Here is a 288,358-nt window from a genome sequence, read left to right as displayed (position 1 = left end):
AATGTTATATATATATTTTATTTCATGTGCCATACAAAAATGTACCTAATTATTTAAAAAAGTAACTAAATAAAAAAATAAATGCTTACTAATAAAAAACGTCTTGAACTGTGCTACAAAAGAGCTGGCAATGTCGCATTCGGGCAGACTGACACATGAGATTCTCGTCTTGAAAAGGTGAGGTTATTTCAAACGCATTATTTGTTTAATTGACTGTTAGCGCGTGAATTCAATAAGAATTTGGTTAAAATATTGTTTTTTATTTAAATAATATTAATGCCTTAAGCATGTGAAGGTAAATATTAATCCAAAAAAATCAACGTTTAGATTTCACAAACAATGAATCCAAAATATATTTTATTGTTTGTTATTCTCTGGGAATAATTTTCACAAGTTTTATTACATTTTCATTGTATAAATGAGATAAAAAGTGGAGTGGCAGTTTTGTTGCAAAATTCAGTTGCAGAATGGAGTAAAAATAATATACGTGTTGTTTTCGTCTTTTTCACGTTTGAAATAAAAAAACAAAAAAATTAAGATATTGCAAAATTCCATGAGAAATTTCAAGTTTATTCATTAGATAAACAATCCTCCTTGGCTGTATAAACAATGCATGGTATAAAGGGACATACTTGACTTACTTGAAGAGGAAGCTACAAGCCAAAAATGTGTATATTCTTGGTATACTTTATATTGTAGGTAATAGGCATTAAAATCGCTTGACAAACGATTTGGTTTCAACCACAAAACTGTTTTTTATTTATTTTCTAAATAATTTTATAAGAAAGCAAAAAAATAAGTCAAGTGAAACTGTCACAAATAATCTTAGCTATAATACTGTATTTTTAAAAGTTGTTTATTTTAAGCGTTCATACATTTCTATTGAAAAAATATTTTTTTTAGTAGTCTACATTTATATTTTTTATTGAGTAATTTATTTTTTTATTTGTATTCTACTCAAGTGAAACGATTGGAAAACCTTCAATTTATCTAAAGCATAATTTTTTGTATTAATAATGTACACCAATTCGTTATGAAGATTAATCAAAATAGTGATTTGGCATTAAGCTTCACCCTAACCAGTGATTCCGGACATTATTTGGAGTGAAATGTAGAAATTTTGATCTCCGGTGACTTATTAGATGTTTTTTTTAATAAAAAAACAAAGAAAACATGTTGAGTGACCAGTGTCTACATAACAAAGAATTTATTTAAAAGAAACACTAAAAAAGTCACTGGAGACCAAAATTTCATTAGCATTTTTTTTACTCCAAATAATTTCAGGAATCACTGGTTAGGGTAAGTCAAGTACGTCCCTTAACACCCTGTATATCTTTCCATTAACAATTTTATGTTAGTTTCTATTGGTAAGGTTTTTGCATACAATGTAGTTTATCAATTGTATAAAATTTACACCACATTTGTTAGTACCTAAGGCTGTTCATGTGTAAATGTTGTAGGTTCGGCCCTGAGTACTATTATACGAAGATAAAACGTAAACAGGTTTTATATTATAATGTAATATATACACAGGTGTTGCGGGCAATATTAAGTAATTTAGTATTTAATTAGATTCTGGTTATGTGACTAAAAATAACAAGTATAACTAAATACGAAACTAATGACTTCTTTTCCAAAATCATAATCCGTTTATCAGTCATTATTTATTAGATTATAAATAAAACTACGAATAAAAGACACGGAATAAGCAAAAAATTACATCACGAGTTAAACCTGTGACAGACCACCCTATATTCTCGCGGCGTGGGCAGTTTTAGCATATCGCTCGCCATACATTCCCATTGGGATTGTATGGCGAGCGATATGCTGAAATAGGCCAAGCCATGATGCGTATAGCGTAATTTGGCAGACCAATTATGAATTTTCTTGAAAAAATATAAAATTCGAGAGAAAAACTTAATCTCATATCTGAACGCATGCTTATTTTTATAATGATCTTCGTCGAATGTCACACCGGTGCTGCCAAGGTCTGGTAGATACATAGATGTGTGAGGATATTGTGTCAACCTGGACGGATGACGAACCTCGTGACGGCACTGTTGTTGGACGCGGTAGACTCTCGCTGCAGCAGCTGGTCCAGTTTCTTCACCACCTAGGATTCTTCCTTCAGAGTCTCTATCTTCTATCTTCGTCGAACGTCATAGCGGTGCTGCCAACGTCTGGTATCTATGAGAGGATATTGTGCCAGCGCTTTATTAGCAGCAGACACATACCTGGACGGATGACGAACCTCGTGCTGGCACTGTTGGTGGCCTCGGTAGACTCTCTCGCTGCAGCAGCTGGTCCAGTTTCTTCACTACCTACGATTCTTGCTGCAGAGTCTCCATCTTCTATCTTCGTCGAACGTCATAGCGGTGCTGCCAACGTCTGGTATCTATGTGAGGATATTGTGTCAGCGCTTTATTAGCAGCAGACACATACCTGGACGGATGACGAACCTCGTGCTGGCACTGTTGGTGGCCTCGGTAGACTCTCTCGCTGCAGCAGCTGGTCCAGTTTCTTCACCACCTACGATTCTTGCTGCAGAGTCTCCATCTTCTATCTTCGTCGAACGTCATAGCGGTGCTGCCAACGTCTGGTATCTATGTGAGGATATTGTGTCAGCGCTTTATTAGCAGCAGACACATACCTGGACGGATGACGAACCTCGTGCTGGCACTGTTGGTGGCCTCGGTAGACTCTCTCGCTGCAGCAGCTGGTCCAGTTTCTTCACCACCTACAATTCTTGCTGCAGAGTCTCCATCTTCTATCTTCGTCGAACGTCATAGCGGTGCTGCCAACGTCTGGTATCTATGTGAGGATATTGTGTCAGCGCTTTATTAGCAGCAGACACATACCTGGACGGATGACGAACCTCGTGCTGGCACTGTTGGTGGCCTCGGTAGACTCTCTCGCTGCAGCAGCTGGTCCAGTTTCTTCACCACCTACGATTCTTGCTGCAGAGTCTCCATCTTCTATCTTCGTCGAACGTCATAGCGGTGCTGCCAACGTCTGGTATCTATGTGAGGATATTGTGTCAGCGCTTTATTAGCAGCAGACACATACCTGGACGGATGACGAACCTCGTGCTGATACTGTTGGTAGACGCGGTAGACTCTCTCGCTGCAGCAGCTGGTCCAGTTTCTTCACCACCTAGGATTCTTACTGCAGAGTCTCCATCTTCTATCTTCGTGTCACCTGTTCCTGTTCTTAATTTTATTTAACGAATTCACTTTATTTTTTGTAATATTTATATTTTTTGTAATACCTGCATCAATTGCAAAGTTCCCCTGAGGTGTATATATATATATTAGAGTCCTTGCCTGAAATGACTCATAAAACTTTCTAGGCAAATGTTGAAAATGCCATCAGCCATCTGGAATATAGAACAAGTCGTGATGTCGACCCTGGCGGTAGTTGTGACACGAGGTATGGGCTGTCAGTAAAATATTATATATTTCAAACGCTGTTACTGTAAGGGCCCCTTTCCTCCTAGATTGGAGATTTTTGTAGCGCATTTTAGAGAGAAAACCCATGTGATCCGTGAATCGCGTGTGCTCACCGACCATTTTCATATAAAGATACCTTCGAAACTTTTTATGATTTTTTTCTAGCTATCCCATGTATTTTTGCTGACCCACTAGAGTGATTTTTGGTATATTATGCCAGGTGACCGGATAACTCATCACAATGATAATTCATCACATCTTTAAAAAGTTATATAAAGTCATGGAAAGTGATGGAACTAAAACTTTATAAACTGGGTTAAGTAGGTTAGTTTAGGTTCGGTTTATTTTTTTTTCTCGTTTCTAATGATTTTATATCACTTTTTAAAAGTGCGTTGAATTGTCATAGTGTTGATTTATCATGGAACCATATATTTGATACCAGTCAATCGAGTGGATCGTCTAAGCCAGAGGTTCCCAAAGTGGTCTATATAGACCCCCAGGGGTCGATATCGGCTTGCTGGGGGTCTATATCAGCGAAAAAAAATTTGGGGGTCCACGAGATTCAAATGGGGGTACATACGAGCTGACCCCCATTTATCTTAAGTCAACATTTAGGAGTTCCGTAAATGACACAATACACCTAACACAAATAACATAGTTTACGTAATACTAATAGTAGACTGAGAAATTACTTATTTGATATTTTTATATTTCGTAAAGTTGTTTAATGAGATGTATAAATAAAATTATACTTTCCTTTTCTCATCAGTATTTATATATTGAAGCAAAACATTGCACATCGGAAGCCGCAAATTATTCTAGATTCCCAACTTGTTTTTGAAAAACGTCCAGGGTAATAATGACGTTCAACATTTAGATGTACTTCACACAGACTTCAAAACTAAGTTTGAGGACATTTTGAATGTGGAAGTGGAATGTTGAAGAATCGGATATCATATGACAAGAAGAACTGATCGGAATAAGCGCTAACAAAGAACTTAAGGGGCAGTTCTGTAGGGCTAGTTACAGAAAGAAATTCCCGTTGCTTATCCTGCTCCATTTTCATTTGGTATTACACCAAATGAAAATGGAGCAATGGAGAAGGGAATCTTTTTACGAAAAAAATAAATGATCATCAATCCCGGTATACCGGGATCCCGAAATACCGAGATCCCGCAGACATTTTGCGGGACTTTTTTTTTATTTTTTTTTTTATAGTGAATACCTCACAAGAGTCCCAACTGCTCCCGTCTGGAGCCAGTGAGACTATGGCATCCCCAATTGGGGGATGTTGTGAGGCTGAAGGTAAGTGGGGAAGGGAAAGAGGAAGGTGGGGAAGTACCTGGCTATTCAGATCTAGTCACTAAACACGGCTTAAGCCATTTGGAGCAACGTTTCAATTCTGAATGGTGGTCTTACACCAGGGCGATACTGGTAGTATCTTCCACTCTGGAACGTGGCCGCAAATATACCATATATTATTTTTAATTAATTAATTGTGAAATAACACAAATTAATCAAATAAAATTTATTTGCGCACGCCGGGTTCGAACCCGCGACCTTTGGAATGGCAGTCCAATGCGTTACCACTGGACTATGCCGGCCGTCAACGGGACTAATCTCGGTCGAAAATTTTGCGGGATCCCACTGGACTGGCGGGATTACAGAGAAGCGCAGCTCATACATTTAAAAATTCGCCCACAAAGAACGATCTGCTGCAGACTTACATGACAAAAGACATGGGAAAAAATATTGCTTTATTATTGGACTGTAAAACAAGGTGGAAGTGATATCAATTTTGAACAAAGTAAGATTGAGCGTATCGAAAAGTCTGGTTGACTTAGGGCTCGGTGCAAATCTTGACTACTTTTTCACTGAAGAGGAATATGGTGTGCTGAAAGATCTGGAAGGAATATTACAGCCGGTGAAATTAGCAGTCGAAGTTTTATGTAGGCGAGAGTAAAAATTGATTACCGCGGAAAACACTTTAAAATTTGTTATTAGCAAACTGAAAAATATTAATAAACCATTAGCCCAAAAATTTGTTGATTCTTTGAGGAAACGGATTTCAGAGCGGCGAACTAATTGATAGCGGTTTTATTATACTTACATGATCCATATCAAGACAAGTACGAAGAAGACAGAAGTCAATTTATTAATGTTGATGACACATTTAGTCTACCTTCAAAAAGTGTAATACGCAAGGCAATCAAAACTATAGTCGAAAGGCTAGAGTACACGGACACGGGTAACAACGCAGTAGCCACTGCTCCTGCTGACGCTGATGATCCTTACGATGACGATGACGACACTTCTCTCGCTAATCTGGAGACAAACGCAGCAGCAGCAGAAACACCAATGTCACTTCAAGACGAACTCGAACTTACTTTGATTAGTATGAAGAGTTCGAGATCAACAGCCCATCAACAACCTAGATCTGGCAATATGAGCAACCTTGAGGTTTTGATAAAGAAGGAAATGAATTACTTCGAGTCCGGTGGATTAAAAAGCACATGCCTTCAATTCACTTACAATGCGCTTATGACTATTGTGCCAACCAGCGTGGAAGCTGAACGAGCTTTTTCAGCCGCTGGCTACCTTGTGTCCAATATCAGAAGCCGTTTATCAGATGACACAATTAATACTTTAACTTTTTTACGAAGCTATTTCCAAAATAATGTTTAGTTAAACATATGATACTCATTGTACAAGAATATTGTTTATCGTGTGAACGTTATTATTTAAATTTAAGATGCAGTTCAGTTTCAGTTTCAGTGCCGGCAATCCGGGCGTTTATTTTATTTTCATTTGTGTACCTACATAGATTTCTTTTACCCACCTCACTAGACAAATTCTGTTCCGAGGCGGGTATGTTATGTAAATTTATGTCTTATCTTATTCTTTGCCAATTTATGAGTCAAACTTTACCTATGTCTAACTACAGGTATACCTATTAATAAATCATTTAAAATGTCCCACAGAACTTGTTTTATTATAGGTATAAATTTAAAACTCTAAAAACAAGGTTGGTAGATCGAGGTATTAGGTCTTTATTATACTATTGATTAGATATCTAAGTACACTCTGCTGGATCCCGCAAATACCTGGATCCAGCGAGACTAAGATTGTTCAGTCCCGCAAATACCTGGATTGACATTTTCTTGCGGGATTGCATTCCCTACATGGGACGTTAATAGTTTTAGGGTTATTCAATATTCGGCAGGCAGGGGGTCTACGGAAAAAAATATATTTAGCAAGTGGTCTACGGGGCTAAAAAGTTTGGGAACCTCTGGTCTAAACAGCAGAAACATATTCTAGTTTTGATCGTATAATACAGTTGAACATCGATGTCATTGCTTGGGGCTTGGAAATGTGCTTATTGTTATTATCACAATCCAAGAAGTTTGCAACACGATGGTGCCAACTCCACTATATGATGTTTAACCCTGTGATCCCATATAAATTTCACTGAAGACAATGTTTCATCATTCATTTTATAATTGAATTAAATTGGGTTTTTGGAACGTGTTTATGATCCCTACATGAAGATAACATGAGATATAATTCTGTGCGGTCGCGTTGCTTTATCGGGCTTTTAGTTTGAATACATATTTAATATTTCCAGGGTTTAATTGATTCCATAGAAATTTGGCAAATCTCAATGTTGTTGTTCCAAAACGGCGCTATACGGTAATATTATCAGAAATATCGGGAATAAATCGAATTGATATAATTAATGACCATCGAAATGAAAGACACCCCAAAATATATAACAATCAAATTAAAACTAATTACTGGTTACTCCTAGTTTGAACACATCTTTTGGACAGAGAAATATTAAATTCTATACTACGAAATTATACAACGCTTTACCAAATCAAACAAAAAAATAACGGAAGTAAACATACTTAAAACAAAAGTAAAAACATGGCTGAGAGAACAAAGTTATGAGAGAACAGAACAACTGAGAGAACAAACTTACAAACATTATGAAGACGATGTAAAGACAACTTGAAACTAAATAAAAATGTTTAAAAACTTCAAACCGCCTCAGAACAGGCAACCCTTGTGGACTGTGGAAGACGACTGTGAAAAAAATTGAATTTATACTTATATTATTCTTTATACCTACATCATGTAGAAACTTTGCAATTGCAACTAATAAAAGAAAAAAAGACATATATATATATATATATATATATATATATATATATATATATATCATGATTGAGTTTTGGGGTATTATGCCGTGTTGCGCTGTTTCCACCTTTAGCCAACTTTTCGGAGAGCGTTACAAAAGAAAACATCTGAAACGATGACTAAAAGGAGAAAGACGTGCAACACGACATAATACCCCAATAATCAATCACGTTAAAAACTTTTTACCGCGTAAATGTCAAATCTTAAATCAAAAGAAAACAAACTTCTTACAGCTTCTTTTCCTATGAAACTGTTTGAAAATTCTTAATCCTTCTCTTTATCTAATACCTTCAGTACCTGCTTTACTGCAGAAGTAAAATCAGTACCTACCTACTTACTCAACAGCGGACCGCTGTCAGCTTGGATAAAACGGAAACTTTAAGTTTTCACTCTTGGCAACACTAATGGAATTACCGTCGTCGCCGGGAAATGGCGGGAGATCGCGCAAAATGGCCGCTGACTTGACAGTCCGGAAAATAAAGTTAAATGCAAGCCATCGCAGACGGTTTAAATCCGTTTTATTTCAGGGATGCATTAGTAGTTAATGGCAGCGTTGGGGAGAAAGGTGGATAGTAAAAAGGAATGGGTGATTTGATTTCATACACCTTTGACAAAGTTGATGAGTATAAAAATACAATGAGCATCTTGCATCTAGGGAATTATATTTTATAGATAGTCTTTTCTTTTTAAATGTACAGGGTTTTCTAATAAGAGGTGTTATTTAGATATTCAATCGTAAAAAATCAATGGTTTCTTTGCTTGTGTGGGACGTAGCGCCGTCTTGTTGAAAGTAAACGTTGTCCAGATCAATACCATCCAATTCCGGCCATAAAAAATCATTAATCATCTCTCGATAGCGCAATCCATTCACCGTAACTGTTGCTCCAGCCTCATTTTCGAAAAAGTAAAGTCCAATGACTCCGCTGGACCATAAACCGAATCAAACAGTCACACGTTGAGGATAGAGAGGCTTTTCAACAATAACTTTTGGGTTTTCCGAGCCCCAGATGCGACAATTTTGCTTGTTGACGAAGCCACCCAGGTGGAAATGGGCCTCATCACTCAAGATGATTTGCATTTGATTCACTCAAGTGAATTTTAATAATTTCAATGCGTTGTTGAAGCGTGTATCGTTCCATTTTTATTAACCCTAGAAAGATAACCTACGCCTCAGAGGCGCCCGCGAAGGTAAGAAAACGCTGTCTCTTTCTAATGAGCTCGCGCATCTAGCTGTCCTTTTTCATTAGCTCAGTCAGGGGCATTTAACTAAGCTTTGGCCTCGAAACTCATTTGAAACCGCCACACCCACCTCAAAATTCTTATAGAAAACGAATAATATGGCTAAAAGCTCAGATCTCATTGGTGAGAACAGAAGGATTGGTTTGATCTCTCGCTCTCTACCATAATGACTCGTGTAACAGAAAGAGATGACGGAATTTTGCCGTTTGACAGTTTCAAATCATTCAAACAAAATGAGAGTGGTTTATTTATACACGCGGGTTGTCATTTTCTGCCGAAATACTATCATTTCCGTCGAAAATATTGCGTGTTAAAGTTGTTCGTGATAAAAATACAATATAAGCCAGTATAGTGTTAGCGAGTTACAAACATATTATATTCAACCTACCTACGTAAGTTCAAGTTTAAAGTGAATTAACAGTTTTAGGTTATTCGTTCGGTTTTTTGAACAATGCTTCATACTTGACATATGTCTTCCTCCACAACGTATAAATGTTATTTATTATATCGATAAACTTATTCATGTTATTGATTAGTGTTATTCTGTATTATCTTATTGTTTTGGTGAAATTAAAGATTTTTAAACATATGTAACCATGAGTTCATGAGGCTGACAAATGTCGGAATTTTTCGTCGTACTGTCGGACAATCATGTTTTGGAAATTTTCTTCAGTGTTTTTGCAAATTTCTTGTCATTTTGGGTTTCTTCTTCTCAGATTAACAAGTTTCATCTTAAGGAAATGCACTGTAAAAGTTTATTTTCTTAGTCAGATGAACCTTGCCCTTGGAAAACATTTCGACATTTTTCTGCTTCAAGGACATTTTTATTTTTATAATAGTTTTTTTGGGCTAGTGAATGAATAGAGTAGGCTGAGAGCAATTATGTTGTCTATGGTCGCATCTTTTTTTAAATGGCCTTGAGTTTCCTCTACCTTGTCTACTGCTCTGCTCCGCACGGTAGGTACTGCTTGTATATCTGTGGTTAAGTACTGTATAATTCTGTTGGATACAAAAAGCCGGAAGATATCGATCTAGAGAGTGGTATATTTATGAGCTCAGTCGTCGGTGCACAGCGTCGCGGGACGGTCGTTTTTACGCGGTAAGTACCATATTTTTCAAGTTATGACCAGGTAATGCGCTCCAAAGGCGTATGGTTATCTTTTGCGTGACTTTTAGTAAAAGTATAAATTTTTTTATACTTACATTACATGTTTATTATAGGTATTTTATTGTTTGTTTTAGCATGGTTTTTTTAACCTTCATAATGACGAGCCGAAAAATTATATCTGATGATCAAATATTGAGATTTTTAACTGAAGAAGAAGAGAACGAGCATGATGGACATCAGGAGAGTGGCAGTGAAACAGAAGATCATGTGAGTGAAGATGAAATGCAGAGTGACTATGAAGATGAGTTCATCGATGATGAGGTGCCAGAAGAATTGAATGATACACAAAATGAAGACATTATAACTCCACCAGTATCTTCAGAGCCTGGAAGTTTGGAAACATCACGTCATGACCGCCGTATAATTGTTCCTGATCGCCGTGTGCTAAGGGGTAAAAACCAACATTGCTGGTCAACAATAAAAAGACAAAGTCGTGGTAGGATATCTGCCATAAATATAATTCGCACAAACAGAGGTCCAACGCGTATGTGTCGCAATGTGTATGACCCAGTATTATGTTTTACTTTGTTTGTTACCGACGAAATAGTGGGTGAGATCGTCCGTTGGACGAATATTGAGATCTCTGTAAAACGTCGAGAAAACATGACCAAAGCCACTTTCAAAGATACGTCTATGACAGAAGTCCGAGCTTTGTTTGGGATACTGACCTTGAGTGCGGCGATGAAAGACAATCACTTGTCTTCCGATGAGCTGTTCAATAGTAGTTTTTCAGGAACACGTTACGTGGCAGTGATGAGTAGAGATCGTTTCGATTTCTTGATTAGATGTCTGAGATTTGATTACAAATCTATACGGCCCTCCTTACGTCATGAAGATCCACTTGTTCCCATTAGAAAACTGTGGGAATTATTTATAACTCAGTGTAAACTGAATTATACACCGGGTGAGCACGTCACAATTGATGAGCAATTATTGGGGTTTCGAGGACGGTGCCCATTCCGCATGTACATCCCCAATAAACTCAGCAAATACGGGATAAAAATCCCTATGATGTGTGATAGCGGAACAAAGTACATGCTAAATGCAATGCCGTATATTGGAAGAGCCACAAACACTAATGGTTTGCCACAAGGTGAATATTATGTAAAGGAGTTGTCTCGGCCCTTGCATGGCACAAACCGGAATATTACGTGTGACAATTGGTTCACTTCGGTTCCTCTCGCGAAATCCCTTCTTCACGAGCCGTACAAACTAACCCTTGTCAATTTTAACAACATTTAAAACAGTGCGCACGTCAAATAATCGCTCCACAAAAATCGCTCAAATTCATAGTTAAAATCTCACCAAAATCAAACAACCGACGGTTGGTGTTTACCTGTAAAACCAGTGAAGTGATTCATCCAATTTAGTTTAGTCTAAACGGCCTAGTCATTACAATTTTAAGTGATTAAAGTGACAATTTGAAGTGACAGTGACCGGCTTGCAAACTCAATCAAAACCTTTTATTACAACAAATACAAACGGACCTGTGCCCTCACAATTAATATTATAATTATTTATCGATACGTCACAGGCGGTCAGTAGCCTGGTGGTATAAACGTTTCGCCAATACTCTCCGTGGAATACGGGAAGTCAGTTCAAACCCCACAGTTTCCAAAAAAAAAAAAAACTTTGCTGCTTTTTTTTCAACCGCATTTTTTTTTTGTTCTTTTAAATTTAATTTTAATCTGCATTGTAACGTGTGATATTTTTGAAACCCTATTAAAAAAAATAGAGCATCTAATTAAACAATAAACTTATTTTTAAAAATCCACAATGAGCAGCACCAGAGCCAAGACAACCATTCTGGATAGCGAAGATAAAATTATACAGTTCCTAGAAAAAAAAATGGACGTAATGAAAAAAGACATAATGTCTCAAATAGCATATCAAAACATTGAAAACCAAAAAAACATCGATAACTTAAAAAAAGATATGTCGGAAATTATAGAAAAAAAATTCTCTGCTGAATTAAAAGATGTAAAAAACCTCAAGAACCAGCTGTGCGAACTCACCAAGACCATTGACTTTCTTTCACTAAAAATCGATGACTATGAAGTAGAGAGAAATAAACTCCACAAAAAAATTAAGGAAGTGGAAAAAGAAAACAAAAATTTAAAATCTGTTGTAAATCAATCTCTACAAAATTGCCTTGAAACATCGCTCGAAATCAACGGAATCGAAACTAAAAAAGAAGAAAATCCTAAAATACCTATAGAATGCATCTTTAAAAAAATAGGGTGTGAAGATTTACTAAATAATAATTCCATAATAAACATTTACACCAACTCACTAAAGAAATGTATAACAATAAAGATGGCTACAAAAGAATTGAAAGACAGGATCCTTTCCCAAAAAAAGAAAGCGGGATATTTCTCCGCCAAAGATATAAATCACTCCACCTCGATAAACCCTATCTACATAAATGAAAAGCTGACGCCACAAAACAAGCAATTACTCTGGCTAGCGAGAGCAACAAAATCAATGGCATACCAATATGCGTGGACGAAAAACGGGAACGTCCTTCTCCGTAAAAATAAAGATTCACCAATAATATATGTCAAAGATGCGAGCGACATTCCACTCCAGTAACCGTGCCTCACTTCTACAACTTCTTTGGATACCTCCCGGACTCAATAAAAATGGCCTCCTTAGAAGTATATAGCATCCCAGAAAACCATGAATGCGAAAATTATCTAGACCTAAACTCAATCTTCGAACACACATCTTTCAATGTACTAAATATGAACATCAGAAGCAGTGGCGGCCGGTGGTCAAAATATGTAGGGGTTCACCGGATTACAACATTAAGTCATAAAATAAATTCAATAAAGGTACATACCTATTTATAAAGAAGTTCTATTCTCTGTTCATTTTGTTTAGCAAAGACCTCTATTAATGCTTAACACTGATAGTGCGTTCAGTATGTCCTGGCTCAACGTGTTAAAAGATTTTATTCTTTTTAACGTTGAGAAACATCTTTAGCTTTCAACTGAGGTCATTCCAAAGGTCACGAATGGTGCACAAAAGTTTTAGTAATTTCACAGTCTCGGGAAAGTTTTCTAATAAACAAGTACTATAAAAAAGTTGTAAAATTGATAAAGCGCCGTTAGCTTTTGAAAAATCGTCGCGGGCGTAAATTGCACAGAGTTTACCTTTTAGGTACTGAACTTTATTTAGGAAGTCATACGTTTTAAGCGTCACATTGAAATCATGTTCTGGGAAATTTGACCTGTATCGATTTTTATTAAATAGCTCATTATGGTGTTTACCTTAGGCACGGTAGCCTGAATCCAATTGCATTCTGATGTCAACTTTTCCTAAAACCTTTAAGCTCAAAACTTTTTGTAAATGTAAATGATAAGAATTATGTTTTTTGATTTTTTCAGAAAGGTGAGTTACATCAGTAACACCGCTGATTGTCCAAACTGAATCAACATCGTAAATTAAACACGTAAAACAAAATAAACTATTCAATTGATCACATGCACAGAGCTACAAGCTTTGTTATACATTGTTTTGTTAAATGATCGAGTAAACTTCTTCGATCCAGATTTGCACTCTTATTTTATTATCAGTTCAGGTTTTAGGTGGACCGGCATTTTTTATTATCACTTTGTTTTCAAAACTCGACCTATTATTCTTAATGTATTCCATATTCAAACTCATTCTTAATTTATACGTTGAACAAACACAAAAGTAATCATAAATTAGTATAACATGCAATTGATATGCCTTATTAATAATTGATATATGTACAAGATCGATATAACCTGCAATTAAACTTCAAAACTTTCTCAGAGTAAGAAAAGTTTTAAATTCAAGAGACAATGCCTGGCAACGGCGAGTACTGACTGAACTGATAATAAGTAATCTGACCATCACTCATCTCTTAATGACAAGTTTTATCCTGTATGCTTGTATCGAAGAAGCGTTACATTCGCTGAAAAATAGCAGATGGTAAATTGAAACAACGATATCGACAATAATATCAAACATACGCGTTTTAGTTTAACTTTCTACTGAATAAACCGTTCCTTCTGATGTGGTGGTAAAACTCCGAACGCCGTTCTTGATATGGTATTATTTGCAAAGAATAGTATGTAATGGTATGGACCCACGCTTTCGACTGTTCCACAGAATATGCGACAAAGCAGTTAAATTTTGGATCGCAATCGAAAACGAACTGCTACGAACATAGGCACAAGTCAAAGTCGGTCTGCACGTTAAGCGCGCTTAATAAGTAGGTACCTTTTGAATGAGATATTATAACCGAACCGAGTTTCGTATTGTGATTAGCCATGTCGGAAATCTTGTTGGTTGTTCGGCGCTCGGGAGCACATATTAGCTGGCCGCCACTGATCAGAAGTATTAACGGACTTCATTACAAAAAATCTAGACACAAAGAAAAAAGTTGTATCTATTTACTTAGATCTTTGTAAAGCCTTCGACACAATTTCACACGAAAAACTATTCAAAAAGCTAAAAAACATGGGCATTAATGGAATAGAATTCGATCTAATTAAAAGCTTCATGTCTGACAGAACGCAACAAGTAAAAATTGACAGCAAGACAAGTCATCCACTTTTGATCACGTACGGAGTCCCACAAGGGAGTGTACTCGGCCCTTTATTGTTCCTCATCTACATAAACGAACTATGTGACATAGAAATTGAAGGTAAAATCGTGACCTTCGCTGACGACACAGTACTTCTCTGTCAAGCAGCCACATGGAAAGATGTATTTATAATTGCCGAAAAAAGTCTATCAGTTGTCAAAAAATGGCTAAACTTGAATACTCTTACCGTTAATACAATAAAAACAAAATACATCACACATAGTATTACACAAAGAGGTTAACCTCCACCTAACATAGACCTGTTTCTACATGACTGTGAACAAACTTCACCCAATTGCCAGTGCAAGCGTATAGAAAGGGTAAACCAAACAAAATACCTAGGGGTCATTATTGATTCACACTTACGCTGGACTGACCACATAACTTTCATTACTAATAAACTAAAAAGAGTCATGCACCTAATAAAGTCAATCAAAAACATTTTCCCACATTCAATACTTAGATCTATATATTTCGCACTCTGTCAATCGATTGTTACATATGGCATACTGGCTTGGGGAAGCGCTACAAACACTGCAATCGACCCAATACAAAAAATTCAAAAGGCAATAATTAAAATCATCTTACAAGTACCATTCTACACAAATTCAAGCGAAATTTTCAAAACATTAGACGTCATGTCAATAAGACAACTTTATGCCAAATCTGCACTACTAAATTTCCTCCAACAGAAACTACACATTCCAATGCCACCTCAAACAACAATAAAAACAAGGTCGACAACAAACAATACCCTGAACATACCGATAACATACACCACACACGGACAAAGACACTTCCAGTATTACGCTACAAAACTTTTTAATTGTATGCCCACCACTCTGAAACTACTACTAATGGGAAATACATACACAAACATTCACAAAAAACTGATCACAGCCTGGATCAAAAAACAAGATATCCATTTTATACAAAACATTATAACACCAAACCAAACATAATCATTGATGAATGTGTATGTATCTATGTATGCATGTGTTTACTATATGTGTGTATGCATGCATATATATATATATATATATATATATATATATATATATATATATATATATATATATATTTATATATATATATATATATATATATAGGTCCCACAACATTTATTGCGTCCGTGCGTAAATCCGTCTTTGGGCGTCCAGCACTTCTAGTTCTTTTTTTTAGATTGTTTTTGTGAATATTGCACTATGTTTTACTCACGATAATCGCTAATATCATATTTTTTTAATATTCATAATAATGCAGGTTTTGATGTTTATTACACTCTCATACATTTCTAGCGTCACGTACATACTCACGTCCGGGTGTATATTTTTTGTATATTGAAGGTTCCTTTTAATATAGGTTTCACGTCCGTTCACTTTAATTTAATTGTTACGTCTGCCGTATATTGCTGACTATTCTAATAAAGGTTTCACGTCCATACTGAATAATATATTCTTGCGTCCGAGTGTATATTATTTGTTTGTTACATGGCGTTTTGAGGGTCGATTTAATTTTTACGTCTTCCGTATATACGGCCCTTAAGACTCTTGGATTTGTTTTGAGAGTTTCAAAAGGTAAATTTAGGCCGTTGTTATGCCCCTTATATTATTAAACCCCTTAGGATTTCATGACTTATTCTGATATGGGAGATATATTTCACCTTAAAAATAATCAATATAAATATTGTTTATTTTAATTCTTTTATATATCGAGACAAAAAGACATCTATAATTTTTGCAATCTTTTCTTTATTTTGAATATCTACTTATGTGAGACTTCTCATCATTTTTACCAATGTATCTTATTTTATTATACGCTTTTGTTGTAACATTTTTTTTTTTCATTCTATTTTGTTTTCTCTATTGTTTTAATTTTGAAGAATTTATAATAACTGCGATACTCAACTATTAAACTAGAATGTAAACGTCTATTAGGTGTAATAAATAAATTAACAAATAAATAAACAACACAAAATATTTCTTACTTTTCTAGTGAAGTTTTCACGTTCATAGTGAATTAATTAATTAATTACAGCATCTGTGGTTGAGAGATAAGACTCTCGACTCGCAATCCTAAGCCCGTAATCTGACGGTCAAACCCGGCGTGCGCAAATAAATTTTTATTTGTTTGTGTTATTTCACAATTAATACATTAAACAAAATATAAAGTGTGTTTGCAGCACGTTCCAGATTGAAATATACTCTCAGTATCGCCCTGGTGTGTGACCACCATTCCGAATGGAAACGTTATTTCCAAGCTTTTGCCGTGTTTGGTGACCAGATATAAATAGCCAGGTACTTTTCTACATTTGTCTTCCCCATCTTCTTCCCCTCCCCAATACCTTTACCCTAGTACTCAGATTGGGGATGCCACAGTCTCGCTGTTCCAGACGGGAGCGGTTGAGACTCTTGTGCGGTATATAAAAAATATATGTATATATATTTATGTTTTATTTTTTTGACATCCAGAAACACACCAGACCTAACAACAAACTGTCTATTGATAGTGAGAAGTTTTAATGAATATCTTGTTGCACCTTGTACACAAACGTACCTACTGGGCGCAGGCGTGCGACAATTTTTTTACAACGATATCCTTAGTAAAAATGTATCATTTCATAACGCGCCAGTTCGCTCCATTGCAGAGGGCGGTCGGACATTTTTAGGTCGGGATATCAATTTACCGTCCACTGTAAACCATCTTACAAAAATGTCCACCCGCGCAAGGCGCTTTTTAGTTCTGAGTGCTAAGTGGCAACGTTGTAAATGAACTGAATGTTGCCAAATCTGGGGTTTTGCTTCACCAAGGACTCAAACAATACATAAAAATGTACAAATTCGCCAACGGCCATGGGGACGCAATACTATCGACGAAATGCGTGGACGCAGCACGGCCGTCGTTATGTATACAAAATAATATCTACTCGTGATTGGTCACGAGGATACAATACCATCGACGCAGAACTTCTGTCGTTACGTATTCAATATAATAATATCTGTTTTTATATTTAACTTAATTAGTTCAACCTCAAATTGCAATATTTTAATTAATGAGTTAAACTTATTAATACCATTAAGTTCAAAATGAATTTTTTTTTTTTTTTTCTTAACATCTTTAGTGTTACAATATTTACAACATAATATTAAATAATATTTAAATCACTTTTCTGATAAGTAAGATGCTTGTGCTTAGGAGAGGACAACAATATATTTTTACATATTTATATTGCAAATATTATTACAAAAACTATTAATAGCCTTACAAGAAAATACAATAAAAGTAATAAAAACAGGTTAGTTATAAATAATACCAAGGAATGATAAGCAGAAACATAATATGTGGAGTTTATTAAGCAGAATTGATTTGAAAGTACCTACACGGCACATACGCTCATGTAATCTAGTAAAATAAAAATGCTTGGCTTAGAAGAATATGTTCAACATATGTATAATAACATTCTCTCTGATTCTATCTTCGATGTAACCAAAATAAATATAAAAACTATATTAAAAATGTATTAAACGTGTACCAAACTGCATAAAATGTTATTATATTATGTAATGACATATATTATGTAGTATTACGTTATAATAATCTTCTGTTTTAATAATCTCCTGTTATAATAATCTCCAGTTAAAATAATCTCATGTTATAATAATCTCCCTCTTGAATAACGTTATATTTTTTACAAAATGAAACAATACTATGTTTTAAACCACTTTATATTTATTTTATACAATATTTGGGTTCAATCCAAACCGGTCGACGAAATATAAATAAATATAAAGTGGTTTAAAACAAAGTATTTGTTTCATTTTGTATAATGTCAAGCCACTAAGTGTTTGCTTTCTTCGATAAATTTAATATTTTTTAGTTCTTGTAAGTATAGTTTTTAAATTTTTACATACATAATTGAATAGAATATTGCGGAAATCTGCAATTGGTTTCTCAGTTAGGTAAATTACACGTGTATAAATGAACCACATTGTAAACTGTTGATTTCCCTGAAATAAAATAAATAAATAAATAATTTAAAACAATAAGAAAATTTATTAGGTTGTATTAGAGAATTTTAAATTGTTTTTTTTTGTAACTGTCATAATTTTCCTCGGATATATCCAGGAGTAATTTATTGAATAATTTTATACCGTTAAATAAATAATGATGTTTTGCTGTTGTAGTTCGAACTAGTGGTACGGTTAGTCCTCCAATATAAATAATTATTTAGCTTAAAATTAACTATGGAATATTATTTTTATCAAATAAATCTTTATGTAATTGAAGTTCTTAATGTACGAGTATTTTTGTCATAAATTTTTGTGAGAAGGGGAACCGGGAAACCTTGGAAAACATTTATTGTTGGATAGTTATATGGCTTTTTTAAATATGATTTTTATTAATATTTTTTGAATTGTCACAAGTGGACGTAGGTATGATTTATACACACCCCCCCCCCCCGCAAACCACGATTTCATATTGTAGTAGTGTAGAATGTGCAAGTGCAAAATAAATACCTTTAAGTATTTTTAATGATACAGTATTTCTAAGTCTAAAAAACATAAAGATGAGTTTTCTCATTCTGTCTACTGTGGAGTTTATTTGACTTTTCCATTTGATGTTATTATCGATAATTATTACAAGATGTTCACAGCCTAAGCACCCTGATCAAGTTTCTGAAGGAATCGCTTGGATACCTACTGGATTATAAGGGTTTAACGAGCTATGTATTCGATACATGCGATTATATTAATTGGCTAATTATTTAGATTCATTAATTGACAAACAGTTTGCGTTACATATTGGTATTTCGTTAACATTGATATCAGTAAATTTTTCTTTAGCATAGACTACAATTCCACTACTTTTATTTTTGTGATAATTTGTGACATATTGTTTGTAGTTTGGAATACTTGGTATATTTTTATGTATTGCATGCGAGTGTGCCTCGGATAGTATTAAAAAATCTGGTTGTGGACATAATGTTAAATACATAGGTAAACCAGAAGTTCGTCCATGTTTCAAATTATACTCCTTATGTTTAAGTGCAAGATTGTTAGTAGATTTATTATATTGTTCTAGATTTTAGTGCATTCGCTGTATGTTTCACATACGTATTCTTCTATATTTTGATTTTTTGTTGATTTCATTTAAGTTAAAGTTTTCATTGCATTTATGAAGGTGTGATAAAATATATATATTTATAATTCTATGAATGTATTAATAATAATCCTCACAATTTGTGTTACGATATTCTTGCTAGATTTCAATTCATATCTTGAGGTTTTTATTTTATTCTATAAGATTTATTTTATATTCAGATAATATTCGGGAACTTATAAATTGTTTTTTTAATTGACAACAATATTTAATTTAAAATAAAACAATAACTTTGTAAACACCACTTTTATTTTTTATACTTTGTGCCGACCGGGTTTCGCTCCCAAAAAAAAAGCTTTTTCTTTTAAAAAAAACAACAACGGACGCAATACTACCAACGTAATGCGTAAACGCATCACGATCGTCGTTATGCATTAAAAACTACGCAGGATGCTTCTTAGTTCTTAGTGTCAAGCGGCATCGTTGTAAATTAACCCAATGTTGCCAAATCTGATGATTTACTCAACCAAACGCTCAAATAATTTATAAAAATGTACTCGTGAATGGCCATGGGGACGCAGTACTATCGAAGTAATGCGTGGACGCAGCAAAATCGTCGTTATGCATTAAAAACCACGCAAGACGATTCTTAGTTCTGAGTATCAAGCGGCATCGTTGTAAATTAACCAAATGTTGCCAAATCTGATGATTTACTCAACCAAACGCTCAAATAATATTTAACAATGTACTCCAAATGGCCACGAGGACGCAGTACTATCGACGTAATGCGTAGACGCAGCAAGACCGTCGTTATGTATTCATAATAATATTTCAACGTGATCGGCCAGGGGGACGCAATACTATCAAAGTAATGCGTGGATGCAGCATGACCATCGTTGTATATTCAAAATAATATCTACTCGTGATCGTTCACTGGGACGCAATACTATCGACGTGATGCATGGAAGCATCATGATTGTCATTATGAGTTAAAAATAGTATATTCTCATGAGCGGCTACGGGGACGCAGTACTATCGACGTAATGCGTGGACGCAGCACGACCGTCGTTATGTATATAAAATAATATCTACTCGTAATCGGTCTTGAGGACGCAATACTAACGATGTAATGCGTAGACGCAGCATGATCGTCGTTATGTATCGAAAATTATATTACTTCGTGGACGCGGCAAGATCGTAGAAATGAATAAAAACATACACTGCTCGATATATACATCGTGTAGCGAACCTGTCGGCAAAATGTCAAACGTTCAATATTCGTTTCCAGACATTCTGAGACATTTTTTGCTTCCACAAAAATTTTTGCCATACGATTCTACATGGGGTAAGCATCGTTCTGGCCAATTTTGAGGTCAAAACATTGCAGCGTCCGTATATCGGACGCTGTAAGTCGGTGGACGCTGCAATGCTATGGAATTTTTAGGGGTCGGACGCAACAAATGTAGCGGGATATATATATATATATATATATATATATATATATATATATATATTTATATCGGACAACACTTATTGGAACATCTTTGAGTAAACCACCTTTCTTGATCATCCTTTCACATGTGATATATAACGCTGTAAATTACGTGGCAACATGTTTTTTTGTGAAATAAATTTAAAATGTGGTCAGCTATTATATATACAGCTATTTTATGCATATGCTCACAAAATTTTCATCATTAAATCATGAACGCATGTTGATCTTTTTTATGAAAGCACTTACTTGATATGCAATGTTGCCAAATCTTTTGTCCTTCTGTCGAGCTTCTGTTTGGACGGACTTGAACAGATTTATTTGTTGGTTGAATATTCGAAAATACGTAATGCATTGGAACGTTTGGCGCGAATATTTAAAATTGCGGGTTTATTTAAAAGTAAAGTTATACAATCAAAACTTATTTATATTACGTTTACAGTTGAATTAATTATTTTAAAATTAGTTTTGTAGAACAGGCTTTTATAAGATATTCTATCTTTTTAATAGCATTAATTTATTATTTGAAAATGTAGATTGATTTACAATTAAAATACCAAAGTTCAATAATATTAGTATTGTGTTTACAGTATTATTGGAAGTATATTTTATAAAATCTGATTTATTTGAGTTGTTTTCTTTCCTTTTATTATAAAATACCTATTATATGATTTTCAGAAAACGATTTTTGTACACAATATTTGTGCTGGTGTATAATAATAACTATTAATACATATTTTGTATTAATAGTTCTTCATTTTTGTTAATTTTATAACCTTAAATATAAAAGTTACAAATCAATGTACACCATAATATGTATGTATAGTTGTAATGTGTAAACTTTCCTAAATAAAGATATTATTATTATTTTTTAGTGGAATAAATCTTTGATTTTTTTTTTACATTTACTCCACACAAGAGGCCCTGAGGATAATAATTTCCCTCAGGGCCTATGTCATCTTTGAAGATGCTTTGTGGAGGGTCTTTTTGAGGAGAGGAAGGAGTGAACATGTGTCTTGAAGAGACCCATGTCATATGAGGGAGGAAACACAGAGGCCGGAAATTTGATCCAGAGCCGAGCCGTTGAACACCGAAACGAGTCGTAGAAACGACCCGTTCTCATGCGACTAATGTTAACCGTGTACATATGTTGGGCATGCATTTGGCGTGTTTCCCGACTATGCTCCGGTGCTGAAGGGATTAATGATGCTAGTTCCTCGGAGCATCTTCCATAGAAATACCGGTAGAACAAGCATATGCTCTAAAAATTGCAATCCGTTTGTTAAGATGGGAGAATCTATCAAACAGACCGCCCGTTTCTGCACAGAGTCGAGGGTTTTTTCAGGTATTTTCGGGCTTCACACCAGAGGTGGCTGCCAAATCCAACCGTGGGGCGCCCTTGTGATTTGTACAGGGTTAGCAGTTGTGTACTATTCAAGTATTTGCGGGCCCTGTACAGTACGCCCTCATTAACCTCAATTAATTGAAATATTCAGAACTGTTTTATAGTGAATTGTTTTATAGTGAATACCTCACAAGAGTCCCAACTGCTCCCGTCTGGAGCCAGTGAGAATATGGCATCCCCAATTGGGGGATGTTGTGAGGCTGAGGGTAAGTGGGGAAGGGAAAGAGGAAGGTGGGGAAGTACCTGGCTATTCAGATCTAGTCACTAAACACGGCTAAACCCATTTGGAGCAATGTTTCAATTCTGAATGGTGGTCTTACACCAGGGCGATACTGGTAGTATCTTCCACTCTGGAACGTGCCGCAAATATACTATATATTATTTTAATTAATTAATTGTGAAATAACACAAATTAATCAAATAAAATTTATTTGCGCACGCCGGGTTCGAACCCGCGACCTTCGAACTAGTTATGTTACTGAGCCATTTTTTTGTTTGTTTAACAATAGCTCCACACAGGAAGCCCTGAGGAAAATATTTTCCCTCAGGCCTATGTCATCTTTGAAGATGCTGTGTGGAGGGTATTTTAAAGGAAGGGAAGGAGAGGAAGGATAAGGGGTGGGTGGGTGGGGTCTGTGGGTCCAGGAGTGACGGACGTATGAATCCATCCCTCCCACTGCGGTGCAAGACGATGTTCCCAAAGAGTTCTGCCTGAAAGGTTTCCCTCAACCTGTCTCTCCGGCCTTCCACGTAGCTGGAGGACACATCCACCGCCAAGACCCGAGCAAACCTCACCCCATGAACCCGGGCACAGTCACCAAACCACTTGGGGTGACCTATGGCAGAGGTGTAGTTATCCAATAAATGGTTCCCGGGGTGGCAGTACCAAATTGTAAATAGATTAGAAGATACTTTCCTGAATGGTCGCCATTCCCCATGGGGTTACCAGTCACGTCTTCCACTCTGGAATGTACCCGGCAGTAGCTGTAGTATAATCTACCATAGCCACATATTGAACAAGTCTTGTGTTTTAATAAAATTTTGCACAAATTCATTGTTTGGTAAAATAAAAACAAATTTGAAAAAATTCACATTTTAATTTATTTATTTTCAGACATTTTTAAAAACTTTCATTAGGAAATTCAACAGAACTAAAACAAACTTTAAAACTAATTAAGTAATGATTTTTACATAATTGCAGTTTAAAAAATATACAATACGTTATACAAAACTGCCATTATCAGAGTTTAACAAAATATATAATAGCAAAATCGAGAGAAACAAAACATACTTAAAAAATAATGAAGTAATGATTTTTACATAATTTCAGTTTAAAATAATATGGAAAACGTCATACCAAACTGACATTATCAGATATTAACAAAATATATAATAGCAAAATCGATTGAAATAAAACATACTTAAAAAATAATTAATTAATGATTTTTACATAATTTCAGTTTAAAATAATATGGAAAACGTCATACCAAACTGACATTATCAGAGTTTAACAAAATAGAGAAATAAATCACACTTAAAAAAAAAATTGCATTCATTTTCAACTAATTAATTTTCCTTATTTAGTAAAATCCTTATTTAACAACATCCCCATTAAAGAATGCCTTAAAATAATTGAAAATATCCTAGAAAAATCTAATGTCAACCCAATAATAAGAAAAGAGTTATTCCAGCTCATAAAAATTTGCATACAAACAAATTATTTTCTTTTTAATGATACATATTTTGAGCAATTGGACGGACTTCCCATGGGATCCCCTTTAAGCCCACTTCTAGCGGAGATATTTATGGATCATATTGAAAATATTATTCTTAAGTCTCCCTTAGCTAAATATATAATATACTATGTCAGATATGTAGACGATATCTGAATATGTTGGAAAGGCACCAACCGTCAATTAGATATCTTTATTAATTGGACCAACACTGTTAATAATAAAATCTGCTTCACAGTCGAACATGAGATCAAAGCTAAAATATTTTTTTTAGATCTAACAATTGGAAAGAATAATAATAAACATACTTTTGAAATATTTAGAAAACCAACTTTTACAGACACTACAATAAATGCAAATTCAACTCATCCTTCAGAACAGCCAGAAAATGCAAATTCAACTCATCCTTTAGAAACAGAGGTAATTATCTTTAAAATGTACAAAAAGTACGTTACCTGAGAAAAATCCACATAATCGTGTTAGAGTACTAAAATCATCTTCTATATTATTATGCCCAGACAATTCTGAAATTTCAGAATCTCTAAGAAACTCAAATATTTCATGTATTTAAAAATGATAATATTGCAAAAATAGCAATGTCTGACCCATTAATATGTTCATATGGGTCTTTATTATTAAGTAATCACACGGAACACCATTTGAATACACATATAACATCGAAGATGAGGGATTTAGCCAAGGTGTATATAGTTATTAAAGAACAGAAACCTTCAATTTCAACCTTTGATTTAGCGTTTGACCCTGTGCATTTTGATGTTTTTATTAAAGCCGTACAAATAAATAGTGGTTACGATGAAATTACAGGTTCTGTAAAAATTCCTAGCATGTCTCAACGACTTTGTACGGCTATAAAAGATTGTACAAAGTCGTTGAGGTTGAGGCATGCTAGGAATTTTTACAGAACCTGTAATTTCATCGTAACCACTATTTATTTGTACGACTTTAATAAAAACATCAAAATGCACAGGGTCAAACGCTAAATCAAAGGTTGAAATTGAAGGTATGTTCGTTACCAGTTTAGTACAATATGGACATGAGTTTTTACGGTCATGCACTCGTGCTCATTTACTAGTAGAAATAGTGCTTCGAGTTGTAGTCGATGACACTTCGATTGCCTCCTGCTTCTCTAAATGATGTTGCTCATCATCGGCGTTGGAAATTTTCATATCTAAAAAGTAACAATACATTATTTAGCTTTCTTTAAACTTAATTAGTAAAACCTCAAATTATAAGAAAGCAGTCATTGTTGAATGAAACACTAGTATATATTGAATTATTTCGCGGATAAGCGATAAGCCGCCATAGCTCAGTGGTCAGAGCTGTCGACCGGAAATCGAGGGGACACGGGTTCGAGTCCCGTTGGCGTTATGTAAATCTCAATTATTTGTACCTATATTTTGTTAACTCGGATATTTTCTTATATTATTTTGTATAACATATATTTATCATATAAGATATAAGATCTGTATAATTAAAAAAATATATAAATAAATAAAGATGTACATTATTATCTGTAAAAGCCCTATGGGCGTTTAAATAAATAAATAAAGTATCTTTTATCAGGAGATTTTTCAATGTGGATGAGTGTTTCAGGCGAATAATTATTGCTTTTAAAATAATTATAATTAAATTAAATTATTTAATTAAATGAAGACAATATTAGCATCACTCAATCTAAAATCTGAAACAGAAAAGATACGGTCACATCTGGGACTCGCACCGGACCTTCGGCTTTCTGGGCCGCACCTCTGACCATATAATAATCAAATTATATGTTACGTATTGATTGTTTCAAGAGTATTAAACATGTTTTCTGTAGATACCTGATTCTATCGAAGAAGTAACGTTGTTCGGTTTGTATAGTGAATCATCTTCGGACGTCGGCGGACTCCTTTCTAACATTACTTCAGTTTTGGTTTCTAAAATAAAGCATAATATATTATATATTTATTGTTATTAAGTTTAATTTGTAGAACTCCATTTTATTTTTTATTTTTTATATATTCAATAATATTGTTATTGGGTTTATAAAAACAGTTTATTTTTAAACAAGTTCTGCTGTGTAATTATTATTACGCGTGACAGCTGTTTCGCCCTCTGAAGGCATTATCAAACTGTCGAAGGCATTATCAAGCTGATTTTATTATTAACAGTGTTGGTCCAATTAATAAAGATATCTAATTGACGGTTGGTGCCTTTCCAACATATTCAGATATCGTCTACATATCTGACATAGTATATTATATATTTAGCTAAGGGAGACTTAAGAATAATATTTTCAATATGATCCATAAATATCTCCGCTAGAAGTGGGCTTAAAGGGGATCCCATGGGAAGTCCGTCCAATTGCTCAAAATATGTATCATTAAAAAGAAAATAATTTGTTTGTATGCAAATTTTTATGAGCTGGAATAACTCTTTTCTTATTATTGGGTTGACATTAGATTTTTCTAGGATATTTTCAATTATTTTAAGGCATTCTTTAATGGGAATGCTAGGAATTTTTACAGAACCTGTAATTTCATCGTAACCACTATTTATTTGTACGACTTTAATAAAAACATCAAAATGCACAGGGTCAAACGCTAAATCAAAGGTTGAAATTGAAGGTATGTTCGTTACCAGTTTAGTACAATATGGACATGAGTTTTTACGGTCATGCACTCGTGCTCATTTACTAGTAGAAATAGTGCTTCGAGTTGTAGTCGATGACACTTCGATTGCCTCCTGCTTCTCTAAATGATGTTGCTCATCATCGGCGTTGGAAATTTTCATATCTAAAAAGTAACAATACATTATTTAGCTTTCTTTAAACTTAATTAGTAAAACCTCAAATTATAAGAAAGCAGTCATTGTTGAATGAAACACTAGTATATATTGAATTATTTCGCGGATAAGCGATAAGCCGCCATAGCTCAGTGGTCAGAGCTGTCGACCGGAAATCGAGGGGACACGGGTTCGAGTCCCGTTGGCGTTATGTAAATCTCAATTATTTGTACCTATATTTTGTTAACTCGGATATTTTCTTATATTATTTTGTATAACATATATTTATCATATAAGATATAAGATCTGTATAATTAAAAAAATATATAAATAAATAAAGATGTACATTATTATCTGTAAAAGCCCTATGGGCGTTTAAATAAATAAATAAAGTATCTTTTATCAGGAGATTTTTCAATGTGGATGAGTGTTTCAGGCGAATAATTATTGCTTTTAAAATAATTATAATTAAATTAAATTATTTAATTAAATGAAGACAATATTAGCATCACTCAATCTAAAATCTGAAACAGAAAAGATACGGTCACATCTGGGACTCGCACCGGACCTTCGGCTTTCTGGGCCGCACCTCTGACCATATAATAATCAAATTATATGTTACGTATTGATTGTTTCAAGAGTATTAAACATGTTTTCTGTAGATACCTGATTCTATCGAAGAAGTAACGTTGTTCGGTTTGTATAGTGAATCATCTTCGGACGTCGGCGGACTCCTTTCTAACATTACTTCAGTTTTGGTTTCTAAAATAAAGCATAATATATTATATATTTATTGTTATTAAGTTTAATTTGTAGAACTCCATTTTATTTTTTATTTTTTATATATTCAATAATATTGTTATTGGGTTTATAAAAACAGTTTATTTTTAAACAAGTTCTGCTGTGTAATTATTATTACGCGTGACAGCTGTTTCGCCCTCTGAAGGCATTATCAAACTGTCGAAGGCATTATCAAACTGATAATGCCTTCAGAGGGCGAAACAGCTGTCACGCGTAATAATAATTACACAGCAGAACTTGTTTAAAAATAAACTGTTTTTATAAACCCAATAACAATATTATTGAATATATAAAAAATAAAAAATATATTATATATTTATCCAATAATAATATCTCAATGTAGTAAGTAAGTCATGTGCACAAATATGAAACCTAACCTAATATAATAACAAAACAACAGACTAATTAAGCATTTGCAACGGAATATTTAATTAGCAGCATTTCTGATATTACCTATAACAATTTACTATAAGCTAAGGTAGCTCTGTAATATTTCAGATTATTATCAGTGAATATTACCTGAATCTGAGGAAGTTTCATGGTTAATTTCTTCGCCCAGTATGCTCTGCATATTGCTGATGATTAAACTTTGTCCTTTGGAAATTAGCGAAAAGGGTGAAGACGAGATCATGTCGTCAGTACTGTTTATTGATGTACGTAAATCACTGGTTCTTGGAACATCTATAAAATATCAAGAACAAACACATTGAAACATACATATATGTACCTGCAGTTTTCTGTTTTTGCAAATTTTATTTCCACAAAGGAATTTGTTTAATTTGAATATGAACAAATTAATGGGTGATTATCCGACGTGTAAAACTTCGTTTTAACTTAATTATTTTAAGAAACAACTGTTTGAAAACAAAACATGCTTTTAAATGCATATTTTAGTATAGGAATATGGCTTTAGTTTGATTTGACATTTTTACCACAAGTTGTTAGGTTAGCTTTTTTGAATTTTGTTAATACATAATATATATCTATTATTCAAAATAATTTTACTGCTTGGGTTCTCAAAAAAGAAAGAAAAAAATCATGACCTATATAATAAAATACGGTAATTATTCTGTACTCATTTGATAAGCATAGATTAAAATTGTTAATATTATATTTATTATATTAATTCTATATTTTACAATTAAGGTTATTACCTATTTAGAAATATGTAATAGCTTACCGTATTTAAAATCCATTTCGCAAAGCTGAAAGATTTTATTAAATCTCCTTCGTAATAAAGCTAATAAAACGCAAAAACAAATCAACCTGTCAACTGATTCGTGATATACGAACATTGAATAACGGTAATATTTAATATTATCTGTTAGCCAGTTACAAGTCATTAAGTGTTTCAGAAAACTAACCTGAAGCTAGCTTCAAATGGACCAATACAAACAAACCAGCCTTGTGCTAGCAAACAACATCATTCAATAATGGGCTTTAAATAATATAACTTTAGAGGTTAATTTTGCATACAATTCTTGAGCCTTATAGTTCCTTTCGAATATTGTTTAGACCAATACGCAATGTCGTACGATAATAAGCTCTAAATAATATTACTTTAGAGGCTATTTTTGCATACAATTGTTAAAACATTTAATTACTTTAGAAAATTATTTGTACACCTGCGTTTGACACAAATAACGATGGCAACGTCGCTTTTTGAGATCAATGAAGTTAGTTTAACATACGATAGAAATAATTAACAAAGTCAGGTTGAATATCTGAGATAAAATCGCATATAGGAGCATATCTAATGCTCACGAAAATCGCACTTGTCACATCAAATTGAGTTGAAAATGCCACTGATCTCGTCTCGCCGAGACGATTAAAATGGCATTTAAATCTCAATTTGTCGATGATCAAGTAAGTGCTCAATGATCAAGTAAGTCGAAATGATCCAATAGTTCCGGTTATTTGCAGACGCTAAGATGTACAAAGTGCCGTATCATAAACCTATATATATATATATATATATATATATATATGCATGCATATATATATATATATATATATATATATGCATGCATGCATATATATGCATGCATGTATGTTTATATGGGTGTAAATATTTTTTTTTCCTTTTTTCTTTAAATAACAATGTACAATAACCATTTAAAAAAATAATAATTTAAAATCTCAACTTACACTTATATAAGAAAATTTAACCAATACACATAAATACATGTACCATTTAATCAAAACCACGCAAACACCTCAGCACAGGTTCTCCTAGTGAGGTGTTCACGAAACATATAACATTACCCACCACAGTGTCACCTACTCAAACCTACCTCACACCCAGCATAAAACACCAAATTAACAACAGTTCTAAATTTATGTATTATATACAAATGTAAATATTTGGTAGACACTGTAATGTATGTATAGAAATAAATAAATAAATAAATTAGGAAACATTTTGATGAGTTCTGTATCCTTTTAAACTCGTTATCTTTCCAAATTGATTTTATATCTCTTACCGAAACGCAAATGCGCGAATGTATCCCTTTCAGCCTACCAAACTATATTTCTTTTTCAATTCCAGCTAGACACACCTCTCATGATGGCATTACCATATTTTATAATGTACACTCTATATCTAATATTAACATTGTCAGCCCAAATTTCAAATATTCAAATGCTGTCCATGCAACCTTTACCTCTCAAGGAAAAAAGTATTCTATTTTGTCAGCATACCGCTCTCCCTCATTATCCACAAATTTGTTCATACACGAAATTAAAACTTTTATTGACGAACATAGCTCAAATCAATTTGATTTTTCATTTTTAATGGGAGACATTAATATAAATATACAAAACGCAATACTAAATCCATCTGCAAACGAATACTTAAACTTACTGTACACCAAAGGTTACCTATCTTACCTGAACAGTACTACTAGGCCCAATCATCCTAATGATTCATGTCTTGATCACATATTTCTGAAAGCAAAAAAAAAATACCCAAATAGATCTGCTACCTTAAAAATTGACATTACAGACCACTATCCCACCTTCTACGGTCATTGCGATATAAATTCTCCCAGAAACATCGATCCCAATAACCAGCAGGAAATAAAAACAAAAATTAATTACCTATCACTAGACATATCACTAACAACCGAAACATGGGATTCGGTGCTTTCTAATAACGACCCTAATCTGTCTCTAAATAACTTTTATGAAATTATTCAAAACCACATTGAAAAATGTTATGAACAAAGAAAACCACCTAAAAGTAAACATAGACACATAAAACCATGGATCACACGTGGTCTAATAATATCAATACATCATAGAAATAAACTGTTCAAATCTTACAAAACTTACGAAAACCATTGCATAACCAACAATGAAACACAAAATTACAGCAAAAGGAACCATTATATTATATATAGAAATTACCTTAATACTCTTATAAAAAAATGCAAACAACAGTACTATTCTGAACAACTCCAAAAAGCACAAAACGACTCACGAAAAACATGGAACATCATAAATGAGATCTCAAACAGGAAACAAAAGGATCACAAAATTCCCCAAAAAATTGTAACCGAACATAATATAATCTTAGAGAATGCTGAAGATATTGCAAACAATTTCAATCACTTTTTCACAAACATTGCATCTACCCTAATAGACAATAACCCTTCTCTTAGCTTACACTCTCAGAATGTATTCTCAGACTATTTAGAGACTAAAAATTCTACCTCTGAACTATCTGAATTCATGGAAATTACAGAAGTTGAAATCTCAAACCATATTGATAACATAAGCGTTAGGTCTGCAAATGGTCCTGATAACTTAAGTAATGCTACAATTAAATCCATAAAACAACATATAATCAAACCACTACATCATATATTTAACGCATGTATCAGTAAGAGTATTTTCCCGGATTTATTTAAACTTGCGAATATCATTCCAATACACAAATCAGGACCTCGATGTAAAACAGACAACTACAGACCAATCACCTTAACTTCTCAATTGTCCAAGATATTAGAAAAATGTATAAAAAAACGAATCATCGATTTTCTGGAATCTCATGCACTCCTATCAGCTAACCAATATGGCTTTAGAACCAAACTCGGCACTGACGATGCTATATTTAATTTAACCAATAGAATTTATTCTAACCTAGACTCAAATATTAAAACCCTAACGATTTTTTTAGATTTGAAGAAAGCCTTTGACACAGTCAACCATAGTACTCTCTTAAATAAAATATCCAACATTGGAATTAAAAATAAATGTCTCATGCTTTTACAAAATTACATTTCGAATCGACAACAATGTACAAAAATTGGAATGTGTTTGAGCAATTTTGATACAGTAAAACACGGTGTTCCACAAGGGACTGTATTAGGGCCGCTACTCTTTTTAATCTATATAAATGATTTATGTAGCATTGTTATACCTGGTAATATTTTCTCATTTGCTGACGATACTGCAATAACAGTCCAAGGAAATACATGGGAAGACACAACTAATAAGGCTAACAAATGTATTACTATTGTCAAAGAGTGGCTAGATAGAAACCTTTTTACTTTAAATTATGAAAAAACTCTCTGTATTCCTTTCTATAACACACTGAAGTCAGCTCCCAAAACTAATCTTAATTTAAGATTTCATAATGTAAATTGTAACCCTACCGCATGCTCAAACTGTAAAGAGATGAAATCAGGAAAAAATATTAAGTACTTAGGTGTAACCATAGATTCTCAACTAAAATGGACCAGCCATATAGAAAAAAACTGTTAACAAACTGAGATATTTAAATTATATTTTTAAAAGAATGTGTAATATAGTTAATATAAAAACCATAAAATTAGTTTATGATGCACTAGTTCATTCATCTATTTCCTATGGAATAATTGGTTGGGGAGGAAGTTACAATAATCATCTCAAACCATTAGAAATTGCCCAAAAATCAATAATTAAGATTATGTACCAGAAAAGTAAATCTTATCCCTCCAAACAATTGTTTAGTGAAACCGATATTTTGGACCTTAGACAAACCTATAGTTTTCAATGTCTTAAATTTATCTACAAGCACCCAAACAATTTTATTAAAAACTCTAATCGTTCCAGTCGAAGATGTGGCGCCTGTGAGTATGTTGTACCCCACTGTAAAACTAGACAGGCCCAGAGACACATTAGTTTTATTGCTCCAAAAATCTATAATTCAGTATGTTCAACCCTTAAAGAGACCACTCGTCAAAATCTTCATTCATATAAAAAATATATCAAAACTTGGCTCAAAACAGCCAAAATAGATATTTTTTTCTTACAAGTTATTAACAAAGCCATTAATTATACTTACAATTAATTAGCTTTAAGAGAAAAAAATATAAATTTGTGATAATATTTTCCTGTAAACAGAATACGGTTAGTTTTATTGTTTTTTTCTAGAGGTTTTTTTAATTTAAGTTTAATGTTTAAAATAAATAAATAATTTCAGTAAAAAAGTTTTTTATTATTAGTTCATTAACCACACATTAAAATAATTCTGCTAAAGAAATACATTACCTAGGTATTTAATTTAAAAAAATGATAAATATATTATGCGCCTCTGCAGCGTATGGTTATCTTTTATGTACTAAAAAATATGGTTATCTTTCTAGGGTTAATGGCGTAGTTTTTACTTGTCAAATCTTAAAAAATGATAGCTTCAAAAGTAACATCTACCGAAATAGCGGGCAATTCAAAATAACACCTCTTATTGGAAAACCGTGTACATCTAATAAAAAAATAAATGTTACATCTTGTTATTCGTTTTATTTTTTGAAGTTCGAAGAATTGCTGTTAGTATCAGATTACTATACATATATCAATACTCAGTTTCTTTGTTTTTATTTGGTCGCTTAAAATTAGGCGAAAATCGACCACTCTCCCCCTCAAGTTCAAACAACTCGAGGTTCGTTTTGGCGTGAAAGTAGCAAAAAAGTTGCCTTTCATTTGTTTCAGGCTTCAGGCGAAAGTAGACCGAGACGCCTCTCTGCGGGAAAAGAATTCACGTTCAATTTTGCGTGTAAAAACGTGAAATTGGAGTCAGCCTAATTTCGGGTAAGCTCAACCGGATTCGTACGGAAGAAGACGTAGACAAAAATTAGAGGAACTCTTGCGGCAGAAACTGGAAGCGCTCGAGGCGCGCCATAGTGAAGCGCTTCATTGCGCTTTCTCGCCGCCAGGAGGGCCCCGCTCTGGCGACGGCCGTATAATTGTCGGAGCTTCTCGATTGGGAATCGACGTTTTCCTTCCCTTTCGTGGTCAAGACGAAACCACGTGGTACGATTTATTTATAAAATCTACATGGTCATCCTGACGATTGTATTGTAGCGCCCTTCGTGGCAGCAGGACGCGTCCTAACGCTTCCTCCAACCGCTTTGTGTTTTTTTAGTATTTTCAAGGGAAATGAGGCAACATCCCTTTGAAATTATTTTTAAAATCAATCCATCAACATTTGAACTTAAATAAAAATAAACTTAATAATTATTAGAACTTTATAATATGTGATTTGAGTGCAGTGTTTTAAAGTGAATATTCTGAAATTTGCTCAAAAATATCGGACTTTCGAAACGAACGGCGACCGGTAAATACACTCCAGATGTTTTCAAAAAATTCTCGGAAACTGGGCAAGCTTGGACACTGGCAAGTTTTTTACTAAGCCCAGGGCAATTTATTACCCAACCGTCGCTTTTTATTGCGGACAGAATGCACCACTTCAACAATTACCAGGAACAGGATTACATGGAGATAAATGATGGACTTGCCAAACGTCACAGCGGTGCTGCCAGGGTCTCTTATCTATGTGAGGTGTCAGCGCTTTATTAGCAGCAGATACATACCTGGACGCTGTTGTTGGACGCGGTGGACTCTCTTACTGCAGCAGCTGGTCCAGTTCCTTCACCACTTAGGATTCTTGCTGCAGAGTCTCCATCTTCTATCTTCGTAGAACGTCACAGCGGTGCTGTCAAGGTCTGGTATCTGTGAGAGGATAGTGTGTCAGCGCTTTATTAGCAGCAGACACATACCTGGACGGATGACGAACCTCGTGCTGGCACTGTTGGTGGACGCGGTGGACTCTTTCGCTGCAGCAGCTGGACCAGTTTCTTCACCACCTGGGATTCTTGCTGCAGAGTCTCCATCTTCTATCTTCGTGTCACCTGTTCCTTTACTTCATTTTACTTAACTTAACTTCACTCTATTTTTGTAATATTTATATTTTCTGTAATACCTGCATCAACTGTAAAGCGCCCCTGAGGTGATATCTCACAAAAGCGGCGCTATACAAATTATCCAATAATAAATAAATAAATAAATAAATATTGAATTCCGTCGCAAACACGCAGTCTGCAGGTGAAATTATCGAAAAAAATCATCGTCCGAAGGTTTAGGAACGTTTTTCGGCCGTCCTACAGATGGCGCTCGGTTCAAAATGTCTTACAATAAGCGGCTAAAGTTTTGACATTTGCAATTTGAACCGAAAAATGCCAACAGGCGGGCTTTTGGTTAATCAGAGATAATAGCCGATCGTAGACAAGCAGCGAAATGTTGTGAATTCAAAGAAACAATAAAAACTGTGTAGGTACTTACTTGGCAGTATATTTTTAAAAATCGATAGTGCTTTTGAACGAAATAAAATTAAGTTCGGTAAAAATAATTTGACACGGATACCGTCGCCCCGTAGTGAAAAACTACATCGATAGCGTCTCGCAGATTTATTATTTGTACCAGGATCGCAGAAGTTGGATAAGGTTAGCCTGGGACCCATTCATATTTAAAGATTTCATCTCTTTATTTTTTAACGAGTAGGTGCCTAACTGCGTTATGTAAATATTTTTTCGGTAAATTTTTGATAGTAGGTGCAGGTACCTACACATATGGTACCAGGTAGAGGTCCTAGGTAGGCAGGTACTGAGAGCGTGTTTTAGCCCGTTTTCTAGGTTAGGTCCGTTGTATTGTAATAAAAAGTATGGATTTAAAATTAAAAAAAAACGACAAAATCTGTGCAGGTACTTACTTTGGTAGTTTATCTTTTGAAAAATCGATAATGCTTGTGAACGAAATAAAATAAAGTTTGGTAAAAATAATTTTGCACTGGAACCGTCGCCCCGTAGTGAAAAACTACATCATTAGCGTCACGCAAATTTATAAATTGTACCAAGTAGTAGTAGTAGTAGTAGTAGTAGTAGGGTAGTGGTAGTGGTAGTGGTATGGTAGTGGTAGTGGTAGTGGTATGGAAGTTGTAGTGGTATGGTTGTGGTATGGTAGTGGTAATGGTATGGTAGTGGTATGGTAGTGGTAGTGGTAGTAGTATGGTAGTGGTAGTGGTAGTGGTAGTGGTACTGGAAGTGTGAGTGGTAGTGGTAGTGGTAGTGGTAGTGGTAGTGGTACTGGTAGTGGTAGTGGTATTGGTATGGTAGTGGTAGTGGTAGTGGTAGTGGTAGTGGTAGTGGTAGTGGTAGTGGTACTGGTAGTGGGACTAGTTATATTTAAATGGTTTATGAGTTTAATTTACAATATTATACCCTCGTCAATTTGTTAATGTTGAATGTAAAAATATAATGCTTTTAGTTTTTATTTAATTTAAATTCTTTAAACAGTGATTATGATGAATATTGTACATGTATAGTTAAAATAGAAATGTTTTTATTTTTAATTTTTGTGCTATGAAAAATGATTGTTTGTATTTTTTATAAGTTCTACCCGATCCTATAGTGCCAAATTGAATCATTGTTTGGCAGAAGGCAAAATACGTAATTCTAGGTAAATCTTCATTTAACCCTTCAAGCCTATGGCACATTGACCGTTACATTTGTTAAGAGGAAGCTACAAGCCAATAATGTATATATTCTTGGTATACCTTATATTGTAGGTAATAGGCATTAAAATCACTTGACAAACGGAGTCTAGAAACGTTCGATTTCAAACACAAAACTGGTTTTTATTTATTTTGTAAATAATTTTATAAGAAAGCAAAAAAGTTAATCAAGTGAAACTGTAACTTTCTATTGAAAAAAAATTTTTTTAGTAGTTTACATTTATATTTTTTGTTGATTAATTTATTTTTTTATTTGTATTCTACTCAAGCGAAACGATAGTAAAACCTTCAATTTATCTAAAGCATAATTTTTGTTATTAATAATGTACACCAATTCGTCAAGATTAATCAAAATAGTGATTTAGCAATAAGCTTCGACTTGCTGTCAGAATTCGGAGAATTTGTGTGTATGTCTGCTTTTCAATAAAATCCAAATAGATGGAATATTTCTGAATGTATCCGAAAACTAAGTACTGTTTTTAAAAGACGATAAAATTTGCTGTTCAATATTATTATTAGAGATAAACAAAATTGTATAAAAATATTAAAATTTTTGACATCAAACATTAAAAAAAAATTATAACTGGTTTGCGATACGTTTTTTCATCTACACACTGACTTGAATTACTGATAAAAAAACAGATAAATTATAAGACAAATGTACTATAAATATTTTAAAGTATTAACTGTTTTTGAGTTTTTTAATTGTGGGACCATTTATTGTTATTTCGGTTTTGCTTTCTAAAGCTAAACACGAGATAACACTAGCAATAATTATCACGAGCAATGTACAAGCTTTTACCCACGGCTTCGCTCGCGTGGTATTAAGGATAAATTACCCTACACAGAATTATCCCAAGTGAATGAAATGTTTTTCCGGGATGAAAAATATCCTGTATCACTTCCCAGTCCACCAACAATCCATATGCAAAAAATCACGCCCATCGCTTGCTCGTTTGAGACGTGAAAAAGGGAAAACAAACAAACACTCTTTTATATTTATGTAAAATTAAGATGTTCCCGAACGTTCCAGACTATTCCCGAATATTCCACAAGATTCCAGAATGTTTCGGGATGTTCCCGAACGTTTAAGACTATTCCCGAATATTTTATAGTGGTCCGGAATGTTCTGGAATGTTCTGGAATGATGTGGAATGCTCTCGAATACTCTCGAATGTATTGTACTGTTCTAGAAATTACTAGAAGGTAAAAATTACAGCCCTTGTATTTTCAAAAGCACGCCCTTCAGGTAAAAACAGGAACCTTCTTCATGGATGGGGGATAGAGGGCTACCACACCATATACCTCCCTTGATCGTACTGAGTTTTAGCGGCACGCACATTGTACACTTATTTTTATAATATAAATATATTTTATAAAGTATATTTATATACAAAATATACAAAATGCATGAGGTTGCTAGTCGCTAATAGGACAAATATATATATTTATAGATACAATCACATGCATTTTGTATTTCTCGTCCCGTGACCATGTAATCATATTACATCCTATTTTTCCTTTAAATTCCGTCGACATGATGTCATGGGTTATTTTTATGAATAAATATTTGTACAATGTAATGGATAGTTTCCTTAACCGTCGTAATTTGTCGTATTTATAGTTGAATTTTTTCTTTATGAGCAAAGAAATATTATTACTTGTAGAATAATTAATAACGGCAACAGCGAACAGTTTTCCTCAAAGTCGGCGATAACGCCCCCTTGTGGGCGCTGGAGGCTTTGAAATTGGGGGGCGTTAAAGAAATCTAGAGGGGCGATTTAGTGCTGTAGAAACGTTGCGAACTAAAAAGAGAAATCAGCTGCAAGTTAATCAACGCGGCGACTTTCACAACATATTTGTCAGCAAATAGTTGACGCCTTAAATAAAGAGGAGGATCAGAACATTCTACTTGAAGGGAATTGATGGGTGACGATTGCATCGCTCCAGTTATTATTCGCATAGATTTAGATTGAATTTTGTCAAATTTATCAAGTACATTTTTTGAGGCAGTACTAAAAAGTGGGCAGGCATAGTCGAGATGGCTCCGAATAAGTGCGTTGTAAAGCAACTTAATGCAAGTAGGGTGAGCTCCCCACCAAACGCAAGATAATGATCTGATGATTTTTATTTTTTTTTCGCATTTTGTAACTAAATTATTAATATGGGAAGACCATTTAAGTTTCCTATAAAATGTTACTCCCAAAAATTTTACATCAGAAGCGTTGGGGATTGAAGAACTTTTAAATAAAATTTGAACGGGGTTTTTTATTGCGATTTGAGAAGGTGACACACTGAGTCTTTTGGATTGAAAGTTCAAGAGAATTTAACGTGAGCCATGTGCCAAGGGCATTCATGGCTTCATTAAGATATTTGACGGCGAGAGGGATGATAAGAAGAAAGCTATGTCATCTGCGAACTCAATAACTTTTACTTGTGGGGAAATAGTGACATGCATATAGTATGTGTATACATTGTACAGTAAGCGGGACAATACATCGCCTTGTGGTAAACCCTTCAAATAGACCTTCTTTGAGGAGAAATATCTGGTAGCTCAACCTGAAAAAAAAAACTTTTAGGCCTTGGCCTTCCCCCCATGTTTGTCTAGATTAATAATATGTAGATTGGACAAACATGGGCGGAAGGCCATGGCCTAAAAGTTTTTTTTTCAGGATTGGGATGGGAACATTGTCAAAGGCGCCTTCTATATCTATAAAGACGGAAAGATAAACTTCCTGTTTAGAAATGGATAAATTAATATCAGTGCTGATGATGGCAAGGTTATCTTAAGTGGATTTTTTTTCCTAAATTCAAATTGAGTTAGAGAGAGAAGCTGTTGCTGCAGAATTTGGTGATTTGTTTGTTTTTAAAATTGGGATGGTTATTTGAGAACTCCAGTCATCAGGCATTATTCCAGTCTGGAAGATTTTATTTAAGATGCTTAAGAAGTGGTTTAGAACAATATCATTACTATGTTTGATTATGCTGTAAGGTATACCATCTCTGCCTGGAGATGAGTCCTTGACTGTTGATAAACAATTTTTTAGCTCAATTAAGGTGAATGGAGAGTCTTGCCAATGATTAGACATAGAAGTATTATAGATGGGCGTTATTTAATCTAAGTTAGGTACAGAAAGGGGGGCAATTTTGACCAAGAATTTATCTATCCATTTAGAATAAGACGCTCAAGGAGATGTTGAATTGAAGGAGGATCGAAATCTTCGGATCATAGACCAAACTTTCGAAATTGGAGTGTTCGGAGATACTGAACTGCAGAAGTTTTACCACCTGGATTTTTTTTTTACCTCAAAACCCCTTTGGCATTGGATTCAGCGTTTTTGTATATAAGATAGTTCTCCATATTCATTTTGTAACGATAGGAAAGAGATTTAGCTTTCCGAATTCTTACTACTTTGGAACATTCCTTTTCCCACCAGGAAGTTAGGGGGAGTTTATTGAGAGATTTAGTTTTAGGGGGAGGATTTGATTTATTTATTGCAGTTATGAGCATTGATTTGAATTTATTATAATCATCTTTGACAGAAAATAAATCGGTGGCGGGTAAATTTAGTAGGAACTGGTCCACATGAGAGTTAAATTCAGCCCATTTGGTGTGTTTCGTTAATCTTTGTCTAAATATGAGACTTTTCTGATTGAAAAGAAGTTTGATAAGTAATGGTGATCAGGAAATGATCACTGGAGCAAGGGTCGGGGGACACCACCCACGAGGAGAGAGAAGCCAGACTAGTAGAGCATATCGATAGATCCACTGCACTGGGGTTTGTGCTGGGGCGTGAGATCCTAGTAGGAGATCCGTCATTCAAAAGGAAAAGGTTGGATTCATCTAAGAAATCCATCACACCATCTCGAGGAAGCAGAACCCCAGACGGGGGAATGGGCATTAAAATCGCCTAATATAAAGAAAGGTGGGCTTAGTTGACTTACAATTTGCAACCAAATTTGTTTATTGAAGTGGACTGTTGGGACACATCCTTTATTTTAGCTGCAGCCATTTGAAAGTCAGCATTGGGGAGTTCGATATAATTTATTGGGGAAAATGATATGGATTTTTTAATAAAAAGGGCAGCACCGCCGCCCGAACCTTCCGGGCAATCATCGCGGAGACAGGAATATCCTCGCTCATTAAAGTGGTTGGATGGAGTAAACCATGTCTCCGAGATAGCAGCCAAAGAAATAAGATTTGAATTTAATTTAATTTAATGAAATAAAATAAATGTTATTTTTGTATATGATATCTATGCATTTGTTTTAAATTCCCTCGATAGAACAAAAATCGCAAAGTAATCTTCGAAAATTATTAAAAAAAACGTTTTGTTCTGTTATTTAATATGTTATTTGCATGAAAAAATTCAGTCTATTTTTAAATGCAACTAAAGCATTAGTCGTGAGATTTTTGCTCTATTTCAAACGAGTCGTATTTTATCAAATGGTTTTTCTTTTTTCGCGTAATTATTGTAGTTTTTTTTTAATATTATTCTCTAACATTCGTATTTGCATATCTCCCTTTCAAACTATCTTTGAACACTTACTAGGGGTCTTGGTGAATTCGAGCTTGATATTAACAAATTCGTTGAAATGCATCAGATTTATCCGTCGCATTAGATAAGTTTTAAATTCAAAGCCGTCTTTTGATGTTGATAAAAACACTTCTAAATATGATTAAGTATAGTTTTATTTCCTCTCATTGAAACTTTGTTAGATCTCAGAAATAAGATATGGGTCACACCCTATGTATCCTATCCATATAATAATGCATGTTTAAAAATTATATTTGCAATAACAGTTTTCAAGATATGCATCATATGGTTATTTAAAAAGGTAAGATAAAAAATACGAGGGCACTAGATTATTTTTGAAATCTTAATGTCTAGAACAAGCCAGCTTGACAAAATTATTTTACTGTCTTTTATAGCATATTAAATAGTCATTAATAAATATCAAAATTAAGAGGCATATAATCTATTTTTTTAATGACATTATAGCGTCGTTAGTTATGATTTTAAAGTACATTTTTGAGTGCATTTATAATGGAGATTTATTATAACTACGCAATTTTAATTATTTTTTGTTTGTTTAAAATACTGTTAAAAATTTCACTGCTTGCCCATATTCTAGTAAAATATTAGTAATTCAGAATATATCTGAAAACATATTTACGCAAGTTGCCATTGTATTCTCATAACATATTCGTACTTTACGGAGAGTTTTGTAATGAAATTTTTCAATGCGATATATTCATATGTCCGTCACTCCAGGATACATTAACCCCTAGATTTCTACCCAACCCTTATACCTTTCACCTTCCCAGAATCCTCTCCTTCGTTTCCTTAAAAGAGACCCTCCACCCAGCATCAGGCCATGAGAGAAATTATTTACCTCAGGGCCTACTGTGTGGTATTAATGTAAAAAAAAATACTTAAAAAATAAAATTATATGTACAAAACTCGTTTATTAAAAATGGAAATAGTTGTAGCGTGGTTCAGTCGGGTGCAAGTCGCGGTGTATGTACTATACTTAAAGATAGAGTATTCTTTCATTTGAACACAAAATACAGCTGGAATCGACTAGGATAAATATAGTAAATTACTATTGTATTCATATTTTTTTAAATTATCTAGATAATTTTCACATTCTCTTATAAGAATGAATACTTTATTTACTAATTCAATTTTAGTATCAAGATTAACCTTAAATAGTAAGTGTGCTATGACGCTGGAATTACGTCACCGTAATTTGGGACAGAGAAAAGCGTTATCCATTCTCCATTCCAAGAGATTTGTAATTCGAAATCTACCCCAACCAATAAACAAAGTAATTGCCAGATTTCTGCACTTACCAAGTTGGTGATTCTTTAATTTGATGTCCAGCGGAGCACGCACTTGGGAAGAACGTTCGATAAATCACAAGTCACCCTTTTCACATGAACTAATGCACACAATCGGCGAGCATGTGATACGAATAGTAAAATTAAACTGCGGTTGTTCTCTCCGGTCTTGAGTCGATGATGGTTGAATTGTTACTTGCCGTACTTTTTCCTCGGTGCGTGCCTGTTACATCTACAACATCAAGCGCGGAGTTTGAATTCATTCTCTATGGTTGGTGGGAGCAGAAGAAAGCTGATAATGCCAGAAAAATGATAATCGTCATAACGTAACAGTAGGTACATATTCATTGTAATAATATTCATGACATGTGAAATTTCAATAGATAGGTTAAAACAGTTGAACAAAAAACAATAAAACAAAGAATATGGACTATTGTGGGATGATGTTCCATCAAGAATAACAAATAAAATTTAGGTAATAAGTCATGGTAATATGCCATAAAATTGAATTTTGCCCACGGTGAACGTGCATATTATGATACCCGACTGGGTTCATAGCTTCCAACATCATCACTGAACCGAGAATCTATAGAAATTTTATTCATGTCGACTTGAAAGAACAATTAAATTAGCAATGAAATCAATCAACGAGATGACTATTCATTCAAGAAAGAATTTCGATATTTGAAAATGTTTTTTCAATAATTTCACCAGAAATGAGGTTCAATTGATATCATTACGGGCACACCAACACGCACACAATACACTTCTACCAGTTTATCTCTTCAGTTCATGTCATAAACAGTATTAAATTTTATTAAAAAATGCGGCTGTTGTAAAAACCTATTTACGACTTCGGAAAATTCAATTTTAGAAAGATGGCATCCGTCAAATTGTGGCGGAAAATGGGAATATTTTTAGTGTCTACTTTATTAATTTGATCTGACATAGGGGGCGATTCATTCTTCACCACCTCCACCGAGGCCAGGACAGTGAATGAAGTTGGCAGACTCATTTATATATAAGATCAAGACATATGTCTTCTTTGGAGATTCTGTGTGAAGGGTATTTTTGAAGAAAGGAAGGATTGAACAGCTTTCCCACTCTACGTCTATGCTCTAAATATTGCAATCAAGGGAGTCTATCAAAGTAATTTCAGGCCCCATACTAGAGGTGGTGAAATTTAACAGTGGTGCGTACTTTCAATTTGCACAAACTCAATGGTTTTGTATTGTAGACAGATGCACAATTAAAGTCTCTCTCTCTGGTTTCAATCCTGGGATTGGTTTGCAGCAATTTCATCTAATCTTCTCTTCCATTCTTCCCTGTCTTGTGCGGCTCTTTTGACTTCTGCATATGATGAGCAGCGCACGTCCACCAGCAAGTCCTCCAGGTACTCTCGGCGTGGGCGTCCCCTAGAGTTGGTCCCCTCGGTCATACCCTCCATTATGACATGCAAGAGGCCTTCTTGTCGTATAACATGGCCGATCCATCTTGCACGCCTTTCGGACAAGGTCCTGAACAGGTGCCTTCCTCCTTCGATTCTTTGGAGAACCTCCTCATTTGTAATATGGTCTCTCCAGGAAATTCCTAACAGTCTTCTATAGGACCACATCTCAAAAGCCTCTAGTCTCCGTTTATCTCTTTCGGATAGGCACCATGTTTCGCAGCCGTACATCAAGATACTCCATACATAGGTCTTGATGAGGAGTATTAAAGTATTGTAAGGTTAATATATGATGTGGAAGAGCATAATGAAGACGCACGAGTAAGACATGAAGCGATAAAGTGATTCAAATACTTGATTCGGGCCGTGTCCAAGAGTCACAATGAGAGAATGGCTATTTAAATATAAAGTTTAGATTGAATGCTGTTGAAATGAGATCCCTGAGGCGTATGTGTGGTAAAACCATGTATGATCGTGTGAGGAATGTGGATATCCGCAAAGAGTGCAAGGCTGATGTAAGCGTAATGAGTAAGATCAAGAAAGGGACGCTTAGATGGTTTGGGCATGTAGAGCGAATGAGCGAAGAAAGGAGTGTAAGGAGAATATACGATGCAAATGTGAATGGTAGCAGAAGTCGGGGACGCCCGAGGAAGACATGGCACGACCAAGTGAATCAGATACTTGAGTCGGGCCATGTCAAGAGTCAGAACAATAGAAGAGTATGTATGAGACGATGTATGAATGTGAATGAGGCAAGGAGTGTGTGCCAAGACCGAGTTGTTTGGCGGTCCGTCCTCTCTGCCTACCCCTGCGGGGAAACGGCGTGATGGTTAGTTAGTTAGTTAGTTAGTTAGTTAGTTAGTTTGGGGGTTTGGTAAGGAAGATGTAGTTTGTGATGTCACAGCGTTTATTTGAGTCAGTACCGCAGTTGTGAGATGACTCCGGACCGATGACGATGACACCAGGAGTAAGCGGTGATGAAGGTGGTGGAGTGGTCGAGGCAATAAAGTCGGTGGCTAGACACCGCGATGGTGGAGACCGGACTTGTGGATGTGTTCAGCACTAGGGATGACGTTGAGTCTTCCGAGTACTTCAGTGTGAAACAGGGTAGCCGAAGGTATAATTGAACATTCCCGAGGTATGAGTGAACATTCTCGAAGATTCTAGTGGTCGCTACAAAAGTATGGTAGTTTATTCACAGTCCTTCTCACTAGCGATTCCTATTCCGGGGTGGAAATTTCATCTTCATGTTTGTGATCTACCTATCTTCATGTTTCTTAATTTCCATATCTTCATGTTTGTTGAATTCTTCATTGTCATGTTTGTTGATTACTTCATTTTCATGATTGTTAATTTCTAAGTCTTCGTGTTTGTTGATTTCTTCATCTTCATGTTTGTTGATTTACATATCTTCATGATTGTTGAATGCTCCATCTTCATGTTTGTCAATTTTTTCGTCTTCATGTTCGTTGAATTTTTCATCTTAATATTTGTTGATTTCTAAGTCTTCACGTTTGTTGATTTCTTAATCTTCATGTTTGTTGATTTCCATATCTTCATGTTTATTGATTTTTTCGTCGTCATCATCATGTTTGATGATTTCCTCATCTTTATATTTGTTGATTTCCTCATCGTCATGTTTGTCGATTCTACATCTTCATATTAGTTGATTTTTCATCTTTCGTGTTAATTGATATACTCGTACACATTTTCATGTTAGTTGATTTTTAAATCTTCATGTTTGTTGACTTTAAGTTGTGTTGGTCATATTTTTTTTATGATTTCCTCCTATTAACAATTACCAAGCCAAATTTTTAAAAAAATTTTTTCCTCCTTGGTATTTTAAATTTAATTATGAAATATTCGTTAGATTCAGGATTTTCGTGCTTGTAGTTTAGATTTTTTGCTTAGTAACATAAACAAATTTTGCTTTAAATTTGAGTAGAGTATTTAATTGAAAGTTATACATCGTAATACTTTCACAAGATCTTGAATTTCAAGAGAAGGGCCATTAACGGTGACCCAATTAGTAAAAATAACTGTTCCATTCATTGAAAAAGATTGGCTCTTTAAAAAATCTCACTTCATGATTTTACAAAATTTATTTCACCGAAGATTCATGCCTACATTTCAAATTGCTGATTAAATTTCAGAGTCGATATTTGAAATGCTCAAATATGGAACGAATTGAAAATAAGTCTGAGATTTATCTGTGGTAGATTTATTTGATAGAAATGTTTCTCAAATTTCACTACAGATGTTGGACAAATATTTTTTTAGGTTGGATTGTTTGGCAGACATTAAAATGTAACATTGTCGTTAAATACGGCCTATCATTGTCTTTTCGTTTTTTTACATTTGGAAGGTTCCCGTTACAAGGTCCGTTTTAGCTTTTACAAATATTTTTTTACAAAAAAACAAGATTCAGACAATGAAATTTTTGTTGTTTTTTTTAAAAAAAAACTTCCATTAATGTATGTTTTTTTATTTGATTACCGCACAAGAGTTCCACCCGTCTGGAGCCACTGAGACTATGGCGTTCCCAATCGCGGTATGTTGTAAGGTAGTTAGTGGCGAGGGGAAGGAGATTGGAAGAGGAAGTTGGGGAAATATCTGGCTATTCAGATCTCATCACCAAACATGTTTAAAGCCATTGCAAAAACGTAATGAATGGTGGTCTATCTATACATTGTGAAATAAGACAAAATTTCCAAAAAAACTACAATCACTTTATACAAGTCAAAATTTTAACTACTGCTCAACGATTCATTTTTATGTAACGACGGAGAACAAAATAAGTTGTAAATTCTCCGAAATAAAGCAAAGAAAATAAAACTGCGAAATATATTTTCAAAAATAAGCAAAATGTTAAAAGAACTAAATTGGATAACAGTTGAGTAGATGCTGACCTTGAAAGCGATGATAATTGTGTAGAAAATAATAAACAGCCTATTACTAAAATACTTTCCAAACAAAATTATACACAATAAGGACATTCACAGAAGTAACACGTGCAATGAAATCAGGCTAATGTGTTGCCGAAATCTTTAAAGTCTTCACCAATTGATAGACCGGCGAAGTGGTCGCAGGGTCAGTGGTTGAGTGGGCATAGCGCTTGGGTCTCACCCGAGCGTCGCGTGTTCGATTCCTCAGCTGGTTAAGTCCTCCATCACAACACAAGCAACATTTTCGGCTTTCTGTGGTGGTAGTAGGAGATTTTCAAACATTGTTGGGTTATTCGAAAAAAAAAAAAAAAAAAAAAAAAAGGGTCTACGCGCGTGAAGTCAGCGATGGCCAGGAACGATGGCCGGGGCCAGGGCGCTGATGTGATCCCAAGAATTCCATAATTAATTGTAGTCCGTGCAAAGCCGGGTGTAGGTGAGTAGGTCCTGTAGCGGTGTGTGAAGAAAGAGAGGGGCGCGACGCGGGGGAACCGGCGGTCGGTGGTCGGCCGCTTCAGTACGCAGCAAGCAGTAGCAGCGCTCGCCTTGTTGGTCACTCGTAAAACTGCTAATTAATGACTGGCTAAGTGCTTCTCGATGCACCTCATTATATAGCCGCCCCAGTGCATCGAGAAAATTTCAGAACTGTAGGTAGGAACGCCGAACGCTCGCATTGTGTCTAGAGTGTTCTCGCTACAGTGCGTTTTGCATTGGCGAGCGTTCTAGAATATTCTCGTAGCGTCGCTACAGATTCAAGCTGGTTTGTAGGAACCATGTTAATTTAAATAAAATGAAATAATGATGTGTGTAAGTTACAATCAATTAGACCTTTGTAAACTTGGATGTACAAATGGCTAATATAAAATCAATAAATTAATTAAAAAAAACAAGTGAAACCTCAACCACGAAGGCTGTGAACGTGTTTTATCATTTTTTTTTGATCTCAAAATAAGATAAAATTGAAAATACTTGATGCATTACTATTAGACTTCATAACCCCGACACACTTATATCAATCAGTTTATCTACAATATGTAGAATATCTGTGCAACGAAGTTTGTCTTGAACTCCTAAAAATAGTCAAAAATAAATGTCACAATCAAACAGGTAATTTAAAAAAAACCCACCATGCCCTGGCCGCAAACAGATTAGGCTGATTCGGAATGTATCTCAAAAAGGGACGACAAAAGTAATTTAAAAATAAATTGTGGTGCTGAAATGAAAACAGTTTACAATTTTATTCGAGGCCTGGATAGATGAGTATGGATTACCAGGGAATCGGATTAACAGGGATGTCATTACGTAAAACAACTACGGAGCTACAAACAATAAAAATAATAATGGAACAAATTTATTAAGACCCTGCATTTTTAATTTCTACCGAAATATAAAGAGTGAACTTCTGAAACTCCAAAATAAAATAATGATAATAAAACAAAAAGTGAAAATTATTTTTAAGAATTGGATAAAATAATAACCAATAATCATAGTGACAAAACATACGCACAAGCGTGTGGACAGTTTAAACCGTCTCCACCGGCATCAAACCCGGCTATTATAAAAACAGACATCCAAGATAAAATAACTTAAAATATTCAAATATCATAAATTATAAATATAATAAAGTATTAGGTCTATAAAAACTGCTTTAATGTTTACAATCTGCTATATACGAAACCATTTTCAGTAATGGCTTAATTGTATAATGTGGGAAATAAGTTCTTTAGAAAATTATCGTAAAATATTTAAATATTTGCGCAATATAAAATGGAACATACTTTTTGGCGATGTTTTTTTCTTCCATAAATCAAAACAGGCGGCTGTTGGCAAAAATTTGAACCTTCTCGCAATCTACATATGGAGTGTTATTGTAAGCGGCCAAATTCAAAATGTTACACGAAGTGGTGCATTCAATACCCTGACGATTGAACCTCTCTACCCAAGAATTGGAGTCGAAAACTCTACCACCAAACCAAATCCCGATTGGATAAGATCGACATTTAGTAAATTAACAATGGAATTAAAATATATAAGTGATGTCACCGAATTTCAGATAAATGCAAATATGTCGGCGTGTGTGTGCGTGATTATCACCAAAAGTTTATAGAAGGCATTGTCACGGACAACGAGTCTATCTGTCAAGTTTTAGCTTGCTTAGATCTAGGGAAGAGTGTTAATTTACACTTCCAACATTTCTTTACTTATTTTATTGCTCATTTTTTGTGTAGTTTTTGTTTAAGTGCCTTAATGGGCCCTTTACTTAGCCTTTGTTTTATTTTTCATGCGTAGATATTTCCCCTAAAACTGTATGCACTTACAGAATCAAGAAAGACTGGATTTTTGGAAATTTGGAGTAGAATTCTGATTAAATTTGGAGTAGATCGAAAAATTGATCTAGTGAAAGAAGCGAGAAGATTTCTCAAACGTTTTTGATACCTACATTTAATCTGAGTTGAAATACAGTGAAGATTTATGAGTAACGATAAACTTACTCCGTAATACTTAGAATACCTCTCTTAAACTATTAGATAATACATGTGTTGCTTGTTTGATTAATATTGGTATTTAATTACGTAGCTGTAAAGCGGGTGTACACAACCAGCGGTTCACGGAACAATGAAACTATTTGCTCCGTCCAATTTACATTACTTTATTTATTTATTTGTACACAAATGTGCTTTAACATTTTTATTAGTATACACTTGCGCATAGTATTAAATTTGTTAATCAAATACAGTCGAACATGGTTATAACAGTCACGGAAATAGCGAGTTCACGTCTATAACAAACAATTACATAATAATATTTTAGTTCAGGCTTATCTTTTTAGTATAAAACAAAGTGACTCTGGTTTGATTTGAGATTTCCAGTGCCAAAAGTATAATATTGATTTTTTTTGGGGTATTATGCCGTGTTGCGCTACCTTCTTCTTTAGCCAACGTTTCGGACAGCATTGCAGTGTCCATCATCAGAGTAGATGTCAAATGTACGAATGTTGGGGTGGCATAGTTGAATTTTAGATTTTTTGCCAATTAAAATAACATAGATTTTCCATTAAAAGAATTTGGTTGCTTGTGAGAAAGCCGTTAAAAAGGTTGCCCATCACTGTTGTAGACTTAAGTTACATATACTTGGTTTAAGGGATGTAAACCTCGCTGTGGGAGATATTTAAAGTAAGCACAGCTCCCCTGAATATATTATCAAAGCAATAATATATTGTGTGATAAGGATTAGAGCAAGTGAAGCATTCTCAGTGTGGTATTTCTCTAATGGGCGCTGTATAAATTAATAATAAATTATAGTTGTCCCTTTATTGTAACACATCGTTCGCTTTAATTATTTTACAAAGTACACAGAGAAAAGTAACTGATACAAAATATTGATAATTTTACAAAGTACACAGAGAAAAGTAACTGATACAAAATATTGATTATTTTTAAATATCTCTTAATTTTTTTATTATTTATTCATCAATATAAAGTTTTATTACGTACATTTCTCGACATTATTATTTGTAATCCGGTTAAAAACGAATCAATTGATAAGTCTCAATTAACTTTTAGGAAAAAATATTTATTTTATTCATTTTACGACCGTAGGGCTTTTTTTATAGGTACATTAGTGGTAAAATATTTGAATGTTGCATAATTTAGAACAAATAGATGAAATAATAAAAATAAGAGAAAAATAATCTTTATGGTGAGGAAAGGCTATAATTTCTATTGTTTTATATCTTCTTAATATCCTGTATTTATCTATGTAAAAAAATATTTTTTCTAATATTAAATAAAAAAATAAAAATAAAAAAAGATTACAATAAACAAAAAATACATACTTCCATGAAATAAAAATATATACATATATGAAATAAAAATACATACATACATGAAATAAATATATATACATACATGAAATAAAAATACATACTTACATGAAGCAGGTAAGGTGAGCTGTAAAGCAGGTGTACACAAACAGCGGTTCACGGAACAATGAAACTATTTTCTCCGTCCAATTTAAATTACTTTATTTATTTGTACACAAATTTGCTTTAACATTTTTATTAGTATACACTTGCGCATAGTATTAAATACATACATACATGAAATAAAAATACATACATACATGAAATAAAAATACATAGGTAGATAGATGAAATAAAAATACATACATCCATGAAATAAAAATACATACATACATGAAATAAAAATACATACATAGATGAAATAAAAATAAATACATACATGAAATAAAAATACATACATACATGAAATAAAAGTATATACATACATGAAATAAAAATATATACATACATAAAATAAAAACACATACATACATGAAATAAAAAAATATACATACATGAAATAAAAATACATACATACATCAATAAAAATATATACATACATGAAATAAAAATACATTCATACATGAAATGAAAATACATACATACATAACAATGTAGTTGCGCTTCTGCACACTGCGGTGGAATCGAGTATTGTGTGTTGTTGTTCTAGTGGGTATGTTTAAGAGGAAGCTACAAGCCAAAAATGTGTACATTCATAGTATACCTTATATTGTAGGTAAAAGGCATTAAAATCGCTTGACAAATGGAGTCTAGAATCGTTCGATTTCAAGAAAAAAACTGTTTTTTTTAAATTTATTTTGTAAATAATTTTATAAGAAAGCAAAAAAGGTAATCAAATGAAACTGTCACAGACAATCTTAGCTATAATACTGTGTTTTCAAAAGTTGTTTCATTTACGCTTTCATTTATTTCTGTGGAAAAAAATTTTTTTTTAGTAGTTTACCTTTATATTTTTTATTGAGTAATTTATTTATTTATTTGTATTTTATTCAAGCGAAGCGATAGAAAAACTTTCAATTTATCTAAATCATATTTTTTGGTATTCATAATGTACACCAATTCGTTATGAAGATTAATCAGAATAGTGATTTGGCATTAAGCTTCGCCATTTAAAATACCAATGAATTGTCACAATGTCGGAACATAAAAATGAAATAAAATAAAAATCCTAGCATTTTCGCACTTCGTCATTATAAAGGTATTATCAAGTCAAACGCAGGTGCATGAACACATGTTCAGAGAGAGAGAGAGAGAGATTAGATTCTTAATATATGTGCAATACTCATTTTTCTCCGTGTAAAGTAACTAAAATGTTAAAGGAACTAAATTGGTTTCCAGTGAAACAGATACTGACCTTGAGAGCGATGATATTTATACATAAAATAATAAATAACCTATTACCAAAATGCTTTTCAAATAACATTATATACAAAGAGGACATTCACAGACATAACGCAAGAAACTGCAACGATATGAAGCAACCAAAAAAAGGACAAAGTCCATACATAAAATAGTTTACTAAAAAAAAGAAAAGTAATGCAAAATTATAAAATAAAATTAATATAAATTCAAGCTGGAGCCAAAAGAAAATGTAATAATGCATTCATGTAAGTAATCTATATAAATAAAAATGTAATTGTTTCTTTTGTTCAATATCTTAAATCTTAGAAAGTTCTTGTCAATCGATTGGTTTGAACGACATTTTTAAAAAAAGACGTGTATATTGACACTTAACCGAAGCTTAAGGCGATGCAATACGTCGTGTTATATTTTAAATTGAGCCGCTTTCAATAACAACCCTTACGTATATGGCGATAAGGTTTAAATTCCCGCTTAACACCATCCACGTGATTTATGCAAGAAAAAAACATAGCCAAAAAGTGCCTTTTATTTTATTTTGTGGATGTTCAGGCATAAATATTTCATTTTTTTATCGATTATTTTATAAATAATTTAATTTGCCACATTATACAATAAAATCAAAACCGAAAATGGGCTCGGAAGTAGGAGATTATGAAATTTAAAGCAGTTTTCATAGGCCTTTATATTATTTTTTTTCTGGGCTTAAAAAAGACTTATTTAAAAAAAAACTCGATTATTTCAAAGGCCAAGATGTATTCTACTCGCAGTATTTTATTAAAGCATCTTTTTTTTTTTTTTTTATTATTTATTGAGTTAGTTTATACATTTGAATATAAACTAATATAAACAAGATCATATTTCATTTTGTAATTTTACATATTTTTACAATAAATATAACATTTCTTTTTAAATACATTCATTCTTCCTTCATTCTTCAGACTTTCAGGCATTTCATCATACATTTTTAGTCCTTTGTACATTAGGCAGTTCTGTGATTTTGTTTTTTTCATATGTGGCAATCTAATCCTATTTACATTTCTGGTTTCGTAATTATGAACATCTCTATTAAAAACAATTTCATCCTTAAAATATTTTGGCATTTGGTTGTTCATGATTTTATGTACAAAAATTAACACATTAAATAATAGTCTCTTTTTTATAGAAATCCAATTTAGCTGTTCTCTCATTTGATCTATGCTTGCGTATTTTCCTTTTCCTAGTATACATCTCATAGCTCTATTCTGTATAACATCTAGCTTGTTCAAGTTTCCTTCATTGGCCAAATACAACACAGTAGAGCAATAATCTAAATGTGGAGCAACTATAGTTTTATAAATCAGCTCTGTAGTGTTTCCATTTAGTTTATTTCTTAATCTTCTAAGAAAATTGACTTTTTTAGATACCTTTTTTAGCACATATTCAAAATTTGCTGCGAAAGTTAGTTTTGAATCTAGTATCACACCCAGGTACTTAATTTCATTTACTTTTTCAATTTTTTCGCCATTAATTGTCAATTTTAACTCTGTGTTATGTGTTTTGTTGCCTATTTCCATATATTTTGTTTTGTTGACATTCAGTTTTAATTTGTTTAATTTCAGCCATTTCGCTATATTTTGTAGGTCTTCATTTAATTTATTGATTGCATCTATGTATTCTTCACATGAAATATAGATTAATGTATCGTCTGCAAATAATCTAATTTTGCAATGTTTTATGGTTTTAATTATATCATTAATGTAAATAATGAATAGAATTGGACCTAATACCGACCCTTGTGGAACACCGAGGTTGTTTTCTATCGGTTCTGATTCTGAGCTTTCCACTTTTGTTACCTGTTTTCTTTCATGGAGATATTCTTTGAAAAGATTTAGAGCTACTTCAGAAAGACCTATATCTTCTAATTTTTCCAAAAGTTTTTTCCTTTCTATCGTTTCAAATGCTCTTTTAAAATCTAAAAATGTTGCAATGGTGATTTTTTTATTATCTGTTTCTTTCTTCCATGTATTAATCACAATGTTTATTGCAGCTTCACAAGAGTTATTATTACGGAATCCTGATTGTTCGTCACATAATATATGATGTTTTTCCAAATACTCAACGAGTTGTTTCTTTATTACAATTTCTAGTACCTGTTCGTATTTTGGTAACATATTTATAGGTCTAAATTCTTCGCATTTTCTGGTATTAACAACTTTCGGAATCGGGATCACAATAGATGTTTTCCATGTGTTTGGAAATTTTCCACTTCTTAACGATTCATTTATTATGTTCAGTAGATGAGGTCCTATCACTGGCATTGCATCCCTTAAAACTGTAAAGCTTATTCCATCAGGACTCTCTTTTGATTTGGTGCTGTTTAGAATCTGTAAAAGATATGTTTCATCAATCTCTTTAAACACAAGTTTTTCTCAGTTTAGGGGAACATTTCTCACGCGGTTGTCTTCCTTCAGTATTGGTATACTCTGATGTAATTCCGTTATGCTGTTTACAAAATATTTGTTGAAGCAGTTCTGTATGCTACCCTGTATCTGATGTGGAAATTCAATGTCATGTTTCATCCCTTTATCTTCAGTTTGCATTAATCCTTTTATGGTTTTCCACATTTTTTTAGTGTCTCCTTTTTCACAGATAATTTTATTTTTGAAGTAATCGTTCTTACAAACTTTCAGTTGTTTTGAGTATTTATTTCTTGCATTTTTGAATGCTTTCCAGTCTTGTGAGTTTCTTAAGATTTTTGCAATTTTGTACAGTCTATCTCTTTCATATTGTATTGATTGTAGTTCTATGTTATACCATTTATTTGTTCCTCTTATTTTAGTAGTTTGGATTGGTATTAACTGGTCGATTACTTCTTGAAGGTTATTTATTAATGATTTAGCCTTTTCATTAAATTCCATTTGATGAAGTTCATTCATATCACCCAGAAGTTCAATTAACCTTTCACTGTTATATTTTTTATAATTTCTGTATTTTATTACATTGCTGGTTTTCGTATTAGTTCTTTTTGTGTTATCTGTAATGTGGATAAGGTTATGGTCGGTTATTTTTGGCTCATCTAGAACTTTTACATTCAAATCTAATCTGTTGGATATGACAAGGTCAATTAACGTCCTGGATTTATCCGTTATTCGTGTCTCACTTTTAACAAGTTGTTTCATTCCCGATGCTTGGATAATTTTTTTAAGTCTTTTAGTATATGTATCATTCAAATTTTTGAAATTTATATTAAAGTCACCAGTTAGGATATTATCTTCTTCCTCTTCTAGGTTTTGGGTGCACCAGTTCTCTATAAATGATAAAAGTCTTTTGTACTTGCATTTGGAGAATGGTAAATTACTCCGTATACTCCTTTCTTATATCCAGAAGTTATCCTGATCGCTAGTATCCAGCAGTTCTTTTCGTATTTTGTGTTAGAAATAACTTCAAATATTATGTCTTTTTTGATAATTATTATTGCTCCCCCTGTGTGTCTACTGTAGGAATCACAGCGTATTGTTGAATATCCTTGAAAAGTAACTTCGCTGTCTTCAATATCGCATGTTATGTGAGTCTCGCTTAACATTACAAGTGCAGGATCATTTCGTTCAATCAAAATCTGGATTTCTTCATTGTTCGCTATCAGACTCTGAATATTTAAGTATATAATTCCTTGCAGTTGGTTGCTTTTTATAAAAAATTTACCTTTTTCTTCTCCAATTCCAATTTCCTTTTGTATACTGGACATTCGAAGCTCCACGCTGGATGATTTGAGTCCAGGTTTATCTTCAACTTGTTTTTAGTATTAATACAATTATTACACTTTTCTGTTCCTCTAATAGCCTTGCATTCTTCACTTTTATGACCACCTGTACATTTAGGGCATACAAAGGAGTCTTTTTTACATTCGCTCCCTTTATGGTTGAACCCGTAGCATTTATAGCAGCGCTTAATGTCAAATGCATAAAATACTCTGACCCTTTCCCATCCAATATTTATTTTTTGCATTTGCAACATTATTCCATGTGTTTGTGTATCTACTTCCAAATATATTATATATTTTTCTCCTGTTTTTAATTTCTTGTTTTTTATTACAGTTACTTCCATTTTTTGTGGTTCTTCTGGAAACTCGTTCTGAATTTTTATGTTCTGAACGATTTTTTTTCATCCATTTTATGTGTTACTCCAACGACTTTTATTGATGGGAATCTTTTATTTGGGATCTTCGTTGTATATTTTTCACAGAACTTTATTTTTATGTCTTCCTGTAGTTTTTCAATATGCTGACTATTTCTACATGTAACAATTATTTTACCATCCTTTGCATTTTTTATTCCCATCACTCCTGTTTCAATTGGATCAATTTGTTTTTTAATATCCTCTTCGGTTTTCTCCGTGGTCTGCTCTTCTTTCGGAGTGATAATAATTTTTTTCCCCAAATTTTGGTATTGCTTATTGTTACCCGTAATTTCCTTAAGTATTCTATTTTCTCCAGAAATATCGGCCATTTTTGCTGCCATTTCGCTTATTAACCCCAAAATTGTAATTGTTTTCGGGGTTAATTTATTAATTTGTTCTTTGTTTAGTTTTGTCGAAATGTCATTAATGCAATTTTGTAGAATTAGAACTGCATCTGTGGCTTTATCAATAAAACTTTTAGGATCCATCTTGAGTTACTTTATTTATTTCACTATTCACGGCAAAAATCAAGTTTTATGTCCGTTTATCTCAGATCACCTGTCTATTTTAATGTTTTTCTGTGGTTTTCTTCTGTCAAAACTTTTAATGTAAACTTTAAAGATATATTGCACCTTGTTTACTCAAGACAACGAAAAACCAATTATTTGAATACATTCATTTACCACTTCTTTTTAAAACGATATATTGCTTGATTATTTTGAAACACCAATATAGCAACACTTTAACATAATTTAAGGACAACTTTATTGTTATATTCAGAGTTTAATTCCATCTGAAACATTTCTAGGCGACCAAATTTTCAAACCAAAAACACATAATTTTGCATTACTACGTATGGCATCGCCTTAACTGAAATTTGTCTATCGGCCGTCGGAACGCTTCCTATCGTTGACCGTGCTTGCAAAAATCGCTAACTGATCATAAATGACGAATTTAGCCAATATGACAGTGACATAGGGCGATATCATATTGATCGTCCTTTGCTAGACTTTCTGAGCTTTTTTCTTTAGCAAAACATTTTGAGATCGTCTATCCGCTTGTCAATGTTTCCACAGTAGGGAAATTCAGTGCCCGGAAGAGTGGTATTTGTTATATCTCTATTAGTTCATGTCTTTTTTTAGCTACACTACATAATAATATAAACACGATCTAGTATCACCCTGGCGAAGCAACAACCCGCCAATCGCGTAAAGGATCGTGACAGGAATATATTGAATATACCATAAATAAAATATCGCCCCCGGCACTCGAGGCGAGCAATACACCAAATTCCTACCACAACGTAAACTCTACATCTCATGTTTGATTAATAGGGTGGTTCCGAAGTGACTAGATGTCTGAAATATTAAAATAACACTGACATAATCGATACAGGGTGTACATGAAAATGAAAATGCTAATATCACTGAACAGATGATATCTGGATGTTTATTATTAATTGTACGATAAAGACATTAGATATTTAAAGACATTCGTTTAATTTCACGAAAATTATGGAGAAATTGAATATTTTGGGTGTATATCGGATACGCATACAGAAAACTTCTAACGGAGTATCTCTTCTTATATAGATACTGCAATACTTAAACCGTTAACCACAATTATACATGGAAAAAATATATATAGGGTTTTCAAATAAGAGGTGTTATTTTGAATAGCCCGCTATTTCGGTAGATGATACTTTTGAAGCTGTCTAGTAGAAACTATGCCATTAATAAAAATGGAACGATACACGCTTCAACAACGCATTGAAATTATTAAAATTCACTTGAGAGAATCAAATGCAAATCATCTTGAGTGATGAGGCCCATTTCCACCTCGGTGGCTTCGTCAACAAGCAAAATTGTCGCATCCTCGGAAAACCCAAGAGTTATTGTTGAAAAGCCTCTCTATCCTCAACGTGTGACTGTTTGGTGCGGTTTATGGTCCGGCGGAGTCATTGGACCTTACCTTAAAATGAGGCTGGAGCAACAGTTACGATGAATGGATTGCGCTATCGAGAGATAATTAATGATTTTTTATGGCCGGAATTGGATGGTATTGATCTGGACAACGTTTACTTTCAACAAGACGGCGCTACGTGCCACACAAGCAACGAAACCATTGATCTTTTACGATTGAATATCAAAATAACACCTCTTATTGGAAAATCCTGTATATTAGGAATGTACTAAAATTTTATCAGGAAACGTTTTACTGGATTACGCCTAGTTTTGAAAAGATTTTTATTCAAATCCATGATCACTTTTTCCTCTCCTGGAAAAGACTCTCCACACAGCATCCCCAGAGATGACAAAGACCCCAAGGAAAATAATTTCCCTGGGGAAAAGGTCCTTTCCTTTCAGTCACGGTGAAGACTATAATAGATTAGGTTTTGTTTGCACAAAATCATTTTCATGGCCTGTACTATTAGAGTCATTATAACGACTATACTAGATCACGTTTTGTTTGCGTGAAATCATTTACAAAGCCTATACCATTTCCGTCCATAGACTTATTTTATTAACCTCTCGATTGAAATAGAATAGGCTTTTTAAATGATTTTGCACAAAAACAAGTTATCCTATAACAATAGTCGAAATGATTAGGCTTTTTAAATATGCAGCGAAACGAAGAAAACTAATATAAATATTGCAAATTTATTAAGAATTTCTTCAAATTAATGGTAATTCGGTTAAATAAAAATTGCTGGCCTTTAAGAGTAAGCTACAAGCCAAAAATGTGTATATTTTTGGTATACCTTATATAGTAGGTAATAAGCATTAAAATCGCTTGACAAACGGAGTCTAGAAACGTTCGATTTCAAGCAAAAAACTGTTCATTTATTTATTTTGTGAATAATTTTATAATAAAATAAAAAATTTAATCAATTGAAACTGTCACAGATAATCTTAGCTATAATACTGTATTTTAAAAAAAGTTGTTTCCTTTATGCGTTCATAATTTCTATTAAAAAAATATTTTTTTTAGTAGTTTACATTTATGTTTTTTATTGAGTTATTAATTTATTTATTTGTATTTTACTCAAACGAAGCGATTTGAAAACCTTCAATTTATCTAAAGCATATTTTTTGGTATTCATAATGTACACCAATTCGTTATAAAGATTAATCAAAATAGTGATTTGGCATTAAGCTTCGCTTTAACGAATGGATTGGCTTAATAACAAACTTTCAGTTAAACACGAATGTTTTGTCGTGATGTCGGTAGTATTTACTCATATCGTCACTGCCACAGACATAGGAATTAATAGACGAGAAGATAATGGCGAGGGGTAAAATCAACTGTTGAAGAACGAAGGGAGTAAGGCTGACTGTGATTCGTCAATAAATCAATCTGACAGTAAATAGGCATCTCGCATTATAATATCACCATTTAGTTCTTAAAAGTAAAATCTGCTTTTGAATGAATAGACATTTTTACATGGGAGCGCAAATTACTCGCCACGTTATGAACAAATTTGCGAAGTCCAAATTCGGCAAAAAAATCGGCTCTATTTTCCGAGTCGAATATTTCGTTTACGTATTTAGTTAAGACACTTTTATAAATGTTGATAATTTACTTCCCAGCAACCAACCAGCTTTGTGTTTCGCGTCCAGACGTATCTCGATGTGATAGTATATTTTTCTACAACTGATCCATATTATACGATGTGAATATGCTTAAAATAATGCTTATATATGGAATGTAATACGACAATTGGGTTTATTCTCTTTTTCACATCTATTTTTACAAGTTTTCATTGTACAAGTCAACATTTTGCCGTGTTATTTCGTAAAATGAACCGATGATGCCTCGACCATAGTTCGCACAAGAATGATGACGTCACGTTTTCAAATTTCACTTGAGGCCATACGCGAGCCCAGCCGGCTCCAATGGAACCGGTATGGGGAGTGGGGATAATACGCTTTTAATCACTTAGGGCAGGTCTACTAATATTCATATGTCTATGGTCACTGTATATTATTTCTCTTTCCTTTCCTATCCTTACTGTATTAGTAATCGAGCATAATCTATTAGTGGGTAAGTAACCTTCTTGTAATTCTTCCTTGGCTTTATGCTTATGCGTATATCCCTGTCTGTTTTTTTTTTGTTTGTTCTACTTAACCTTCCTTTTTCTTTGTTTGCACTTTTTTGTATGTGACACTTATAATTTTGATATAAAAATACCAATGTAAAATTAAATATATTAATTCCCACCTATGTATTGTAAGTTTCTCCCGTCCTACAATGAGTTTTATAACTCATCGGTATTGATCTGGCAATAAAAAAATAAATATATATACATATATGTTGTAACTGATTAAATAGCTCAATAAATTATTACCTTTGTAACTGGATACCAACGATCTAAGGAACCAGAACAGATATTAAGAGGTATTCGCGGTTTCACCTAAGTCAAATTGAGACGACCTAAGAAAGCAAAGCTTAGTATTTGATACAAATAGATTATGCTGACTGGCTGGATCAAATAGGAAACTACAATACATTAGAAAATTTCATCCCTTGAGTGTAAAGCTCTTCCTTAAATATTTAGCAGGAAATATAAACATCACTAAACATAAACTGCGGTATAAAGTATAAAGCATTAAGAATATATTTTATCCCTACATGCTAATCCTCAAAAAGTTCGAACATATCGATTACGGATAACTTGAAATTATTTCTATGTTTCATACTGACAATTCGTGATGAAATTCCAATATAATAATATATTGAAACAATTTTAAACCTTTTTCCACATTTTAGTGATTTATTTTTGGGGTATTATGCCGTGTTGCGCGACCTCCTTCTTTAGACAACGTTTCGGACGGCCAAGCTTAGTGCTGAATAACTATTTTGATTAATCTTTAAAACGAATTGGTGTACATTATGATTACCAAAAAATATGCTTTAGATAAATTGAAGGTTTTCCTATCGTTTCGCTTGAGTAGAACACAAATAAAATAATAAATTACTCAATAAAAATATAAATGTAAACTACTAAACATTTTTTTTTTCAATAGAAATGTATGAACGCGTAAAGGAAACAACTTTTAAACAATACAGGATTATAGCTAAGATTATCTCTGATAGTTTTACTTGGTTAACTTTTTGCTTTCTTATAAAATTATTTACAAAATAAATAAATACCAGTTTTGTGCTTGAAATTGAACGTTTCTAGACTCCGTTTGTCAAGCGATTTTAATGCCTATTACCTACAGTATAATGTATACCAATAATATTCATATTTTTGGCTTGTAGCTTCCTCTTAAAGTGTCCATCATCAGGGCATCACCATCATTTCCATCATCTGCCATGATGATGGAAACATCAATGCTGTCCGAAACGTTGGCTAAAGAAAGAGGTTGGCAACATGGCATAATACTCCAAAAATAAATCACTGTTTCTCAAATCATATATTTTTTCCACTTATTTTATTTTAATAAAACCATTGTATACCTCCCCTGTCAACCCCCATTTGCCACGCCTTGGTGCATAAAAACCATAGTTTATTGAATGAGCATAAAAGTGAACAATTTTTTTTAAATGTTCCTATACTTTATTCATTTTTAATTTTGTCTGGAAGGCAATTATTTATGTTGTTTCCCTCGTAACCAATGGATTGCTTGTCATAGTGGTGTATGGTGTTTAAATGTATGTTATTGTGTTATTTTGTTACCGTGTAAAGTATGTGTGTACTTGGGGCGTTTTAGTGAGTTCTGTATTTGTATGTATGAGTTTATTATTTATTTTGAATATAAGGTGACATATATGACATTTTTAATGTCAACAATTATGAATATCATATATGTCACCTTATATTCAAAATAAATAATAAACTCATACATACAAATACAGAACTCACTAAAACGTCCCAAGTACGTATTAGTTGTATTAGTTTATAATTTGTATGTATGAGTTTATTATTTGTTTGTATGAGTTTATTATTTATTTTGAATATAAGGTGACATAATATGATATTCATTTTTAATGTCAACAATTATGAATATCATATATGTCACCTTATATTCAAAATAAATAATAAACTCATAAATACAAATACAGAACTCACTAAAACGTCCCAAGTACGTTTTAGTGAGTTCTGTATTTGTATGTATTAGTTTATAATTAGTATGTATGAGTTTATTATTTGTTTGTATGAGTTTATTATTTATTTTGAATATAAGGTGACATATATATGATATTCATTTTTAATGTCAACAATTATGAATATCATATATGTCACCTTATATTCAAAATAAATAATAAAATCATACATACAAATACATAACTCACTCAAACGTCCCAAGTACGTTTTAGTGAGTTCTGTATTTTTATGATGAGAATTTCAATGTTCATTGAAATTAACACTGGTAGTAACGGACATGTTTTCGACTAGAATGGCGAATTTTTAAAGATTTTTGATCCTAGATTACATCTTTATTCCTCAATGAATTTTAGTTAAAATGTTATTTGTTTGTACCTAAGAGATTATCACTACATTGCAAATGTGCATTTTTGACATGAAAAAGTTATTTCTATGACTTTTGTGTTATGTTTATTTTACCTTACTATTTAAAAAATTACCTCCGACATCCAATGTTAATCCAAAAAAACATAGAAAAATTTCTAAAAAACAAAAAAAAATTAAATACCAAAAATTTTCAAATAATTTTCTAAGGTATTATCAAGCATTACATATTTTATATATGTGGAAACAATAACGCGGGTGTGAAAGGGTTAAGTCTTTAACGCACTTTCCGCATCTCCGCTTAATTGCGAACGAAATATTTGCGCACCACCAATACTCATATAAGAATAATAATGTACAAGTCTGAAGATGACTTTAATAAGCAACGATCGAAATAAAAATAAATTTAAAATTGTATCAATATATCATTAACCTGACAATATTTTAATCCAATTCCATCTAGCTAGCAAAGGATAGAATCCGCTTTGACCTGATGCTTTGGAACACTCCTCTACTATGGAAGCAAATGTTATATTTAGCCCTTAAAATACCTTCTCTTTTATTCACTTTATAAAAGCTCATAATAAATATTTTCTATTATTTTTTGCTAACGTAAAAGCCCTATAAATCATTGGGCTATTACGTAACGTTATTAGGGCGTAAATAAATATTGGTGTCTATACACGGTGTTCGGAAACCTGTAGTACAATTGGGAGACTGGGAAATCTACATCACATGGAGAAACCAAAAAAAATGTTTGTTTCGTTTTTTAGCATTTCGTTTTAACATTTTTTTAAACGTTTTTTTGAAGTGAAACTTCTTTACGCGCGTCATGCAATTTCGAGGACCGGAGTAAAACCGACTCATGACCGAAACGAAAATGCGGGTACCCCCACCACCGATTAAAGTTCATTTGATCTAGTCAAAGTTTTGAAGTAACATATAAATGCTTCTTAGCTCATCCCGACAACTGGCGTTGGTGGTGTAATGGTCAGCATAGTTGCCTTCCAAGCAGTTGATCCGAGTTCGATTCTCGGCCATCGCACATTATTTTTTTGTTTTTAACGCCTTTTTCATTCAATATCTTATTTTTTAGTAGGTCAGAACATTTTTTAAAAGAAAATAATATTGCAAAATAATAAAAACACTTATCTCACTGTGATAAAACATTACTCCGCTAGAGCGCGCTTTGCGTTATTGTGTTGGATTAAAATTATTATCTAATCCGTATATTATGATAATTGTATTACATTTATTTAATTAATTTATTTATTTTGATAATATGTAATAATTTACAGAAAAAAAAATTAAAACTATCTCCCTCTGATAAAATATCCGTTCGCTAGAGCGCACTACGCGATCTTGTGTGGGATTCTATTTCTGTACATTGTACATTATTTTTAAAAATATATTATATTTTGGGTGTGATGTAGGTAACATTATAAAACATAACAAGCTCTCATATTTTCAGAACCTACATAATATAATCAATTTATGCGGCTTTGCTTACAGTTGGTGCTCAGCGTGGTTGGCTTTCAATCAGTTAAGCGAGGTTCGATTCTCGGCTGTGGCATTTTTGAAGTGAAACCTTGTTGAGGTGGGGGAGCCGCTCACGAACGTTCTCTCTCTTCTCTTCTTTCCTCTCTCTCAGACACCAGCGAACTGCGCCACGCCAAGCATCAGCTGAAACTAGAAGTTTCACTTCTGTCTTGCGTAGGCTTGACACACCCACTTTTTTTTCCTTTTTTTCGACAATGATGGGTTCATTTTTATGAGCCTTGTCTGTACTTTGATGCATTTTAATAGCCAATAAACAGCTGTTAGTTAATCACCAGTGACTGTTTCGAACTTTGGACCAAGAAGCAGTACAATAAGAGGTGCTATTGCCTACTAATATGTTACATATTATTAATTATATTGCCTGTTACACAAGCGATAATCAGTGCGTTTTACGGGTAGACCGATTTTAATAGTTTCATGTTTGTCGATAGATCGTTGGGAGCATTTGAGGCCAAATCGGACTAATTAGGCAAACAAAAAAAGAAACAATTTTTTTCAATGCTTCGGGCTCGATTTACTTGAAAATGAAAGAACAAAATCAAAATAATTTATACAAACCACAAAATCGACACCAAATGTTATGTAAATTCACTAGTTTTATACCATTAGTTTCCTGACACCATGTATTTATGTATGTATCGTAAACGAAATTGCTGACATTTAAAAGCCATATTTATGGGGATACTAGAAAATATCTAATTCTGTAATATGAAACCACAGTAAATCACTTTTGTTTTCATCGTGTTTCTAATAATACCATGAATTGACTATCCTTGTTATTGCGCTGTATATGCGTACGCACCTAGCTAAATCATGTTTTATTTATATTTTTTTACATATCTCCACTCAGGTCTTGAAGAGACCTATGTTTTAGGCTTCTTATTTTTTTACTATTTTTAAAGTTATTTTTAGGAAATTCTTTAAAGTTGAACATCGCATGAAGAAGAAAGAATTTTCAGTATCAGTATAACTATCATAATACGGGAATGAGCCTAGTATGGTGGATGTAAAAAAAACACAAAAATGATAAAAAGTCGTTCTGAAGTGTTAATCCTGTCCCTTATACCATAAAAATTCATCTGAATTGTTTATCCGGTCCCTTAAATCATCAAACTTCATCTAAAGTGTTTATCCTATTCCTTGTACCATCACACTTCATCTGAAGTATTTATCCTGTCTCTTATACCATCAAAATTCATCTGAAGTGTTTATCTTATTCCTTTTACCATCACACTTCATCTGAAGTGTTTATCCTATCCCTTATACCATCAAACATCATCTGAAGTGTTCATCCTGTCCCTTAAATCATCACACTTCATCTGAAGTGTTTATCATGTCCCTTATACCATCATAATTCATCTGAAGTGTTTATCTTATTCCTTATACCATCAAACATCATCTGAAGTGTTTATCCTATCCCTTATACCATCATAATTTATCTGAAGTGTTTATCTTATTCCTTATACCATCAAACATCATCTGAAGTGTTTATCCTATCCCTTATACCATCATAATTCATCTGAAGTGTTTATCTTATTCCTTATACCATCAAACATCATCTGAAGTGTTCATCCTGTCCCTTAAATCATCACACTTCGTTTGCAGTGTTAAACCTGTCCCTTATACCATCAAACTTCATCTGAAGTATTTTTCCTATTCCTTATACCATCACATTTCATTTGAAGTGTTTATCTTGTCCCTTATACCATCAAACTTCATCTGAAATGTTTATCCTGTCCCTTATACCATCAAACTTTATCTAGAATGTTTATCCTGTTCCTTATACCATCACACTTCATCTGAAATGTTTATCATGTCCCTTATACCATCAAACTTCATCTGAAGTGTTCATCCTGTCCCTTATACCATCACACTTCATCTAAAATGTTTATCCTGTTCCTTATACCATCACACTTCATCTGAAATGTTTATCCTATTCCTTATACCATCAAACTTCTTCTTATCAATGAGATAAGTAGGTAGGTGCGATTACAAGGAAAAAATTGCCGCTTTTAAGTAGATAAAAATGGTAAACGGTTACGCGTGTGCTGTGATTTTCTTTCCCTCAAACGGGAACGTTCTAAATTAAATTAGACTGAGGGAATATACCACGAACACGCGATGAAGATGGGCTTAGAAGCAGGCGTAAAAAATAACGAAGTAAACGTAAGGGGATGTCGGTATTACATTTTCTTTTCTTGTAGGAAGAAAATACCTTTATAACACGTGGAACTTCTGCAGTGGCGGTCTGCGACTTTCAGAGAGCGATAGTGATATCTATAAAAGTTTTTTTTTGTTTTGACTGAGGATTGTACCTTACTTCCCAGGGACTGGAGTCAACCGCGCTAACAACCTCGCCAAATATCGATCGGGTGGGATCAATATTTATTTCGTATTTAACTGCTTTAATATCATCCAATTTCAGAGAAAAAACATGTACGTCGGCGTATGTGTACGTGATTGCCACCAAATTATAGAATGTACTGTCATCGACAACGAGTATATCTGCCAAATTTCGACTTGACTGGGTGTCGGGAAGTGTGTTAAATTCCACGAACCAAGATTTGGATTAATTTATTACCAAAAACAACATGAAATTCTGATGAATTTAAAAAAATATATATATGAATTATTGATTGAAATTTTGAAATATTTCAGTTTTTTTATCACGTTTTTTTTATTGTTTTGTGGAGGGTTTGCCGTTCATTATCCTCAGTTACACCAATAATGTAGCGTTTTTTATTTTTTTTTATATATTCAATAGTATTCTTATTAGATTTACAAAAACTGTAATAATTAAATAATAAATAAATATCAATAATAATTACACAGCAGAACTTGTTTAAAAACAAACTGTTTTTATAAATCTAATAATAATATTATTGAATATATAAAATATAAAAATTAAAATGGAGTTATACAAATAAAACTTGATAACAATAAATGTAGCGTTTTTCAATCTTAGTACTCTAGCTCAACGAAAAATCACGGACCGCCCTTGGAGGTGTGTTTAACAAAGAGGTTACGGTAGGTACTGCTTAGGTGAATTTCAACATACTAGAGTTAGCATATCTCTACCAGGATGTAAAAATAAATCAATACAAAATGAAGCCTTCGCTCTTAAAACGGCCTACGTCCGAATCAGCATATAAAACCGAAACTTACGACGTCCGGTAATCGTAAAAGTGGTCTTTACGACCGGTTTAACGGACTGAGACCTGGCTTGTATAAATAGTATGGAAATCACCGGAATGATGACGTGTCACTCAACTAAGCCTGATTTACTCGATAAAATCATTGAAAAATTAAGGGAGATTCCCGAATTAAACTATAGACAAAAGAAAAGAGAGACTTCGACAAAACCAAAACTAGCCGCATTCATAGGGTTAGGTTTGTATAGGTTTTTTTAAGGTTCGTTGGATCGAGAGAGACTGATTTGGGGAGACTCTTCCACCTCTCCAGTTGGTATTGCACCGCATCGGGAGGAATTCGTAAGTCCTTCACTCCTGGACACAATGTGATCCCTAGATCCCTACCCACCCCTCTTACCTTACACCTTCCCAGAACTTATTTTACTTTCCTTAAAAATTCCCTCCACACAGCATCCCTAAAAGCCATAGGCCCTGACAGAAATTATTTTCCATAGGGCCTCCTGTGTGGGATAAATAACGATGAATTCAAAGCACGAAGTTTGTTTAATTTTTTATTTATTTATTGTCTATCAATATAAAGGTTTTTACTTGTATTTATCGACATCTGTCTCACTAGGGTACACCTGTGTCAAGACAAACGTATACAGATACTTGTAGAATATTTACAAGCATGACTAAATCAAAATCAAAATACAAATTACAAAGTTGTATACATTTTAAATTATGGAGTCAATAGATAGATAATAGAAAGAGTAGGTACAGGTATGACTTCTTCTTCTTCTTCAATGGCGCTACAGCCCATTTCGAGCCTTGGCCTCCTTTAACATGAGCCTCCACCGCCCTCTGTCCTCGGCCGTCGTCTTCCAATCTGCAACATGGAGTAGTCCTCTGGCATCTTTCCTGACATCGTCCTCCCATCTCAGCCTAGGTCTGCCCGCCTTTCGTTTACCTCCCGGGTGTCCTGTTAGAACCAGGTACAGGTATGACAATATTGTAAATATGTATGTAATATAAATGCATTTAATTGGAGGACGTAGTTACAAAGGGGTTTTTATAAAATTATTGATTCTAATATTTTATTTAGTATTTGAGTTGTTATTATTGTTGACGTGTAATTGGGTTTACAGATGTTTACGATAATGGGACGCCCAATACTTGATATCCTTAATAAGTATAATTTAAATTTTAACGGGGTGTAACCCTTTATCCACATATATGTATATGATATGGTTTATCATGCCAATTATTTTTATTTTGTAATTTGTAATGTATTGGTTTGTATACATATTTAGCAAAATAAATAAAACAGTATCAATGAAATATTCATGCTGTAATAATGAAACAAAAGAGACAATTACAATAATACGAGTTCATTATGAAACCACAGACGTATGAGAGGAGAGACTAGAACTGAACAATTTGTTGGTCCCATCGTTCGCTATCAAACCGGCTGAAGTCATGTGTAAAAAAATAATGATAACAAAACTAAGTATTATAATAATATCGACTGTTTACGTTAACCGAGGTAGGCACTATCAGGCTTCAAACAACTTTCAATTATATTATTTTCTTCTTGTAAAATACGTTCATGTTTTCACAAATAAATGTATATTTCAAAACTCAAGAGAAATCTGAGAATTTTTTCACAATCCTAGTAAGAAATATATTTTTGGTTGTTTGTCTATCTGTAATTCTGATTCAATAAACTCTTAAGACGAAGCTACAAGCCAAAATGAGTTTATTCTTGGTATACCTTATATTGTAGGTAATAGCATTAAAATCGCTTGACAAACGGAGTCTAGAAACGTTCGATTGAAAGCACATAACTGATTTTTATTTATTTTGTAAATAATTTTATAATAAAGTAAAAAAGTTAATCAAGTAAAACTGTCACAAATAATCTTAGCTATAATACTGTATTTTTTTAAAGTTGTTTCCTTTACGCATTTCACATTCCTAGTGAAAAAAATTTTTTTTTAGTAGTTTACATTTATATTTTTTATAGACTAATTTATTTAAAACATATTTTTTGGTATTCATAATGTACACTAAATCGTTATATATCGAGACACAAATAGACATCTATAATTTCCGCAATATATATATATATATATATATTTTTTTTTTTTTTTTTTATTTTGTATATCTATTTATGTGAGACTTCTTATCATTTTTACTAATGTATCTTATTTTATTATATGCTTTTGTTGTAACATTTAATATTTTTTCTTTTTTCGTTGTATTATGTTTCCTTTATTGTTTTATTTTGTAAAATTTATAATAACTGTGATACTAAACTATTAAACTTTTTAGTGTGTAAAAGCGTTAGGGCGTGTAATAAGTAAGAAATAAATAAATAAAGATTAATCAAAATAGTGATTTAGCATTAAGCTTCGCCTTAAGTGTCATTTTCACAATTGGCATCAAATATATTTTTACTACATTTCTTTTGAATATATTTCTTTATACTTTATAGTACAGACCTAACTATCTATATAAATAAAAATGTAAATGTTCGTTTATTCAAAATCCTAAATCTCCGAAAGCTCTTCACCAATTCTTTGAAATTTAGACGCAACGTATGTAGATGTCACCTGTAATAGGTAAAAACATGCTTTTTTTAGAAAAACGGCGCCATCTTTTGGAAGTAAATGCAACACGCGTTATTATTTCTCTCTCTGCACAGACAGACATGCGTATTTCAATTGTTTAAATTTCTTAGGCCCAAGAAAAGTCCACGGAAGTGGTGTCAGCTTTCCTAATCCCTTTTCCTAGGTTCCGCAAAGGTCTAATTTTTTTGTTTGAATGGTTCTTTTTTGATCTCGCGAGTGTCTTGAAAATTGTTAAGATTATCTTCCCTATATCATCCGTTCCAATTCTTTTAACAGACAATCACTAAATTGAGTGTGTCGTAGTCCCATTGGGTCGAGGCAGTAATCTTAGGCTAAATCATGTTAAAAATCCTAGTTTCTCCGAAGAAACCAGGATTACTCAAATGAAAACTATCAATTCATATTTTGGTAACATTTTCGTAGTTTTTTTGTAGCCTCTTGTTGCTTAACTCCAATATTAGTTTTCTTTCCTAAATCTTGGCCACAAAGAAAATTTTTGAAACAAGCATAGTTAAAACAACTACAAAAAATAATTTGTTTTATTTAGATACCAACAAAAATTATAAAGGCGATGCACTACGTCGTGTAATATTCTAAATTGAGCCGCTATCAATAACAACCCTTACGTAGATGGCGATAAGGTTTAAATTCCCGCTTAACACCATCCGCCTGTTTTGATTTATGCAAGAAAAACACATGGCCAAAAAGCGCCTTTTATTTTATTTTTTGAATGTTCAGGCATAAATATTAAAAAAATTTTCGATTATTTTATAAATAACTTAATTTGCCACATTATACAATAAAATCATAACCTAAAATGGGTTCGTAAGTAGGAGATTTTGAACTTTAAAGCAGTTTTCATAGGACTTATACATTATTTTTTTCTGGGCTTATAAAAAGACTTATCTAAAAAATACTCGATTATTTCAAAGGCCAAGATGTATTCTACTCGCAGTATTTAATTAAAGTATCTGAAAAATTTCTAGGCGACCAAATTTTCTAACCAAAAAACACATGATTTTGCATTACTACGTATGGCATCGCCTTAACAAAAATTCTCTTCATTTTTCAGGAATATATTTTGTCAAAGCAGTTCATTATAATAATGTCGCAGAACTCAAAAGCGTGGAGAAATTTTACATTATTTAAAAAAAATTCTGAAGCTTTTGAAAGTTTTGTTTTAGCAATGAAAATTTAATTTTTCATAGGCAAAGCAACTTCTAATGTCACATAAAGCATGACATTAAAATTTTAGTTCACTGCTTTTAACGTTACCCGTTTATAAAGTTTACATCACATTTACGCTTTTATAAAAAATCTAATACCCAGAAAAACGGTATTATTATATAATCTCTTTTAGAAATTTCGTCTGCCTGTTTCTGTAACACGCCATCACGCTTGATATTTTTTTATCAAAGATCATCCATTTTTATCAAAGATCATCCATTCATGAATATCTACACTGTGTATGGAAAATTGTAGTATAATCCGGACCATGTATTAATATATAAAATCGTTTAAAAAAAATTAAACATGTCACTCCGTCGAGTAACCACCCCAGACCCTCATCCCGACTCAAACTGTCAAACGCATAACTGATTTTTTTAAATTACGACCCTTAATGCCGTGTACAATATTAATATTAGAGGCTCTGCTGATAACAAGACGCATATATATTTATAAGATATAACAATTACGTTATAACAATGAGCTCTATACTCTGTTTAAGGAGCTAAACGTCACAAAGTTCATAAAACTGGGAAGACTTCGGTGGCTAGGTCATGTGGAGAGAATGACCGAGCATCAAGAACCAAAGTCCCTGCTGAGCTCAAGACCGATAGGGAGAAGGAGCCTGGGAAGGCCAAGGTTAAGATGGAGCGACAACGTCCTCAAAGATTTGTCTGCCTTGGAGCTTCGAAACTGGAGAGAGCTGGCGCGGGACCGAGATGAGTGGAGGAAGACTCTTGAGGAGGCCAAGACCCACCAGGGGTTGTAGAGCCAAAAGTGATTATGATATATTTATATATATATATATCAATAAACGCTGATTATAAATCGTCATTTAATAACAAATAAAATACCATCACACTAAAACACACAGGTTTGGTTAGTAAGACTGAATCTGCTTATTCTGACATCACTGCCAGTCTACGTGAGTAATATATCTATCTACAAGGTCCACACCCACACCACTTCTTTCGTAGTAATACAGGTTTGTAAACACCGGTAAATTAAGATTTTTTGCACTTAGGATCAATACAATAACATTAGTGATGAGATGCTAACATTTTGCCCAGTGTTCTTCAATGTTAAAAGCGGGTAATCTTCAGAATAAAGAAATAAGTGCAGTGATAAAATGTCATAATAATCAGTGTTTTAAAAGAGTATTTGATTAATTATTAGAGATACGGCCATTAAATAGATTCCACTGCGACAATTTGGACAATACTGATGCGGTCCTCACTGGATGAGAGAATCATCAAACCTGGTAAGTCTAAAAATCTTGCGATTAATTTGTGTGTTGGTTGGGGCAGCACAATTTCCAATCTAATCAAAAGTCTTCCTAGAACACAGAGAGAAAGGATATAACGTATTTCTCTGCCCCAATTACGGTGACGCAACCTGCAGCGTCATTGTACAAACATTTTTTTAAATAATAATAATAATAATAAGGTGTTTATTCCGGTATGTGTAATGTTTTGAAACTTCTTGAAAATAAATTTTATTTTATATATATAAATACACATTTTTTTGGTTGTTTAATAATTCTTACATTTTCATTAAAAAAGGGATTAACCACAGACATATGAATATTAATAGACGAGAAATTAAGGACGAGGGGTTAAAACAAGAGTTGCGGGACCCAGGGAGGAAAGCTGACTGTGATTCGTCAATAAATCAATCTGACAGTAAATAGGGATCTCGCATTATAATATCACCATTTAGTTCTTAAAAGTAAAATCTGATTATGAATGAATAGACATTTGTACATGGGAGCGCAAATTACTCGCCACGGTATGAACAAATTTGCGAAGTCCAAATTCGGCAAAAAAATTCGGTTCTATTTTCAGAGTCGAATATTTCGTTTAAGTATTTAGTTAAGACACTTTTATAAATGTTATTAATTTACTTCCCAGCAACCAACCAGCTTTGTGTTTCGCGTCCAGACGTTTCTCGATGTGATAGTATATGTTTCTTCAACTGATCCATATTATACGATGTGAATATGCTAAAAATAAAGTAAAATATTGCTTATATATGGAATGTAATATGACGATTGTGTTTATTCTCTTTTTCACATCTATTTTTACAAGTTTTCATAGCACAAGTCAACATTTTGCCGTGCTATTTCGTAAAATTAACCGATGATGCCTCGACCATAGTTCGCACAAGAATGATGACGTCACGTTTTCTAATTTCACTTGAGGCCATACGCGAGCACAGCCGGCTCCAATGGAACCGGTATGGGGAGTGGGGAATAATACGCTTTTAATCACTTAGGGCAGGTCTACTCATATTCATATGTCTATGGGATTAACATTATTAGAAGTTACCATAAGTAATTATCAACGATTGGGTTAGAAAAAAATTATAAGTTCTAAGCTGTAAATTTATTTAACACTTCCCTGATTGAGAATAACTCATGATTAGTGAGATATATTTCTATAGGCTTTCGACAATAAATTACTAAGGGTGTATCGTACATGTAGAGGGTGCAATTTGAGAAAAAATAATATTGTTAAAAAACATAAGTATTCGTTATAAACGGGGAACAAGAGAATTTGTCAAATATCCCGAGTGGCAAAACTGAATAATTTATTCTCCTCAAGTAAGGGGAAAAAACTTATTTCTTATTCTGTCTAAAAAAGCACCGTAAAGTCGCGGAACCATTATACTACTCCTAATTCCTCAGAGTGACTGTGTTGAGAGATGGAGTTAGTCTAATAATATTCAGTGCAAGCTGTAGAAAGTTTTATAAGTCCTTCAGAGAGGCATTATTCACAGGACTTAACCATAGACAATAAAAACAAATTAAACCATAGACAATTGAGTCATGGCATGGAAGTGTACACGGAGAAAACTTACTCGGAAAAACTATGGCTGATTTATCGAAATCCAGTCAAAATCGTTATTGCAATCCATTTCCTAATAAAATATTAGTCCATTCAGAATATATTGGAATACGTGTTCATGAATCTGTTCTTTTCCTGATAAATATAATGATGAAATGCAAAAAAAATTACATTTTTTATTAACACGTGTTCCGATATCATAACAAATTTTTGTTTTACCGACAGTTTATTAGAAAACCTGTCAATTCATTCGTTGAAGGCCTGCAGTCCCGTTTTTAACAGGAATACGAATAATTTGTCCAGTTTTTTAATAAATTAGCAATATTTTATGTCAGCTAAAATTTATTTTTTCGCCGTGTACTAATATAAAATTTTGCTATTTTTTTAAGAATCTCTTCGAATTAAGCGTACCTAATGCGTTAAAAACGGGATTGCAGCCCTTTAACGAATGAATCGATGGGTGTCCAAATGAACTTTTAGTAAAACACGAATGTCTTATCGCGATGTTTTCCTAAAACCTAATATTTTCGCATTTCGTCATTATATAATAACAAGATAAACGCAGCTGCATGAACACCTGTTCCTATATATTATACTAAAAGTTTATTAGGAAATGGATGCTGTAACCTTTTTATAAGTATTTTAATAAATCAGCAATACTAATTTTTCTCCGTGTGGAGGCATGATTCACAGGACTTAACTATAGATAATTAAAACAGAGGGAGATATGGCATGTAAGTATGACGACTGTCGAATGTAGCTACGCAATGAGAGTTGCGCGTTTGGTGTGTAGGTAGAAATAAAGGCGAGGTGCCGTTGTGCACAGATGTGAATTGAAGCAGTATGGGGGTTGTGCGGTTTCATACTAAAAGGAAGTTTAAAACCCATCTCCGTTATGTCTTTTTATCTATGGCGTACTGTTAAATCATTTCATTTACTAACCACATAGCTCACGACCGCAAGTGGACAACTTCATATTACTTTAGCCTCAATCATAAAGCTAGAATCTTAAAGACGTAAGTGAAGCGGCCGTGCACAAAAATATGCGACTCGCGGCCCTTGTGTATTGGACAGACCTACGGTTGAATTTGCTACATCAATTTTCTAAAACGAAGTGGGAATCTTAAGGCGATGCCATACGTAATGCAAAATCATGTATTTTTGGTTTGAAAATTTGGTCGCCTAGAAATGTTTCAGATGCTTTAATTAAATACTGCGAGTAGAATACATCATTGAAATAATCGAATATTTTTTAGATAAGTCTTTTTACAAGCCCAGAAAAAAATAACGTATCAGGCCTATGAAAACTGCTTTTAAGTTCAAAATCTCATACTTACGAAGCCATTTTCGGTTATGATTTTATTGTATAATGTGGCAAATTAAGTTATTTATAAAATGGTCGAAAAAAAAATTAAATTTTATGCCTGAATATCCATAAAATAAAACAAAGGGCACTTTTTGGCCATGTTTTTTTCTTGCATAAATCAAAACAGGCGGATGGTGTTAAGCGGGAATTTAAAACTTATCGCCATCTACGTAAGGAATGTTATTGATAGCGGCTCAATTTAAAATATTACATGACGTACTGCATCGCCTTAACGACATAATTGATGAAGTTGTGTAAAAAAAAAAGATATTCGGCGCGAGGTCCGGCGTAACGGACGAATTTACAGTCGACTTTGCCCCGGCAAGCTTAGAAAATCGATCTTTCCGTGGGGTTTATTTTAATTATTTCTTATGAAAGTATTGCTAAAATCTCACATAATTCTAAAGGGATCCCTCTGGATGTTACTAATTCGTGGTCTAGAAAAAATAAATGTGGTGGTTACCTCTAATTTTATAGTTCAAAAACGTTTTACATAATTTTCAATCCGTTTTACTTAAAATAATGTCCTGTTTTTATTAATCTTAAATATAAATAACTTACATCCGTAGGGATCCCTTTAAAAATATTTCAGAGTTTAGTAATACGTTCATTAGAAATAATTGAAATGTGAGCGTCGAGCAAATCCTCATTATTAGAATCTTATAATGCTACAAAACTGCCGCTGTAAATTGGCAAAAGTCATAAATATAATAAAAACAACATCAGAATGTGAATTTTGCAAATCCCGAGACATTTTGCTTATGTTGGAAGAGCAGTGTTTTTGGCATTTTCAAGAAAACAAAAAAAGGTTGGTATCCTTACAAAACATCGTAATTTAAAACAAAAACTTTTTATCGTGAAAATAATAACTGAGAGCAATTTTTTGATTACGCTAATGAAGTACTTGTTACTCTAAACAAACAAGTCTGGTATTGGTAAAAGAAAGGCTAAGACACATAGACATTAAAATTAATAGACTTGCCCGAACATGAAATTTGGGTATCATATCGATGAGCTGGAGGCAAACCACGTGACCATATTTTTGCCGCCAAGACTGTTCCAGAATGCTTTGAATAAACTATGACAACACTGATCAAACATTTAAATAACCAAACCATGCGCAGAAAATTAAAGTTCGCTATAGTAAAGCTAAGGTTTGCAGCGCTGTTCATTAGGCAACTTTTCTGCGCTGGATATAAATGTTCATTTTTAAACGAATCGCCCGGCTTAGCTACGCTAAAATTGACCGAGGTGGCAAAATTATAACACATTTGTAAAAGTGTCTTATTAAATAATGCAACAAAATATTAGATTTTGTTCACCCGATTTGTGTTATGCAATTTGAGCTCCATTCTTCTTCTTTCGTATGGTGGGGGGTCAGAGGGGGACATCTAAGTCTGCAGGCCATTCTAGGGCCTCAGGCGTCGCCATGTGAACCTCATAAATCCCGCCGGGGAATGAATGGAGCGGGCATTCGTTGACCACATGTTCAGTGGTCTGCACCGCACCACATGCACACATTGCCGACTCTTTAAGGCCCCATCTGTGCATCATGTGGGTACAGCGGCTATGGGAGCACCTTAAACTATTGATGGCGGACCAGGTTTTGCGAGGCAAGGAGAACCCAGGCTGTCTCTCCGTGGAGCCCTATGAGATGGGCATTTCCCACGTTGGCCGTTTGCCACTCAAGTTTCCACCTATCTTCTGGGGTGACAGGTAATCGGAGGAGCCTCTCTCCTTCCGCCCAGAAGGACTTTCGGGACTTCAAGCGGCATGCCGGGTGGGAGACGACATCTTCGTGCAAAGGTATTGCGCTTTTTTGGAGAGCCTTTTTGTATTCTCTCAGTGTTGCAATTTCTCGCATGATGTTTGGCGGGGTTATGTTTGCAAGTACGGGGAGCCAAGGAAGAGGAGTAGATTTGCGCTCCATTGTAAAAGGGACTCATAATTCGTAATATATATTAGTATATATTTATTTGTTTAATTGTGAAACCGCACAAGAGTCCCAACTGCTCCCAACCGTCTGGAACTACTGGGACTACTGCATCCCCATTTGGGGTGTGTTGTGAGGCTGAATACATTAGGGAGGGGAAGGAGATGGAGAAGAGGAAGGTGGGGAAGTATCTGGCTATTCAGATCTGGCCACCAAACACGGCCGAAGCCAATTCAAGCAACGTTTAAATTCTGAATGGTGATATTACACCATGGCAATACTGAGAGTATTCGGCACGTTCTCTCTGGAACGTGCCGCAAATATACTATATATTATTTTTTAATGATATTTGAAATGGTGAAATAACACAAATTAATCAAATAAAATTTTCTTGCGCACGCCGGGATCGAACCCACGATATCTGGCCAGCTAGTCGAGGGCCTTACCCCTCGACCACGGAGGCCGTTAAATATTACAATGCAAGTTGCCTGTATACTGTCAGATTAATTTATTGACAAATGTGATGACAAAGTGGGACGGTCGCGCCGCCTCCCGCGCTTCGCAAATATGATTTGTTCCTCTTTCTCTGATTGCCTCGTCTATTAATTTTGATGTCTATGGTGCTGTAAAAATATTTCAATTAAAGGAATAACCTTTTAAAATCCTGAAAAGGTTTTGTCTCCAACCTCTTGTTCATAAAAAAAAACATTTTAATTCTTACAAAATATTCTTATGAAATAATATTTGCTTTTAATAAAATATATTAAATGAAATAATATTTACCTATCTGTCAAAGCATATTCTTATAACATACATTGTTGCAAATTGAGTTCCACCAACCCTCTTTAAGTACAATCACTTCTAAGAATTAATTTCGTTTCAATTATTAAGTTTAAGAGGAAGCTACAAGCGAAAAATGTGTATATTCTTGGGATACCTTTTATTGTAGGTAATAGGCATTAAAATCGCTTGACAAACGGAGTCTAGAAAAGTTCGATTTCAAGCACAAAATTGGTTTTTATTTATTTTGCAAATAATTTTATAAGAAAGCGAAAAAGTTGATCAACTGAAACTGTCACAGATAATCTTTTGGTGATCAGGAGAGAGACACGAAATGAAAGAAAGTTGTGAAGGTCACATGTGTTTATTGATGAGTCAGTGTAGCCGTAACGAGGAGATGACGCTGGACAGAAGAATATACCGGATGCTGGCTGATGATGTGCTGGTCAGGCGCGGGTCAGTGAGTCGACGCCGGGCGCTGGTGACCGGGACTCGATGGAGGTCAGGCACTGGCGAAGAACGTAGGTCTTCAGGCACTCCATTGCTGATGAGACGGCCGAAGGTGCGACGGACCTTGTAAGCGGTTGAACGGGAACGGCGTGACCAGTGAGGATGCTGCGTGTCCTCGTGGTGGTCATGGTAGCGTGGAAGAAGCGCTGGTCAGAGACACTGGAACCAGGGCGCTTGTAATCCGAGCAGCGCTTGCCAGGAACGGCGATCTGGACAAGGCGCTAAGATGATGTCCCAGTGGAGTCCATGATGGTACGGGCGAAACCGGGTACGTTGTCTTTCGCGCTAGTAAGAAGAGCGCGGGCGATCACTCGTTGAGCCTCGTAGACTGACGGCTGGTAGGTAACTAACTGACTGACTGACTCGCTGCGTCGGGCTTATTTATACTACTCGGCCGACGGCGGCAGTAGGTAGATGGATGGCAACTAAATCCTAGGCACTCGCACAGACTGGATGTTTCAGGAACCTTCGATAGCGCGGCAATTATGCATAGGCCGTGGACTCGAACCTTCTGACGAGTTCTCGTAATGTCCCAGACTGATAGCGCGATAGTATTGTCGCGAGTAGATACTTGAAACAGGTAGGTTGCTTTGTTTTGATTTCGGCTGCAAATATGTACCTAAGTAGCAAGTATCAAGTACGTACCTAAGTCGGTCGAGTGGTTTATTATTAATTATTTAATCTGGATTATTCTCGACGCCACAATCTTAACTATGAAACTGATTTTTTTTAAAGTTGTTAAGATTATGCGTTCATACATTTCTATTGAAAAAATATATTTTTTAGTAGTTTACATTTATATTTTGGATTGAGTAATTTATTATTTTATTTGTATTCTACTCAAGCGAAACGATAAGAAAACTTTCAATTTATCTAAAGCATATTTTTTGGCATTCATAATGTACACCAATTTGCTATAAAGATTAATCAAAGTAGTGATTTCATATTTAAACTTTGCCTGGAAGATTTTTTGTCAACCTTAAAATTCATCAAGGTTCCAGGGGTAGTCTTTGATTCCAACACTTACGTTTTCAGATCACTAATATACTGCAGTTGCACGGAGAAAAATGAGTATTGCTGGTTTATTAAAAAATCTCTTCAAATAATAATAATATACTAACAGACCGAAGGATTTATGCTTGCCATTCAGGATAGAGTCATTAATACTAAAAATTATAGAAAACATATAATCAAAGATACAAATCAAATTGATGATTTGTGTAGAAAATGTTTGGCTTTTCCGGAAACTATAGAACATATTATATCGGGATGTTCTATATTAGCACCGTCCGAGTATACATTTAGGCACAATCGAGTTTTAAAAATAATTCACCCAAATTTGGTAACTAAACATAACTCGATTGACTGCCGTAATAAAGTACCATATTATGAATACGAACCAAATTCATTTTAAGAAAACGAATTTTATAAAATATATTATGATAAAACTATACTAACAGACCGAGCGATTAGTCATAATAGACCCGATATAGTTTTACATGACAAAAATTAAAAAAAATAACTTATATCATTGATTTCGCTATTCCAAATTCCTGTAATATTAAAAAATCTGTTAATGAAAAAATAAGAATTTTAAAAATAACAGATTTAGGAAATGACATAAAAATAATTTGGCATTCTCAGACTATAAAAATATTACCATTTTTTATTTTGGCTACTGGCATTATACCTAACTCTCTCATTAAAAATTTGGGCGTATTAGATCTATCAAAAAAATTTATGTATAAAAATGCAAAAATCAGTCATTTTAAATACATGTAGGATAACGAAAGATTTTTTAAATATTTATGTTGAGGGATCAGTAGGATTTATAGGCCCTGTTGGGAGTTCTACCGAGCCGAACCCTCTGATGAAAATATCTGGAGTCGGTGAATTATTTTCCCATTTGATCTCTGGTGAGTTGACGTGTTGTTCTTGTATTGTTTAGTATTTATTTTGCTTATATAATGCACTTGCATAATGTTGATTGACTAGATGATCATTTGTGGAAAAGTGTGTGGAAGGGTTTAGTTTTTCCTATGAGAAGATTTAACCCAGACATAAAATAGGATTTTTTTTTATTCCAGGATGTGAGGAGGTTAGTTAGTTAGTTAGTTACTCCCATATTTATATATATATATATATATATCCCGCTACATTTGTTGCGTCCGACCCCTAAAAACTCCATAGCATTGCAGCGTCCACCGACTTACAGCGTCCGATATACGGACGCTACAATGTTTTGACCTCAAAATTGGCCAGAACGATGCTTACCCCATGTAGAATCGTATGGCAAAAATTTTTGTGGAAGCAAAAAATGTCTCAGAATGTCTGGAAACGAATATTGAACGTTTGACATTTTGCCGACAGGTTCGCTACACGATGTATATATCGAGCAGTGTATGTTTTTATTCATTCCTACGATCTTGCCGCGTCCACGAAGTAATATAATTTTCGATACATAACGACGATCATGCTGCGTCTACGCATTACATCGTTAGTATTGCGTCCTCAAGACCGATTACGAGTAGATATTATTTTATATACATAACGACGGTCGTGCTGCGTCCACGCATTACGTCGATAGTACTGCGTCCCCGTAGCCGCTCATGAGAATATACTATTTTTAACTCATAATGACAATCATGATGCTTTCATGCATCACGTCGATAGTATTGCGTCCCAGTGAACGATCACGAGTAGATATTATTTTGAATATACAACGACGGTTATGCTGCATCCACGCATTACTTTGATAGTATTGCGTCCCCCTGGCCGATCACGTTGACATATTATTATGAATACATAACGACGGTCTTGCTGCGTCTACGCATTACGTCGATAGTACTGCGTCCTCGTGGCCATTCGGAGTACGTTGTTAAATATTATTTGAGCGTTTGGTTTAGTAAATCATCAGATTTGGCAACATTTGGTTAATTTACAACGATGCCGCTTGATACTCAGAACTAAGAATCGTCTTGCGTGGTTTTTAATGCATAACGACGATTTTGCTGCGTCCACGCATTACTTCAATAGTACTGCGTCCCCATGGCCATTCACGAGTACATTTTTATAAATTATTTGAGCGTTTGGTTGAGTAAATCATCAGATTTGGCAACGTTGGGTTAATTTACAACGATGCCGCTTGACACTAAGACCTAAGAAGCATCCTGCGTAGTTTTTAATGCATAACGACGATCGTGATGCGTTTACGCATTACGTTGGTAGTATTGCGTCCGTTGTTGTTTTTTCAAAAAGAAAAAGCGTTTTTTTTGGGAGCGAAACCCGGTCGGCACAAAGTATAAAAAATAAAAGTGGTGTTTACAAAGTTATTGTTTTATTTTAAATTAAATATTTTTGTCAATTAAACAAACAATTTATAAGTTCCCGAATATTATCTGAATATAAAATAAATGTTATAGAATAAAATAAAAACCTCAAGATATGAATTGAAATCTAGCAAGAATATCGTAACACAAATTGTGAGGATTATTATTAATATATTTATAGAATTATAACTATATATTTTATCACACCTTCATAAATGCAATGAAAACTTTAACTTAAATGAAATCAACAAAAAATCAAAATATGGAAGAATACGTATGTGAAACATACAGCGAATGCACTAAAATCTAGAACAATATAATAAATCTACTAACAATCTTGCACTTAAACATAAGGAGTATAATTTGAAACATGGACGAACTTCTGGTATACCTATGTATTTAACATTATGTCCACAACCAGATTTTTTAATGCTATCCGAGGCACACTCGCATGCAATACATAAAAATATACCAAGTATTCCAAACTACAAACAATATGTCACAAATTATCACAAAAATAAAAGTAGTGGAATTGTAGTCTATGCTAAAGAAAAATTTACTGATATCAATGTTAACGAAATACCAATATGTAACGCAAACTGTTTGTCAATTAATGAATCTAAATAATTAGCCAATTAATATAATCGCATGTATCGAATACATAGCTCTATTATACCCTTATAGTCCAGTAGGTACCCAAGCGATTCTTTCAGAAACTTGATCAGGGTGCTTAGGCTGTGAACATCTTTGAATAATTATCGATAATAACATCAAATGGAAAAGTCAAATAAACTCCACAGTAGACAGAATGAGAAAACTCATCTTTGTGTTTTTTAGACTTAGAAATACTGTATCATTAAAAATACTTAAAGGTATTTATTTTGCACTTGCACATTCTACACTACTACAATATGAAATCGTGGTTTGCGGGGGGGGGGGGGTGCGTATAAATCATACCTACGTCCACTTGTGACAATTCAAAAAATATTAATAAAAATCATATTTAAAAAAGCCATATAACTATCCAACAATAAATGTTTTCCAAGGTTTCCCGGTTCCCCTTCTCACAAAAATTTATGACAAAAATACTCGTACATTAAGAACTTCAATTACATAAAGATTTATTTGATAAAAATAATATTCCATAATTAATTTTAAGCTAAATAATTATTTATATTGGAGGACTAACCGTACCACTTGTTCGAACTACAACAGCAAAACATCATTATTTATTTAACGGTATAAAATTATTCAATAAATTACTCCTGGATATATCTGAGGAAAATTATGACAGTTACAAAAAAAAAACAATTTAAAATTCTCTAATACCACCTAATTAATTTTCTTATTGTTTTAAATTATTTATTTATTTATTTTATTTCAGGGAAATCAACAGTTTACAATGTGGTTCATTTATACACGTGTAATTTACCTAACTGAGAAACCAATTGCAGATTTCCGCAATATTCTATTCTATTATGTATGTAAAAATTTAAAAACTATACTTACAAGAACTAAAAAATATAATTTATCGAAGAAAGCAAACACTTAGTGGCTTGACATTATGCAAAATGAAACAAATACTTTGTTTTAAACCACTTTATTTTAATTTATATTTCGTCGACCGGTTTGGATTGAACCCAAATATTGTATAAAATAAATATAAAGTGGTTTAAAACATAGTATTGTTTCATTTTGTAAAAAATATAACGTTATTCAAGAGGGAGATTATTATAACATGAGATTATTTTAACTGGAGATTATTATAACAGGAGATTATTAAAACAGAAGATTATTATAACGTAATACTACATAATATATGTCATTACATAATATAATAACATTTTATGCAGTTTGGTACACGTTTAATACATTTTTAATATAGTTTTTATATTTATTTTGGTTACATTGAAGATAGAATCAGAGAGAATGTTATTATACATATGTTGAACATATTCTTCTAAGACAAGCATTTTTATTTTACTAGATTACATGAGCGTGTGTGCCCTGTAGGTACTTTCAAATCAATTCTGCTTAATAAACTCCACATATTATGTTTCTGCTTATCATTCCTTGGTATTATTTATAACTAACCTGTTTTTATTACTTTTATTGTATTTTCTTGTAAGGCTATTAATAGTTTTTGTAATAATATTTGCAATATAAATATGTAAAAATATATTGTTGTCCTCTCCTAAGCACAAGCATCTTACTTATCAGAAAAGTGATTTAAATATTATTTAATATTATGTTGTAAATATTGTAACACTAAAGATGTTAAGAAATAAAAATAAATAAAATATTTTTATTTTGAACTTAATGGTATTAATATGTTTTACTCATTAATTAAAATATTGCAATTTGAGGTTGAACTAATTAAGTTAAATATTAAAACAGATATTATTATATTGAATACGTAACGACAGAAGTTCTGCGTCGATGGTATTGTATCCTTGTGACCAATCACGAGTAGATATTATTTTGTATACATAACGACGGCCGTGCTGCGTCCACGCATTTCGTCGATAGTATTGCGTCCCCATGGCCGTTGGCGAATTTGTACATTTTTATGTATTGTTTGAGTCCTTGGTGAAGCAAAACGCCAGATTTGTCAACATTCAGTTCATTTACAACGTTGCCACTTAGCACTCAGAACTAAAAAGCGCCTTGCGCGGGTGGACATTTTTGTAAGATGGTTTACAGTGGACGGTAAATTGATATCCCGACCTAAAAATGTCCAACCGCCCTCTGCAATGGAGCGAACTGGCGCGTTATGAAATGATACATTTTTACTAAGGATATCGTTGTAAAAAAAATTGTCGCACGCCTGCGCCCAGTAGGTACGTTTGTATACAAGGTGCAACAAGATATTCATTCAAACTTCTCACTATCAATGGACAGTTTGTTGTCAGGTCTGGTGTGTTTCTGGATGTCAAAAAAATAAAACATAAATATATATACATATATTTTTTATATACCGCACAAGAGTCTCAACCGCTCCCGTCTGGAACAGCGAGACTGTGGCATCCCCAATCTGAGTACTAGGGTGAAGGTATTGGGGAGGGGAAGAAGATGAGGAAGAGAAATGTAGAAAAGTACCTGGCTATTTATATCTGGTCACCAAACACGGCAAAAGCTTGGAAATAACGTTTCCATTCGGAATGGTGGTCACACACCAGGGCGATACTGAGAGTATATTTCACTCTGGAACGTGCTGCAAACACACTTTATATTATGTTTAATGTATTAATTGTGAAATAACACAAACAAATAAAAATTTATTTGCGCACGCCGGGTTTGACAGTCAGATTACGGGCTTCGGATTGCGAGTCGAGAGTCTTATCTCTCAACCACAGATGCTGTAATTAATTAATTGATTCACTATGAACGTAGAAACTTCACTAGAAAAGTAAGAAATATTTTGTGTTGTTTATTTATTTGTTAATTTATTTATTACACCTAATAGACGTTTACATTCTAGTTTAATAGTTGAGTATCGCAGTTATTATAAATTCTTCAAAATTAAAACAATAGAGAAAACAAAATAGAATGAAAAAAAATAAAATGTTACAACAAAAGCGTATAATAAAATAAGATACATTGGTAAAAATGATAAGAAGTCTCACATAAGTAGATATTCAAAATAAAGAAAAGATTGCAAAAATTATAGATGTCTATTTGTCTCGATATATAAAAGAATTAAAATAAACAATATTTATATTGATTATTTTTAAGGTGAAATATATCTCCCATATCAGAATAAGTCATGTTATCCTAAGGGGTTTAATAATATAAGGGGCATAACAACGGCCTAAATTTACCTTTTGAAACTCTCAAAACAAATCCAAGAGTCTTAAGGGCCTTATATACGGAAGACGTAAAAATTAAATCAAAACGCCATGTAACAAACAAATAATATACACTCGGACGCAAGAATATATTATTCAGTATGGACGTGAAACCTTTATTAGAATAGTCAGCAATATACGGCAGACGTAACAAATAAATTAGAGTGAACGGACGTGAAACCTATATTAAAAGGAACCTTCAATATACAAAAAATATACACCCGGACGTGAGTATGTACGTGACGCTAGAAATGTATGAAAGTGTAATAAACATCAAAACCTGCATTATTATGAATATTAAAAAAATATGATATTAGCGATTATCGTGAGTAAAACATAGTGCAATATTCACAAAAACAATCTAAAAAAAAGAACTAGAAGTGCTGGACGCCCAAAGACGGATTTACGCACGGACGCAATAAATGTTGTGGGACCTATATATATATATATATATATAGTACCCACTAGCTACTATAATATATAAATATGGGACGTGTGGGATTGCACTAACCTCCTCATATGTTTTGTACAGAAGGTATGTGAAGTTGAAAAAATATATGATGAAGAATAAATTAACAACTATGCAGGGCGTGGTCTTGGGTCGCTGGGCCCAAGCTCACTCAGGAATATTGGTAATATGGTTTAAAACGTAACTGCAGGCCGCTTCCTGATAAACATTTAGTAAATTCGCAATAATATCGGAATTCATGTTTAGTAACCTGCGTTTGTCTTAATAATAATTTTTACGAACACGTGTTCGGACATCGAGACAATTTATTGATATTATACTAAAAGCTTATCGGGAAACTAATCAATTCATTCGTTAAAGACCTGCAATTCAATTTTTAACTGGATTACAAATAATTTTAAGAGTTTCCGAGGTTATGTTGTTTCAAAAAATTTTAACGATTCATCAAATTTCAAAGTTGATTTTCAAGTTTTACGAAGGTTTTATTCATGTTCTGTTAATATATTAAAACTAACCAGTTGTTTGAAAAACTGAAATAATAACAGAACTTGAATAGAACCTTCACAAAACTCTAAAATCAACATTGAAATTTGATGAATAGGTAGTTTAAATTCTGTGAAAAAACCCGTTCTTAATAAAATAGTAATATTTTTAATCAGTATGTTTTCTCTGTGTCTATATCGTGCTTAAGGATAATGCGATTTTCTATAAGATCAAACGAACCATTTATCAAACCCGAAGTCATGACTTATATATTCAATGGTGACCGGATATATCATCAAAATGATAATTCATCACATATTTAAAAAGTTATACAGAGTTTTCCAATAAGAGGTGTTATTTTGATATTCAATTGTAAGAGATCAATGGTTTCGCGCCGTCTTGTCGAAAGAAAACGTTGTCCAGATCAATACCATCCAATTCCGGCCATAAAAAATCATTAATCATTTCTCGATAGCGCAATCCATTCACCGTAACTGTTGCTCCAGCCTCATTTTCGAAAAAGTAAGGTCTAATGACTCCGCCGGACCATAAGCCGCACCAAACAGTCACAAGTTAAAGATAAAGAGGCTTTTCAACAATAACTCTTGGGTTTTCCGAGCTCCAGATGCCACAATTTTGCTTGTTGACGAAGCCACCGAGGTGGAAATGGGCCTCATCACTCAAGATGATTTGCATTTGATTCACTCAAATGAATTTTAATAATTTCAATGCGTTGTTGAAGCGTGTATCGTTCCAATTTTATTAATGACGTAGTTTCTACTTGTCAAATGTCAAAAAATAACAGCTTCAAAAGTAACATCTACCGAAATAGCGGGCTATTCAAAATAACACATCTTATTGGAAAACCCTGTATAAAGTCATGGAAAGTGATGAAACAAAAAAAATATTAACTGGGTTATGTAGGTTATGTAAGGTTAGGTTAGGTTAGGTTTAATTTTTTTTTTCACCTTTCCAATGACTTTATATCACTTTTTAAAGGTGTGTTGAATTGTCACTGGGTTGAGTTATCATGGAACCATGTCCAATTGCTATAACATCTTAATTAGAGCACGCCGTATGGGCCTACGTATAGGCCTTTGTATGGGCGTATGTATATATTTTAATAAATTATTCAAATCAAAAGTTAGTGTGTGTTTTACCATGTCAGACCTCCGCATTAAATCATGTCTGATATCATAATTCATTTTAGGTTTGTAAGATTAAATTTATATTAAATTAAATTAAATTTAAACCTTATGAGATACATCAAAATAATTTACCACGGAATTGTACATCTCAAAAAGGCATAAAGAAAAATTCGTCCTAGTGTACGTCTATCTCCTAAGGATAACCCCTAGCAACGCCGGGTACCCACTAGCTACTATAAATATTGAAAAACTTTACTTTCAATATTTCTGATTTACGTAGAATCTGTTTCATCAATTCGGTTGAAATTTATAAGTGGATCTTACAAGTAACGGAATGGGATGCATAAACAAGTGTGGATACTTTGACAATGTGTAAACAATGCCCAAATGGAAGCAGTTTACCTAATTCCAAAACAGCTGTTTATTGTACAGGGTTGGATTCATTTCTTACCGGGTTGAATGTTGAGAATTTCCCCATTGGCGCCCGTGGGGGACTGACGCAAGGCAGCAGCCCTCCATCGAAGATGACCTGGTCCACTCATTTCAGTATCTCAGTATCCTAAAACAAACAATATTTTTAAATAAAATCTCCATAGAACACCAATGGCAGTTTTCTCTAAGATACGTTTGTGCAGTAAACTCCAATAAAAATACGAGAAAATAAGATAAACCTGTATTATTTATTTATTTATTAACGGAGCATGTCCAATAACGACACATTACATATTAATTATATCGATTTGATGAATCAATTGCATCTAATAACAGTGTCTGACAGGAGGATTATGTCAGACCTGGTTGTGTTACACAGTCATTAACGACTTAATTGACAGTCCAGCCATCGTTGCCACTATTAAATTTTATGTAGCACCTAGGAATTCAAGACAAATATAACATTCTTCTGCAATACATACACAATCAACTACCAGACACACTCACTAACCAATAGGATGCTTGATCTGGGCAACAAGTTTGGGAGTACTATTGATATATTTATTGACTCCTTTATAGAATTAAGCGTAATCTACACCAGCACGTTGTTGAATCCTACAAATTATATTAGCGTTGGGAAGGTAGTTTAAGTGATTTGTCATATACATGGTATGGTTCTAGTTTCTATACTTTTTATGTAATGTTAAATGTTTGACTAATATTATTTTATATTCAGTTTATCGGTTTGCTTTAAAAAATAATTGTATAATTTTCGATATCTCACTATATATATTCTGTTTTTATAATACATCTAAAAATCCGGCTGGGCGTAAAACCAAATAAAATAAAATAACACAACGTTACAAGAAGAAATGTTACGATATAGGATAATTGAAAAAAAATCAGCTATGACAAAAATTGGATACCAAAGCAATAAAGATAAAGTCATGTTAAAACTAGGTAATGATGGAGTTTATGACTTCAGCCATATCAATACAAAATATTGCTTGCGTAATGACTGAAAAAAATAGCAAAAGACTTGTTGTTTAGGAGAATTTCAACAATTCATCAAATTTTTAACGTTCATTTTCTGGTTCTGTGAAAGTCCTATTCAAGTTCTGATATTATATCATTATTTATTTTTATTTTATTTATAGGGCTTATACCTATAATAATGTACATCTTTATTTTTTTAGTTATACAGATTACATTTAAAAAAATCAGTGTTAACAAAACACAGGTTACATAAAAAAATATCAGAGTTAACAAAATATGTTACATAAAATATAAGAGTTTAAAAAATATAGGTATGGATAGAGTACAAATAAGTGAGACGAAAAATAGAAAATCTGCCAAAATCCTCCAAATCAACCATAATTATAATAAGAAAGTATAACAATAGTTTAAAAATTAGGTTAAAATAGTTCGCACATACTCCGTTTAAAGTTTGCCAAGTTCAAATTATTGTCAAATACATTTATATAGTTTAAATATTTGTTACCAAGCCTGTGTAAACGTTGTATTGGAGAGTGAAAACTATAGTAGGAATGAGATGTATGTATGTAAAATGTTGATATTTGCCTAGTTGTTCGTGTAGGTATGTGTAGATTTATTATATGCAGGAGTTCACAACAATCGAATTTAGAGTTCAATAATTTTAATAAAAAGGTTAGGTCGTTTATTTTTCTTCTGTTTTCTAATGTCGGAATATTTAAAAGATTCAATAATGACAGGTAATTTATGTGTTCTTTATGTGTTATTATAGGCTAGTTGCTTGACAGAACTTGAAAAAATCTTTCACAGAACTTGAAAATTAACTTTGAAATTTGAAAGTGTTGATCAATCAAGGAAAAGCAATTATTTCAGAGTCTACGAGAAGCGATATTGAAAGTGATGAATTGCAATAATATAGGTGAGTCAATCACACTGTTAATGATTTTGAAAATACAAATGAGATAAAAGTCCTTCCAATTTTTAAATTTTATTTTTAATTGTATTTATTTATCTATTCACTTATACATACAGTTTATAGGTATACATATTGATATTGGGTGCAAGTAATACAGATAGATGTTCCATTTATAAAACATGGTAGTAGAACGAAATGTGATATGCAACTGTATATACATGATTGAAACTTAGGTAGTAATGTTCTGTGAACACCTCACTAGGAGAACCTGTGCCGAGGTGTTCACATGGGTGTTATTCTGCCGTCATAAGCGAAAACACAATATCCTCCTTGGGATTCTCTACCGTAGTTCCACCCATGGTGGCAGTATTTTACACTATTAAGTTAGAAGCTGTGTTGACATGTTCATCATAATATTATATAGACACAATGTAGTAATTTGAGGTAAGTCATATAAAATTTTAATTATAATTATAATTTTACCTACAATTTTATAAACATAAGCACACATTTCACCACAACTTAGATTACACATCTGCTCTGAAGATGGACACTGCAATACTGTCCGAAACGTTGGCTAAAGAAGGAGGTTGCGAAACACGGCATAATACCCTAAAAACAAATCACTATAATTTTTGGGTTGCTATGCCGTGTTGCGCTTCCTCCTTCTTAGCCAATGTTTAGGACAGTGTCACAGTGTCCAATATCAGGTTGGGTGTGAACCGGGTAGCCAAACCGATGTTCGCTGTAACCCTGTCCGAAACGATGACTAAAGAAAGAGGAATCACAACACGGCATAAGAACCCAAAAATTAAACACAATAATACAGTGGCAGTAAAAATCTCAAATCATATCTAACTAGAAACTTGTTTTAATGGTGATTCATTAGCAAGAAAAAAGAAAAAAATCTCTACCGAGGACTTAGATGAATTAAAAGGGGAGATATGTTACTGAGACAACGCGTGTGGTTTCACTGAGCTAGGTCTAGTGGACAAACTTGTGATTTACGGCGTTTAGTATCGCACATAAATCCGTTGGTCATACAAGCTGTTACCGGCTGCCACAAAAACGTCGCTCTTGGCTCTTTTTTGTTAAAAAAAGCCTTCCTGTGCCTTTGAGATGTGAACAAATCATTCTTGAGCAAAAACCAAATCTGATTTTTTTCCATTCGCATGTACTCAATACATACAATAATTTATAATTCTTTTTGCTAACCGAAAACGTTAAACGTCAAATAAAATAAAGTAAGACAGCGAACGCAGAAACACATATGTGAATGAAGGAAAACCTAGCGACAGTACGAACGTCGTATTCTACTATTCTGCTCGCTCATTTGTTCTGCTCGTTCAAGATCTGAGGAAGTTTAAAAAGATCTGGGTTGAGAGATGGTCTGATCTTAGAGTCGAGTACTAGACTAAAATCAATAGCTTTAACGCCAGGTGTTGCTCCTGGACACAATGGACTACGAGAAAATTGTTTTCATGTATTAATTAGCATTCTACAAATTTTCTGTTCCTGATTATACTTAATGTTTATTATTTGCATCTAATGTTTACTTTCTATCTCTTATTGCAGGTTATTTTGGATATTTCGTAACAGACTGATTCTGCTTATAATTTTTTTTTTTAAGATTTTCTTTTATTTTTATACACTGCTTTGTATCTTGTTCTTTCTTTTCCACTATAGAGTGACCTGATTGCTGGTAGTAGCACTGAACTTATATTTTTCTGTGTCAGTCCGGCGTACCCCAACTCTGGGGTGACAGAAGACCTCGTCCGTGCATATCAAACTTCAAGATCAAATCACGATGAGGGATCTGTGTCATCGTCTGCTCGCAGCGCCTCCCCTGAGGTCAGGAACTGGACTGAGGATGGGCCGAACGTGGATTGGCGACCTTCCGCCCTGCCTCCAGGTATTCCGACGCTTTCTCCTCATGGTCTTTGGGATATTCCGAACCCCAACTCACACCTCTCGTCGAGGCACAACCGGTTTCCTGGCTTAGGGGCGCGGAACCTGATTCTCGTGAAGCCAATCCAACGCCCAGCTTTCTCTCCCTAGGCCTGCCTGTTAGTGGGTATCAACACCCCCTTCACCACAGAAAGAGGCGCATACTTTACCATTTTTCTTTTTTGTTCTTTTTGCAGGTGGCTGTGTATTATTTTAATTCTTCTCTACCTATTGTTGACATTTTGTAAATGTGTTTTTATTATATTAACCAAGTAGAATAAGAATAATAAGATAACCAAGAACTTACTAAAATTATTAATACACAGCACTTGAATACTGCGAATAACATCGTATGCATGGATATTTTGGAGGTCTTGTTTTGAAATTTTAAATGTAGACTCGTTTTTTCAAAAAAATTAGCGTCCTTGCGAGAGCTCTGAAGGGGTACCATCAGTACCTAAAACAGGGCGGGGAAGTGGTGGGCCTCCTCCAAAATGCTCGTTCAAGAAGTAGGAGGGGAAAAGAGAAGCAGGAAAAAAGCCACCCACTGACGGGTGAGTATGCCCGCGGCGAGCAATTTTATGCGGAAACTCCCACCCATGAAAACGCGTCTATAAATTGCCTAACCAGGTACCATTAAAACGTACGTACCAAACACAAGAAACCTTAACAGATCCTTCATAAAGATCAATCTCCCCGATTGCAAATGATTTTTAAAAACAAACCTAAAATACATATTGGTGATGATCTGGCTTGTAGTCACACAGACCATCAGGGAAATTAATCCCCTATGAAAAAAATTGCTTGATTATTAAATTCACTCGGCAGGAGAAGTAACAACTTATAATCCAGCCACCAAATACATAAAAACAGAAGACTCACCAGAAATATCACTCGCATTGAGTTTAGCTCCTTAATCTTCAAATTTGGCAGCGGACTGGTGATCGGCACAATAATATTTGCATTCGCAGTATGAAATTATAATCTGTCACCACCAGCTCTCAAGAGAGTGGAATTTAGAATAGTAAAAGAATCAACACATTGTAATTCTAAAGTACTGCCACATTATTGTGACAAAAAATATTTTAATCCTTTTAGTCTTAAATCAACCTCTTTTGACAAACGATATAATTCGGATGAATCCATCTGATTAATGCAAAGATGACTGTAATTCATTATCAATCACCTGCAGAGCAAAATCTATACAAAACTGACCAGAGATGTCTCTTCTGTCCACTATTTTTAATTTTAAAATTTTATATCAAACTAATTTAAAGTCTACTGCTTGTCAGCATATTTTTCAAACAACCATTATTATAAATTCATTATGAAAAAGGGGTCTTTTTGGCCTGGAGCTTTGTATGCCGACATGTTAAAAGTCAGTCTGAGCATGACGTCACGTGATTTATCCGTAGAAAATCCATACAAAAATGCTCGTCGCTTGCCTGTGATGTCATGCTTGCCGCGAACATGCTCGCCCGTCAGTGGGCCGCTTAAGCTCGCAACTAATGTCGCGCGGAACGCATATAGAAAAGAGTTCATAATAATATAACTGTTTCACCCGTACACACATTCTTTGAATGGCAATCAATTTCTATTGCGTTCCATTCCATGTTGCCATGAATGACGTTATTTGTAGACATTGCATTCATTCACACATTCGTCATAGTTATTGTTTTCTTAAGCGTTTCGTTATTCGATTTTCTAGAATCAGGAACGTGCTTATATTTTATTTCGATAAGTATGAACATAACGCGTCTTTGTATTTATACCAATGACCCAAGGCGTTTAATAGGTCGCGTAATTAGAGTTGACCAAAATAACAGTTAGTATTGTAGCAATAATAATAACACGATGAGTATGCGATTTACATTAATGTGGTATCTTCAGGGCCGATAATTTCCTGAGGTTAAAGTATAATGCGATTGATTCGTTGATTCCATGCTTTGGCTCGAATCAGGCCGTTAAACTTAAACTGAAATAAATCCAGAACAAAACCACCTCGACCAAGGCCCTGAATCAAGTTGACCTGCTATTTACATAAGATCCTAATATTTGTGTACTAATGCCTATTTATTTATTTATTTCCTTCCTTTTCATAGGATTTTACACATAACTAGTAAACATTAGGCAGTATTTATAATTAATAACAATATTTTGAATTTGTTAAGTGATAAATTGAAGATGTTCATTAACTGAGATGAGAACAAATGTGTTCTAATACCATGTATGACAGTATGAGAAATGTGGAGATTCGCATAGAATGCAAGTCTAATGTTGGCGTAGAGCGAATAAATTAAGAAAGGATTGGAAGGAGAATATATGAAGCAAATGTGAATGGAAGAAGAAGTCGTAGACGCCCGAGAAAGATTTGTCACAATTAAGTTAAAATATAATGTTAATTGAAACCCTTTTAAAGTTATTTGATAATACTTAAGATATAAATTAATAGATGTCGCTGACATTTTCGATTTAAATTTTGACACATTCAAAGCCAAATTAGTTCAATTTTTTAGTTCATGTAAATATCGAGTAACCATAATTTATGCATGTGCTCACTTAAGCATACATATGAAAAGATATTATGAATACTTTTTTTATTTTATTTTTTTTATTTAGTAGCTATATTATACATTTTTTTTACATTTTTATAAGAATATATATATATAAAAAATAGATGTTGATTATATTCATAGTCCTCCTCACTAGGAGATCCTGTGCTGAGGGGGACTAGGTTTTGGATAAGTTATTCAGCGACTTCTATGGTATGACTCCATGTTTTGGGTAAGGGTTTCCAGAAACTTCTACGACGATGTTTTAAATATGCTAGTAAGTTCTTTTTCCGGTAATTCCTTAAGCCAAGATTTAATGTTCTTAATGCAGTTGTTTTTTGTTTTGATTTGTTTGATACTAAGTGGGAGTTTGTTATATACCTTTACTGCTATCTCTGTTTGTTTGGCTCTGGTCTTTAAATATGAGTTCTGATGAATATAAAAATGATTTCTTCAATATTATTTTAATTATTAGTTGACCTTTTTTTTGTACCCTATTTTATCCTTTATTGTAAAATTTTTCCTTGAATTAACTTCGTGTAATATACAATGTGTTGTAATTAGATATCGTCTGTTCTAAATATCTTTTTCAATTTTTATTTTTGTACTTCATATTATGTACATAAATCTATGAACTCTTCATTGGCCTAGAAAAACTTTAATTGTTTTTATTTTTTTAACAATATTATGATTTACATATAAACAAAATGTTTCGGAGAATTTGAACAATGCTATAAATTTCCACGTTCATTTTCGGGTTCTGTGAAAATCCCATTGAAGTTCTATTATTATATCATTACAGGCTAGCTGCTTGACAGAACTTAAATATTAACAAAACTTGAAAAAATAAGTCACAGAACTTTGAAATTTGAATTCAAATTTTCCGAAACAACCCGTCCTAAGATTCAGAAAAATAGAAGACTATGTACGAGTATGAACGGATGTATGAATATAGGCGTGTATTTATTTATTGCAGTCCAGGATAGGATCCAGGCTAATGGCATACGTAGTAATGCAAAATCATGTATTTTTGGTTTGAAAATTTGGTCGCCTAGAAATGTTTCAGATGCTTTAATTAAATACTGCGAGTAGAATACATCTTGTCCTTTGAAATAATCGGATTTTTTAGATAAGTCTTTTTATAAGCCCAGAAAAAAATAATGTATAAGGCCTATGAAAACTGCTTTAATGTTCAAAATCTCCTACTTACGAACTCATTTTTGGTTATGATTTTATTGTATAGTGTGGCAAATTAAGTCATTTATAAAATGATCGAAAAAAAATTAAATATTTTCTGCATGAACATCCACAAAATAAAATAAAAGGCACTATTTGGCCATTTTTTTTTTGCATAAATCAAAACAGGCGGATGGTGTTAAGCGGGAATTTAAACCTTATCGTCATCTACGTAAGGGTTGTTATTGATAGCGGCTCAATTTAAAATATTACACGACGTAGTGCATCGCCTTAATGTTATATTGTTTTGGTATTTATTGTTTATATTTGTTTTTCTCCTTTAAAAAAAAACAAAGAGTGTGTTCCAAACAGCGTTCTGCGGAAGTCAATCATATCTATCTACCCTTGCAGAGAAACGGTGTGATGATTAGTTAGTTAGTTTATCCAGTGTAAATAGCAGGCCAACTTGATTCAGTGTTCTGGCCTGGGTTGAGGTGATTCTGTTGGGACTCGGTGCAATTGAAATCGGTGTAAATCACCGATAAAAACAAACATATTGGAGGATATAAAACGTCTATTTTAAGCAATGATGACGTGTTCAATGTTCAATGGTCTTGCTTCGTGATAATGTGTTTGGTTCAATAATGGTGATGTGCCAATGGTGAAAGATTTATTTATTACGGCAAACAAACTTGCCACTAACCTTGTCTTGGTGATGAAAGTAATAATAATAATATATATGAGACTGAAATTATATAATAAAATCCTCCCATAATTAATCATTAAAACCTGCAAAATGTCCTTCATTGGTTTAATACTTACTAAATGGCTGATTGAATTGAATTTTTGTTGTTGTATGTTTTTATTAATTTAGTTATAATAAATTACTATATTTTTATATCTAGTATACTATACTACCTTAACTAACTACTAACAACTTATTTCTATTACATTTAGGCACACTTTACACTACATCTAAAACTTATTCTTTAGAGTGCTAGGCATAACCCAAGAAATGCATCAAGGCTTTTAATTTCTCTAACATCTGTCGGAAGTTCAATGAAAATCTTAAATTCTATGAAATAGAGATTATTTTGGGTTCTCATGTCTAGTTTCTAGTGGAGTAGCCATGTATTTTGAAATTAAAATTTACATTCACAAACAAATACTTCGGGAGCATCATATTTTGAGCTTAAATATAAATATTAAGGTATTGTAAATTATACGCAGTCTCACACTTAACAAACCTTGTTTTTCCTATATATTAATTATCTTGAGTAATCTGAAAGTATGTTGCCTGTTGTATGCTGATGATGCGGTGCTGATTGCTAATAGTATGGATGATCTGCAGTCTCTCGTGTCTAGGATGAACGAAGTATGTATGAAGAATGAGTTAATGATGAATGTAAGTAAGTCTAAAATCATAGTGTTTGAAAGAGAGAGTTCGAAAACAGTGTGCAATATAGCTGTGAATCAGGAATACTTGGAGCAGGTGGATGAGTTTGTGTATTTAGGAAGCATGTTTACGAGAGATGGGAAGGCTGACAGAGTTATTGAAAGAAGAGTAAATGCAGGTAACTCCATTAATGGAGGACTGAACCCAGTTGGCGCTAACAAAAAATTGTCCAAAGAAGCGAAGTTAGCAGTCCACAATGGAGTGCTCGTACCTACCCTGATATATGGAAGTGAGGCATGGAACTGGCAAAGAAAGGATGAAACTAGATTGAATGCTGTTGAAATGAGATCCCTGAGGCGTATGTGTGGTAAAACCATGTCTGATCGTGTGAGGAATGTGGATATCCGCAAAGAGTGCAAGGCTGATGTAAGCGTAATGAGTAAGATCAAGAAAGGGACGCTTGGATGGTTTGGGCATGTAGAGCGAAGAAAGGAGTGTAAGGAGAATATACGATGCAAATGTGAATGGTAGCAGAAGTCGGGGACGCCCGAGGAAGACATGGCACGACCAAGTGAATCAGATACTCAAGTCGGGCCATGTCAAGAGTCAGAATAATAGAAGAGTATGTATGAGACGATGTATGAATGTGAATGAGGCAAGAAGTGTTCACCAAGACCAAGTTGTTTGGCGGTCCGTCCTCTCTGTCTACCCCTGCGGGGAAACGGCGTGATGGTTAGTTAGTTAGATAGTTAGTTTAGAATACTTACTACAATTCAATACTGCTCGCATGCCCTTATTTTGAATTATTTGCTATTTCTTTATCTGAGTTTGATTGCACAGGAAAGTAACACTAGAGCAGTAATTTAATTGAGATGCTTACCATACAATTTTAAATTAATTTACTTGTATTTGCATCTAATTTATTCCGTAGGTATAATCTTCTTTAAAAAATTTCATTTTTTGGCATTTTTTAAACTTTAATGGTGTAGTTAAATTTGAGTTGACTGTCTATTATAATGCCCAAGTACTTGGCTAGGATAGAGGGGAGTCTGAAAAACTGTTAAATTATTATTAATGACACATCTAGAAAAAATCTAGTTGATAATAAAAACGATAATTTTTTACAACATAATTCATATGGCATTTTCACGGGCATTTGGTTCCTTAGAACAGGAAATCTGCCTAGTAAATCTACGAACTATAATCGACCTGACAAGACACAAAAACACTTATATACATTTAATTAAAATAAAATAAAATGCTTTATACACAACATTAAAAACGGGTGGTTTCTTCGACTTGTTTTTGCAAGTCGGCTCGTATGTGAGCTACTACTGTTTTTTCACCTTAGTATAATCCGGCTTCTTCAAGACCCGCATTAATACATCGCTGCCTACAGCTCCTACCTTAACCCGCCTCACAACGATGTACAACTGGGTGGCGATATAGTTCATCTTTAAACTGTACTGTACAAATGTCATGACGTCAAAGGCCAATAAAGCTTTTATCACTCTCCAACGGGATTGTTAAAACACGGCTATGGATCGATGTAAGTTCTCTTGTCAGTCAAACATAATTCAGAGCTCGAGTGGAAAAAAAACTAAATTCCACAAAATTCACACAATTCCTTGGAATTGAATGCCTTATCCTCGTCACTCACGTCAATTCACTTCAATTAAGAGTCACGAACTTGGACATGGCGTGATGAGTGATGACATAACAAAGTCAGCATTAAGTAGGTACCTACTAACTTCCCTAGAACCCTCGGCACGCCGCGTGAAGGGGGGTGGGGGGAGTGGGGAGGGTGAGAGTCGCGTAGTATAGCACTCTGCGCCGGAAGCGGAAGTCCCCGCAGCCCCGACCGGAAGCGGTGCCGGCGGCCATTTTATTAGTGGACCACTTTGTGCAACACCTCGATTTTCAAATAATACCGATTTACACTGAACAGACAATACCTGGAATGTAATCGATACTGATTTGTAAGAAAACAGTTCCAACTGATTTAAATAACAATTTTTTTAGACGAATACCGCACAACAGTTCTCTCCCTTGAACCATGGTATCCAAATTGGCGTATGATGTGAGGCTGAAGGTAGTGGGATGGGGAAGAACCTGGCTATTCATATATGGTCACCAAACAGAGCTTAAGTCCTTAATTTCATTATTTTGATTATTTTACAGATGCAAGAAAGTTGGTTTATTCCCGTTTTGGGACAGTCATATTTGACAAAATATGTTAAAGTAAAAAATGTGTCTGATTGAAAAAAAACGAACATTCGAAGTATCCTAAATAACTAACACTACATTATGTTAGATAGTTTTAAGTCATTAGTTAAAAGACTTAGTTGTAAATCACTCGACATTAATCATAGTTATAAGCCACTAGTTATAAGTCTGTACCTATCTATGAAACTTAGTTATAAGCCAAAAGTAATAATTTATTTATTTATTTATTTATACATTTTAGGATAAGTTTTAAGTCTAAGTGATAAGTTATAAGTATATGTGATAGGAATAAATTAAAGGCATAAATTAAGTTGTTAAGCGCACTTGAGGTGATTTTCTCACGAAAACGGCGCTATACAAATAATCCAATCATTATTATTATGGACACACTTCATTCAACTTCTAACAAACTCATAAAATATTTAATTTTTGAAGACAATATTAGCGATTTCTAAACGAAAATCTGAAACAGAAAAATCAGAAATGGATACGGTCACATCTAGGACTCGAACCCAGGACCCTTATCTCGTCGGGCTTCAGATTTTCGTTTAGAAATCGCTAATATTGTCTTCAATAATTAAATATTACAATTTGAGGTTTTACTCAATAAAATTATTCCAAAAAAAATAAATATTCATTCTAGACTAGCAGAAAAGTCAATAGATGTCGCACATTAAAAATAAAAAATAAGATAGGTTTATCTAAAAAAGACGCTGTCAAGATTGCATTTTAGTTCGGGTTGAATCTTGCGATCATACATAAAGATAGTTGCCAATATGTGTATGTCGAGGGGGATAGGGTCCCATTAGCTCAGTGGTAGAGCGGTGTCCCGGCAAGACAAGGGTCCTGGGTTCGAGTCCTAGATGTGATCGTATCCTTTTCTGATTTTCTCTTTCAGATTTTCGTTTAGAAATCGCTAATATTGTCTTCAATAATTAAATATTACAATTTGAGGTTTTACTCAATAAAATTATTCCAAAAAATAAATATTCATAAAATATTATTAAATATACAATGGACTGCTTATTTGTAATGTTCATTATCGTGTACTTATATTTATAACTTTTAAATTTCTGTAAGTGTTTTTATATTTTGTTTCTACAGTATGTAAATTTTGTGTGCAATTGTATTATTATTTTTTTTTAGAGCAGAGACTATTAACATATAGTTCCCGTGAGCACTTAGGCCATAGGTCCATTGTGCCATCTCCCATTTTACCTCATTCCTTTAACAGTCACCTGGTCCCTTTTATAAAGTTCACCAGGGTTGTTATTGGATATGTGGCTATGTCTTCTGGTTCCACAGTGCGTCTTCCCAGGTCTCATTTCTCCTCTCCAATCCCCCTTGGTTCCCTGAAGGTCCCAATGGGGAAGAGGAATTCATCTCTCCTCTCCACTCCTCCTTGGTTTCCTAAAGGCCCCGGGATGGAAGGGGGTTTCGTCTCTCCTCTCCACTCCTCCTTGGTTCCCCAAAGGCCCCGCAATTGTATTAAATAATAAAACATAATATATATATGAATTTATTAAAATTTTTCCAACTTTTTTAAACTTATTTTAATTGTTATTTATACCCATCAATTCAATATGTCATTGAAGAAGAAGATAAACTAATAAATCTAAACGAAACATGAAACGGAACACAGATAAATAAATTTAAACAAAACATGAAACGGATACAGATAAATAAATCTAAACGAAACATGAAACGGAACACAGATAAATAAATCTAAACGAAACATGAAACGGACCACAGATAAATAAATCTAAACGAAACATAAAACGGAACACAGATAAATAAAAATATAACGGTACCAACTAGGAATTGAACCCAGGATCTCCTGTCTTACCCGGATAGGCGTCTTAAACCATTCGACCATTAGGACCTATTTATCAATCATCTTGCAACTAATTTTTTACTTATTTTTGGCATCTACCATTTTAAATGGAAACAAAGTTTCTAGTGTAACTGGTTTGGAACCTAGATAGTGTCTCGATAAAGTGTTTAGATTTATTAGTATTATCGTCTCCTTCAATGATATATTCAAATAAGTTGTAGCACTTCACTTTCGCCCCGCTACATTTATGGCAATTCTTTACACAACTCTATCTGCAGACCGCTTCCCTCTATGGGACTCTGGGTCTATGGTTGATCGCAGAGCAGCGCGACGGAGGAGCTCCGGTCAAGAGTACCAAACGGGCGGCCTTGGAGCGAAGACAGGACAACAGGAAAGATTCGAGCAACTGCTCCAGATGACAGACATTAGGGAGAATTTGATGGCTGATCAGCTAGCTGTTGTAATCGCTGGTCATCATGTAAACCTTTAAAATTTTACAGTTCTAATCTAAGAGCTGTATGGCGCCTTTTTGAGAAACAGGTCAGTCAATATTTTTTGTAATCGTTTGTCACAAATTTAACTTATAAATTGCTACCATTAATTAATTACCAACTGTGCTAGTGATCTTCGTTTCACTGCAACACCTTGAGATAGTGTAATCCATGCTAATTTGAGAGTCTCATCTTTCTAATTGTTATTTAATAAATGTTGTTAACTTTATCATTCTTTAATTGTATTTGTGATCTCATATTTGATAATTATCTATTACTTTTGCTTGGTAAAGATTGTATTTATTACTATGGAGTTCAACGTGGTGAATTTAAGTTGACGCATTTTTATTTTTATTTTTTTATTATCAATATAAAGTTTTTTTACAGGTTTTTTTTTTCGAAGTCTGTCTCACTAGGATAAACCTGTGTCGATACAGACGTATTTGATAAATGAATTAATGTTTACATATTTTTTGATACATAAAATATTTCATTAAATTAAATGACATTGTGAAAAAGATACAAAATAATAAATGATAAATTTGTTAATCAGCATCTAGTTGGAGTACATACTTATGTAGGGATTTTTATAAAATTTTTGATCATGGATCTGTCTTGGCTGATGATCCAAGACTTGATGTCTGTTTTATATTTCAAAAAAAAATCGTTCAGTCTAATGGCTAGTGGGAGAGCATTATATAGCCTTGTTGCAAAATATCTAAAATTTCTCTGGCCAAAAGTTGTTTTAGCGAAAGGGATTTGTAAGAAATTATGTCCTTTGGTTCTAGTATCACGAGCAGTTTGGATATTGTCAAAAGTAGTTTTGTGTTTGAAGAGGTATGTTAGTATGTTTTTAGCATAAAGTTGCCTAATGTCCATAACACAGATTTTCCTAAAGATTTCATCCGAACTGCTTGTGATTGGTAGTTTGAGGATAATCTTTATTATAAGTTTCTGAGCTTTAGATATTGGATCAATGGCGGCAGCGTTTGCTCCTCCCCATGCTATGATACCATATTCTATTAAAGATTGTCACAAGCTGCAAAAGGATTTACAACGTTTAAACGCGTATGTTAATGCCCATTGTCTGGAATTAAATATATCCAAATGCTTCATCGTACGCTTTACTAGAAACAAAAACATATTTATACACGAATACTCAATTAATCATCAACCTTTATTTGCCAAATCAGAAATTAAGGACCTTGGGGTTATACTTGATAGTAAACTGAATTTCAATAAACATATTGACCACGTAGTCACTAACGCATCTTCTATGCTGGGTTTCATAATCCGTTCCTGTAAACAATTCAAAGACATTGCTACTTTCAAAACACTGTATTTCTCATACGCTCGTAGTATCCTTGAATACGCATCTCAAGTGTGGAACCCAGGCTATGCAATACATAAAAATAGAATTGAAAGTGTTCAAAATAGATTTTTAAGGTACCTTAATTTCCGCTCTTTTCGATCTCATATCAGTAATGAAGACTCTGCAAAGTTCTTCAATATACAGACGTTAACTTTCCGAAGAAACGTAGCAGATTCGGTAATGTTATTCAAAATTACACACAATTTAATCGATAGTCCTGATCTTCTTCAACGCCTATTATTCCATGTTCCCAATCGCAACAGCAGACAGTCGCTTACTTTTAATCTCCCTCATTGTAAGACAAATTCCAAACAAAACTCATTTATCTACAGATCCACACACTTTTTTAACTTAAATTATAACCATATTGACATATTTAACTCGACCTTACGCGACATAAAACAAAAACTCAATAATCAACAAAACTCAAACTAGAAGTTCAATTCCTATATATTCCCGTCCTTTGCCTCTTAATCCTTATCCTATATTTCCCCCTCCCCCCCCCACCCTCCTTTATTTTAATATTTTTAATATTTCCTAACTAAACAAGAAATTAATTTAAGAGAACATCTCTATGCCATTGTACACCATTGTAACACCATTAACTATTCATCAGTGGAAAGTTCATAATTGGCATAATTGATAATATTATTATTGTATCATTATATAATTAAAGATTTGCTGTCAACTTTTCCAAATAAATAAATAAATAAATAAATAAATTGACAAAGTGCATAGTAGATTGTTTTGAGCTGGCTTAGGTTGAGAAAGTTGCGAGTTTGTCTAAAAAAGTAAATGAATTTTCTAAGTTTGTTTGCTGTAGTGGTTATATGTTGTTTCCACTTTAAATTGCTGTCAAAAATAATACCTAAGTATTTAATTTTAGTTACCTGTTCTAAATAAGGGCAATCACATATTATCGTATTTGTCAGGTTGCAAGCACATATTTTAATTTGATTTTCTGGGTTTCTTAAGGAAGGATTAATACTAAATTCAATGTATTTAGTTTTGGTCACATTCATTGTTAGTGTATTATTGTTTAACCATCTTTTAACCACAGTTATGTCCCTGTTAGCTTTTATGTATACATCATTCCAATTGCTTGATTTGAAGAGGAGAATCGTATCATCAGCGAAACTTACAATTTTGGCATCTATTTGAAGATTACATAATTCATTTATGTATATTAAGAACAGGGTAGGACCTAAAACACTTCCTTGAGGCACGCCGTAGCTAATTGGTAATTGATTGCTATTGCAGTTGTTGATTTTCACACTTTGCTTTCGGTTTGACAGGTAATCGCTAATAATAGTAAGTTCATCACCATTTATACCAATATTAGATAGTTTTTGTAAAAGTTTAGAGTGAGAGATAGTATCGAATGCTTTGCACAGGTCTAAGAATATTGATATGCATTTTGATCCCTTGTCTAAGTTTTCATTTAGAAAATCGGTAACTGTTGCCAGGGCTTCGGAGGTGCCTTATTTTATTATTATCTATTTACTTATTTTTCCTGAATCCAAACTGGTTGAGTGATAGTATGTTATTTTGTTCAAGGTATTCGATTAGTTGATTATTAATAGTTTTTTCAAAGACTTTAGATAGTGAATTTAGTAATGTAATTGGACGATAGTTAGTTATGTCCGCTCTAGAGCCTCCTTTATGTATTGGGATTATGATTCCGTGTTTTAGTTTGTCAGGAAATCGGCCTTTTAGGATGCTTTGGTTAATAAACCTAAGCATCCTAAAAGGCTAATTAATCTCAACGTTACAAAGTTTCGGTTTCAGCTGAAAATCTATTTTCGATCGGTGACCAAAAACCATTTATGACTGTGTTCCTAATGTGAGGGTCCAGAAAGAAAGCAAGACTGTACATATTTTTGATCAATTTCAGAAGAAGTAAAGCATAATTGAGCCTATTTCGGGCAAACGGACACCCCCACAACATACTTCTATCGGTTCATCTGTTCAGTGTCGATAAATCATCTATTTGATTGGTCTGTGTGTAGATACATATTATCGAATTACTACGGTATTCGATGGTGGTGTTTATCTGCGTTAACTGTTTCTAACCTGATGGATGCCGCTGTATCATTTATCGATATTTATCGATGTGGATAGTAAGTTTTGTCTTTGTTTTTAAAACCGTAAATTTTTTCACATATATCATGTTCGACATTAATCTATAAAAATGTGTAAAATCTCCTAAATTATAGCAATAGGACCCCCCATGCATATCTCTATTTTAATTATGAGAAAACACAGATTCAAAAAAACATTAACTCGTAAATTTGTCTCCGTCCTAACTATGGGGTTTTCCAATAAGAGGTGTTATTTTGAATAGCCCGCTATTTCGGTAGATGTTACTTTTGAAGCTGTCATTTTTTAACATTTGACAAGTAGAAACTACACCATTAATAAAAATGGAACGATACACCCTTCAACAACGCATTTAAATTATTAAAATTCACTTGAGTGAATCAAATGCAAATCATCTTGAGAGATGAGGCCCATTTCCACCTCGGTGGCTTCGTCAACAAGCAAAATTGTCACATCTGGGGCTCGGAAAACTCAAGAGTTATTTTTGAAAAGCCTATTTATCCTCAACGTGTGACTGTTTGGTGCGGTTTATGGTCCAGCGGAGTCATTGGACCTTACTTTTTCGAAAATGAGGCTGGAGCAACAGTTACGGTGAATGGATTGCGCTATCGAGAGATGATTAATGATTTTTTATGGTCGGAATTGGATGGTATTAATCTGAACAACGTTTATTTTCAACAAGACGGCGCTACGTGCCACACAAGCAACGAAAACATTGATTTTTTACGATTGAATATCAAAATAACACCTCTTATTGGAAAACCCGTTATTTCTGACATATCTGCATAACTAAAACTGAAGTTATACTTGTCAGGAATAATTAACTAAATAATTGCCTGTTTTTCCTTTTATATTTATTATTAGTCTATAGTCATCTCCACTTTATTTATATGTTTCTAATAACTCTCTTAATTGCTCGGTATTTAGTATGTAACAGAATTCTATATATGTACACCTACACATATAGATAATTATAATTAGTGTAACTCGCTCACCAAGCACAAGAACCAGTAATCTGTTTCTTCTTTGGTGAGATTGCGATTGTAAATATATTTTGTACCCATATTAAATTTATCTATATTACCTAACTAAAATACCCACTTATTATTATTAAATTTAAAAAATCTATTATTTACTTCAATCTAGATACAAGTGTTTAAAAAGCTCAATTCTGGTATTGTTACATTTAAGGCGATGCACTACGTTGCGTAATATTTTAAATCGAGCCGCTATCAATAACATCCCTTACGTAGATTGCGATAAGGTTTAAATTCCCGTTTAACACCATCCGCCTGTTTTGATTTATTCAAGAAAAAAACATCTCCAAAAAGTGCCTTTTATTTTATTTTGTGGATGTTCAGGCATAAAAATTTAATTTTTTTCCGATCATTTTATAAATAACTTAATTTGCCACATTATTAAATAAAATGGTTCGTAAGCAGGAGATTTTGAACTTTAAAGTAGTTTTCATAGGCCTTATACATTATTTTTTTCTGGGCTTATAAAAAGACTTATTTAAAAAATACTCGATCATTTTAAAGTTCAAGATGTATTCTACTCGCAGTATTTACTTAACCCTTGATTTACCCGGTAGGTCCCTGAGACTCCGTTGAAATCTTTCAGCGCTTATAAAACCGTTTGGAATTACAAATTTTGCGTTCCAGTACCTTCACGCAGTGACGCGATGCACCAAACGCGAGCGAGATCGGACGTCGATGTGCGTGGCTCTGATAGGTGAGTAGTGGAGCTAGTGGAGTCCGTGGGACTCCACCGGGGTATTAATGTTACAGTTTAGCCTATTTACGGTATTTTTTCCAGTGTATTTTTATTATTTTTTTTCCCTGGAATGAGAGAAAGTATTGTCACCTGTGTCCACCGCGTCAAAAAAGAATAACTACATATATATTTGCCATAGTTATACTAAGCCTGTGTGCCTTGAATGTACAAAAAAATAAGAAATGACTGTGTCACCAACCGTGACTGGAAGGTCTTGCACGTTTTTTTTTTGCTTTTTATAAGAATTGATTATGTTTTTGTTATATTTCTTTAAAAATTAGTTTAAAAATTTGTTTTGTTTTTGAAATGTTGAGACAAGTAGTTAAGTCGCGTAATTTTGTTACAAAAAGTACCATATTCTAGAAGTTCCTTAATAAAAAGCCGTGATTCCATAATTTTAGGTAAAAACCTATGCCATTGTAAAACCAAATATATTATAAATAAATGTAACTAGTATTTCATTTTAAAAAGTGTTTTATTTCATGTTAAATTAACGAATTTATTTCCGGGAGTCCTGGGAACTCCACCAGATAAATTGTGTATGTATGAAGTCACCGGGAAAATCGAGGGTTAACTTATTTTTGTTTGGTTATTACTATGTAGTTTAAGCTCCCTATAGTCGGCAACATAGCTGTTGCAAGTGAAGTTGATTAATTGAATAAACGAGTAAATTTATTTGTAACCGAACCTACCAACGTTTCCTGGAAAACGAGTCGTTACAATTCATGCCTTTGTACCATCATTAATTCGCCCAGTGAAAAGGATTTGTGATGTTAAATAATTTTTTGTGAAATATCACATAATTTCGCAAAATTTGTTGCCATCGTTACAACAAAGCAACGGAAATTTTACTTCATGTAAATTATTATACGGGCAGGAAAAAATGTTGGGAAAAGTACTTATATTAATTTATCTACAGTTGCAAGGAAAAAACCAACATATATAAAATATTGGAAATTTATTGAAAATCTCTTCATATTATTCTTACTCCTGTAACAAGTCGGTATTTTTTAACATTTCCTCCAAACAGGAGGCCCTGAGGAATAAACTCAGGGCCTGTGTCATCTTTGAAAATGCTGTGTGGAAGGTCTTTTTATCGAAGAAAGAAAGTTCTGGGATGGAAAAAGATATGGAGGTGGGGTAAGAATCTGGAGGTAGATATGTCCAGGAGTGACCATTGCGGTGCAAGACGATGGGTCGAGAGAGTCCGGCTGGAGAAATCAAAAGGTACCACTCAGCAAATCTCTTCCGATTCTGCCCGCCATCTGCCATCGCCATCGCGATTAGGCAAACGCATCTGCCAGAGAGACCTGGGCAAACCTCTCTCCATGAACCCGGGCACCTAATTAACCAAACGCAGCGAATAGCTTTGGGTGACCTACAGTGGTGTTGGTTATCCAATAAATGGTTCCCAGGGCGGCGGTACACATACCCGCCTCCCAAATCGAATAAAAGGTATGAATTAACGAATGAATTAATAGGTTTAACTTTCAGTAAAAAAGGAATGTTTTCACAAAAATCATTATATTTTAGAATATCGTCATTATTAATTTCATTAATTTAATTTTAATTTTTCAAAAAGAAAGACAAACATTCCCGGTTTACAAATAACCTGACAATATTTTAAAATCTTCTACTACCGCAACATTAAGCGGAAAATGTTGCTTGTGTTGTGATGGAGGACTTAGCCAGTCGAGGAATTGAACACACTACGCCTGGGTGGGACCCAAACACGATGTCAACTCAGCCACCGATCGGTCAAAATGTTACATAATATAGTCGGAAAGTACTAAAATTATATTAAGAAGCGGCCTGCTGTGCCGTTTTTAAACAGTTTTTTAATATTTTTGCTATTTGTTTTTGGGGTGTTATGCCGTGTTGCGCTAACTCCTTCTTTAGCCAACGTTTCGGACAGCATTACAGTGTCCATCATCAGGGCAGATGTGTTATTAATAACACACACACAATTAATAACACATCTGCCCTGATGATGGACACTGCAATGCTGTCCGAAACGTTGGCTAAAGAAGGAGTTAGCGCAACACGGCATAATACCCCAAAAACAAATAGCAAAAATACTTTTGGCCGTGAAAATCTTAAATCATAGTTTTTTAATAAATCAGAAATACTCCGTTAGTTTATTATAGATAGATAAAATAAACGAGAGAGATGGGACATGAATAATTGTTAGTATGAAACTGTACGCACAACGCGTGTCACCAAGATCGTTCACCCGCACTACAGCGGTCCTCCTTTGTTTCTACCTACACACCAAACGCAACTTTCATCAACCAACTCGGCGATTGGACCTAATTAGTTAATGTCCTTTTTTCAAATTCAGAATTAACCCTAGATTCATAACCTTATCTAAGAGGAACATTATTCATAAACATTCGTCTCACAGACGACTAAATTTAAGTGACGAGTTTTGGGGTACTTGTAAATAAATTAAATAAATTAAGTATGGCACTCTTTAATATGTTTAATTAGGTAACAAAAAAAAATAAAAACGAGTTAAAATTAAATCTCATCGCTACATTCCACACACATGAGGCCGCGATGGTCCATGCACATATACTTTTTGCATTGCTTGCATTGGAACCTTGTCATATGCCGTTTTTTATAATCACAATAACCACAAACCTTTTTTTAATAATAATAATAATAATAATAATTGGATAATTTGTAGAGCGCCGTTTTTGTGAAAAATCACCTCAAGGGCGCTGTACAATTTATTTCCTAGGATCTACATTTGTTATTTAGAAATGATACCAAAACATACTTACCTGGCAAGTCACTTCCAACAAACACACTTATATTAAAAAGTTTATGCTTTTGAGTACCACTTAGACCAGGTGTGGGAATGGTAGGCATTTCATCTAAAACTTCGGCCATTTTCCTTTTTAGGCATCTCTTCAAAGTAAGCATTTCGTGTCTTTTACGTAACCATGTCGTTATCACTGTCGGAATCTGTCAGGACCATTTCATCTAATTCAACATGATCTTCGACATCACTGATTTCTACGTCCTTTTGCTGATTGGTAAAATCATCATCACCAGAATCACGATTCAAATGGTCATCAATTTGCCGATCATCCATTCTAAAATAAAATAAAGATTTGATGTAAAATACACACAATAATACATTTTGAATGATAAAATAAGATGTAACTATAAATAATAACTCATATAGAATAATATCATATACTTACTTTTACTCTGTATAACCAGAACTCATCAAAAACAATGTTTTCAAAATAACTTGCAGTCTCGTCAAAAGTTACACTATTCATAAACATTCGTCTCTCAGACGTTCAAAGGTCTATAACTTGTCCACGAAACTTCACTGCAAGGCAAACGCACCCCCGATACTAATGAACAAGCGATCTAGGAAGGTACTTGAGAGGTCATCATTCTATCTCTTTCACTCGAGACACTAGAAACAAATTTACGTTTTGAGCGATCTGTGCGACGAATGGTTATGAATCTAGGGTTAAGGATATTATCTTCAACTAATTTGTCCCATATTTTTGGCTGCTATCTTTTTGAATGATTACAAAGATCTAACGAATTTATTTGTAACTTAGTTAGTGTCTCGGATAAACATGTCCGATTTTTATTTATATGGGACACCTATTGACTGTTCATAAAAGTCTAAATGAATATTCAATTATGCTGGAATATTTTTTTTTCTAATGCAGTTTATATCCATCACTATAATACATCATTGAAGAAGAAGATAAAAATAATAAATCTAAACAAAACATGAAACAGAACGAGACAAAGAAAAATAAAAAAGTAGCGGTCTCAACTGGGAATCAAACCCAGGATTTCTGACTTACCGGAACACCGCCTCTTACCTCTCGGCTATTGGAACTTCATTATTTTATGTCATTTTTGCCGATCTCATATTTAAAATTCAACTAATTTTTCCCATATTTTGGATGTTATCTTTTTGAACGATTACAAAGTTCTAACTAATTATTTGTAACCGAGAAAGCGTCTCGGATAAACACATTTATATGGATTGGATTATCTTTTTGATTTATTGGTATCTTATTAGTTATCTTCTTCTTCAATGATATATTACGTAAATATACCTTCCAAAATTATTAAAAGAAAATTTCTTCTCATAAAATTGAAGTATTATAATAATAATATCTTGATTTAGGAAAGTTTACACATTACAACTATACATACATATTATGGTGTACATTGATTTGTAACTTTTATATTTAAGGTTATATAATTAACAGAAAAATAAAAAACATAATATTGTGAAGGTAAAAAGAAAATAAAAGTACAGTTGAGGTTTCTCAAATACCGCCTCACTAGGCTAGCCTGTGTTGAGGAAGAATTTTTCGTGTTAGTTCCTAATACCTTTGAACATACCTATACTTGTATTAAGATGTATTCGCTCAATAATGTGGTGACTTCAATAACTGCGAATTTGGGTGAATGCACCGGTGAAGGCCCTATTCTTATTTTTGATCCAAATTTTTACATTATCTTTGAAATTATTTTGTGAATCACATTGTTTTATGCTGTCTGGAAGTGTAGAGTCTTGTCGCAAAGTATTTAAAGTTTCGTTGACCAAACGTAGTATGTGTTATCGGTATTTGTAGTAAGTTTTTGTTATTGCTTCGAGTACATCGTGCATTTGAACTTTTTTCGTAGTAATTATGTATATTTGAGTATAGATGAGTTAGGATAGTTTTTGCATATAGCTGCCGAACATCAAACACATTCATAATATTAAAAATGAGATTCGAGTCTGTAATTATAGGTAGCCTTAGAATTATTTTTAAAATTGTTTTCTGAGCCTTTATGATTGGGTCTAGTGCAGATGAAGTGCCACCTCCCCATGCTATGATACCATACCCAATAATATATTGGCAGACTGCAAAATAAATCATTTCCAGGTGTTGAAAGCCGAGAAAGTTTCGTATGATTCTGAAAAAGTGCATGGTTTTTCTTATTTTGTTTGAGTATGAAGATTCCATTTGAGATATGGATCAATGGTGAGACCGAGGTACTTCATCTGAGTAGAGCGCTCAATGCAGGGGCACTGACAACATTCATCGGAATTCAAACACGAGTGTATTCTGATGGAGGCATCATCGGGAGGTTGACCAGTAATATTAATGCTTGATGTGACATATTTAGTTTTCTCTGTGTTCAGTGTGAGCGTGTTTATATCCAACCACTTTTTTACCATGCTTATGTCCGTTTCAGCTTTTTTGTTGACAGCTGGCCAAGTGTCAGCTTCAAACAGTAAGACGGTGTCATCGGCAAAACTAACGATTTTCCCCTGAATTAATGTTGCATAAGTCGTTAATATACAATATATAGTATTCAGTTTGGTTGGGTAGTTTGGGCTCAAATCCAAATTAAAGTTTTGTATAAAAAGGGTAACGCGGCGTTAATGGCAAAAATACTTGTAACTATACAATATTCAATATTTAAAGCAACTTTTATGTACCTTCTGATGAAATTACCTCGTAATAAATAATTTTATCTTTAGCCATCAACTCTATCCGATTCATCTTTTCCAACTGAGCTAGAAATGATAAATAAATGTACTTGAGGATTTGTTTTATGTTACAAATTGTAGATCAAAAAATCACTAGGTACTTTATACACTTTATAATTGTAGTGTGGTTGTTTGGTGCAGTTATTAATATCTAGTTTATAGAGTTAGTCATAGATGGCGGTGCTTGTACTGTCGGGTGCCAAATGGTTCCGACTGTACCCGAAGGATGTACCCGATTGATGGGCCGGGAGCGCATTGTATTGAAAAGGGTAAAATTACAAAAATTGTGCGGAAATTCTATTATGTCGGCGTAATTAAGGCAAATTTTGGGGAAATTTGTAGCATTCAAAGGAAGTTTTTATGAATTCTGAGAAATTTTTTTTTACGGAAACTTTTCAGAGGACTTTGACGCATTTGAGTGTCAATTAATTTCATTGGGACAACCCGGACGTTTACCGACGTTTTAAAGAGGTAGGTATATATTATTATGAAAGTACTTTACCCGCCTCACTAGACGATGTGTGTTAGGAGATGGGTAAATCTTATATATTATGTTTCTCTAAAGAAGAGTGTCTGTGGCAGGCGGGAGGCGTGGCATTGATCTCAATGCAAATCCCCAGTTTTATTCCAAGATTGATGAAATTTTGCGTAGGTACTATACGTTCAAAATAAGTGAAAGGTCACTGTGTAGGTATATGAGATTTCGAAAAACCACCCCATTTATCCCACCCTTAAAACAGAATATTGACACTTTTTGATGAAATTTTATACAATTGATTTTCAAAATAAGAGGAAAATTACTTCGTTCTCCAAATAATAATTACCATCTCCAAAAGGATCAGAGTAAACTCGGCTATCTGGACAAATCGGCAATTTGAAACCGGCCATTCTTTTGGATTTGTTCCTGAAGTCTTGGGGCTTGTAGACCCAAAACGTATTGAGCACGCCCAATAAAGACGACGGGGCTAAGCTCAATAGTTCTTTGTATCCGGTAATTGAAGGCTACACCAAAACTAAACGCAGAAAACCATTTTAAACTATACTTCTCTTTACTTTAATACCTGATCTTAGAGGATTGGAGCTCGCAACAATGTATCGAATCTAAAAACATAAGTACAAACTTCACCACAATCTATTGGCAAATAAGAATCTAGAAAATAAAAATAAATCAATCTGGAAATTGTAATACTCGTATTGTCCAAAACAAAAAAAGGAGGTAGCGCAACACGGCATCATAACCCAAAAACAAAGCGCTAGTATTTATCTAATTTCGAAAAACTCTGCGTAATTGTAATTATTTATTAGCCAGTACCTAAATGAAGAAATTAGTGTTTTAAATTCAGTTGATTATTTCAATTTTATTTAAAGGTTATTTGGCAATCACAAGGAGAAAAATGAGTAGTAATGATTTATTAAAATACTGTTAAAAAAGTTATGGCATGCCATTTCTTAATAAAATATTAGTACATTCAGAATACATCGGAACACGTGTTGATGCAGCTACATTTATCATGATGAATATAATGTCGAAATCGAAAATATTAGAATTGTTAAGGTTAAACGCAACGCTCGTTGTATTCTACGTGTTCAGAGATGGCGTTAATTAATTAATTTTGTTTAAATACGCTTTTGCAAGGAATTGCTTTACAATATTAAGACAAATCATTTGTTTGCGCCCGTATATACGCAATATGAATATGACTCAATAGTTTTGTTCGTTTAAAGACTTAATTCTTTCGAGAAAGGCACACAAATACAATATTTTACCGATGATTCAATCCAATATTGCATTTGTATGCCTTTCTCGATAGAATTGAGTTTTTATATGGACAAAACTATTTATTCATATTCATATTGCGTATATGAGGGCGCAAACAAATAATTTGTCTTAATACTGTAAAGCAATACCTTGCAAAAGCGTATTTAAACAAAATTAATTAATTAACGCCATCTGTGAACACGTAAAATACAACGAGCGTTGCGTTTAACCTTAAATATTATAATACGTGTTCAGACATCCTCAAAACACATTCGTATCTTGTTAGGAAATCTGCCAATTAATTCGTTAAAAGCCAGCAGTCCCGATTTTAACAGCAATACGATTAATTTGATCAGATTTTTAATAAATTAGTCAAGTTTTCTCCGTGTATTGAGGAAATAATTAAATATTTAAGCTTCCTTCGTCTTTCCTCCGTTGCCTCTTCAGCTTCATTTATCGTCATGGCTATTTCGACAGGTAGCCATGGTGCCCTTGATCTATTTTGGTATTGGATAGGAATAAGAACCCTAACCCTAACCATTAGTTCTGTTTAATATATCATCTCTAGAGTCCCAATTTAATTATGCTTGTTCTTATTAAGAATTTGTTCATTTGAGAGAGACCGAATCTCGCCTCACTTCACAATGACAAAATAATATCTCTACACCGAGAAAACAGAGTATTGATACTTTATTAAAAATCTCTTCAAATTATTGGTAATCCAGTTAAAAACAGAATTGCAGGCCATTTACTGATAATTTTTTTAGTAATAATAATTATTATCATTTTCATTCCAGTGTGTTGTTTGTGCCATCACACACGTCCCATATAGATAAAAACATTGATTGTACAATAGATATGTGAATGCAACGATTGTGTTTTTAAGGCGATGCCATACGTAGTAATGCACAATCATGTGTTTTTGGTTTGAAAATTTGGTCGCCTAGAAATGTTTCAGATGCTTTAATTAAATACTGCGAATAGTATACATCTTGGCCTTTGAAACAATCGAGTATTTTCTATATAAGTCTTTTTATAAGCCCAGAAAAAAATAATGTATAATGCCTATGAAAACTGCTTTAAAGTTCAAAATCTCCTACTTACGAACCCATTTTCGGTTATGATTTTATTGTATAATGTGGCAAATTAAGTTATTTATAAAATGATAGAAAAAAATTAAATATCTATACCTGAACATCCACAAAATAAAATAAAGGGCACTTTTCGGCCATGTTTTTTTCTTGCATAAATCAAAACAGGCGGATGGTGTTAAGCGGGAATTTAAACCTTATCGCCATCTACTTAAGGGTAAATATTGATAGCGGCTCAATTTAAAATATTACACGACGTAGTGCATCGCTTTAAATACAGTATGTCTAAAAATTTAAAAAAATAAACAGTAATTTGGTGAATAAAGCAAATCTTAATTTGTAAGAGATCTAAAAACAAATTAAAATATAATTGATGTTTTATTTGTACACGTGTCCGCTATCGTTACAATCCGTTGGTATTTTACGAAAAGTTTATCAGGAGACCTAACAATGTATTCGTTAAGACCCTGCGATCCCGTTTATAAGCGGATTACGAATAATTTGAAGAGATTCTTAATAAATTAGTAATATTTTTTTCAGTAATTATTCTCCGTGCACACAAAAAATAATGAGAATGTATTGTTTATTAATTATATTATTTTTAAGCAATAATTATTAGCCTGAAACACCGATATAAATTGAAAAATTACTTGCCGTCGAATGCTGGTCAGGTGCTCGACTTATTCACAACCCGTCAAATTATTCAATAGATAGTTTGCATTCAAAAATAATTTAATTTTATTCAAAAATATATCCTTTGTGCAATGCATAAAAACCTCCTCTAGTAAAAATTAGTGTATCATTATTATAAGTTCACTACTTGTAAACACATAACTTCATCTCTCTATGTTGTAAATCTTAATGTAATTCCTCCAACATGTTCTCAGGTACCTGGTTTACATTGTTCAATACTACTAACTTACCTAACTTATCTCATACACTGTAAATCCTTATATAATATATGCTACCAGGTTACTTTTTCTAAATTGTCACAACAAACAAACAAAAAATCTGTTGTAGAGAAATATGAAATTTTTGTTATGTAATTATGCACATTTCTTAAGGAATAATATGAACTACATCTGTCAATTTGTCTGTCCTGGAACGGGAAACTTTCCTAGTTGGACAGGCAAAGCTTCCTAATATGTAATTTGTACTTTCTTTTGTAACTATCAATAAATAAATAAATAAAATTAAAAATAATATTAAGATTGCAGGAATTACGAATGAATTAACAGGTTAACTGATAAAATTTTAGTAAATTTATGCAATTTTATGGACGGATTATATGCTACAATAAAAATTCATGGTAGGTAATATAATATTCCGATATCGAATAGAAATACCATTTGACAATATAACACATTAGCGTGACCTTTAGGGGGGAAATGCCAAACAGTGACCTCTCGTTACGATCACCTGGACAGCCTTTTTAGACATGCAGGTTAATGTCAACATTCACTGGGGAAAGTATTATAATTATTTACAGGTTTACATTTGTATACATATTTAAGGGTATTTTCACAATCTAGGGTTAAACTTTAAAAAAATGAGGAAGATTTAAGATTTATTTTTCTGATAATGATATTACTTTTTTCTGATAATGATATTACTTTTTTCTGATAATGATATTACTTTTTTCTGATAATGATATTACTTTTTTCCATAGGAAAGCTTATAGCTGAGAAATGCACAAAATAATTTGCAAGGCAGATAGAAACATTACACTTTTAAATTTATACGACGAGAATGCCAACATTTTTATAAATCTCAACCAGGAATTATTAGATTAATGGTTAAATAAAATTATTCACGCAAAACATTTCAATTATCTCAACCAAACGTGTGTTGACAAATTTTCGGCAAACAAATGGTTGAGTATTGGAGAGTTGAGCGCAGAAATAAAAGGATTTATGCTTGCCATTCAGGATAGAGTCATTAAATTATAGGAAGCATATAATCAAAGATACAAATCAAATTGATGATTTATGTTGAAAATGTTTGGCTTTTCCGGAAACTATAGAACATATTATATCGGGATGTTCTATATTAGCACCGTCCGAGTATACATTTAGGCACAATCAAGTTATAAAAATAATTCACCAAAGTTTGGTAATTAAACATAACTTGATTGACTGCCGTAATATAATACCATATTATGAATACGAACCAAATTCATTTTTAGAAAATGAATTTTATAAAATATATTATGTAAATGATTAGTCATAATAGACCCGATATAGTTTTCCATTACAACATTAAAAAATAACTTATATCATTGATGTCGCTATTCCAAATTCCTATAATATTTCGAAAATACACAGATTTAGGAAATGAGATAAAAAGAATTTGGCATTCTCAGACTATAAAAATATTACCATTTGTTATTTCGGCTACTGGCATTATACCTAGCGCTCTCATTCAAAATTTATGCGTATTAGATATATCAAAGAATTTATATATAAAAATGCAAAAATCAGTCATTTTAAATACACGTTCAGTAGGATTATAGGTCTAATTAGAAGTTCTACCCTCTGATATGAAAATATCTGGAGTCGGTGAATTATTTTCCCATTTGATCTCTGGTGATTTGATGTGTTGTTCTTGTATAAGTTTGTATTTATTATGCTTATATATAATATGGATTGACTAGATGATCATTTGTTAAAAAAGTGTGTGGAAGGGTTTAGTTTTTCCTATGGGGAAGATTTAACCCGGACATAAAGTAGGAAAAAAAATTATATGTTCTGTAATTTTTTGATGTAATAAATTAATTTAATGATTATTGTACTCAAAATGTGTAATTAAAATATTTTGACTATTCATTATTAATTTTAAAAACCATCTGCTGTAAACGGCCCATGATTGGTTGATCTAATCATGACGTCACTCTCGTCGACTTTCAGGAGATTTTTTGCCGTGTTACTGTAAAACAAAATTATTGACTTGTTCGTGATTATTGACTATTTATTTTTATTTTTTAAGATGCTTGTGTTTTATTTTTATAATTTACCCGGCGTTTTTCACTACTATCCATAAATATAATATAAATGTTTTAAATATATAAACCTTCCGGAAGAATTTCTTTATATGATAGTGAAAACTATATTAAAATTCGTTGCGTAATTTAGAAGAACTAAGCGCACAAACAGACAAACGCGGATAGCGACTTTGATTTATACTATTTAGAGATGTAATATGGTGTAGTTGTAATGACTGACAGTGATTTCGACAACTTGCTTCAAATGGACGATTTGATGAGTAACAGTAATTTTCTTATCAGGGGTATTGATTTAGGGGTTTTAGGGCGATAACGCGAGAACAACATATTGTACGATATGCTCTCATACTATATATTTATTTATTTTTGTGTCCCAACTGCCCAACCATCTGCAAGCATCTGGAGCCGGTGAGACTATGGCATCCTAAATTGGGAAATGTTGTGAGGCTGAAAATGGTGGGGAGCTGACGGAGATACGGAAAAGTAAGCTGGGAAGAACATGTATATTCATATCTAGTCTCTAAACATGGCTAAAGCCATTTCAAGCAACATTTTAATTCTGAATGATGGTCTAACACCAGGGCGATACTGAGAGTATCTTATATTAAATCTGAATGTAGTATATACAAGTATATCTCAATATTTTAATTCCCTGTCATAAGATGATCAGTAAAACTTTGGCCATTCTTTAAGCAAATTTCCTTATCATTGTATAGATATCCACCTTAGATGTGTATGCAAATGTAATATCATTTCCACCTTTAAATTATGAATATAAATAGTTAATACCTGAATGTTCGTAATGCAATTTTAAAAGTCAAATCTGCGAAAAAGCTCAGGCACGGTGGTCAAGTTAGTCTGTCAGAAGCTGGGCGTAGTGTACAGGGCCCGCAGATGCTGCAGATGGTAAGTACACAACTTCTGACCTTGTGCAAATAACTAATCCAAAAAATAAAAAATCAAAGAATAAAAAATCCGACCAAATTAAATATCTAGGGGTTGTTATAGATGATCAACTGCGTTGGGAGGATCATGTCAATTTCACAACAAAAAGACTCCGCAAATTGTTCTATATATTTCTCTCTCTCAGATCAATCCTGAACCTTCAAACAATGTGATGCATATATTTTGCACTTTTCCAATCAATAGCTACATACGGTATCGTGGGATGGGGAAGCTGTGCAGTTTCAATCATTTATCCCATGATCTTAATCCAAAAACTGCTACTAAGGATTATATTAAAATTTCACCCATCTCACCCTTCAGACCCACTTTAAAAAAATTCGGAATCCTAGACATTAGACAATTAATTATACGTTAAGACAATTCTCGTACACATAAGGAAAAATGATTTAACACTCAAAACTCGACAAAATATTAGCACCCACTACTCATCACACCAAAAATGTAAAATTTCTCAAACAAAAACAGCCTTCGCCCAGCGACAGTTCTCTTATATAGCGCCTCAAATGTTCAACTTACTGAGTATTGATATTAAGACATCGAAAACTGATGATCTTTATGCCATTAGTGTACAGAACTGGTTATTTGCTCAGGGAAGGAAATATTATAAAGAATGCCTTACATCTTAAAACTGTTCTTATTTTTTCATATTTCTCGAGTAAAAATTTTATCTCTAAATTAACTTTCAACAAAAACTTTATATTACGCTGATGCGATTATTCTTTTTTTTTTTCTATTATCCCTGACATTATCTATTATTTTTATTTGTATCCTACCTTATTTTTATTTGTATCTTTATTTTTACAAGATTCAATCTTCCTAATATTATATATTCAGAATTGGTTATTTATGAAGGGAAGGGACCATTTTAAAGAATGAATGATATCATTAAATTAAGTTCATTTGCTTTATTATTCTTTTTTTTTCATTTAAATTCTGTTTAAAATAACTAATTAATTTATCTTTATTTTCATCTCTTTCTTATTTCCAGTTAAAGTATATTACCTATTCTACAAATACATTACATTTTACAAAATAATATATTAACAAATGAATCATGTATTGTATTTATATAATTATACACAAATTTCGACTACCATAATACGGACATGTGTCTAGTGTGTTGTCGAAAAACATGTAAAAAACTGTATTCAAATATATTTTATGAATTAAAAAAAAAAAAAAACTCCTCCCCACTGTTGAATTTTACAGGCACATTTGTTCCAGAGTCCTAGAATACTTGAAAAAACCCTTGACTAAACTTGCATAAACAGGCGGTTTAGCCCCCTCATACCAAATTTCTACCGATTTATAACAAGTTTTTAAGTTCCAAAAAAATATATGCTATTTTTGAAGATAGATAGATATAAACATTTGTTATGCCGAGGGTGTTCTTGGCCATCATTTAAAATTACGGAGAAATGAAAGGTGAATTTAAATGTTGGAGTCGAGTTCAGACTTAGAAGAGATGAGATGTTGAATGGAGGGGAGGCAATTTTAGATAAGGCTTGATAGAAGAGAGGATTTTTTTTAGAGAGGCACAACCAAAAAATATGTGATCTAAAGTTCCCACTTCTAGACCACAGAATGTACAATCTGGGGAGTCAAGGACGTGAATTTTAAAAAGGTGGGAAGGAACGGAACAATGTCCGATCCTCATTGAAGAGTGAAGTGAAGAAATTTCTTTTTTGGAAAAATGAATATGGGAACATCCATATAATTGTAATAAAATCATTGTACATCATTAGAAAAAATCGCAAATAATGTCCGAAAATGATTAAAAACACATTTTTTCTGTTATTTGATATGTTATATGCATGTAAAAATTCTCAGTGTATCTTTAAAGGCAACTAAAGCATTTTTCAATAGATTTTTGTTGTATTTCAAACGAGTCGTGTTTTATTAAATATTTTCACAATTTTCGCTTAATTATTATCGTTTTTTAATATAAGCTCGCTACCTCTAACATTCCTGTTGACATATCTCCCTTTCAATCACATTTGAAAGCTTACTAGCTTTAGAGCACAGGTGTCAGGTGGGAATACTGTCATTGTCCTATCGGTATTTCAATGGAAGATTCTCCGATGAACTAGCGTAATTAATCCATTCCCAACGGTGTATTGTCGGAAAACACGCCATAGACACGCTCAACATTTAAACACGGTCGACATTTTCTGCCCCTGGTAACCTCCCCCCTAATCGTAGTGCATATAAAGCTTAGTTTAAGGAATAATTATACCTAGTCTAAATTTATTTGATTTATTCCAAATACTGTTTTTAACATAAAAAACATACTCTGCACATCTCACTAGGGGATTCCTGTATCAAGATGTGCAGCTTTACAATTACATAATTTAAAAAAATACATAATGTAAACTTAATATAACAGTAACATTAAATTTAAACCCAAAAAGAAAAGTTAATGAGACGGTCGTTTCGAGACCGGTAGACAAAAATTAACAAAATTTTAGTTACAAATGTACGAAAAATAAAAACAAAAATGTCAACAAAAGAAGCATTGGTAAGTAAGTTGGAAACAATAATATTGTACAATGTACCTGTGCTGGCTTATCAGACACAAGCATAGGGTAACTACACTAACAATTTACAACATGGATAGTATGAATAATAAATTATAAGAAAAATAAAATAACTTAATAAAAATAGGTAAACAATAACCGATACGTAAGTAAATAATATTAATAATAATATAATAAATAGTAAATAAGTAAATAAATTAGCCAGATAATAATTAAAGTTAAATAATAATACGAGAATGAAGTAGATAGCAATAAGTACATAATAATAATAATAAGTAGATAACAATTATTTTTATAAGCAATAATTGTTCGCCTGAAACACTCATCCACATTGAAAAAATCTCCTGATAAAAAATACATGACGCCAACGGGACTCGAACCCGTGTCCATTCGATTTCCGGTCGAAAGCTCTGACCACTGAGCTATGGGGGCTTATTTCTTACCCGAGAAAATATTCAATATATGCTAGTGTTTCATTCAACAATTACTGCTTTTTACATTTTTTCACCTGAGAACAACCAACTTTATTTTTATATGAGAAAGGCATTGTAAGTGCTAAATCTCTCACTAGATGGCGTTGATACAAATTGTATACATTTTTTAGGTGAAATACTTGGACTTGTCAAATATTAATTATTATTTTTTTGATAAATTAATGTTTTAAAGACAAGATTTTATTTATGCATAGCACAAAATTTATCAAAAAAATAATAATTAATAAGTAGATATTAATAAAGATATAACTTGCCATTCAGGATAGAGTCATGAATACTAAAAATTAAAGGAAGCATATAATCAAAGATACAAATCAAATTGATGATTTGTGTAGAAAATGTTTGGCTTTTCCGGAAACTATAGAACATATTATATCGGGATGTTCTATATTAGCACCGTCCGAGTATACATTTAGGCACAATCAAGTTTTAAAAATAATTCACCAAAATTTGGTAATTAAACATAACTTGATTGACTGCCGTAATATAGTACCATATTATGAATACGAACCAAATTCATTTTTAGAAAACGAATTTTATGAAATATATTATGATAAAACTATACTAACAGACCGAACGATTAGTCATAATAGACCCGATGTAGTTTTACATGACAAAATTAAATAAAATAACTTATATCATTGATGTCGCTATTCCAATTTCCTGTAGTATTCAAAAATCTGTTAATGAAAAAATAAGAAAATACACAGATTTAGGAAATGAAATAAAAAGAATTTGGCGTTCTCAGACTATAAAAATATTACCTTTCGTTATTTCGGCTACTGGAATTATACCTAGCTCTCTCATTAAAAATTTAGGCGTATTAGATCTATCAAAAAATTTATGTATAAAGATGCAAAAGTCATCCAATTTCGGTCGGGACGCTAATGTGGAGATATTAACAACAATGTGACGTCATCCAATTTTGGTCGGGACGCTAATGAGGAGATATTAACAACAATGTGACGTCATCCAATTTTGGTCGGGACGCTAATGAGGAGATATTAACAACAATGTGACGTCATCCAATTTTGGTCGGGACGCTAATGAGGAGATATTAACAAAAATGTGACGTCATCCAATTTTGGTCGGGACGCTTATGAGGAGATATTAACAACAATGTGAAGTCATCCAATTTTGGTCGGGACGCTAATGAGGAGATATTAACAACAATGTGACGTCATCCAATTTTGGTCGGGACACTAATGAGGAGATATTAACAACAATGTGACGTCATCCAATTTTGGTCGGGACGCTAATGAGGAGATATTAACGATAATGTGACGTCATCCAACCCTGATTGGTTCGGTTCACTAAACACTTGGACTCATTTTTACGACCATGAATATTTAACAATAAAAAAATTTACTGACATTTGATTATGACGATGAATATTGTAAAAAAAATATATCTGTCTTTATTTACATATTGAAATTCATCAATGAAACATTTTTACGTCTGGATTTATATTATAATGATTCAAATAAATATCTATGCAAAATAACCTTTAAAGAAATTATTATACTCAACCTTTTGTCCTTGCCTTGTGTTTCGGGTACAGAATCCTATCGTTATGTCCTTTGTTTCGAGAAAATACTTTATCCATTAATTTTTTGTCAGTCTCGTTTTCCTTCGAGTAATGTATCTAAGGAGAGATTTGGCGTAGTACTTACTTCAAACTCACACTTTTCTTTATTTCGCACACAGAAATTGTAATGGAGAAATTATACATAATGTGACTTGTGTGTCAGTATTATTTTTTTACGTTACGCCTTGAATATTTGAAAATTGATAAAATACTTCAAATTAAAGGCAATTGATCCAACTAATATTGCTAAGACATAATTAAGTATCAAGTTTACATCTTTATGTAATCTTGATACTTAATTACCTATGTCTTAGCAATATTGAAATAAATGTTCGCAATTCATTTTGCATGTTTCACCTTAATACATTAAAAATAATATCGCCTTCTGATCCAAATGTGTCAACTATTATAAATATATTCTTATAATAATAAGATAGAGTGTGCTGAAGTGGACATTTTCGTCCATAATTTATTAGATGAGTGAGGTTTTAAGATATTGCATTTAGGCGGCATAGTAAGCTTTCAAAGGTGGTTCGAAAGGGAGATGTATAAATACGAATTTTAGAGGAATCGCGCTAATAGTAAAAAACGATAATAACTAAGCGAAAATGGTAAAAACATTTAATGATAATAATTTTTTACATGACAAAATTTAAAAAAATAACTTAGATCATTGATGTCGCTATTCCAAATTCCTGTAATATTAAAAAATCTTTTAATGAAAAAATAAGAAAATACACATATTTAGGAAATGAGATAAAAATAATTTGGCATTCTCAGACTATAAAAATATTACCATTTGTTATTTCGGCTACTGGCATTATACCTAGCTCTCTCATTAAAAAATTTTAGGCGTATTAGATCTTTCAAAAAATATATATATAAAAATGCAAAAATCAGTCATTTTAAATACATGTAGGATAACGAAAGATTTTTTAAATATTTATGTTGACGGATCAGTAGGATTTATAGGTCCTGTTAGAAGTTCTACCGAGTCGAACCCTCTGATATGAAAATATCTGGAGACGGTGAATTATTTTCCCATTTGATCTCTGGTGAGTTGACGTGTTGTTCTTGTATTGTTTTGTATTTATTATGCTTATATAATGCACTTGCATAGTGTTGATTGACTAGATGATAATTTGTGGAAAAGTGTGTGGAAGGGTTTAGTTAAATAATAATAATAATAAGTAAATAATAATAACAATTTTAAAATTTAATAATAATAATAATAAGATTTATTTGTATATTTCACAAATTACTCACTAAAAATAAAATATTTAGTATATTTGGTGTAACATCACCATTCAGAATTGAAATGGCTTTGGACATGTTTGGTGACCAGATCTGAATAGCCAGCTACATCCCACCGTCTTTTTCCCACCCCCTTTACTCCTCGCTATCTTAATCCTCACAACATCCCCTAATTAGGGTCGCCATTGTTTCACTAGCTCCAGACGGTTGAGGGCAGTTGGAACTCTTGTGAAAAATGAAATAAATGGTTTCACTATACCATTTCAACCGTTTAGGTTTATCAAGTATTTTAAACAGAGGTGGTTGTCAAGTTCAATAGTTGAACGTACTTGGAATTTGTATGGTGTTGGTAACTGGTTACTATTGAAGAATGCTAGCCGTATACAATACGCTATTTACCTGTGGTGTTGTGGGGATGTTGCCAGCTTGGCGCTCTATATGTATTGTATCGAAACGAACTAGATAAAGTACGACTAAAGTTGATATGGTCTGACAGTCCAGGTGATAAGGCTGCCCACGCAGGAGGCTATATTTACAGAGTTCTACCTAGTAACGGATAGGCCATCAAATACAATACTGCTGATGTTAAAAAATACTTTTACCATATTTTTTAAATTATTGTTTTTAAATAAGTATCTACATACAAGTAAATCATCATTTTTAAGAGACCCTTGCTTGTGTAGTGGATGGTTCAAAAAATATTAAATTTAATAATATTTTTTTTTTGTTAGACAGTAACACTGTTAAATCCTTCTGGCTCAAAAACAATTTTAACTATTTATCAAATTACAAAGTTGATTTTCAAGTTTTGTGAAATTCCTATTCAAGTTCTGTTATTATATCTTTATGGGCCAGTTACTTCACAGAACTGAAATAACAACACAACTTGAATAGAACTTCCACAGAACTTGACTATTTTATTTTATTTTATTTTATTTTATTTTTTATTTTATTTATTTAAACGCCCATTGGGCTTTTACATACATTGTTATTAGTGTTATTACATTAACTATGTGACATTTAAAAGTTTACGTACATATATAAATAAAATAGTTATTATATCTGTAGTACATAAATGTTTTACAAATAATACAGAATACCATTATGGAGAACAGTTTTTTTTTTTTTTACTTACTTAGAAAAATAAATGGATTGAAATTAATCAGCATTTATAGGGACTTAAAATCATATTCGAATTGTTATTTAAATTACAATCTTAATTTGTAAAGTTAAAACATATATATTAAAGTTAAAAAGTCATAAAAGAAAAGAGTGAAAAAACAGAAGCTAAAAAATGGGTTTTTCACTATGGAGTGGATAAGTCATACATTTCAGCAAAGTGTTTATGTAGATTTCGTTTAAGCACTGCTACGGAATCTCTAAATATATCAACAACATTACCAAATTTATTACCAAAATTTTGTATTCGATTTAACGATATGTGCGCTTGATAATTAGATTTGAAATTGTCACAGAAAAAGGTGGAATTTTGTCTCGTATTTTTGGAAGGTACAAATAATTTTATTGTGACAAGAATTTCAGGGCTGTCGATTCTATAATTAATAATTTTATTTAGTAGAACAAGGTCGGAGATAATTCGCCTATCTGACAGCGTAATCAAATTTAGTTGATGCATGAGTTGGATATAATTTATATTTTGGATTGGAATATTCAGTTTAAAGTTAATAAATCTTAAAAATTTGTGTTGTACCCTTTCAATATTGTTGGAATTTACTTTATAAAACGGGGACCAAATAGGCGAATTATACTCTACTTGACTTCTTACTAAAGATGTGTACAGTGTGTTCAAACATTCTAGTGACTTGAAGTCACATGCGGTTATGAAATTAAATATCGGATTTTGATGGAATGAATTTCAGAAACTTTGATAGATTTGAAACAAATAGATTGCAATCTTAAAATTATAGGCACAAGATAGGAATGCTGTACTTGTTCTATTGGTATTTCAATGAAAGATGCTCCTAGGAAGTAGCGTCAATGATTTCTTCAGCACAGGAGCAAGTGCAACGTTTGTAGACCGTTGAAATTTTTCACATGAGAACGAATCGCTTTTACGATTCGTTATTGAGTCGGACGATTTGCCGACCCCTGTGTTTCCTCCCTCCTACAACACAACATGGATTTCTTCAAGATCCATTTTCACTCTTTTCTCAGATAACACAGGCCCTGAGAAAAAATATTTCCCTTATGCTTCCTGTGCGGAATTAATGCCAAAAAAGCTGATAAATGAAACGAAAAAAGTTTAATTTTTTTTATATATATAACGTGCCTACAAGAAAAAATATTATTTTAGCCGACATAAAATCAAAATATTTTTTTTTCGATAGCAACTAACAGAATATACAATATCAGCTGACGTGTACCCGGTGTTGCTAGACTTTTCTCTTTTTTCAAAAAATATAATATTAATGTATTATATTATATTAATAAACTTTCCGGGAGAAATTCTCTAAATGATAGTGAAAACCCTATCAAACTCAATTGCTTAGTTTAGAAGAACTAAGCGCACAAACAGACAGACGCGGATAGTGATTTTGTTTTATACTATTTAGATATTTTAAAAAGCACAACAGAAAACCACCAACCCTTAAAACATATAAAACTTTACACGATGTTAATAATTTAATTTAATTTTGATGTCATAATAATACTGTAATCACGGGATATTATAATTGCAGAATCCGTGAAGTTGATGATATTTACAAAAAAAATCTTGACTCAGGAACATGATCTTTCAAAAGGAGAAAATTTCTTTTCGATCACAGCATATAAATAAAAAATAAACACACATTTAAAATAAATAATTATAAATTAATAATTTAATTTTTCTACCTACTTTATCACTTGTCTGATGTAATTTACACTTATCCGTTACAATTTAGAAAATTAAAAATTTAATGAACTTGAAAAAAATTACGCATTACGAATTTCAAATAACTTCACGCACACATCCATGCACCGACAGTCAAAATTAGTATGCTTGATTTTAGAACGACACGCGTTTTAAAATATATGTAAAAATTCATATTTCATCGTGTGTATTAATCTTTCTTTAAATAAAACAAAATAATTGAAGAATTGTCCATTTGTTGTGTGACTAGGAAAAATTGAGTCACCCAGTCAATTTCTGTATTATGCCAACGCAACATGACATTATCGATTGTTTCATAGTAGAGAGCAATAATTATATGATAAGAGAAACACGAAAGCTCGCTGATAATGAGCTTTTCCCATTGACAAAGACCTTAGCTAATGCAAGCGAATTCAGGAAATTAGATCACCAACATCGATTTTTTACGCCAAACACTATAGCTAAACCCCAATCATACCAATAAAGATTTAGGGCTAAGGTCTAGTTAGTGTTTCGAAGAAATTCAAATGCATCATTGTCGTCGAATTGACCATCGTAATATTGTTATTTTATTTGACAGGTCCCAGTTAAACGCTGATTCTAGTTCCGTTTGAGGTTTTTATCAAATTGTGATCAACTGACATGCTAACATGACAGTTGATCACAATTTTGATGCTTTTCTGCTGATTGCAATTTCTTTAAAAGTTAAAACAAACCTAGAATCGGCGTTTAAAAGAATCGTTGTGCGGCCCTTTTCATACAAAACTTAAATTTGAGGGCAAAATACCAAACCAAATTGAATAATTATTCTTTTGATCAAAGGATTTAACAAAAATCTTGTATATTAAAAAATATGGGCGGTTAAATAAATCCATTTTTCACAATTTTGTCAATTACTAAAAAAATAATTATTTGGCCTTTTTTTACTACGAAAATATAATTATCAAAATTAAATAATGTGATACCTACGTGTAAATTCTATTTTCTAACGACTGATTTACGTCGGACAACAAATTTGTCGTATATAAATTTTAAATTCCGATTTATACTCTTTTTTACTGCGTGTTATTTTTAATGTTTATTTACATACTAGTTTGGATAAGATAATTTTTTAAATTTAACCATTAACTCACAAAAATATGTCAAATTTTCCTCTAAAATAACACAACGAACCCGTGCAACTAGAATTGGCTCTACATTGAACTGTGTGAAGGTAAATACTAAAACTTCTTTTAGCCAAAGAAACTATTTGTATCAGGCCCCACTTATATTTAATATTCTTTCAAATCATATTAAGTCTACCAATTCCACAGTTGGTTAAGATGTTTGTATTGACAGACGATTGTCTTAATATTTTTTCATCCTTGTCCTTTCTTAAATAATAAGATTTTATATTAAATCCCATTTGCTAAAAACTGAATGTCACCCTATCTGTCTTTATTATCTGCTTTGTTTCTTCTTGGGAATAATGGTTAATGATTAGTTATGCTTCAAATATTCTTACAATATACTGTCAAATTACCCATCTGTTAACTCATCTGATACATATTTTTCATTCTTTTTGTAATATAATGTGTTTGTATGTAGTATTACTCTATGTTTGTGATTACTCTCACGTTTGCTTCACCCAAATGTAAATTGTTAACCTCGATACAGGCTTAGTCCCAGTGAGTTTGATTTTTATGAAAAAAAACATTATTTATACATACTGAGATGAAATAAATAAATAAATATATATTATTGTAGAAAGCAATCACTTTGTGGTTTGACATATTTAATAAAATAAAATAAATACTTTTTGTTTTAAAACCACGAGTTTTTAATAATTTTCAGAACCGACCGGTTTCGCTTTACTCAAGCATCTTCAGGGTAGAATAATTTGTACCCTGAAGATGCTTGAGTAAAGCGAAACCGGTCGGCTCTGAAAATTATTAAAAACTCGTGGTTTTAAAACAAAAAGTAATTTATTTTATTAAATAAATATATAATGACTTAATGCTAAAATGTTTTTTTGAACATTTATAAAAATATATTTGTTTTTATTCCGACATCGTGGCAAAACATTGGTATATTTTCTAAAATTTTATCAGGACACCTATCAATTCTATTCATGAATGGCCTGAAATCCCGTTTTTAACCCGTCAGTAAGTTTTCTCCGTGTACTAGTGTAAAATCACACGAAAACTCAATCAGTCCTTGTTCACAAAATTTAGTGGGTTATGTTATAGATACATGATTGACATCTCTCTAATAAAGAATTCACAGAATATATTTGTTTATTTATTAGTGAATCTCGACCGACAATGATAATAGAACGATTTATATGTGCCCGCCACTACTATTCGACAGCGAAATAATTTTTTCATAAACATAAATTAAAAACGTGAATTATTTTTATTTATTTGTTAGAGTTTTAATTTTTTTGAGTGCCTAGGTTTATTAAATACGTTCGTATGTTTGCGATATTGTATGTATGAGTGGTTCCTTTGCTGACAGTACTTGTCGCAACCTGTCTAGCGGCGAGCCAGACTACACCCTTCACGCTAGCCTGAAACGGAGAGTTCTATTTGCACATCACTCCTTGTACACGAAGAAAACCCGAAGTGAACGAACGCCACGAACTGAGCCGATGAACGCCGAAGGCGCCAAAACACATGGCACATGACTCTGTCAGCTCTGTCTGTCAGTGAAAGCAATAAGCATGGCCCCGACAGCCAAACTGACAGTAGTCGGCGATCATCGGCTCACTTTGAGTTTTCGGCGTGTACAAGGAGTGATGTGCAAATAGCATTTCCTGCCTGAAACCGCGTTGTTGTCATTTTGATTGCGATTGCTGTCCCGAGTTTGTCAATTAAATATAGGTGGTGCCCGCCACCCTACCGATATTTTAGAATGTGCTCTAGAGTACAAAAAGGTTGGGAACCCCTGATGTAGAGAATCAATTTTGAAAGGGGTCAACTTGTTGTTTTGAACAAATGTTATATTATTCCCTCCATGTTTTATGAATTTGTGAGTCGAATATTCACTACTCAAAATTTTATTCACCCATAAAGACGGCAATACATCTCAACGAAGTTGCATCTAACTTAGATAAAATATTAATTTATCGTACGATGTAAGATTTTGGCAGCTCAAGACTTGGCTTAAGTTCAAGAACAAACATTACATAATTTATGATCCATATCATTTTTGATGTATTTTTTGTTTTAATTTTTTTATTATGAAGGTTTACACATATGCAGCCTAACTAATAAACGTGGTGTAAGTTTTATACAATTGATAAACAACCGTGAATGTAAAGACCATACTGATAGAAATTGTCATTTAACAGCCGTAAAAGAGTTTATCGAAAAATAACATTTTTTAATACACATTGTTTTTACAGCCATCTGTTGTGTTAACTTAAAATTTTCGAATATTTCGTGAGGTGTACCCGGCGTTGCTTGGGGTTATCTTTAGGAGATAGATATACACAATGACGGCCATTTATATAGGCCATTTATATAGGCCATTAATATAGGCCATTTATATAGGCCATTTATATAGGCCATTTATATAGGCCATTTATATAGGCCATTTATATAGGCCATTTATATAGGCCATTTATATAGGCCATTTATATAGGCCATTTATATAGGCCATTTATATAGGCCATTTATATAGGCCATTGTAAGATATACAATTCCATAGTACATCATTTTGATGTATCTCATAAGATAGAGACAGCGTTAGCAATATAGTGCCCAAAAAATTTTTTTTTCGACTTTATTATAAAACATCGACCTTTTTCTACTTTCTGAAAATATAATATGCACGTTTTATATATGTAAACCTTCCGAAAGAAATTCTCTAAATGACAGTGAAAACCCTATCAAAATCCACAATCACCCTACAATAATCCATGCATAAAGCATTTATGTTTTTTTTAAACATCACTTTCATGGAATTCTTATGAAGTTTGTGCGGTAACTGTCAATAAAAAAATGTTAGAAATTACATAACTTTTCAAGACAGGAATATCGTGTGAAAGTCCGCTGAAATGCGATGTTGCCAGCTCTTTCGCAGCCTAGTCAAAGATATTTTTATCGGTAAGATCTCAAATCTGTGCTTGTACGGTATTTATTTAATATGTATTTAAAACACAGTTGAACAATTGGGAAGTGATTTTTTATTAGTAAGGTTTTTACTGTCTTTCATACCTAGGCTGAATGAAGTATGTATGCAGAAAGGTTTAACGGACCGGTTTAAAGGACAACACAAAGTGTTTGAAATGTATTATTGTGACAATTATAGTGTGTTTGGGCCCTCCCATCAAAGGATTGTCCCTTTTGATGGCATTACTGTTTCCTATAATGTTATTTTATTTGCATTTCGAAACTCGAGCTGCGTTATTAATCAAAAAGTTTTTCACTCGCCAAGAAATTATTTGCGCATATATAAAAAAGCTCAACGAATATACCGTATGTCACAAATCACACAAATACATTCCCTCGGCCCTTTGCCGCAAACGAAAATACGAAGAGAATTGCTCGCGGCGAGTATCCCAACATATGCCTGGCATCAGTGTCTTCAAAAGCAACTGCGCACATTTGTGGCAAATGGTCAAAGGCATCAACGAGGCAACTCCTGACTGATGATTGGCACATGCAATAATTCCTATTAATAATATAATGATATTACTATTATTTATTTGCAAGTTAGCAGCTTCTCCGGCCGTGCGTCGTGAGGACATAGCCGTTGGTGAATATAAGCAAGTTCAAAGTTATGGTATTTGGAAGAGAGACTTCGAAATCGTATTGCAATATAGTGGGAAATTATGAAAAGGTACATACTTGGAGAAGGTGGATTAGTTTGTGTATTTTAAGAACGTTCACGGGAATCGGTAAGCCTAATTGGTGATTAAAGTACCGAAAGGGTAGTTTCTAATAATAAAAAAGAAGCGATACTAGTAGCTCACAATGGGGTTCTGATACCTACTCTAATGTATAGCAGTTAGGCATATTCCTAGCTGGCAGAGGAGGTAAGCCTGTGTTAAAGTAAACAGAGTACTGAGTAGGTACTGAGTACTGAGTAGGTGAGTAGGTACTGTTTACTGAGTAGGTGAGTGGATATTGATTACTGACTAGGTGAATAGATACCGGGCACTGAGTAGGTGATTAGTTACTTAGGGGGTATTTCACTATCTCTGATTATGTTCTGACTAAGCACTAATCCGCGGATTAGTCATTTTTTCGTTTTCACTATATCTGAATGACGCTAACGCTCGGGTTAAAGTTCGATTTGACTAATCAGTGCTCGAACTTCACGTTAGGCGCTATTCCTCGAATCAAAGATGGCGTCAAAACATTCCGAGTTTGACAGCTGAGAAGTGAGTCGAATTTTGTTGAATGAATTTGAATGCTTGTATGATCCATCCTGAATTATTTGATTGTGTTCAAAATAAGAAACAATGTATTAATTCGTCACAAATCTATCTAAAATGACCTGATAATCAACATAACATAACCAAAAAAATGCACACTTTGCGGTGTGCGGACTGTGACGCATGACAGCCGTGGCAGTAGATGGAGTAACTGCAAACATTTTGCGATGTTGCCAGACTATTTCAAGTGTTATCTATCCGGAAGCTCGAAACAATGGTGAAACGGTCGCCGTTGAATAACGAAGTTATTCTGATCTTTAAAGCCAGCCAACGGATAGCTAGTCAGATATTTAGCCCGACATAGTGAAATACCCCCTTAGTATGTTAGTTGGTATTGATTACTGAGTAGATGAGTACGTACTGAGTAGTTGAGTATGTATTGGGCACTGAGTAGGTACCAACTGGGTACTGAATATGTGAGTAGGTACTGGGTATTGAGTAGGTATTTGGTAATGATGAGTGGGTATTCTGTACTGAATAGGTGAGTTGGTACTGAGCACTGAGAACTTGAACGTGCGTTGGGTATTGATTATTGAGTATGTGAGTAGGTACTGAGTAGTTGAGTATGTATTGGGCATAATAACACCCATGCAAACACCTCGGCACAGGTTCTCCTAGTGAGGTGTTCACATACATAGCATTACTATCTAAGCTTCAATCATGTATATACAGTTGCATATGACGTTTCGTTCTACTACCATGTTTTATATATGGAACTTCTATCTGTATTACTTGCACCCGATGTCAATATGTATACCTAAAAACTGTATGTATAAGTGAATAGATAAATAAATAAATAAATAGGTGAGGAAGGTACTGGGTATTAAGTACGTATTTGGTACTGAGTAGATGAGTGGGTATTGGGTACTGAATAGGTGAGTTGGTACTAGTGGTTGAGTGTGTATTGGATACTGCTCGTACCAACTGGTTACTGAGTAGGTGATTAGGTGCTGGACACTGAGTAGATGAATGGGTATTGGGTACTGAGTACTGACTAGGTGAGCATGTATTGGGTACTGGCTAGGTATAAACTGGGTACTGAGTCTGAGAAGAGGCGTTCAGGCCGTGTAAATACACTCAAGCGTTATCCATATCTTATCTGATGGTGTTTTTCTGCGTCTATCAGTTCTATTACACTATTCACAACGCCATTACAAAAAATATATACCTTCGCTGCAAATTATGAAAAGTATTATTATTATAACATAAAATAAAATTAAAGGTATCAATTGTATTTTGTTAAGGCCCCGTAGTAAGCGTTCAAAGATGGTTTGAAAGGGTTTTCAAAGATGGTTTCAAAGTTCTACAAAATATTAATTCTTTATTCTTGCATAAATCATGTATGACTACCATAATACGGGCATGAGCCTAGTATGGTAGTAAGAAATTGACAAAAAAAAATTTACCAGAAATACCTTGAATTATATTCTTAGAAAAAAGAGAGCAATTTAAGTATAAATAAAAAAGGGATTTCCAATAAGAGGTGTTATTTTGAATAGCCCGCTATTTCGGTAGATGTTACTTTTGAAGCTATCATTTTTTGACATTTGACAAGTAGAAACTACGCCATTAATAAAAATGGAACGATACACGCTTCAACAACGCATTGAAATTATTAAAATTCACTTGAGTGAATCAAATGCAAATCATCTTGAGTGATGAGGCACATTTCGACCTCGGTGGCTTCGTCAACAAGCAAAATTGTCGCATCTGGGGCTCTGAAAACCCAAGAGTTATTGTTGAAAAGCCTCTCTATCTTCAACGTGTGACTGTTTGGCGCGGTTTATGGTCTGGCGGAGTCATTGGACCTTACTTTTTCGAAAATAAAGCTGGAGCAACAGTTACGGTGAATGGATTGCGCTATCGAGAGATGATTAATTTTTTTTATTGTGTTTATTTCTTGCTAGAGCAATCCCGATGAGTAACAGAACTCATTTTAATGATATTTTTATGGCCGGAATTGGATGGTATTGATCTGGACAACGTTTACTTTCAACAAGACGGCGCTACGTGCCACACAAGCAACGAACCCATTGATCTTTTACGATTGAATATGAAAATAACACCTCTTATTGGAAATTCCTGTATATTTATGTGATCGTAGCCTTACAATAGATCAGTCGTTAAAATCAGTAAGTGGCAGGTACCCGTTTAGGAACAAAGTAACTAACCAATCATCATTCCCTCATAATTATACTATTTTTCTACAGTTACGTTTGCCTCAATGATTTGTTTCTCCACAAACGAAAAAATATCTAATAAAGAATCATTTTTTTAAAAACTTTTGATAAGGTTCCTACATACATACTGCTAAATTAACTTATCATACCCTAAATGGTTTTAGCCCACAGATACGCCTCAGGGATCTCATTTCTACACACTCTTCTACTTTTTAGGGCGTTAAGGGACGTAGAGGCTTCTAACTTAACCAGTGATTTCTGACATTATTAAGCATATAAAAAAGAAAAAAAACATAGAAAGCAAGACCGATATTAAGTACCTAGGCATAACAATAGACCAGCGTTTAAAATGGTCCCCACATATAAATATTCTGAACAACAGAATAAGGAAACTAACATATATATTTAGATGTTTAAGAGATATTTTTAACGAAAAATTACTTACAACCACATACTTCGCTTTCTGTCAATCAATTATACAATACGGCATTATAGGCTGGGGCGGTACATATAAAAATCTAACACAAACAATTTACATATCACAAAAACTAATTATAAAAACTATATTAAAAAACCCTATTCATATTCGTCCGAACTTTTATTCAAACAATTTAAGGTCATAAAATTAAGTGCATTATACTTCTACCATGCAACATTACAAATTAATAAAAAAATATTCAAAATAAAATTGCACCCTTTAAAAATAACAGAAATCTTAGACAAACGTCAATACTTCCTACTCCTAAATGTAAAAAAACAATAGGACAGTTCAACAATGAATATCTCGGAGTTAAATTTTTTAACTCATAACCAGAAAAAATTAGAAACATAAATGCAAATATAAACGAATTCAAGAGCCAACTTAAAAAGTATTCCGAACAGTTGAACTGAATCATATCAAATATAAACCAATATAACAACACCCCCTATACACACAAGCCCTGCTTATTTATGGGGGTACATCAAATACTTATATTATATTATATTATGTAATTAATAACTGTTTTATATTGTGTAATTTAATTCTTGTATCTTTTTTTTACTAATAAAAATTAAAAAATCTTTTTTGTCAAATAAAAGACATTATAAAATCAGGTGGTAGGTATTGGCATCGGGGAAGGGGTTTGGGAGGTTATTCGGCTGGGTGACCAGTGATGACACGTGACATATTTGGTTTGTTTTTGTTAGAAAAAAAAATGATAAAAATCACCCGAGACCACAATTTCAATTCCGTTTTGATTCTCCTAACAATGCCAGGCTTCACTGGTTAAAACCAGGTACACCTCTTAACACCTGTATAAAAATATCACTGGAAATTCGCAGGAAGGAATGGTTAGCAAAGATAATAGAATACACCCATTAGTTTAAAATTTTGCTTCTGAAAAGATTTAGTTTTGCTAAAAGCTCACGAGAGCTGCGCATAATTTGGAAGAGTATTTAGCCAAACGCTCGGAAAGTTTTCCTTGTTAAACTTGTAACAGCTATCAGGAACACGTCTCTGCAAAGATTTACCTAAAATTCATGACTAACGTTGATCGTGAAGTGTTTCCTTAAGGCGATGCACTATGTAGTAATGCAAAATCATGTGTTTTTGGTTTGAAAATTTGGTCGCCTAGAAATGTTTCAGATGCTTAAATTAAACACTGCGAATAGTATACATCTTGGCCATTGAAATAATCGAGTATTTTTTAGATAAGTCTTTTTATAAGCCCCGAAAAAAATAATGTATACGTCCTATAAAAACTGCTTTAAAGTTCAAAATCTCCTATTTACGAACCCATTTTCGGTTATGATTTTATTGTATAATGTGGCAAATTAAGTTATCTATAAAATGATCGAAAAAAAATTAAATATTTATGCCTGAACATCCACAAAATAAAATAAAAGGCAATTTTTGGCCATGTTTTTTTCTTGCATAAATCAAAACGGGCGGATGGTGTTAAGCTGGAATTTAAACCTTATCGCCATCTACGTAAGGGTTGTTATTGATAGCGGCTCAATTTAAAATATTACACGACGTAGTGCATCGCCTTAAAGAGTTGACTTATTTTTTTAAATTTTTTATTATATTTAATGTTTATAATTCAAGGTTTTATGCATGGCATAAAGAAAATAGCTCTAGTAAAACTAAATCCCGCCAACGTGAAATGAACCCGTACCTTCTGATGTCCGGTCAGGTGATCTGAACCACTAAGCTATGGCGGCTTATTAATATATAGATGTGACATCTGCCCTGATGATGGACACTGCAATGCTGTCCGAAACGTTGAATAATACCCCAAATACAAATCACAATAAAACTTTTGATGGTGAAAATCTCAAATCATACCAAATGTACATATAATATGTCTCGACGCCATCTAGTGGAAAATTTAGCACTAGCAAAGCCTTTCCTACAAAAATAAAGTTATTTGTTTACAGGTGAAAAAAATATAATAAGCGGTAATTGTTGATTGAGGTACTAGTACATATTGAGTTATTTGGCGTGTTGGAAATGTCATGTTGCATACTGTGAATTATACCCATAACATGTCATCATATTATAACATTTTCCGAGCATACTTTGCGATTTTTTCCATCGAGGGAATTTCATTTAAGTACCGTTTCGACTCTATAAATGTATGGATATTATTCAACAACGTATATATTTTTTAGGAACTTAAAACATTAAGTACCCAAAAGAAATATGACATACAGGGTTTTCCAATAAGAGGTGTTATTTTGAATAGCCCGCTATTTCGGTAGATGTTACTCTTGAAGCTGTCATTTTTTGACAATTGACAAGTGAAAACTACGCCATTCATAAAAATGGAATGATACACGCTTCAACAACGCATTGAAATTATTAAAATTCACTTGAGTGAATCAAATGCAAATCATCTTGAGTGATGAGGCCCATTTCCACCTCGGTGGCTTCGTCAACAAGCAAAATTGTCGCATTTGGGGCTCGGAAAGCCCAAAAGTTATTGTTGAAAAGTCTCTCTATCCTCAACGTGTGACTGTTTGGTGCGGTTTATGGCGCAGCGGAGTCATTGAACCTTACTTTTTCGAAAATGAGGCTGGAGCAACAGTTACGGTGAATGGATTGCGCTATCGAGAGATGATTAATGATTATGGCTTGAATTGGATGGTATTGATTTGGACAACGTTTACTTTCAACAAGACGGCGCTACGTGCCACACAAGCAACGAAACCATTGATCTTTTACGATTGAATATCAAAATAACACCTCTTATTGGAAAACCCGTTATATCAGTAGAAATTCGGAATAGGGAGGTTTAATATTAGATTTTGTAAAACTCCATACAGAAAAAGGTCACATGTATGCCGTAAGCTTATGTAGTAGTTGAAGGCATGATATAAAATGAAAACGATTAAAAAACAAATTAAAGCACAGTTTTTCCGCAGTTTATTGCCGTCATAAAAACTTTCACCGGAATTGACAGCTTAGTGTTTCGTTCGGTAAATAAATATATTCGAAATTATGTTGTCCAATTTTCATCACTGTTTTTGACAAGTGACAGTGTTCGGAAGCGGAAAATGTGTGATGTGTTGGAACTGAAATGAAATATATTAAAGAATGACACATTCAATGTTGTTTACTTATTCATCGAATCAAGGTTGTAAAATTTGCGGTGTCAATCTTGTTCTACTGGCAAGGAAAGGTATTATTACAGAAGGCAAATTGATGTAGGGGAGAATCACCATGAAGAGGACGGCCTTTAAAGAGGACAGTGGCCATTGTCATTGCAACGATTCTAACAACCCAAGCGATATGTATGTTTCATTTACAGGGTTGTCAATTCGTGTGGAATTCTCCAAAATGCTGGGAATTTATACCGATTGGATACATTATGGGGTTAGACATGATATGGGGAAAATGAGGAAGGAAAATATACAATACGAGATCTGACATAACTAAAACCGATTGAAATATAATTTCTTGATTATCTAAGCATAGGTGGCCGATTAGGTGTTTTTGAAACATAGATAAATTAAAATAATTTACAATTACAAGTGAGAACGTAATCTAATGTCGTTTTATTTCACAGCAATAAAAATAAAAGCAATTTTCAATAGAATTTCAATTTTGGAGGTAGAATTATTAAGGAAATTGTGGGGAATTGGTATTTTGTCCTCCCCAAGTTGGGGATATTTAACATCTGTTCTGGGGATTTTAGAAAATATATGTATTGGCAACACTGACGTAAATATGGTTTGTCGACTGCACGATTAACGCCACTAGCGATAATCGAGGTGTAAGGCGCATCGTACTTTTTTTTCCGTTAGTTTGTGAAGTTTGTCACAGTAAAGTTTGTGCAAGATTATCCAGGCACATTGCACGTAGTTATATAGCTTCCGTATCGCCAGTACAATGCTGCACAATACTAATTCCTTCTTGCCAATTTTAACTTTAACTTAGAAAAAACCTTTAAACTTTCAATGAAAGGGACACAAGACAAAACGATGAAGAGGATGTAATCCAGATTCTCAAGGGACCGGAGATGATGTATGTCATATTTACAGCGGTGACTATAATGAAAGCTCAAAGAATTGCTCTAAGGTAATGTTTGCTACCAATAGAGCCACAAATCATGAGGTGAAAAAGGCTCCTTGAACCTTTTCTGTGGGCAACATTTCTAAAAGATTTTGTATCTGTTTTCTTTTATAATATAACCTCATTTGCTTCTTCAAAATTATAAATGGTATTATTGATTCACCTACTCTACTGCAACTCATTCCCTTCAATATCCCCTCGCAAAGACTCAGAAATAATGAACTGCTCTTCCTCAACCATCATTCGAAAAATTATGGATATTATTCACCATTGTCCAGAATGTGTAGACTGGTCAACTCAAGTCAAAACCTTAACTTTTTTGGGATAAGTCTGAATGATTTTTGCCAGTCGCTAAACAAGTAACAGAATATTATAAGTGTCCTGTGGTCCTGACCCACGGCGTATTCTTGACTTGATTCCACTTGTCACTTTATTTTCTTATATTATATCTACCATATGTCTTTGCTTTCATGTATCTTTGTCTACTCCTGTATTTTTCATTTTACTTTTTTCGTGTTATTATTTTTTAATTTGGACGATGTCCGTTGATAAATAAATAAATAAATAATAAATACTTAATATTTCTTGATTTCATTCATATTTGTTGACCCGTGTATTCTTCATAGTACCTACAGTTCCATCATAAGCATAAAGGCAGCTAGGAGTTTACAAAAGTCACATTCTGATATACGAGACCTTTTATGTTTATCAACCTATTATAATAAGAAGTACATCAGAATGCAATTTTTACAAATCCCTAGCTGCGTTTTTGCTAATGATGGCAGAACACCATACCGTGAAGAGGACATTTCCTTTATTTTATAAAATTGGCCTAAACTCAGAATTCAAAAGGATTACGTGACTTTCACTGTGGATTTAATGAGAGGATATAATGTGTGAATTGGAACATATGGTTTTTGCAATACTCCAACAAGAATAAATACTGCATCAGAAAGAAAAATGTCCTCCGATCTACAGTGTAAGTAATATACTAATTTTCATGAAAATAGTCAAACAAGTAATTTCGTAAGTCCTAACACTTTTCACCTATACTAAAAGCACAAATGATCAATTTTGATTCATTTGTGAAAAATTTATTTGACATCTTTCGAAATTTATTTGTTTATACTGGGTAGGTACGAGTACCTACAGATGTTCTGACAGACGTGAAAATAATCCAGTTATAAAACTCAGTTTTTTTTATAAATAGGCAGGTAAATAAAATTACAAAAACCTATTCAGTCAAAGGATACATACTATACAATCTAAATATATAACAATTCAGTCTGCTTATGTTTGCGCTCGCAAAACTTGTTCTTATTAGTGCCAGGAGTGTTTAGAGAGAGCTTTGAATGATTAAAGAAGTCGGGGACGCCCGATTCCCCGCATTACCAATTTATTACATATTTCTCTTTAACCCTTTAAGTTTCTAAAAATATTTATTTATTTTTGAAAATAATATCCGTACATTTGTAATGACGAAACGGTAATTATATGAAATTCCCTCAGTAGAAAAAAACTTGCAGAGTAACCTCCGAAGATTATTAAAAACAAGTTTTGTTCTGTTATTTCATAAATTATAAGTCTGAAAAAATTCACAGTGTATCTTTAAATGCAATTTAATGTCTTGTTGAGAGATTTTCGCTCTATTTCAAAGGAGACGTGTTTAATATTTCCGACTTTATGTCCGGGTTAAATCTTCCCCACAGGAAAAACTAAACCCTTCCACACACTTTTCCACAAATGATCATCTAGTCAATCAACATTATACAAGTGCATTATATAAGCAAAATAAATACAAAACAATACAAGAACAACACGTCAACTCATCAGAGATCAAATGGGAAAATAATTCATCGACTCCAGATATTTTCATATCAGAGGGTTCGGCTCGGTAGAACTCCTAACAGGGCCTATAAATCCTACTGATCCCTCAACATAAATATTTAAAAAATCTTTCGTTATCCTACATGTATTTAAAATGACTGATTTTTGCATTTTTATATATATTTTTTTTGAAAGATCTAATACGCCTAAATTTTTTAATGAGAGAGCTAGGTATAATGCCAGTAGCCGAAATAACAAATGGTAATATTTTTATAGTCTGAGAATGCCAAATTATTTTTATCTCATTTCCTAAATATGTGTATTTTCTTATTTTTTCATTAAAAGATTTTTTAATATTACAGGAATTTGGAATAGCGACATCAATGATCTAAGTTATTTTTTTAAATTTTGTCATGTAAAAAATTATTATCATTAAATGTTTTTACCATTTTCGCTTAGTTATTATCGTTTTTTACTATTAGCGCGCTTCCTCTAAAATTCGTATTTATACATCTCCCTTTCAAACTACCTTTGAAAGCTTACTATGCCGCCTAAATGCAATATCTTAAAACCTCACTCATCTAATAAATTATGGACGAAAATGTCCACTTCAGCACACTCTATCTTATTATTATAAGAATATATTTATAATAGTTGACACATTTGGATCAGAAGGCGATATTATTTTTAATGTATTAAGGTGAAACATGCAAAATGAATTGCGAACATTTATTTCAATATTGCTAAGACATAGGTAATTAAGTATCAAGATTACATAAAGATGTAAACTTGATACTTAATTATGTCTTAGCAATATTAGATGGATCAATTGCCTTTAATTTGAAGTATTTTATCAATTTTCAAATATTCAAGGCGTAACGTAAAAAAATAATACTGACACACAAGTCACATTATTTATAATTTCTCCATTACAATTTCTGTATGCGAAATAAAGAAAAGTGTGAGTTTGGAGTAAGTACTACGCCTAATCTCTCCTTAGATACATTACTCGAAGGAAAACGAGACTTACAAAAAATTAATGGATAAAGTATTTTCTCGAAACAAAGGACATAACGATAGGATTCTGTACCCGAAACACAAGGCAAGGACAAAAGGTTGAGTATAATCATTTCTTGAAAGGTTATTTTGCATAGATATTTATTTAAATCATTATATTATAAATCCAGACGTAAAAATGTTTTATTGATGAATTTCAATATGTAAATAAAGACAGGTATATTTTTTTACAATATTCATCGTCTTAATCAAATGTCAGTAAATTTTTTTATTGTTAAATATTCATGGTCGTAAAAATGAGTCCAAGTGAACCGAACGAATCAGGGTTGGATGACTTCACATTGTTGTTAATATCTCCTCATTAGCGTCCCGATCGAAATTGGATGACGTCACATTATTGTTAATATTTCCACATTAGCGTCCCGACCGAAATTGGATTACGTCACATTGTTGTTAATATCTCCACACTATACCTTACCTACGAATAATATAAGGGTGGGTACTTACCATGACACTCATGGTATATATTCTTATACATAACGTTTTTTGTTATTACCAATGAATAAAGTTATTATATTTTTACCGGATTTTCTCATTAGTGAGATTTTTGGAGTGGTAGGTTATCTAATAAGTAGTAGGTTCTCTAATAAGTGGTAGGTTCGCTAATAAGTGGCGGATTATCTTATCATGTGTTAGATTCTACCATAAACGGTAGGTTCTCTAATGAATGGTAAGTTCTTTAAAAAGTCGTAGGCTCTCTAATAAGTAGTAGGTTCTCTGATAAGCTGTAGGTTCTCTAACAAGCTTCGCTCCTTGGAACAATTTTTTTTGCAGCAACTGTTTTAAAGGCCTCCATTAATGGAGTCTCCTGCATTTTCCTTTCGTTCAATATTTCTTTAAGCCATTTATTTCTCGTGAGTATACTTCCCAAATACATAAACTCATCCAGCAAACTAAACCAATGAGAAATAACTAGACAAAACAATAAATGTTCCAAAGTCTGTCAATAATTATATGGAATATTCGCAAATTTACAGGCTACACAGATTAGGGAATCATTATAGTTCAATCGATGTTTACCGCTACCACTTAGTGACCAAACTAAAAAACAATATAGGGTTTTCCAATAAGAGGTGTTATTTTTGATATTCAATCGTAAAAGATCAATGGTTTCGTTGCTTGTGTAGCACGTAGCGCCGTCTTGTTGAAAGTAAACGTTGTCCAGATCAATACCATCCAATTCCGGCCATAAAAAATCATTAATCATCTTTCGATAGCGCAATCCATTCACCGTAACTGTTGTTCCAGCCTTAGCATAGTTTAATGCTTTTAATGCTGTTTGCTCATTTTCGAAAAAGTAAGGTCCAATGACTCCGCCGGACCATTAACCGCACCAAACAGTCACACGTTGAGGATAGAGATGCTTTTCAACAATAATTCTTGGAATTTCCGACCCCCAGATGCGATAATTTTGCTTGTTGACGAAGCCACCGAGGTGGAAATGGGCCTCATCACTCAAGATGATTTGCATTTGATTCACTCAAGTGAATTTCAATAATTTCAATGCGTTGTTGAAGCGTGTATCGTTCCATTTTTATTAATGGCGTAGTTTCTACTTGTCAAATGTCAAAAAATGACAGCTTCAAAAGAAACATCTACCGAAATAACGGGAAATTCAAAATAACACCTCTTATTGGAAAACCCTGTATTATAATATTTGTAACTGATTTACAATTTATTTCCTTACATGCATACCTTATATCTATATAATTTTTTCTATGTTCCATAAAACACTCAATCGGAAGTAATAAATGTTTGTCACATGATTACAAATTTGCTTTACTGCAAACCGTTCATGTTTATTCTTATACACAAATATTAAAGGCCCCGTAGTAAGCGTTCAAAGATGGTTTGAAGGGAGACATATAAATATGAATGTTAGAGGGAGCGCGCTAATATTACAAAACTACAATAATTAAGCGAAAATATAGAAAACATTTAATAAAACACGACTCGTTTGAAATAGAACAAAAATCTCTCCACAAATTTTTTAGTTGCATTTAAAGATACACTGTGAATTTTTCATGCCTATATCATATTAAATAACAGAACAGAACGTGTTTTATTATTTTATTTCTACCGAGGGAATTTCATATAGTTAACGTTTCGGAATAATAAATGTATTTATATTATCATAAAAAAAAGATTTATTTTTTTGGAACTTAAAAACTTAAGGAGTTAACGAGAAACTTGTGATAAATTGGTATAAATTGGGTATGCGGAGCTTAAACTATGTTCTGTACCCAATCTGGCATTATAAAGGTTTGCTAAATACTAACATGCTTTACAATAAACATTTCATATTTTTTTTTACTAACGTCAACAAAGTTACTAAATCTTGTTCCGGTACTACTTTCATAGTACCTTATGTATCTATCTTGTACTCATTATTTTAATTGAATAACTTGAATGTACAACTCTCAACTACAAGTAGTATTGTACCTGCTTATATTGTCCTTACTCGGCCTAGTATGCTATGTAATATACACACATTATTGTACTACTAATCAGCTTACCTTAAATATTGTATACATTTAAAAGCCTTCAGTACGTGTGTAAATAAAAGAAATAAAGCGTCTGAATACCAAACACAACATTCAATTTGACTGCTTTTACGATTATGTAAAATAAATTGCTGAAATGCATTAAAAACAGTCGGTAAACAGTCTGAAAAGACAGGTACGGTTAAAAAGACTGCTCCCATAAAGTGACTAAGTACTATCTCCTGCATATGACATTTGCGTAATGCGGCAAAGTTTTTGTTGAGTATAATTATTCTCCCTTGGGGTATGAACCAGTGACCCGATCCGGTACAAAAACCACCTACCACGAGCACAGTATCACCGGTATATTATATGTACGTGCCAGGAAGTAGTGACACACCCCCTCGTGTTGGCGCACTTAATTACTCAATACTTGCTGCGACCTACCACTTACTAGCCCATCCCACCCCACGTGATCGCTAATTACTTGCCACATTGTGATCGCACATACCTAATGCTGCCAGTACAGCTTGGGCCAATGCGCTGGACCAACGTGTACAGGACCACTAGGGTTATATTAGTCGCGTTGGCTGCCAACGTTGGCCGACCAACCCGATTACTGTCGATTTTTCGTGCACGCATCAAAGGATCTGGGCGCCAATCCACCAAGAGTGTTCATACGTTGGCGGCGCCAACGTTGGCCAAATGCGTTTACCCAACTGTACTAGGGGCTTAAGGATTACTTAGCTTAATATTTTATAGTACTAATTTTATTACTCTTATTTGCTTTTGTATGTAACTGTAACGAACCTTCCGCTACTACCTAACGTGAAGAAAAGACATGATATTTTTCATTCATACCATTGAATGTTTTATGTGGCAATTAGGTATATCCTTAAAGCAATTACAAAGTTGGAATCACATCTCTTTGAGGTGAAATAAACTCTTTGAACTTTCTAATTACCCAACCTTCACGCCATCGTATTTTATGAAACCATGGATTTGGAAAAAGCAAGGTTGGTAATATTGTCACAAAAAATGACAACGTACAATAGGAAAAAAGAATTTGTTTCATTTTATGAATGTTGAATCTATACTATAAGAGAAAAAAACACATAAATTAATTGACTTACGATAGCATCTCGCGAAGCGCATCAATTTCAAAGTGACTCCCTTGATTTCTTGATGTCACACGTATTTACAAAAAATGCGTAACAGAACAAAAGATTAGTTGTGTCCTTTTTTGGTGAACCAAAACATTTTATATACAACATGTTACTGACTTATTATGATATTTTAAAGTACCTTTCGTGAGTGAAAATTGTACATTATTCTTGAACTAACTGATATGTATCTGGCGTTGCTGGGGGTTATACTTAGGAGATAGACAAATATTCTCTTACGCTTTTATGTAGACCTTTTTAAGATATACAATTCCGTAGTACATTATTTTGATGTATCTCATGAGATTTAGCCAGCGTTAGCAATGTAGTGTGCGAACATATATATTTTTACGACTTCATTATAAAACATCGACTTTTCTCTACTTTCTATAAATACAGGGTTTTCCAATAAGAGGTGTTATTTTGATATTCAATCGTAAAAGATCAATGGTTTCGTTGCTTGTGTGGCACTTAGCGCGGTCTTGTTGAAAGTAAACGTTGTCCAGATCAATACCATCCAATTCCGGCCATAAAAAATCATTAATCATCTCTCGATAGCAATCCATTCACCGTAACTGTTGCTCCAGCCTCATTTTCGAAAAAGTAAGGTCCAATGACTTCACCGGATCATAAAATACACCATACAGTCACATGTTGAAGATAGAGAGGCTTTTCAACAATAACTCTTGGGTTTTCCGAGCCCCAGATGCGACAATTTTGCTTGTTGACGAAGCCACCGAAGTGGAAATGTGCCTCATCACGCAAGATGATTTGCATTTGATTCACTCAAGTGAATTTTAATCATTTCAATGCGTTGTTGAAGCGTGTATCGTTCCATTTTTATTAATGGCGTAGTTTCTACTTGTCAAATGTCAAAAAATGACAGCTTCAAAAGTAACATCTACCGAAATAACGGGCTATTCAAAATAACACCTTTTATTGGTAAATCCTGTATAATATCGATGTATTATATACGTAATCCTTCCAGAAGAAATTTTTTAAGTGATAGAAATAATGCTATCAAACTTTGTTGCGTAGTTTAGAAGAACTAAGCGCATAAACGTACAGACGCGGATAGCGACTTTATTTAATATTATTCAGAGATTAAAGATGACGGAAAAAGCATGTGTCAAATATTAATAAAATATATAAAAAAGTGTGGTAAAAAGCCTTTATTTTTGTCGTAAGCCATCAGCATGTTTTGCACGAACTATTTCTTAGTAAAGAAAGTCCTATAGTAGCTGAATTATCGGGTCTCTGAATTATCGGCATTATTTTAAGCACATTGGAGTCGCCCGCCCATTCCCAACGGCTGTGTGAGGAAACTGATTAACCTCCTTAGCCGCACATTTCAGGACTCTTATTTGTTTGTAAAAAGAAGCTACATTTATTTTCAAAGCGATCCTAGACCCTCCAATGTTCCTTCATGCACGATTGCTAGTACGAAATAATGTATGCTTACTCACATTCATAGTAACTCAAAATAAGGACACGTGCAAGATTTATCCGCCTTGTGGCAAGTGAAATAATAAAGAAAGAAAACAATATTAACAGGTGTAAGTATGATTAAAACAAGAAAATATTCAACCCGCTTATGAAGGGTAGTTTACCCGACTATCACGAGACAGAGTGGCGTGGCGAGCGTCCCTTTTTCCTGAGAGTACCCTCAAAGAAATGTTAATGGGGGGTAGGTACTCCCACAGACCCTTATTCTAAAGGTATTTCAACAGAAGATACTTCGTTTGATATCGGTACATAGTCGTAAAACATTTGTACACGGGTGACATTTTTCACCACCACCCTACAACACATTGTTCTGGTTTTTAAAACAGCTGAATACTGCGATCCAGTATGGGTTAGAAGCGCTCACACTTCCATGATCGATGTTCAACGTAATGCCACAATGCGAACAATCAGCGCGCTGATTGATTGATTGATTTGATTGATTGATTGATTGATTGATTGATTGATTGATTGATTGATTGATTGATTGATTCCGCTGCAGCGGAACTTCAAAATCTACACCTCTCCTTTGGCTCCCCGTTCTCCCCGCACCCGCAAATATAACCCCGTCCATTATCAGTCGAGAGATTGCTACACTGAAGAAATACAAAAAGGCGCTGCAAAAAGGCGCAAAACCTTTGCACGATGATGTCATCTCTCACCCAGCATGCCGCTTGAAGTCCCGAAAACTCTTCTGGATGGAAGGAGAAAGGCTCCTCCGATTACCTCTCACTCCAAAAGGCTCGAGTTGCAATCGGCCGACGTAAGAAATGCCCATATTGTGCACGACCCCACTGAGAGACAGCCTGGATTCTCACTGACTCGTAAACTCTGGTCCGCCATCAAAGGATAAGATCCTCACACAGTCGCTGGGCCCACACGATGTAAAAAAAATCTGTGTTGACGATGCCACAACTCACGCCCAGAGTTCTTTTATGGCCTCAAATATCTCACAAAGAGATTTTCCGTTTCACATCTGTTTATTTATGTTTACCTTGTGTATTTCATTTCAATGCATGTACACTGTACACATTTAATCTCTCAAGCAGTAGATTCTTGTAACTTAAAAACAGCCCACACGACACGACAGGGATTAAAACATTTGAATATATTATTTCGCAATAATAATATTTTACGATTCGTTTTGTTCTAAATGTTGAATTAAGCTTGTTTCAACCGTTCGTGATCTAATTTAATATACTTCACATTGAAATGTGCGAGTTTTCGCGTGCGATCGTAAAGGGACAAGTTCCTACTTGTGTCATGCTAGAATTCTGGCACCCAGTGGAGTGTTGTGGAAACAGTGTAACTAAAAATGTGTTAATTTGTTGTGTAAACACAAGCAATAAAATTTCAAAGTAAATAAATATACCTTAACAAGGTATTCTGACAGGGTTGTACTAAAAAATACAGAGCTAAAATTAGAGTTGAAACTTATTCCAATATTAGAACGCGATTAGCGGTACGTTTAGACCGGATTTGGTAGTTTTACTTAAAGCGTTTGGAGAATTGGAGTTCAAAAAGTATAAACTTTTTTAATAGGAAACTCCAGTCCCTTCTATATTTTTTTCTTATCGATAATGACCTTCTAACTTAAAACGCACCAAATCAATGGACGTAACGTGTGACGTCATCAGTCGCCGGTCTCAAAAAACCTACGTTTTTTGTATGGGAGTCGAAACTTGTTTTAAATATTAAGATTACCTGCTTTTAACAGAACAATAGGTGAAATTTTATTGCGAGTGCAAAAATACATCCATGACCTCACCAGATATACAATTTACCGATGTTTAAAAACCTACATTAATTACCTCTAAATAAATTAAGCGACTATGAATCTTGTAGACCAGAGATATACCTATTACTCACTTACCGCGGACGTGATGTCAGAACGTTTGAGAATCAGAAGATTTAGTTGTACCAACAAACAGTGTGTTTTAATGTGATAGTGTTTTATACGATTTTATAGAACGATTGATAAATTCTACGTATCAGAATCAACGTTTATTAATATATATTTTTTAATCCATAATACTTTTCACTGGAGTTCCTTATTGCTAATTCTGGCAATGCTACAAAAATGATTTATCTGTATTTTCTAAGCTTGACAAAACTCTTAATATGTAATCTTTTTAATTCAGTACAAGAAACATACTGAAATTTTAAGTACTTAATTAGATATTTTAAATGTACACATTGTCCTATTTTTTCATGTGGGTAGATTAAAAATGGTTTAGACAAATATATTTTGTTTATTCTTGGGGAGGTTACACAACGCGCTTGAACCACTCCAAACTACCAAATAAATAATTAACCAGACAAAACGGCAGCACAAAGTGTATCAAATCAATTATTATGTTTATAATAGTGTATAAGAGCCTTCCTATAAACGGATTAGGCCCTTTGACGGGATCACTCAATCTCTTGTAATGATATTATTACTATTATTTGTGTTTGGTTTCTCCAGTTGTGTTATTAATTAAATAAATATTCTCTGCGCCAAGTAAGTACTTGCGCATTTATAAAAAAACTAAGCGAATATGCTATCTGCCACGAATCCACTACAAACATTACTTTGACCCTTTGCCGCAAACGCGTGCATAGCAAAGAAATAAATTGAATATACTTCGTCCCTTCTCGGCGCTCGCAGCTAGTAGAGACGAGTTTGAATTGCCCCCAGTGCAGTGGTGTTACATTACAGCGCCTTTGAGGTTATTTTTCACAAAAATAGCGCTGGGCATATCTTCCAACTGTAGTCGAGTATTGTAATCCACGACTAGGAATCCAGAGATAGCGGGTTCGAATCCCAGCGAGCACAACTAAACTTTATTTAAATATTTTGTGTTATTTTCATAATAATATAATAGTATAATTGCGACAGATTTCAGAGCAGAAGATACTCAGTATCTCCACCATTACGAATCAAAACTTTGCTTGAAATGGCTTTAGGTGTGTTTAATGACCAGACACTCTAAGAATAGTCAAGTACTTCCCATCCTTCCTTCTCCCCATTACCTTCCCCCCACTACATTTAGCCTCACACCATACCCCAATTGGGGATGCCATTGTCCCACTAGCTCTGGACAGTTGAGATCAGTTGGGACTCTTTCGAGGTATTAAAAAAAAAATATATATATATATATATAAATATAAATTTCTGAGTGCACGCCCCTGATTATTCTAGAACGTTCTAAATCTATATGTAGAATTATATGAACGGTGGTCGATAAATTTGCACCTCGCTGTCACGGAATATTATTATATAGGGATGGAGAAAGTGCGGTCCGTGAGACCATTTTGAGCAGCCCGGGAGCACTTATGAAGACGCTTAAGAGTTAAAGCCAGTCTTGTGTTCAGAATGCGTAGATAAAATTCCAGTTGCGGATTGATCTGCAGACGCGTTTCGAAGAAAACCATTTTCATGTTCTGAGAGGAGTATACAATTCTATTTGTACACGATATGTGTAATCACGATTAAAGATAGGGATTCGCATCCCTATAACAAAAAAAAAAATCTATTTAAGCATTTCGGGGGAAACCATTCTCGTGTTTATGTGCAGTTGCGGATTCATCTGCTGACGCATTTCGAAGTAAACTTATTTTTTTTTTTATTAACTACATTCAGACGGCCGGCATAGTCCAAGGTTCAAGGTCCATTCCGAAGGTCGCGGGTTCGAACCCGGCGTGCGCAAATAAATTTTATTTGATTAATTTGTGTTATTTCACAATTAATTAATTAAAACAATATATAGTATAAATATATGTACAATAAAGTGGTATTAAAAACAAGTTATTTTATTGTAATTATTATAATAAATTTATCATGTATAGTAAGCGTTTGAATTGTTCAACTTCTATCATAACTTTTCTCAAAATTCAAAACTTTTATGACTGGGCAAAGTTGAACATCTAATATACATATATTTACTTTGCTTGACTTTTATAACAAATTTTCTTAGGCTACCATAGGAATTATAGTTTTATATTTTATTAGGGATAACTTTTATAAGATTATAATTCATAACTCAGATTCTAATGAAAAAATATAGCACAAATTTTCAAGACAAATAAATAACTAACTTAATACTCCAACAAAAAATATAAAGAGTCTTATGAACAATCTAAAATTATTAAAACCGGTCGACAGATAACTGCTACCTGATATAATTTTTTGTCAACACCAATTCGTTTACAAAGTTCTCTTCCCTTATGCCGTGCACGCACAGCTTAGGTAACCAATATGCAGATATTTTTAATAGCACCGAAAGAACTAACAAAAAAGCATTTCACATATTTTTTGAAAATGGTTATTTGTTTTTTTTTCTTAAAGCTTGATTATATTTTTTATGTAAATCATATTAGTAAGCTTCTCCATAATAATCTTTTGATAGTGTGTAAGTATGTTGTGTGCCTTTGAGTGTTCCATGTCTATGAGTGTGTTGACCGTGTTATATCCATCTCTCCATTCATTGTATGTCTTTGTATTGTCGTCACATAAAATGTTATTCTTTTGTATATATTTTCCATATTGTGGCTTCTCGTTATATGTGTGTTTTAGTGTTATAATTAATATTGTGAACACGACCTGTTTAGCGAAATTTAAAAATTTAAAAAATCCTTTTTGTATAAAAGTGTTTTATTCTGTATTAAAAGGTACTTGTCCCGTAAATAGTTAAATAAATCCAAATTGTAAAATTTGATTAAACATTGATATTTGATTACTGAAGAAGATAATATCAAAAACTCGCAATGAAAATATAAAAAATACAAAGACACAGAAAATACACAAATCAGCCAAAAAATGTAAAGATATTATATAAAGACACAAAAAAATTTACAGCAGTAAAAATTCGAAATAAAAGTTGGTACCATCCAATTAAAATTTGGCTTAGGTGACTCCAGTCTCTGGGAAGGAATAATAAGAATATTTTTATTTTTTTAACATCAAGCAGAGATTTATTATATAAAAAATGTTCTTATGCGTTGATGCTTTTCTTAGTTCTTGTTTTTATTTTATAAATATTAAAAAAATTACAATTCGACTTTCTTAACTACCATAATGGGCTCATACTTGTATTATGGTAGTCGTACATGATTTACGTAACAATAACAATACTAAAACGTAACGAAAAAGGAAATTGTTATGGTAAAACAAAAATTTAAAAAATGCTCATCGTATAGAAACCATGTTAGAAATAGAAATAAAGATAAAACTAAATAAATGATAGAGCAAATTAATTTTTTTAAACAGTGTTAGGAACTCATACATTCCTTAAAGAATGCTCGTACCCTTTCAAATAGCCAAGGTTGAACACGGATAGTAAAACGGGATATAGAATTAATTGACTTTATATGGGTGTTTAAAGCATTGTGTATTTTAGTAGCGATGAACCAGAATTGTTGTTGAGCAAATGTGGTTCTAGTTTTAGGGAGCACGCATCCCAGGTTTGATGTAAAGCGGGTGTGTTTTTGATGTTGTGGAGGTTAACTTTCCGTGTGTAGCACAAGCTTGTCTTAGTAAATAACTGGCAAATATCTAAGACCCTAATTTTAGCAAGTAAATCGTTATTAGTTTTTGTATTATAATAACTGGGTTGATAATAGATTCAGCACAGCCACCGTTGGGTCATGAAAGCAGTTTGGGGTGTTATGAAAATATTTCTGGCATAAATTTGGTTGTATATGTATTTGAAACATCAAAATATGTGCAGACCCTTTTCGCTGCGTTCTTTTGAGTAACTTTTATATAGCCTTCATACCCGTTTTGCTTTACATAGTTTGATATTGGAGATTTTATGCAAGAATTTCATTACAAGGACAGATCTACAATATTCAGAGCTCGCTGCAGAAATACTCATATTAAAGATTTTTTTATAAATATCGCAGAAGAGACCCAACTGCTCACAACCGTCTGGAACCAATGAGACCATAGAATTCCCAGTGAGGCTGAATGAATTAGGGAGGGGGAATGAGGAATAGGAAGGTGGGAACCTGTCTAATCTGATCTGGTCACCAAAAACCGATACTAAACTTAAGTAATTCCAATCAACGTTTCGATTTAGAATTGTGGTCCTTCACCAGGGCGGTAATATAAGTGTTTATTACTCTGGAACTTGCCGTAAATATACTGCATATTATTTTTAATTAAGCAATTGGAAAAATACACAACTTATTCAAATTAAATTTAGTCATTGAAGATAATATTATCTCTCAAACAGTAATTGAAGATACTGTAAATAACTCTCAAACAGCCATTGAAGATAATATTAACAAATCTCAAACAGTCATTGAAGATAATATTAACAACTGTCAAACAGTGATTGAAAATAATATTAAAAGCTCTGAAACAGTCACTGAATATAATATTAACAACTCTCAAACAGTCATTGAAGATAATATTAACAACTCTCAAACAGTCATTGGAGATAATATTAATAAAATGTCTCCTTTGGTTCACTACTATTATGGATAACAAGGGGAAAAGCTCATTCAAACACCCACTGGTACACAAACATACCACAAGATTTAAAGAAGGAAAGGGCCTTAAAATTCCTCGAATATTAAATAAATATGGAAGCCGTACTCTTGAATACCCAATACCAGTGATTTTCAATAAAATCAACAAAAACTTAAAGTTTAAAAAAAATGAGAGACTATGCCCTTAAATTGTAAAGCTGTGGTTAATTAACGAAAATTTCATGTATCTTTGAATTTCTTAATGTATCTGCCTACATATCTTGTTATTAGGCATGTATATTGGGATATTTTATAAATTTTACAGATCTAATTTAAATGGTCTAATATTACTATGTGATCTATTCTAATGTTTCCTTAAAACTATAAATGTATTTATCTACAAATATTTTCTTATACATCATATTAAGAATGTTTAGTTGGTAGAATCTACAGACATGCTTCCATATGACAGCTTTGTAGGAATACCCTTAATTTGTACAAATGTATTATTTACAAAATAAATAAAAATAAAAAAAAACAACTCTCATTGAAGATAATATTAAGAACTCTCAAACAGTCATTAAAGATAATAGTAACAATTATCAAACAGTCATTGAAGATAATATTAACAAATCTCAAACAGTCATTGGAGATAATATTAATCACTCTTAGGTTAGCGCCACACTTAGCGGATCTTCCGCTGGAGTCAATCCGTTACCATACGTTGCAGCCACACTGAATATTCAGTGGTGGATTATCAGTCGACTGCAAACGCTTATACAGCGTGGTCGTAATGGATCCGATAGAAGTGATAGCTATTTATGAGGCATTAGAAGAAGAAAAAAAAAAGAAAGCGTAAATATTGGGTTCATCCCATAAATACTCTTCGACTAGAAATTGGGCAATTTCATACCTTGTATATGCAACTAAGAAATTATCCAGATAAAGTATTCGAATATTATCGAATGTCCATACAATCATTTGATGTATTGCTGAATTTAACCAAGGACTATATTACCAAGCAAAATACAAAACTTGGAACGGCTATATCTCTCCCAAAGGCAAACTCTATTTTGCACTTCGATAATAAATCTTTCAGTGTCGAACATCCTGTGCGTTCGTCGTCGCCGCGTGTTATCCGCCGAATGTGGCGCGATGCATACAACTACTTGGAATGCAACTTTGCCGATCTTCCGCCGACGGAAGATCGGTGCGCGGAGGACGGAACAGACGCGAGTGTCGGCGGTCCGCCATGGAGCGACCGATCGTCCGCGACGGAACGACCGATCTTCCGCGTAGTGTGCCCGCTATTTGTAATGTATATGCAATTACATGTATTGGCGTTCCGTCGCGGAAGTTACGCGACGGAATTTCCGTCAAGTGTGGCGCTAGCCTAAAACAGTCATTAAAAATAATATTAACAATTATCAAACAGTCATTGGAGATAATATTAACAAATCTCAAACAAAAAATATGAAACGGAAAAATCAGAAAATGTTTCGGTTGCATCTAAGAATTGAACCCAGGACCTGAGCATCACCGGGGCTTTACTCTATCACTGAGCTAATCCGAACCTATCCCCTTCGGTCATATTTAACTGTATTATATTTTCCATAAAGAATTACCAATATTATCTTAATTTCTTAACCATTATTTTTTGGCTGCTATCTTTATACGTAATTGCAAGATTCAACTCGAATTAAATTGTAATTTAGATAGTGTGTCGGATAAATATATTCACTATATATTTGCTCACGCCGGGTTCCAACCCGCTACCTCTGTTTTCCTCGGTTGAGGTCGTCTTTCTGGTAATTTTCAATCGATGCTCAATCCCAACGCATAGAATTGCTGTAAAAACCCTTTTGATTTAATTATCTCTACACGGACTAGGGGCGTTTCGTAGCCAGTTATGGCCACCCTCCCCGGAAATTTACGGCCACTGAATTAACATTCCTTAGAATTGCGATCTGCACAGATTCAAAAGTAAATTGATGCCGCCAACTTCCATAAAACCTTGCAATTACAAGGTTCCTGACCTATTGATTGATTCCCCCATCATAATGTATGTCCATTGGATAGATTCACCTATTTTAAAGAATGTCTGTTTGATAGATTCCCCTATCATAATGTATGTCCGTTTGTAGGATTCCCCTATCTTAACATTTGTCCGTTTGATAGATTCCCCTATCATAATGTACGTCCGTTTGCTAGATTCTCCTATCTTAACGTATGTCCGTTAGATAGATTTCCCTATCATAATGTATGTCCATCGAATAGATTCACCTATTTTAAAGTATGTTTGTTTGATAGATTCCCCTATCATAATGTATGTCCGTTTGTAGGATTCCTCTATCTTAACATTTGTCCGTTTGATAGGTTCCCCTATCATAATGTATATTCGTTTGATAGATTCCCCTATCTTAACGTATGTCCGTTTGATAGATTTCCCTATCTTGACGTTTGTCTGCTTGAAAGATACCCCTATTTTAACGTATGTCCGTTTGATAGATTTCCCTATCATAATGTGTATCCGTTTGTAGGATTCCTCTATCTTAACATTTGTCCGTTTGATAGGTTCCCCTATCATAATGTATGTCCGATTGCTAGATTCTCCTATCTTAACGTATGTCTGTTTGATAGATTCCCCTATCTTAACAAAAGAAATGCAAACATTACAGCACAGGCATCAGGTGGGAATGCTGTCATTATTTTAATTGAAGATGTTCCCAAGAACTAGCATCATTGATCCCTTCGGCACCAATGCGTAGTCTAATATTTGTACACGTATGACATTTGAAACACGGGAATGGGTCGTTTTTACTACTCGTTTTTAAGTTCAGCAGATCGGCCGTGGAACGATCTGCCAGTCTATGTGTTTTCCCCCTCCTATATTACTCCTTCCTCTCCTCAAAACACCCCTCACGTAGATATAGGCGCCGAGGGAAATTAATAATGTGTGGGGTGAGGTGACCGGATAACTCATTAAATTGATAATTCAACACACCTTTAAGTGATATTAAGTCATTAAAAGTGATGAACTAAAAACTAGGTTAAAAGATTACGTAGATTAGGTTTATACGATAGTTTTTTCATCACTTTTAATGATTTTACATCACTTTTTGGTTGAATTTTCATTGCGTTGAGTTATCACGGAACCGCGGAGTTAATGTAAAAAACAAAAAATTTTAATATGATATATTTTGATAATTTCACCAGAAGTCAGGTAAAACAAACACATGGCCACGCCCACAATACACTGCTTTACGTTTATCTGTTCGGTGTTTATGGCCGCTGAGCGAAAGGGGTCATTTATGGACGGTAAGGATTGAATTACGTCCGAATCTGTCCCTAAGTGAGGTCTTATTGTTGGGCAATATGGTTTAGAGCAGCAATTTGGCCAATTTTAGTACATTCGCTTAGTTTGTGTTGAATTTTTAAAGGTTGTTGCTGACAATCATTGAATTGTTCTATGCTTTACGCAGTAAATTTACAGGAACTCGCAGAAATGGACACAGATAAAAAATTTACCACCATCCACGATGGTCCGGAAACCCAAAACACAAAAAAAATACAGTGTGTGGCAAGCCTACGCACGACGGAAGTGAAACTTTTAGTATTCTTCTCTCTCTCTCTTTTCATTTCATTCTCTCTTTTTTTCTGACTATTGACATATTTATAAGTAGCATGTGATAAAAAAAATTTAAAAGTTATAAAAATATGGGATTTGAACCCGGGTCCTGCATAACGAGTGTCGAACGCTCTGCCTCTAGACCGCGAGGAGAGGTGTCTCGCGCGACGAGAACCGCGTATACAACGTGTACTCCTCAATTGACTTGTCCCGCTCAAATTTTCGTTTTCAAATACGGCAAATGAATAATATCACATAACGTCTCGTTAACGCTTTATATAGGGTCGAATAGAAGATATATCGGCAGTTTGAAGTCATATCTGTCGTTTTTTAAAATATTTCCGTATATTTGTCCGTTTTGGAAAAGATCTATCGTGTTTTAACAGTCTCATACCCGTATTGAGTCTGAATTTGAAAAACATTTCTAAATTTTGAAAAACTCACTTACGGCTGTGTTTTTTACTTAAAAAACTTGTCACGCACGTCTGCGAGGGTAATTAGTCACATTATCGGCCTTGATTAGTAATTTTAATGATTCAAAATAAAAATAATTAATCAAAATACCGAGCGACTCTACCGGCTCGATTTGTAAGCTATATTTCAACCAAAATATCATATAGTCAAAATATCTAAAAGTCGCAGCACGAGAGCATTTTATCACTTTTCCTCGTATAAAAAAAATAACAAAAAGGAAAAAAAAATTGTTAAAGCGGGGATCGAACCTCGGTTCTTCACGACGACAGTCGGGCGCTCTGCCTCTAGACCGCGAAGCTGAGTTTGGAGAGTGACCTAAACTAGGTATATAATATTAGCTAGGCTCCTATAACGAAATGATCACGGTTTTTCGTGACGGTCATGAGTCGGTTTTACTCCGGTCCTCGAAAATGCATAACGCGCGTAAAGAAGTATCACTTCAAAAACAGTGACTCTGCAGAAACATTCCCCAATCTTGAAAAAAAGTATTACAACCTTTAGAACACAGGATTAAGGTGCTCGTAGGTATGCTGTCCTTGCTCTGCTGGTATTACAATGGAAGATGCTCTGAGGAACTAGCGTAATTGTCCTCTTCGGCACCAGGGCATAGTCGAAACGCCAAATGTACACAAACATTACATTGACATTTGTCAATTTATACGGGTCTTTTCTAGGAGTCATTCTTGAGTTCAACAGGTCGGCTGTGGAACGATGTGCAGGCCTATGTGTTTACTCTCTCCTAAAACATGGGTCCCTTTAAGACACAGCATCCCCAAAGATAGTGAAGTTACTGCAAAAAAGCGACGAACCTTCGTTTCGTCCGTCCGTAAATTTAATGTAATGTTTCAGTAAAGATTATTTTTTGATTTTACAGTTGTGAAATTGTTGCGTTGATTTGCACTTTTTTGTTAGTTTTTTATTATTTTTTTTTCTATATTATGATACCTTCTAACCATTGAGGCAGTGATTTTTCTTTGGACACAGAGTACAAACATTCCTTATTTGAATTTTAGAAAAGGTGATAAACGAGCAATTTTTAGTTTTGATTTATTAGATAAAAAAAATTTAGAAACATACTTTCCTTACAGACACGAGGTGTATAGTTCACAAAATAAGTAACTCAAGTAAAAACAATTATGACTTAAAAAACATAAACCCTGGTTACATAAGTTTTATTGTATATTATTACATGTGGAATTAGTAAATCGTCTTTCAAAAACTAATAAAAACGTGAGACACTCAAACGAGCTGTGATTGGTCGGCGGGTCCCGTAGAAAGAGTTCAAAGATGGTTTGAAAGGTAGATACGAAAATACGATTGTTAGAGGGAGCGCGGTAATATTGAAAAAACGATAATAACTAAAATATTTAATAAAACACTACTCGTTTGAAATCTCTTTCAAAAATCTCTCGACAAATGCTTTAGTAGCATTTAAACATACACTGTGTTTTTATTCATGCCTAACATATACATATAAAATAACAGAACAAATCATGTTTTTAATGATTTTCAGAGCTTACAATGCGATTTTTTTCTATCGAGCGAATTTCATATAATTAACGTTTCAGCATAAAAAATGAATACATAAATAATATTTTAACTTAAAAAGTAAGAGTGAACGAGAAACTTGTTATGAATTAGGTATGCGGCGGCTTAAGCCGCTACCTCACGACCGGGTGCATTAAGAATGCGGAACCGACAAAATTGGGGTACATATGACGTCACGCGTACCCCGTCACGTCTTAATCGTTTTGGCGGGCTTTGAAAAAAAAACAATTACTTACATTTACACAAAAAAATTAAATATTCCTACTGGTATTTTAATGCTGCTTACAAATTATTTCAAATGATTTTTTTTGGAAAAAATAACTAAATATTTCAATTGAGTTTTGTTAGTTTTAATTCCAACCCGATTTGAAAAAAATTTACTGTGATTTGTAAAAAAAAACATAATATATTGTTATTTAAGTTAGACAGTCAACATTTAAAATAATAAAAAAAGACTGAAACTCCTGATTACAAGATACAAAAATTAACAGTAGGTACGTCCCACGTCCTAATATTCAAGAAGACGTCAATACAAATGTGTTAGGAAAGCCTTGTCACATAGTGAATATCCATTTATTTAATTTACATAAATTAATTATGCATTGTTACCATAAAACAATCTATTGTAATTACATCCAAAATTTGTTTAACGGCGGCAATGTGAGGGAAAATCACCATTCCCTGTAATTAATGGAGTTCGTGAATATTAATTGAAAATTAAAATATACATATTCATAATACAGGCTTTTCCAATAAGAGGTGTTATTTTGATTTTCAATCGTAAAAGATCAATGGTTTCATTGCTTGTATGGCGCGTAGCGCCATCTTGTTGAAAGTAAACGCTGTCCAGATCAATACTATCCAATTCCGGACATAAAAAATCATTAATCATCTCTCGATAGCGCAATCCATTCACCGTAACTGTTGCTCCAGCCTCATTTTCTAAAAAGTAAAGTCCAATGACTCCGCCGGACCATAAACCGCACCAAACAGTCACACGTTGAGGATAGAGAGGCTTGTCAACAATAACTCTTGGGTTTTCCGAGCCCCAGATGCGACAATTTTGCTTGTTGACGAAGCCACCGAGGTGGAAATGGGACTAGATTTGCATTTGATTCACTCAAGTGAATTTTAATAATTTCAATGCATTGTTGAAGCGTGTATCGTTCCATTTTTATTAATGGCGTAGTTTCTACTTGTCAAATGTCAACTTCAAAAGTAACATCTACCGAAATAGCGGGCGATTCAAAATAACACCTCTTATTGGAAAACCCTGTATATTGACACATTTAGAGTGGCCATTAAAAGTACAAAACATGAGTGTTATTCATTATGTTACGACACATTTATTTTTTAATGAACTTTAACATTGTTGTGTAAAAAAAAAACGGCTGTTCCTTCTCTCAAGTCAAATACAATTATTTCCGAGCGATTGTAATTATATAATACTATCTAACGTGTACCCATTTCTCGGGAACTTATGAATGCTTTGGGGCAATGAGGTTGTGACCATCTCATAAGTTAGCTAGCAATATGTATTTTAAATATTGATTACAAAACATGGACTTTTCTCTACTTTCTATAAATGTAATATGCATGTTCTATATATATAAACATTCCGGGAGAAATTCTCTAAATGATAGTGAAAACCCTATCAAAATCTGTTCCGAAGTTTAGAAGAACTAAGCGCATAGCGACTTTGTTTTATAATAGAGGGTTTTCCAATAAGAGGTGTTATTTTGAATAGCCCGCTATTTCGGTAGATTTTACTTTTGAAGCTGTCATTTTTTGACATTTGACAAGTAAAAACTACGCCATTAACAAAAATGGAACGATACACGCATTAACAATGCATTCAAATTATTAAAATTCACTTGAGTGAATCAAATGCAAATCATCTTGAGTGATGAGGCCCATTTCCACCTCGGTGGCTTCGTCAACAAGCAAAATTGTCGCATCTGGAACTCGGAAAACCCGAGAGTTATTGTTGAAAAGCCTCTCTATCCTCAATGTGTGACTGTTTGGTGCGGTTTATGGTCCGGCGCAGTCATTGGACCTTACTTTTTCGAAAATGAGGCTGGAGCAACAGTTACGGTGAATGGATTGCGCTATCGAGAGATGATTAATGATTTTTTATGGCCGGAATTGGATGGTATTGATCTGGACAACGTTTAATTTCAACAAGACGGCGCTACGTGCCACACAAGCATCGAAACCATTGATCTTTTACGATTGAATATCAAAATAACAACTCTTATTGAAAAACCCTGCATTTAAAGATCTCACAAGAATCCCATCTGCTCCCACACGGAGAAAAATAACATTATATAAAATTTTGCTGATTTATTAAAAATCTGGTAAAATTATTAGTATTTCTGTTGAAAACAGTACTGCAGGCCTTAAACGAATTAATTGACAGAAATCCTAACAAATTATCAGTAAAACGCGAATGTCTTATAAGGACGACGGAACATGGGTTCGTAAAAATTCTAATATTGTGGCATTTCGTCATTATATTTATCAGAAAAATTACATATTCATACAATGATATATTCTAAATGGATTGATATTATATCAGGAAACGGATTGAGAACATTTTCTTAACACGATTTCAATAAATCAGCCATACTAATTTTTCCTCGTGCATGGCAACCCAAATATATTGAGTATGTTGTGAGGTTGAAGGTATTGGTGGGGGGGGGGGTGTTACGAGGAAGATGAAGGTAAGCAAGTACCCGTCTGTTCAGATCTGATCACCAAACACAGCTAAAGTCATTTAACAACGTTTATATTACGTCTTTTACCAGGGCTATACTATTATATCATCATTCCACTCATTTTCCTAGTAATTGCTCATCTTACGATTATCATCTAAGTTAATCTAAATCTATTTAATGAAAATGAAAATGTAATTTATCAGGGACGCCCGAGGAAGCAAGGAACGATTAAGAGAACCAAATACTTGATTCAGGTCATATCAAAAGTCAGAATAACAGAAGGAAATGTATGAATGTGACTGGAGCAAAGAGAGAAAAACCGAGTTTTGGTGCTGCCCATCCTCTCTGCCTACTGAAGAGTCCGAGTTGGGAAAGAGGAAGATGGGGAAGAACCTGGCTATTTAAATCTGGTGACAAACACGTCTAAAGCATAGAAAGTGTCTTCCACTCTGAAACGTGCCGCAAATGTAGGTACCATTAAAACATTTTTAAATTTAATTTTTTTTTTTTTTATGAACAAAATTTTTGATACATATACAATTCAGGTACACACATAATAATATAGAATGAAAGAATAACAATAAAAAAGCAATAAAAATTAACTTGAGCACCCGAGATTTGAACACGCAACCATCGGATTGATAGTCGAAAGTTCAACTCCTTGACCACGGAGGGTGTCAATGTCATATGAAACTTAAAATCTTTATTTTTTCGTAGGAAGCAATCACTTTGTGGTTAGACATATTATATTAAATCAAATAAAACACTTTGTTTATTAACCACGACTTTATTATTATTACATCTACCGGTTTCGCTACGGTCGAGCTTCATCAGGATGTGAAATATAACTAAAAACTAAGACAGAGGTGATGCATATTTATAGGAAAACAGAGGGAGACAGAATATAATACATTATAAAAGTGGGAGGAGTCAAATGTTACATAGGCATAGTGAATTGAAGATATATAATAACAATTAACATTTTTACATGAATTATACATATAATAATACATTTTAAAGACATAAGAAAAAGCATAAACTTATTATTTAAGAGTGGAAAGGATTCCGGGAAACAAGTTAAATATAGGACTATAGAATGTGTTTTTTTGATTAGATAAATTAACTTGTGTATTTAATAAATGGTCTGATAAGTTACTGTTTATAGATTTCCTGATTTCTAATGATTCTAAATTGTCTAACCTAATGCCTATACTATTTTTATGTAAGAGGCTAGTACCAGTTATTTTATCAAATCTATGGTCTGCTGATATTAAGTGGTTGGCGAGTTCCGAAAAACCTTTACCATTTAAACACCGTACATGTTCCTTCACTCTGGTGTTTACATTGCGCGATGTTTTACCTATGTAAAAGGCGGGACAATCACTACAGTTGAGTTTATAAATACCCGAATGGCTTAGTATGTCATCCTTGTCTTTAGTATTAATCAAAATTTTTCCTAGGGTATTGTTTGTATAAAAAGCAGGTTTAATATCTAAAGGAAGGTTCCTAACGCTTTGATTTGAAAAATTATTTATAAATAAAATCCTACGCCAGTGGTGAATAGGGGTGTTGATATTAATTGGCGGAATACTGCTATATAGAAATTTGTTTGTGGAAATATGTTTTTGTTTTTTATTAAGAATTTTATCAATTAAGGCCGAATCATAGCCATTATTTGCTGCTATTTGTTTTATTATTGATAATTCATTTGAGAAATTATTGGTAGATAGAGGAACGGAAATTAACCTATGTATCATTGAATGGAACGCTGCATGTTTATGGGAGATGGGATGATTAGAAGTATTGTGGATGGTTATGTCTGTGTAGGTCGGTTTTCGGTATATGTTAAATTCAATTCTATTATTTATCAGGGTGAGCGTGAGGTCTAGAAAATTTAGAGAAGCATTGACACCTACTTCTAGGGTAAACTGAATTTGGGTATGGAAAGAATTTAAAAGCTGGAGGAAGATATTTAACTGTCGATCCGTACCTGACCAAATACAAAATATGTCGTCAACATATCTTTTCCATATTAGCACATTTTTTAGGAGCGGCGATTTACAAGTAAAAATTTTATTTTCTAAATTATCCATAAATAAATCCGCGATCAAGGGTGAAGTTGGAGAACCCATCGCCAATCCGGTAGTCTGGTTATAGATGATGTTATTAAATTTAAAATAATTTTGATTTAAGCAGACATTAAACAAACGAGAGAGGTCATTACTAAAGTCACATGGTAATTTAGAGTTAGTCAGTAATTCACTATTCTTGCTATTATATATCTTCAATTCACTATGCCTATGTAACATTTGACTCCTCCCACTTTTATAATGTATTATATTCTGTCTCCCTCTGTTTTCCTATAAATATGCATCACCTCTGTCTTAGTTTTTAGTTATATTTCACATCCTGATGAAGCTCGACCGTAGCGAAACCGGTAGATGTAATAATAATAAAGTCGTGGTTAATAAACAAAGTGTTTTATTTGATTTAATATAATATGTCTAATTCATGGGGGGGGTTGTTAGAGAATTTCTGTAAAACATAATTCCCCACAAAAAAAATTCAAAATGAGTGCTCCCCACAAAATATTTGTAATCCTTGGGGGGGGGGGGGTTGCTAGCGACGGAATTCCATTTCGAAAAATTCCTCACATTTTTCCTGTCGCAAAATATCATATCAAATACCAGTCACAAATAGACTTCAAAAATACCCATCGAATATACCCGTCAAAAATACCTACTAAAAATACCCATCGAAAATACCTATCAAACATACCTACTGAAAATACCCATCAAAAATACCTATTAAAAATACCTGGTAAAAGTACCTATTAAAAATATTTAGTCCCGGTATAAAATACTCATGAGTATTTTGGAACCAGGTATTTTGGAGATCTGTCACAAGTACAAAGTATCGCATGGAAATACCCGGTACTTTTACTGGGTACGATAAATACGCCTCACCTCTATTGTGGGACCTCTCACCACGGAGGGTGTAAATGTCATATGAAACTTACAATCTTTGCATTGTGAACTATTCATAACCAAAAGTTTTACTCCTTGAACACGGAGGGTGTCAATGTCATATGAAACTTACAATCTTTGCATTGTGAACTATTCATAACCAACAGTTTTACTCCTTGACCACGGAGGGTGTCAATGTCATATGAAACATACAATCTTTGCATTGTGAACTATTCATAACCAAAAGTTTTACTCCTTGACCACGGAGGGTGTCAATGTAATATGAAACTTACAATATTTGCATTGTGAACTATTCATAAACATAAGTTTTTCTCCTTGACCACGGAGGGTATCAATGTCATATGAAACTTACAATCTTTGCATTGTGAACTATTCATAACCAAAAGTTTTACTCCTTGACCACGGAGGGTGTCAATGTCATATGAAACTTACAATATTTGCATTGTGAACTATTCATAACCAAATGTTTTACTCCTTGACCACGGAGGGTGTCAATGTCATATGAAACTTATAATCTTTGCATTGTGAACTATTCATAACCAAAAGTTTTTCTCCTTTACCACGGAGGGTGTCAATGTCATATATTGAAACTTATAATCTTTGCATTGTGAACTATTCATAACCAAAAGTTTTTCTCCTTTACCACGGAGGGTGTCAATGTCATATGAAACTTACAATATTTGCATTGTGAACTATTCATAAACATAAGTTTTTCTCCTTGACCACGGAGGGTTTCAATGTCATATGAAACTTACAATCTTTGCATTGTGAACTATTCATAACCAAAAGTTTTACTCCTTGACCACGGAGGGTGTCAATGTCATATGAAACTTACAATATTTGCATTGTGAACTATTCATAACCAAAAGTTTTACTCCTTGACCACGGAGGGTGTCAATGTCATATGAAACTTACAATCTTTGCATTGTGAACTATTCATAACCAAAAGTTTTACTCCTTGACCACGGAGGGTGTCAATGTCATATGAAACTTACAATATTTGCATTGTGAACTATTCATAACCAAAAGTTTTACTCCTTGACCACGGAGGGTGTCAATGTCATATGAAACTTACAATATTTGCATTGTGAACTATTCATAACCAAAAGTTTTACTCCTTGACCACGGAGGGTGTCAATGTCATATGAAACTGACAATATTTGCATTGTGAACTATTCATAACCAAAAGTTTTACTCCTTGACCACGGAGGGTGTCAATGTCATATGAAACTTATAATCTTTGCATTGTGAACTATTCATAACCAAAATTTTTTCTCCTTGACCACGGAGGGTGTCAATGTCATATGAAACTTACAATCTTTGCATTGTGAACTATTCATAACCAAAAGTTTTACTCCTTGACCACGGAGGGTGTCAATGTCATATGAAACTTACAATCTTTGCATTGTGAACTATTCGTAACCAACAGTTTTACTCCTTGACCACGGAGGGTGTCAATGTCATATGAAACATACAATCTTTGCATTGTGAACTATTCATAAGCAAAAGTTTTACTCCTTGACCACGGAGGGTGTCAATGTAATATGAAACTTACAATATTTGCATTGTGAACTATTCATAAACATAAGTTTTTCTCCTTGACCACGGAGGGTGTCAATATCATATGAAACTTACAATCTTTGCATTGTGAACTATTCATAACCAAAAGTTTTACTCCTTGACCACGGAGGGTGTCAATGTCATATGAAACTTACAATATTTGCATTGTGAACTATTCATAACCAAAAGTTTTACTCCTTGACCACGGAGGGTGTCAATGTCATATAAAACTTACAATCTTTGCATTGTAAATTATTCATAACCAAAAGTTTTACTCCTTGACCACGGAGGGTGTCAATGTCATATGAAACTTACAATCTTTGCATTGTGAACTATTCATAACCAAAAGTTTTACTCCTTGACCACGGAGGGTGTCAATGTCATATGAAACTTATAATCTTTGCATTGTGAACTATTCATAACCAAATTTTTTTCTCCTTGACCACGGAGGGTGTCAATGTCATATGAAACTTACAATCTTTGCATTGTGAACTATTCATAACCAAAAATTTTACTCCTTGACCACGGAGGGTGTCAATGTCATATGAAACTTACAATATTTGCATTGTGAACTATTCATAACCAAATGTTTTACTCCTTGACCACGGAGGGTGTCAATGTCATATGAAACTTATAATCTTTGCATTGTGAACTATTCATAACCAAAAGTTTTTCTCCTTTACCACGGAAGGTGTCAATGTCATATGAAACTTACAATATTTGCATTGTGAACTATTCTTAAACATAAGTTTTTCTCCTTGACCACGGAGGGTGTCAATGTCATATGAAACTTACAATCTTTGCATTGTGAACTATTCATAACCAAAAATTTTACTCCTTGACCACGGAGGGTGTCAATGTCATATGAAACTTACAATATTTGCATTGTGAACTATTCATAACCAAAAGTTTTACTCCTTGACTACGGAGGGTGTCAATGTCATATGAAACTTACAATCTTTGCATTGTGAATTATTCATAACCAAAAGTTTTACTCCTTGACCACGGAGGGTGTCAATGTCATATGAAACTTACAATATTTGCATTGTGAACTATTCATAACCAAAAGTTTTACTCCTTGACCACGGAGGGTGTCAATGTCATATGAAACTTACAATATTTGCATTGTGAACTATTCATAACCAAAAGTTTTACTCCTTGACCACGGAGGGTATCAATGTCATATGAAACTTATAATATTTGCATTGTGAACTATTCATAACCAAAAGTTTTACTCCTTGACCACGGAGGGTGTCAATGTCATATGAAACTTACAATCTTTGCATTGTGAACTATTCATAACCAAAAGTTTTACTCCTTGACCACGGAGGGTGTCAATGTCATATGAAACTTATAATCTTTGCATTGTGAACTATTCAAAACCAAATTTTTTTCTTCTTGACCACGGAGGGTGTCAATGTCATATGAAACTTACAATCTTTGCATTGTGAACTATTCATAACCAAAAGTTTTACTCCTTGACCACGGAGGGTGTCAATGTCATATGAAACTTACAATCTTTGCATTGTGAACTATTCATAACCAACAGTTTTACTCCTTGACCACGGAGGGTGTCAATGTCATATGAAACATACAATCTTTGCATTGTGAACTATTCATAAGCAAAAGTTTTACTCCTTGACCACGGAGGGTGTCAATGTAATATGAAACTTACAATATTTGCATTGTGAACTATTCATAAACATAAGTTTTTCTCCTTGACCACGGAGGGTGTCAATGTCATATGAAACTTACAATCTTTGCATTGTGAACTATTCATAACCAAAAGTTTTACTCCTTGACCACGGAGGGTGTCAATGTCATATGAAACTTACAATATTTGCATTGTGAACTATTCATAACCAAATGTTTTACTCCTTGACCACGGAGGGTGTCAATGTCATATGAAACTTATAATCTTTGCATTGTGAACTATTCATAACCAAAAGTTTTTCTCCTTTACCACGGAGGGTGTCAATGTCATATGAAACTTATAATCTTTGCATTGTGAACTATTCATAACCAAAATTTTTTCTCCTTGACCACGGAGGGTGTCAATGTCATATGAAACTTACAATCTTTGCATTGTGAACTATTCATAACCAAAAGTTTTACTCCTTGACCACGGAGGGTGTCAATGTCATATGAAACTTACAATCTTTGCATTGTGAACTATTCATAACCAACAGTTTTACTCCTTGACCACGGAGGGTGTCAATGTCATATGAAACATACAATCTTTGCATTGTGAACTATTCATAAGCAAAAGTTTTACTCCTTGACCACGGAGGGTGTCAATGTCATATGAAACTTACAATCTTTGCATTGTGAACTATTCATAACCAAATGTTTTACTCCTTGACCACGGAGGGTGTCAATGTCATATGAAACATAAAATCTTTGCATTGTGAACCATATATAAACAATAGCTTCACACCATCATAGAGAGGCGAGGTCCTTGGTTTTGAGTAACTGGTAACTGAGGTTACTTGGTAACTGAGTTCAGAGGTTACGGCTTCAAAACTCGGAAAGAGCGACTGAAATGATATTTTATGTTTAACCCGCAGATTTCACGTCAGTTGCGCTTTTCATTACGCTACGTCGCTAATTTTAAACCTGGCAAATAATTCAATATGTAGTAGTATTTTTATTCCATTGCTTATTACGTTTAATACCCGTCGGCGGCATTTATTTTTTCTCGTAAGATTTTTTCAATTTCTAATAATTATTGATGCATAAAAAACTTGTCCTGTAAATATTAGTTTGTTATTAAAAATAATGATTTGTTATGTGTTTTACTCATCACGGTTGTTTGAAAAGTTTTTCGATTAGCAATTTTTTAAGGCTGTTCGCATACATACGTTTTCCGTATTCGATTTCCGAATTTGTTTTCCGTATTCGGAATTCCGTGAGACTAGCGCAAACGTTCGTTTTTCTTCATTCGGAATGTATAAACGTCAGTACCAGTGTTGCCAACAAGGGCGATATATCGCCATTTAGGCTACTCAGAGCGAGAATCGGCGCCGAAAAAATCTAAAAGGCGACTGGTCGCCAATTAAGCTACTTCAAAAACATCAATTTTAAACATGTCCCGAAATTCTCTAGCCACCCCCCCCCCCATGATTTATTTTTCTGGGGACAAATTTTATATTTTCTTGAAATTCTCTAGCCACCCTCCCCATGAATTTTTTTTATTTTCTGGGGACAAATTTTATTTTTTTGAAATTCTCTTGCCACCCCCCCTCCCACGAAATTTTTATTTTCACGTAAAAACATCAATTTTAAACATGTCCCACCTAACAGCAAATTCGGCTACTTTACGCTACCTTATGTATGAGAAACGGCGATATTAGGTCAAGATCCGTTGGCAACACTGAATTACGAACGGAAATTTCCGTACGTTTGCGTCGGCACAAACAAACTGTATGCAATAGCTGCGTTCCACATGACGTCATTAGGTTTTTTCCATTCGGTTTCTCCGAACGCGCCGGCTCACATTCGGAACGTGCGTAAGGAATTTGTTCCGTTCGGAACTAAAACGAACGTGTGCGGCAGTTAATGTATTTTCTACTGATTCCGTGCATTCGGATGTCCGAATACGGAAAACGAATTCGGAAATCGAATACGGAAAACGTTTGTATGCGGCCAGCCTAAATACAGCCTTTTTGCGGATCCAAAAAAATTTCTCTTGTAAAAAACATGACGCCTTGAAATTTTAAGATCAATTACTCTGACGTGATATCAGTCTTAATCGGTTGCTGAGCGAAAATCTGCTAAGTTTTACCCTATCTCGTATGTCAAATAGCTGTCACTTGTCGCTGAGACGTTAGCGTGTAATGTAGGTACTCTCATAAATCAAGCACGCCGGGAAATGCACGTGGACAGAATATAAACCGTGTAAATGAACAATGTTACATGAGTGAATATAATTTCTTCTTCAAGCACAGTTTGTAATTTTTTAGTTTGTTTGTGTTTTACAAATAAAACAATTGGGGCTTAAAAATTAAAAAAATCTGGTTCTGTATTTTACAGAATTATAAAAATTTTGAATTTTTTACTGGTTACCCATATAACTGGTGTCTAACATCTAAAGTGTTTAAACAGTAATAGTTTTTACATGGGTAAAACTGGTGTCTAACATCTAAGGTGTTTTAACGGTAATATTTTTTGTATGGGTAAAAATGGTGTTTAACATCTAAGTTGTTTAAACATTGATATTTTTTACATTGATAAACCTGGAGTCTGGCATCTAAGGTGCTAAACAGTAATAGTTTTGATTTGAGCTTTCGTTTTCAAGTAAATCGAGTCACAAGTTGATTTTTTTTTGATCAAATTCTTATAAATTATTACTGAAGATCAAAGTACCCAACTAATTAAAACTATTTAAAAATTTAAAAGTAAAACAAATAATGACGAAAAAATTTGAACCCTGAAATAGCCGAAAAATATATTTTTAAGGTTTTTTTTTTCATAAAAAATGCTCAAATCAAAAAACTTTATGTTTATTTGGGTTCCCCGTGTGGTATACATTCTCCAGTTTCCGGCTTGTACTACGAGTTTCCGGACACCATGTATATATGTATATATATATATATATATTTTTTTTTTTTAATAATATTAAAATAATTAAGATGTTTTTTGATATATATATATATATACATATATGAAGTGTTTTTTGGTATAGTTCAGTTGATTCTGTTTTAGTCTGTGTTTGATCTCAGTAAATTTTCTATTTCAGATCTCCCTATGTTAAGTATCCAGCTTTTTATTTCAGATTTAAATGAAGTGTTAAGGTTTTTAAGTGTGAGTGGTATTTTATTGTAGAGTTTAGTTCTATGATAAAGTTATTTGTTGGATAAGTTTTTGACCATGAGATCTAGTGTTTCTATTGTACGTGTTTGATGTTGTTTCTTGGGTTTTTTACTTATGAATGTAAATGAGAATAGTTTTAGAATATTATAAGTAGCGAACCACTTGGGGTGAGCTATGGTAGAAGTGTTGGTTATCCAATAAATAGTTCTCGAGGCAGAAGTACCAAAACCCGCCTCCCAAATTGTAAAAAAATGATAAAAGAGAAGGTACAAATAACGTTATTGTATTTTGCAGGAATGTAATCAAGTACTATTCTCTTTTTCCTACGCTGTACTGAGGGTTATGCGGAGTTTGAATCCCCTAAACACCCCATCCCCCTCATTTAATAAGTATCAAAAATATGTATCCTTTTACTGGGTAGGTTTTTGTAATTTCATGAATCTATTTGAATATTAACTGAGTTTCTTTATAATGGGAACCAGATGTAAGAACCCAGAATAAATAAATAGACTATATCCAGGACCCACTTTTTCTTAAACTTTTTTGAAGGTTAAACACATCGATTTAGTATATTATTGAAGAAGAAAAAATACTAACAAATCTAAATGAAACATGAAACAGAACAAGACACATAAAATTAAAAAGATAACGGTCACAACTAGGAATCGCCAGGATCTTTTGTCTTACCTGGACAGCGTCTCAACAGCTCGACCATTGGGACCTAATTATTAAACGTATTATTCGAGACACTATCTAGGTTACAAACCAATTCATTAGAGTTTGGCGTAGTGTGTTTAATTCCTCGGCTGTCTAAGTAATCCATCACGACACAAGCAATATTTTCCTCTTACTGTGATGGTAGTGGGAGATTTTCAAATATTGTTATTGTTATTCGTAACCTGGGAATGTTTGTCATTCTTTAAAAAAAATGTATATTAATATTATTTAAATGGGCTAGTAAATGGGATAATGACAGGGAAAACTGTAGTCGAATTCAGGCTTGTTTTGAAATTGTAGGAAAAATTTGTTGCAAGTTTTTAATTCTGAATTTAAAATATGAGATAAACAAATATGACGTTTGATAAACAGATACCCGGTTATATAAACCGGAAATTTTAAAAAATTAGGAAAAGTGTAAAGAAGAATTTAAACATTACCAATAATCGGAAAATATTTTTTAATAGTCCTCTGATAAATTTGATTCCAATTCAACACCCCGCCCCCAATTCATTTTTGAAATATCCTTTCCTAAATTTGCTTTCAATGTAAACCCCCACCCCTTCCTCCATATCCTTCTCCCAGTACTAAATGGATATGTGTTATTTAAAACTATGGTTCTCTCATTTCTTACAATTATCAAAATTGTTCGTATTAGATCGAGAAATGGATATTACGTCGTTCCCACTCACTTCCCTGATTGTTCGTATTAGATCGAGTATACGTCGTTCCCTCGCACTTCTCTGATTGTTCGTATTAGATACAGAAATGGAGATTACTTCGTTCCCTCTCACTTCTCTGATTGTTTGTATTAGATAGAGAAATGGACATTACGTCGTTCCCTCTCACTTCTCTGATTGTTCGTATTAGATAGAGAAATGGACATTACGTCGTTCCCTCTCATTTCTCTGATTGTTCGTATTAGATAGAGAAATGGACATTACGTAGTTCCCTCTCACTTCTTTGATTGTTCGTATTAGATCGAGAAATGGATATTACGTCGTTCGCACTCACTTCCCTGATTGTTCGTATTAGATAGAGAAATGGACATTACGTCGTTCCCTCTCACTTCTCTGAACATCAACTGTTTGACCTCCGGATTGTACTGTCTGTGGTCTAGAAGTGAAAATTTTACGTTAAACAATTTTTTGGTTGTCCTATAAACACAAATTCTTTTTATGTGACTTTTCTAAAAACGCCTCCATTCAATATTTCTTCTCTTGCTGAAACTGAAAGTCTGAATTCGACTCAAATTTTCCCCGTTATTTTAAAATTAGTTTATTTAAATAATATATAAAGTTCCCTTTTCTCAATTCATTGAAACAATGGCCAAGAATACCCTTGAAAGGTGAAAGCCAGAATCATGAAAAAATTAATGAATAACCTACCCCAGAATTTTCAAATTTCATTCTGTTTTCAAACTCTTGACTTAAGACAAAGGAACATTATGTAATATGTAGGTAGGTACCTAATGTATTACATATTTTAAAATTTCACGTAAATCTTAACTTTGAATATCGTGCATGCAATAAGATAAAGAAAATTGACATTTTAAATATAAAAGTCGTCAGCCAGACAAAGATTTACTCCAAATTTCTCTCATACTTCTTTTGGTCTACGAAACTTTAAGTACCTCATTTCAAACACATTCTGAAAATTTGAATCAACAATAATGATATGGTATTTACCGGCAAGTTTATACGTGTATTTAATATATTCATAAAAAAACTCAGTAACCATCATGCCGTCTCCAGCAAGGGCAGGAAGAGAGGACAGACTGCGAAACAATTCGGTCTTGGCATTCACATTCGTACATCGTCTACCCACACTCTTTTGTTATTTTGACATGGTCCGACTCAAGTATCTGGTTCGTTTGATCGTACAATCTTTCTCGGGGGTTTCAACATATTTTACCACTCACATTCACGTCACATATGCCTCAGGGATCTCACTTCAACAGCATACTTACTACTTTCATCTTTTATCTGCCAGTTCCATGCCTCACTTCTATACATCAGGGTAGGTACAAGCACTCCATTGTGGATTGCTAACTACGCATCTTTGTCAATTTTTTGTTAGCGCCTCCACATTTATGTTTCGATCACACATGGTTTTACCACACTCAGGGATCTCACTTCTAAAGGGATCTCACTTCTAAAGCATTCAGTCTACTTTCGTCCTTCCTCTGCTAGATCTATGCCTTACTTTCACAAATCAGGGTAGGTACCATTGTGGTCTGCTAGCTTCGCTTCTCTGGACAGCTAACATTGGTAACTATTTAAAAATAATTTGCAAAATGACTGCCTCAACACAGGCTAGCCTAGTGAGGCAGGTTATGAGAAACCTCAATATTTAACAACTATGTATTTCTAATCATTACATAACTATTACCTACTTTTTGTATTATTTTCTACCGTTAATTTTATGTATTGAATTTATAAACCACTGCACACTATTATATTTAACGTGTATTTTTAGTAACATTTGCTAATTTACCTGACCTCGACTAATTTATCAATCTGACTTCTAATTTTTTCAGTAGATTGCTTATTGAATTTATAATTTTTTTGCGTGATGGAATAGGAAAAAAAATTCAGTTTATATGAATACAAAAGAGTTTCCGTTATTAGAGTCATAGACAATATATTTATCTTGATAGACCAGCCTAATCTGGGACAGGGGAAAACACCTTGCGCGGAGCTCAAAATGCGGCGTGTCCGTCTCCCATTCTGTGAATTGTCTGTAAATTAATCTGACAGTGTACAGGCAACTCGCACTGTAATAACACAAATCAATTCTCGACAATAAAATCTACTTACGAATTACTATTCCTTTTTACAATCTTGCGCAAATTACGGGCTGCGTAAAAAACTTAACCACAAATCCCAAATCGGGTAAACAAAATTTCAGACTTGTTTCCAGAATTGAATATTTTGTTACACTATTTAGTTAGAGACTTAAATGTATTATAATTTATCCACCTCACTTATTTTTAGCGTGATACGCTAGGTGGTTCGTTGAATAACGAACATTCAAATCATGCGTAGAAAATTCCCACAATGTACTGCGATGCAAAGCTTTGCCTCACTTTAGCAAACTTTGCTTTTCTGCGCAGGGTATGATTATTTCAATGTGCGCTCTTCGGCGGTCACTGGATCACTAATGTCGTAGTTTATTCAAAGCATTCTTGAACCCTCCTGGTGCAAAAAGATATGGCCACGTGGTTTGCCTCAATCTCGTCTAAATGATACCCAGATTCCATGTAAGGGCAAATCTATCAATTCGGATTTCTATGGAAAGAAGGCTGTTTTGTAGGAATAGTTTAGAAAGATAAATTCTAGCTATGGAGATCTAGTTATTTAAAACACACCTGAACCCATTTCAAGACACCCTTCAATCCGGAATAACGATTTCTCGCTAAAGCAATAATGAGATTATCACACGAAAAACACATTTTTATTCCTGATGTTGATATCTACAGGTAACACAAAGGTATAAAAAATAATATCAAACCAACATTTTAAAAATTAATTAAAGAGAGCAAAGTCACGTCTAGCAAAATTAATAAATTTTCCTTATTAATATTCTAGGTGGATTCTCCTACAGTTAATTCTTGATTAAATTTTTTCCTTTTTTCGTTTTATCCACATTTTTAAACGATAATTTTAAGGAAAAAAACTTGTAGTAGTTACTTACCTAGTGATAAATTACATTTCGTACTATAAATGCGATTTAATTTATAAGTATCTCTAGATTTACCGTAATATCTCTATATACATGGTTATGTTATGTACATTTTAAGTACCCACAAATATTGTTATTTTCCCGAGTTTTGGCGAAATCTCTGTAATTTTGGTTATTTCGTCTTCTATGTATGAGAATAGCAGGATCTTCTATAGAATCTATAGTGAACAGCTGCTAATTCGAATAATAATAATTAGCTAATACAAATCTCGGCCAAAAGTACGGCCAACAATTGAATTAGGAAGTCACCTCTGGGCTGGAGCCCAGAATTGGATAAACTTACGTGATCCTTTGCAAAGGAGAGCACTCCGTCTGATTGATAATCCATTGTTAACATAATGATTGCCCTTTCTAATGCACAGACGCAATGTGGGCATTTTGAGTCTGTTTTAAGTATTTTAATAGAGCCTGCTCTAAGCAGCTAGGTACGCGAGCATGAAACTTGACGGACACGAGCGGAACACTCGTTCACAGTTGTCAGAAACATCCTTCACAGTTATACAGTTTTTGTTCACAGAACGGATCGTTCTTAGACTCGTTTTTGGCATGTGGAACGAACTACCGTCAACTGTCTCAAGACCCTCATTAATAAATCCGTTCCTACAGCCCTTGCCTTAACCCGCCTCACAACGCTGCCTGACCGGGTGGTGATATAGTTCCTCTGCCTTGACACTATTCAGACCAGAACGCTCTTATGAGATGTCACATAAAAAATATACGTATTATATATATTAGCACCTTATTTCTCTTAAGTACCAATAAGAATTTCTGAATTCAAAGGCAAATCCCCAGTAAAGCCATACCAGGAATAATATCATTTCATAAAGTACCTACTGTAACGTTATGAATAATGTATGTAAGTCGTGCATATAATAATACAGTTTTATTCATCAGTTGGTATAAATTCATTCCAGGAACTATGTACAATTTCAACCCAAATTCACTTATAAAACAAGTAAATACTTATACTTTGTTACTGTGGGATTAAATGGCAACAAATGAATGTAAGGATGGGTTTATATCTATAAATTAAAAATATTTAGGAATACTAAAATGTATTACAACAAAAAGACATAATAAAAAAAAAAGAAATTAAATAGCATCCTACTGTTAAATCTGTCTGACAAAGGGCTTGCATAGGTAAAATGATAAGGTGTGATACCAGTTGGTTCTTGATGCGAAGTAATAGGTTCTAGTTCTTCACAGCAATTGTCCCAGTTTATATTTTATCCAAAAATAATGCTGTAATCCATTACAAAATAGCCTCGCGCTGCTGGTCTAAAAAAAGGTCCCTCTTAATTAATCAGGATCGGCAGATGTCATCCGATTCAATCAATCCAATAGTCAATGCTCCATATGCAAAAACTGATGTTCACAAAAATGTGTTGGTCGAACCTCAGCCAAGAGGAATGCCCGCTGCTCTGGGTTGGTGATCAAAGAATGGCCAATGCTTCCAATGCAAATCACAGATTTTCTCTCCCTCAGGCTTGGCAACTCTCCAAGTCAAAATTCCAGGGCTGTCAATTTGACCAATAGCAAAATGACAATGTGTAGGTACTTAAAGGTCCCACACACCAAGACCAAAGATGCGATGTAAATTAGGTGATGCACACACCTTGTTACAAATCCTATATGTAACAACTTCATCTCTAAATAGTATAAACTGTTCTCGAACTTTCTAGAATGTTCCGGGATGTTCTGGAGTGTTGTGGAATGCTCTCGAATACTGTCGAATATTCTAGACTGTTTTAGGAACTTCTACAGGGCAAAACTTCCAGGCCTTATATATTCGAAAGCACGCCCTTCAGTTAAAAACGGAAACCTTCATCATGGATGGAGGATAGAGGGCTACCACACCATATAATTCCCTTGATCTTACCGGGACTCATTTCTGAGTTTTAGCGGCACAAATATTGTACACTTTATTTTTTCGGAATAACTTTATTGAGTAAAACCTCAAATTGTAATATTTAATTATTGAAGACAATATTAGCGATTTCTAAACGAAAATTTGAAACAGAAAAATCAGAAAAGGATACGGTCACATCTAGGACTCGAACCCAGGACCCTTGTCTTTCCGGGACACCGCTCTACCAACTGAGCTAATGGGACCCTATCCCCCTCGGTCACTTTTAACTGTATCATACTTCGAATAAGAACTACCAACATTGTCTTCATTTTTTCACCGCACATTTTTATTGGCAACTATCTTTATGTATGATCGTCGATGTCTAGATTGCATTTAGTTCGGGTTGAATCTTGCGATCATACATAAAGATAGTTGCCAGTAAAAATGTGCGGTGAAAAAATGAAGACAATGTTAGTAGTTCTTATTCAAAGTATGATACAGTTAAAAGTGACCGAGGGGGATAGGGTCCCATTAGCTCAGTTGGTAGAGCGGTGTCCCGGAAAGACAAGGGTCCTGGGTTCGAGTCCTAGATGTGACACAATGAAATGAGAAAACTAAAAAAAAAGAAAACAAAATATAAACTAAATAATACATGTTTGAAAAAGGGATGAAAAAAAAAATATTACATGATATTAAAATATGTACCTACCTAGACAAATTGATATTACATTAAGGGACTGTAGTGAGCTTTTAAAAAGAAGAAAACGATGGTTTGAAATGGATATAAGTAAATACAAATATTACAGTGAGCGCACTAATATTAAAAAGCGAGAATAATTAAACGAAAATAAATTGTGTAAATATTACCATAATTTTAAATCCTTTATTAGTAATGTTTTCACATACACGGTCGTTGATCTATTAAATAAAATTTTCACAACGTTTTTAGTAAAGTAAGTAAGTTAAATTTCGTTAGAAATTCATAATGTAGGGTCTTAATCTGGGTATATACATATTTGTTGCAAGATTATTTAACTAACAAAACCAAATCAAGTTTCCCCGTAGGGATAGGTAGAGATGACGGAGCGCAAATCAACTCGGTTTTTGCACAAACTCTTTGCCTCATTCACATTCATACATCGTCTCATGCATACTCTTAATGCGAATGTTTTATGAGGACGGCGGAACACGTGTTCATAAAAATACTGATATTGTCGCATTCCGTCATGATATGTATTAGTGCGTGAACACGTGTTTCGATACATTGTGAATTACTAATACTTTATCAGGAAATTGGCTTGCTATCACTTTTTTAACAGGATCATTTTTCTTTATGTTCGCTCTACATTCCCAAATCATCAGAGCTACCTTTTCTTATCTTACTCATTACGCTTACATCAGCCTTGTATTCTTTGCGGATCTCCACATTCCCCACACGATCATTCTGCCACACATACGCCTCATAAATCTCATTTCTATAGCATAGACATGACATCATTTTATAGAACCTTATCATGGCATAGTAACAGAGAGGAGAATTTTCTCGACACAGATATTTACGAAGGCCGGAAAAGAAGAGTAAAAATCATACACAAAGTAAATTCTGTCGTATTTACGTCGCAAACATCGAGAGACAATCTTTCTGAAGGTTAAAACTGATTCTCTCATGATCGGTTGACCAAACACCTCAGGGAGCAAGATCTGTCCATTGAACCAAAAAGGTTTATTCAAATTGAACGTCGGTCAAGCATTGTAGACAGTCAAATCTCCCACCTGAATTACTGAATATAAGACCAGGCTCTATGGTACCAATCGGGCTGAAATTTTGAATTTGTGATAAGAATCACGGTCGTAAACGAAATCAATAACAAAATCTGTATAAACTTGAATTTCTGCAAAAATCATTTTTCCTATGGGCACTAATTTCAGACTTGGGTTCGAACTTAAAAAGCGATTTTTTCAGGCTCTATGGTACAAATCGGACTGAAATTTTGAATTTGTGATAAGAATCACGGTAGTAAACGAAATCAATCACAAAATCTGTATAAACTTGAATTTCTACTAAAATCATTATTACAATGGAAATTTTGAATTTGTGATAATTATCAGGGCCCAAAACGAAATCAGTCACAAAATCTGCATAAAGTTACATTTTTGAAAAATCATCATTCCTATTTTGAATTTGTGATAATTATCAGGGCCCAAAACGAAATCAGTCACAAAATCTGCATAAAGTTACATTTTTGAAAAATCATCATTCCTATTTTGAATTTGTGATAATTATCAGGGCCCAAAACGAAATCAGTCACAAAATCTGCATAAAGTTACATTTTTGAAAAATCATCATTCCTATTGGCACTTATTCAGACTTGGGTTCGGACTTAAAAATCGATTATTTCAGGCTTAAATATTGGAATCGTCATAAAACCATGGTCCAAAACGAAATCAATCACAAAATCTGAATGAGGTTGAATTTTTGAAAAATCATCATTCCTATTGGCACTAATTTCAGACTTGGGTTCATCGAAACAAATTTCCTCTCTTCTATCAAGCCTTATCTAAAATTGCCTTCCCTATATGCAATATCTCATCTTTCTGTAGTCTGAATTCGACTCCAATCTTTAATATATTGTTTGAAATTTGCCAATTTCAACAGAATTAATATATGGATACGCTAAAGACAAAGAGGATATTTGAAGCCACTCGGGCACTTATAAAATTAGTTGTAATGATTGTCCAGCCTTCTATATTGGGCAAAAATCACGTAATGGGTAAACTAGAACAGAGAACACTATGCGAACACTATAAGGAACAGGATGGTTAACTAGTTAAGTTTTTTCAGAGCTCTCGGAACATTTAATAAATAAAGACCATACTTTTAACCGTGATACAGGAATTAAAGTCCTATATAAAAATGAAATAGGTTTAAGACTAAACAATTTAGAAGCTCTGAATATAAAAAAACGGTAAATTCAAAGGTTGAAATCATTAATAACCAATTAAATTTAACTGTCAGCCAAATTCTAAGTATGTTCCCGATTACTTCACTTATCCAAAAACCAACCTCCGATAAGACAGGACACCATTAGAAGAAGAAAACAAACCATATTTGACCGGTTGGTGGCTGAGTTGACATCGCGTTTACTCAAACCCACCCAGGCGTAGTGTGTTTAATTTCTCGGCTAGCTAAAACCTAATCCTAACTCTAATACTCTGATTTTCCTTGATTGATCAACACTGCACAAATTATGCATATCATTCACCAATGTTCAGAATGGCAAGAATTGTCAACTAAAGACAAGGACTTGAATTTTTGGTGTAAGTCTTTACACCAAAAACGACGGGTTGTTTCGGAGAATTTGAACAATTTTTAAAATTAATTTTCAAGTTATGTGAAAGCTTTTTTCAAGTTCTGTTATTATTTCAGTTCTGTCGAGCAAGTGGCCTATAATGATATAATAACAGAACTTGAATAGAGCTTTCACAGAACCCGAAAATGAACGTTCAAATTTGATGAATTGTTCAATTTCTCCGAAGTAACCCGTCCTAAGACATGTTGCACTGTCGGGTCCCGAATGATACCGAATGCAAGCGAAGGTTAGCCGATTGACAAGCCGGGACCTCGTTTGTATTTCTTTGCACTCGCAGAATTACTTAGTAAGTTTAAACAGGACGGACGTGTGTCCAGTACGATTTTTATTGTAATTGTCTACAATAATGAACTTCTTTCAATCTTAAACGAACCAAAGTAATAATTGAAGACTACCTTACTCAATATTTTAAATTTTGAGGTAGATTATTTATAATAGTAATTACAGATTTCACAATAGCGTTTACCTAGCGATTTTTATTTCACTGCAGCGCAAGCGTTGAGATTTTAACCATATTGCACAGCTTTATACTAAGGAAATGCTAATGCAAGGAAACCGCAAGATTGCAGCGTTTTATTCATGCTGCGTTTTTGATATTTACATTAATAACTGCTTTGCTACAGGGGGCCATCGCTTGGATGTGAGATTAACATTTATATTATCGTGTTCCGTGGATTTTCCACAGAAATTAAAATTAAAATGGGAAAATCTGGAAAATTAACACGTCAAAACTTTGACGACAGGCTGTACAAAAAACTGTTTAACACGCAAAGTTAAAAAAACTTGGAAATGAGGTCAATTGGTAAGTCGCGAACACGTCATTTTATAATGGAAAATATATTCGGACACCATAGCTAAACATTTGAAGCAATTGACTGAGCCAGGGCATTGTGAGTTCAATTCCTGAATCAATTCCAAAAATGACGCAATTGAAGCAATTGATTGAGTAAGGGCATTGTGAGTTTAATTCCTGAATCAATTCCGAAAAAGACGTTTTTTTAACGATCTATGCCTGAGCTGTCATTGTCGTGAAATTTTTATTTGAGTTTAGTAATTTGACGGCCTCCGAGGATGAGTTCTTAGGGTAGGTACTTAGCTACGAATCCGGAGATTGCGCATTCATTTCCAGGAGTCCGGAAGAAAAAAATATTTATTATTTTTTTTAATGATAAACAGCTGTTTATAAGACATGGTTTTATGCATAGCATAAAGAATAAAAAATAATTATAAGCAATAATTGAAATATCAATACAAATTGAAAATATCTCCCCAGTAAAAATAAATGTAACCCGTACCTTCTGATGTCTGGTCAGGTGCTCTGTATCCACTGAGCTATGTCGGCTTATTTCCAACCCGCAAAATGATTCAATATGTACAGTTCCTCAATCAACAATAAATTGCTGCTTATTATATTTTTTTCACCTGTAAACAACCAAATTTATTTTTGTAGGAAAGGCTTTGTTAGTGCTAAATTTTCCACTAGATGGCGTCGAGGCATATAATATCATTCATTAATTTATTGATGAAATATTTTTGATTTGTCAGATAATATTATTATTTTTAATGATAAACTAATGTTTATACGACAAGGTTTTGTGCATAGCATAAATCATTTGGCGGGTTAGAAAAAAGCCGACATAGCTCAGTGGTTTCAGAGCACCTGTCCGGACATCAGAAGGCACGGGTTCAATTCCCGTTGGCGGTATTTATTTTTACTCGGGAGATATTTTCAATTTGTATTGATATTTCAGGCGACTAATTATTTCTTACATATTATTGTTAAAAAAATATTTAATAAATTTGTGTACAAATAACTCATTTAAATCGATATATTTATATGTAGTATATTTGTGGCACGTTTCATAGTGGGAGATACTTTCAGTAATAACCTGGAGATAGACTACCATTCAGAATCAAAACTTTACTTAAAATGGCTTTAGTCGTGTTCGCTGACCAGATTTGAATAACCAGGTACTTTTCCCCCTTCTTCTTCCCACCTTATTCCCCTCCCAACTACCTTCAGCTTCACAACATACCCCAATTATTGGGGATGCTATAGTCTCGCTGACTCCAGACTATTGGGAGCAGTTAATAGCGGTAAATCATGATGCCAAACCAGCCTAACCCAAAACGAAGAAACAAAATTTGCAGTCATTTAATGCAGCAATTATTTGAAACTGCCTGGATCGTATGGAATTAAAAAATATATATATATATATCCAATACCAAGTTTACCTCATAGTGCAGGTAAAATATTGCCAAAACGGGCAACATAAATGACAAAATTTTACGTTCGTGAAGCTTTTCAGATATTTATTTTGTGTTGCCAAGACTGTATGACCAAAGTTTCACGAATGCGTGGATTTTGTAAATATCTTCATTTATTCTGCCAAGATAAATATATGACAGCACAAAAAAGTCGTGGAACATTCCTCTAGGGGGAGAGAGGAGGGGATGAATATTTTAAAAGTACTTGTATTTACAAATTAGGTCGAGTGGGGTATCGTTTACGTTTTCGATGGTAATGAATCGAATGAGACCACACCCAAGTACATGGTATCAATATTTAGTGAAATAAAACAGGTTTTTAAAAAAGACACATGAAAGAGGTAGTACAAAAAACGAAGACCCAGTTATTCATTCCAAATATGATCTATCCATTCAGTTTTTGTACCACCTCTACCAAAAACTCTGGTGAAGCGATCTGTAAAACCTATTCACAGCTGCGGCGAATTCAACAACACATTATATAATGAAAGCCATAAAAGGCACTAAGGCTGGTAAATCTTCGGAACATGATAGTCTAAGTCAAGGCTGCCCAACCTTTTTAACAGTTGGGCCAAATTGACGATTTTGAATCACTGGCAAAACATAATTCCCCACAAAATGAGTGCTCCCCACAAAATATTTGAAATCCATGGGGGGGGGGGGTTGTTACGGAACTTCGCTGAGAAAAAAAATTCCGCCGCACCCAAAAACATCATATGTGATTCCCCACAACAATTTTTCGAATTCCATGGGGGGGGGGTAAAAAATATTATAAAACCGGTGTATTTTTGTTTAAAAAGTAAGTTCAACAGGTTAGATTTTTTCGTCGCTGATTCTCGTTCTGAGTAGCCTAAATAGCGATAAATCGCCTTCGTTGGCAACACTGGTGACCGCGCGCGTGCAAGCTGCATTGTTTGTTTTACCGCGGGCCCGCGACACTTTTTCAAATTGGCGGATTGGCGGGTTTTTTGAAAATGGTTCACGCGGGCTACTTATAATTCGTTCGCGGGCCACATTGTGGCCCGCGGGCCTGGGGTTGGGCAGCCTTGGTCTAAGTGTTGAACACATAAGATACGGAGGTAGATACATACCTAAACTACTAAACATAATGTTCGATGCAATCCCATTTACCGGGTGCAATGACGAAAACATTTATTACTCCAATACTGAAATCTGGTGACCGCAGCATAGACTAGACCGCAGCCTACCAGAACCAAGCGCCACTCCTGAGTGAGCGCTGTGCCCAAGGTCGCTCACGACCACGCCCTACATACTTGTCCTTAACTGTTAATTTATTATTCTTCATCTATTTTTGCATTTTTCACATGTCAAAAAAAAGTACATCTATATGAGACGTGTGGGATTGAACTAACCCCCCACATCCTGTGATCAACAGTTAGAATTGAAAAGGGATTCTGACTTTTCCCTGGTCTTTTCGATCGATATTACGGTCTTGATGCACTGCACAAGCTTCCTAAATAGATTAGAATTAACTCTTTCAATACCAGAGCTCCTCCTGAGGAACATGAACAAAAAAATAATATCTCTTGATATGTCAAACAAATCGTCTTGTATTTTGCTTATCGCTTGTGAAGGATATTCTTCAAGGCGTCTATTTTTTATGTTAGAAAGTTAGAAAACTTTTATTCCAGTCAAAAATACGGTAAAAAAAATAACAGATCCCGTTTTGGCCGCTTTGGTTGGACTGGGATCCATTATTGTATTTAGGTTTTTTTATATTATAATATTTATGCATGTTAGACGGTAAATTAAAATATTTTTTGAATCAAACAATTGTTCGTGCGATATCTTTTTTTTTCTTCTTACTAATAAAAAATAACCCTTTGAGACGTAAACATAATAAAAATCAAATTAGAAAAATATAGAAAATTAATTATCAAAAAAAATGTTAATTTTTTCAAATAATTGTTTAAGGTGATATCAAGCTTAAAATATATTCTATATGTGGAAATACAAGCGCGGTATTCAAAGGGTTAAACGCACTTGGAATACTTAACGTGTAAACTGCATAGGGTATCTTAACAGACTGGTAATGCATAATACACTGTTGCAATGTCACTGATGTAGGCACTCCACACTGTCAGACAGGTACAGGTAATTGGGAAACAAATAATTGGGTGGAGGAATGCAGGAGCGTATGTTAAAGGAAGATGCATATAGTTGGGTTAAGATTTTCGCAGTTTGAAATATGGAATAATGAAATTGAGTCCATCATTTTGAAGAACCCTGTATTATGTTTTCGGTATATTTCCCTAGTAAAGGACATATTCAGAAGACCTAGTTTAGAATATTTGAATGTTGTGGGTTTCATATATTATGACGTTCATGTGAATTTCTAATTAGTGTCAAAGCAAGGTTTGATGAACATTCGCAGTATGTAAATAAATTATATTATGTAATCACAGAACTAATGGTTTTAGGTCACTCTTTCGTTTCAGTCGCGTGCATAATTTGAAAAATGAAATTTTCGAAAGGAACATTATGCGATCATGTGATAATATAGATACTATAAACAAGGGAGATGCGCCATGAACAAATAATTAGTATTCAACCGCGCACAAAAATTCATTAATACTACTCTAAATTGCATAACAGACGCATAACTCTCATTGACTCCTCCATTTTGATACTCAGTTCAATTTGTTCGAAGCTCGGTGACAGTCGGCACGCTTCCATGCCATATCTCCCATTGCCTCCATTATCATTATCAGTAAGAATAATTGAAGAATAACGACATTTTGATATTTTAACATTTGAACGGTCCATTTCATCTTTTGCTCAAATGTCGATTAGTTGTCAAGTGCAGGGTTTTCCAATAAGAGATGTTATTTTGAATAGCCCGCTATTTCGGTAAATGTTACTTTTGAAGCTGTCTTTTTTGACATTTGACAAGTAGAAACTACGTTTTTAATAAAAATGTAACGATACACGCTTCAACAACGCATTGAAATTATTAAAATTCACTTGAGTGAATCAAATGCAAATCATCTTGAGTGATGAGGCCCATTTCCACCTCGGTGGCTTCGTCAACAAGCAAAATTGTCGCATCTTCGGCTCGGAAAACCCAAGAGTTATTGTTGAAAAGCCTCTCTATCCTCAACGTGTGACTGTTTGGTGCGGTTTATTGTCCGGCGGAGTCATTGGACCTTACTTTTTCGAAAATGAGGCTGGAGCAACAGTTACGGTGAATGGATTGCGCTATCGAGAGATGATTAATGATTTTTTTATGGCCGGAATTAGATGGTATTGATCTGGACAACGTTTACTTTTTAAAAAATGGCGCTACGTACCACACAAGCAACGAAACAAAATCGAATTGAATATCAAAATAACACCTCTTATTGGAAAACCCTGTATAACAGTCATGTTGTTATGTTTATCAGCCGATAAAAAATTGATCAAAAGCTTAAACGGACCGAAAATTGGTTTCCAAACGGCCTGAGTTAGCGCAAGGACCAAGGTTTTTCCAATTTGGGGTATGTTATGAATTACTAACACAGACCCGTTATAAATCACGCGATAGCCCAAATTCTTGATTCTTGACAAATGAGTTCGGCTTTTTGAAATAATAATAAATTCTACTATAGGTAGGTACTTTTTCGTTTGACTGAATTCTTTAAGTAGAGATTCCAGTTTTGAAAATGAAAATTTTTCAAATTTGTGAACCAGTTTCACGCCGGACTAAACAACGTCCAGACAACTGAAATTTGTATTTTTGGTGAGACTTAAGATAGTGGGGAGGGGAACAAGAAGACAAATGAACACCGAGTGAATCTTTTACTCTATAAACCTTGTTTTCCTTTTTTTAAATTAAAATACAATTTTCGTGATTTCTGTACATGAGGAAGTAGCGCTACTGCACATGTCTCTATTGGGGATGTACACATTGCTACACAGACTTTTCTTCAGGCTAATTCCTGGATGGTTTGAAAACTCGGCTATCATTGAGAACGTTCGTGTCAATGGATATCACTGTCACCGACAGCATGGACTGTTCTCCCAGCCTGCATGAATAACTTGCCAATGGTCATGCCGGTGGGGAAAGCAATCGTCCTGTTGAACAAAATCATTTCGGATGTCGACATAATTAGCACCAATGAAACTGCCTTTAAAAAGCAAACTCTAGTACTACTAATAACTAGTACAGTTGATACACCCACTGTCTAATGTAATACTAGCTATCGTATACCATGCGTTTCTGTGAGTTATCCTTAGGAGATGGACATATATCATCCTGGACTTTTCTGTAGGCCTTTTTATGATATACAGTTGCATAGTACATTATTTTGATGTATCTCATGAGGTTTAGTTACAAAACATCAACTTTTCTTACTTTCTATAAATATTATATGCATGTATTATATATATAAACTTTCCGGAAGAAATTTTCTAAATGTTAGACGCACAAACAGATGCGGAAAGCGACTTTATTTTATACTATTTAGAGATTTCTTCTTTACAGATATGTTTAAAAACGCACTAAAATGAACAATTTGGGGACACGATTCTCTACTAATAGAAATTTCCTCGAGGCTCACATTTTAATTATTTCTGATGGGTTACTATAATATATTTTATTATAATAAAATTTTTTTTAAACTTTTTTCCACTTTAATTTTATTGGCCGTAACTGGTTTCAGCTCGTTAAAGCCATCTTCAGACTGGTACTTACACCAGTCTGAAGATGGCTTTAACGAGCTGAAACCGGTTTGAAAAAATAATTATAAGCAATAATTATTCGGCTGAAATATCCATACAATTTGAAAATATCTCCCGAGTAAAACTAAATGCCGCCAACGGGAATAGAACCCGCATCTTCTGATGTGCGGAGATATTTTCAATTTGTATTAATATTTCAGGCGAGTAATTATAATAATTTGTTATCTTTTGTGCTATGCATAAAAAACCTTGTCTTAAAAACATTATTTCATCATTAAAAAATGAAAATAAACCCAGCAGAAAGTTCAATTTTCTTGGCCTGCTAAGGCAAATTCGACTGTAGGTCCGTCCAACACACCTGAGCCACGCGTCGCATATTGTTTTACACGCCTCTTCACTTACGTCGTTAAGATTCCGACTTTATTTTAGGGTATTGTGTCGACAATTGAATTGAAAGAGTTCACATTGGTTGGAGCAGTTGGAACCAAGGAGTCCCCATTTTACTAACATTTTGACACTGTAGGAAGTAGGGAGTAAAAGGAAAGTAATATAAGAAGGTTGAAAAGGTTCAGTATATTCAGATCTGATCAATAAAGTGGATAGTATCATTTCAAACAATGCAACTATTCAGTGATACAAGTTTTATACATAAAAATTGATTCTTCCATTTTCGTTTTTCGTCTTTCCTCTTATTTAATATTATTATATTCCACTCTTTTAGAAGATAAAGTTCATTTAAACAACTCTCAGAACGTTAAATTTAATGTAACGAATGAATAAGCGAAACAAAATAAATATTAATAATGTCGGGTCGATTTAATAATAAGTTAATGATTTAGAATTCAGAGCTACGTTATTTTACATCGCCCAAGGCCGACTAAAGTAAAGGGAGGCCTGAACGCGTAACAGATATTGAAGTGTCACGTGATCAAGTCAGTGCCACCGAGCAACGACAGTTTTTACTACTAATGTGTGAGTTGTTTTACCGCAAGCATATATTTAGTGCACGGAATAATTAGACTATTTAAAACAGTTATGTTAACTTAGCGACAGGACTTAGTTCGTAATTTGACCAGACCTGTACTCTAGTCGGCCTTGTAGTCATTCTGTAAGCCTTTGGGAATTTCAACATATAAATTTGGAACGAAAATGATATAAATGGATACTTTCTGGGTTAGTTTTCCTCAACATTTGAGCGCGTTCTATTTTTAAAGTGTAATATATATAGATGATACTTTCTTGGTTAGTTTTCCTCGACATTTGAGTGCGTTCCATTTTTAAAGTGTAATATATTTAGGATGATACTTTCTTGGTTAGCTTTCCTCGACATTTGAGTGCGTTCCATTTTTAAAGTGTAATATATTTAGGTTGATACTTTCTTGGTTAGTTTTCCTCGACATTTGAGTGAGTTCCATTTTTAAAGTGTAATATATTTAGGTTGATACTTTCTTGGTTAGTTTTCATCGACATTTAAATGAGTTCCATTTTTAAAGTGTAATATACATAGATGATACTTTCTTGGTTAGTTTTCCTTCACATTTGAGTGAGTTCCATTTTTAAAGTGTAATATATTTAGAATGATACTTTCTTGGTTAGTTTTCCTCGACATTTGAGTGCGTTCAATTTTTAAAGTGTAATGTAAAAGTCGTGTTTAACTATTATTGGTGGAAAAAAACAGATAGTGAGGAAAAACACAGTTCTAATGAATAGCAGATTTTTCTAGAAATTCAAAGATTTAGGTGAAACATCTTTTTAGGGGATTAAAACATGATTTTGGTGAGAGAAATCAGAAGTCACCGAAAAAACCGATTTGGAGAGGAAAAACTTAGAAACGTTGAAGACAACAAAACATCAAAGATATAGATAAAAAAATCAGTTTTTACGGGAAAATGCAAACTAGTAGATACAACGAAGTTATTGGGGATAACATAATATATTTGGAGGGAAAATATAATTTTGTATTGAAAACCCTGTTTTGAACGGAATATACAGTTGTGAAGGGAAAACGTAGTTTTTTGTATGTTTTTATTTAATTATATATAAAAAAAATGACTTGATTGTGCAATTTATTTCTCTGATATTTAGGCACACTTTACACTGCATCTATAACTAAATCTTGTTTAGGTTAAATAACATGACTTTGGAAGGAAAACGCCATATTAAAGGGCAAATATAGTTTTGATGGAAAATAGTTTTATAGTTTAGGTTAAAAAATGATTTTGACGGAAAATATCGCTTTGAAAATGTGAAAAACATGATTTTGTAAGGGAAACGCTGCTTTGAAGGGAAAGTATTGTTTTGAAGGGAAAACGTAATTGAGGTGAAAAACATGATTTTGTAAGGGAAACGCCGCTTTGAACGGAAAGTATTGTTTTGAAGGGAAACATAGTTTAGGTGGAAAAACCTGATATTGGAGAGAAGACACAGATTTGAAGAGGAAATACAGAATTAGGGTATGTAGAGCGAATGAACGAAGAAAGGAGTGTTAGAAGAATGTATGACGCGATTGTGAATGGTAGAAGATGTTTGGAACGCCCGAAGAAGACATGGCACGATCAAGTGAACCAAATACTTGAGTAGGGCGATGTCAAGGGTCAGAATAACAGAAAAGTATGTATGAATGTGAATGAGGCAAGGAGTGTGTGCCAAGGGTTAAATACTTACCAAGACCGAGTTATTTGGCGGTCTGTGTTATGTTCCTATCCCTGCAGATTTAGAAATAAATAATCTGAAAGCTTTATTTGTTCATGATATTATGCAATAACTGATTTAAAATCCATCAGGACGCGGGCCGCACAACCTTCATTTATCAGCCCTGGAGTTGTAGAAATGTTGGGAAATTATTAAAAGCGTGTAATTTTGTGATAATAAACAGGAGAAAGACGATACGTGGAAATAATAATTTTATCAAAATGCCGTGTACTGCAGACACGCACAGAAAATAATTGAAATATACACAATACATACATAAACACGAAATCAATAGTTGTTAAGGCGATGCACTACGTCGTGTAATATTTTAAATCGAGCCGCAAGAGACTTACGTAGATGGCGATAAGGTTTAAATTCCCGTTTAACACCATTCGCCTGTTTTAATTTATGAAATAAAAAAAACATGGCCAAAAAGTGCCTTTTATTTTATTTTGTAAATGTTCAGGCATAAATATTTAATTTTTTTTCGATCTTTTTATAAACAACTTAATTTGCAACATTATACAATAAAATCATAACCGAAAATGGGTTCGTAAGTAGGAGAAGCAGTTTTCATAGGCCTTATACATTATTTTTTTCTGGGCTTATAAAAGGACTTATCTAAAAAATACTCGATTATTTCAAAGGCCATGATGTATTCTACTCGCAGTATTTAATTAAAGCATCTGAAACATTTCTAGGCGACAAAATTTTCAAACCAAAAACACATGATTTTGCATTATTACTTAGTGCATCGCCTTGATACCTCCATTCTACCTAGATTCATCATGGCTCTAAGTTATTAAGCGAAAGTGAAGGTTTCAATTATTACTGATTTCAAATATTTTAAAACTAGCTGAAGTGTACCCGGAGTGTCTGTTAGTTATCCTTAGGCATATATCATTGTGGTCTTTTCTGTGGACCATTTTAAGATATACAATTCTGTAGTACATTATTTTGATGTATCTCTTAAGGTTTAGCCAGCGTTAGCAATGTAAGCGCCATAAAATATTTTTTACTTGATTACAAAACTTTGAATTTTCTCTACTTTTTATAAATATAATATGCAAGTATAAACCTTCCAGAAAAAATTTTCCAAGTGATAGTGAAAACCATATCAAAACCCGATACGTAGTTTAAATTAACTTTTATACTATTTAGAGATAAAGATTATAAATATAATATATTGTAAAAGTGTACACTGTGCATACCGCTAAAACTCAAAAACGAGTCCCGGTACGGTCGAGGGAGTTATATGGTGTGGTAGCCCTCTATCCCCCATCCACGAATAATGTTCCCGTTTTTACCTGAAGAGCGTGCTTTTTAAGATATAAGGGCTGAAAGTTTCCCCCTCTAGAAATTTCGAGAACAGTCCAGAACATTTGAGAGCATTCCACAACATTCCAAAACATCCCGGAACATTCTTGAATCGTTCGGGAATAGTCTGGAACGTTCGGGAATAATTCATCTTTAGAATAAGAAGAGACTGTGGACGAGTGTTTCAAAATAGTTCGAAAAACTTTTGATACTATCGGTGTGCACAAATAAGTGCTCTTTAAAATTATTTGCCTATATTCTTCTATTTGAATAAAGCTATTATTAAAAAAAAATTAAATAATAAAGACAGAAGGCAAACACTATCATATTTTTTTCGAAATAAGATGAAGACAGTAGTTTGAAATTCAAGTCAAATTCATTAAAAAGTATCAAAAATCTAAGTGTTGGGAAAAGGGGATGGGATCTTCCTCTTGTTTTGAAGGTCAAGTGTGCTAAATTTCATCTATCTCAAAATGAAACCGTTGATTTGTTTAAAAAAACTAATCCAGGCCGCCCGCCCTCCACAGACCCTTTTATGAAAAAAATGAAAAACCAAAAAAAAAGTAACCATGAAGCATGATTTTTTTACAGAATTTTGTTTGTACGGGGCGATATTTTTTCACTAGCCAAAGACTAGACAATTCTAGTATGATACTTACATTCCAAACACTGAAGAAATAATCCGAAAGACGTGTACTATGGGCCCATATCTATGCTTGCTATGGGTCATTATTCATTTTATTAGGTGCCAGAGCAACGGTACCGGCTTAATATTTTCGTACGGCCCGAAGAGTCAACTCATTTGAAGGATACTTCAATTGAACGATGGATCGATTGAACGAGGAATCAATTGAAGAATGGCTCAATTGAATGACGGCTCAATTGAAGTATGAATCAATTGAACGCGCGATGGCTCAATTGAACGGGATCCGCGAGCTCAAAGCGTATAAGAATAGTGTGCTCGCCTAATTCGACTAGCTCAATAAACCTCCTCTGGTATAATTCCCTTGGGTCTTTTCCTCAGGGTCCTCGGGAATTTTCCCCTCTCCAACACTATTCGTGGGGCACGATCGGGAAGCCAGGTAAAAGACGCGGACGTCGGGTATTGTTGGCGGTCGGCCGATCGCAAAGGGACGGCCCTTAAGGCGATGCAATGTAGTAATGCAAAATCATGTGTTTTTGGTTTGAAAATTTTGTCGCCTAGAAATGTTTCAGATGCTTTAATTAAATACTGCGAATAGAATACATCCTGGCCTTTGAAATAATCGAGTATTTTTTAGACAAGTCTTTTTATAAGCCCAGAAAAAATAATGTATTAAGCCTATGAAAATTGCTTTTAAGTTCAAAATCTCTTCTTACGAAGCATTTTTTTGGTTATGGTTTTATAGTATAATGTGGAGAATTAAATTATTTATAAAATGATCGAAAAACATTTATTTATTTGTGCCTGAACATCCACAAAATAAAATAAAATGCACTTTTTGGCCATGTTTTTTTCTTGCATAAATCAAAACAGATGGATGGTGTTAAGCGGGAATTTAAGCCTTATCGCCATCTACGTAAGGTGTGTTATTGATAGCGACTCGATTCAAAATATTACACGACGTAGTGCACCGCCTTAAAGTGGAATACCTCATCTGGCTACTTTTATTTTTATTTTTTCTTTTCTCTATTGAATACATTTTATTTTCTACTGTCGTCACTGTAAATACTTGCATAACATTTTTTTTCTCCGTTTTTACGGCTTTTACCCAGAAGACTTTTATGAAAGGTTGCAGCTTTTTTTTATTATAGATCATATGGGTTACATTAATACATACATATTTTGCAAAATATAATATTTAGGTTACAGCGCAATTCGGAAGGGAGATTATTGTAGTTTTTTATGGCTTGGTAAATACAATGGTTTTGCATTTGAGTTGTTTTAAAGATTGGCCTAATAAATTGATTTCTATTTCTCACATTATTTTATTTTACGTTTATTGTTAATACCACAATTTTTTGTATCTTAATGTTATCTATATCGAGTGAATGCTTCAATGGGATTCTGTTTTTCTTTACTTTGTTTATGTTTATGGAAGTACTTGTATACTGCTCACTAACCCCGTATGCACGGACTTTGGAAGGTCTAGAGACATTCAAAATATGACGTGTGCGGTGAAGGATGAAACCATATGTTTCCTTAAAACACCTCCAAAGTTCCCCAGGTACAGCTACCCCGCTACGACTACCCCCGATACAGCTCCCAGCTCCCAGCTTCGAGCGTATGTATGAATTTTTGGTAACGGTGTGCCGCCACGTACCACAAGAAAAATAAAATACTAGGTAGTTAGTAGGGGTAGGTACATAATATGTCTAGGTCCAGATGTCGGACTTTAAGTCGCCGTTCACGTCCCTGAGTATGCAATAACAATTAATAATGGAATAATAATTAATTTTAATGCAAATTTAATTTAAAATTCAATTTGGTAGGCGAGTGTAGGTACCGCCGCCCCTGGACCATTTATTGGATAACCAACACCTCCCAAGACCTGCCATATGTGTGTTCAGGTCTTGGGGGCGAATGCGCCTGCCCACCAATTGTGTGGCTGGCCAGATCGGGAAAGGCTGGTTTGGGAAGAAATTTGACCTCTCCAATTGGTCTGTCTCTACCCATCGCCTTACACTGATCTGGACAAACTGATCCCTAGATTCCCACCCACCCCTCAAACTTTTACATTCCTAAACCTTCCTCTCCTTCCTTTCCTTTAAAAGACCCTCTACACAGCAATCCTAAAGATTAGCTATGATTGAAATTATTTTCATTAGAGCCCCCTGTGTGGAATTTTAAATATCTCTTGACAAAAAATATAACCGTTCAATTGAGCCGTGGTACGGTTTGCCGGGAGTTTAAAAAGAGCTATCTCAATTGTCGCCATAATCATAGATCACACCTCTAGGAATTTCCTGTTCACTGAGTATAGCCGTAATTAACGACCGCTATTCCATTATCCAGTTCCAAGAACAAGTGCTTAAATTCGCCATAATAAAAGAGCCTTAAGGGGGGGCAACACTGGCTATCCATCACTATTAACTAAACTTTATGTCGAGGAAATCATTGACTAATCAAAAGGTCATTTATATTAAAACTATTCATCCAAATACTTTAGGCGATGCACTACGTCCTGTAATATTTTAAATTGAGCCGCTATCAATAACAACCCTTACGTAGATGGCGATAAGGTTTAAATTCCCGCTTAACACCATCCGCCTGCTTTGATTTATGCAAGAAAAAAACATGGCCAAAAAGTGCCTTTTATTTTATTTTGTGGATGTTCAGGCATAAATATTTCATTTTTTTCGATCATTTTATAAATAACTTAATTTTCCACATTATAAAATAAAATCATAAAAGAAAATGGGTTCGTAAGTAGGAGATTTTGAACTTTAAAGCAGTTTTCATAGGCCTTATACATTATTGTTTTCTGGGCTTATAAAAAGGCTGATCTAAAAAAAACTCGATTATTTCAAAGGCTAAAATGTGTTGTACTCGCAGTATTTAATTAAAGTATCTGAAACATTTCTAGGCGACCAAATTTTCAAACCAAAAACACATGATTTTGCATTACTACGTATGGCATCGCCTTAACGAAGTTCTAATGTTTTTTATTGTATTCAACATTTTTTTAGTGTCCCATGCCAGTGAGACTTTTAAATCCACATTTGGGGTACGGTGTGAGGTTGGAGGCTGCGAAAAAAAAGCGGATGGGGAAGAGGAACGTTGAAAAGTATCTGGTTATTAAGATTTGGTTTATATTATTATTGGACCACTCCGATCGGCAATCGTTTGACAAGCACTGGCGTTTTCCTCCAATGAGTCTTTGTGCAATGGACTTCCAAACAAAACTAAACCGAACAAGACTCCTTTGGATTATAGTATTACTACAGTTAACAGTGCGCCACTAACAGCACCATGTCATTTTCCATACAAGTAAACAGCGCGACGACTACGTAGTAAAAAAATCCACCGTTTGGAACACAGCGCGTCGACCCTTATGTGCGTATCCCGGAATGCTCATATGAAGCTAAAAAAACGTATGGAACATTTCACACAACAAAAATTCGATTCCTAACGGTGATGGAACGTGCGTTAGAACCAAACATCAATATTCCGGAGCGCAGTTAAAACTTTTTTTTTTCAATTTTTGTGTTTTTCTATTTCTTATGACTTAATTTGTTTGATTTGCGGAACAGCTCGTATGGTCTCACAGAAATCATTGTGTCTCCCTTACTGTCATTGTGAGAAACATGATGTAAACGGTGTTAGAAAGAGAAAACACCACGCTTTATATTCAAATCTAAGAACATGAACCTTTCTGAAGTTTTTATTATATATTTTTATATGACACGACAAAAACGGGAGGTGACGATAAGTGACGATAAGACGATAGTGCTACATTTTTCTGTGACAATTTTAAAACCAACTATGAAGCTCATAAATAGACTACATCATTTTGGCAATAAATTTGGGAATATTGTAGACATGTTTAAAGATTCCGTATTAGTTATAAAACGAAATCTTTTTAATCATTTTACTGAGATGTATGAATTCACAACTCCGTAGTGAATACACTTTTGTTTTTATATTTATATGTTCCTTAATACATATGTATTTAGCTTTCCGTAATCCACACTATTAATTTGAATTTACCTTAATTTAATCAAAAATTATAATTTATTGTAAACTATGTAACACAACTGTATTACTTGTTAACTACTTTTGTAAAAGCCCATTAGGGCGTAAATAAATAAATAAATAAAAAAATAACGTTTGTTACACATTTTTCTAAAAAAATATGTATGTTTTTTTTTTCATTTTCAGTAATTAAAGTTACAGAAAGGTGAGCCATTTGTTAAACGTTTTCATGTTTGCATTAAAAATTTTAGTATTTAAAAAATTACACATTTTTCCAATAATTAAATTAGAAAGCGTATTTTATCACCTTTTAGTATTCGGATACGTTCCATTCATTTATATTTATGATATTCCATTAATTTGGATTTTAATGCAAAGTGGAAATACTCTTCTGACAGAATATGCCGAGTCTTGGGGGTTAAAAACCTTTATAAAGCTTATTTTTGTAACAAAATAAATCTCGAATTTCCACGTACTTGTGGCTGTCATAATAATATATATTTATAAATCTTCGCTGCACATCAAATATGTGCTGTGACGCTTTTGATTTTTTTGAAGACTTTTTGCATTTTTTTCCACCTTCTACTATTTAAGCTATATTATATAAATATTTAAAGAGATCGAAAAAGAGCCAAGTGCCAACAATTAAAATTTTGCAATTCAATAAGAGCCATTTGAACTTACTTTACATGGCCCATATTTAATACGAGACTTGTACGTGTACGTGTCTACGGGCTACATGGCTCATATTCTACATCTAAACTATCTTGAATTAAATATAAAGTGGATCTCACAAACTAATAGTGATGTTTTTTACCCTTGAATTCAGACATTGCAGTTGGTCAGGATATTTTTAAAAATCAGAATCGGAGTCGTCTTGGAGAAAGGGTATGTGTGTTATAAAAAGCAGTGTAAAAATTGTGAATAAGATTGATATTCACACCAATTACCCAACTATAGTGTGAGTAAGTGTACAAATTGCGAATAAGATAGATATTCACACCAATTACCCAACTATAGTGTGAGTAAATGTACAAATTGCGAATAAGATAGATATTCACACCAATTACCCAACTAAAGTGTGAGTAAGTGTGCAAATTGCGAATAAGATAGATATTCACACCAATTACCCAAGGTGGCACAGAAACATATTTTTTTAATGCTAGAAAACAACGGAAGAGGATCGACCAAAGATAATAGAATGGATTGACTTTACATAATTAGCAGTTTGTGGAAATTGAAAAGTCGGAGAAAACGGCATATTTCGCGGGCGCAAGTGTTATACGAATGTGTTGTCGTAAAATTACAGGTATCACGAAAAAGAAGAAAGGACATGATGTATATCTGTTTACCAAGGACGGGATAAACATCAAAATGTTTATGAATACTTTCAGCCTTAAAAAAGCACACACAAGAAATGTAGAAATTAGCAACACATTGTTATCAATTTCGGTAAAAATACTTCCCCCAACACTGCAAATAAACGTGACCCGGTGTCTCATCATGCCGGGGCAAATCCATTTAGTCCTAATTCCGTGAACATTGTCGATGCGCTGCTGTATCTTCTGTATCCAAATATGACTCTACAAAGTGACTGATATTTCGAATGACACGCTCAAAATCACAATATTTGATGCATTGAAAACAACGTGCCAATTGTGAATAGAAACTTGTTGAGCAATCCCAAGCCAAGGTGTGAGCTATCGTGCTCAGGCTGAATGACACAGGGGAATAGTGTCACGAACGGTGCCTCCAAGATACCGGGTCGCATCTCCCGTATTTAAACCTCACCCCAGCACTCGGAGCTGTGCTGTGGTAGACCATATATTCCCGATTTGAAGTAGTTTGTATTTTCTATTTGTTCAGCTGTTTGAAGAGTATTTTGTATAACTGTTATGCTTTTATTTAGATCTTCCACGCTGAGTATAAAATTGATATTAAATTTGTGTGCTACTTTATTAAAGTCATCTTCAATCCCACCGGGAAATATAACTTCTTTACTATTTTGCCCCTGTTTACAGTCTTGAGAGAACTCCACATTGTTTTATGATCATTTTGTGAAACATTTACTTTTTCCCTATATTAATTATTTTTGGTAAGTTTGATTTCTTTACCATAAATATTTCTTAGTTTTTTGTAATATTCGCATCTATTTTGTGTAAATTGTAGTTTACAAGCTTAATTATTCAACATATCTGGTAAAAAAAATCCGTTATTTCCATTCTGTGACCATATTCATTGATTTTTAACGTCCTTTTTAGGGGCTTTTAAATAAGAATATTTTATGAAAATTACAACCGTTTTTGTTATTTATTTTTTTAACAACACTGAAATGCCCCAGCAACCATTTTTTGAATTTATTAAATGATACATTAAAGATGCTTGGGAGAATTCACAATATAACGCTCCGTCAGTATTTTGGACAATGAGTACATCCCAGAAGTTCTGCAATTAAAAAAATACCGGTTTCTGGTAATCTGGTATTGGTTAACTTACAAATAAAACTTAAAAGTAACGGAATGGAAAGTATAACAATGATAAAAACCTCTAAAATGTTGATGAAAATGCCTAAGCATGGCTAAATCAATTTCAAGAGGCAGTGAACATTTGGAATCTGAGTGATAATCTTCCATCACGGTGATGCAGAGCTTACTCTGACATATTTTCATGTTGCAGATAAGATACTTTATTTATTTTTAGCAGATTAACATTAACGATTGCCATATATTGTCAAATAATTTGTCAAGATTTATTATATGGTGTCGTGATAACCGCTTGCAACTTAACATAAGCAAATGTCAAATTATGAGTTTTCATCGAATAAAGAATCCAATATTTTTTGATTATTCCACTAACAATATTTCGTTAGTATCTGTCTCATAAATTAATAACTTAGGCATTTGGTTTGACACGAAAGTTAACTTTATCAAGCATATTGAAATAATAACCAATAATGCTTTGAAAATTTTGGGATTTATTTTAAGGGTATGTAGTGATTTTAATAATGTCAATACTGTAAAAACATTATATATGTCACTAGTAAGAAGTCATGTAGAATACAATTCCACGGTTTGGTCCCCAAATTATGAGGTTCATTCACATGCAATTGAAAGAACCCAAAATAATTTTTTAAGATATGTAAATTTTAAAATGGGCATTCCTAGAGAAAACATAAATTACGATAACGTACTTTGTTCATTAAATTCAATAAAATTATCTGATCGTAGAATTATTTCCGATTTAACCTGTTAAAATCATTAATTCAATGTTTGATACCCCTGATTTATTATATGTAATCTCTTTTCATACTCCAAGCAGGTCAGTTACAAGAGAGTACCTACCATATTATTGTAGCAATTCTAAATCAACGTCCCAATATCACACTCCTATGCGACGGATTCAACAGCTAGGAAACAAATACTCCGATGTTGTTGATATATTTAGTACATCAATTTCAATATATAGGCATACCCTATTGAAGTTTTTTTCATCAAGTAGTGGAATATTTTAATAAAGGTATTTAATTTGACTAACACATAATAATTTTGTCAACTGAATTATGTTTTGTGCCTTCATGCTGTGTAGATCAAGTTCAGTGATATTTTGAATTTATATTTATTTTTCTGCAATTGTTTTAAATAGTCGTTTCGTGCACTATTTTCGTGTATAATTTCGTAAATATTTTTTATATATATGTATGTAAAAGCCTTAATAGGCGTGAAATAAATAAATAAATAAAACCCATCGTAACTAAGATGAATAGACTTCATCTAAATGATTTTACAGCTGTCGTCAAGAAAACGTATTTAATAACATTCACATGCCTTTGAAATAAATTAGGTTTATTAAAATTTTATGTTATTAAAATATCATGATATGAAACAACAGATCGTTGACAGTTGGCAGTTGACAGGTGATGTGTCCTTAAGGGTGGTGTTCCATATAATAAACACGCACAGTGTTCAGGCGTCACTTAACGACATCACGTCATGTTAGTGGTAAGTTCTTATCGGGGTCGATGTGCCCATACTGCCCATGCATGGCTGTTGACACGACGTTCATAAAAAAAACACACACATTAAAGACTTTTATTCAATGTGAAACTTTGCAGACATGTTTCAAAATCAAATTTATTTCATATTTTACACAATTAGGAGGAGTTGATTCACAGAATTTCAACAATTCATCGATTCACATCGTAAATTTTCAAATTCTGTGAAAGTTCTATTCAAGTTTACTGTCAGTATCTCCTGTATAATACAGATATTATCCTATGTACACAGCATAATGTATCACTTTTATGTAAAAGCCTTTTTAGGCGTATATATAAAAAACAAAGTTCTAATATTATTTCAGTTGTGTGAAGCAACTGGCCCATAATGATTAATGATTTTAATAGGACTTTCACAAAACTTGAAAATTAACGTTGAAATTTGATGATTTTTTAAAATTCTGTGAAACGACCCGTCCTAAGTGTTGAATCAACAAAAAATCATACTTTGGGTTGTGTGTATTGGTGCATTTGTATAGGTACACTCTTATACAGAGATATCAGCGCCACTGAAAAATAACTTCGTGATCTGTTTTTTTTTTTTTACATTTGCGAAAGAAAGAAAGAAAGTAATGTCTCTCGGGGCCTATTTCATCTTTGATGATGCTGTGTCTAGGGTTTTTTTGAGGAAAAGAAGGACGGCCTCAAGGTGCGCAAGTAAATTTTATTTGATGAATTTGTGTTATTTCACAATTTAATCATTTAAAATAATAAATAGTAAACCTGCGGCACGATCCAGAGTGGTAGATGCAAAGATATTAGAAGAACGAGATGTGCTATGCGCAGTTCGTACTGAGTGGAATTGTTTTGCCGAGTGTCGCCGGTTTTGTTCACCAATACTACTGCACACCTTCGCTTGCGCTAAGGTATCCGCACTAATACATAGAACAGATTTCTGTGCGTACACGTCCCGATACCGTTCAAAGTACCCTAATTAGGTAGTACTCCGGCTACGGTCCGGCGGCCAACATAGCATATCTCGTTCTTCTAATATCTTTGGGTAGATATATGTAGTAGTATGGTAGTAGTATGTAACAATTATTTTATATAGTCGCTAAAATAAAAAAAAATAAAAAAGATGCTATCAGTATCGCCTTGGTGTAAGACCATCATTCAAAATTGAAACGTGTTATTTTTTACAATTCTTTAAATTTACAATTCTTCACATACGCCTTCCTAAAAATAGCAAAAATGTTCAATGAAGGACAAAAGATGCAAAAAATAGATAGAAACTACAAACAACTTACAAATGGTTCAAAAAGTGAGAGATCATTCTATTATATGAATATATTATTAAATGGGAACAAATGATGTTTCGTATATGAACATTTGTTGTAGCAATTGATATAAGTTTAAAATATTTTTAAAAACCTGACAAAATTAGTGATTCATTAGATTTTAGCTGGAATATTACACACGTGTGATAATTACATATAATTTAGTAAATTGAATAAAAACATGGCGAATTATTAGTTCATTAGATTTTAGCTGAAATCTTACACGTGTATAATTACACATAATTTAGTAAATTGAATAAAAACTTTGTTGATTATCATCACAACATTTTTTTGAAAATTTATCAAAACGTCACTCAAAAGGCCCCGTAGTAAGCGTTCAAAGATGGTTTGAAAGAAAGATGTGTAAATACGAATGCTGGAGGAAACGTGCTAATATTAAAAAACGATTATAATTAAGCGAAAATTGTGGAAAAATTTAATAAAACACGGCTCGTTTGAAATAGAGCAAAATTTTCTCACCAAATTCTTTACTTTCATTTAAATATACACCTCGAATTTTTTCATGCTTATAACATATTAAATAACAGAACAAAACGTGTTTAAATTAATTAATTTTCGGAGCTTGATTTTCTATTATTTCTATCTAGGGAATTTCATATAATTAACGTTTAGGCATAACAAATGTGTAAATATTATCTTCAAAAATAACATATCTTTTTTTTAACTTAAAAATTGAAAGAGTTAAAGAGAAACTTGTTATAAATCGGTAGAAATTGGGTTTGCTGGGGCTTAATACACAAACAAATGAATAAGTGAATATGTTTAATGTTTTCATATACATCCAGTTTACGGGTCATTTCGCGAGTCTCCAAGCTTCCGTATTCAAATAAACATATAAAATAAACAGCTATAAGTGCTGCACTAAAAATAGAAGTTTTTTCGAAAACCAATTAATTCGGGTTTTTTCTTAATTCCACCCATAGTGCGCCGACGGCGTTCCTCCAATTGTTCCGAAGCGATCAATGAATGACGCTAGTTCCAACGTTATATTTTGTTTTTAATTTTAGGAAAAAGAACAATCAATTTTGAATTCGATTGTCCATAAGTTTTGGCAGTTATTCAAAAACATTTTCTTTGATGAAATACTTAACTTACTGATGACACGTTTTTTCGATAAATTTAATGGTTAAAACAACTTACTTGTATAACTTAAAATATTCAATTTCCCAAGATCTTTTTAATTAAAAAAAATTGTTAAAGCGGATATTTATCACAGAATCTTAATTAGAGACGAAACCCCATATTAAGTTTTTAATAAACTCTGCCCTGTGAAATATTTACATAGAGTGACTTATTAAGTAAACTGGGGATACTTTTAATCATAAAGCGAACTTTTTAATCATGGCGCTAAGACAATTTAACCCTAGAAAGGTTAATGTAAAAACCTCGTTAAAATAATTAAGATCAACTGTTTCAATTCATTAACTTTGTATTTCTCTACTTTGTGTTGGGTACTATTACAATACCTGCTTTAAACTAACTAAATAACTAAACATCGCGCCGTTTCCACACAGGGGTAGGCAAAGAGGACGAACCGCCAAACAACTCACTCTTCGTACGCATTCCTTGCTTTGTCTCATGCATACTTTTCTGTTATTCTGACTCCTGACATGTAAAATTGATTTGACTAAATTATTTGGTTCATTTGATCGTGTCGTGTCTTTTCGGGCGGTCTCTGCTATATATATACGTGTAACATATAATATTTTTAACAAGGTGTGTGCATAACTTTTAAGTACCTACACATTGTCATTTTACTGTTGGTCAAATTGACAGACCTGGAATTTTGACTTGGAGAGTTGCCAAACCTGAGGGAGGGAGAATCTGTGATTTGCATTGGAAGCAGTGGCCATTCTTTGATCAACAGCCCAGAGCAGCGGGCATTCCTCTTGGCTGAGGTTCGACGAACACATTTGTCGATTTTGTGAGCATCAGCTTTTCATATGGAGCATTGACTATTGAATTGATTGAATTGGATGACATCTGCCGATCCTGATTGGTTAAGAGGGACCCTTTTGGAGACCAGCAGCATGAGGCTGTTTTTTGCAATGGACTACAGCATTATTTTAGTATAGTTTACAGTTGTTGTGAAGAACCGGAATATACTACTTCGCATCAAGAACGAACTGGTATCACACCTTCATTTTACCTATGCAACCCTTTGCCAGACAGATATAATACAGGGTTTCCAATAAGAGGTGTTATTTAGAATAGCCCGCTATTTCGGTAGATGTTACTTTTAAAGCAGTACTTTTTGTAATATTTGACAAGTAGAAACTACGGCATTAATAACAATGGAACGATACACGCTTCAACAACGCATTAAAATTATTAAAATTCACTTGAGTGAATCAAATGCAAATCATCTTGAGTGATGAGGCCCATTTCCACCTCAGTGGCTTCGTCAACAAGCAAAATTGTCGCATCTGGGGATCGGAAAACCCAAGAATTATTGTTCAAAAGCCTTTTTATCAACGTGTGACTGTTTGGTGCGGATTATGGTCCGGCGGAGTCATTAAACCTTACTATTTGAAAATGAGGCTGGAGCAACAGTTACGGTGAATGGATTGCGCTATCGAGAGATGATTAATGATTTTTTATGGCCGAAATTTGATGGAATTAATCTAGACAACGTTTACTTTCAACGAAACTGCGCTACGTGCCACACAAGCAACGAAATCATTGATCTTTTACGATTGAATATCAAAATAACCCCTCTTATTGGAAAACCATGTAATAGGATGCTAATTAATTTATTTTTTATTGTGTCTTTTTTTGTTGTAATACATTTTTAATACAATGGCTTTGGCCGTGTTTGGTAACCAGATCTGAATAGCTAGGTACTTAAAAATTATTATAAGCATTAATTGCTAGCCTGAAATATCCACACAAATTGAAATATATCCTGAGTAAAAACAAATGTCGCCGACGGGAATTGAATCCGCACCTTCTGATGTCCGTTCAGGTGCTCTGGACCACTGAGCTACGTCGACTTATTCTCAACACTTCAAATAATTCTATATGTACAAGTACTTCAATCGACAATAACTGCTTATTATATTTTTTCACCTGTAAACAACCAAATTGTATGGATTCAGGCGAGTAATTAATGCTTATAATTATTTGTTATCCTTTGTGCTACAAACTTACAAACTTTCCTCTTCCCTATCTCCTTCCCCTCCCGACTATTTTCACCCTCACATCATATAATACATATTTTTTTATTTAATATTTGAAAAAAATATTTTTTACATAGATAAGTATACAGGATAAAAACAAGATATAAAACAATAGAAATTAAAGTAGCCTTTCCTCACCATAAAGAGACAATGCTCTTGTTTGGTGAGGGAATTCTAGATCAATTATATATATGTTAGTAATAAGGTAAAAAAATTATCAAGAAACAACACAAGATTTAAACAATATTACTTTTAGATGTAAGTAGTGAACGTATTTTGGACTTATAATAGTTTAAGGTAATTTTTTTAATTCAAGGTGAAATTCCTGAATATTTTCGATATTTTTTAAATTTAATGAAGGTTATTAAAATAAATTATGCCTAGATAAAGATAGGTATTTTGAATGAGCTTAGTGTTAAATTTTGGGATTTTAATAGTTTTCTGGTATCTTGCTATTATACAGTGTGTATCGGCACGTACCCGACAAACTTTAACCAGCTATTCCTTAGCACATTTGGAGTAAAAAATGTTATGGGCACTTTGCTGTCCGGTAACATTTTTTTTTAATAAAAAATTTACTATTCATATTTTCCAAAGCAATGTTTTATCCTTTGTCAAAGTTTGAAAACCCGTCTGGCAATATTTTGTTCGAGTTTCGTTGAATAATGTACGTACCTACCTACGTTGGCGCGCTTTTACAATCACAACGAAATGGTACGGCACCATTCGTCTCATTTTTAACTATTATTATTTAGTGTGTACGAAAGAGCGAGGACACTTTTTGACACACTTGCTAATAACAGCTGTTGAACACGAGAAATAATGCAAATGACAGTGACGGAGTGTGGATTTTTTATTTATTTTTTGTTTGTAATGGAAAAAAAATGTTACCGGACAGCAAAGCGCCCATAACATTTTTTACTCCAAATGTGCTGAGGAATAGCTGGTTAAAGTTTGTCGGGTACTTCCCGATACACTCTGTATATTGAATTGCAAGTTATGAGTATTTGACTGTATTTATATATACATATATCTACATTACAACAACAGTTCGCGATAGATGTTGTGCCCGTTCTAGGAAACGAAATTCAGTGACAAGAAAATTGTTTTCGACCGTGAAGGAATAATATGTACTTGTATAATACTTCATCCTAGTTTTTGCTTAGTAATTCGACCTCGGCTTATTACTACGTTAGCAAGGCTTACAACCATAGAATAGTAATTTCCCTAGAGTGGTAAATAATGTGTGATTTGGGAAGGGTTTATTTGGAAAAGGCGAAATACGTGACTTGTAACACTAGTTATTCGTGAAAAAACGCATCCAATTCTGTCTAACGGCTAGATTAAAAAAATATATTTATTATTTATAATACATATTAAATAATAGTGTTAAAATTATGGATACATTATTTTCCAGACTAAACAAAATAAACACGAAAAGTGTTGTCCTTGTGAAGTTAAGATGTGTTGTTGTGTAGACCATGTTGCCAGATGCATGTTTTTTTGTGTCATTTATATCTACATAGTTAAAAAAATCATTTCTAATAAGGCATAGTTTATTACCGACTGCAAAAATTTGTACTTTTGAGTGAGATGCGATATTTTTAGCATAATTAAGCTACTTGGGGCAAATATGTAGTTGTTTAAAATCAGTTTATTTTTTTTATTTTGGCTTTCAACCATCAATGATAATCTTGTTCAAACACAGTTAACATTTTTTCTTGTAAACAAATACAGCAAATGACAGAATATAAATTAACAGATGTATAAATATACAGAATATAAACATAACATAACGTAACATAAATAAAACAATATAACGTAACATAGATAAATAAAACACAACGTAAAATAAATAAACATAACATAACGACCCATAAATAAAGATAACGTAATATGTAAAGCATTTCATTAAAATGAATCATCAACATAAAAATTTTTTTTTTTCAACTTTGAGGATTTAAAAAAAATCGCAAGTTGCGCCACAATACGAAGTATGTCAAAAAATAAAAATAAATATTAGTATATTTGTGTGTAGGGATAGAATGGCCAACCTTATGATTCCAGAGATAGCCTCATTTTTAATGTCAGTGCCATACAATTTTTTCTTAAAAAAATGATAACTCCTTCATTTGTACACGCAATTGCTTCGTACGAAATTTTATAGCGTAATAATGATCAGCAGAATCCATTTCTAGCACAAAAAAAAAATACCCTTGAAAATTCAAGTCTCTATGTCTATGAAAGGCGATTTTCAGCCCACTGTACGTCGGGTTGTCAAAATAGATGTCAAAGTTGAAACCAGTTGAAACAAGTTGAGCCAGTGAGACTACAGCATTCCCAATTGGGGTATGTTGTTAGGCTGAACGAAGTGGGTAAGTGAAGGAAATGAGAAGAGAAAGGTGGGGAAGTACTTGGCTATTAACCGTCGAAACTGTGACAAAAATGTGTACACATTTGAAAAACAAAAGCTCAAAAAAAAAGTAACCTCCACTTATCTAAAAGCACGTAATTAAATAAAAATATTGATAAAATGTTATTCCTTGAATTCTTACTCTTTATATTTTCCCAGAATAATTAAGGGATTGTTTGTACTTGTCTATTTTGACCTAGTTCCCGTACAATAAGTCAACTCTTTTTCTTTTCACAGTTAACGAGGTTTCTTGGGTCAGTTTGTTCAACTGATAAAAGGCAGAAGAGAGAAAAGTTTTCTTGAAAAGATCAATCTCAATAAACGAAAAAATTTATTATTAATTTTGTCTAACCACAATTTTGCAAAGGGATCACTATACAGGGTGTCCGGGGATAAAGTGCGCAAACTTCGGAAGGTCATTATATATCATAGTTCAAGTAAAAAAGAAGAACTTTTTTCGAAATTTCAACGTTTTGGTAGTTTTCAGGTACAAAAATTCAATTGTTTGTATGAAGAAAATAATATTCTTCTATGGAAAATTATTTTTATGTAGGGAAAAACAACGGTGTGTCGAAAAAAATTTTTATCTTTTTGTACTTTATATCTAAGTTTAACCTACCGAAGTTTGTGCATTTGACCCTCGTCAACCTGTTTAGTAAAGTAAAAGATACCATCTGCTACAGTATTGCCCTGATGAAATAACACTTTTCAAAATCGACAATGCCTGCGATGTGCGTTAGTCCTGCGTGAATTCTGGTTCAATGAATGAACTCAAATTTTAGATATGCTTTTAGCAGAATGTTGATAGAATTGAATTGCGGTGAATTTGATCGCTAATGTGAAGGGTTGTTAAAATAATTGGGAAAAAGTATTAAGGGACATAAATAGCCCTCATTAATAGTAGGAAAGCTATTTTAAAAGTTTTTGACTCGCTATAACTCTTGCCAAAGAGATCTGTTTCGGTTCCATACAGTTTAATATCACGAAAAGAATCTGACCTTAACTATTGTTGGAATTTGCTCCGAATATCATTTGCAACAATTAGACCGTTTTTTTTTTTCAGAACAATAAAATATCAAAATATGCTTTGATTGAATTCGTTGTTTCTATACGGATAATAAGATGTAAAGGGATGGTCAACTTGCCCGTGGTTTACTTGTTTTCTTGAGGAATCTTCTGGTCCTTTTGTTCCTGGATGCTGGTTCTTGATATGGCTTCGACGCGATTCCATCGATTGATTTTTCTTTAAAATAACCTAGTTTCGCTGCCTTTAAATAAGGTGCAAACTAGCGACATCTATATTCTAAATCAGTTACTCTTTTTAATCATAATTGGTTTGAAACTCGGAGCAATTTTCAAAAACTATAGTTACATATTTTTATTACCTCTACTATAATTATTGTAAACGGAGTGTACGTAAAATACTATTTTCTCTGATAACAACCGTAAAACTTTTACAAGAAAAAAGCTTAAAATGAAATGACCTTAAAAAGCTTACAAATTCTTAGTTATTTTCATTTTTTACAAATTTAGTTACGATGTCGCTGACTGTGAAAAAGTGATTTGTAAGTTTAGCTCTGAATTCTGTCGAGTCTGTGATCATACTGAAGATCCGGCATTCGGAATTTATACAGAACTATAGCAAGTTTCCCTTGAACACTTAGGACGGGTTGTTTCGGAGTATTTGAACAATTCATCAAATTTCAACGTTCATTTCTGGGATCTATGAAAGTCCAATTCAAGTTCTGTTATTATATCATTACAGGCTAGTTGCTTGACAAAACTGAAATAAAAACAGAACTTGAAAAAATCTTTCACAGAACTTGAAAATGAACGTTGAAATTTGATGAATTGTTCAAATACTCCGAAACAACCCGTCCTTAAAGTTTTCAAGTTCTTCAAAAAATATATGTTATTCTTTAAGATAATCTTGCTTCGTACAGTTTTAAAAAGCAATAATAATATCTCACAGGTTGAGAATTACCGGCATTTTAAATAATGGTCCGCGTGTCAAAATCCAGATTGCTACTCATCCACCGAGATAAAAAGTTTATTTATCAAGTACCAAATAACTAACCACGGCCGCTGCTCGCTTCGACTCTTACTACGTGTAGCCATTAAATGCATGGCGACTTTCTTAATTAAATGTCACATGGAGACTTTATAAACTCATTGCTTGTTGTCAATAATATGTTGTCAAAGTTGTCTATAATTTTCAACAGATGTAGCAAATGTAAGAGATCGTTAATTTAAATTTGCTTATATTTAAACGACTATGGTAACCCTATGAAAACTATTAGAGGTGGGCGTTGCCCATTTATAATTCAAAAGGCGGTATGCTGGGCCTTAACTCATGTGGCAATCCATTACAGGCTTTAGTTCCTTGCACTCTGAAAGCACGCTCTCCGAAAATAGTATCTGGTGTGCGCTTTGGTTCCTTCAACCTTGGCGCTGCAAACCTAAAGGTTAACTATTGTGAATATACATATTCAGGAAAACACATTTCCGATAAGTAAACTGAAGCCAATCCGTTAAGGCGATGCACTACATCGTGTAATATTTTTAATTGAGCTGCTATCAATAACAACCCTTACGTAGATGGCGATAAGGCTTAAATTCCCGCTTAACACCATCCGCCTGTTTTGATTTATGCAAGAAAAAAAAATGGCCAAAAAGTGCCTTTTATTTTATTTTGTGGATTTTCAGGCATAAATATTTAAATTTTTTTCGATCATTTTATAAATAACTTAATTTGCCACATTACACAATAAAATCATAACCGAAAATGGGTTCGTAAGTAGGAGATATTGAACTTTAAAGCAGTTTTCACAGGACTTATACATTATTTTTTTCTGGGCTTATAAAAAGACTTATCTTTTTTTTTTTTTTTATATTTACTCCACACAGGAGGCCCTGAAGAAAATAATTTCCCTCAGGGCCTATGTCATCTTTGGGGATGCTGTGTGGAGGGTCTTTTTGTGGAGAGGAAGGAGTGAACATGGGTCTTGAAGAGTCCCATGTTGTAGGAGGGAGGAAACACAGAGGCCGGCAGTTCGTTCAACAGCCGAGCTGTTGAACTTAAGAACGAATCGTAGAAGCGACCCGTTCTCATGTGACAAGTGTCAACTGTGTACAAATGTTGGGCGCGCGTTTGGCGTGTATCCCGACTACGCACCGGTGCCGAAGGGATCAATGACGCTAGTTCCTCAGAGCATCTTCCATTGTAATACCGATAGAACAAGGACAGCATACCTACCTGACGCCTGTGCTCTAAAGATTGCAGTCCGTTTGTTAAGATTGGGGAATCTATCAAACGGACCGCCCGTTTCTGCACAGAGTCAAGGGTTTTTTTCAGGTATTTTGGGGCTCCAGACCAGAGATGGCTGCCAAATTCGACAGTAGGGCGCACTTGCGATTTGTACAGGGTGAGCAGTTGTGTACTATTAAAGTATCTGCGGGCCCTGTACAGTACGCCCAGCTTCTGAGAGGCCAACTTTACTCTAGCTTCGATGGAGCCCCCGTACCTGAGCTGGTCACTTATAGTTACACCAAGCATATCAATGGAAGGCCTGTTCGGAAGATTGCTTCCGTTGAAGGAGACTAGATTATCATTTGGATCCCTTTTAGACGTAATCAGACAGGATTGGGTCTTTGAAACATTAAATTCGACGAGATTATTTTTACCCCAGGAGGAAATACTCTCGAGATAACCGTCCATTCTCTGCTTCAAAGCCCTCCGAGCCGTTGGAGTTTGTGTGCCCTTTGGGGGCTTGTCAAACAAAAAGCTATCATGAACTGTACTGTCATCCGCGTAACAATGAATCGGTGCACATGTCAAAAGGTCATTGATGTGCAACAAAACAAAGTTGGAGACAGAACCGATCCCTGTGGGACGCCAGCATTTATGGAGTGCGAGGAAGAGGTGAAACCGTCAGCAACCGCCTGAATCGACCTATCCCTTAAAAAGTCAGCAATCCACGTACACAGGGATGCGGGAAGTCCGTAAGAATGCAATTTGTTGACAAGTCCTCGGTGCCAGACCCGGTCAAAGGCCTTGGATATGTCTAGTGCGACCGTTTGGGTCTCACCGTGACGTTCCAGGCACCGCCCCCAAACATGCGTCACATACGCGAGAAGATCACCGCACGAGCGGTTCCGCCGGAATCCGTATTGACGGTCGTTGATAATTTTGTTCTTCTCGAGGTATGTGAGCAGTTTGTCGTTGATCACACGTTCCATCACTTTGGACAGAACTGATGTGATCGCTATGGGGCGGTAGTTGGCCGGGTTGGAGCGGTCACCTTTCTTGGGAATAGGGTGAATTACCGCTTTTTTCCAACCAGAGGGCACAGTGCCACACTTCAGGGACATTTTGAAGAGCTTTGTCAAAACTGGAACTATTTCCGCAGCACACCTCTGCAATACCAGGGCAGGTATTCCATCAGGTCCACTAGCTTTGTTAACATCGAGCCCCCGTATGACGTGGAGTACATCCCGATGCCGGATCCTCAGCTTTTTCATATAGAAGCCGCAGTGAGGAACCGACGGCGGAACAGCACCCCCGTCGTCGAGGGTCGAGTTTTCCGCAAACATTTTCCCTAAAAGGTTTGCCTTTTCGGTGGCGGTGTTTGCTAGTGAGCCGTCAGGTCTGGTAAGAGGTGGCAAACTGGGTTTGCAAAAATTTCGACCTATTGAGCCCGCAAGCGACCAGAATGCTCTGCTGCCATGCGGGCAGGCAGCCAGCTTTTTGCTGATCTGCAGGTCGTGTTCGAATTTTGACCTATTGATGATTCTCTTGCATTCCTTTGCCGATTTGTTGTATGCTGATCTGCTTTCGGGCGTTCGAGATGTGTTGTAGGCTCGGTAAGCCGCGTTTTTTCGTCGAACTGCTTCGGAGCATTGTCGACTGAACCACGGCTTTGAGCCCACGCCAGTTTCTTTAGTAGTCGATTGTATGAAGCCATCCATCGCCGATTTGATGACTTCACCAATCTCCTGGGCACATCTTGAAGGGTCCGAAGTCCGAAAACAAACAGCTGACCACGGAAAAGCATTGAAATGGGCCCGCATACCGAACCAATCTGCTGACCTATAGTGCCACACTTTTCTCCTCAGCCTCTCATTGGTTGGTCTGAGGCTAACGGGGATTGATGTCGTCACTAGGCAGTGGTCAGATGATCCCAGAGGCGCTGTGACGTCAATCTTATAACCGTGTGGCACAGTAGTTAAGAATAGGTCTAACAGATTGGAGCGGTGAGTCTGGACATCAGGAACCCTTGTAGGCTCCTGAACCAATTGCTCTAATCCGTAGCAAATGGCAAAGGATTCCGCCTGTCGGCCAGCCGAGTCCGTTGGGCCTGAGAACTTCAACCATGGTTCGTTATGAACGTTGAAGTCCCCCAGAACAACAAACTCGGCCGAAGGGTAGCGGGGCAAGAGATCATCAATAGTATCGCTCAAATGTTTGAAGAGCTCGGAAGTGTCTGATTCGCTATGGTTCGGTGAGCGGTATAGACATGCGTAGAATCTTGCCGTACTGGCAAGATTGACCTAAAAAATACTCGATCATTTCAAAGGCCAAGATGTATTTTACTCGCAGTATTTAATTGAAGCATCTGAAACGTTTCTAGGCGACCAAATTTTCAAAGCAAAAACCCATGATTTTGCATTACTACGTATGGCATCATAGCAACCGGCAGAGGTTCAACTGGAGTTGTAATTGTAATGTTTAATTTGTCAATTTGATATCTGGGGAGACTTGCATTGCAATAATCTAGCCATGAAATAATTTAAGAATTGACCAACAATTTAATCGCTATTGTTGGCAGGATTCTCCGCGCTGCTTTAATTTCCCCTCATTGAAAGAACCCCGTGCTCACAGTTCTCTTCACTTGAGATTTAAGAGGAAAATCAGCGTCCATATTGACACCCAGTAGATAAATACATGTCTTTGGAGTGAGTCACTTCCTGAAATGGTTATTGGGAAGTTATCAAAATTACGCTGATATCTTTTTGTGGCCGTCCAGAGAAACTCAGTCTTTGACGGATCAATCTCAATCTATTTGAGGTCATCAAGCGAGTAATTGCTTGCCATATCTCCCTTCAATTCTATTATCAATCTGCGTAGATTTAAACTGTTAAATTTGTATTAATTAACATCTAAATGAGCAAAACATAATACTCCACCAAGCGAGATGAAAAAAGAAGAGGTTGGAAATATACGGTAAATAAATTAAATAAGTCGAAGCAGAACAACAAAGAGAGCTTTATAATTTTTTTCGTTCTGCTTACCGATATAAATTCTATTAAGACCTGTTTATATTTAGTGATCAATACGTTAAATATCTCAACAACATCCATCAGTACCCTAATTCTGCTTTGAGTATGCAATTGTGATTCCGTGTTGGTATTTTTACAATAATACTATTAACTATTCTGCGTTCGGATAATTTAAATAAATTTATTTGACATAGTAGATAATCATAAGTATTTATGTGTATTTCGTATAAGAAAAAAGTCCCGAGAAAATAATATAATAAATATTCAGGCGATACAAGCACCAACAAAGGAGTTTGGTCAAGGCTAACGTTCAATTAATTCTGATGAATTCATAACGATAGAATATGTATTTTTTTAGAGCGATTCCTACGGATGTAATATATTTTTATTTCAACAGTTCCACACCATTCAAATATTTTATTTAAAATGGTTTAAATTTTACATAACGTTTTTCAATTATAAAATTAGCGGTTAGAACCAGATTTTATTTTTCTAGTCGATAAATTAGTAAAATCCCTAGGGATCCCTCTAGAGATTTCAGTAATACGTTCATCAAAAATAATTAGAATAAACCCCCAAGAAAGATCGAATTTCTAGGCCTGCTAGGGTAAATTCAACCAAAAGTCCGTCCATTACGCCGGGCCGCGCGCCGAATATTGTTTTACGCGACTTCATCACTTTTATCGTTCAAATTTCTACTTTATTTTAAAGAATTGCCATAGCAAATTCAACCGTAGGTCTGTCCAATACACAGGGCCGAGCGTCACATATTTTTGTGCATGGCTTCTTCACTTACGTCGATAAGGTTCTGGCGTTAATTTAAGGTATTGAAAACCCTGTAATGTTGATAGCCGTGTTTGATAGTACCTTTTTACTACGTGAACACGAGGTTACTGTCAAGTTACGCGAGGTCTACTGTTCACAGAACTAATAGTTTAAATTGAGTTACTAAATATTATGACCCCTTGGACAAACATAAAGTTATTTCAGTTTAAGTTGGAACCATTCATTATTAAAAATGTTTGACAGACGTTTAATATGATAAAGGGGTTTATTAAATGAAATATGAGCAAAGAACGTTGGAAGTAATGGAAAACGTCTTTAAAAAGATCTCATCAACGATAGTGGTAGAAATAAAAACTAAAGGTCAAAGAGAGTGGAAAATACTCTCAGTGTTGGCTTGGTGAAAGACTAGCATTCAGAATCTAAATATTTCTTGAAATGGCTTTAACCCTACTCAGGCTATTCGAATCTGGTAATTTCGAGCAACATTTCAATTTTGGATGGTGGTCTTTCAGGACTATTTTTTGCTATTACCGCACAATAGTCTTATCTGCCAACCTAACCTAACCTCACCTAGCCCAACCTAACCTAACATAACGTAACCCAACCTTCTGGAGCCAGTGAGACTATGACCGATCTTTCCGTGGGGTTTATTTGAATTATTTCTGATGAACGTATTACTAAAATCTCAGATATTTCTAGATGGATCTCTCGGGAAGTTACTAATACATCGTCTACAGTAATTAAAAAAAAACTGGTTCTTACAGCTAATTTTATAATTGAAAAACATTTTATATAATTTTCAAACCGTTTTACATAATTAATTTTAATGAAAAGGGACTGTTTATAATAGTCTTAAATATATATGACTTATACCCGTAGGGATCGCTCTAAAAAGTTAAAAAGTACATTATCGTTACGAATTCATTGGAAATAATAAAAATGTGAGCCTCGGGCAAACCCCCGTTGTTGGGGTCTTGTCTCGCTTTGATATTTTAAAGAATACCTTGAAAAAAAGTGAATTTCCATAAATAATTAAAATAACGCCATCTAAGTACGCGTAGATTATAACGTACGTAAAGGGATACCTTCATCCAATATAGGCCAGTGCAATTAGCGCCAAAAAGGGGGTCGTGATCGAAGTAATTCCGGTAGTCCCAATTTTTTATATGTTATATAAACTGATCTCCTGATGTAAAATCTGAATTTCCGAGCTTGGCGCACCTGTGCTCGCGCCGCCATTTTGAAAAAACTGGCTGAAATCGGCCAAAATCTAGTTTTTCCCAAATACCTAGCTATACATATAGTATATAGACTATTTCAGCATATCGGTCGCCATACATTCCCAATGGGAAGACCACTAAAATAGGCCAAGCCACTACATTTGTGCTCGCAGCTTGGTCTGAAATGCCTATCAACGTAATCACAACATACATTTAAGATTATTAATACAATTAAGATGATAAGGTACATAAAAAAGATAAAAAAATTGTATTATCGTAAAATAAACATTTATTAAGTGTTTTATTTGTGATGAAAAAAGTACTGAAGAATATCTTCAAATGCAGAATAAGTTACCTGCGTCAAGACGTAATTCTGTGCATAATGTGGAGCAGCTGTATGTAGATAAGACGATTATCAGAGCAGCTAGAGAACGGGGTGATGAGTGGGCCCAGAAAGTGATTGAACGAATTGCTCTAGTGCCTGAAGGCTCTGACTTGGTGGGGCAAGATGCAAGATAACATGCGTCTTGTTACAAAAAGTTATTCCGCGCACCTCCTTCTGAAATGAAACCTGGCCCGCCCTCTAATGAAGATGTTGATAGAACCATGGAAGACATTTATAATTTTCTTTCCAACAATTCAGACGAATGTCAGTTTACACAGGAACAGTTAATGGGTAAAATAAAAGGAGTCTTTCAGCCTTGTATAAAAACTGTCAGAGCGAGACTTGAGAGCCACTACGGTAAGGACATCCTCTTTGTTGAGAGGGGGAAAAATACATCAGTAGTGTGCTCCAAAAATACTGGCTACAAAATAATTACTAACCATTGGTATCAAGACAGGAGCTCCAACCCCGTGGAGGAACGTCGTCGGATTTTAAGAGCTGCTGCAGATATTATTAGAGAAGATATTCGATCACAAGTGTACACATTGGAAAATTACAGCTCATCAGATGACTTTCTTCAAGATGTGAACTCGGTGATTCCACATACAGCATCAAAGTTTTATGAGAGAGTGATAGGCAAAAAAAAACATGGAAAGGCAGAAGGATGGAAAAGGAAATGTGTTGCCTTATCGCACGCCCTGATTTCAGCAGCACGGCCACGATCTTTCGTTTCATCACTCCTAACTAGTGTAGGTGCATATATGTACAAAAAATTTGGCTCAAAAAAACTCATTGATGCGCTTTCAGCCCTTGGATTTTCATGTTCTTACAAAGAGGCAACTCGACTTGAACAGTCTGCCATTCTTCATCAGGAAATTCCTATTCAAGATAATGCTTTCGGCAATTCGTATTTGATAATGCAGATTTTAATATAGACACTTTGGACGGATGTGGAACGTTTCATGCAATGGGAGGGATGGTGGGTGGGACCACCCACCAAAGATGCAGTCCAGCAACACGCTTCAAGAACATACTTGCAAGTGCAGACTTGGCTTGGTCACGATAAGGATCCGACTGAATGGGGGTAGAAAAAGGATGCTGTTGGGTTACTTACTCCAGTAACAATGTTGAATGAAGCTGCACCTCAGGCCTTGCTGAACTTCATATCGTGTCAATGCAAAAAAGGTTGCGCTGGAAAGTGCACCTGCAGAAAGTCGGGTTTGAAATGTTCCCTACTCTGCATTCATTGCAATGGCAACTCCTGCGAGAATGCTGTAGAAGTCTTCGTTTTTTTTTTATTTTTTATTTTTTTTTATAGTGAATACCTCACAAGAGTCCCAACTGCTCCCGTCTGGAGCCAGTGAGACTATGGCATCTCCAATTGGGGGATGTTGTGAGGCTGAAGGTAAGTGGGGAAGGGAAATAGGAAGGTGGGGAAGTACCTGGCTATTCAGATCTAGTCACTAAACACGGCTAAAGCCATTTGGAGCAACGTTTCAATTCTGAATGGTGGTCTTACACCAGGGCGATACTGGTAGTATCTTCCACTCTGGAACGTGCCGCAAATATACTATATATTATTTTAATTAATTAATTGTGAAATAACACAAATTAATCAAATAAAATTTATTTGCGCACGCCGGGTTCGAACCCGCGACCTTCGGAATGGCAGTCCAATGCGTTACCACTGGACTATGCCAGCCGTCAAATGACCGAATGGCCGTTGATGACGATGACGAGGAATATGATGACCCAGTCGCCACAAATTTGAGTGATAAGACAGATGAAGAAGCTATTCAGGGCCAGAAGTAAGAAACTATAGTCAAGGGCTCGTACTTCTGTCTAAACTGATCTACCATTAATTTTATTTTTTGTTATGCTGACAACTTAACTAATAAAGAAAAGAATGTCAATAAATGTTAATTTTACGAAAATACCAATTTTTTATCTTTTTTATGTACCTTATCATCTTTATTGTATTAATAATCTTAAATGTATGTTGTGATTACGTTGATAGGCATGTCAGACCAAGCTGCGAGCACAAATGTACTGGCTTGGCCTATTTTAGTGGTCTTCCCATAGGGAATGTATGGCAACCGATATGCTGAAATAGTCTATCTACTATATGTACCTATAGCTAGGTCTGACTCAGGCATGACGATTGTTGTCAACGTATAATGTTCTTAGAATAATAATTGTTAAAGAAAAATAAAATCAAGGAATGCCATGTTTAAAACAACTAACCTCTGTTTCAATTTTTGGCCTGGTTTTGGTGGATTGGAGTTTGGATACGTAATAGAGATAAAAAATATAAATTATATACCTATTTCTATATTCGATACTACACGACCGAGAACAAATACTGACTTTCTACCACAGACATAGGAATTAATAGACGAGAAGATAAAGGCGAGGGGTAAAATCAACTGTTGAAGAACGAAGGGAGTGAAGATGACTGTGATTCGTCAATAAATCAATCTGACAGTAAATAGGCATCTCGCATTATAATATCACCATTTACTTCTTAAAAGTAAAATCTGCTTTGAATGAATAGACATTTTTACATGGGAGCGCAAATTACTCGCCACGTTATGAACAAATTTGCGAAGTCCAAATTCGGCAAAGTAAGGCAGCTTCTATATTCAGATTCGTAGTTAGTTTCAGAGTATTTAGTTAAGACACTTTTATAAATGTTCATAATTTACTTCCCAGCAACCAACCAGCTTTGTGTTTCGCATCCAGACGTTTCTCGATGTGATAGTAACAACTGATTCATATTATACGATGTGAATATGCTTAAAATAAAATAAAATAATGCTTATATATGGAATGTAATACGACAATTGGGTTTATTCTCTTTTTTCGCATCTATTTTTACCAGTTTTCATAGTACAAGTAAACATTTTGCCGTGTTATTTCGTAAAATGAACCGATGATGCCTCGACCATAGTTCGCACAAGAATGATGACGTCACGTTTTCAAATATCACTTGAGGCGGTACGCGAGCCCAGCCGGCTCAATGGAACCGGTATGGGGAGTGGGGATAATACGCTTTTAATCACTTAGGGCAGGTCTACTAATATTCATATGTCTATGCTTTCTACGAATTAACACACAGATTGACTGAACGTTTTTACAAATCACTCAGGCTTGATAAAAATAAACTCATACGAGACATCGGACAATACAATTCCACGCGCGACCTTAAGATTTAGATACACACACAGTCTCCCTAAACACATCCTGATGGACCACGACCATACCTGATCTGAGTCAAACTCAGACGCGGACGAATAAGCAGCGAGCAGTAGGTATTTCTTAATCTCCCGACTCCCTTCCTAAATACGTAATGATTATATTTCTATTTATTATTTTTATGTATATATATGTTTATTCTCTATCTTCCCATAAGTATATATTAACATAAAAACAGACACACACACCCACGCACCTCAAAATGCAGGACATCATACACCGATGTGATTGAAGGCCGCCTCTGTTTCAAGTTAACAGAAGGCCGTTTCCTCCTGGATATGGTTTTCTGCGATTTCCCATATTCCCACAGGCAAATGCGAAGGAATTTCCTACAATAAGGTGCAGCTGAATCTCTCCCCCGATCCTGACATAACACAAACAGACATGTATGAAGTATATAGCCGCTATTGGCTGCTGGTGATGCTGAAGAAGCAGAATATGTTGCTCCAAAACATGCAATTTTAGTAGGGTTTTTAGGTAACAATTTTTTCCCTACCGAGAAGAACACAAGGTCTCTAAGTCTATAATAGCCAGGTAACATTTTAAACACCCATATGAGGTAAAAATTATGAGGCACATAATATGAAGCCGTTCTATTTGTACAAAGAACATTAACTTTAAATGCAGTAAATTTAAATGATTAACCACTTCATAGAATATAATAATCTAGAAAATCAAAAAAAAATAATCTTTACACATCTACCCTGATGATGGATATTGTAAGACGGTCCGAAACTCTGCATAAAAAAGGAGGTAGCGTAATTGTATTATATATTATATATAGCGTAAAATAAACGCCGGGGTTGCCGACACTGATACATTAATTTTGTTTAATGGCCTTTTACACTTTACATTTACATGGGTATAACCTTTCGAATAAGTTAAAGGAAAGGTAATTCCTTTTAGAGTTCAGTCTGGTCCTGGAATCAACAGCGTCCTTTGTCTTAAAGTATGGGAAGACTATCGTCCCCATGTCAATATTTCGCCCACCCGAACCCGTCCGTGTAATTGCGTGCTCTATCGACAAAGCTTTCCGGAGTTATTTAATTAAATTAAGCAGTAGGTATTGCAAGGTACCAGTTACTACACACTTCTGCTCACCTTAGACCATTGGACTGTGAAGGATCTCTATTTATTATACAATATAAATAGCGGAGAGCTTTGTTTGTATCTGGAAAGCTAGTGTAGGCGGCGGTATGTGATATGTGACAGGTTTAAAATATATTGTTTAATCCTTTGGGGACGATAAATATTCCACATGATTTGTTAGTTTGGTCGTAATATTTAACCACAAACTAAAACCTTAAATTAATACACGTTTACTTACGCTATCTTTTTGTTCACCGTGTATTTCGGTGAGCAAGCTTTCAAAATATAACCGAATAACCAAGATATACAATATAATCGCTATATCAAATATAACCGCTAAATTTAATATTACCATTCTATACAATATGACCAAATAACCATATAACCAACATAATTACATAATTAAATTTAATATTACCATTCTATACAATATGACCAAATAATATTGTATAGAATGGTAATATTAAATTTAGTGGTTATATTTGATATAGCGATTATATTGGATATATATCCAATATAATCGCTATATCAAATTTAATATTACCATTCAATACAATATGACCAAATTACCATATAACCAACATAATCACATAATTATTAATAAAACATGAACTATTACTCTGTTTTCAATTATGTTTGCAATCAATGCATATAATTTTATTTAAATAAAAAATAACAAAACAAATATTAACAATATAACCATATAAACAACACAACTACACGGCCATATGACGAACAAATCAATATAATCATACTACCAATACACGCATCTAACCAATATAACCGAATAACTTATTCCACAATATAATCATATAACTAAATAAATAGTGTAACCATATAACCAAATAACAATATAACCATATAACCAAAGAACCATAAAACCAAAAAACCAAATAATCAAACAACCATATAAAAAATATATACAGGGTGTATCGGCACGTACCCGACAAACTTTAACCAACTTTTCCTTAGCACATTTGGAGTAAAAAATGTTATGGGCACTTTGCTGTCCGGTAACATTTTTTTTCAATTAAAAACAAAAAATGATAAAAAAAATCCACACTCCGTCACTGTCATTGGCGTTGTTTCTCGTGTTCAACAGCTGTTATTATCAAGTGTGTCAAAAAGCATGTTCGCTCTTTCATACACACTAAATAATAATAGCTAAAAATGAGACGAATGGTGCCATGCCATTTCGTTGTGATCGTAAAAGCGCGCTAATGTAGGTACGTACATATATTATTCAACGAATCTCGAATAAAATATGGCCAGATGGGTTTTCAAACTTTGACAAAGGATAAAACAGTGGTGACATGTGGTAAAAATATGAATAGTAAATTTTTTATTAAAAAAAATGTTACCGGACAGCAAATGTCAAAGTGCCCATGTGCATTTTTACTCCAAATGTGCTAAGGAATAGCTGGTTAAAGTTTGTCGGGTACGTGCCGATACACCCTGTATAACTGATTTCGCAATATAACCATGTAACTAACTAACCACACCGTTTCCCCGGAGGGCTAGGCAGAGAGGACGGAGAGCCAAACAACTCGGTCTTGGCACACACTTCTTGCCTCATTCACATTCATACATCGTCTCATAGATACTCTTCTATTATTCTGACTCTTGACATGGCCCGACTCAAGTATATGATTCACTTGCTCGTGCCATGTCTTCCTCGGGCTTGCCCGACTTCGGCTACCATTTTCATTCGCTTCATATATTCTATAATCAATAAATACTACCATAATAAATAATACCAATATAATCAATAAATATACTACCGCACAATATAACCATATATCCAATATAACAATATAACCGTTTACACAATATATCCATACAACCAATATATCCATGGGTAAGTTGGAAGTGAGGCATGGAACTGGCAAAGAAAGGATGAAAGTAGATTGAATGCTGTTGAAATGAGATCCCTGAGGCGTATGTGTGGTAAAACCATGTTTGATCGTGTGAGGAATGTGGAGATCCGCAAAGAGTGCAAGGCTGATGTAAGCGTAATGAGTAAGATTAAGAAAGGGACGCTTATATGGTTTGGGCATGTAGAGCGAATGAGCGAAGATAGGAGTGTAAGGAGGATATATGATGCAAATGCGAATGGTAGCAGAAGTCGGGGACGCCCGAGGAAGACATGGCGCGATCAAATGAATCAGATACTCGAGTCGGGCCATGTCAAGAGTCAGAATAATAGAAGAGTATGTATGAGACGATGTATGAATATGAATGACGCAAGGAGTGTGTTTGGCGGTCCGTCCTCTCTGCCTACGGCAGAAATGGCGTGATGGTTAGTTAGTTAGTTAGTTAAGTTTGAAAATTTATTGTTTTAGGGTTTAGTGTGTTCTGATTATCTGTTCTTTTGATAGATCCCCAGGCCTTATATTAAAATAAATAATGCATTACAATGACATAACCACCTTAATTCTAATTCCATTGTCTAACTGTTTCCATTAGAATTGGAATAACGTGCCGTGAGACAATACGCTAAGTGGTAAGCGGGAATGTATGTATTCTAGGAGGATTTCTCCAACAGATTGAAAATACTTCGAATGAAAATACAGCGCTGAATATAAATGAAAGTATTATCATATTGTGGGCACTTTCAAGGGGTGTTGGGATACCACCTACTATTGTAAAATAAATGGATTGTTTTAGAGAAAATGTTTATAAACAACCAGTTCTCGTGTGGCAAATTGTGATGTATGGTAATAAGGTTGAGTATTTAAGCGATAGATGGCGCTAGTCATAAAGCTTACTCCAGAGTCCGCCAGATGTCGCTAGAGTGTAACAAGTACTTGTTAGATGATATTGACAGGGAATAAGCTTCTTGAACCAGAGAATTACCAACCCTCGGGTAATGGACAGTGTAGCTAAATCCAGACCTATTATTTGTAACGTAAATAAACACAATTATAAGTATGTAGAACCTTTTATTATTTACAAAGAGTTTCCAATACAAAAATCTGCAAAGTAAGGCAGATATAACACAAATAATATCAAATATGTGTTCAACAATGAAGCTAGTTCTTTGGAGCACAATCAAAGAGTATTGAAGAATACAAACACAGCATTACCTATCTGATTTTGATAGGGTTTTCAATATCATTCAGAGAATTTCTTCCTGAAGGTTTAAATATATAATAAATGCACAGTATATTTATACAAATAAATAAAATTAATAATAATTCACAAACTCAAAACCAGCTAGTAATATATGAAAATTCAGATTGCGTATGTTTGTGCTCACAAAACTCGAAAAGTAGTCGACCGATATCGCTGAAAATTTCAAAGTTTGTTCTTATTACTGCCAGGAGTGTTTAGAGAGTGGATTGAATGGTGAATAAAGTCGGGGACGCCCGAGGAACACTTAACGCAATATCTCTGCACCGCAAGGAGATATGTAGTCGAATTAAAGTAAATGTAATGTAATTTTTTAACAGTAACATTGTATTTTTTAACAAGTGAATGGTAGAAGAATTCGAAGACTCGCGAGAAAGAAATTAACAATAGCGAAGCAACGCGGGGTATACAGGTGCTTCTCTACCGTCTTCTAATTAAAAAAATATATATTTCAAAAAAAAATTACATTGGATAAATTTATTGTGTTGCCACAGTGTTATTGCGGGTGAAGTTTACAGATTAAAATCTTCACCCGCAATAACACAGTGGTATCACAATAACACATTTATGGTGTTATTGTGATGCCACTTAGTAAAGTTTACATATTAAAATCTTCCATAAAATGGTAAAATTATTATCATCGAAATTGATTAACTTTTATTAAGATAAAAACTAACTAAAGATTAATTGTTATTTTACTAGGACAAAAAATGCTACTATGATATCCAGCATCGAATATCTTAACTATTTAAACATGTTTATGAATTAATTATGTTCCTATGATTTCCAGTATCGAATATCTTAACTATCTAAACAAATTTATAAATTAATTATGTTACAATGATATCCAGTATCGAATATCTTAACTATCTAAACATGTTTATACATTCATAATGTTACTATGATATCCAGTATCGAATATATTAACTATCTAAACATGTTTATTCATTAACTTTGTTTCTCTGATATCCAACATCAAATATCTTAACTATCTAAACATGTTTTTAAATTAATTATGTTACTATGATATCCAGTATCGAATGTCTTAACTATCTAAACGTGTTTATACATTGATTATGTAACTATGATATACAGTATCAAATATCTTAACTATGTAAACATGTTTATACATTAATTATGTTACTATGATATCCAGTATCGAATATCTTAACTATCTTAATATGTTTATACATTAATTATGTTACTATGATTTCCAGTATCAAATATCTTAACTATCTAAACATTTTTATAAAATAATTGTGTTACTATGATATCCAATATCGAATATCTTAACTATCTAAACATGTTTATTTTTTTTTTATTTTTTTATTTTTTATTTATTTGTTAAGACATACACAGTACAATAAGATACAGTTAGAATTTTTTTTAGTTATTACATAGTTGTATTACCTATTACGTATGTCCATAAAATGTCATTACGTAATTTCGCCTGAGATTGTTATAAAAGGAAGGAAGTGTGTGGATAGATAATAATAAATGAATTGAAAATAAGAATTATAATAAGCTCACGAATTGTAATTGACTGTTAATACATAGGAGTTTTGAAAAATGATGTGAAAATATTTTTGAAATTTGTCATGCTAAGAAATTTAATAAGTTAGTTTTGTATGTTAGAAAGGAATCATGAAAGATGTCTAAATGTAGTAATTTTTCGTAATGGGTGTATGTTGTGATTGCGCGAGTAATTACTGAGTTGTTTGCTGCATTGGTATTGTTGGCTTCAATATGAAATAGTGTAGTGTGCCTGGTACGCCTCGTTGGAACATTTAAACCAATGACGGATAGTAATTCGGGACTATCTATTTTATTATTTAGCAGATTATGTAGAAACAACAGGTCTGACAATGTGCGTCTTTTTTGTAAAGTTAACATATTATTTGTAGTATTGTTGTATTTCTTGAGTAAATGTTTCGAAAATTTATTCTGTATACTTTCTACTAAATCTATGTATACCTTATATTGAGGATTCCATATTGTGGAAGCATACTCCAGTGGACTTCTGACCAATGAACAAAACAAAATTTTCAGAGTCTTAGCACTTTTGAAAACTTTGCATATTCTTAATAAGAAACCTAGCATTCTGTAGGATTTAGAAATAATGTGTTCAATGTGCTTGTCAAAAATTAATTTGCTATCTAAGTAAACACCTAGATCTTTACACGTAGACATAGGTTGTAAAGGTTTGTTATTCAAGTTGTATGGATAGATAATTTTGTTTTTATTTCTAGTAAATGTAATCGAGTGACACTTAGATATGTTTAAGGACAATAAATTTGATTCACAATATACGCACAAATTATCAAGATCGCTTTGCAATTCCATACAATCGGATAAACAACGTATAGCTTTATAAATTTTCATGTCATCCGCGTATAAAACAAAGTAACTATTTTTAAAGCATACGGAAATGTCATTTATATAAGTATTAAATAAGAGTGGTCCAAGATGCGATCCCTGGGGCACACCTGAGATGATTTCCGTTAAGCAAGATGCAAAACCATTGACAACCGTGATTTGGTGCCGATTATTGACGTATGATGCGATCCATCTATAGAGGTCACCGTGAATTCCTAGACCTAATAACTTTTGTAAAAGAATATAATGATTAACACGGTCAAATGCTTTAGAATAATCCGTATAAATGGCATCTACCTGGCATTGCATATCCATTTGAGCATGAAGAAAATTTGTAAAAAATGCAAGATTTGAAGTTGTTGAGCGATTTTTCATGAAGCCGTGTTGATTATTTAAGAGTGAGGGTGAGATAGTAGAATATAATTGATCGTAAACAATTTTTTCCAATACTTTACTTAGTATCGGTAATTTGGATATAGGTCGATAGTTCGAGACATCATTTTTACTGCCATTTTTATATATTGGGGTAATCAGGGCTGTTTTCCATTTGTCGGGAAATGTTCCTTCGGATAGCGATAGTTTGAAAATAACAAAAATGGGGGGTGTCAATTGTTTACTACAATAATTTATGAAGATCCCTGGAAGTTGATCATCCCCTGGTCCCTTTTTGATATCAATGGACTTAAGGTATTTGAATGTGATGTCTTCATTGATCTCGATTGAGTTGATTATGCTATTTGAATTAGAGCAAAGACTGGCATTGCTTGTATGTGCAGGTTGAGCATTCGAAAATACAGATCCAAAATACTCAGAAAATAAGTTGGCTACTCCTCTACTGTCATTAGCAGTTTTTTCACCGTAAATCATATGATCAGGGATGGCAGGAGATTTTCTTTGAGAATTGACGTAGGACCAAATTTTTTTAACATTGTGCTGTATACCGGATTCTATTGTAGAAATGTAGGTTTTGTAAGCTGCTGAAGCGACTGTGCCTTTGCCTTTGCCTTTGCCTTTTGCGAAGCAATGAAAATGAGAGATAATCAAGGGGGTTCCGATGGCGCTTCCATTTTCTAAAGAATTTTAATTTTTCGTTTGTTATTTTTATTAAGGCTGCCGTGTACCATAGTGGGTATTTTCCAGATTTCACAACTTTCTTAGGAATAAACGCTTCGATAATCTGTTCAATTATAACATAAAACGAATTTAACGCTGTATTTACATCAGGTGCATTTATAACGGTTGACCAGTCGGTTTCTTTCAGTCTCTCATTGATCTCTGCATAATCTGCTTTATGGAATAATTTTATTGTTCGAGGAGTTGAGAGGGTTGCAGTAGTGGATGGAAATTCTAGTTCTACAATCAATGATTTATGATGAGCATCTTCTTTAACTAATGGGTGGTCGGCAAGCGACACATTAACTGAAGTGTTACAAAAGACGAGGTCCAAAATTCGACCGTATTTGTTAGGTAAATGGTTAAATTGGGTTAAATTTGCAAAAGATAAGCAGTTAAGTAACGCGAGTGCGCATTGATCTCTATTACTTGGCATTTGTTGATTATTCCATTCGATATTGGGCATGTTATAGTCGCCAATGATTAAAAACTTGTCATTGGGAAAACGGATTGTTAAGTCAGAAATAGTATTGGTATGACTAGTAAATAATGCTAATCTTTCTGATGATGTTAATTTTGGACCGACGCTAGGTAAATACACGCAGCACATATGAATATTATAACAATGACGATTCGATTTTGATGTATTGACAGTTATCCAGATATCCTCAGCGTCTGATTTCCAAGATTATTATACATTGATTATGTTAATATGATATCCAGTATCGAATATCTTAACTATCTAAATATGTTTATACAGTAATTATGTTACTATGATATCCAGTATCGATTATCTTAACCATCTAAACATGTTTATACATTAATTATGTTAATATGATATCCAGTATCGAATATCTTAACTATCTAAATATGTTTATACATTAATTCTGTTACTATGATATCCAGTATCGAATATCTTAACTATCTAAATATGTTTATACAGTAATTATGTTACTATGATATCCAGTATCGATTATCTTAACCATCTAAACATGTTTATACATTAATTATGTTAATATGATATCCAGTATCGAATATCTTAACTATCTAAATATGTTTATACATTAATTCTGTTACTATGATATCCAGTATCGAATATCTTAACTATCTAAATATGTTTATACAGTAATTATGTTACTATGATATCCAGTATCGATTATCTTAACCATCTAAACATGTTTATACATTAATTATGTTAATATGATATCCAGTATTGAATATCTTAACTATCTAAATATGTTTATACATTAATTCTGTTACTATGATATCCAGTATCGAATATCTTAACTATCTAAACATGTTTTTAAATTAATTATGTTACTACTATATCCAGTATCGAATATCTTAACTATCTAAACATGTTTACATTCATTGTATTTTATATTTATATTTTTTTATCTATGTATATTCTGTATTCATATGTAAAACAATTGTTATTCTTTTATAAAAGCCGCTATAATCGGCGTTAATAAATAAATAAATTATGTTACTATTATATCCAGTATCTAATATATTAATTATCTAAACATGTTTATACATTAACTATGTTTCTCTGATATCCAATATCAAATATCCTAACTATCTAAATCTTTTTATAAAATAATTATGTTACTTTGATATACAGTACCGAATATCTTAACTATCTAAACTTGTTTATAAATTAATCGAATTTTTTTAAAAGGAGATATTTTGATTATTTTTTGCTCTAATGAACCGTAAAAGTCTACGAGTTAATTTTATTATATTTACATAAAGCCCTTGTTTACATTGACGAGTTTATGACAGTCCTTAAAGCCTATTTTACACGGCAATAATAATTTACGACCCTCATTTATATGAACTACATCGTTATGAAGGAAATCCCTAACAATGTGTTGGGTTCATCTAATGGGAAACTGACATGCTGAATTTTTTTTATTTTTTTTTATTTTTATTTGGAAATAGTATTTTCAAAAGGAAAACAATTTTTTAGAAAATATTACATACTGTGAAATTGAAGCATGTTTTATAAGTAAGAAAATTGGCATTTATCAACATCTTAATAGTAATAAATGTTTTATTACCTTTTGTAACCAATAGATTTAAGCTAATGATTTAAAATACATTTCGTACTCTGTAAATTTGGGTGCACGTTCCGTTTCCGGTTCAAAATGATAGCCGTGTTGGATACTACCTATAAGGGTGTATATCGATATTATGCATTTCATTGTAGACTGCTACATAAACATGTTTTTTTAGTAAGTCTATTCAATGTTAATTTTTTAAATCCCATTGAAAATGTATGCAACTTGATCATTGTGGATGTTGCCAATTTTTTATAGAATTCCCAAATTAGGGATGCCATAGTCCTAATAGCTCCGGGCAGTTGGGACGCTTGCACAGTGTTAACGTAAGGAAGAGTTGAGAAACACTTACGATAGATTTATTTTATATTATCCATATTCTACACAAGTAACGCCACCGACTACAAAGTTAACTATATCAGTGCAACAGGTAATGGAAGCATAAAGCAATATTTCTCAGTCACGTTTACAAAGACGGACGTTGTACAGTGATATTCAATCGTAAAAGATCAATGGTTTCGTTGCTTGTGTGGCACGTAGCGCCGTTTTGTTGAAAGCAAACGTTGTCCAAATCAATACCATCCAATTCCGGCCATAATCATTAATCATCTCTCGATAGCGCAATCCATTCACCGTAACTGTTGCTCCAGCCTCATTTTCGAAAAAGTAAGGTCCAATGACTCCGCTGGACCATAAACCGAACCAAACAGTCACACGTTGAGGATAGAGAGGCTTTTCAACAATAACTCTTGGGTTTTTTGAGCCACAGATGCGACAATTTTGCTTGTTGACGAAGCCACCGAGGTGAAAATGGGCCTCATCACTCAAGATGATTTGCATTTGATTCACTCAAGTGAATTTTAATAATTTCAATGCGTTTTTGAAGCGTGTATCGTTCCATTTGTATTAATGGAGTAGTTTTTACTTGTCAAATGTCAAAAAATGACATCTTCAAAAGTAACATCTACCGAAATAGCAGGCTATTTAAAATAACACCTCTTATTGGAAAACCCTGTAAATACCTGACCGTGGTAAATATTTGCTCCGAAGTTACCCCTAAAAATAATACTGTCTCAGAATGATTTATCTATGGACCGGTTTGTATCTCAGGTTCCTGGTATATTAGCATTATAACTATAATAGGTGATTTATTGAAGTGAAGATGAAATTAATAGAATCAACGGGAAAAGGTTAAATAATAACTTTTTTAGAAAAATCTTTGAAGGTCTCAAATGTTTATTTTTCAGTTAGAATTACATTTTTTAAACTAAATAACTAAGTAACCATCCCGTTGCGCGTCGCTTCTCTGGAGAATTAGTTATTCTATGGTTGATTCACTTGGTTTTGCCATGTATTCCTCGGACGTGCTGTGTTGTATCACCGGGGTTTTCCCACAACCTCTCTTAATCAATAAAACTCCGGCTTCAAAAAAACACTTGTACTTTTATTGTGATATCTAAATTAGGTTGAGGTTCTCACCTTTTTTATTTTCATATTATTCTCCACAGCTAACCCCATCTATGGGTAACCTTATATACTAATCTAGTCCCGTTTATGAGTGAGCTCATATACTAATATCAAAGATATCACAGACTTATTCTACAATTCGCTTTCGTGTCACGTCTTCCTCTTACACTCCTTCCTTCTTGTTCAATACCTTTTCTCAGCCTTACATTAATTTTAACACACATACGCCTCAGGGATCTAATTTAACCAGCATTCAGTGTTTTTTTTATGTGAATCCCGCACAAAAGTCCCAACAGTTCCCAACCGCCTGGAGCCATTGAGACTATGGCATCATTGGGATCCCCAATAGGGTTATGCTGTGAATCTAAAGGTGGTGGGGAATGGAAGGAAATGAGGGAGAGGAAGGTGGGGAAGTTCCTGGCTAAATCAAATATTTCAAACAGCGTTCCGATTCTGAATGGAGGTCTCTCAACAGGGCGATACTGAAAATATCTACCAATCGTGTACTATATTATTATTTTTAATGAATTAACTAATACAGTGAAAACGATAACTTTAAAATATCGGATCGATAGTCGTTACTACCGATGATTTTATTATAATTTCCCGAGCACGGTTACGCTGTTGATACCCAGACCGATATTGAAAATGCAAATTGACATATTCTGGCAACACTGGCGCATCTGAATTGTCATACTAATAATAAAACTAATTAAAATTAAAAATACTAATTAAATGACAATGTACAATTGAAATATTGACTTTTATTCTAACTCGCGTGTTAGATGAATTAAATAAGTCTATGGATCATGTCTACGATTTCTTTCAATTCTAAGAGCTTAGTAAGTTCCCCTCTATTAATTAATAAGCCAGTTATTTTGCATAACGAACGTCATTATCCAAAAAGTTCTGCATGTTTACAGCTTATCCGAAGCATTGAAGGCCGCGCTAAAAGTATCGGCGTTTGTCTACCGATCGTCGGAATAATATTCTGACCGTGTTCGCAACTATCGCTAACCGACCATAGATGACGGATTTCATCAAGATCGTATTGACACAGGGCCTTATCGATCGTCCGTACTAAACATTGGTTGGAATAAGAATTCCATTTTCAACGATAAATAACTTGGTCCCTAAAACGGGAAAAATTAATATAATCGATGAAATACTCGTATACTAAAATTCTTTTTCTAGTTCTGACAAGATTTGCTAGAAAAAACTATATCCTAAAGCAGACAAATCGTTTGTGATTTGTGATAAAGGCGTCTTAAAAGGTTGAAATATTATACTCTCGTTTCTTGTTGACCGGAGATTTGGAAATATTAGGAAATATTATTTGGAAATATCGCACACGGTGAACAAAAACTAACACATGGAAAGTTATGAACATAGATTAGTAGATTAAAAAGAACTATGAGAATTATTAGGAAATCTCCAAATATTTTTTAGGCTGGCATCGCTGCTGGTTGCTATGATGCCATACGTAGTAATGCAAAATCATGTATTTTTGGTTTGAAAATTTGGTCGCCTAGAAATGTGTCAGATGCTTTAATTAAATACTGCAAGTAGAATACATCTTGACCTTTGAAATAATCGAATATTTTTTAGATAAATCTTTTTATAAGCCCAAAAAAAAAATAATGTAAAGGCCTATGAAAACTGCTTTAAAGTTCAAAATCTCCTTCTTACGAACCCATTTTCGGTTATGATTTTATTGTATAATGTGGCAAATTAAGTTATTTATAGAATGATCGAAAAAAAAAAATTATGCCTGAACATCCACAAAGAAAATAAAAGGTACTTTTTGGCCATGTTTTTTTCTTGCATAAATCAAAACAGGCGGACGGTGTTAAGTGGGAATTTAAACCTTATCGCCATCTACGTAAGGGTTATTATTGATAGCGTCTCAATTTAAAATATTAGACGACGTACTGCATCGCCTTAAGACCCCGCATTCAGAATTTCTAGCAACATTTTAAATATATTTTATATAAGTCCCATTTGCTAAAAGCTGTCTTTATTATCTACTTGTTTCTTATTGGGAATAACGATTAATATGATTTAATGATGGTTCAAATATTGTTACAATATGCTGTCAAATTACCCATCTGGTAACTCACCAAACACTTTTTTTTTTAAATATCTTGTGATTGTATGTTGTATTACTTTACGTTTGTGATAACTCTATGTTTGTTTCACTCAAATTTAAACTGTTAACCTCGATACAGGCTTAGTTCTAGTGTTTTTAGTTCCCGGCGTTGGAGTTGAATTTTGAGATTGTGAATTCGAGTGCACCTGTCAACCGGGTGCATTGTAAAAATGGAAATAATAAGCACTTATTTCACTTGATCGTGCCATGTCTTCCTCGGGCGTTCTAGATTACTTCATCATTCACTTCCAAGTGATACAATGTCCTCACACCTCTTTCTTCGTTCATCACGTACATCTCATTTTACCACATGATACCAGATGTCGCTAGTTTGCACCTTCTTTAAAGGCAGCGAAACTAGGGTATTAAAGTTCTAATTTTGACTAGGGAACTCACTTCTCTTCGATAGTTTCTAGCTAAATGAACCCAAAGTGACAATTATATTTCGCTCTCCGTTGGTGGAGTGATCTCCACAGAGTGTCGGTAGCAATATAAACTTTGGAAAAAGCAACATTAAATTCGGTGTAATTTCAACTTATGCAAAGTATTTTATTTAAATAGGAATCTACCCTTTTGTTCTTAAGCCAAATTTAAACATTTGGTCCTTCGAGCCGGATATTTTCGCATTGCCTCACTTATGCAACATTCCAGATAATGCATATCCTTAATAGCTTCATACGAAATTTTACCGTTATGTTTCTTTAAGACGGTGTCAATCTCAAGCAATCATGTTATAATCATTTTTACTGTACCTAAACTACACTGTACCGATTATAATTCGACTTCATATCTTATTCCAGTGCAGAAATAAGAGTTAACCTTTTCATCCCCAGTGTTAATTCAAATTAACACGAACTTTGTGATTTTTTTTACCGTAACGATAGCGATTTAGAAAAGCCATGTTTTTGTTTTCTTATAGCTTGTAGTCTTTTCTGTGGCGTCTATATTCCGATCGGTCGAAATCCTTATTCCCGCTACAAAAACGATAAATATTTTGACATCTGCTGATTGTGAGTTTCAACGAATTTCTGCCGCCATTGACTACTTCATTTAAGGTATTTATATATTTTTTGTCGATTACATTAATTATAGCGATATTTTTTTTGTTCATTATCTTACTGTCAAAACATCTTCTTAGTATTTAACGGGGCCTTAATGAAATTTTAACATGTGTTTAGTGACCTTTACATAAGGTTTTACGGTGTTATCTGGATGGCGGAATAATAGTCAACAAACTGTAATTACATAATATATTATCTCGTGCAGCAGGTAATAATAAAGAGATACTGGACACCTTCGTACGATACCTGTAGTATTCTCTCTTTCGTGCTTTTTTAATGTCAATACCGCACAAAAGTCCCAACTGCTTCCAACCGTCTGGAGTCAGTGAGACTATGGCATTCTATGTATGTTGTGAGGCTGGAGATAGTTAGGAGGGAAGGAGACGAGGAAGATAAAGGTTGGGAATTCCGTCGATATTCAGATCTCATTACCAAACACGACTAAAGTCATTTCAATCAATGTTTCAATTCTCAATGGTGATCTTTCAACAGGGCGAAACTGAAAGTACCTACCACACATATGATTTTAACCCTTAAATGCATGATTTATTAAATTTTCTGGAAAAAAAAATATTTTGTAGATACTTACATGCATATGCAAGGAAATATAAAGAATTTATTTTATTTGTAATTTTTTAATGATATTTGAATAAAAAAAAATTGTTGCAAATTTACAACACCATGTATTTAATAAAAAATAATATGAACAATTTACGTATGCAAAAAAAAATAAAAAACCTAAAGAAAATTCTCAAAACTAATAAGTGTACCGGAAAAATACGAGTTATTACATATAAGTATTGTATTATTGTATCTACTTACCTAAGAAAATCAAAATAATAACAGCAAAACCAAACTGTAATTCTAACCTCCAACCAATTTTCGAGAATCTTCACTTTGTTGAAGAAAAAGTGACATTTGACATTCGCGAAAGAAAAAAAAGGTGATGCCACTCAATAAAATATATTACCGTGAACTTGATAATTCTAAAACGGCATGCATTAAGTATACACCAAAGAGTTAAAGGTGGTTTGAACGGTATGTTGCAGTTTTACAACAGTATGCATTTAAGGGTTAAATTAATAAATTCAGAAATAGCAAATATTAATAAAATAAAATGTACTTTTGCACCGTGTGATTTGAAACCGCGATATTCAAATTCGTAAGCGATTTGCAGTTATATAGGTGATCAGTATTGGCGACACCGTTACGTACTAAAAGAAAATTATGGCCTTCTCCATTGTTTCTATGTTTTTTTATATTATGAAAAGATTTAGCCTTTTTTATAGAGAATCTATTTCCTGGACACCCTGTGCACAGTAGACAAAATGGCATTGTAAATATTGCAGACAGACAGCAGACCAATCCATTTCCCGCTATTTTCAAGAATTTCCTGACACCGAGTACGTGTACATTGTACTTCATAATAGTTTGAACTAAAAATTTTGTTTTTTCGCAAAACAAATCTAGAAATCATGTGATTTTAGGCTGAGTGCCAAATTAAAGTTATTTTGATTGGGTTACCTTATGTTAGGTAAGGTCAATTAATAGGTTAGGTTAATTTGAACGCTGAAGTGTTCTCTGTGAGTAAGAAGTTTTGAAAGAACTCTTCAAAGAAGAATATCACGAATTAATCTGCACTATGGGACCATATGGGTACACTCGTTCCAAATAATTTTAATTGGGTGCTTGTGAAAGTCTACATCACCTTTGATTAAATAAGCTTTATAAGTTTTGGGTTTACAGTAGGTACATACTTTAAGCCCAAATCCTAAAAGGTTGGCCAGTTAACAGGAAATTCTCAGTTATCGCGGATTTGTCCGGACGACCGATTTTACCCACAAATGCTCTAAAATAATTGTTCAGAAACGCTGTTAGAAATAATGCTGTAAATATAAATCGAACATACCAACCAATTTTACATTTAATTTATGGGTGAAATTGTGATCTTAGTATTTTTGCTCTACAACTGCTCCCAACAATCTAAAGCCATTGATCGCAATTGGGTTATATTGTGAGGCTAAAAGTAGTGGGAGGGGAAGGAAATGGGAGTTTCAAGCAACGTTTCAATTCTGAACGGTGGTCTTAGACCAAGGCGATTCTGAGAGCATCTTCCACTCTATAACGTGTGGCAAATATACTATATACAGGGTTTTCCAATAAGAGGTGTTATTTTGATATTTAATCGTAAAAGATCAATGGTTTCGTTGCTTTTGTGGCACGTAGCGCCGTCTTGTTGAAAGTAAACGTTGTCCAGATTAATATCATCCGATTCTGGCTATAAAAAATCATTAATCATCTCTCGATAGCGCAATCCATTCACCGTAACTGTTGCTCCAGCCTCATTTAAGGTCCTAATAGATCTTTTACGGGAAAAGTTTCCGGACCGTGTTATCTCTCGAAGAGGTGATCACAATTGGCCACCGAGATCTTGTGATTTAACACCTTGCGACTTCTTCCTTTGGGGCCACGTGAAAGAAAAGGTCTACGCCATTCAAGACCTCAAAGATGGAATTCGTGAGGCTATCGAAGACTTAGACGAAGACGAAGACTATTAATTAATTTTGTTTAAATACGCTTTTGCAAGGTATTGCTTTACAGTATTAAGACAAATTATTTGTTTGCGCCCTCATATAAGCAATATGAATATGAATAAATAGTTTTGTCCATATAAAAACTCAATTCTATCGAGAAAGGCATACAAATACAATATTGGATTGAATCATCGGTAAAATATTGTATTTGTGTGCCTTTCTCGAAAGAATTAAGTCTTTAAACGAACAAAACTATTGAGTCATATTCATATAGTCATATTCATACGCTTACCCTCGCGAAGAATTGGTCTGCAATGCTGAATGTATCTGGGTAACTATTCCCCCTTCTAACTATACCTCCAAACGTACTATCCATGTAGCCTGTGTTTATCTCCCACAGGGACAAGGGTATGAAACTGCACTCAATTCATTCCTTTGCTTACTTGCTAACGTAAAAGATCAACATCCCGATGACATTTTACTTGTAATTGGAGATTTTAATATGCCCACCGTAACATGGAATATACATAACAATGATTTACACTTGACACCTGAAAACTTGAACACAATTAGTTCCTCACTTGCTGACACAATCCATTATTCTGAATTAAAACAATATAATTACATAAAAAATGCAAATAACAGAATCCTGGATTTAGTTATCTGTAATGAGGAATGCCAAGTATATCGTGCATGCGATCCTCTTGTCAACGAAGACTCGCACCACCCATCACTCAAAATTATGCTAAAAATCGATATACTTCCTATTATTCACGCCCCACCTAAAGAAATTTATCAGTTTACAAAAGCCAATTACGAGCTAATCAACCAACATCTGTCAATGACAGACTGGTCATTTACTCAGGAAAATTCGGATATTGACGTAGTAGTCGATTCTTTCTACAACATTTTAAACAGTACCATCAACCAGTTTGTCCCTAAACGTATCATCAAAAAGAGAAAATTTCCAAACTGGTATTCAGCTTCTCTAATTAAAATCATTAAAGATAAACAAAAACTCCATCAAAAATGGAAATCCAATAATAATCCAGTAGACTACATAGAGTTTTCAATCAAACGTACCCAACAAAAAAACTTACAGAAGCATTGCTTTATTCAGTACATAAATTCAGTTGAATCTAATATTCTTATAAATAATAAACAACTTTGGAACTATGCTAAAAGCAAAAGTAAAACAAATGGCATCCCACAAATCATGCACCTTAAAGATGAATCAGGCACCGGTGCTCAACAAGTGTGTCAACTTTTCTCTAAACACTTTCAGTCCACCTACGTTAATGATAAGGACACGAATGATCCCAGTATAGTCGATAGTTTTACCTATATGAATAATCATAACCCGATTGGGAACGTACAAATAAACAATTTTTTGATCAATAAATACCTGAAGAATTTAGACATTAGTAAGGGTGCTGGCAGTGATGGTATATCGCCATACTTTATCTCAAAATGTGCAAAAAATCTTTCATACCCCCTAACTAATATATTTAGAATGTCACTAAAAGCAGGAAAATTTCCTACAAAGTTTAAAGAAGCAACTATAATCCCTATTCATAAAACAGGTTCTAAAAGCAACATTGTAAACTACCGCCCAATCTCAATTCTAACTGTATTTAGTAAACTCTTTGAAAAAATTGTCTACGATCAAATTTATACAACAATTGTTCGCAACATACAAAACCAACAACACGGATTTCTACAAAAAAGATCGGTACTAACAAATTTGGTAAATTTCACGGAATATTTAACGAGCAATATGGACAATAGAAACCAAGTAGATGTAATCTACACTGATTACTCTAAGGCCTTCGATAAAGTAAACCATTTCATTTTAATTAAAAAATTAAGTCAAACAGGCATCCATGGTGATTTACTTCGGTGGCTCACTTCATACCTTCGGTGCAGACTTCAATGTGTATCAGTTGCGGGAACTAAGTCCAGTTTCTTTTCCGTGCCCTCCGGTGTACCTCAAGGTTCTCATTTAGGGCCATTATTATTTAATGTGTATATTTATGATATTCACAAATGTTTTTTACATGCCAATTACCTAGCATATGCAGACGATAAAAAAATCTACTTAGTTATCAAATCAATCGAAGATTGCATTAAACTTCAAGAGGATCTCAATCGTCTTTTTAACTACTGTGAATCAAATAAACTTGTAGTAAATACCTCAAAGTGCAATAAATTATCATTTACACGTAACAAAAATAAAATTTCCTTTGATTATACATTAAACGGGACACAAATCAAAGAAGTAGATTCTATCAGAGACCTTGGGGTAATACTGGATGTGAAATTAAACTTCATTCAACACACTGATGCAATCATCAACAAAGCCAACAAAATGCTAGGATTTATAATACGTTTAACGAAACCTTTCCGCAACCTTAAGACTCTATATTCCCTTTACACAGCGTTCATCCGTCCCCACCTAGAACACTGCACACCGATCTGGACTCCTTTTTACCAAGCCCACATTGAAAGAATCGAAAGAATTCAAAAAAAAATTTTTAAACACATTAATTATAAACAAAACTTACATTTCTCAAATTACGCCGATTCTATTAATTACCACAAATTCAACTCACTTCATACACGACGTTTGGTTTTTGACCAAATTTTATTATTTAAAATTCTTAACAATGGCCTCGACTCACCAGAGCTAATGAATTTAATAAATATTCATATTCCAACAAGATCAACACGGCAATCCCATTTGTTTCATTTACCTACATGTAGAACTAACTTTAGAAAAAATTCACCAATTCCACGTATATGTGCCCAATATAATACTAAATTTCAAAACATAGATATTTTTAGCAATACACTTCACAAATATCGAATAGAAGTAACTCGTACGATCGAAAATTAATACTATAGTATGGAATGTATCCAGAGCATCTCCTATCCTCATCCTAAATTCCTATTCCTCCCCTCCTCACCTAAAATATATATAAATATTTTTTTTTTTTATGCAATAAAACTCCATCTCCAATCAATATTAATATAGGAGACTTTTTTGGCTTGACTGTTTTTAACATGTATATATTTATATTTGTATTTTATGTATAAGCTGTTTGTCTCTTACCTTTACCAATAAATAAATAAATAAATAAATAAATATTGCGTATATACGGGCGCAAACAAATGATTTGTCTTAATATTGTAAAGCAATATCTTGCAAAAGCGTATTTAAACAAAATTAATTAATTAACGCCATCTGTGAACACGTAGAATACACCGAGCGTTGCGTTTAACCATAAGGCAACCACTTTGCGATTTGGAAAATTTCATGAAAAGGATATGGTCCTGTAGGCGTGGTCGTGGTGGTCATTTGACTGATGTTATTTTTCACTAATAACGGCATACCTTCTTCTTTATAATGAAATAAACATTCGATCACTTATATTAAAAAATGGCATTTTTCTTTGAATATCAAAATAACACCTCTTATTGGAAAACCCTGTAGTTGTAAATGATGACAACTTGGAGCAAGTGGATTAGTTTGCATATCAGGTGGAGAGGCTGATAGGGATTTTGAAATAAAGGTAATTTTAGGAAAAACCATTTTTATTTATTTTTTTATTTATTAAAAGTATACAATACAGAATATAGTATATTATATAAAGCATTGTACTCCCAGGAGTTAATAAACTCATTGCGGGAATGATACGCATTACATGAAACATATAGCTGTATGTATTAAATGGACATATGATGGGACATACACAACATTATTATTTCAGATAGTCATTAATAAGATGAAGTTTGAGCATGTTAGTTTGGGTCTTTTTACATTGACTTGCACATTTGATCTCGTTGGGTAGTTGATTATATTTTGTGTGAGCTATGTATTCTAGGGATCTTAGTCCATATTTTGTTGATTTGATTTTTGGTATATGTAGTTTGTTGTGATTTCTTGTGTTGTGTTGGTGTACGTCGTAATTGTAATAGAGTGTAGTGTTGGAATGTGCCGAGTGTTGAATTACTTGTAATATAGTTTTCGTTATTTCGAAAGTGGGAATGGTATTAAAAGGAAGTATTTGGGTGTTTCTGTAGATGTCTTTGACATGTGTGTCCCAAGGTAAACTGAAAATATTTCGCAGGGCTCTATTTTGGACGACTTGGACTTCTGAAATCATTTTTTTGTAGCAAATCCCCAGATTCCGGCGAGATATATTAGATGTGAGTGAATCATAGCATGGTAAATCGATTTTAATAGAGAGGGAGGAAGTAACCCGCGAAGTCTATATAAAACACCAGTTATAGGAGTAATTTTGGATAGAACATGTATAAAATGTTATTAATGCAGGACTGAATGCAATCAGTCCATAATGCAGTGCTGATACCGACCCTGATGTGTGACAGTGAGGCATGGAACTGACAGAAGCAGGATGTAAGTAGACTAAATGCTACATAATGTGAAGATTTAGAAAGAATACAAGACGGAAGCAAGTGCTATGGTAATCATTATAATTCCAAAAATGTTTGCATATTGACAGCTTATCCGACGCATTGAAGGCCGCGCTAAAAGTATTGGCGTTTGCCTACCGACTATGGTCTGAATCATATTCTGACCGTATTCGCAAATATCACTAACCGAACATAGATGACGGATTTCAACAATATCGTATTGACACAGGGCCTTATAGATCGTCCGTGCTAAACATCGGTTGGAATAAGAACTCCATTTTCGACAGTAAATAACTTGATCCCTTGATATAAAATGGGAAAAATCAATATAATCGATTTTTGTTGTTTGTTTTTGGGGTGTTATGCCGTGTTGCGCTAACTCCTTCTTTAGCCGACGTTTCGGACAGCGTTGCAGTGTCCATCATCAGGGCAGATCCGGTAGATCCGAAGATGTGATCTACCGGATCTGCCCTGATGATGGACACTGCAACGCTGTCCGAAACGTCGGCTAAAGAAGGAGTTAGCGCAACACGGCATAACACCCCAAAAACAAACAACAAAAATGCTTTTGGCCGTGAGAATCTAAAAACTTACCCAATATAATCGATGATATATACAAAGTCTTTTTCTAGACCTGACAAAATTTGCTAGAAAAACTTGGTATAAAATATGTCCTAAAGCAGACAATACGTTTGTGATTTGTGATAAAGACGTCTTAAAAGTTTGAAATATTATACACTTGTTTCTTGTTGATCGGAGATCTGGAAATTATCGCACACGGTGAACAAAAACTAACACACGAAAACTTATCAACATAGATTAGTAAATGAAGAAGAACTATGAGAATTATATGGGAAATCTCCAGAGATGTGCTTTATTTCAAATAAATCCATTTCAAATGGAAATGCAAAATGCAAAATGGGTATTTTGCATTTTGCATTTTAAATGCTTTTCTAAAAATCATTTTGCATTTTGCATTTTAAATGCTTTTCTCAATGCATTTTCCATTTTAAATGCTTTTTTGCAACATTCTTCCTACTATCTCCACTAATCTTTTTTTTCATAAACCCCAAATATCAGTCGGTCCTCAACCTCGCTATGAGAGATAATTTACATTTGTCAAGTTGCTCCCTGGTAGGAGCCCTGGCAATTGAGTGATACCATTACAAAAAATACTGATTCAAATACTGAACATGGGGCCATGACGCTGTAATATTAAATGTTAGATAGCAGTTTCTATGTTTTTACGTTGGCAATATTAGTCCCGCGCAAATTTTTTGTGGTTTCATAATCTGTAGTCGTGGTGTTTTTGGATTTACCATCATGTAATATGTTTGTTCTACATTGATGTCCATTATTAAATGACAAAATTGTTTAAAAATTCTATAATTATTTTAATTGTTTGACCTGAGAAACCATTTTGCATTTTCAATGCATTTTGAAAATAGGTATTTTGCATTTTACATTTGAAATGCTTTTCTAAAAACCATTTTGCATTTTGCATTTTCAAATGGAAAAGTTTTGACCCATTTCCATTTTGCATTTCAAATGGTTTTGGGTACCCATTTTGCACATCTCTGGAAATCTCCATATATTTTTTTATTAATACCCCGCATTCTGAGTTTCCACCAACATATATAACATACTGGCTGATGTGTTCCAGGCGTTGATCGGGGTTTTGAGTTGGTTGGAGTAAACTGGGTGCATTATAAATGTAGCATTCTTAAGATTTAACCGCTTTTAAAATTGAAGAACCCTAGGTAAAGTGTTACTATCTCGTCACTATTGTTATTGTATTGGACCAAAGCGCAAAAATACATCCATGACCGCATCTAAGAAACAATTAACCGGTGTTTAAAAACTGTACTAAGAAAGAAATGTGACGCCAGCAAACTAACCATTATAAAATTGCTACTTAATCCCTTAGGTCAACGGAATTTTGTTCCGTTAATCATTTTGATGCAAGTATAATTATTTAATTCAGATGGTCTGATAAATGTTTCCAATAACTGTAACCTTTATTTTATTTACAGTTCGTTTACACTTTCGTGACTGTACTACATATTTATTTATTTTTAAATTGCATAATAGTTTCCAGAATTTTTCCTTTGTGGTTCCTATTATGTTTGAATTGTTATAATCAACAATGATATCATGTTTACATAACATTATGTGTGTAGATATTACTATATAAATATTATTGTATTTTAATTTTAATAATAACCTCAAAATATCTTTTATAAATAATGCACCTATCATTTTAATTAAGTTCCTGAATTTCCTGAAGTATATAAACTATAAATTGCATATTCCTGTAGAAAACATTGATTATAACTACTTACTAGATAAATTGTCCCTATTAAAACTTTCTGAAAGAAGAATAAACACAGATTTAATAGTATTACATAAAATACTTCATTACAAAATTGACTGTCCTGAGTTACTCCAATTAATCAGCATTCACATACCCAAAAGATCTTGCCGAAATTTACTACCCTTTTATTTTTACAACACCAGGACACTGTCTTATCAAAATTCCCCGATTCCAAGACTTTACAGTCTCGGAAATAAATATTCTGATCTGGGAAATATATTTCATATTAAAAATAATCAATATAAATATTGTTTATTTCAATTCTTTTATATATAGAGACACAAATAGACATCTATAATTTCCGCAATATATATATATTTTTTTTTTTTGAATATCTATTTATAAGAGACTTCTTATCATTTTTACTAATGTATTTTATTTTATTATATGCTTTTGTTGTAACATTTAATATTTTTCTTTTTTCGTTGTATTATGTTTCCTTTATTGTTTTAATTTTGTTGAATTTATAATAACTGTGATACTCAACTATTAAACTTTGTAGTGTATAAAAGCCCATTAGGGCGTGTAATAAATAAATAAATAAATAAATAAATAATTAATTTTCTAATATATAAATTACTATAGGAGCCTAATATATATAGAATTACAAACAGCAACAATGATTTTTTTTTAAATACAAACAACATTTTCATCGGTTCAAATGTGGACATTATAGACCATAGATATATTACTCACGTAGACTGGTTGTGATGTAAGAATTAACAGATTTAGTAGTAGTGTTTGACAAGTTTTTAAATGACGATTTATAAATACAACGTACAATAATATATAAAAAATTATGTTTTCAATATATATGTGAATATGTTTTTTTTAAGCCGTAATATTTTTTGCTGGAGTTCCTTATTAATGAAGCTCACTGTACACAGCACTTTAAAATAGTTTCCTAGAGTCTGACTTGAGCTTCAGATAAATACAAAATTTAGACTTGTAGACGAATTCAAGTACTGTGGTGGTCAAATGACCAATGGCGCCTTATCTTGCAAAGAACGAAAAAATGTTTTAAAAAATTGAAATTCCTGTTACAGGAGCCACACAATATTTTAACCATTTTTTTCGGCAGCTTGACTTATTACAATAATATTATATTATCGACTGTTCGTATATAATATAACCTTAAGTTTTTATCTATATAAAAAGTATATATGTGGCTGGCGGCACGGTATTTTAGGTATTTTGCTCAATTGACTTTCAACCAGAAGAAACATATTTCAAATTAAAAATGCATCATTGCTTAGAATAAATCCCTTAGACGGCCTCCGTGATCGGGAGTAATGCAATCCGAAGGTCGCGGGTTCAAACCCCGGCGTGCGCAAGTAAATTTTATTTGATTGATTTGTGTTATTTTGCAATTTACTCATTTAAAATAATATGTTTGTGGCACGTTCCAGAGTGATCGTCGTGATGAATTACCATCATTCGGAATAGAATCGTTGCTTGAAATGGCTTTATCTATGTTTTGTGACCTGATCTGAATAGCCAGGTACTTCCACGCCCTTTTCTTCCCCTCTCCACTACATTCAGTGGCTCAACTCACTTCAATTAGGGATGCCTTAGTCTCACTGGTTCCAGACCGTTAAGAACAGTTTCGTCTCGTGCAACCCATATATTTTTTTTTTTTAATTCCGTGAAATTTTATACAGTCAACATATTCATTCGTACTCGAAAATTTTATACAAATAATTATTAAGACCTCTTTAGGCACGTTTTATAAATGTTCTGATAACCGCTCCAGCTAATTTGTTCGGTTTTGCGAACAAACAGCTATTACCAATAGAGTCGATTTGTTCGGTTTTGGGAACAGCTCATATGGTCTTACATAAATCGTTGTGTGTCCCTTACTATCATGATGAGAGTTATGATCCAAACGGTGTTAGAAAGCAAAAACACCACGCTTTATATTCAAATCTAGAAGTTAACCACAGAATAATTAAAATATACCTACACCATGTTCGGTCGGTGGCTGAGTTGATATCGCTTAGTGTTTTCAATTCCTCGGCTGGCTAAGTGCTCCATCACAACACAGGCAAGATTTTCCGCTTACTGTGGTGGTAATAGGAGATTTTCAAATATTGTCAGGTTATTTGTAACCCGGGAATGTTTGTCTTTCTTTAAAAAAAAAACTTTATGAAACCAAAGGTTCCGACCGCAATTATTTTTATGTGAAACAACAAAAAAGTGAGGTCACAATGATGTTCAGTGTTAAGACGAAGCAACGTGAAGTGTGTCAAAATTTTCATTTAAATATCCGACATTCTGACAGCGTTTTTAAGAAATATAACGGTCAATACGCCGGAGGCCTGAGGGATTAAATTTCATATAAATTAAGTAATTTTGTAGGCGGGATGGGTACCGCCGCCCCTGGAACCATTAATTGGATAACCAACACCTCTGGCATTGGTCAGCCGTTCATGGAGTACCAAGGTTCCTGGGGCGAAGATTGTCCAGGTCTTGGCGGCGGATGCGTCAGTCCACTTACTGTGGGCCGGGCTGGATATGAAGAGACTGCTTGAAGGAGATATTTTTACATCTTCAGCAGGACTCTATCGACCTATCGCCTTGCACCACAGTGGTAGGGATGTACACCCGTCACTCCTGGACACACTTACCTCTAGATTCCTACCCACCCCTCATACCTTTTTCCTTCCCAGATCTTACTCTCCTTCTTTTCCTTAAAAAACCCTCTATAATTAAAATCTCTACATGATTTTCTTCAGGGCCTAATATATACAATATTAAGGCAATGCACTACGTTGTGTAATATTTTAAATCGAGCCGTTATCAATAACACCCCTTATGTAGATGGCGATAAGGTTTAAATTCCCGCCTAACACCATCCGACTGTTTTGATTTATGCAAGAAAAAAACATGGCCAAAAAGTGTCTTTTATTTTATTTTGTGGATGTTCAGCCATAAATATTTTTTTTTCGATCATTTTATAAATAACTTAATTTGCTACATTATACAATAAAATTATTACTGAAAATGGGTTCGTAAGTAGGAGATTTTGAACTTTGAAGCAGTTTTCATAGGCCGTTACATTATTTTTTTCTGGGCTTATAAAAAGACTTATCTAAAAAATACTCGATTATTTCAAAGGTCAAGATGTGTTCTACTCGCAGTATTTAATTAAAGCATCTAAAACATTTCTAAGTGATCTAATTTTCAAACCAAAAAAACATGAATTTGCATTACTACGGATGGCATCGCCTTAAAAAGACTGTTCGGTAAATAATAGGGAGTTTACATCTTCCGAAAATGATGACAACATTACTTTTACCTACATTCATGTAAGACTGGTATCACTGTGAACCTGCGCGCGATGCCTCGCGCGGTTAACAATTAAATCTCTCTCCATCAGTCTAGTTGCTGGTTTAGCCCTAAAATCTCCTCTAATGCACGCGATCATTTTTTTTTCATAAAATGATTGTAACTTGAGTTTTGTTAAAATAAAAACTAAATTGAAAATATCCGAATTCTCATTTTTGCACACCGAGAGTAATCACGCAACCTTGGATTCTGCGGATTGGAGAACCACAGAATCATTCAGCCAACAACCCATTTAAATTGGTGATAATCAGAGATGTGCAAAATGGGTACCCAAAACCATTTGAAATGCAAAATCGAAATGGTTTTTAGAAAAGCATTTCAAATGCAAAATGCAAAATACCTATTTTTAAAATGCATTGAAAATGCAAAATGGTTTCTCAGGTCAAACAATTAAAATAATTACAGAATTTTTAAACAATTTTGTCATTTAACAATGGACATCAATGTAAAACATATTACATGATGGTAAATCCAAAAACACCACGACTACAGATTATGAAACCACAAAAAATTTGCGCGGGACTAATGTTGCCAACATAAAAACATAGAAACTGCTATCTAACATTTAATATTACAGCGTCATGGCCATGTTCAGTATTTGAATCAGTAATTTTTGTAATGGTATCACTCAATTGCCAGGGCTTCTACCAGGGAGCAACTTGACAAATGTAAATTATCTCTCATAGCGAGGATTGGGACCGACTGACATTTGGGGCTTATGAAAAAAAGATGAGTGGAGAAAGTAGAAAGAATATTGCAAAAAGCATTTAAAATGGAAAATGCATTGAGAAAAGCATTTAAAATGCAAAATGCAAAATGGTTTTTAGAAAAGCATTTAATATGCAAAATGGAAAATACCCATTTAGCATTTTGCATTTCCATTTGAAATGGATTTATTTGACATAAATAACATCTCTGGTGATAATCACTATCCTCCAAAAGACGTTCATAAGAAAGTTATTTAATCATCCACTGCTATGTTTGTCTAAAGGTCCATCGGCAAATGTATTACTGCTATAATGAACACGAATACGAACTACATTTCTGATAATTACAAGAGGAAATCATTAATTAGGACACATTAGCGTTCTGTGTACACTATAAAGTATTACCGGATATCCTTAATAAGAACGCGCCATGAATTTCGCAAGCAAAACCTTTCGTGCTTTCATTAGACAATTACAGAGTAAGTGAAAACCCGTCTATCGTGACGGCAAAATAAATTATATTAGAAATTATTTTAAATATATCTACTTGAATTTCGCGTTTAGTTTTCTATAGTGAATGAATGCAAATTTTGAAAGGGGAAATAAACCAGATCGAGCTGTAACTCGGCAGATTGACTCATTGTTGATGACAATGCATTCTATCAGTTTTTGGTGGCAGTCACATACACACACGAGGACACGTTCAGTTAAAATGCGACGTAAATATCAGATAACCACTGGAGCGACCACGCGAAATAAATAATTTTGCCTCGATTGCTTGAGATATCCAGACGATAATTTTTTTTAATTTTTCGCCAACATTAAAAAAACATAACATAGAATTTTTACATGGAGTCATACAAACTTGTTATGATGCTATATAGCCAATGAGTTAACCCGTATTTTACCGTTTGTTTCATTTTTGCAGGCTTTGAGATCACGAGATAATTTGCAATTTTTTTCAATAAAGCAATCGGAGGCATTTAAATTGGCGCATTTATATTACCAAAAGCAATTCAATGGTTATACACATTACCAAGTTAGTAGAATTTTCGACTCCAGTTCCTGGGCAGGAAGAATCAATCCTATTTCCTTATAGAAAATAAACTTTGTTTTTAACGTAATGATTTTTCAAAACCCATTTTCGTGGGAAAATCAATGGTTTAAAGATTTTTTTTAGCAACCCATAACTGACTCGCTTGAATTTGTAATAGGCGCCAATCAGTTTAAAATCAGATCAAGATGTCACATATTGTAGCGGAAAGACAAGACTTGAGGTCTGGGTGCGTAGCCGCCAAATAATTACCAAGTCAGTACTGTCGCTAAGTAATCTTCAAGTATATTTAATATGTTTAAACAACACAATAAACAGCAGTAACAACGTGAATGAACAACATCGCCGCCATTTTAATACTGTCGTTGCTCGATGGCGCTGACTTGATCACGTAACACTTCAAAATCCATCGCACGACCAGGCCTGTACTCTAGTCGGACCTGCAGAAACGAGAGACAACAAGCTTTTATAGAACATTTTGGAAAAAGTTGATTGTCTTGCACCAAAATTCTAACTTTGTTTTTCTTTTCAAAAGTTTGCTGATAATTATACAACAATGTTCTTTTAATACCTATTTGCATTATTTTTACATTAAACCAATTTATACTATTTTCACTTTATACCTATTTACATTATTTTCACTTTAAACCTATTTATACCATTTTCACTTTATACATATTTATTTTATTTATTTTTCGGAATAACTTTATTGAGTAAAACCTCAAATTGTAATATTTAAATAATGAAGACAATATTAGTGATTTCTAAACGAAAATCTGAAACAGAAAAATCAGAAAAGGAAGTCCCAGATGTGACCGTTTCCTTTTCTGATTTTTCTGTTTCAGATTTTCGTTTAGAAATCACTAATATTGTCTTCATTATTTAAATATTTATTTTATTTTTACTTTAAACCTATTAATACTATTTTCACTTTAAACCTATTTATACTATTTTCACTTTCCACCTATTTATATTATTTTCACTGAACATCTCTTTATATTATATCTTTTTTAACAATTTTCATTTTATACCTATATTTACTATTTTTATTTTTATACCTATTTATACTTATTTCATTTTATACCTATTTATGCTACAGGGTTTTCCAATAAGAGGTGTTATTTTGAATAGCCCTCTATTTCGGTAGATGTTACTTTTGAAGCTGTCATTTTTTGACATTTGACAAGTAGAAACTACGCCATTAATAAAAATGGAACAATACACGCTTCAACAACGCATTGAAATTATTAAAATTCACTTGAGTGAATCAAATGCAAATCATCTTGAGTGATGAAGCCCATTTCCACCTCAGTGGCTTCGTCAACAAGCAAAATTGTCGCATCTGGGGCTGGGAAAACCCAAGAGTTATTGTTGAAAAGCCTCTCTATCTTCAACGTGTGACTGTTTGGTGCGGTTTATGGTCCAGCGGAGTCATTGGACCTTACTTTGTCAAAAATGAGGCTGGAGCAACAGTTACAGTGAATAGATTGCGCTATCGAGAGATGATTAATGATTTTTTATGGTCGGAATTAGATGGTATTTATCTGGACAACGTTGACTTTCAACAAAACGGCGCTACGTGCTACACAAGCAACGAAACCATTGATCTTTTACGATTGAATACCAAAATAACACCTCTTATTGGAAAACTCTGTATTTCCACTTTATACCTATTTTTACTATTTTTTGCATATATATCTTCTAAGCCTGCTAGGCAAAAGACGACAGTAGGTCCGTCCATTATGCCGGGCAGCGCGCCGAATATTGGTTTTACACGACTTCATCACTTACGTTGTTAAGATTCTCACTTTATTTTAGAGATTTTCTAGAGCGAATTCAACCACAGTTCTATCCAATACACCTGGGGCGCGCGTCGCGTATTTTTGTGCACGGCTACTTCACTTACGTCATTAAGATTCTTGTTTTATTTTAAGGTATTGTCTTATTGTAAGATTTATAAATTAAACGTGAAATAATATATAATAAAACAAATGGAACTAATAAACTAGGGTAAGTCTTATTATTATGTATAGGTACGCATTCATCAAACACCATAGTATATTATGTTCTTAACACTATTATTTCTCAAGGATTAAATCACTAGGTTGTCTTTATAGAGTAGGAAAATACGGTAATTCCTCAATTTTCGCTAAATGATTATTTTAACGCATGGCAGCTTTTTCGCCTTTGGCATAATTAAAATGCGGTGAACGCTGTGAAGCTGATGACAAACAATCTATTAATAAAAAAAACTTATATTTAGACAAAGGACAACAGAGAGATGATGGTTACATTATTATATTAGGTGGGTACTGGGTATACAACGGGTTCCAAAGTCCGATACCAACCTTTCAAGGGCTAATTGACCAGCTGAGGACTAATCAGAATATTTAAATGTAACCGTAGTAAAAAGTTGCTAGTTCTTGAGATATTCACACTTTTACGAATTTACAAAAAATCTACTACTTTGGTATTTTTTTTAATGCCACAACTACAAATAAAAACGGACTGGTCAGTGGTCATGCTGCAAGAAAAAATGTTGGTGCCATAACTTTACAACATACTTGACATGCAAAAAAGAAGGAAAAAAAACACACCTCCTCCGTGGTTGAGTGGGTAAGGCTCTCGACTAGCAAGCTGGAGGTCGCGGGTTCGAATTCCGATCAAAGAAGACTAACATAGTGACAAATGACTGACATTGTTAAAAAAAAAACGAATTATTACTACCTACTTGACATATTTGGTCCTTCCATTTTAGACTTTCACAGATAATTTAATTTAAATATTTAATTGTGTTTTTTGTTTTTATTACTGTGCCGTTTGAGATTAAATCATTTTTATTATGAGTCTTGGAATTGTAATGTAAGGAGATGTTAAGGGTTTTCGAGGTATCATGTATTGCAAATTATGTTATTTTCATATTATTGATAGTAAATTAATGTCGAAGAAAGTCTTCAGACAAGACAATACGCTAAAATATAGCCAGAATCTTAACGACGTAAGTGAAGCAGCCGTGCACAAAAACATGCGGCACGCGAACTTGTGTATTGGACAGACCAGCGGTTGAATTTGCTCTAACAAATCTCATAAAGTGGGAATCTTAACGACATAATAGACGGAACTATTTTTATTATTTCTGATGAACGTACTACTAAAATCTCAAATGTTTCTAGAGGGATTCCTTGGAAAGTTACTAATTCATCGTCTAGAAAAATAATACCTTGTGCTTACCGCTAATTTTATAGTTGAAAAACGTTTTATTAAATTTTCAAACCGTTTAACATAAAATATTTAAATTGTTAGGTCCTGTTTTTATTGATCTTAAATATATAAATATCTTGCATCCGTAGGGATCCTTTTAATAATACGTTCAGAAATAATTAAAATGCGAGTTTCGAGCAAACCCTCGGCATTAGAGTCTTAAAAGTAATTTAATTTAATAGAGTCATTTTGATAAATGTCATGATAAATGGGATTGGTCCAAGCACTGTACCTTGGGGGATTCCAAAGTCTGACATTTCTTTACACCACTCATTGAGTTTAACTTGCAGGATGCCTATAAGTATTTCCTCTATCTCTCTATATCTCGGAAAATCATCCCACAGCCGATCTGAACTCAGGAACGACTAGTTCTCATGTGACAAATATAAACAGTTTTCTGACCACGCACCGGTGCTGAAAGAATCAATGATGATAGTTCCTAGGAGCATCCTCCATTGAAATAGGAGACAAGAAAACCTGACGCATGTGCTCCAAAGATTGCAATCCGTTTGTTAAGATAGGAGAATCAATGCAGATTCCACGGAGCCCGACGTAGACATCACGTAACTAACTAACCATCACACCGTTTCCTCGCAGAGGTAGGCAGAGAGAACAGGCCGTAAAACAATTCACATTCGTACATCGTCTCATACATACTCTTCTATTATTCGGACTCTTAAACGAATAAGTGGCCTGAAATATCTATACAAATTGAAAATATCTCCCGAGTAAAAATAAATGCCGCATAAATAAAATAATAATAATAAAAATAAAAATAAAATCGAAAAGTTTGTGGAAGGGTTTAGTTTTTCCTGTGGGGAAGATTTAACCCGGACATGAAACGAAAAAAAAATATTAAAAATAATTCTGACTCTTGACTCAAGTATCCAGTTGTACCATTTCTTTCTCGGGCGTCCTGACTTCTTCTCCCATTCATATTTACATCATATGCTCAGCAAATATACCAATGTTCAGTATCTACCCTTCAATACTATGAAATTCCTGACAATATTTATAATTAAAATGTAACTTTAATCCATAAAACTTCATTATTATTGTATCTTCAACTAGAGGAACCCAGTCTTTTGGAAGAGCGGCAAAGAAAATTTTACTTTGAAACTCTAATATGCTCTAACTTTCTCTCAGAGGCCATTATTATAAGTGGGATAAACTTTCAGACAAAGGATATAATTTTTTATTATATCCGAATAGAAACCCCTAGAAGTGTGAAGTATATTGGTGTTGTCAAACTTCTTTAAATAAAAATGAATGTTCGTTTGTTCAAAATCTTAAATCTACGAATGTTCTTTACCGATTTCTTTTAAAATTTTGATCCAACGTTGCATTTGGATACGCGTGTGTTTTTATATACCTATATTCAAAAAAATGTATCAAAAATATTCAATACTTCAAATTTACAAAGAAATACAGTCAAATACTCATAACTTGCAATTCAATACATCAGCAAGATACCAGAAAACTATTAAAATCCCAAAATTTAACACTAATCTCATTCAAAATACCTATCTTTATCTAGGCATAATTTATTTTAATAACCTTCCATTAAATTTATAAAATATCTAAAATATTCAGGAATTTCACCTTAAATTAAAAAATTACCTTAAACTATTATAAGTCCAAAATACGTTCACTACTTACATCTAGAAGTAATATTGTTTAAATCTTGTGTTGTTTCTTAATAATTTATTTAGTACAAGAGCATTGTCTCTTTATGGTGAGGAAAGGCTACTTTAATTTCTATTGTTTTATATCTTGTTTATATCCTGTATACTTATCTACGTAAAAAAAATTTTTTTTCAAATATTAAATAAATAAAAAAATATATATATATATATTATATAGATGTCCCCTGTGATAGGTAAAAAAATATGTTTTTTAATAGATTTTGTTGGGCAAGCATGTTTTTTTAAACAGCGCCATCCGTTAGATAGAAAAGCAAAACGCGCTATTGTTTCTCTATCCGTACAGTCATATTGATCCACAGAAATGTGTGGTGGGGTACAGCTAGTTTAAATATAATACCTTTACATAAGATTTCTAGGCCCAATCAGGCATAATTATTAAGGACAACATTAATCGCTCTCAAACGAAAAACTGACAATCGCTCTCAAACGAAAAACCGACAATCGCTCTCAAACGAACAACTGACAATCGCTCTCAAACGAAAAACTGACAATCGCTCTCAAACGAAAAATGTGAAACATAAAAGACTGAATAGGATTTGGTCACATTGGGAATTGATCCCAGGACCTCTGCCTTGTCGAGAAAGTGCTATAACTACTGAGCTAATTCGACCACGTCAACTTCACTCATTTTTAACTTCATCATACTTCGACTAAGAACTATCAACTTTATCTTCATTTTCTAAAGTATTTTTTCTGGCTGCTATCTTTATGTATGATTGCAATATTTTACCCGATTAAAATTGCAAGATAGTGTCTAGCATAAATATATCAATTTATTAAAAATTATTTTAGCATGCGACATCTATTGAATTTTTATACTGGAATATATCTTATTGATTGAAACCGATTATGGTCATATTTAATCGATTAAGAAAATATTAAGCACTATCAGTTTGGGAAAAATTTTCGAGATTTTAAAATCGTTTATCAATGTTACTCAAATAAGTCAAAATTGAGCTTACTTTGGACGTACAGATACGCCCTCAAACAACTTCCGTCGGTTTAAATCTTCATTGGCGTTTATAGTAAACTTGAACCCGAGTGAAAATAAACACTATTTTTGTAGCAGCTTCTGCTCTCCAACGTTGAGCACTGATGTAATGAAATTTGTACAGCTTAGTCTGTATGGTGATTCGAGGCCGATGCCGCTATTTCCAGTCAGCCACGTAATTTCCATAAATATATTATTTTTATGTGAATAACACACAGGAGCCCCAACTGCTCCAACCGTCTAAACTATAGATATAAGAGAGAACAAAAACATGCTCAGGTAGACAAAAATTTTTTTTTGGGGTTAGATTAGTTTGTGATGTAGATTCACCAGTTTCCGCTTGTGCTACGAGTTTCCGGTCACCGTGTATATGGGTTTTCCAATAAGAGGTGTTATTGTGAATAGCCCGCTATTTCGGTAGATGTTACTTTTGAAGATGTCATTTTTGACATTTGACAAGTAGAAACTACGTCATTAATAAAAATGGAACGATACACGCTTCAACAACGCATTGAAATTATTAAAATTCACTTGAGTGAATCAAATGCAAATCATCTTGAGTGATGAGGCCCAGTTCCACCTCGGTGGCTTCGTCAACACGAAAAATTGTCGCATCTGGGGCTCGGAAAACCCAAGAGTTATTGTCGAAAAGCCTCTCTATCCTCAACGTGTGACTGTTTGGTGCGGTTTATGGTCCGGCGGAGTCATTGGACCTTACTTTGTCGAAAATGAGGCTGGAGCAACAGTTACGGTGAATGGATCGCTATAGAGAGATGATTAATGATTTTTTATGGCCGGAATTGGATGGTATTGATCTGGACAACGTTTACTTTCAACAAGACGGCGATACGTGCCACACAAGCAACGAAACCTTTGATATTTTACGATTGAATATCAAAATTACACCTCTTATTGGAAAACCCTGTATAATAGACCTACACATTCCTGAGGGGCCATTATATAAGCTCCACGCAATAAATCCCTAAAATATTGTTACCCTTTGATATTTTTTCGAAAATCGATATTATCTTTACGAGACTAGACAGACTTAGTAATCTGAGTAGCGGAACTCAAGATTTGATATTTTATATGAAAAGGAGAAGATGAAATCAGTATGCCAACATTCTGTAGCTACCTGCCTATGAAATAATATTTGTCTGTCTGGGAACATCTGCGAACAATTTTGGGAATCTTCTCGCATACGAATTGGCTAATTTAAAAGCCCTTCGATAAAAACGGATTTTCTTAATATTTTAGAAGACAAAATTTCTTTCACAAAATCCTTTTTTTTAACTTATTGCAATGTCTTAGCCTTTTGTATTGGCCCTTTACACTAAAGACCTTACTAATAAACGTGTTTTAAATTTTATACAAGCGATGACAACTTTTAAAAAAATTGGATGTTAAAAGAAATATACACATTTCACTTTCTTCACTTAAAAATACACATTAAAAATAAAAAACCAAATATTATTGTTTATTACCTAACTTACATATGTACATTTTACTACATACCTTACATAAGTACATTTTAGTACATCACTCACATAAGTACATTTTACTACACAACTTACATAAGTACATTTTACTACCTAACATACATAAGTACTTTTACTACATAACTTACATAAGTATATTTTGCTATATAACTTACATAAGTACATTTTACTACCTAACTTACAAAAGAACATTTTACTACATAACTTACATAATTTCAACTCTCATTGTTTACAAATTGAGAAAAAATTCAAAATAAATTTTTACGTGTTATTAATTTCAAAATTGGTATTCCTATTATTGAAATCAATTATGTCAATTAACGCAGTAAACATAACTTATCGAAATTATATGAAAGGCGAAAAATATTTGATCTGCTTTTATTATATAAAATTGTTCATTCAAGGTTAGACTGCCCTGACACTATAAATTTGCTATCTTTAGACATACCTCCAAAATATACTAGACGGAATATGTATTTTATTCTACAACAATAACTTCGCTACGAATTCTGTGTTAGAAAGAATACATAGGTTGGGCAATGAAAGTGATGTCGCTGACATATTTAATTTAAACTTCAAAACATTTAAAGCCAAATAAGTCTACCACTTTTTAAATGTTAATAATGTATGAGAAATCATTATATTTTATTTCGATTTTGTATTGTTTGTTTTATACTGTTGTTAAAAATGAAATTTGTAATTTTTATGTACTTAAAAGCCCAATAGGGCGTCAATAAATAAATAAATAAATAATTACATTTTACTACATAACTTACATAAGTACATTTTACTACTTAACATACATAAGTACATTTTACTACATAAATAACATAAGTTCATTCTACTACATAACTTACACTAGTACATTTTGATTTTGCTCGCTGATCTAAAGAGCAAACAATTTTTTCTTAAATATATTCATTCTATTTACTGATGTCATGCTATTGGGAAGGAGATTGTATATGTGAACACCCTCGTGGCCTATGTTTCTCCTACCACTTTCAGTCTTTTCTGAATGTTTATATAGTTTATTATGTTGTCTTGTGTAGTGTTCATGTACTTGTGATGTTTTATAGATGTTGTGTTCGTGTGTATAAAAATACATATTGGATTTTCTTCATTAATAAGCATGTTATACAGGGTTTTCCAATAAGAGGTGTTATTTTGATATTCAATCGTAAAAGATCAATGGTTTCGTTGCTTTTATTGCACGTAGCGCCGTCTTGTTGGAAGTAAACGTTGTCCAAATCAATACCATCCAATTTCAATCATAAAAAATTATTAATCAACTCTCGATAGCATTCCATTTACCGTAACTGTTGCTCCAGCCTCATTTTCGAAAAAGTAAGGTCTAATGACTCCGCCGGACCATAAACCGCACCAAACAGTCACACGTTGAAGATAGAGAGGCTTTTCAACAATAACTCTTGGGTTTTCCGAGCCCCAGATGCAACAATTTTGCTTGTTGACGAAGCCATCGAGGTGGAAATGGGCCTCATCACTCAAGATGATTTGCATTTGTTTCACTCAAGTGAATTTTAATAATTTCAATGCGTTGTTGAAGCGTGTATCGTTCCATTTTTATTAATGGCGTAGTCTCTACTTGTTAAATGTTAAAAAATGACAGCTTCAAAAGTAACATCTACCGAAATAGCGAGCTATTCAAAATAACACCTCTTATTGGAAAACCCTGTATTTGTACAGTTTTATGATTTTCAGTAATTTCGTTTCATGGGATAATTTTTTATGGGGATATCTGGGCTATAATTAAAAAAAAATTCATAACTTCATTCTGTTTTATTTGTAGGTCACTTAAATATGTAATGTATGTGTTTCCCCATATTTCAATTAAACAATTTAGATGGCACAGGATTAAACTAAAGTATAATCCCATCTTTGCTTATTACTTTAGATGATGACCTATTCTACCAAACACACCAATAAGTGGGTTAATTTTTTCTTTATGTTTTTGTATGTGTTGCTTGCAACCAATGCACGTGTGTTGCTGTTTATCAGTTGTGTTATATTTGAAACACGTTTATTTGATGGCTTCTGTGGTCGAGGGGAAAGCCTCCCGACTAGCAATTCGAAGGTCGCGGGTTTAAATCCCAGCTTGCACAAGTAAATTTTATTTAATTGAGTGGTGTTAAGTCATAATTGAATCATCAAAAATAATATAAGGTGTATTTATGGCACGTTCCAGAGTGGAAGATACTCTCAGTAACTCCCCGGTATAAGACCACCATTCGGAATTCAGAATAATTGCTTGAAATGGCTTTAGACGAATAGATCTCCATTCCCTGTCCACTACCTTAAGCCTCACAACACTATAAGAGATCTAGGAATCACTCTTGATTCAAAGTTTATGTTTGATGTACACATAAATGATATTATAAGTAAATCAATGAAAATGATTGGATTCATTCATAGAATATCGAAACCATTTAAATACCCCCAATCCATTATAACATTATACAACTCGTTGGTCAGAAGCAAATTGGAATATGGGAGTGTTATCTGGAACCCACATTATATAAAATATTCTAAAAGTATTGAATCTGTGCAACAAAAATTCCTAAGACTGTTATCATAAAAACTTGGATTAAATGCCTCACTCAAATCTTATGAAGAACGTCTACTAAACTTCAAATTTACGACATTGGAAAAAAGAAGACAATTCGCAGACTTGATATGTTTATATAAAATTATTCATGATAAACTTCTCACCACTAATTGTCTGAGCAATATTCATATTAAAGTCCCTAATAGACATAATTTAAGGAGCCAAAATATATTCCATATTGATATATTTAATGATAATATTGCATATTTCAATCCACTATCTAGAATGTGTCGTCTGTACAATACAGTTGAATGCGACCTTATAGATATATTCGCAAACAGTCTCGCATATTTAAAAAAACAAATCAACCATCTTCTACCATGATATGTTATGGAGAACAGTTAAGAGATATAATTGCTTTATTATTTTCTTTACTTTTCTTCCTTATCCTTTCTCTGTACATTTACTATATTTTATATTTCATACTTAATATTTATGTTTTATATTTCTTTTTAATTATTATTATATTTGAATTTTTTTTTTCTTTCACCACTAGCATCTCCGCCTAATATCAACTAAACCTTGTTTACGCATGCTGTGAACATTTTTAATTGGGGTGTTAATATCTGTGCACATTCCCACCGAAATAATATAAATGTAATAATTGTTAACACTCTGTAAATGTTTCAAACAATAAATAAATAAATAAATAAATAAAACATACCACTGCGTTCTTTGCGAATCTCCGCATTTTACTCATTACGCTCACACCTGCCTTGCGTTCTTTGCAAATCTCCGCGTTTTACTCATTACGCTCACATCTGACTTGCGTTCTTTGCGAATCTCCGAATTTTACTCTCTACGCTCACATTTGCCTTGCGTTCTTTGCGAATCTCCGCACTTTACTCATTACGCTCACATCTGTCTTGCGTTCTTTGCGAATCTCCACATTTTACTCATTACGCTCACATCTGCCTTGCGTTCTTTGCTAACCTCCACATTTTACTCATTACGCTCACATCTGCCTTGCGTTCTTCGCGAACCTCCACATTTTACTAATGACGATCACATCTGTCTTGCATTCTTTGCGAATCTCCGCATTTTACTCATTACGCTCACAGACGCTTACGCCTTGCGTTCTTTGCGAACCTCCACATTTTACTAATGAAGATCACATCTGCCTTGCGTTCTTTGCGAACCTCCACATTTTACTAATTAAGATCACATCTGTCTTGCGTTCTTTGCGAATCTCCGCATTTTACTCATTACACTCACATCTGTCTTGCGTTCTTTGCTAACCTCCACATTTTACTCACTACGCTCACATCTGTCTTGCGTTCTTTGTGAATCTCCGCATTTTACTCATTACGCTCACATCTGTCTTGCGTTCTTTGCGAATCTCCACATTTTACTCATTACGCTCACATCTGCCTTGCGTTCTTTGCGAACCTCCACATTTTACTAATTAAGATCACATCTGTCTTGCGTTCTTTGCGAATCTCCGCATTTTACTCATTACGCTCACATCTGTCTTGCGTTCTTTGCGAACCTCCACATTTTACTAATTAAGATCACATCTGTCTTGCGTTCTTTGCGAATCTCCGCATTTTACTCATTACGATCACATCTGCCTTGCGTTCTTTGCGAACCTCCACATTTTACTAATTAAGATCACATCTGTCTTGCGTTCTTTGCGAATCTCCGCATTTTACTCACTACGCTCACATCTGCCTTGCGTTCTTTGCGAACCTCCACATTTTACTAATTAAGATCACATCTGTCTTGCATTCTTTGCGAATCTCCGCATTTTACTCACTACGCTCACATCTGCCTTGCGTTCTTTGCGAACCTCCACATTTTACTAATTAAGATCACATCTGTCTTGCGTTCTTTGCGAATCTCCGCATTTTACTCACTACGCTCACATCTGCCTTGCGTTCTTTGCGAACTTCCACATTTTACTAATTAAGATCACATCTGTCTTGCGTTCTTTGCTAACCTCCACATTTTACTCACTACGCTCACATCTGCCTTGCGTTCTTTGCGAACCTCCACATTTTACTAATTTAGATCACATCTGTCTTGCGTTCTTTGCGAATCTCCGCATTTTACTCACTACGCTCACATCTGCCTTGCGTTCTTTGCGAACCTCCACATTTTACTAATTAAGATCACATCTGTCTTGCATTCTTTGCGAATCTCCGCATTTTACTCACTACGCTCACATCTGCCTTGCGTTCTTTGCGAACCTCCACATTTTACTAATTAAGATCACATCTGTCTTGCGTTCTTTGCGAATCTCCGCATTTTACTCACTACGCTCACATCTGCCTTGCGTTCTTTGCGAACTTCCACATTTTACTAATTAAGATCACATCTGTCTTGCGTTCTTTGCTAAACTCCACATTTTACTCACTACGCTCACATCTGCCTTGCGTTCTTTGCGAACCTCCACATTTTTCCGCATTCAGGGAGAAAACTTGAAGATATAGAATATTGATAATCTCTTCAAAATATTTGTAATCTGGTTAAAATCGGGATTGCAGACTTTTAACGAACGAATTGATAGGTTTCCTAATAAGCTTTCAGTAAAACAAGAATGTGTTATTGCGTCGTCAGAACACGTGTTCATAAAAATTACAATATTTTCGCATTTCGTCATTGTATATTATCAGAACAAAGGTAGGTGCATGAACACGTGTTGCGATATATTATGCATGTACTAAAAGTTTATAAGTAAAAGGCCTGCAATCACGTTTTTAACAGGATTTTAATAAATCAGCAATACTCATTTTTCTCTATGTAGTTTAACCACACTTACGCCTAAGAGATCTCATTTTATTGTGACATTGGGCTGGCGGAATAATAGTCAAAGTAGAGAGCCCTTTAATTAAATTGATACGGAGTTGGTGGATATACTTACATTTACCTACCTGTACCTTCCTATCCAGATTTTTAAAAACTTACTTAAAAGTATTTGAGTAAGCTGAATCTTTTAATATATTAAAAAAAGTAAATGAACATATGGCGTAACAAAAAGTGTGCCGACTGTCGCCAAGCCATGACCAAACAACACGCACAATCAGAGCGGCGGAGCCAATGGAAGTTTTTTTACATTTTATGATTTGTTTTGCAATTCATTAAATGTAACCTGTTTCTGGAATAAACCCTATGCAACACACACAACACACAAAGGACCAGTCCCAGAACTATACTAATTGCAGTGTTATATGGTACAATTTATTTTTGATACAGATATCTAAATATGATTTGTTTTGCAATTCATTAAATGTAACCTGTTTCTGGAATAAACCCTACGCAACACACAAAGGACCAGTCCCAGAACTATGCTAATTGCAGTGTTATATGGTACAATTTATTTTTAATGCATCCGGTAAGCTTGAAAGACAGTATTCCTCGATGTTTAAACCTGGGTTTCTGGAAAAATAGAAAAGCCCACATTGGATTATAGGATAAAAAGGAACAGTTGGGGTCAGTCTGCCAGATTCTGGATGCACTCGAAGTGTAAATATTAAGGTATATTCACAATAATTTATTCCATGGTTGTGGTAATGTATAGATCAATTCTCCCTGTCTGAGACACTATTTTATACTGAGCTCTGCGGAGCTTCTAATAAGCATAATATCACTTTATAGACTTCTTGCAACAACAGCCGGTCATGGTGACATATTTGATTTTTTGTGAAACATCACAACCTGCCGGTTATGCTCCAATGTTTAGCGTCGTGTACCAGTTACTCAGTACACATAATGGTGTGTCAATTTATTAGGATTGACAACAACTGTCTTATTGTGTCAGAGATTGCTATAACATATTTACGTATAGTATCGTATGTACGAAATGGTTGTCGGATGTCATTTCTCCGGTCCGTATCAAAATAAACATGTTACTATTCCAAGAATGAATCTTTGTTACAACTTCATCCTACTGTGGACTTTGGCCGCGATGCAATTTCCCTGGCAAATGTTTATTGTATTTTGTGCACGGTGTCCGGTAACTGGTGGCACATCTCATAAAGAATCCCAAATTAAAGATTAAAAAAAAACTTTTGTAGCAGAGTCTAAGCTTCAACGCATTTCGTAAGATTTTTTTTTTATATTAACTCCACACAGAAGGCCCTGAAAAAAATAATTTCCCTCAGGGCCTATGTCATCTTTGGGGATGCTGTGTGGAGGGTCTTTTTGTGGAGAGGAAGGAGTGAACATGGGTCTTGAAGAGTCCCATGTTGTAGGAGGGAGGAAACACAGAGGCCGGCAGTTCGTTCAACAGCCGAGCTGTTGAACTTAAGAACGAATCGTAGAAGCGACCCGTTCTCATGTGACAAATGTCAACCGTGTACAAATGTTGGGCGCGCGTTTGGCGTGTATCCCGACCACGCACCGGTGCCGAAGGGATCAATGACGCTAGTTCCTCAGAGCATCTTCCATTGTAATACCGATAGAACAAGGACAGCATACCTACCTGACGCCTGTGCTCTAAAGATTGCAGTCCGTTTGTTAAGATTGGGGAATCTATCAAACGGACCGCCCGTTTTTGCACAGAGTCAAGGGTTTTTTTCAGGTATTTAGAGGCTCCGGACCAGAGATGGCTGCCAAAGTCGACAGTAGGGCGCACTTGCGATTAAGATACTAAATTATTGTAAAAGATACTAAACAACTGATAATAAGTATCCCGTCTACCGATTTTTTTTCCAATTTGTTTTAAAAAATTGCAACTTCGGACTCTATTGTATATTTATTTACTGATTATTTTATATTTTACTCCATGCTAGCAGTTCACGTGTGTTGTGTGAGAGCATTTCCATACGGTGAAATTAAGAATAAATAAAAATATTATTCTATGGTAAGGATAAGGTACGGTAGATACTGTGAAAGACGAAACGAAAATTTTCCGAAATAAGCGATGATTTTGACAGTCGAAGCATTTCGAATTTTAGAGGTGGGAATGGGTACCACCGCCCCGTGAACAATTCATAGGAAAATAAAACCTCTGTTATAGGTCTCTCCATTTGGTTCTTTACGTTTGGTAACTTAGCAGGGTTTCCTAGGATCATGGGTGTCAACCTCCAGGTTTGTTCTTTTCGTATTTACGTTTGCGTATTTATACGTCTGCCCAATAACTGAGTGTCGGGCCGGACCGGGAGAGATCGGTTGAAGGAGACCCTTTAACCTTTCCAGACTTGACTTCTCTAGTCCTTGAACTCTCTTAACCCATCGCTTTGAACCGCAGTGGAACGGATTCACTCTTGGAAACACAGATTCCTACTCATTCTTCATATTTTTTTCTTTCCCAGAACTTCACCTCCTTAATTTCTATAGAAATATCCTCCACTCAGTATCCCTAAAAATGACAGGTCTTGAGAAAAAAAAATTCAGTGACCTCCTATTCGTAGTTAACGTAAAAAATATAGAAACGAGGACAATTTATTTTAGAAGGGGTAGGGGTATGTTCCGGTAAGCCTCCGCTGAAACAGTTTCCCCTTCCCTTACCTACCGCGCCTGTAGTAAGTTGTCACCCTCTTTTCTATTTGTGTATCTTTCTGTCATTGTATTATTTTAATGTGATATATAGGTTTCCGTATTAGTAATAATTAGTTGCCACATAAGCCCTGACGAAGCTTGTGTTAAGCGAAACCTGGTTGGCTGTCATGTTATGATTCATGAAAAGTGGTTTTTCGAAATGTGTATTTTCATTTACCCAAAACATATTCGTACGCATTTTAAAATTTTAATGTCTGCCAAAGAAACTTTTTTTTTATATAGGTACTTAATGTGATAATATATTGTATTATATTTTACTTATCATTACGACATACTCATCTGTAAAAAAGATTTATCTATGGTTTTAATTAAGTTTGATAAAGTGCTCATAGATGGCAGTATAATAGAAAATTGAATTAAGTAGATAAAAGTAAATAATATTCATATAAGATAGTAAATATGTAGTATGCATTTCAAAGGTTTCTTCGTATTCGTGTGTCCTCTTTTTTAACAAAGGCAATAATGGCCATTAGAATTCACTGAGATATATTTTTATGTTAGTAAAATGGGGGCCATTCTTCCCTGTTATTATTCTGCGCGATTCAATTGGATGGGCGAATCGTAAAAAAGATTAAAAGGACATTATATAAATCAAGTTAACAATGAAAAACATGTTTTTCGTTCGGATGTCATCTCTACGAGATCTTTACTGTGATTTTGGGTTGAGTTTGGAATTATACTTTAAGTAAAAAGTGGCTATTAGCCTGAATTTATTCTGGTGAATTATATTAATTAATTATTAAGATTCAATTATAAAGAAAATGACTGAGGAAATCTCCCGATATAAAGAACATTTTATACAACTGTCTAGTAGGTCTGTAGAAATAGGATTGTGCTGATGGTCTGTATGGAAGTCCTTGTTGAGATGAAGATTGGCCATGCCTTTGAGATCGTCTGTATACCGATATGGGGCCAGGTGTTAAGGTGAAAGCACACATTATGTTGATGTGCAGTTTCTGGTTCTTCATAAAGGTGTTCGCTGACTCGGCGCTTTGTGAGTCAGTAAAAAATCTTCCCTGTAATGTTGAGTCTCGAAAAATTCGTTTTGTTAACTATTATTTTTATAAGCAATAATTATTAGCCTGAAACACACATCCACATTGAAAAATCTCCTGATAAAAGATACATGACGCCAACCGGACTTGAACCAGTGTCCTTTCGATTTCCGGTCGACAGCTCTGACCACTGAGCTATGGCGGCTTATCATTGTTTCATTCAACAATTACTGCTTGTTACATTTTTCACCTAAAACAACCAACTATATTTTATATGAGAAAGGCATTGTAAGTGCTAACTCTCTCACTAGATGGCGTCGAGACAAATTGTCTACATTTTTTGGTGAAAATACTAGAACTTGTCAAATATTAATGATTATTTTTTTGGTAAACTAATGTTTAAGACAAGATTTTTTATGCATAGCACAAAGGGTAACAATTATTTTTATAAGCAATAATTATTAGCCTGAAACACTCATCCACATTGAAAAATTTTAAGTTTAAAAATGTTAATCTTTGTTTTGTTAAGACTACAAATTTCTTTAAACGTTTGTATTTTGATTTTTGTTACCTACGTTTCGTAACTTCATTAGTTATTATTTTTTTTCGAAAACACTTTCACGATACTCGATGACGAATATATTTTAGGTACCTACGGCTTTTTTAGTTGTGGAAGTTTCAAGGTGTAGAATTGATCTTCCTGTCGGAGTTTTAGGTTTTATTACTGTTGGTAATTCTTCATCAACTACTGTAAGGTTGTTGTGATGGTCCTCGAATGTTGTCATCTTGGAGAAATACATGCGAGGTCCCTTAAAGATTTGTTAATACGTAGGTCCTTCTCTCGCCGTTCTGGGTACCCTATACTGGTCGTATTTTATTAAGATGTTGCACTAGTATTGAAAAAAAAAACGGTTCGCGCTGCTGTCATCTATCTGAGTTAAATTATCTAAAGTTATGCCGTATATACCAAAAATTGGTCATCCCAACAAACAGCTGACGAGCTTGTTTGGCCTCAACTTCTTCTTCTTTATGTGCCGTATCAGGTCCCCCCGACGTTGGCGATCACTCTTGAAAATGTCTCTTTGTCTTGCGCTGCCCGGAATAGCTCCTCCACACTTCTAATGCCGGTCCACTCTCGTATATTTCGCAGCCAAGACATTTGTCTCCTACCAGGCCCTCTGCGACCCTCTATCTTGCCTTTCAATATTAACTGGAGCAAGTGATACTTCTCCCCTCGAAGTACATGACCTCAACTAACTACAATAACTAACTAACTACAATAACTAACTACAATAAATTAGTCCAACTATTACGTCTCCTGTTGAACTGACTGCAGTGTCAGCAATATGGGAAATAACTGCGTCCAGCCGCTGGTCATATGAAATATGGTCATATGGTCTATGAACTGGTCGGTAAACCAGTGATAATCAGTATATTAATGGGCATTGGTTTCTTGGTCTTAGAATATCCTCTTGAATCACAAAATCTGTAAGTAACTACCTACTTAATTTTAAGTCATACATTTTATGAAAACTTTTTTTAATTTCAAATAAAAAATTGTACGATTTATCAAAAAAAACGTCACTATCTCAATGACAATTCTTTTTTCAATCATTATTCAAGCAGTTAGATAGACATAATATATATATTTTTAAATGCGATTAAAAAATGCTAAATAATCTCGACGATTTCACGCTTCTTTTCAAGAATCTTTACTGAACCATTAAAACGACCACCATATTGAAACGGAAACGGAACGTACACAAATAATTCCAACAAGACGAAATGCAGAACGGTCGAAAACTTCACTACACTGATAAATAATAATAAGAATTTATTCCAGAATGTATGCAATGTATGTAGTGCAATGCAATAAATTCCATATTTGAAATAATATACAAGTAAAAATAAAAATAATATATTGATAATTTATTAAGAATCCCTTCAAATTAGTGGTAATCGGATTAAAAACGGGTTTTGCAGGCTCTTAGGAATTCCATTTTAAAATAGATCACTAATAATTTGAAGAGATTCTCAATAAATTAGTAATACTCATTTTTTCCGTGTTCGCTAATGCAATTAGGTATACAGGGTGTATCGGCACGTACCCGGCAGCAAAGTGGACAGCAAAGTGCACATAAGATTTTTTACTCCAAATGTGCTAAGGAATAGCTGGTTAAAGTTTGTCGGGTACGTGCCGATACACCCTGTATATTATAATATATGTATATCATTTTAACTAACAGCATCACGCCGTTCAGCAAGGGTAGGCAGAGAGAACAGATCATTAGTATTGGCACACGATCCTTGCCTCATTCACATCTTATATACTGTCCCTTGATCGTGCCATGTCTTGCTCGATCATCCTCGCCTTTCTCTACCAATTCAATTAATAAATACATACATTAATTTACAACCGTTTATCAACTAATACTAACAAATTTTAATATATTAGCTCGGTGTTGCTGGGGGTTATCCTTGGGAGAAAGACATATACCATCTCGAACTTTTTTGTAGTCCTTTTTAAAATATACAATTCCGTAGTACATTATTTTGATGTATCTAATAAGGTTTAGCCAGCGTTGGCAATGTAAGCGCCGGAAAAAAAATTACGACTTGACTACAAAAAATCGACTTTTCTCTATTTTCTATAAGTAAAATATGCATTTTTGAGATATATAAATCTTTCTGAATAATTTTTCTAAATGCTAGTGAAATTCGTATCAAAATCCGTTGCGTAGTTTAGAAGAACTAAGCGCACAAACAGACAGATGCGGATAGCGACTTTGTTTTAAACTACTCGTATTTAGAAATATGACAAATACATTACGATGAAAGAAATAATATTTATTTAATGAATGTGAGTTTTTTTTATGTTTTGATGTAAAACGCTGCTTCTTATAAACCACAAATTCGATAAGGATTGAATCATCGCGTAATTAACATCTAACAGGATACGATAAACATATATAATAATTACCAAAATAATTCAACTCTAAAAATAAATAAAATATTCATCCGAAACCGGAACAAGGAACAGAAAGATTTTTTGCACTATTTGATAATTATTTTAGAATTTTTAATCATTCTGACTTCACCGATTTTGAATAAATTAAAATACGTTCGTAACGTGGTATATATAAAATGATTTTATTTTTACAAATCATATCACATGTGATATGGAAATATTATTAAAAATGTTGAATCTTATAGTTTAATAGTTGAATTCCCCGGCGTTGGCCGGATTTTTTAGATGTGAGAATTAGACAGTGACCTTCCTCTTGTTTTGAAGGTCAAGTGTGCAACCTTTCATTAATTTCGGAATAAAACTGTTGATTTGTATAAAATACAAATTCAAGCCACCCGCCCGGTGTCCGCCCGCCTGCCACGAACACACAATTTTATAAATTAACAGATTAATTAACTAAATTAGGTTTAGACGACCGCTGCGGCAGAGCAGTATCTACTAACTTTACCTAATCTTATATTATCTAACCTAACCTAACCTAATCCACTTTTCTTCAGTTGCATGTGAATATTTATGAATATGCACAAATATGGTGAATTTTCGCCTCATTTAGAAGTGGTACTACCAGTTTTGAACTGGTGATGGATCACCATTCAGAAACGAAACGTGGCCTGAAATGGCTTTAGCCATGTTTAGTGATAGATCTGAAAGCCACGTATTGCCCAACCTTTCTTAACTTCTTTCACTCCTCAATATCTTCAGCATTAAAACATAGTATAATTAGGATGTCATAGTCCCCTAGTACTACACTAGAGTCTCAACTGCTCCGTGGGATTATGGAATCCCCAATATTGGGTTATAATGGGCGGCTAGAAAGAGATGGGGCAGAGAAAGGTTGGGATTTTCTGATCTTGTTACTAAACACGGCTAACGTAATTTCAAGATACATTTCGATTCTGAATGGTGAGCTTTCACCAGGGCAATACTGAGAGTACCTACCACTCTGGGGTAGTCCTTATAATTTTTTTTGTAGCTGTATTGAGTGTCAGTAATAAATGATTGAATAAGATAACAAATTAATTATTTATATTTTGTTGACAAAATACAGTAATGCTAATATGGGTACAGTATAATCCAAGGAAAATCAAGTGTCACTATTTGATTCTTACAACTAGGTGCTAAATAATTAAAGGTACTTACCTGCGTCAAATATTACTATTATCCTCTACGGAGCACTAATTTACAATACATAAACTTCACTCAAAACAAGCGCGAAAACAAACGTCATATGTCAAAACTCCCGCAAAAATAAACGTCAAAATGAACACTGAAAAAATCTATGACTTAATTTTAATAAAGAATCAGAAGTAAATTTTTTATTATGTATTTATTTGAATTTCGAGTACGTATTTACTTAGAGGATTGTTCGACGCGCGAGCGACACATCCACGTTGGAACGTAGCCGGCGAGATACTGAATCGTCTGAAACTGAACTGGAATTTTCGCTAAAATTTTCGCCTGGACGCGGTACCAATGTCACACTGTAGAGGTAAACAGATAGACGTATATTGGGGGCGTGTATGTATGTAACTTGTCCTTACTTCTGGTTAATTTGATAAAACATTCACAAAATTCGAACTTCTTTCTTGAGTAAATCTAGAGACTAAGGACGGGTTGCTTCAGAGAATTTGAACAATTCTTCAAATTTCATAGTTAATTTTTAAGTTCTGTGAAAGATTTTTTCAAGTTCTGTTATTGTTTTAGTTCTGTCAAGCAACTAGCCTATAATGATATAATACTAGAACTTGAATAGGACTGTCACAGAAACCGAAAATGAAATTTTATAAATTGTTCAAATTCTGTAAAACAACCCATCCTAAGTGTGACAGACATACAAGGCGAGAGGCAGCTTAAAATTATTTCATAGAATCTAAGAAATAATCTACCCAATCTCACCCAACCTAACCTAACCTAACCTAACCTAAACTAACCTAACCTAGCCTAGCCTAACCTAACCTAACCTAGGCTAAACTGGTCTTATCTAACCTAACCTAACCTATCCTAACCTAACCTAACATACCCTAACTTAACCTAACCTTACGTAACAATACTTTACCTAACCTAACCTAACATAATGTAACCTAACATAACCTAAAACCTAACCTAACCTGACCTTACCTAACCTTACCTAACCCAACCTTACATAACCTAGGCTAACCTAACCTAACCTAATTTATGAAAAAAATTTCTTGTACAATTATTTACGGATACACACTAATTTAGTGTATTTCAACCTCGTTCTAGAGCGGTACTCGCAGTATCGCCCTGGTGATGGACCACCATTCAGAACCGAAACAGTGCTTAAAATGGCTTTAGCCATGTTTAGTAACCAGATCTGAGACCTGTGTACTGCCCATTCTTCCGCTTTCCGAACTTCTTCCACTCCGCACTGTTGTGGGTAATTATTAATTGATTCATTAAATCTACCAAAGAATCTATGATCAGTGAGAATCGGAGCCTTTCTATGCCATAGAACGCTTGATAGAAAAAGAGACCAAATATTAAATCAACTTCAAATTTCGTTCTATTCTATATATATCATACAATTGGTCAGGAGAACATTGACAAAACATATAAAGATAAGGTTAGGTTAGGTTGAGTTAAGTTAGGTTTTAAAAATAAAGCTCTCCACCAGCACTCCGAAGGTCTCAGGTTTAAATCCCGGCGTGCGCAAGTAAATTTTATTTCACAATCAAATCATTCAAAATAACATAAGGTATATTTGCAACACTTGCCAGAGTACAAAATATTCTCAGTATCGCCCTGGTGTAAGAGCATCATTCAGAATTGAAACGTTACTTGAAATGGCTTAAGACATGTTTTATTATCAGATCTGAGTAGCCAGGTCCTTCCCATCCCCACTTTTGACTTCGGCAGTTGGGACTCTTTAAATTAAAAAACTAAATTTGCTTTTTCCTCCACTTTTCTTCAATGTTTCATTTATTACATGGAATCGTAAAGCAAAGTAAGTTATCGGTGTACCTACTTTCAAATCGTTACGGATCGGACTTCTAGCACTTAATATTCAGTGACCCAAATAAAGCTCTGTGTAAAAAATGGGAATCGCTGAAAGTACGGTGGGGTGAATAATAGGTCAAATCCTTTGATGTGAATAGTTGCAATTTGTGATATTTTTTTAATGTTTTTCCATATTTGATTTATGTAAATTAGTAGGACTCAAAGGTCTTCCTTTGATCATTATTTTTAAATCTGATTCAATATTTTTTATAATTCATTTCTTACTTTGAAGAAATTGGATGTCTCTCTGAGTTTTGTTTCTTAATTTCTCTCTCTCTCACTCTCTCTCTCTCTCTCTCTGTGTCTCTCTTTGTCTTCGCCCAAGTGATGAAACTATCTTATAAATTTCCACCCACCACTCTCCATCATTTATTTGATTTTTTATATATTTTTATTTATTTTAATACCACAGGAGAGTCAGCTGCTCGCTATTAACTGGAGCCAGTGAGACTATGACATCCCCAATGGGGTATTTTCTCAAATGATGATTAACGTTAAAAATGCGTAGAAGATTATTTTTTTCTGATTGTGATCATCGTACTAAAAATACGTAATTTTCATCCATACTGAACGATCTAACACCGTACATTCCACAACGGTTCCAACTGGCTGCAACCTCATTGTGATATAAAAATCGCCACTGGCTGGAAAGAAGGTTGTCACCAACATTGCCCGGCGTGACGTCACCGCTGCCGAATTCACGAATAAAAACCAACATGTCGTTTTGGCGGCTAATCCAAAATGTCACATTTTAATGGTTATAGAAAATTTATTCGTCAACACAAAAATACCTTCATTACCGTAATTTTTCTCTTGATTATTTTATAGTATAAAAAAAACAGTGAAACTACACTAATGGGGCATGTTGTATGGCTAAAGGTACCTACTGGAGATGGGATAGAGGAATTTGTGGATATACCTGACTATTCACAAATTAATAAAATTAAATTTACTAGCGCAAGCCGGGATTTGAACCAGCGACTTCCAGATTTGTAAGCAAGAATTGTAACCACTCAACCACGGAGGCAGTCAAGTTAGTACGAGATATAAAATACATAAAAATAATATTATTTTTTGTCCATAATGCGTATTTTATTAAAATTCATCTCATCTCGGACATGACGATATGCATTGAATACGTTATGTTACGGTGTGATTATACAATAATACAATTAAAAATATCGGTTGGTATCTGAGTGGACAAATGCTTCGGGCTCTTCATCATTGCACAATCAACGTTTCCTGTTAATATGATGACATATGATGTTTTCCAAATACTGTCAAGTTATTCGTAATACTGGAATGTTAATCTTTTCCAGGAAAAAGTAAATAAATTACGTATTGTCCAAATTGTGCCCATTTTACGCATAGAATAATGAAGAATACAAGAAATGCGATCTGGGCGTGTTTGGTAATCCAAAAGTCTGGCTAACCGAGCCAAAATTAAAAATTTAAATTTCTAATAGATACAAAACTGTGTATCTTCATCATTATGGATATTTGATGAAGGCAAATATAAGAGAGATAGAGCGCGTGCTAAATGGTTTAGAACCAGTGGCGGTTTTCAACATGAATTATAAAATTGCAACATTTTGAATAGCGCGCCACTTTAACTCTTAATTCGTAAATCAGATTCCGCGCAATTGCGAAAATCCTTTCATAGGAGCGGAATCCAGAACGCACTTACGGGCAGATTATCACTACGGAATATTTCATACGAACAATATTATCTCTTGTGGGTGAGAGGTACGTACCTCTCTATCTCTATCACTATATAATAATTAAAATGTGCATCTCTATGAAACCAAAGGTACCAACCACAATTAGTGAAAAATTTACAAATTTCGTAAATTTTTCATGATTCATTTTTATATGAAACGACATTTGACTTTTGGGTGTGCTAGAATGCTAATATTAAAAAAAAAACTTTATTGATGTTGTTCTAGTCGCAAACGTTATTTTTTAATTCTATATTTTGTATGAAGATTTTTTAGAAATCGGTGCAGCGCACTGCCAAACTGAAATGTCTTAAAAATCTTCATACAAAAAACGGAATTTTCTAAAAAAAAAATCGTTTTGGACTAAGCAACATCAATAATTTAGAATTTTTCAAACTTAGCACTCTATCACACTCAAAATTCACAAGCTGTCACTAGTGAAAATGATGTTTATGATACATTTATCTAATAAAATGTGTGTTTTTTTCGCTATCCGCAATCTTAGTTCAGTTTTTAGACGAAAAAACGTAAGGTGATCAATTTTTAAACCTGATTTAAGATTTTCACGGCCAAAAGTATTTTTGTTATTTGTTTTTGGGGTGTTATGCCGTGTTGCGCTAACTCCTTCTTTAGCCAACGTTTCGGACAGCATTGCAGTGTCCATCACTTTTCTTTTCTTTTGATGGACACTGCAATGCTGTCCGAAACGTTGGCTAAAGAAGGAGTTAGCGCAACACGGCATAACACCCCAAAAACAAATAACAAAAAAAAAAAAAAAAAAAATTTAAACCTTTTTATGTTTGTATAAAAAATATATATGTTTTCTAAAAATAAAATTTTGCATGCATTTTTGGATACGTTCAGAACTATTCAATTTATTTGTATGTTATTGATAAGCGGAAATACATACATATATAAATATAATTGTCAGTATGCCAGAGGCTTGAGGGGTTATGTAAAAAATATTTAATATTATTTTCCTACATTTTTACAAATATTTTTTGACGGATTTGCAAATACATGCAGTCAAAATTGAATAGATTTTGATCCAACGGAGATTTGAATTAATTTATATTTACTCCTTTCTAAAATTTGTTTGATGACCACGAGTCGCGATTGTAAGAACCAAAAGATATAAGTTAGTGGCGACATTGGTGTCTGTTCGAAACATCAGTGAAAGCATTTCTAGTGTGTATTACTTATTCATTGGCCCTACGGTACACAATGTATGCTGTATAACACGCAATATCCCCGTGGCTTCGATATCAGGCATCGTTGTCATTATTACTATGTTAAGTGGTAGGGGGTAGGTATCATTACCGGGGGACATAAAACACTGATAGGTACTACACATAATTCTTAAATATTTGGTGTTCACACTGTTCATCCGCAGACTATATAAGTGTAGAGACGACATTAGGAAAATATTCGTTTGTTTTATTTTATTAGGTAGATAAATTAATTAAGGCACCGTAGTAAGCGTACAAAGATAGATTGAAAGGGAGGTATGTATATTCAAATGTTAGAGCGAGCGCGCTAATATTAAAAGACGATAATAATTAAGGCGATGCCATACATAGTAATTCAAAATCATGTGTTTATGGTTTGAAAAATTGGTCGCCTAGAAATGTTTCAGATGCTTTAATTAAATACTGCGAGTAGAATACATCTTGGCCTTTGAAATGATCGAGTATTTTTTATTTAAGTCTTTTTATAAGCCCAGAAAAAAATAATGTATAGGCCTATGAAAACTCATTTAAAGTTTAAAATCTCCTACTCGCGAACCCATTTTCCGTTATGATTATATTTTATAATGCGGCAAATTAAGTTATTTATAAAATGATCGGAAAAAAATGAAATATTTATGCCTGAAAATCCACAAAATAAAATAAAAGGCACTTTTTGGCCATGTTTTTTTCTTGCATAAATCAAAACAGGCGGATGGTGTTAAGCGGGAATTTAAACCTTATCGCCATCTACGTAAGGGTTGTTATTGATAGCGGCTCAATTTGAAATGTTACACGACGTAGTGCATCGCCGCGAAAATGTTGAAAATATTTAATAAAACACGACTCGTTTAAAATAGAGCTAAAAGCTCTCGACAAATTCAGTTGCATTTAAAGATACACTGTGAAATTTGTCATGCCTATAATATATTAAATAACAGAACAAAACGTGTTTTTAATAATTTTCGGAGTTAATTTTGCGATTTTTTTCTATCGAGGGAATTTCATACAATTAAAGTTTCGGCATTACAAATGTATACCTACATATTATTATCTTCGAAAATTCCCTTTTTTTAAACTTAAACTTGTTATAAATCGGTAGAAATTGAGTATGCATTGGCTTAATTGGTCCTTAGAATTTTCAAGAAACACAGTTTACTGTTTTACCTGTTCCTCAAAATAATTCAGGGATTTACCAAATGACGACCTCCGTGTTCGAGAGGTAAGGCTCTCGACTAGCAATCCGGAGGTCGCGGGTTCAAATTTAATTTGATGAATGTGTGTGATTTCACACGTCCCAGTGTGGAAAATACTCTCAGTATCGCTCTGGCGTAAGACCTACATCCATATAATTGAAACGTTGCTTGAAATGATTTTAGTCGTATTTGGTGACCAGATCTGAATAGTGAGATACTTCCCCACCTTCCTCTAGCCCGTCTCAATCCCATCTCTACTACCTTCAGACTCACGTAAACCCCAATCAGGGATGCGATAGTGATTTACATTACTAGCCCAATTTAAGCCTATATTTCCATAAAAACATGATTACGAAATTAAAATATAATGGGATGTACGATTTCAGGCAAGTGAGAGAAAAGGAGAGAGACCGGTAACTCAAGTCTGTCCGAAGAAACCTTCCCACAGAAGCAACAAAACTACTGATCAACTCTTACGTAGTCTCACGTCTCGATTACTGCAACGGCATTTATACCAGCCTTCCAAAATATCAAATTGACAAACTTCAATCAGTGTTTAAAGCTGGGTCCAGACATGTTCTTTTGTCCGTACCGTACCTCCGTTTCGTACCAGCGTCGCGATCAAGAACGCTAGTTTGGACGCCCGTTCGGTACGGTACGGTGGTACGGCATCTCGATACGGATAGAGGTACGCTCCGATCCATCGCGAGTCGGTTTTTCGTCCCGTTCAAAGGCGATACGGTACGGGTCTGCGCCAGTCTGGACGTGTTCGCGGCGTCTTACATCTTTCTCTGTTTTCGAACAATTCTAACTCCCACCAACGTCGCCTTTTTTGTTTTTTTTTCGTTATATTATTGTGAATAACAATGAAGGATGCGCAAGCAATCGTCAAATTCTCAAACACTTACGCAGTCGACGACATGGTGGGAGGAAATGAACACGCGATGATCGCAGCGACGTTACGGAGATACGGGCTCTTGATCGCGACGCGGATACGAAACGGAGGTACGGTACGGACAAAAGATGATGCGTCCAGAGTTTTTGGATCGCGACGCTGGTACGAAACGGAGGTACGGTACGGACAAAAGAACATGTCTGGACCCAGCTTTATGCAGCAGCACGGCTCATAACCGGGGTTTGAAAATATTCGCACATTTCAGAACACCTTCGTAACCTTCACTGGCTCAAGTGCCCTGAAAGAATCCAGTACAAACTGTGCTGGATGGTGTTTAAATCCATCAATGAAATGGCCCCACCCTACATCTCTGAACTATGCGTCCCGGAAAATACTGGTCTAAGGTAGTCAAATCTTAGATCAGCAACATCATCAGCTTTAGGCAGACTGATAGAACCTAAGCGCAAGCCAAATACTAAGTTTGGTGATCGCGCTTTCGGAGTATCTGGGCCGAAGGCTTGGAATAAACTCCCTCCGGAACTAAGATCCATAACAAGTCCAACAGAATTCAGGTCTAAACTAAAAACTTACCTTTTTAAGCTGTCGTACCCTTAAATTAAGGATACCATTCCTAAGAGAAAGCCCAGTTATATTCAATTTTTCAATTAAGTCCTAAATCCTGTATCTAAATTTCGCCAATAAACAATTAGATAATGTTAATTAAGTGTTAATCTCAAGTGACCTACCAGATAAGTATTGTACTGTATATTTTCTCCATAAATAGTTAAGTAATAACATAGATCACTGTAGAAATGTATTATAAGTTTGTACAGCGCCCTTGAGGTGATTTTGCACAAAAAAGGCGCTATACAAGTCATACAATTATTATTACCGCGTTCTAAATGGTTTAAAACCAAAAGGTATTAAGTCATTGGCGCATTTGTTTCCATTTTTTTCAAAACACTTTGAAAGTTTCTTCTTTGTTCTATGATTTTAAAATATATTTTCACCGAGTTTCCAGGTGGGAGGAAATACAGAGGTCGGCAATTCATTAGACTTTTGAACAAGTTGTAAAAACGACCCGTTCTCATGTCACGAATGTCAACCGTGTACAAATGTTTGGCGTGTTTCCCGAATGTGCACCGGTGTCGAAGGAATCAATGATGATTATTTCTCGGAGCATCTTCCATTGAAATACCGGTAGAACAAGGACAGCATTCCCATCCGACACATGTGCTCTAAAGAGTGCAATACGTATATTGTATAACAGTTGTTACACGATCTCGTCTGAATTTTTTTTCCCAGTTCGACCTGAGCTATCTTCGTGGTACAGCAGATGTGAGGTTCACGAGATAGAAAAAAATAACACAAGAACAATGAAAGTAACACTTCCTTTCTTATAAGTTACTGAAAGAACGAAATACAAAGAAATTCTCTCAGCAGACGTCAAGAAAATCTTCCAGTGTCACACTGTGGTAAGGTGGGTGGTTTAATGTATTCTTTTCACGTTACAAAAATCATTAATAATATTTTTGGAATTCTATACTTACTGACTGCCTAGATGGTCGGGGGTTAAGGCTCTTAACTAGCAATCCCAAGATCGCGGGATCAAATCCCAGCTACCCAAGTAAACTTTATTTAAATTTGAGTTAAAGAACATATCGGGTGCTTAACAAACACAGGTTTCTCAGAATTTGCCGAATATTTAATCAATACTAACCACACATTTAATAAAAATACGGGTGTCCAAATAATTCATAATAATAAAATAGGAATACCCTTGAATAATTTAGAAGCTTTGGAAATAGGGAATTCTCTTCACACCAAAAAATCACTTATTATTAATTATTCACATGTAGAAACACTTCAGACACAAGAATACATAGTTTTTATAATTTTCAAAAATCATTTATTAAAGTTATAATGACTTTAAAAACAGGCGCGAACGAAATATTTCAATGCAGCTAAAAACGCCCGGTGATTGATCAAGCGTTCAAGGGCGAACGATGACGTCACTGTTGACCGGCCTGAGATCCTGCAAACCGATAGCGGCGGCGGCGGCAAAGGTGTGACGTAGCACTTGTGACGTAGCGGTCAAAATGGCGCATGACCGTTTTCAGAGCCGAAATAGCACGCAATTTTTAAAACAACTACAAAAAATTGAAAATGCATTTAAAAAAAAAGAAAAAAAAGAGGCACATAATAAAATAATTATCTTTATTGAAATAAATTATTTACAAAATGCACGAGAATTCCCTATTTCTAAATCAACGAAAAATAATTCCCAAATTTTAAATAAACAGATAGAACTAACCAACAGCCCGATTTTTAAGTTGTTTCCTTGCTCCGACCCAACCCGTAACCCCCACCCTTCCTTTGGTCCTCCCCCAAACCCTCCCCCTACCCCTCCCCATCCCCCACCACCAACCAGTCTCTGATGTTCTCTCCCTCTACTACATACTTTCTCTTTCTTTTATGTTTACCTTATACCTTGCTCTGTATTATATTTTATTGTCCTGAAGAACATTGAGTCCAATCGAAACCGGTCGACGAATATACCTCAAAATAAATTGGTTTAAAACTAAGTGTTTGTTTCATTTTGTATAATGTCAAGCCACAAAGTGTTTGCTTTCTTCGATAATTTATTTGATTAACTTGTGTAATTTGACAATTTATTCAAGAAAAATAGTGTATATGCGGCACGTTTCAGAGTGAAAGATACTCTCAGTATCGCCCTGGTGTAAGACAATCGTTCATAATTGAAACTTTGCTTGAAATGTTTTGACGTATTTTTTTAATATAAGCTCCACACAGGAGCAAAAAACAAATGAAGAAAAAATTTCCCTCAGGGCTTATGTCATATTTAGGGTTGCTGTGTGGAGGGTTCTTGTAAGGAAAAGAAGGAAATCTGGGGGTCAATGTGTCCAGGAGTGACAAAACGATGGTCGAAAGAAATTCCGGCTGAAGAGGTCAAAGGGTCTTCCTTAACCAGTCTCTCCTGATCTGACCTGCCGCGCAGTAGGTGGGTAAATGCAAGACCTACACAAATCTGACCCCATGAACCAGGACACTGACACCAAACGTAGTAAACCACTTGGGGTGACAGGGCAGGGGTGTTGGTTATCCAATAAATGATTCCCAGGGCGGCGTTACCCGGCGGTGACTAGGTCTGAATAGCCAGGTACCCATTACCTCCAGCCTCACAACATAGGAGTAGTTGAGAATATTGTGCCTTATTCACTTTAAAAAAACTTATTGGAATCTCATTATAGTTGAAGATAACTCTTAGATTCAGAATTAAAACTTTTTTTTTACTTCTTTAGACAGTTACCTCCCAACCATCTCCTTTCCTGTCTCCTTTATTTCGATACCCAAAGTTGAGTCCCGGTAGCTTGATTCTTGCGAACGAAATGGTTGGTTTACACAAAACCGCCAAGCAGGGTAGCATACTCGCGGCGCAGAAATGGTGCCGAAAAGAGCAGAAACCAAACCGAACACATGATGCCCAATACGTTCCCCAGAATGGAATAAACACTTTGAATTCGCGTTTGTATGGACCCAACAAGTCTATATAAATATCTAAAGAACTTTTTGCAGAACACCTTTATTTTCTTAAGGTACATTTTCAATTCGGCAACACAATTAAGTACTCTACCTCCAACAAATCTCCAACCCTTTCCTAACTTATCTGTTTCCTTCTTCGTTTCCATAGAAAATTTAAGCTTTCACCCTGTAGGTAATCCAAATGAATTTTTCAAATCGTGCCAGCCAACGACATAGCGCTTGTGAATATGCTGTGCCTCACTGCAAAACCAGGTTGGCCCAAAGGCATATTAGTTTTATTGCTCCAAAAATGTATAATTCTTTACGTACAACCTTTAAAAGGGCCACGTGTGTAATCCTTCAATCTTTTAAAAACTACATCAAATCTTGACTAAAAAACACTGAACTAGATATTTTTTCTTATAAATTTTTGCAAAGCTTTCTTCAACATCCATAGACAGATTATTTTTTATTATTTCACATACATACAAAACAGCGGATATATTTTATTGTTTGTAATGCTTTGTCTGCTAATTCACTTTTTAAGATGTCTTCTTTAAAAACTAGTATTTACCTTATTTTTTGTGTTATTTTAAAACTCTTACATATTTCATGCTTTAGTTTCTAATACATCTCCACAGTAACTCTTTTAAAAAAACTTGAATTTATATTTGATATTGTATCTCCACTTAAACCATGGAAATAAGATAAAAAATACTTATAAAACCCACACTCATGCTTCGCCTTCGTGGGATTTTTTTTTAATTACTTACATTTATTACAATGTTTTTTGTACAGTTTTCAACATTTTATGTAACTATCCACTTATGAAAAAAAATTTAGAAAACCTGCATTTGAATTTGAGGCCCCAATCAAATTGAATAAAATGAAAACGTATATCAAAAATCTAATACGGACAAATGCTACTTTATTTATTTGTGTTATTAAAAAATGCGGATATTAAAGACTTAAGTATTTTTATGATTTTAGAGTTGTTAATTATCATTATTTAAAAAAAAAGTTTGCTTTTTTACAATTTAAATATGATTAAATTTGAAATTATCATATTTTGGTGGGTGTAAATTAAAATTACAAAAATGTGTATATTCTTGGTAAACCTTATATTGTAGATAATAGACATTAAAATCGCTTGACAAACGGAGTCTAGAAACGTTCGATTTCAAGCACAAAACTGGTTTTTATTTATTTGTATATAATTTTATAAGAAAAAAAAAGTTAATCAAGTGAAACTGTCACAGATAATCATGGCTATAATACTGTGTTTTTTTTTACTACATTTAATTTTAATTTTGTTTTTTTTAATACATTTCTATTGAAAAAATTTTTTTTAGTAGTTTTAATTAATATTTTTTATGGAGTAATTTATTTTTTTAATTTGTATTCTACTCAAGCGAAACGATAGGAAAACCTTCAATTTATCTAAAGCATATTTTTTGGTATTCATAATGTGCACCAATTCGAAAAATCAATCGTTTTTATAAATTATGACAACTTTCCGTAGAAAAACTAGAATTAATTATTACTTAAACCTAAATAAACAATAGAATAGTGTTAACTGGTGGGTTATTTTTATTTGATATTATTAAATCTCTAATTGGCCATAATTTGTTGGAACCAACCGCATACCCAATTTCTACCGATTTATAACAAGTTTCTCGTTAAGGCGATGCCATACGTAGTAATGGAAAATCATGTGTTTTTGGTTTGAACATTTGGTCGCCTAAAAATGTATCAGATGCTTTAAATAAATACCGCGAGTGTAATACATCTTGGCCTTTAAAATAATCGAGGATTTTTAACATAAGTCTTTTTATAAGCCCAGAAAAAAATAATTTATAAAGCCTATGAAAACTGCTTTAAAGTTCAAAATCTCCTTCTTACGAACGTATTTTGGGTTATGATTTTATTGTATAATGTGGCAAATTAAGTTATTTATAAAATTATCGGAAAAAAATTAAATATTTATGCCTGAACATCCACAAAATCAAATAAAAGTAACTTTTTGGCCAATTTTTTTTCTTGTCTAAATCAAAACAGCTGGATGGTGTTAAGCGGTAATTTAAGCCTTATAGCCATCTACGTAAGGAGTGTTATTGATGGCGGGTCGATTCAAAATATTACACTACGGATGGCATCGCCTGAACTCTTAAAGTTTTTAAGTTTCAAAAAAATATATGTTATTTTTGAAGATAATATCTATACATTTGTTATGACGAAACGTTAATTATATGAAAATCTTTGAAATCACATGAAAATTATTAAAAACAAATTTTGTTATTTTATTTAATTTGTAATTGGCATGAAAATATTCACAGTGTACATTTAAATGCAACTTAAGTATTTTTCAAGAGATTTTTGCTCTATTTCAAATATTAGAGCGCTCCCTATAGCATTCGTATTTACATATTTCCATTTAAAAACCACCTCTGAACACTTACTGCGGGCCTTAATATACTTGCCAGGAAAAATCGAAGCAAATACTCTTATTAATAATGTAATAATATCCGCAGTACAAATTACTCCATTTATTTACTACTTCCTAGAATTCATCTCCTTATAAATAAATATTGCGAACTTAGTGACATATATTTATTTGGGTTCCATGATAACTCAACACAGTGACAATTCCACACACTTTTAAAAAGTGATATAAAGTCATTAGAAAAAAAAATAACCTAAGCTAACTTACTTACCACAGTTAAAAAAAAATTGTTTCATCACTTTCCATGACTTTTTAAAGATGTGATGAATTATCATTGTGATGATTTATCCGGTCACCATTTATTTGGTGTTGACAATTCTGGGAGTTTCAAAAGGCAATTAATTTAAATTGTATTTGCTAAAATTTGACTTTTATTGAATAAATTAAAATAAAACGTTTTCTTTCTTTATAAGCACGATTTTTTTATTTATTTAATTTTCTATAACCTTAATTATTCATAAACAAGTTTCTCGTTAACTCTTTTAAGGTTTCAAGTTATGGCCAAACGTCAATTTTATGAAATTCCCTAGGTAGAAAAAAAATCACGTTTTGTTCTGTTATTTAATATGTTATAGGCATGAAAAAAATCACAGTGAATCTTTAAATGCAACTAATTTGTCGAGAGATTTTTGCTCTATTTCAAACGAGTCGCGTTTTATTAAATATTTTCACCATTTTCGCTTAAGGTGATGCACTACATCGTGTAATATTTAAAATTGAGCCGCTATCAATAACAACCCTTACGTAGATGGCGATAAGGTTTAAATTCCCGCTTAACACCATCCGCCTGTTTTGATTTATGTAAGAAAAAAACATGGCCAAAAAGTGCCTTTTATTTTATTTTGTGGATGTTCAGGTATAAATATTTAACTTTTTTTTAAATCATTTTATAAATAACTTAATTTTACACATTATAAAATAAAATCATAACCGAAAATGGGTTCGTAAGTAGGAGATTTTGAACTTTAAAAAGCAGTTTTCATAGGCCTTATACATTATTTTTTTCTGGGCTTATAAAAAGACTTATCTAAAAAATACTCGATTATTTCAAAGATCAAGATGTGTTCTACTCGCAGTATTTAATTAAAGCATCTAAAACATTTCTAAGTGATCTAATTTTCAAACCAAAAAAACATGATTTTGCATTGCTACGTATGGCATCGCCTTAACGAGAAACTTGTTATAAATCGGTAGAAATTATGTCTTATAGTATGCATTGGCTTAATCGGTCCTTAGAATTTTCAAGAAACACAGTTTATTGTTTTACCTATACCTCAAAATAATTCAGGGATTTACCAAATGACGGCCTCCGTGTTCGAGGGGTAAGGCTCTCGACTAGCAATCCGGAGGTTGCGGGTTCAAATTTAATTTGATGAATGTGTGTGATTTCACACGTCCCAGTGTGGAAAATACTCTCAGTATCGCTCTGGCGTAAGACCAACATCCATATAATTGAAACGTTGCTTGAAATTATTTTAGTCGTATTTGGTGACCAGATCTGAATAGTCAGATACTTCCCCACCTTCCTCTAGCCCGTCTCAATCCCATCTCCACTACCTTCAGACTCACATAAACCCCAATCGGGGATGCGATAGTGATTTACATTACTAGCCCAATTTAAGCCTATATTTCCATAAAAACATGATTACGAAATTCAAATATATTGGGATGTACAATTTCAGGCAAGTGAGAGAAAAGGAGAGAGACCGGTAACTCAAGTCTGTCCGAAGAAACCTTCCCACAGAAGCAACAAAACTACTTATCAACTCTTACGTAGTCTCACGTCTCGATTACTGCAACGGCATTTATACCAGCCTTCCAAAATATCAAATTGACAAACTTCAATCAGTGTTTAATGCAGCAGCACGGCTCATAACCGGGGTTTCAAAATATTCGCACATTTCAGAACACCTTCGTAACCTTCACTGGCTCAAGTGCCCTGAAAGAATCCAGTACAAACTGTGCTGGATGGTGTTTAAATCCATCAATGAAATGGCCCCACCCTACATCTCTGAACTATGCGTCCCGGAAAACACTGGTCTAAGGTAGTCAAATCTTAGATCAGCAACATCATCAGCTGTAGGCAGACTGATAGAACCTAAGCGCAAGCCAAATACTAAGTTTGGTGATCGCGCTTTCGGAGTATCTGGGCCGAAGGCTTGGAATAACCTCCCTCCGGAACTAAGATCCATAACAAGTCCAACAGAATTCAGGTCTAAACTAAAAACTTACCTTTTTAAGCTGTCGTACCCTTAAATTAAGGATACCATTCCTAAGAGAAAGCCCAGTTATATTCAATTTTTCAATTAAGTCCTAAATCCTGTATCTAAATTTCGCCAATAAACAATTAGATAATGTTAATTAAGTGTTAATCTCAAGTGACCTACCAGGTAAGTATTGTACTGTATATTTTCTCCATAAATAGTTAAGTAATAACATAGATCACTGTAGAAATGTATTATAAGTTTGTACAGCGCCCTTGAGGTGATTTTGCACAAAAACGGCGCTATACAAGTCATACAATTATTATTACCGCGTTCTAAATGGTTTAAAACCAAAAGGTATTAAGTCATTGGCGCATTTGTTTCCATTTTTTTTCAAAACACTTTGAGTGTTTCTTCTTTGTTCTATGATTTTAAAATATATTTTCACCGAGTTTCCAGGTGGGAGGAAATACAGAAGTCGGCAATTCATTAGACTTTTGAACAAGTTGTAAAAACGACCCGTTCTCATGTCACGAATGTCAACCGTGTACAAATGTTTGGCGTGTTTCCCGAATGTGCACCGGTGTCGAAGGAATCAATGATGATTATTTCTCGGAGCATCTTCCATTGAAATACCGGTAGAACAAGGACAGCATTCCCATCCGACACATGTGCTCTAAAGAGTGCAATACGTATATTGTAAAACAGTTGTTACACCTTCTCGTCTGAATTTTTTTTCCCAGTTCGACCTGAGTTATCTTTGTGCTGTGCTACAGCAGCTGTGAGGTTCACGAGATAGAAAAAAATAACACAAGAACAATGAAAGTAACACTTCCTTTCTTATAAGTTACTGAAAGAACGAAATACAAAGAAATTCTCTCAGCAGACGTCAAGAAAATCTTCCAGTGTCACACTGTGGTAAGGTGGGTGGTTTAATGTATTATTTTCACGTTACAAAAATCATTAATAATATTTTTGGAATTATATACTTACTGACTGCCTAGATGGTCGGGGGTTAAGGCTCTTAACTAGCAATAGCAAGATCGCGGGATCAAATCCCAGCTACCCAAGTAAACTTTATTTAAATTTGAGTTAAAGAACATATCGGGTGCTTAACAAACACAGGTTTCTCAGAATTTGCCGAATATTTAATCAATACTAACCACACATTTAATAAAAATACGGGTGTCCAAATAATTCATAAAAATAAAATAGGAATACCCTTGAATAATTTAGAAGCTTTGGAAATAGGGAATTCTCTTGACACCAAAAAATCACTTATTATTAATTATTCACATGTAGAAACACTTCAGACACAAGAATACATAGTTTTTATAATTTTCAAAAATCATTTATTAAAGTTATAATGACTTTAAAAACAGGCGCGAACGAAATATTTCAATGCAGCTAAAAACGCCCGGTGATTGATCAAGCGTTCAAGGGCGAACGATGACGTCACTGTTGACCGGCCTGAGTAGATCCTGCAAACCGATAGCGGCGGCGGCGGCAAAGGTGTGACGTAGCACTTGTGACGTAGCGGTCAAAATGGCGCATGACCGTTTTCAGAGCCGAAATAGCACGCAATTTTTAAAACAACTACAAAAAATTGAAAATGCATTTAAAAAAAAAGAAAAAAAAGAGGCACATAATAAAATAATTATCTTTATTGAAATAAATTATTTACAAAATGCACGAGAATTCCCTATTTCTAAATCAACGAAAAATAATTCCCAAATTTTAAATAAACAGATAGAACTAACCAACAGCCCGATTTTTAAGTTGTTTCCTTGCTCCGACCCAACCCGTAACCCCCACCCTTCCTTTGGTCCTCCCCCAAACCCCCTACCCCTCCCCATCCCCCTCCACCAACCAGTCTCTGATGTTCTCTCCCTCTACTACATACTTTCTCTTTCTTTTATGTTTACCTTATACCTTGCTCTGTATTATATTTTATTGTCCTGAAGAACATTGAGTGCAATCGAAACAGGTCGACGAATATACCTCAAAATAAAGTGGTTTAAAACTAAGTGTTTGTTTCATTTTGTATAATGTCAAGCCACAAAGTGTTTGCTTTCTTCGATAATTTATTTGATTAACTTGTGTAATTTGACAATTTATTCAAGAAAAATAGTGTATATGCGGCACGTTTCAGAGTGAAAGATACTCTCAGTATCGCCCTGGTGTAAGACAATTGTTCATAATTGAAACTTGGCTTGAAATGTTTTGACGTATTTTTTTTAATATAAGCTCCACACAGGAGCAAAAAACAAATGAAGAAAAAATTTCCCTCAGGGCTTATGTCATATTTAGGGTTGCTGTGTGGAGGGTTCTTGTAAGGAAAAGAAGGTGAAGTTCTGGGAAGGAAAACGGTAATATGAGGTGGAAATCTGGGGGTCAATGTGTCCAGGAGTGACAAAACGATGGTCGAAAGAAATTCCGGCTGAAGAGGTCAAAGGGTCTTCCTTAACCAGTCTCTCCTGATCTGACCTGCCGC

The 288,358-nt window shown here is 33.9% G+C and overlaps 1 protein-coding gene across 2 annotated transcripts; it reads right to left on the bottom strand.

Annotated features, from left to right (window-relative positions):
• Nucleotides 1-27,007: 27,007 nt before the first annotated feature.
• On the bottom strand, nucleotides 27,008-29,685 carry LOC149411191 (uncharacterized). 2 transcript variants are annotated; one of them, XM_089647385.1, is made up of 4 exons: nucleotides 29,173-29,685; nucleotides 28,512-28,673; nucleotides 27,858-27,953; nucleotides 27,008-27,202 (listed from the first exon to the last, which is right to left on the bottom strand). In XM_089647385.1, exons 1-4 carry the CDS (start codon nucleotides 29,333-29,335, stop codon nucleotides 27,096-27,098), a joined length of 528 nt encoding a protein of 175 aa, XP_089503511.1. In that variant the 5' UTR covers nucleotides 29,336-29,685; the 3' UTR covers nucleotides 27,008-27,095. The 2 variants fall into 2 exon arrangements, with proteins under 2 accessions (XP_089503511.1, XP_089503513.1); XM_089647387.1 differs by lacking the exon at nucleotides 29,173-29,685 and having other exon boundaries at nucleotides 28,512-28,800.
• Nucleotides 29,686-288,358: the final 258,673 nt, after the last annotated feature.

The sequence above is a fragment of the Hesperophylax consimilis genome, chromosome 26 (genome assembly GCF_061612785.1).
Source record: "Hesperophylax consimilis isolate HC1 chromosome 26, BYU_Hcon_1.0, whole genome shotgun sequence".
NCBI classification, from domain to species: Eukaryota; Metazoa; Arthropoda; class Insecta; order Trichoptera; family Limnephilidae; genus Hesperophylax; species Hesperophylax consimilis.
This window is presented reverse-complemented; position numbering and strand designations above follow the sequence as displayed.

What these genes read in the sequence shown, in the direction of transcription:
- LOC149411191 (XM_089647385.1), bottom strand. Translation starts at nt 29,335, where the DNA reads ATGACTTGTAACTGGCTAACAGATAATATTAAATATTACCGTTATTCA. An exon ending in CGAAATGGATTTTAAATACG is followed by an intron (nt 28,674 to 29,172) that starts GTAAGCTATTAC and finishes GATATTTTATAG; the next exon opens with ATGTTCCAAGAACCAGTGAT. An exon ending in TGAAACTTCCTCAGATTCAG is followed by an intron (nt 27,954 to 28,511) that starts GTAATATTCACT and finishes GCTTTATTTTAG; the next exon opens with AAACCAAAACTGAAGTAATG.